Here is a 288,358-nt window from a genome sequence, read left to right on the forward strand (position 1 = left end):
ATTCTATCCTTGATGGATACATCAGGTTATTTATGAAAGCTACATTCCTTTAATATAGTAATCGTGCTGCTAATCAATTATAAATATTTTTTCTGGAAAAGATTCTCCCCACTACATAAGGAATACATTATTCAGATGGTCTCGACTGGGATTATTAAACAGTGGAACATTGGTCTATCCTCTCCTCCTCCACTAGCTGGGATACCATTGGTCAGGTGTAAAGACATTTTAATATTTTTAAATGTTATTATAATATTAAAAGTTATTGTCACACTGTGACGTTCTTAAGTAGGGGAGGGGGCCTAAAGCTGTCCCTGGACCTTGGACCCTAGCAATCCCTGTCGCGGGGGTACTCTTGATGGTAGAGAGGCTCCTGTTAATCCCTGGTATGTCACCTCCCCAACCCTGGGTGCCTGGGACAGAAATGTAATGTGAACAAGACACACAACATAAAGCTGGGATAACAGAAACCCTCTATCATACAAAGCACTAACCAACAATAAGAAAGAGGGAAGGGACAATGAGTAATAAGCTGAATGGGAAAAGGGACCGGGAGAAAAACACACACATACAACAGAACACTTGTACAACAACTTCTCTCCAGACCACTTAACTTAAGCCCACAGCACATGAAGACGGATCTCCAATAACAACAACGAAAACCTATTTAGCACAGCGTCTCCTAAGTGCAAGGAAGCAGAGCTTTCATTGGCAAAATGGAGTCGGCCAGGTGTTATAGGAAGAGTTAACAACTAGATCACAAAGGGCTGAAATTTCTGACCAGCATAGAAAGGGTCGTTAACCTCTTCAGCACCAAAGGAAATGAAATTCATTTAATATGAGATCCAAACACACAGGCTAAATGGAAGAGCTGCGATTCACAATACGCAGTGATCTTCTACCCCCAGAACTCCCAGGTTGGTGTGACACACTCGTGACAGTTATACAGCGGGTGAAATAAGTATTGAACATGTCATCAATTTTCTAAGGAAATATATTTCTAAGGGTGCTATTGACTTGATATTCTCACCAGATGTCGGTAACAACCCATCCCATCCACACAAGCAAATAAATAAAACCATAGATGTCCATAAATTAATTTATGTGCAATATTGTGAAATGGCACAGAAAAAAAGTATTGAAAACATGATGAAAGAGAGGTGCAAAAAGCCATGGAAAGTCATGACAGCTGCTAAAATCTATCAGTAATTAGAAAGTAATTCTGCCATTTAGTGAAAAATAATATCAGCTGATACAAATGAAGGCCTATAAAAAGGTGTCTCGTTACCAAGGTGCCACACAAGATACATCTCATGATAGGTAAAACCAGTGAGCAGTTTCAAATCCTTTGCAACCTTATTGTTGCAAAACATACTGATGGCATAGGTTACAAAAGAATTTTTAAACTACTGAAGGTTCCAGTGAGCAATGTTGGGGCCTTAATCCAGAAGTGGAAAGATCATTTCACAATAAACTGGTCACGACTAGTGTTGAGCATTCCGATACCGCAAGTATCGGGTATCGGCCGATACTTGCTGTATCGGAATTCCAATACCGACTTCCGATATTTTTTCAATATCGGAATTCGGCATCGGAATCGGAAGTTCAAAGTTGATTGACAGCCTGACGTCATCATGATGCGCGGTGTGTGCGCATCATGATGCGCCGTCATTTCGGGCCTTCCGGGGGTCTCTGCCGGCCTGCCGGGGGCTGTGTGGACTGCCCGGGGTCTGTATCGGCCTGCCGGGGGGCTGTGCCGGCCTGCCGGTGGTCTGTGCACCCTGTGGGGGTCTGTACCGGCCTGCCGGGGGGCTGTGCCGGCCTGCCGGTGGTCTGTGCACCCTGTGGGGGTCTGTACCGGCCTGCCGGGGGGCTGTGCCGGCCTGCCGGTGGTCTGTGCACCCTGTGGGGGTCTGTACCGGCCTGCCGGGGGGCTGTGCCGGCCTGCCGGGGGGCTGTGCTGATGTCCGGGGGTCTGTGCAAGCATCGTCCGATGGGACTACAAGTCCCATCTGGCGATGCCTGCTACCATGACAGTGATTGACACATTAGCCAATGATGGGACAGTAGTATTCCCATCATCCGGCTAATGTGTTAAATGTTAAAAAAAAAAAAAAAAATACTACATACATGCTACATGCATGCTACATACATACTACATGCTACATACATACTACATATATACTACATGCATGCTACATACATACTACATGCTACATACATACTACATATATACTACATGCATGCTACATACAGTGGGGAAAAAAAGTATTTAGTCAGTCAGCAATAGTGCAAGTTCCACCACTTAAAAAGATGAGAGGCGTCTGTAATTTACATCATAGGTAGACCTCAACTATGGGAGACAAACTGAGAAAAAAAAATCCAGAAAATCACATTGTCTGTTTTGTTTTCATTTTATTTGCATATTATGGTGGAAAATAAGTATTTGGTCAGAAACAAAATTTCATCTCAATACTTTGTGATATATCCTTTGTTGGCAATGACAGAGGTCAAACGTTTTCTGTAAGTCTTCACAAGGTTGCCACACACTGTTGTTGGTATGTTGGCCCATTCCTCCATGCAGATCTCCTCTAGAGCAGTGATGTTTTTGGCTTTTCGCTTGGCAACACGGACTTTCAACTCCCTCCAAAGGTTTTCTATAGGGTTGAGATCTGGAGACTGGCTAGGCCACTCCAGGACCTTGAAATGCTTCTTACGAAGCCACTCCTTCGTTGCCCTGGCGGTGTGCTTTGGATCATTGTCATGTTGAAAGACTCAGCCACGTTTCATCTTCAATGCCCTTGCTGATGGAAGGAGGTTTGCACTCAAAATCTCATGATACATGGCCCCATTCATTCTTTCATGTACCCGGATCAGTCGTCTTGGCCCCTTTGCAGAGAAACAGCCCCAAAGCATGATGTTTCCACCACCATGCTTTACAGTAGGTATGGTGTTTGATGGATGCAACTCAGTATTCTTTTTCCTCCAAACACGACAAGTTGTGTTTCTACCAAACAGTTCCAGTTTGGTTTCATCAGACCATAGGACATTCTCCCAAAACTCCTCTGGATCATCCAAATGCTCTCTAGCAAACTTCAGACGGGCCCGGACATGTACAGGCTTAAGCAGTGGGACACGTCTGGCACTGCAGGATCTGAGTCCATGGTGGCGTAGTGTGTTACTTATGGTAGGCCTTGTTACATTGGTCCCAGCTCTCTGCAGTTCATTCACTAGGTCCCCCCGTGTGGTTCTGGGATTTTTGCTCACCGTTCTTGTGATCATTCTGACCCCACGGGGTGGGATTTTGCGTGGAGCACCAGCTCGAGGGAGATTATCTTGTATGTCTTCCATTTTCTAATTATTGCTCCCACAGTTGATTTCTTCACTCCAAGCTGGTTGGCTATTGCAGATTCAGTCTTCCCAGCCTGGTGAAGGGCTACAATTTTGTTTCTGGTGTCCTTTGACAGCTCTTTGGTCTTCACCATAGTGGAGTTTGGAGTCAGACTGTTTGAGGGTGTGCACAGGTGTCTTTTTATACTGATAACAAGTTTAAACAGGTGCCATTACTACAGGTAATGAGTGGAGGAAAGAGGAGACTCTTAAAGAAGAAGTTACAGGTCTGTGAGAGCCAGAAATCTTGATTGCTTGTTTCTGACCAAATACTTATTTTCCACCATAATATGCAAATAAAATGAAAAAAAAACAGACAATGTGATTTTCTGGATTTTTTTTTCTCAGTTTGTCTCCCATAGTTGAGGTCTACCTATGATGTAAATTACAGACGCCTCTCATCTTTTTAAGTGGTGGAACTTGCACTATTGCTGACTGACTAAATACTTTTTTTCCCCACTGTACATACTACATGCTACATACATACTACATGCTACATACATACTACATGCTACATACATACTACATACATACTACATACATGCTACATACATGCTACATACATGCTACATACTGCATGCTACATACATACTACATACATACTACATACATACTACATACATACTACATGCATGCTACATGCATGCTACATACATGCTACATACATACTACATACATGCTACATGCTACATACATACTACATATATACTACATGCATGCTACATACATACTACATATATACTACATGCATGCTACATACATACTGCATGCTACATGCATACTACATACATACTACATACATACTACATGCTACATACATACCACATATATACTACATACATGCTACATGCTACATACATACTACATACATACTACATACATGCTACATACATACTACATATATACTACATGCATGCTACATACATACTACATATATACTACATGCATGCTACATACATACTACATATATACTACATGCATGCTACATACATACTGCATGCTACATGCATGCTACATACATACTACATACATACTACATGCTACATACATACCACATATATACTACATACATACAATACATTCATACAATACATACATAGACATACAGTACATATAACATAGAGTAACATACTTACCAATACTTGTCACATTGTTCCCCGAAGCCATTGTCTTTTCCGGAATAAATATTAACATAACAAACCACAAAAATACTCACCCACGATCCGAAGCAGTCCACGAGTGTGTCCCACGACGATCTTGGGTAGAGAACTGCAGCATCGGATGATGCTGCCGTTCTCTACGGGCTGCAGGAATCCAATGACGGAAGGTAGGTATCCTTCCGCACTGTATTCCTCCGCCACTTAAAAAAAAAAAAGTCCCTAGTCTCACTTTATGCCATTGCTGCGTGGGTATCGCTCAACTCTAGTCACGACCAAATTCTCCCTGCAAGATTTCAAACAGAGGAGTGAAAAGATTTATCAGAAGAGTTGTCCAAGAGCCAATGACCAACTGTTGAGAGCTATAAAAAGGCCTGGAATCAGCAGGTAGAATTGTTTACAAAAAACTATAAGTAATGCACTCAACCTCCATGGCCTGTATGCACGCTCACCATACAAGACTGCATTGCTGTGCATAAAGCATGTTCAAGTAAGTTTAAAGTTTGTGCAACAACATTTAGACAAGCCTGTGAAATACTGGCAGAATACAGTCTGGTCAGATGGGAACAAAATTTAACTCATTTGATGCCATAATACACACCATGTTTGGAGGCCAAAAGACACTGCATATCACCCCAAATACACCATATGGTGAAGTTTAGAGGTGGGAACATCATGGTGAGGGGCTGTTTTTCAGCATATGGCACTTGCAAACTTCATATGATTGCAAGAAGGATGGATAGAAAAATGTACATAGACATTATTGATAGAAATCTGCTGCCCCTACCAGGATGATGGATATGAAATGACAGTTGACATTTCAGCAAGACAACCAATTTGGAGGCCGAAAAAGAACCAAAGCAAGGGTAAAACCCAAGATTGCAGAGAAACAGAAATGTCTTGATACTAATAAGCAAACTAGGCTAAAAGTAGGTATTCCACCCAGTTAGACTAATGGTCAGAGAAATAACCATTGATCTCTGAGTAGTAAGCAAAAGAAAAAGCTAATTCTACATAGCTCATACTACAGGATACCCTCCAGAATTTGAAAGCTAACAGGTTCCCCCAGTTAAAAACAATATTTTCCACAATCCCATGTAGAAACACAATGTGTTTAATAAATTATTTACTTAAAGTTTGGGCGTTAGACAACTCAGACAGAGGAACAAAGTGACACCTATTATTGAATATGCCCACCACCACCCAGATTACAGTTTTCCGTCCGGATGATAACTAGTCATCATAAATGTAATTTTTTGGTGGGCAAGCTAAGCAAGTTTTCCTATTCATTTGAATTATTATTTGGGTATTATTAATATTTTGGTGATTGGACAAAAATAAGGTGTGTCCTTTATTAGTTAATTAGTTCACAAAAATATTTATTTGGTTTAGGGAATGGCATGTGTATATATGCTAATAACATGTTATGCTTATATGCTAATAATATGTGTGCGCTAATAGAATGAGTGACTGGACCAGTTTTAACTTTATCAATTATTGTTGCTATTGATAGTTTTCTTCTGGTTTCTTTCCTGGTTGATATTTTATTGTGATAATGTTTCTTTCATTATCATGTTGCTGGTTATGTTTTTCATATTTTATCATTTTACAGTTCTTTATTGTCTATACATATTTATAAGTGTGCAACTGTGTGTACAATACCTAAATAGCTACAAACATGGTAACTGTACAGATGTGTTATTTTGGTGAGTCGTATTCAATATAAGCAACCTAAAGAGGGTCTATGTAAAGCTCTAAGAGAGTATCCTTCGTTCTAAGTCACACAGAAACCATGTATGGTAATTGTAAGAGACTAGATGTTGATGAGTCTGCCAGCAAGTTGTGTGAAGTGCCAGAGACTTTTGAAGTCTGTGCCAATCATCTATGTCTGGTCATGTATTTGCTTCTAATGAGAATGTTGTAACACTCCCTTAAAGCTGAAGCTACTTGGCGACATAATGCAAGTGAACAGGTTGCATTGTGTTCCACAAGGTTCTGTGAGCGCTGCAAGCAAGTCGCCTTGTAACCCCTGCCTTAACACTGCACATTCCCATTAAAGAGACTCTCATGATTGTTGCCTTTTTTGAGTAAAGTTATCCTGAACTATCCTCAGTGTATGTCTTCATGCCTTCTGCCATCCCTGAGTAGGGACAACAGACACCACCAGTCACCAAGGGTCGTTGCATCCTACAGTGCATTTAGAGGAGCACATGATCATCCTCACACCACTTACATGCTGTCCATTGCAGAGATATGTAGCATACACATCAATGGTGGATGCAATTTTGGGTATGATACATTTCTAGTACAAACTAAATCTATTAATTATATCTATTAATCTATCAATTATATGATTGATTTGGTCAGATTAGTAGATCACAATGAGCCTCGCATAGCAGAGAAGGATAAATAATCCGCAATAATGAGTTAAAGTTTGGCTCTTTCTTCACTTCTGTTATTGGTTGCACTAATATGATTTGTCACACTTTTCTTTTAGTCATGGTTGTTTACAACACACCTTTCTACAAGCGTTAGCAACTTTCAATTCCAAGATCAGATGCTGCATGCCATGTAGTTGTGGTTATGTTCCCAGAACGTTCCTCATGTGCCCTCAGCTAAGGGACAATTAGCGGCCCTTTCAAGCTTGGGATTAATCGGCCACTTGTTACGGCAATTAATACCATTGGAGGATTATTCATAAAGCAAACAAGAGAAAAATCAATGCACCTGCCCTGCAGGGCAGAAGTAAGGAGCAGTCACAGGTAGCTTGCAAGAAGTTCAAGGTGTCAGCTCAGACAGAGCAGCATCAAGAAAACTCTGGCATGACAGGTGGGTATTATGGCATTTTGGGTTAATTGATGTGACGTTAGATTATAGATTCTTTAGATATTAGTAAATCTCTTTGTACAGCTAAACATATAAGTGTGACAAGGAAGATGAATATATATTATCAAATATTTGGCTGGCAAAATAATATCTTCAAGATTAGCTTGTACCCCAAGGCTAGTAGAAACCATGAGTCTGCAAAAAAATATGGAGATATATTTAGATCCTAATGATGGATTAGAATTACCCAAACAATTCTACAGAGTCGTGAAAATACAGATGGTATCCATGTGCAGTCCGTGTTTAACATTGTAATGGATAGGAGAAGCTTTGCAGGTTTTTTTTCATACGTGAAAAATCACTGATGAAACAATGGCAAAACCGGACACATAGATCAAACACTGCCAAAACTCAAATCCAAAACACTGATCATATTTTGGAAAGTTTTTCATTATTTGTTGAACTACATGAAGACTACTGTACAAATCCTATAAACTATGATTAGCTCATGGCCGTTCAGTTGTGGTTAATATGTTTACATGCTGCTGAATGATTCCTTGATGTTTTAGCATGCTGTCCTGATAACTATGATATGGCTTTCATTTTTCCTAAATATCATGTGATATCTGAGTGGTTAAATTGCTGATTGTTTGTTTTTCTACTGTATCGAATAAGGATTTGTAATTACATATTGCTGATATTTTTATTTAGAAAAATATGATGGTGCATGTCATGAAATTGGTGGCATACAGTTGTGCCGTGGAGACCCCATGCATTTGTATGAGAGTCCTGATAGGGGATATTTGTTGTACATGAAACACATTCCTGGATCAAATGGCTTTGTTCATGTCATAGTTTTTCCAAACTGTTCTGGTACATGGAAGCAGTTTTTGCAAAATCTATGAGTTGAGAGTGTATCTTTACAATCTGGGGAGTGGATTGTTAACACCACTTTTAAAGTCAATCTGTTCAAAGGATTAGCCCACCTAAATTACCTGTACCGACAAGCAGGCCAAAATAAGTGGAATAAAATGATACCTTGATATCCGTGATCTGCTGTTTTATTCCAAAGAAATCCACGTTTTTCTTAATATGTAAATGAGCTGTTAAAATCTATGGGCAGATCATAGATCTCCCTGAGAATCTGCCTCTAGAGCAGTGTTCCCCAACTCCAGTCCTCAAGAGCCACCAACATGTTTTCAGTATTTCATTAGTATTGCCCAGGTGATGGAATTATTTCCTGTGCTGGTACTGCAATTATCACCTGGGCCATACTAAAGAAATCCTGAAAATATCAACCGTTGGTGGCTTTTGAGGACTGGAGTTGGGGAACACTGCTCTAGAGCTTATCATAAATGATTGATGGTGTTACCAGTGTGAGACATGAAAGTCTGCTCTCCTGATCTCCCTGGAGAGCAGTGCCTGATCCACTCATACTTCTTCAGCTTCCATCTCGCAGGATACCAGTGTGGGGGAAGAATCGTTACAGCAGAACTGAACTTTGTCTCATTACAAACACATCTGCAGCTCTCCTCTTATAGTACTGTCAGCTCAGGCGCACTGCTCCTCACCAACACTGGCAGTCTGTGAAAAGGAAGTTGAAGAAGTGTTAGTTATAACCAGGCACAGGTCTGCAGCGGAGCTGACTGCACCTTGAGAGAAGAGCTACATACGTAGATGTGTTTGTAATGACACAATGCTTGACTCTGCTGTACAGTGCTAGTAATAATCACACAAAGGTCTGTACTGAGATCAGGAGATCAGACTGTCAATTATTTCATGTTTCAAACTGGAAACACCCCCTTTACTTAAAATAAAAATTTTTAGTACATTTCAGGGAGATTTAGATCTCGCCAATAGACCTTAACAGCTAATTTACATATTAAGAAAAACATGGATTTCTCAGGAATAAGACATCAGATCGCAGATATCATGGTTTCATTTTATTCAACTTTCTACAACCTGCATTCCCATATAGATGTCTTAGGAGGGTTGATCCTACTGACAGATTGCTTTATTTTACACTGCAGAAATTGACCTGCGGCGCGATTTTGAAATTTTCAACATGTCACTTTCTTCTGCAGTAGAATGCTCTTTATTTAAATGTTTTTTCCCATAAACTTGTAGGACATTGGAAAAATTCACAGGTAGAAAACGCATATGTGGCTTCATTGTGTTTTTACACAGTACAGGCTCCAAGGATTCTTGTAATCCACACATTACTTTATCAATAAAGTTTCAGCAAAGCCAGGTAGCAGGAGGAAATTTCCAAAAGAAAGCAGTTTAATTTAAACATGACATACCAAAAAGAGACGAAAACCACAGCCGAAAAAGCATGATAAAAGCACATGTATAACAAAAAGCTCTCAAAAACACAAAGAAGAAAAATGCAAGCAACCAAATTTTACTAATAGGTGCAGAAATGCTGAAGAGAATATGTAACATCAAAAACTCACCAAAAAATCATGGTGGAAATTTATCTTCAAAGATGCACCCTGCATCCTGCCATTTTGCATTGTATCTGCCTCCTCAGGCTGGTCTTTTATGAACAATTTCAGAACATTCTGGGAGTCAGTTGCTGACAATAAATGCCCAAGTAGAGTTTTCTAGGTGTCTTGAAATAAGAAGTCCAATTTCAGACTTTGTACGAAAAATCCATGTGGTATCCACACATGAGCAAGTAATTACATGGGAGTCAACGCTTTACTATCCTTCCCCATGCCATGACTTTGGATGTAGGTCAATAAAAAAATGTTGTTAACATTCATAGTCTCACGCAAGCAAGATTGCAGTTGAATCTACATTGTAATTACATGTAATCATACAAATTTCTAGACACAATGCTATAATATATAATTGCAGTGATCTGGAATGTACATGATCTATCATTTTTATGAGTATTAGTAATAACATACTTAAAGTAATGTCATGCCCATGCTGTATATATAGTACACACTTTATATTCAAGGGTCTGTATAGAAGCGGGATACAGACGATAGGGAAGGTTTACCAAGACTTTTGAATTGCTCCATGGTATGTACGTCAAGTGTTTCAGGGTACCTTATACTGTTTCCTCATTATCCTTATTGCTATATCCCTAGATGACAAAGATGAAACTTCCATGCAAGTGAATGGAGAGAGCCGTGCATACATGGCCACCTCTCCTGTCACATCAGTCCTAACATCAGAAGAACTAGGAAATTAGGAGACTCCCATTCTGGATAACGGTGTGACAGCTGCATTTATCAGACATTTATGGTATATCTTGAGGTTATGTTATAGACTTCTGCCAAGAGAGATCTTATTTAAGATGTATGTAAGTAACTACAGGTTTCTGTTGGAACATAAACCCATTAAGGACTAAAAAACCAGTCTACTAATTTATTATTATACATTTTTATAGCACCATTTATTCCATGGCGTTTTGCATGATGCTAACATTTGACATTGAGTATGTTCAAATGTATTGGTTTACAAGTTTGTTATAATTATTTGCTACTAATTGTGGCAATTGTCATAACCACTGCGATTAGCGGTAAACCACATACCGAGTTCCCCGTCAGACAAAAAACACTGCTGTGCCACCAACAACTGTCTCTACAAGCTAGCTGTGGTTATATTCAAAGAAGGTAAAAGATTCATGCTACAGTTTTTGCAGCAAGGACACAAACATCCACAAATTACTTTTATACTCTTGCCTTGTAATATTCTGCAGTAAGTCTAATATTTATAGGGCGTGCTTCGGGTTTGAAAACTCTCACTATGTGAATGGAGTAATATATAGTTGTGGGCAAAAGTTTTAAGGTTGACACAATTTTTGGCTTTCACAAAGTATGTCTCTTTAGGGTTTTTAGATCTTTTAGGCTGGTTTCACATTAGCATTTTTTGCGCAGCGCATCGTGCGCGTCATGTGCACCTATGTTTAACATGGCGTGTGCATGGTCTAGCGTTTGCATGCTTTTGTATGCGTTTTCGTGCGCATGCATTTTTTTAAAGGTGTGCGCCTAGGCGCGCCAGACGCAACCTGTTGCATTTTTGGGTCCGTCCAACGGCGTAAAAAAACACATGCGCACACTTGCGCATGGAATGTGACAAAATAACGCATTACAGTATATGGGAACGCAGGTGTGCGCATGGACATGTGCACACCTGCGTTAAAAACCGCATGCGTTTTAAGAGTTAACATGGCTTGAAACTGGTTAAAACGCTTGCACCTAAAAAACACAAATGCATGCAAAACGCATGATGCATTTTTTGCATGCGTTTCTATTGCGCACGAAGCACTGCGCTAAAAAACACTAATGTGAAAGTAGCCTTAGTCTGATGTTTCTATGGATAGTAAAGTACAATTATAACATTTCACATTTTTAAACTTTTATTGAAAAATACATCAAGTTTATGTAAGGAGTCGGACTCAACATTTACAGTGATGACCGTTATTTTTGCAAGACTTCTGCAATTTGCCATGACATGCTGGATATCAGCTTCTGGGCCAAATCCCGACTGATGGCAACATATTCTTACTTAATCAGTGCTTGAAGTTTATCACGATTTCTGTGTTTTTGCTGGTCCATCTGCTTTTTGAGGGTTCACCATAGGTTCTCAATGGGATTGAGATCCAGGTAGTTTCCTGTGCATGGACCCTAGATTTCAATGTATTGTTCACCAAGCCACTAAATTATCAATTTTTCCTTGTGACATGGTGCACCATCATGCCAGAGAAAAGCATTGTTCATCATCAAATTGCATCTGAATCATTTGCAGAAGTTGTTCTTAAAGGATGTTTTGATATATTATTCTTTATTCATGGCAGCGTTCTTAAGTAAAATTAAGTGAATCCACTCCCTTGGATGAAAAGCAACCCCATATATGAGTGGATGCTTTATTGTTGGTATGACCTTTAACTCATGGTACCACTCATCTTTTCTTCAATCATTCTACCAGATATTGCAAACATTCTGAAGGGGGCTTCATCAGCGAAAATAATTTTACCCCTGTCCTATCCCTATACTTCCTGCAGAAGGTCAGTCTGTCCTTGATGTTTTTCTTGCAGAGAAGTGGTGTCTTTGCTGAACTTCTTGACAGTCAGACCTAAAAGCATTCATATCAATGTGCATGCAGATGCAGTGAAACTTGCATGATACCATTCCTGAGCAAGCTCTGCACTTGTGTTGAACAAATTCTGTAGCTGAATCCATTTTGGGAAATGGTCTGGGCACTTTCTGGACTTACTGGGGCTCCCTGAAGCCTTTTTAGCTGCAATTGAACCTTTCTCTTTGAAGTTATTGATGATCCGATAAATGGTTGATTTAGGGGCAGTCTTACAAGCAACAATATACTTGCCTGTAAAGTCTTTTTGCTTGATATAAAGTAATGGTAATTGCATGTGTTTCCTTAGAGGTAAACAGGGTTAACAGATGAAGAAGATGATTTGAAACACCAGCCCCTGTTTAAAGCAGGAGCATAATGAGGTGGGCACAAAGGGCATTTGCCCCATGCATCCAGGAAGGTGGAGTCATTGGGGCACCTAATGCAGCAGTCCATTGTGTATCCCTGACAGTGGCATTTTGCCGCCCCTCAGGAGTGTGATTTGGCTGTTCTCAAAGCCAATTGTCAAACTGACAGCCATCTCAGAGAAGCAGTGAACCACCAAATCCATGAATTCAATTGTACTCACATCAGGTTAGCTGATCACGCTGATCACGTCACAACTACACCACATAGGATGCAGACGGTGGCAAAATAGGCACTCCAATGCAGCCGAAGACAAAAGAGTTTAAATGAGGGGGAGAGTGTGAGGAATCAAATGTATGGGGGGAGGAAGAATGGTTAAATGTGTGAGGAGACAAGAGTATTGAGGGACTGGGCAAATGTGTGAACAGATGACAGTATGGGGAGGAGTGGATAAATGTGTCAGAAGATGATACTATAGGCAAAAATGGGTTAATGTGAGAGTAGATGGCAGTATGGGGGTAGTGAGCAAATGTGTGAGGAGATAACAGTTTGAGGGGCTAAATGTATAAGGAGACAGTATGGGGGAGAATTGTGAGAGGTTACATTTTGGGGGTGGATGTGAGAGGGAACAGTATGATTAAATGTGCGGGTGCACAGTATAGAGACTGGGCAATATAATGGGGACACAGTGTGATGGGACAGTGTAAAAAGGGGCCCAGAATGGAAAGGGTAGGTCAGTGTGGAGGGCATGTGCCGTAAGTGTGGGAGTCATATTTTGTTCGAGGAGCACAGTGAGGGGCAAGTATCAAGGGATACAGAGTGGGGCAAATATTTTTATTCAGGAGCATTATAATGACACGGTTACATTTAAGGGTGCTATGTTACGCTATGCTGCAGAAGACCAGAGAAGATGGATGTCTGCAGAGACGAGCTGTGAATGTCCAAACTCATTATGGATCAGATGGAGAAGAAAGGAAAGAGCTGCTACAGTCAGAGAAGATGTCAACTATAAGGTTCCATGTACAGTATATACAGTACAGTAAATGTTTAATTGTTTAATTGTGATACTGCCTGCGTCTCAATCATCAGTACTGTGGTTCCTATATGGTCCACAGTCTTATGATGGCTGGTAAATACAACTCCCAGCATCTCTTTACTCTTGTTAAGAACATTCTGGGAACTGTAGGTTCATGAGATACAATTGTATATGAGGCTGACATGACGTTGTAATTGATTGTTGTACCAAACATATATACATGTATTGATGGTGGGTCTCCTGCTTTATTAATGTACTGATGGTGATTCTTGTGATGTATTCAAGTATTGATGATGATTCTAGTGTTGTAATCATGTGCTGTTGGTGCTTTTGCTGATATATTCTTGTATTCATGGTGGTTCTGGTGATTCTTTTCTGTTGGTGGTTCTCGTTATGCACTCCTGTAATGATGTTGCTTCTGGCAATATATTCCTGTACTAATGGTGTCTTTGATGAAACATTTCTGTACTGATGATGGTTGTGATTCTGTATTCATATACAGATTGTGGTTCTGGTGATGTCCTTACAGTATTTAGTATGCTCACTGTCAGGATTCGGTACTGCTTGCTGGCTCTAGCATATGACCACTGTTATGCAGTAACCTCTGTTACAGCTAGGGGGCGCTGTGTATAAGGGTGGTTTATAGGGTTAGTCAGAGAGCTGGGCGGGAATTGACTAACCACACATGTAACGCCCATCCATGGGGGTGGTTACAACCATATAATGTGACTGAGTTCTGGTCACATGGTCAGAGTGTGTGTACCTGAATGGTTCAGGGCGCAAGGTCCTGGAAGGTCTGTGTTGGAAGATCCTGGGAGTAGGATCGGATTCATGGAGCACATGGTGAGATCCTGGATCTGGTGGCCTGGGTGTTGGACGAACGTCCTGAATAGCACCCGGACAGGCCACATGTGTGTACAGAGCCTGGGACGGCCCCACACTGAGAAAGAAGCTGTCCTGTTGAGGACCTTGGACTGACGAGGAGTCAACCTGTGGAGCAGGAGCTCCTGAGAGGTAACCCTGGGTATGGGGAAAGAACTATGTGCATTGACAATGGTCTGTTACTGGACTGTGCAGTCACCCAGTGACTAGAGAGAGTCAGGCGTGACTAGTGAATGCTGTATAAAGCCATATGTGATGAAATAATGGACTATGTGTAAGCCGGTGTGGTGCAACCTGGCTTATGGTGCGGTTTATGATGTTTTAAATAAACCGTATGGATTGTTTTTGTGTGAAAAACCGTGCCTGACTACGTTAATCCGCTGCCAAGCGAGTGTTCCCCATCACACATAGTAGGCACTATGCCACACCACTCTTATGTAATTTTAACACTTAAGGTTAAGCACCAACTAACTTCCATTCTTGCTTTTCTCAATGCAGCAGATATACTTTTTCACTGAACATTGAGAGAATTAGTAAGAGTAGATATTCGGCACGTGACAGTAAGCGTGAAAATAGCATGTAAGCGATCACGTGACAACTACTCATAACAGAAACTATGTATGAGGAGAGTAAATCAGGGAAACTGTAAAAATAAAAAAGTCAATGAAATACTGAAAATCAACAGCACTAATGAACATATTGTGCGTTTAAAATTTATATTTCAGATTGATTTAGGAGCCAATTCTGTACAAATTCGCATGCAGCGTGTGAATGATTACACAGGGAGAATCAAACAAATCAGAGAAAAAAAATATACCCCAAGCAGAGTCAAATTGGGTTAGGCAGTCTATAAATCCCATTACTTCTGGAAATCAGGATTAAACATCACCAATGTGATCTTGTGACATTCATCTATAACTAGGGATGAGCAGACTCGGTGATACTTGGATATCACTCGAGTACCTGGGTACTAGGATGTGCTCGTTACTCGACGAGCATTGGGCCGTGCTCGATTGAGAACCTGAATCCCTGTCCCGCTTGTTTGGTGACTGTTACACAGCCAATAAGCATGTGGGGATTGCCTGTGAGTCACTGGAATGCCGAAGCCATCTTGGTAGTGGCATCACTGTGATTGGCTGGCCGTATGCAGTGTGGACTGGCCCACCGGAGAACCGGAGGATTCTCCGGTGGGCCCTGGCATCTGGTGGGCCCTGGCACCTGCTGTCATACAGGGCCAGCAGTTGCCTAGGGCCCCCGCTGCTCCAGGGGCCCCCAGCCAGTGGTGGCTACTAATGGGGGCCCTGTGCCAGCGGAGCAGCAGCCAGGAGCCCCTGTCCCCGTTGCTAAAAGAAATGAATATTCACTGCTTCCCACGCCCACATGGGCGTGGAAAGCAGTGAATATCATTTCATGGTCTGCACTCCGCTCTCCCCCAGGGGCCTCGCCCCCCAGCCAAGTAAGCAGCTATGCGGCAGTAAGTGAGGGCCGGCGCTGCCCTCAATTGTAATGGGAGAGAGCGTCAGATGACGCTGTTCTCTCTCCCATCAGTCCCCTCTGCTGACTCACAGAGTCGATGCGCAATGACGTCACTACATCGCACACCTGCTGTATGTCTGGCAGAGGGGGCAGCTCCTGACACTGAAGCCAGCTGCCGGAATCAGCGTGGGAGCGAGAAGAAGAGGTGAGTATTGTGTTTTGCTTTTTTATATCTCTATATCTCTATATCTATCTATCTCTCTATATCTATCTATCTCTCTCGATATCTATCTATCTATATCTATCTCTATATCTATCTATCTATCTATCTATATCTATCTATCTCACTCTATCTCTATATCTATCTATCTATCTATCTCTATATCTATCTATCTCTATATCTATCAATCTCTATATCTATCTATCTCTATATCTATCTATCGCTATATCTATCTATCTATCTCTATATCTATCTATCTATCTATCTATCGATCTCTATATCTATCTATCTATCTCTATATCTATCTCTATATCTATCTATCTATCTCTATCTATCTCTCTCTATATCTATCTATCTATATCTATATCTATCGCTCTCTATATCTATCTATCTATCTCTATATCTATGTATCTCTCTCTATATCTATGTATTTCTCTCTCTATCTATCTAGCTAGCTATCTCTATATCTAGCTATCTCTATATCTGTGAAGAACGGGCAGACCGCTGCCACCAAATTGCGACGGACAGTGGACCCTGTGCCACCAATATGTCACGATCCCTCCACTGACACGGATGTATCAGCGGACGGAGGGACACAACACACAGCCGGCACACGGCTATCACAGGCACAGTGGGGGCTTATCGTAGTTATCCCACCACTGGCACCATGTGACAAAAATACAGCAAGCTAATCTTGCTCTGACAATTTACCGCAGGGGTGTATTTTGGATGCCCCACCACTGCTAGCAACCTTCCAAGAACTGCGGGGATTTATGTATATCCCACTTTCTCAGTTCCACCTTGGAACTCGTAGCTCTCCGGCGCCCCCCTTACCCTCAGGTCAGTCAGGGAACTGCACCTAGGATAATTAGTCGCCGGACGAGCTGCTTGCTGTGCACGGGCAATTAGACTACTGCAGTAAGGGAATTATCAATGCTGTGGCCGCAGCCCCTCATTCAGCAATATAAGACCCTTCTGGACTGCCAACTAGCCTACCCAACCGCACACACCACGCTGCCACCAGCCACGCTTTACTTAATCAAAGAGTTAATTAAGAGGGTCCACGGCAAACCCCTCAAATTAGTAGCGATTATCTAAAAAAGGCGCATAGTTCGTTTCTTAGAGCATGGAGACAGAGCTAATAGATTTTTATCATTTATTCCCAAAATGTGGGCAGTAATTACATTGATAAAAGTTGTTATAAAGTTGAGACATTAAATATGTACAATACAAATATAACATAAAGGGATTAAAAGACAGAAAGAAGTTACACTTACAGTTGCATATTGTTCTTTAGGCAACCCATGTGGCTTGGACAATGAACATGCACACGTGGGTCACCACACTTGGCCAAAGGCAAAAGTATAACTGACAGGGGTTGGAGTTTCTCAGAGCTATAAGAAGCTCTCGCTGAACCAAAGAGAGGCCACAATAATTACCCCAGGCCTGCAGGTCAAAGCCTGCACTGAGCTCAAGACATTAACCCCTGACATGCAGGTCAAAACCTGCACTGGGATCATGACAGTATCATTCTCCCCCACCACCCCATTACTGCCCACTCCACCATCTCAATCATTGCCTCCTCTCCACCACCATCACTGTCCATTTCATCACCTCCATCATCGCCTCACCCCACCACCATCATTGCCCATCACCTCCATCATTGCCTCCCCCACCATCATCATTGCCCATCACCTCCATCATTGCCTCCCCCACCAACATCATTGTCCTTCCCCACCACCCCTCTCACACACACACATAAAGCACTGCATCACTCTCTCACACTCACACATAAAGCACCACACCACTGGCACACAGGCACACAGAACAGCTCACCTCCCCACAGCTGCAGCACATCCTGGCAGCCTCTTCCTCACCGGCAGCTTTCTGTCTGAGACAGCGCACTGGATGATGTCATCTTGCTGTGCTGTCTCAGACAGGAAGTGCCGGGCAGGAAGCAGGACGCTGGGATGTGCTCTGCTGTGTGTCTGCTTGCCTGCGTGTGTGTATGTGGTGCTGTGTGTGTGTATGGTGTGGTGGTGGGGCTTTACATGTGGACAGTGTTAGCTGCAGCATGCGACTAACGCTGCCCGCTATTACAGAGAAATGGTATTCACGCCTCTCCATGCCCATAGCAGCAGGGACGGGATCCTGTCTCCAGCTGCTGCTACGCTGGCATAGGGCAGGCCCCCTTAACTCAGGGGCCACATAGCCACTGGCTGGGGGTCCCTGGAACAGTAGGGGCCCTAGGCAGCTGCTGGCCAGTATGCCAGCAGGTGTCAGTGCCTGGGCCCACCGGAGAATCCTCTGGTTCTCCGGTGGGCCAGTCCGAGCCTGGCTGTGATGCTTGGCAAGGTCACACACATAACATGTTTGCCTCACGTGCTCAACTTGGTAGTTCAACTGTTTCTGAAAATCTACCCAGATTTTCCTGAGCCTCTGGTCAAGATATGCCATGCCAGCGTCCACTCCCGCAAGTCAGCTACAGATGCCTCAGCTTTGTCAGTGCTGCAGCAGTGCATGCAAGTGCCAGCTCACCGACTGGACTGCGACTTGATCAAGCGCTGGGACACAACACTGCACAAGCTGGCAAAGCTTTGTGAGCAGCAGAGGCCAGTTGTGGAATACCAACTCCAAAACGCCCATCGGTATTCTGGTCAGCCTCCACCCATAACAATTGAAGAGTGGGCATGGATGTCTGACATTTGGTGGTTCTACAAGATTTTGAAGGCTCCACAAAGATGGTGAGCGGCAATGATGCCATCATCAGCGCAATAATCCTGCTTCTGTGTCTACTAAAACAATTGCTGCTGATAATGAAACACGAAGACAGGGATTTAGGACCCAACCCAGCCTCAAATCATGTGCTCAGTGTGGATTGGGTAATAAATAACAGGTGGAGGCTGAGGAAAAGGAGGAGGAACAGGAGCTGGCCGATGGGGCAATAGATGCTAGTACCCACACAAGCTTTGTTTCGTCTTTCCTATGTGGATGAGCTGAGAAGGATAATGAGGAGGAAGAGATGGAGGAGGAGATGGAGAGTAGTTATCATGGTGAAGACACTGAAGTGTTGGCTGTAGAGACCTTGGCACATATGGCAGTCTTTATTTACTGCTGCCTTTCCCGTGACCAGCGTCGGACTGGCCCACCGGAGAACCGGAGGATTCTCCGGTGGGCCCTGGCATCTGGTGGGCCCTGGCACCTGCTGGCATACAGGGCCAGCAGTTGCCTAGGGCCCCCGCTGCTCCAGGGGCCCCCAGCCAATGGTGTGTCGCACACCATGCAGCTGCTATGGGGGCCCCTGCCAGCGGAGTAGCAGCGGGTGTCAGGAGGCAGGAGCCCCTGTCCCCGCTGCTAAAGAGAAATGAATATTCACTGCGAAGCGGTGAATATCATTTCAGGTCTCCACCCCCAGAGGCCCCGCCCCCAGCCCAGTAAGCTGCTCTGCATCAGGGCCGGCGCCGCCCTCAGTCCCCTCTGCTCCTGACTCACAGCCAGTGCGCGATGACGTCACTACATCGCGCACCCGCTGTGTGTCTGGCAGAGGGGGCAGCTCCTGACACTGAAGCCGGGATCAGCGTGGGAGCGAGAAGGAGAGGTGAGTATTGTGTTTTGTTTTTTGTTTTTTTTATGTCTCTCTCACTCTCTCTGTCTCTATCTATCTATCTCTCTCTATCTCTCTTATATCTATCTATCTTTCTATCTCTATCTATTATCTATATCTATCTATCTCTATATCTATCTCTATCTATATCTATCTATTTCTATCTCTATCTATCTATCGCTCTATCTATATATCTATCTTTCTATCTCTACATCTATCTCTATATCTATCTATCTATCTATCTATCTATCTCTATATCTTTCTATTATGTCTATCTATCTTACTCTATCTATCTCTATATCTATTATCTCTATATTTATTATCTATCTAGCTACCATCTATATCTATCTATCTTTATCTATATATATATCTCTATCTAATATCTATATCTATCTATCTCTATACCTATCTATCTATTTATCTATCCGTTATCTATCTCTATATCTTTTCTCTGTATCTATCTATCTCTATATCTATATCTCTCGCTATCTATCGCTCTATCTCTATATCTCTCTATAGCTATCTATCTATATATCTATCTATCTCTATATCTATCTCTCTGTATATCTATCTATCGCTCTATCTTTCTATCTCTATATATCTATCTATCTTTCTCTATATCTTTTCTCTGTATCTATTTCTCTCTATATCTATATCTATCTATCTCCATATATATCTATTATCTCTATATCTATATCTATTTCTCTCTATATCTATCTATCTATCTCTATATCTATCTCTCTGTATATCTATCTATCTTTCTATCTCTATATCTATCTCTATATCTATCTATCTATCTCTATCTATTATCTATATCTCTATCTATCTATCGCTCTATCTCTATATCTATCTTTCTATCTCTACATCTATCTCTATATCTATCTTGCTATCTATCTCTATATCTATCTATATCTATCTATTATGTCTATCTATCTAGCTATCTCTATTATCTATATCTACCTATCTCTATATCTTTCTATCTTACTCTCTCTATATCTATCTGTTATCTCTATATTTATTATCTATCTTTATCTATATCTATTATCTATATCTATATCTATCTATCTCTCTCTATATCTCTCTCTCTATCTCTATCTATCTTTATATCTATATCTATCTTTATATCTATATCTATCTATTATCTCTATATCTATCTACCTCTATATCTATCTCTATATCTATCTCTATATCTACCTCTATATCTACCTCTATATCTACCTCTATCTCTATCTCTATCTATATATTATCTCTATATCTATCTATCTATATATTATCTCTATATCTATCTATCTATCTATCTATCTCTATATCCATATCTATCTCTATATCTATCTATCTATCTCTATATCTATCTATCTATCTCTATATCTATCTTTCTATCTAACACTATATCTCATTATCTATCTATCTCTATCTCTCTCTAATTATCTATCTATCTATTGATCTATCCATCTATCTCTATATCTATCTCTATATCTATCTATTATCTCTATTATCTATATCTATCTATCCATCTATCTAGCTATCTCTATCTATCTCTATATCTCTCTCTATATCTGTCTATCTTTCTAACTCTATATCTATCTATCTCTATACATATCTCTATATCTAGCTATTATCTATCTATCTATCTCTATATCTATTATCTCTATATATATCTATCTCTATATATATCTCTATATCTATTTTTATTTATAGCCATCTATCTATATATATTTATCTCTATATCTATCTATATATGTCTATATTATTATTATTATTATTATATCTGTATATCTCTATCTATTATCTATCTCTATCTATATATCTATCTCTATATCTTTCTATCTATAGCTATCTATCTCTATATCTATCTATCTATCCATTATCTATTTTCTATCTATCTCTATATCTATCTACCTATCGATCTATCTATCTATCTATATTTCTTTCTATATCTATCTTTATATCTATCTCTATCTATCTCTATCTATCTCTATGAATCTTTCTATCTATATCTATCCATTATCTACTTTCTATCCATTATCTTCTATCTATCTCTATATCTATCTATTTCTACATCTATCTTTCTATCTATATCTATCTAACTCTATATCTATATATCTATATAGCATTATACCCTATGAGGGGGTGCATTATTCCCTATGAGGGGGGCAGTATTATACCCTATGAGGGGGCAGCATTATACCCTATGAGGAGGCAGCATTATACCCTATGAGGGGGGCAGCATTATTCCCTATGAGGGGGGCAGTATTATACCCTATGAGGAGGCAGCATTATACCCTATGAGGGGGCAGCATTATACCCTATGAGGAGGGCAGCATTATTCCCTATGAGGGGGGCAGTATTATACCCTATGAGGGGGGCAGTATTATACCCTATGAGGGGGGCAGTATTATACCCTATGAGGGGGGCAGTATTATACCCTATGAGGGGGTGCATTATTCCCTATGAGGGGGGCAGTATTATACCCTATGAGGGGGGCAGTATTATACCCTATGAGGGGGCAGTATTATACCCTATGAGGGGGTGCATTATACCCTATGAGGGGGTGCATTATACCCTATGAGGGGGTGCATTATTCCCTATGAGGGGGGCAGTATTCCCTATGAGGGGGGCAGTATTATACCCTATGAGGAGGCAGCATTATACCCTATGAGGGGGGCAGTATTATACCCTATGAGGGGGGCAGTATTATACCCTATGAGGGGGGCAGTATTATACCCTATGAGGGGGTGCATTATTCCCTATGAGGGGGGCAGTATTATACCCTATGAGGGGGGCAGTATTATACCCTATGAGGGGGCAGTATTATACCCTATGAGGGGGTGCATTATACCCTATGAGGGGGTGCATTATTCCCTATGAGGGGGGCAGTATTCCCTATGAGGGGGGCAGTATTATACCCTATGAGGAGGCAGCATTATTCCCTATGAGGGGGGCAGTATTATACCCTATGAGGGGGGCAGTATTATACCCTATGAGGGGGGCAGTATTATACCCTATGAGGGGGGCAGTATTATACCCTATGAGGGGGTGCATTATTCCCTATGAGGGGGGCAGTATTATACCCTATGAGGGGGGCAGTATTATACCCTATGAGGGGGTGCATTATACCCTATGAGGGGGTGCATTATACCCTATGAGGGGGTGCATTATTCCCTATGAGGGGGGCAGTATTCCCTATGAGGGGGGCAGCATTATACCCTATGAGGAGGCAGCATTATACCCTATGAGGGGGTGCATTATTCCCTATGAGGGGGGCAGTATTATACCCTATGAGGAGGCAGCATTATACCCTATGAGGGGGCAGCATTATACCCTATGAGGAGGGCAGCATTATTCCCTATGAGGGGGGCAGTATTATACCCTATGAGGGGGGCAGTATTATACCCTATGAGGGGGGCAGTATTATACCCTATGAGGGGGTGCATTATTCCCTATGAGGGGGGCAGTATTATACCCTATGAGGGGGGCAGTATTATACCCTATGAGGGGGGCAGTATTATACCCTATGAGGGGGGCAGTATTATACCCTATGAGGGGGTGCATTATACCCTATGAGGGGGTGCATTATACCCTATGAGGGGGTGCATTATTCCCTATGAGGAGGGCAGTATTCCCTATGAGGGGGGCAGTATTATACCCTATGAGGGGGGCAGTATTATATTCTATGAGATGGCTGCATTATATTCTATGAGATGGCTGCATTATACTATGTGAGGGGGCTGCTTTATATTCTATGAGGGGGCTACCCCAACTCCTGCTACATAATTAAGACATGTACAACCTTATATTATACCCGGATATTAGTGTGTTTTACCGCATAATTGGTGGTCTGGTATTTAACTCTATGCAGCTACATAGTGGGCCCCAAGAATGATTTTCTCTGGTGGGCCCAAGGTGTTCCAGTCCGACGCTGCCCGTGACCCTCCCATTACATTCATCTTGCACAAAAAAGGGCACAGGTTGTTCACCCTGCTAGACCCACGCTACAAGGTGAACTTTAAATATCTTCTTCCTGAGGCGGAGAGGTCTTCTAAAATGGTGCTATACAAGAAGGCCATGGTGGAAAATATGTTTAAAAAATTCCCATCAGACAACGTAAGCAGCTGAGGGCAAGCTTCCTTGCCCAACCAAGGATCATTACAATTAGAACATAATGAGTATGAAGACCTCCTTTATGTCTAATACTGGGTGTATCTGAGTCCTTAATTTTTACACTAAAAGTTCCAATTTTTTTACTATATATTTTTTTTAAATCCTTTTAAAATTTATCCTTATATGCAAGTCACTATACAAGAAAAAATGTTTAACATTTTTTTTCCTGTAAACTAATTTCTCATCGATTTTCTATGTTTTTAAGTGGAGTAAAAGTGTGACACCATTGTTCTCAGCAGCGATCTGGGAATCTGAGATGCTTCCAGGGGTCCTCCCCATGCTGTTCTACTTCCATTCAACAGTTTTTCCATCCATTTCAACATTTTCAATGCCCCACAGACCTCCTTGGAGGGTCTGTCTGAAAAATGAATGAATTTCTCATTGGACTCCCATTATACTTGTTACTGAAAACGAGCACCCGAGCATTAGAAATTGCTAGGCTAGAGTAACGAGCATCCGAGCATTTTAGTGCTTTCTCATCTCTATTTATAACATATCAGAACACAATTTTTACTACAATTGTCTTGTGAGCTATACCCTGTACTTTAATATCTTTCTATGATTTAATTAGTCCATGGTGAGTCGGGACAAGCCCTAATACATATTTTGGCTGCCAAGTTGTATTAACATGAAAAGCAGAATCCGCCTTTCTTTGTTGAGAAATTCATATTATTTAAACCTCTTTGGTTTGAGAAAAACAAAATGTGATTTGCTGTACAAGCTTCTTTCCTAATGAAGTAGGCTGATGGACTCGTCTTATGGTCAGATATTGCTCCATCAGCAGTCATCTTATATCTAACGAGAGAGGACTATGTACTAAAGAAAGGGTGCTGTGAATAACAAGAATACACTATGTAAAACACAGCACTGTACATAACAGCAGAAGAAGCTATATAATAAGGGAGGGTACCATATAAAACTAGAGAGGATGGTTCGTAATAAGAGACGGTGCTATACATAATAAAAGAGGAAATTCTGTAACTAAGGACTATACATAATGAGTGAGCACATTATATAATAAGTTACTATGCTATTGTTAGCACCACGCCGGAGGCCTGCTCTGACAGGCAGAGTCTCCGGCGTGTCACTTCATTCACCCGCGCTGCGGTCGGTTCTTCCCTTCTCCATGCTCTGTATGCTCCCAGTCCCAGCAGAGCTTCCAGCCGAACTTTCAGCCATGTCCTCAGGACACACGCGCCCTCTTAAAGGGCCAGTGCGCGCACTTGCTATTTCCACCTCAAACAATGGCAGAGAGGCAATGTGTATATATTGCTTCCTCCCACTGGGGAGTTGCCTGAGCAACCTTCCTGTTTTGCAGTCTATATTGTGTAAGGTTGCATACCAGTCCCTGCTGCACTCTGGTGCAGATCCTGCCTGCTGTACTCTGGTGCAGATCCTGTCTGCTGTACTCTGGTGCAGATCCTGTCTGCTGCGCTCTGATGCAGACTCTTGTCTGCTGCTTCTAATATGAACTCTGCCTACTGCACTCTGATACAAACTCTGCCTGCTGCTCTATCCAGTCTGTTTTCTGGGTCCAGCTGCTGCGCGTCCGTTGGTCTGTCCTGGAGTGGCACCTGACATTCATCAGGAGCCAAGTCTAACCTCACCATCAGAGGCTCCAGTGAACAGTCAGGTACTTGCTTAGTCATGCCCCTCCAGGCTCTCTGAGGTCCGTGGCACAGTGGTTCCACAAACCACATCCGTGACAACTATGCATATATAAGGCTACATTCCTGTATCTGTGTGCAGTGTCGGTGTGATGCCCACTTTTACAGACAAATTAAGACTGATCTGTTCTGATCCTCAAAATCCGATCAGCACAGAACATTCTCTGACCCTCACGGATCTCATTCTCAGATCCATGATTTTCATGGATGTGTGAATGGACCTATAAAACTCGACGAGTCCGTGTGCCATCCGATAAAATAATCTGGCAGCACAAGGACATTTCACACAAATATCCAAGTCAAACAGTGCAAATGCAGAATAATATTTACAGCCAGACACTTACCGCTGATGTCTTATCTGATTAGAGTTGTTTTCTGCTGTTTCTTCTCCATCTGGTCAGACCTTCATTTTGACATCTCCCAGTCACGTCACATTGTGTCATGATGATCATAGCAGCCCTGAAATCAACAAGGTCAAATATATTGTGCACATGCATGTGTCTCCCCCCCCGCACTGTGCCCCTGACTACACATACTGTATGTATCCCACCATTAATACACTATTATCCACGTACCAATCAAAATATAAGGTGATAAGCAACACTGTATTCTCCATTAATTATAATCTCTGCCACTAAATAATATAAATTATTCAGTCTGTGACTCTCACCAATTAACTGTAAGGCTATGTGCACATGGAATATATGCAAGGTTTTACAGTACAAGCAAAGTGAATGAGATCCATGAAGTCTCATACACATATTGCTTATCGTTTCCTTGCACATTAAAATCTGCATAATGTCAATTATTGCAGCGTATTTCACCCGTACTAATGAGTGGAGGAATATATGCAAGAAAAGCATGGCTAAAAATGTATGTTACCCAGTGTTCTTCCTGCCAACACATTAGGATATGCAGCAGAATTTTCTGCAAATCCTGAACGTGTGCACATAGCCCTTTAGTCCCTGTACTGTGTCACCCCCCCATTCATTATAAGTCCGTGATAGCATCATAATGAATTTGGAGGTGAGAGAAGACATTATCAGGTACTGAGCATCCTCCGCCAGTCCCTGACAGCATCTTATCCCACTGCTCAATTCATTATAAAGTTTCCTATGCACCTTACTTCGTCTTCTCCCTGATAAATTTTAAGTCCCTGATAGTGTCATAATGAATTGTGAGATATGTAAGGACGCTATCAGGGACTTAGCATCCTCTCCACCTCCCAAATAATTTTGCATCCATCTCTAATATCCTCCTCCCCCATAAGTCCCCCTTACTTCCATCCCAATCCCCGCCCCCTCATTGTCTTCTCCCTCACATCCCTGATTGCCATATCCCCCACCCCCTCATTGTCCTCTCTCCCACATCCCTCATTGTCCTCTCCCCCACCCAATCATTGTCTTCTCCCCACCCCATCATTGTTTTCTCCTCATATTCATCATTGTCCTCTCACCCACCCCCATCATTGTCCTCTCTCAAGCATCCCATCATTGTCGTCTCCCCACTCCTATCATTGTCCTCTCCCCCACCCCATCATTGTTCTCTCTTCCACATGCATAATTGTCCTCTCCCCTACCCCATCATTGTGCTCTCCAAAGCCCCACATTGTTCTCTCCCCCACATCCATCATTGTCCCCTCCCCACCCCCTTATTGTCACCTCCCCCATATCATTGTCATCTCCCTAATATCCCTCATTGTCATCTCTCCCACCCCCCTCATTGTCCTCTCCCCTACATCCCTCATTATCATTTTCCCATCCCATCATTGTCCTCTCTGCCACCTCCCTCGTTGTCATCTCCCCACCTCCATAATTGTCCTTTCCACCACCCCTATCATTGTTCTCCCCTGCCACCTCTCCTTGTCCTCTCCCAAGTGAATTGGTAAAAAAAGCAAAACACAACAACACTCACCGATCCATCTTTTCCCCCACAGCGTCACCAGCAACTTTCTCTCTGACACACGCACACAGTGCATGCTGACGTTATCACGCCGCATGCACCTGTGTCAGAGAGAAAACGCCAGGCGGGAAGCAGAGGACAGATTCCTGTAGTTTGACTGCCATTTTCTCCTGTAGGCAATAGAGCGTATGTGTGCGTGCATGTGTGCATGTGTGTGTGCATGTGTGTGTGCATGTGTGCGTGCATGAGAGAGTGTGGATGTGCGCATGTGTGTGTCAGAGAGTGTGTGTGTGTGTGTGTGCGTGTGTGCATGTGTCAGAGTGTGTGCGTGCATCTGTGTGTGTCAGAGAGTGAGTGTGTGCGTGCATGTGTGTGTGTAGGATATGAGGGAAAAGTTTAACCAACAGGTATGGGGGTGACCCGCTTCTCGCCGCAGACAGACACAAGACTGAGGCAGAGTTTGTATTCAACAGGTCCGCTTTATTGGCCGTCCTTATGACGACCACCGCAGCTCATCACAGCAGTTTACACTTCTCTGTGTACAGGCCCGGGTACCTTCACTTCCTTTGTTATTATAATCGTGGCGTCCTCTGTGGCTCTTTTCACTGTGACTGCCCTAGGCCCATCCACCACAGCGCTTCACCAATCTGAGTACACCGTCCGTCCAATACCCACAGACCGTCTTCGTCTGCGGCTACCGTCCTCTGGGTCACCCCCCGTGACCACCTCAACTGTCAGTCCTCTCTGGAACCTTTCTACTATGTCTATCTCAGCGGCAGCAGAACCTCCTCTCAAGTGTGCTCCCCTCACTGACTGGACCTTCCAGAACCTTCCATCAGCCTTTTATCCTCCCTGTCCTGGTAGCTCCGCCCACTATCACCTGACAGTTTCTCTGACCAATGGCAGTTATTCAGTCCCAGTCTTACACTCTCCACTGCCCTCTAATGGTCAAACTATAATACGGCAGCCTTTCTCTTTATCTCAGCGTTCACACCTACACTGCGCTACCCCTCTGCCTCTCACTACAGGCAGATCTGTCCGTCAGTCCAACTTCCCTACGTGTGTGTGTGTATTGAAAGTCCAGACCTGGTTTGGATTTAAATTGGATTAGGAATACTGATCAAAAGGTAGATTTAAAGGAATAGTCTGTCTAGAAAAAAGAGCTCTAGATGTGCTAAAAAGAAGCCTAACTTATTTATTTACTCATAGTCCATCAAATTTATACTGCAAAACAAACACAGAGCTTCCTCCCCCTCCTTGTTTTAACCCCTAAACGACTGCCGATACGCCTTTTAATGGTGGTAGTTAAGGGTACTTAAACCACAGCGCCGTGAATTCACTGTGCTGTGGAGTAAGTAAATAGCGCCCCCCCAGCGTCAGATTTTCTCCGTGGTGTCAGCTACCGAGAACATGAATCGGGTCGGTGATCGCACATCAGAGGAGAGAGAAATAGGGTCCTCGATCCCCCCGGTACCTCTCGGTAGTCCTGGATCCCCTCCCGGAGGTCCTGGGGCCCTCCTGCCTCCTCCGTTGGGCACCGCCATCTTGGATCCAGAAGAAAATGGCGGGTGCATGCGCACTGCGCCCGCCGGGAATCTGCAGGCTCCGGCTGGCAGATTCCATTCCTTCATTTTGATCACTGTGATAAACTATCATAGTGATCAAAATAAAAAAAATAGTAAATAACACCCCTGTTTCTCAGCCCCTTAGTTAGGCAAACATAATGAAATAAAGAAAATATATTTTTTTATTTTTCCATTAGGGTTAGGGTTAGAATTAGGGTTAGGGTTAGAATTAGGGTTAGTGCTAGGGCTAGGGTTATAGTTAGATTTAGGGTTAGGGTTGGAATTAGGGTTAGGGTTGGAATTAGGGTTAGGGCTAGGATTAGGGCTAGAGTTAGAATTAGGGTTAGGGTTAGAATTAGGATTAGGCATTACGGTTGGGATTAGAGTTAGGGTTGGGATTAGTGGTGTGCTGGGGTTAGGGTTGGAGCAATAATTGAGGGGTTTCCACTATTTACCAACTTTGGGGGTCTAATTTCTCCTGTTACCCTTGGGAAAATAAAAATTTGGGGGCTAAAAAAATCACTTTTGTGGAAAAAAATATTTTTTATTTTCACAGCACAGCATTATAAACTTCTGTGAAGCACTTGTGCTCACTACACATCTAGATAAGCTCCTTGGGGGGTCTAGTTTCCAAAATGGGGTCACTTGTGGGGGTTTATACTGTTTAGGCACATCGGGGCTCTTGCAAATGCAACATGAAGCCTGCAGAACACTCCAGAAAGTCTGCATTCCAAAATGGCGCTCGTTCCCTTCCGAGCTCTCCCATGTGCCCAAACAGTGGTTCCCCCCCCACATACTGGGTATCGGTGTACTCAGGACAAATTGCACAACTTTTGTGGTCCAATTTCTCCTGTTGCCCTTGAGAAAATAAGGCATAGTGGGCTAAAAAATCATTATTGAGGAAAAAAAGTGATTTTTTTATTTTTACTGCTCTGCGTTATAAACTTCTGTGAAGCACTTGGGGGTTCACAGTGCTCACCACACATCTAGATACAGTCATATGCTAAAGTTTGGGCACCCCTATTAATGTTAACCATTTTTTTATAACAATTTTGGTTTTTGCAACAGCTATTTCAGTTTCATATATCTAATAACTGATGGACTCAGTTATATTTCTGGATTCAAATGAGGTTTATTGTACTAACAGAAAATGTGCAATCTGCATTTAAACAAAATTTGATTGGTGCAAAAGTATGGGCACCCTTATCATTTTCTTGATTTGAACACTCGTAACTACTTTTTACCGACTTCCTGAAGCACTAACTTGGTTTTGTAACCTCATTGAGCTTTGAACTTCATAGCCAGGTGTATCAAATCATGAGAAAAGGTATTTAAGGTGGCCACTTGCAAGTAGTTCTCCTATTTGATTCTCCTATGAAGAGTGGCATCATGGGCTCCTCAAAACAACTCTCAAATGATCTGAAAACAAAGATTATTCAACATAGCTTTTCAGGGGAAGGATACAAAAAGTTGTCTCAGAGATTTAACCGGTCAGTTTCCTCTTTGAGGAACATAGTAAGGAAATGGAAGAACACAGGTACAGTTCTTGTTAAGCCCAGAAGTGGCAGGCCAAGAAAAATATCAGAAAGGCAGAGAAGAAGAATGGTGAGAACAGTCAAGGACAATCCACAGACCACCTCCAAAGACCTGCAGCATCATCTTGCTGCAGATGGTGTCACTGTGCATCGGTCAACAATACAGCGCACTTTGCACAAGGAGAAGCTGTATGGGAGAGTGATGCGAAAGCCGTTTCTCAAGCACTCCACAAACAGAGTCGCCTGAGGTATGCAAAAGCACATTTGGACAGGCCAGTTACATTTTGGAAGAAGGTCCTGTGGACTGATGAAACAAAGATTGAGTTGTTTGGTCATACAAAAAAGCGTTATGCATGGAGGCTAAAAAACACAGCATTCCAAGAAAAACACTTGCTACCCACAGTAAAATTTGGTGGAGGTTCCATCATGCTTTGGGGCTGTGTGGCCAATGCCGGCACCGGGAATCTTGTTAAAGTTGATGGTCGCATGGATTCAACTCAGTATCAGCAGATTCTTGACAATAATGTGCAAGAATCAGTGACGAAGTTGAAGTTACGCAGGGGATGGATATTTCAGCAAGACAATGATCCAAAACACCGCTCCAAATCTACTCAGGCATTCATGTAGAGGAACAATTACAATGTTCTGGAATGGCCATCCCAGTCCCCAGACCTGAATATCATTGAACATCTGTGGGATGATTTGAAGCGGGCTGTCCATGCTCGGCGACCATCAAACTTAACTGAACTGGAATTGTTTTGTAAACAGGAATGGTCACAAATACCTTCATCCAGGATCCAGGAACTCACTAATAGCTACAGGAAGCGACTAGAGGCTGTTATTTTTGCAAAAGGAGGATCTACGAAATATTAATGTCACTTTTATGTTGAGGTGCCCATACTTTTGCACTGGTCAAATTTTGTTTAAATGCAGATTGCACATTTTCTGTTAGTACAATAAACCTCATTTGAATCCAGAAATATAACTGAGTCCATCAGTTATTAGATATATGAAACTGAAATAGCTGTTGCAAAAACCAAAATTGTTATAAAGAAAAAAGGTTAACATTAATAGGGGTGCCAAAACTTTAACATATGACTGTAAGTTCCTTAAAGGGTCTAGTTTCCAAAATGGTGTCACTTGTGGGGTTTTTTCATTGTTTAGGCACATCAGGGGCTCTCCAAAAGCGACATGGCATCCAATCTCAATTCCAGCCAATTCTGCATTGAAAAAGTCAAACGGTGCTCCTTCCCTTCAAAGCTCTGCCGTGCGCCCAAACAGTGGTTTACCCCACATATGGGGTATCAGCGTACTCAGGACAAATCGCACAACTGTGGCGCTATAATTTCTATTGTTACCCTTGTAAAAATAAAAATTTTGGGGCGAAAAGTTCATTTTGTGGAAAAAAAAAAGATTTTTTATTTTCTCAGCTCTATGTTATAAGCTTCTGTGAAGCATTTAGAGGTTCAAAGTCCTCACTACACATCTAGATAAGTTCTTTAAGGGGTCTAGTTTCCAAAATGGGGTCACTTGTTGGGGGTTTCCACTGTTTAGGTACATCAGGGGCTTTCTGAACGCAACATGGCATCCAATCTCAATTCCAGCCAAATCTGCATTGAAAAAGTCAAACGGCGCTCCTTCCCTTGCGAGCTCTGCTGTGCACTGAAAAAGTGGTTTACCCACACATATGGGGTATTGACGTATTCATGAGAAATTGCACAACAAATTTTGTGGTTCATTTTCTCTTTTAACACTTGTGAAAATAAGAAAAATTGGTTGTGAATTAATTTTTTGCAAATTTTTTGAAGCATGTAAAGAATGAATAAACTTCTTGAATGTGGTTTTGAGCACCTTGAGGGGTCTAGTTTTTAGAATGGTGTCACTTTGGGGTATTTTTTCTCATGTACACCCCTCAAAAATGACTTTAAATATGATGTGGTCCCTAAAAAAAATGGCTTTGTAAATTTTGATGTAAAAATGAGAAATCACTGGTCAACTTTTAACCCTTATAACTTCCTAACAAAAAAACATTTTGGTTCCAAAATTGTGCTGATGTAAAGTAGATGTGGCGCCCCTGAGGCTCAGCTGCCACAGAGGTACTGCACCTCCTCCTGAGGTGTGGTGCCCCACCATCCAGGTAAGTTGGAGGTTCCTGACCACGCTCCAACACTCGCACCCCACACAACAGAGTAGTTCAGCAAAGCCACATTGCGGCTCCCTGCTTGGAGTGTAGCAGAACACCTTTGGTGGCTCCCTGCTTGGAACACTAAACGTACTGGAAGGCGGGTCGAGTTGAGAATACATAAAAGAGCGGGAAGGTTTAGAATTTCAGTCAGTCAGTCAGTAGGTCAGTCTGAGGGAGGAAGTCACTCAGAGAGGAGTGAGGGAAGGAGATCCCTGGAAGAGGGATGGAGGAAGGAGTGCTGCAGCTGCCTGAGTGATCTGAGCCAGCTGGCACGGGAAAGGAAAGAAGGAGAAAGACATTGAACTGAAGCCTGAGCTTCAATAAGAAAGAAAGACAAGTACGGAATGTAGGAGTAAAAGGTAACACAGAGGACGAGGGTTAGAGGAAGAACCCTGCCTAGAAGTTCTAAGCGCAAGGCCGGGGCCCGGTCCCTGAGGTTGTACGGACACATGGTTCTGCAGCAGACACCGGTGGAGTAGTGGGCTGTAAATGCACTACTCCCATCTAAGACTTGGGGGCACAACAGCAACTTGGATAGTGAGCCGGGACTCAGGAGTAAGGAGTCCCCGAAGCAGGCTACAGCTGTCTGCCATACAAGTAGAGTTTTTGGGAACATCTGTCAGGAGGCACTCCAGTGTAACTCAGTACTGGGGGTACTTCACACTTAAATGCACTATAGAGGAGACGTTCAGAAAGGCACATGTTGGCGGAGTGTTGGAAGGGAGCTTTCCATCTTGCCTGGAGGTTGACTGAGTCCCTGACCCGGAGGACACGGCACGAAGGCAGGCACCGGTGTGTACTACAGACTGTGAGTAAAGCTTTGGAACTACAAGCCCTGGTGTCCTCCATTGATTCATGCGCCAGCGCACCCAGCACCACTACATCTGGGTACCAGCTTCTACACTGCCTACGCCTCTCCTCTCCCGCTACATCCACTGCCCTGGGGCTACAGCTCTACCTGTGCGGAGCTTCACCTTCTTGGCTGTAACACACCATCAGCCCCAGAGAATCTGCTTGCAGCATCGGCCTAACACCTCACTTGCCGAACACCACAGGTGGCGTCACGAACTATTCCATTAACTACATTCCACCACTCAAACAACTCCCCTTATTAATTGGGCGCCCAGGGCCACGGACCGGGTCACCGCTGCTGTGACACATCCCGCCAACACCGGCCCGGTACCGAGTACCCCACGACCCTGGGAGGGCGACCCATAGACATGTGGGAAATGTTATTTATTAAGACATTTTTGTGACATATCTCTCTGATTTAAGGGCATAAAAATTTAAAGTTTGAAAATAGCTAAATTTTAAAAGTTTTCGCCATATTTCTGTTTTTTTTGTAAATAAACACAAGTCATATCGAATAAATTTTACCACTAATATGAAGTACAGTATGTCACGAAAAAACACTCTCAGAATCAGCGGGATCCGTTAAAGCGTTCCAGAGTTATAACATCATAAAGTGACAGTGGTCAGAATTGTAAAAATTGGCCTGGTCATTAAGCTGCAAAATGCCTCTGTCACTGAAGGGTTAATGATCAAGATGATTGACTGTCAGAATTTGTTCGCTAAGCCAGCCCTGTTCTCTGTCTCTGCATCAGCCACTAAACCAACCCTATAGAGAAGGAAGCTGGGCAACTCCCTACATCAATGGCTGGAAAAAGGTGTGAATGAGAGCTGAAGGTGGATTCACATAAAGTGCAAACATTATGCTACTGGACAAACATATAAATTCTCACTAAAATCTGCAATCAAATCAACATATGCTACATGCAAATTTTGTCACAGAAATCCCAGGTGAAAATCTGCTGCATTTTCCTAATGGATAAAGCTTGTTGCAGATTTTGAAGATCTTCAGCTGCAATTGTTTTATGCTGAGAGTATGGTGGGGGGGTCTTAAAATCCCATTCACTTACATTGTATGGATTCTGCAACCGCAGTTCTTCAACAAAAATGTGTGAACTCATCCTAAGACATTCTTCACATTTCATTATTTTCCACCGAAACAAGAACAAACAAAAAAGCTAAGCAGAAAAATATAATGGAAACTTTTAGAGGTTATTGACTGTTTCTGTTGGCTGCATGTATTTTGCCACGAATCTACATAAACACCTCATTGTGGTCATACACTAAAGAGAAAAAAAAAGGATCGGAACTCCTGTTATTGTGAGTGGGGGGTCCCAGCGGTGGTATACCCAGTGAATAGACATAGATTACTGTAATTGTGGCACAATTACTTTAAATAGCTCCTGCCATTAAATACACACTCATAGAAAATGTGGAATTATAGTCCTAGACTATGTTACATGTGACATTACTAAAGGAAGTACATGATTTCCATTTATGAAGGCTATAAGATACTATCTGGCGCTTTGAACTCCACCCATGAGGTGCCGCAAGTTTCAGTTTATATACAGCTCTGGTAAAAATTAAGAGACCACTGCACAGTTTTATAAAAATCAGCCAATCAGTCTGACAGCCATTCCATTCCAGTGTCAGTTGAATTCCAACCAGAGTACACCTAATTCTACTTAATATGCTTCTGATTAGGTGATCACCTGTACCAAATCTTATTTAACGAAGAAAAATATAAAAATCCCTGCTGTGGTGTTCACAATCCTCTTGCAATAGGACAAGCTGGATGGCAAAACAAGTGCTAGTAATATCCCAAAAGTAATAGGAATGAAAAAATAACTTTTAGCCATGCCAAAGGAGTTGAAAAGAAAAGTCTTGAAAAGAAGGGCTCAATTCTAGCAGAGGGATACAGTGAGCGTCATGTTGCCTCCATCCTTAAAATTTCTAAGATGGCAGTCCATTACAACAAGGTCAAGCAGCAGACATTGGGGACAACAAAGCTACAGACCGGCAGAGGGCGAAAACGACTCTCCACTGACCAGGATGACAGTCATCTTATTCGAATGTCACTCAGCAACCGCAAGATGACATCAAGTGACCTACAAAAGGAATGGCAAATGGCAGCTGGGGTGAAGTGCACGGCAAGAACAGTTCATAACATTCTCCTAGAGGCAGGGCTCAAGTCATGTAAAGCTAGAAAAAAGCCTTTCATCTTTGAGAAGCAAAGGAGAGCCATGCTGACGTTTGCCAAAGACCATAAGGAATGGACCATAGAGGACTGGAGTAAGGTATTCTTCTCTGATGAGTCTAATTTTCAGCTTTGCCCAACACCTGGTCATCTAATGGTTAAACGGAAACCTAGAGAGGCATACAAGCCACAGTGTCTTGCACCCACTGTGAAATTTGGTGGAGGATCATTGATGATCTGGGGATACTTCAGCAAGGCTGGAATTGGGCAGGTTAATCTTTGTGAAGGACATATGAATCAAGCCACATACAAGGTTATCCTGGAAAAACAGTTGATTTTTTCTGCTCAGGCAGTGTTCCCCAACTCTGAGGACTGTTTTTTCCAGCAGGACAATGTGCCATGCCACACAGCTAGGTCAATCAATATGTGAATGAAGGACAACCACATCAAATAACTGTCATGGCGAGCCTAATCTCAAGACCTGAATTTCATTGAAAATCTCTGGAATGTAATCGAGAGGAAGATGGATAGTCACAAGCCATCAAACAAAGAACTGCTTACATTTTTGTACCAGGAGTGGCATAAGGTCACCCAAAACCAGTGTGAAAGACTGGTGGAAAGCATGCCAAGAGGCATGAAAGCTGTTATTAAAAATCATGGTTATTCCACAAAATATTGATTTCTGACCTCTTCCTGAGTTCAAACATTAGTATTATTGTTTCAAAATGATTACGAACTTGTTTTCTTAGCATTATTTGAGGTCTGCAAGCACTGCATTTTGTTGTTATTTTGACCATTTCTCATTATCTGAAAATAAATACAAAATTTAGTGCTTGGAAATTCGAAGACATGTTGTCAGTAGTTTATAGAATAAACAAGCAATTTACATTTTACTCAAAAATATACCTATAAAGAGAAAAATCAAACTGAAAATTTTGCAGTGGTCTCTTAATTTTTGCCAGAGCTGTATATGGCTGTTAAGTGCTTGTCTGCAGCCTTGTACTTTCCTGGATGGCCTCCTCTGTCTCGTTGCATTGCATCTTCCCAGAGGGATGCCTTTAGGTAAATTTAGTCCTGACTTGCTAATTAGCAATAATATGATATTCAATTGTTGACAACTTTGTTGAATAATGGGCTTTACATTTTTTTTAGACATGGAACCTAAAGAACCCAGCCAACCTATCACTCATGAAGGCATCACTATAAACTATGAACATTCATGGCTCCACCGACATTGCCCGTCTTTACCGATTCATCATAAGCGAGCACGAGTAACTGGGCGACTTTTCTCTGGACTCCTGGCAATGAATGTGATATTCCTGGGTGCTGCACTGATCAGTAGTATGATTATCAGTTCAATGCCTGCTCAGAACTCTTACATCTTTCTCTCAGTCCTTATGTTCTGCAGCTCAGCATGGGCAATGTACTATTTACTGTGGACACGCAGAAGAATATATGCAGCTACTCTACAGGACCACCATGCTGGTTCACGATGGCTGAGAGGTCAGTAAAAGTGAATGCATACAAGGAACTGATGTCTATACTACTGTTTTGTAATCCACCCAGGTGCAGGTTTGATCATATGTAGCTGTGATATGCACATAGCAGCTTATGATAAATGCATTTTGCAATATTCCTATGTGTTATATTCAGTATCAAGTCCCATTAAACAGCCTTTGGTCATAGTGATGATGATCTATTTCCTCACAACACAATTATGGAGACATTTCATTGTTCTCTTATAGACAATATTTTCGCCGTCTGAAGAATATTTCCCCCCGAGAGAGGCAAGCTTTATCTCTAATTGGTATTCACAATGTGCACATGCTGCAGTGGTAATATGGAGGTGTCAGGGTATGAACCAAGTCTTGGGGTACTTTTATGTAATTTATTTCAGTAGAATGGTTGAGAAACAATGTTCCAGACCACAGCTGAGTTCAGTGTGACCATCACATGACTGGTTACAAGTTTGTTTTCATAACCAGAGTAAGCTTCAGCCATGGCAGAGAAGAAGACAAAATTTCTGGTCATATAAAGCTCCATAACTCTCACCAGATTTTACCCTAGTCTAGTTCAAAATCATGTGCCCTTGGCTCCAAACGATATACGACACAAACCGCTGCTTGCTGCCATCAACTGGTCATATATTATATACAACCACTGGCAAAAATTATGGAATCACCGTCCTTGGAGCATGTTCATTCAGTTGTTTTATTTTGTAGAAAAGAAGCAGATCACAGACATGGCACAAAACTAAAGTAATTTCAAATGGCAACTTTCTGGCTTTAAGAAACACTAAAAGAAATCAAGAACAAAAAATGTGGTAGTCAGTAATGGTTACTTTTTTAAAACAAGCATAGGGAAAAAATTATGGAATCACTCCATTCTGAGGAAAATATTATGGAATCACCCTGTAAATTTTAATTCCCAAAACTAACACCTGCATCAAATTAGATCTGCTTGTTAGTCTGCATCTAAAAAGGAGTGATCATCCCTGGTGAGCTGTTGCACCAAGTGGACTGACATGAATCATGGCTCCAACACAGAGCTGTCAAATGAAACAAAGGAGAGGATTATCAAAGTCTTAAAAGAGGGTAAATCATCACGCAATGTTACAAAAGATATTCGTTGTTCACAGTCAGCTGTGTCGAAAATCTGGACCAAATACAAACAACATGGGTAGGTTGTTAAAGGGTAACATACTGGTAGACCAAGGAAGACATCAAAGCGTCAAGACCGGAAACTTAAAGCAATATGTCTCCAAAACAGGAAATGCACAACAAAACAAATGAGGAACGAATGGGAGGAAACTGGAATCAACGTATGTGACCGAACTGTAAGAAACAGCCTAAAGGAAATGGGATTTACATACAGAAAAGCTAAACGAAAGCCATCATTAACACCTAAACAGAAAAAAGCAAGGTTACAATCAGCTAAGGAAAAGCAATCTTGGACTGGGGATGACTGTGACGCACCCCAGGGGCCGTGGGATACTCGGTACCGGGACGATGTTTTAACCCCTTCATGACCCAGCCTATTTTGACCTTAATGACCTGGCCATTTTTTGCAATTCTGACCAGTGTCCCTTTATGAGGTAATAACTCTGGAAAGCTTCAACGCATCCTAGCGATTCTGTGATTGTTTTTTCGTGACATATTGGGCTTCATGTTAGTGGTAAATTTAGGTCAATAATTTTTGCGTTTATTTGTGAAAAAAATCAGAAATTTGGTGAAAATTTTGAAAATTTTGCAATTTTCAAATTTTGAATTTTTATTCTGTTAAACTAGAGAGTTATGTGACACAAAATAGTTACTAAATAACATTTCCCACATGTCTAATTTACATCAGCACAATTTTGGAAGCAAAATATTTTTTTGTTAGGAAGTTATAAGGGTTAAAAGTTGACCAGTGATTTCTCATTTTTACAACAAAATTTGCAAAACCATTTTTTTTAGGGACCACCTCAGATTTGAAGTCACTTTGAGGGGTCTATATGGCAGAAAATACCCAAAAGTGACACCATTCTAAAAACTGAACCCCTCAAGCTACTCAAAACCACATTCAAGAAGATTATTAACCCTTCAGGTGTTTCACAGCAGCTAAAGCAATGTGGAAGGAAAAAATGGACATTTTAATTTTTCAAACACAAATTTTCTTTCAGCATCAATTTTTTCATTTTCACATGGGCAACAGGATAAATTGGATCCTAAAATTTGTTGGACAATTTCCCCTGAGTACACCGATACCTCATATATGGTCATAAACCACTGTTTGGGCGCATGGCAGGGCTCAGAAGGGAAGGAGCGCCATTTGACTTTTTGAATGGAAAATATACTGGAATATTTAGGGCTTGCCATGTCGTGTTTGGAGAGCCCCTGTGCGCCTAAACACTGGAGCTCCCCCACAAGTGACCCCATTTTGGAAACTAGACCCCCCAAGGAACTTATCTAGATGCATAGTGAGCACTTTGAACCCCCAGGTAAAAAAAAAAAGTACTTTTTTTTCACAAAAATTATCTTTTAGCCTCAGTTTTTTCATTTTCACATGGGCAACAGGATAAAATGGTCATAAACCACTGTTTGGGCGCATGGCAGGGCCTGGAAGGGAAGGAGCGCCATTTGACTTTTTGAATGGAAAATTAGCTCCAATCGTTATCGGACACCATGTCGCGTTTGGAGAGCCCCTGTGTGCCTAAACATTGGAGCTCCCCCACAAGTGATACCATTTTGGAAACTAGACCCCTTAAGGAACTTATCTAGATGTGTAGTGAGCACTTTGAACCCCCAAGTGCTTCACAAAAGTTTATAACATAGAGCAGTGAAAATAAAAAATCATTTTTTTTCCTCAAAAATGATTTTTTAGCACGCTATTTTTTATTTTCACAAGGGTAACAGGAGAAATTGGACCACAAAAGTTGTTGTCCAGATTGTCCTGAGTACGCTGGTACCCCATATGTGGGGGGGGCACTGTTTGGGTGCACGGCACGGCGCAGAAGGGAATGAGCGCCATTTGACTTTTTGAAATGAAAATTAGCTCCAATCGTTAGCGGACACCATGTCGTGTTTGGAGAGCCCCTATGTGCCTAAACTTTGGAGCTCCCCCACAAATGACCCCATTTTGGAAACTAGACCCCCTAAGGAACTTATCTAGATGCATAGTGAGCACTTTGAACCCCCAGGTGATTCACAGAAGTTTATAATGCAGAGCAGTGAAAATAATCTTTTTTTTCCTAAAAAAAAATTTTTTTAGTTGGCAATTTTTTATTTTCACAAGGGTACTAGGACAAATTGGACCCCAAAAGTTGTTGTCCAGTTTGTCCTGAGTACGCTGGTACCCCATATGTGGGGGGAACCACTGTTTGGGCACACATTGGGGCTCAGCAGGGAAGTAGTGACATTTTGAAATGCTGACTTTGATGGAATGGTCTGCGGGCGTCATGTTACATTTGCTGAGCCCCTGTGTGCCTAAACAGTAGAAATCCCCCACAAGTGACCCCATTTTGGAAACTAGACCCCATAAGGAACTTGCCTAGATGTGTGGTGAGCACCTTGAACCCCGAAGTGCTTCACAGAAGATTGTAACGCAGAGCCATGAAAATAAAAAATCTTTTTTTTCCTCAAAAAATGAATTTTTAGCTCGCAATTTTTTATTTTCACAAGGGTAACAGGAGAAATTGGACCCCAAAAGTTGTTGTACAGTTTGTCCTGAGTACGCTGATACCCCATATGTGGGGAGGGACCACTGTTTGGGCACACGTCGGGGCTCGGAAGGGAAGTAGTGACGTTTTGAAATACCGACTTGATCGAATGGTCTGCGGGCATCATGTTACATTTGCAGAGCCTCTGATGTGCCTAAACAGTGGAAACCCCCCACAAGTGACCCCATTTTGGAAACTAGACCACCCAAGGAATTTATCTAGATGTGTGGTGAGCAGCACTTTGAACCCCCAAGTGCTTCACAGAAGTTTATAACGCAGAACCGTGAAAATAAAAAATCTTTTTTTTCCTCAAAAAATGATTTTTTAGCCCGCAATTTTTTATTTTCACAATGGTAACAGGAGAAATTAGACCACAAAAGTTGTTGTCCAGTTTGTCCTGAGTACGCTGGTACCCAATATGTGGGGAGGGACCATTGCTTGGGCACACGTCAGGGCTCGGAATGGAAGTAGTGACGTTTTGAAATGCAGACTTTGATGGAATAGTCTGCGGTCGTCATTACGTTTGCAGAGCCTCTGATGTGCCTAAACAGTGGAAACCCCCCCAGGTGACCCCATTTTGGAAACTAGACCTTCCAAGGAACTTATGTAGATGTATGGTGAGCACTTTCAACCCCCAAGTGCTTCACAGAAGTTTATAATGCAGAGACGTGAAAATGAAAAAAACATTTTTTTTCCACAAAAATAATTTTTTAGCCCCCAATTTTTTTATTTTCCCAAGGGTAATAGGAGAAATTAGTCCCCAAAAGTTGTTGTGCAATTTTTCCTGAGTACGCTGATACCCCATATGTGGGGGTAAACCACTGTTTGGGCACACGTCGGGGCTTGGAAGGGAGGGATCACCGTTTGACTTTTTGAACGCAAAATTGGCTGGAATCAATGGTTGCACCATGTCGCGTTTGGAGACCCCCTGATGTGCCTAAACAGTGGAAACCCCACAATTCTAACTTCAACCCTAACCCCAACACATCCCTAACCACAGTCCAAACCCCAACACATCCCTGACCCCAATCCCAACCCTATCCATAACCCTAACCCCAACAAACCCCTAACCCCAACACTAACCATAACACTAACCACAAGCCTAACCCTAATTCTAACCCTAACCCTAATTCCAACCCTAACCCTAATTCCAACCCTAACCCTCTTTTCAACCCTAACCCTCATTCCAACCCTAACCCTCTTTCCAACCCTAACCCTAATTCCAACCCTAACCCTCTTTCCAACCCTAACCCTCTTTCCAACCCTAACCCTCTTTCCAACCCTAACCCTAACCCTCTTTCCAACCCTAACCCTCTTTCCAACCCTAACCCTAACCCTCTTTCCAACCCTAACCCTAACCCTCTTTCCAACCCTAACCCTCTTTCCAACCCTAACCCTAACCCTCTTTCCAACCCTAACCCTAACCCTACTGGAAAAAAGAAATAAAAATATTTTCTTTATTTTATTAGTTATGCCTACCTATGGGGGTGATAATCGGGGGGTTCATTTACTTTTTATTTCATTTTGATCACTGTGAGAGTGATCAAAATGAAATAATGGAATCTGCAGCCGGCAGATTCGGGCGGGCGCACTGCGCATGCGCCCGCCATTTTCTAAGATGGCGGCGCCCATGAACCGGACCCGCCGGACACCGGGAGCGACGGGGGGACTTAGAAGGTGCCGGGGGCGGTGAGAGTGGGTGAGGGGGTTATCGAAAGCTGGCGGGGAGCGGAGGGAATGGGAGGGGGGGCAGATGATGACAGCGACGGCAGATCGCCACTGTCATTCAGTTGCGGGGGGGTGATCGCCGGTGGGGGGGTCAAATCGGTGTCTCCAGCCATGTCCGATGCTACTGCAGCATCGGCCATGGCTGGATTGTAGTATTTCATCAATTTTCATTGATGAAATATTACTATCGCTCTGATTGGCTGTTTCACTTTTAACAGCCAATCAGAGCGATTGTAGCCACGTGGGGGCGAAGCCACGCCCCCTGTGGTGAATTACAAAGCCCCCTGTATCTGCGGGTCAGGTGACCTTTCATTGACCCCGGTCATTGACACAGGGTATGCGTCATAGGTCGGATTGGCACCGACTTTCATGACGCATATGCTGTTTCACAGGTCGGGAACCGGTTAAAGGGGAAATGTCGAAGTGGCTGTGACCCGGTCCGTGGCCACAGGCAGTCATATAAAATGGGTGGAATTATATGAGAATAGAGTTTGTAAGAAATTCCTGACGCCACCTGTGGTTTCTGGTCAGTGGTGACCAGCGCTCTAGTGTTGCGTCTCTGGGACAGATGTTATGATGCAGCAGAATTGGTAAAGCTCTCCACAGGCAGAGCTGTAGTTCCAGGGCAGTTGAGATGAGTTTGTAGATGGTGAGGTAGTGTGGAGTGGAGGATGTAGTAGTGCTGAGTGAGAGGCGCAGAAAGGAGGCACATGTCAAAGATGCATGTTGTTCCAAGGACTTTACTTACAGTCTGGTGCACACAGATGCCCACTTCAGTGCTGCATTCTCCAGGTGGGGGGTCCAGACAACTTCCAGGTAGAATGAAGCACACCCTTCCAGCACTCCCTATCAGTATGTACCTCTCTTGGCCGTCTCCACACAATATGATGCTCTCCACTTTCCTTCCTTTCCAGCACTTCACAATTATCATTCCAGGCCAGCAACTGTGACTCCTGTCAGACAACACCCTTCTGTTTCTGTGATCCTATGTAGCTGCCTTTCCAGTCGGAATAACTGTGGTAGGGGCTATGGTCCATAAAGTAACCACAGCTATCGGCTTGCTAGTAGTGCCCTGAAGTACTCTCACTAGGCTAGGGGCCCTGACCCTTTGTGACCAGTTTCTTCCTCCACCTGACGTTAGTCAGCGTGGATAAGAGACCAACGGGGAGTATGCTCCAGTCGTGTCTCAGAAAAACTACCTTTCCTTTAAGGGAGCTTTCTTATAATCCAATTCTTCCAGCAGCCTCTAATCACAAGAGCTGCTCCAGACACGTCCTTCTCCTTCCCTCCCTCAGAGGGAATCTTAGCCTTACTTCCTATCCTTCTCCCGCTATCAAACTATGCTCCGCCCACCTCCCAGCACTCTTCGTGTTCCAAGCAGGGGCCATAAAGGGTGCTCTGCTACACTACTTGTGTGTGTGGGATGTGGGATGGAATGTGGTCGGGTGTCTCCATCCTACCTGGTTGTGGGATACCATACCTCTGGGTGAGGTGCAGCATCTCTGTGGTGACTGGACACTCAGGGGTGTCACAACTGGATGAAAGTCATATTCAGGAATGAATCGCGAATCTGCCTTGGGCAAGGTGATAATGCTGGAACTTTTGTTTGGTGCCATTCCAATGAGATTTATAAAGATGACTGCCTGAAGAGAACATGCAAATTTCCACAGTCATTTATGATATGGGGCTGCATGTCAGGTAAAAGCACTGGGGAGATGGCTGTCATTACATCGTCATTAAATGCACAAGTTTATGTGGATATTTTGGACACTTTTCTTACCCCATCAATTGAAAGGATGTTTGGGGATGATGAAATCATTTTTCAAGATGATAATGCATCCTGCCATAGAGAAAAAACTGTGAAAACATTCCTTGAAAAAAGACACATAAGGTCAATGTCATGGCTTGCAAATAGTCCGGATATCAATCCAATTGAAAATATTTGGTGGAAGTTGAAGAAAATGGTCCATGACAAGGCTCCAACCTGCAAAGCTGATCTGGAACAGCAATGTTTGACACTCATTAAGTCCATGCCTCAGAGACTGCAAGCTGTTATAAAAGCCAGAGGTGGTGCAACAAAATACTAGTGATGTGTTGGAATGTTTTTTTTGTTGGTTTGTTTTTCGTAATTCCATAATTTTTTTCTCAGAATGGAGTGATTCCATAATTTTTTCCCTATGCTTGGTTTAAAAAAGTAACCTTTACTGACTACCACATTTTTTGTTCTTGATTTCTTTTAGTGTTTCTTAAAGCCAAAAAGTTGCAATTTGAATTGACTTTAGTTTTGTCTGTGATCTGCTTTTTTTCTACAAAATTAAACTGAATGAACATCCTCCAAGGCCGGTGATTCCATAATTTTTGCGAGGGGTTGTATCCTTATGTCATCGTACTAGCCAAATAATAAAGCAGACCAACCAAGGATGACACTATGGAATAGTTGAAGGCACTAATTTTTTTTGTGGACTTGTTAGTGCCATGATTCAGGGAAAAAGGAAGGCAAAATTATTTAAGTCAAGTTTTTATGGAAGCTTGTTTTCAATTGTTTTTTATTTTGTTCTTTTTTAAGTCATTATAAATATGCTAAAAACATTTGAAACATGACAGTCTTTACTCAAATCACTAAGCCTCTTAATAAACTGACGCTTCCTGTTCGGTAAAAATCAGTTTACATTGAACTCATTATCATCACAGGCAAGCTCACAATGTAAGGTCCCTCAAATATAGATTACACGTGATTCATACAGAAGTCACAAACCAGTCTAGGAGAACTCATTAACGAAAGCGTTCTTAAATCAATTATGATTCAAAGTTATAGACCATGAAAATGTTAGATAGACGTGTAGACCGAATTTTCTAATTTTTCTTCTAGTTATTTATTGCATTGTACAAGATTAATCATTAAGCTATTTTCAGTATTTTTTATTTTCTAATTTTCTACAACCCCTTTTAAGTTGGTTCTTGATATTGAAACTATTTTTCCTTTGTTTTAGCATCTCTTGTACTGTTTGGATTCTGCAGCATTCTTGTAGCTGTCTTTAAAATTGGCTATGATTCAAGTCTGTATAAATGTAGGCTGCCGATTGATATTATTTTTTCCACCATGGAAATCATCTTTATAATTGCACAGGTAATACACTATTGGCTTATGATATGTATTGCTCATGCATTAGATTTAGTAATGTGTGTTCTTGTTGTTGTTTTTTTTGTTTTGTTATTTATTCATTTCTCCTGTTGTAGTTTTGGAGAAAAGATTAAAAAAAACTTTGTTCATTGACTTTGCTAATTACTTCACATGAGGTTATTAGATCAACCATGCACCTACTAATAAAATTACATACCACATTTTGATTCCATTACACTACATTTATGGTACGTGAAGTTATACAGTAATGGCCGCCGAAAGTGTTGGCACCCTTTAAATTGTTCCAGAAAATGAGGTATTTCTCCCAGAAAATTATTGCAATTACACATTTTGTTTTGCACACGTTTACTTCCTTTGTGTGTATTGGACCACAACAAAAAAGAGAAAAAAAAGGCAAATTGGACATAATTTTACACAAAACTCCAAAAATTGTGTGGACAAAATTGTTGGCAACCGCAACTTACGATTTGGTTGCACATCTTTTGGAATAAATAGCTGCAATCAATCACTTCCTATAACCATCATCAAGCTTCTCACACCTCTCAATTGGAATTTTGGACCATTCTTCTTTTCCAAACTGCTCCAGGTCTCTCATATTTGAAGGGTGTCTTCTTCCATAGGTGTTCAATGGGATTTAGATCCGAACTTATTGCTGGTCACTTCAGAACTCTCCAGCACTTTATTTCCATCTATTTCTGGGTGCATCTTGAAGTATATTTGGTGTCATTGTCCTGATGAAAGAGAAGAGACAAAAAACTGACTGGCACATCCAGACTAGGGTGAATAGGTGCATACCAGGAGAAGCTACTGTGGCGCATCTGAGGGTTCAGTCTCCACAGCGGTACTGCACCTCAGCCAGAAGTGTGGTAATCCACTCTCAGGTAAGGAGGGAGCACTACACAGAACCCAGACACTAGCATCCAACACCAGACCTCTCAGGGCCCGGGAGGAGCTAGGCAGAGGATGTGGGTGGAGAAAGCAGCAGGGGGAAAGCTGAAAGAAGTGACAGTGAGAGAGTGAGTCAATTGGAGCTGGGGACTTGAGCAGTGAGGAGCTCGTCCCTAGACCAGACGACAGCAGAAAGAGAGAAAGGAAAGACAGAAGAACAGAAAGATAAGCTTCAGTGAAAGAGAGGAAGAAGGGGTCCTAGGGGCACGGGTAGTGAGGAATCCACCCAAGGGGGCCCCATCCACGCTGACTGTAGTCGGGTAGAGGGACCAGGTTGCAGTAGGGTACCGGCCCCAGACTAGTGGAGAAACTAAGGACTCAGCTAGCTAACCGGAGGTTGGAGTATCTGCATGTGCTGCAGCCACATCCAACACATTCAATGAAAAGGCATCTGGATAGGAACAAGAGGACCTAAGAGAACATCATCCAACAAGATCCAGGGCTGCTGGCTTGGGACACTGTGTGTGAAGGCGCAGGGCAGGAGAGGAGGGAGCCAGAGCAGTGTGACGGCCAGGGAAGGAACATCTGAAGGGGGTTTTGACACGGTGTATCCCAAATTACCTGAGAGCTGGCTGGACCACTGACCCAGAGGACACAGCAACCCAGATGGGGGTTGTAACTGGAAGAACTGTAAGTAAAAGTGTGAATACTGCACTCCACTGTGTCCTCTGACTTTTTTCCAGTGTCACCTGCCTTGCACCAAGACTACACCCACCATCATCATCTCTTTTTACACCATAACTGCCCTGGGGCCTAGCTCTGCCCATGGAGAGCTGTAACAACTCTGCTGCATCACTAACAGCCCCAGCGGTGTTTTTTTCAGTTTCGGCTATCACCTTCTTTGCCGAACACCATGGGTGGTGTCACGAATCATCCCCATCTTTTTTCCTAAAATCATCATCTTCTTTATTTTCAATGCACGCCCATGGCCATGGACCGGGTCACTGCTGCCGTGACACATCCCCTTTAAGAACTGAGCGGCCCGGTGCCGAGTAACCCCGGCCCTAGGGGGCACTGCACTACCTCCATATACAATATACAAAAAGAGGGTTGCACTCTATCATGCTTAAGCATGTCAATGTGGAATATGTGAAAATTGAATAGCAATACGCCGTTGGAGGAATAAAATATGAGACGCTTAGCATAAAATTTGGCCAAATATTATCTGCCCATCAATCATCATCAAGGTGTTCTCAGTCTGATGGGTCCCTGACCTGTGTGAATACCTCTCTAAGGCCGGGATCACACATGCGAGGAATAAGGCCAAGCCTCACATGTTACGTGCGGCTCCTTGTATTGCTATGCGGCCGCACGTTCCGCTCCTGAGAAAGGTGTCGGGTATTAACATGTGATACTCGGCTGTATTCCTCGCATGTGTGATCCCGGTCTAAGGCTGATGTCTGAATTCCTGGGTGAATGTGGACACCTCTGTCAGCAATGCCTGCATTTATGGGTAAGTAGGGACCTGCTGTAATTAAAATCACCACCTGGTGGAGGGCGGAGTGCTCGGTTAGTAAGCGAACATACAAAAGACCCATAAATGCAGGCATTGCTGACAGAGGGGTCCACGTCCACCCAGAAATTCAGACATCAGCCTTAGAGAGGTATTCACACAGGTCAGGGACCCATCAGACTGAGACCACCTTGTCGATGGTTGATGGGCAGATAATATTTGGCCAAATTTTATGCTAAGCGTCTCATATTTTTTCCTAATACTCCAAAGCCATATTGCTATTCAAATTTCACATATTCCACATTGACATGCTTCAGCATGATAGAGTGCAACCCTTTTTTGTATATTGTCCTGATGGAATACCCATGACCTAGAACGCAAACCCAGCTTTCTGATGATGGGCACTACAATGCAACCCAAAATGCTTTGATAATTTTCAGCTTTCATGATGCCTTGCACACAGTCAAGTCACTGAGAGACAAAGGCCGCAAAAGAACCACAAGACATCTTTGAACCTCCACCATATTTGACTGTAGGTACTTTATTCTTTTATTTGGCAGGCCTCATTTCATTTTTGGTAAACAGTAGAATGATGTGCTTTACCAAAAAGCTCTATCCTCGTCACTTCTGTTCAAGAGGTACTTTCCCAAAAGGATTTTGGCTTACTCAAGTAGATTTTGGCAAACTGCACTTTTTGTATCTGTGCGTCAGCAGTGGGGTTCACCTGGGTCTCCTGCCATAGCGTTTCATTTAATTCAAATATTGATGCATAGTTTACACTGATACTGCTGCACCCTAAGCCTGCAGGACTTCTTGAATTTCTTTGGAACTTGATTGAGGCTGCTTATCTACCATCTGGACTATCCTACTTTGCAACCTTTCATCAATTTTTCTCTACCATCCACATCCAGGGAGATTAGCTACAGTGTTATAGTGCTATGGGTTGTAAACTTCTTTATTATGTTACGCAGCACAAACAAAGGAACATCAAGATCTCTGGGGATGGACTCGTTACCTTGAAATTGTTGATATTGTTCAACAATTTTGGTCCTCAATTCCTCAGACAGTTTTCTTCTCCTTTTTCTGTTCTCCATTCTTAGGTGGCACACAGAGACACACAATGCAAAGATTGAGTCAACGTCTCTCCTTTTTATCTGGTTTCAGGTGTGATTTTCATTTTGCCCACACCTGTTACTTGTCACAGGTGAATTTGAACGAGCATCACAAGCTTGAAACAAAGTTGTTTACCCCCAATTTTGGAAAGCTGCCAACAATTTTGTCCAACCATTTTTTGTGGTTTTGTGTGAAATTATGACCAATTTGCCTCTTTTTGTCCTTTTTTGTGTTGTTTCAATACAAACAAAGGAAATAAACATATATATAACATAACAAAACGTGTAAAAGCAATAATTTTCTGGGGGAAATACTTCATTTTCTGAAACATTTATAAGAATGCCAACACTTTTGGCCATGACTATATATATGAACTTGAAGTAATTTCATGTTTATAAATTTAGGATCTACATAAATTATCACCTACCCACTGGATTCAGAGTCTACAGGCACTGGCTAAGATAGTGAACCACTCAGCTATCATGATATCTTCATAAACATATACTTTGAATTGCAATCAACTGTCTCATTTAATTCCTCTTGGGGCGGTTTTGCAGCCAATGGAGAACCAGGTTAAAACCGGTATAGATGGTTGTTGGACCCAAACCCAAAATAGCAATTGAGTAATAAAATAGCAATATTCCTGCTAGAAGAAAGTTATCAAATGCAAATGTTTGTAACTACCCCAGCTTCTGACTTATAGATACGAGATGGCCAACTTCACATGTGTAAGGTAATCCTCTGCTATCAATGATTTGTTTCCCCATAGTATTCCTTTATAGCAAGAAAATTGGAGATCAAAATGTTTTTCCTTTGCAGACACCTTTTCTGTGGCTTTCCTGCAGGGATTGTATCCAGGTGCAACATAATATAAGTAGGTGGGTATGGAAAAATAAATTGTTATGACATGTATGCACAGGAAATTTAGAATAATCACTGAGATTTTGTGGACTAGAGTTAAAGGGAACCTGTCACCAGAAATAATGCTGTGAACATGCAGATATGCGGTTAATCTGCAGGTTAACAGCGTTATTATGCTCCCAGGCGTCTGCACGTAGCTGAATGCGGCAGAGAGAAAATTAAATTTATTCTCCCTGCAAGCATTCGGTAATCAGTCATGGAGGAGGGGCGCAGCGGGTTCAGTCACCTCTTCAACTATACAGAATGGCCCCCAGCCCTGACTAACACTGGCTCTACACAGAGGCTAGCTGTCAGTCAGGTCCAGGTGGCGCGGTTACAGCCGCCGCTCTGTATACTCAGAGCGATGACTGAACTGACGTCTCCCCCGCCTCCAAAACTATGTGCTGATTGCTTGCAGGGAGAATAAACTTAACTTTCTTGTTGGTCTGGTGGGCAGTCAGGCTGAACTGGAACCTAAGGTGACCCTCTATAAGTTCTCTGGGGGACGGGATAAATTTGTTGTTCCGTGAAACCTGCAAGCTTTATTTTAGGCTTCATCCTCTTTCACCTGGGAATGCGGAGCAATGGGTTGGGATTGTTATTTCTCTCCTTGAAGAAGATTCTCTATCCTAGGCATTTTCCCTTTCGACAGACTCACTGTCTCTTGATGGTTTTTGTGAGGCTCTAGGCCTCCTGTAAGATGACCCAAACCGTGTCTCCCTTGCTGAGTCTAAGCTACATAAGCTCCAGCAGGAAGACCGGCTGGCAGAGGAATTCTGCTCAGAGTTCCGTAGATGGGCTACTGACACCCGGTGGAATGATCTTGCTCTTAGGAGTCTGTATTGTCAGGGCTTGTATGAAAAATTAAAAGACGCACTAGCGATTCGTGAAACTCCTGAGTCATTGGAGGCTGCCATGGCTCTAGCCATACGCATAGATAGATGCCTCAGGGATAGACCTCTTGTGACTCCGCCCCCTATGGTACTCTCTAAAACCGAGGTTCTCCCTGTGTGTTCTGAAGAACCGATGCCATTAGGAAGGGCACCCCTCAGTATGAGTGTTTTACGGTTCACCATAAAACTGGGATGTGTTTATTCTGTGGACAAAGGGGACACTTCATTGGGGTCTGTTCTTCTTTACAAAAGCAAAAAAAGCTGTTGGAAAACTTCTAACCCCAGGTTGTATGGAGGATAACAACCTGGGTGTATATATCTCCTTCGCATGTGAATCTCAATTTTTCTTACTCGCAGAAGTGGTTATTGGTATGAAAACTGAGAAAATATCTATCTCAGCCATTTACTGTTGAGGCTGTTGCATCTGAGGTGGGGGTCGGGGCTGTGTTGTCTCAAGGGTCATCTCCTGGTAAGTGACATCCATGTGTCTTCTTCTCTAAAAAATTATCGTCGGCCGAAATGAACTATGATGTAGGCAATAGAGAACTTTTGGCCATGAAGTTGGCTTTTGAGGAGTGGCGTCACTATTTGAAGGGTCAGTCCGCCCTGTCACTGTCATTACTGATCATAAAAATCTGTTGTACCTTGAATCCGCTAAATGTCTTAATCCTATACAAGCTAGATGATCTTTGCTTTTTACCAGGTTTAATGTTATTGTCACTTATTGTCCTGGGATTAAGAACATTACAGCTGATGCTGTGTCTTGAAGTTTCCCTGGGGGTGGTTGTTCAGATGACTCTGTCCCTATTTTTCAGAAAGGGGTGGTTGTCTCTGCCATGTGTTCTGAGCTGGATGGAGAGGTATTGAAGGCTCAGGAGGACGCCCCTGCTTGTCCTTCAGGGAAATTATTTGTACCATTGCATCTGTGTCTCAAAGCTTCAGAGGCACATCATAGCTCGGCTATCACCGGTCATCCTGGTAGTAAATATACGTCATATGTTGAGAGGGGGTTAAGCCTCCCCCTTAGGCTATGTGCCCACGTATGCAGAAAAAAACGCACTTCTTCCCAGGAAAAACGTGCAGGGTTTTTTTTGCACGTTTTTTTTCGTAATTTTTTGCGTGCGAAATTCAAGCACTTTCCAAGCGATTTGAAGCATCGCTTGGAATGTGATTGACAGGTTGGTCACACTCGTCAAACATAGTGTTTGACGAGTGTGACCAACTTTTTACTATTGAGGCTGCCTATGCGGCATCAATAGTTAAAAATGTTAAAAATAAAAAAATAAAAAATCGTGATATTCTCAACTTCCGATGTCCAGCGCAGTCTTCCCAGGCCTCAGCAATGCTTCCGTTTCCAGTAATGCCTTGCGAGACCTTTGATGTAAAGTCCCGTGATACTGTAGCGGTCTCGAGATATTGCTACGTCATCACAGGTCCTTGCCGCAAGACATTACTGGGAACGGGAGCATCGCTGAGGCCTGGGAAGGCTGTGCTGGACGCCGGAAGGTGAATATAACCCGATTTTTAATTTTTAATTTTTTTTTGCAGGGATATGGTACCCAGGGCCTGGAGGACAGTCTCCTCTCCTCCACACCGTGGGTATTATCCGCACCTGAGCAGCTCACTTTGTGCATGGTGGGCATAGCCACATGCGGGAAGTAAGCGGCTCTCATGCATTCCTATGGGTGCGGAATCGCGGCAATTCTTTTCAGAATTGCGGCGATTCCACAAAAAGAATGAGCATGCTGCATTTTTTTCCACGATGCGATTCCGCCGCGAAAAAAATCGCAGCACTAGCACAGCATGTGCGGAATGCCATAGGAATGCATGGAGTGCTTTCTGTATGTGTTTTTTAAGCATTTTTGTGGCGAACATCGTGGCAATGACGCTTAAATGTTGCAACATATGCACACAGCCTTAAAGTGAATTAGGGACCCATCTAAGCAGTAGTCCCTTTGCGGAATGTAAACTTCAGCAAATATGTGGCGGAAGTGATCAATGACCAACTTAATTTTGAATAGGGGTCTTCTCTGGGTGGACACTGTACATTATCACTATAATGCAAAAACTATAGTGCCATGCCGCATTGATGCAGTAATTGATGCCAATGGCGTCCCGACCAAATATTGAGTGCATTTACTGAACATACTGTACATTTCCGATGGCCAACATTTCGAATTTTAAAATCATTTTTTCAAGCTGAGATAATGACTTTTGGGTTTTCATTGGCTGTAAGCCATAATCATCAATATTAACAGAAATAAACATTTGAAATAGATCACTACATTTGTAATGACTCTATATAATATATGAGCTTTTTGCATTGAAGAGCTGAAATAAATTAATTTTTTGATGATATTCTAACTTTGTGAGATGCACCTGAAAACTTCTGTGATGCACCTGGAGGTTCAAGGTGCTCACCACACATCTAGATAAGTTCCCTGAGGGGTCTAGTTTCCAAAATGGCGTCACTTCTGGGCGGTGACCACTGTTTACCCACATCAGGGGCTCTCCAAACGCGACATGGTGTCCCCTAATTGTTCCAGCAAATTTTACATTCAAAAAGTAAAATGGCGCTCCTACCCTGCCATGCGCCCAAGCAGTAGTTTCCCCCACATATGGGGTTTCGGTGTGCTTAGGAGAAATTTAACAACAAGTTTTGTGGTCCATTTTCTCCTGTTACCCTTGTGAAAATACAAAAAATTGTGTCTACAGTAAAGTTTTTGTGAAAAAAGTTATATTTTTTCCTTGCACATTTCTATAGTTCTTGTGAAGCACCTGAAGGGTTAATAAACTACCTGAATGTGGTTTTGAACACCTTGAGTGGTGCAGTTTTTGGAATGGTCTCAATCTTGGGTATTTTTTTGTCATATAGATGCCTCAGAGTCACTTCAAATGTAATGTTGTCCTTAAAAAAGGTTTTGTAAATTTTGCTGGAAAATTAGAAACCGCTGGTAGACTTTCAACCCTTATAACTTCTTAACAAAAAAAATTATGTTTCAAACATTCTACTGATGTAAATAAGACATGTTGGAAATGTTATTGATTAACTATGTTGTATGACATGACTAAGTGCATAAAAAATAAAAGTTTGAACATTGGAAAATTTTCTAAAGTTTTGCCAAATTTTTTTTTTTTTTCACAAATAAGCACAAGTCAAATAGAACAAAATTTAGAACTGTCAAATCAGTGGGATCCATTGAAGCGTTCCAGAGTTACTTCCTCATAAAGTGACACTGGTCAGAATTGTAAAATTTGGCCTGGTCATGAATATGAAAATAGGCTCAGGGATGAAGTGGTTAAATTGTGTAAAAAAAAATTAATTCGCTGATAGAGTTAGATATAGGATTAGCAGAACATGTAGTAAAAATTTACTGTAGCAATTATTTTATATCACAGTAATTTTTAAGAATATATAGAATTACTGTTAGCATCAGTCAGTGGAGTTCGGTCAGTAACTCTTTCACACACGTACACTCAGTGCATTAATTTTCTGCAGGTTTAGAAATTTACTGTAAAATTACAGTAATTATTTTAATAAAGTTTTTTTCTACTAATCCTTAGATTTATGGTTTGCGTTATTTGGTTGCAGGTGTTCAGTAATTATTTTCTTTTCGTTGACGTCAATTCAGTATATTTTCTTTAGTTTAGAAATTAACTGGAAAATTAATGTAGCACTGGTAATTATTTTGCTACCGTTTTTCCTACTAATATTTAGATTTAGTCAGTTACAGGCATTCAGTAATTTTTTTTTCCACTGACGTCTGCTCAGTACATTATTTTTAGCTTAGAAATTTACTGGAAAATGAATGTTGAAATTATATTACTGCAGGGTTTTTTTTAACTAACCCATAAATTTACAGTTGTGCTTCACATGGGAAGAATGAAACAGCCAGAAATGTTGGCAATATTGGAGTATGGATATTTTTATATCACTCCAGTTTTCCGCATGGCTACTACCTAGATACGCTTTGAAGCCATTCTCAAGTTTTTGCATTAAAATGATAATGTACACAGTCCACCCAGAGAAGACCCCTATTCAGTCTGTGGCACTGCTGAGATGTTATGGAAGCCCAGGATGCTTTGATAGCAGCCTTCAGATCATCTGCATTGTGGGGTCTGGTGTCTCTCATCTTCTTCTTGACAATACCCCATGGATTCTCTATGGGGTTAAGGTCAGACAAGTTTGCTCGCCAATCAAGTACAGTGATACTGTTATTTTTAAAGCAGGAATTTGTACTTTTGGCAGTGTGGACAGGTGCCAAGTCCTGCTGGAGAATGAAATTTCCATCTCCAAAAAGCTTGTCGGCAGAGGGAAGCATGAAGTGCTCTAAAATTTCCTGGTAGATGGCTGATCTCCTCCATGCCACGCCGCATTGATGCAGTAATTGATGCCAAAGGAGCCCCGACCAAGAATTGAGTGCATTTACTGAACATACATTTCAGTAGGCCAACATTTCGGATTTTAAAATCATTTTTCAAGCTGTTGTTATAAAGTATTCTAATTTACTGAGAAAATGACTTTTGGGTTTTTATTGGCAGTAAGCCATAATCATCAACATTAACTTTAACTAGATGTGTATTTCCTGAAGGAAGTACAGATAGTGGTTTGAAATGCTGCCTGTGCTGCCCCTTTAAGAGAGACTTGCCTGCTGCACCTGCAAGACTTTCAACTCAGGATCCATTTTAACTGTGGGTGCCTCTCAGGGGCCACTTTGGCCTCAGGGTCCGATTTTGTGGGTGGGGCCCCTCAGGGTCCGATTTTGTGGCCGGGGTACCTCATTGTCTGATTTGGTGGGTGGGGCCCCTCAGGGTCCGATTTGGTGGCCGGGTCCCCTCAGGGGCTGATTTGATGGGTGGGGCCCCTCAGGGTCCGATTTTGTGGCCGGGGCCCCTCAGGGTCTGATTTGGTGGTTGGGGCCCCTCAGGGTCCAATCTTGTGGCCGGGGCCCCTCAGGGTCCGATTTTGTGGCCGGGGCCCCTCAGGGTCCGATTTGGTGGGTGTGGATCCCCTCAGGGTCCGATTTGGTGGGTGGGGCCCCTCAGGGTCCGATTTGGTGAGCGGGGCCCCTCAGGGTCTGATTTGGTGGGCGGGATCTATCAGAGTCCGATTTGGTGGGCGGGGCCCCTCAGGGTCCAATTTGGTTGGCGGGGACCCTCGGGGTCCGATTTGGTGGGCGGGATCCCTCGGGGTCCGATTTGGTGGGCGGGGCCCCTCGGGGTCCGATTTGATGGGTGAGGCCCCTCGGGGTCCGATTTGGTGAGCGGGGCCACTCTAGGTCTGATTTGGTGGGCGGGGCCACTCTGGGTCCGATTTTGTGGGCGGGGACCCTCAGAGTTCAATTTGGTCAGCAGGGCCCCTCAGGGTCTGATTTTGTGGGTGGGGCCCCTCAGGGTCCGATTTTGTGGTTGGGGCCTTTCAGAATCCGATTTAGTGGGCGGGGCCCCTCAGGGTCCGATTTGGTGGGCGGGGCCCCTCAGGGTCCGATTTTGTGGGTGGGGCCCCTCAGGATCCAATTTGGTGGGTGGGGCCACTCTGGGTCCGATTTGGTGGGCGGGGCCATTCTGGGTCCGATTTGGTGGGCGGGGCCACTCTGGGTCCAATTTGGATGCCAGGGTGGCTCAGCCTCCTTTTTGTAGGCCAGGGTCTATCAGCCTCCGATTTGGAGCCTTGGGTCACTCAGCTTTCGATTTGGCACGCCGGCCCTTTAAGACTCATTTTGGTGCGCCGGCTCTTTAAGAATCACTTTGGCGCGTCGGCCCTTTAAGAGCCAGGGTGGCTCACTGGGCTTCTAAATCCACTTTGGCGCACATTCTCTCTCAGGGGCATGCGTCATGTGATGAAGCTAGATTTGCATTTGTGCTGTGGGTTTTGCTTTAAGAGCTGATATTATGTGGCAGAAGCTCTGTCTTGGAGATGTCATGTGACGTTCATAGGCGTTGGCATAGTAACTGGGTCTGCCTGCGCATATCAATGAGCTTAACTGCTATTTCAATCGCCTCAGGGCATGTTTTGTCTATAGCAAAATTTCCCGATTCAAGTGCATTGAGACAATGCATTCCAATGACGGGAAAAAAAATTTTCAAACGCAAATTGCGCAAAAACTACAAATCCAATCGACACGAAAAATACTTAGCACACCTCTCATGGACGCTGGCTTCGAAACGACACCTCAACGGAGTCTGTGCGTGTAGCGGTTCGGGCCGCATTAATTGCGGAAATCAACTTAATAATAAGAAGATGATGAATAAGTTAGCAGCGTTCGGATTACAATATAGTGGTTTTTTCAAACCACTATAATAAACACGTGAAATAGATCACTCTGTTTGTAATGACTCTATCTACTATATGAGTTTCACTTTTTGCATTGAAGAACTGAAATAAATTTGCTTTTTGATGATATTCTAATTTTGTGAGATGCACCATATATTGCAGACCTGTGAAAATAAAAAAATTCATAGTTTTCCCACAAAAATATTGCATTAGCCCCAAATTTTTTATTTTTACAAGGGTAACAGGAAAAAATGGACCCAAAGCTTGGTTGTGCAATTTCTCTTGAGTACGCAGATAACCCATATGTGGGGAAAACTACTGTTACGTCGATACCTCTTATTTGGTTGAAAACTACTTTTGAGGCACGGTGCAAATCTCAGAAGGGAAGAAGTGCCATATTGGAGTTCAGATTTTGCAGGACTAATTTGAGGGTGCCATGTTACATTGGCAGAGCCTCTAACGTGCCAGAACAGCAGAACCCCCCTCCATAACAGACACCATTTTACAAACTACACCTCTCAATTAATTAATCTATGGGTGCAGTAATCATATTGACAGCACTGGTGGGTCACAGAATTTTATACCATAGGATAGTGAAGAAAAAAAGAGAATTTTTACCACCAAAATTTTGTTTTAGCCCCAGATTTTACATTTTCGCACTAGGAAATGGGTAAAAATGGCACCAAAATTTGTCCCACAATTTCTGCTGAATATAGAAATACCCCACATGTTGCTGTACAGCAATTAGTCATACCACATTTTGGAACTTATACCCCTTTAGGAATTTATCTACAGATCTAGTGACAATTTTTACTCAATGGGTGTTTTCCAGAAACAAGCAGTAGTGGATGTTGATGAGTGAAAATTGGAAACTGCTGTTGCAGTGCCCAGTACATTGCAGTGCCCAGTACATTGTAGTGACCAGTATGCTGTAGCGACCACCAGTACATTGTAGTGCCCAGCTCTTGCACCTATAAATTAGGTGGGCTCTCATCACTACAGAAATTACAAACATGTGGACACTAACTGCGTTTAGGATTTGGGAGTGCAGAATTTGCTGAATTTATTTTGGGGGGTTGAGGGGCCATTTCGCTTTTCCAGAGCCTTTGTACTATAACTAATGTGGAAACCCCTGTATTTTTGTTAGCAGTTGATGGACCTGAGTGAGGACTTGATTTTTTGTGGATTGAGTTGAAGCTTTTATTGGGAACATTATACATAACATTTGGGATCACATTTACACGGTCTCTATGCTGAGCACTTATTTTGGGGTTTCCATCTAAACCTCCAAGTGACATGATTCAGATGAAACCCCTGAGGGAGCCACTCACTATAATGAGGCAGCAGAGTTACTCGGATATGGAAAGCCCGGTTTTAGCGCTCAGCAGGGGCGTATCTAGGGGGGGCAGCCGGGGCAGTTGCCCCGGGCGCAGCCGGCAGGGGGCGCAGTCCGGTCCGCAATGCAGCGGTCCGCAGTGTCCTCCCTGGCGGCTGCGTTCTGCCGCCCCCCGGGCCTGAGAGTCGGCGGTTCTCTGTGTCAGCTGTCAAGCTGACAGCTGGCGCAGAGAAGGTGCGCATGCCGGCTCCCAGGGAATAATTGTACTGGCTTCTGTATAGACGCCAGTACAATTGCAGCTCTGACCGCCGAGCCAGAGCGACGTCAGCAGCGGGACATGTCATGTGATCACGCTGCTGACGTCACTCCCCGGCACCCAGAGTGCTCAGTGAACGCTCAGCGCTGGTGGTAAGTGTGCTCCAATGTGGAGCTGAAGAAACCACCGAAGATGGGGGGTGTTAATGTGTAGTTGGGTTAATGAGTGGGGATGGGGTTAATGCGCGGGGGCTTAATGCGTGGAGATGAGGTTAATATGGGGATGGGGATTAATGTGTGGGGGGGTTAAAGAGTGGGGATGGGGGTTAATGAGTGGGGGGGTTAATGAGTGGGGATGGGGGTTACTGTGGGGGGGTTAAAGAGTGGGGATGGGGGTTACTGTGTGTGGGGGTTAAAGAGTGGGGATGGGGGTTACTGTGTGGGGGGGGTTAAAGAGTGGGGATGGGGTTAATGTGTGGGGGTTAATGAGTGGGGATGGGGGTTAATGTGTGGGGGTTAATGAGTGGGGATGGGGGTTATTGAGTGGGGGGTTAATGAGTGGAGATGGGGGTTATTGAGTGGGGGGTTAATGAGTGGGGATGGGGGTTATTGAGTGGGGATGGAATTAATTTGTGGAGGGTTAATGAGTGGGGATGGAATTAATGTCTGGGGGCTAATGAGTGGGGATGGGGGTTAATGTGTGGGGGATTTGGAGTGGGGGGTACATAATGTGTTGGGGGATTTGGGAGTATGGACAGGGGGGTTAATGAGTGGGGATGGAATTAATGAGTGGGGATGGGGGTTATTGTTTGGGGGGTTAATGAGTAGGGATGGGGTTAATATGTGGGGGATTTGGAGTGGGGGGTACATAATATGTGGGGGGATTTGGGAGTGAGGATGGGGGTTATTTAATGTGTGGGGGATTTGGAGTGGGGATGGGGGTTAATGAATGGGGATGGGGTTAATGTGTGGGGGATTTGGAGTGGGGGGTACATCATGTGTGGGGGGGATTTGGGAGTGGGGATGGGGGTTATTTAATGTGTGTGAGGGATTTGGAGTGTGGATGGGGGTTACTGAATGTGTGTGAGGGATTTGGAGTGTGGATGGGGGGTATTTAATGTGTCTGAGGGATTTGGAGTGTGGATGGGGGGGTATTTAATGTGTGTGAGGGATTTGGAGTGGGGATGGGGGGATTTAATGTGTGTGGGGAGATTTGAGGACACAGAGTATGTATGAGGAATCAGTATGGGGGTTGGGTGCAGACAGTATGGGGAGCGAACGGGTTAATGTGTGTGGACACAGTATGGGGAGTCAGGGGTATGTGTGAGCAGACAGTATAGAGAGTGAGGGGGTAAATACATGATGAGACAGTATGGTGAACAGAGGGATGTTAGAGGAGGGAGGGGAATAGTGTGAGGCGACAGTATATTGCAGACATTTTTATTCAGGAGCATTATAATGACACTTCTATCTTTAAGGGCATCATGTGGAGATTTGCTGCAGAAGACCGGAGAAGATGAAAGTCTGCAGAGACGAGATGTGGGTGAGAAAACTCATCATGGGGTTTGGACAAGAAGAAGAAAAGGAGAACGACTCCAGAGACGACGCCATCTATAAGGTACTTGGATGTAAATGTTATTTGTGCTACTGACTTATTCTCATGTTTTTATTTGTTAGGAACATTAAAGGGGTTGTTCAGGCTTGTACGGAGTCTGCAGTCATTCTATGTGACTGCAGACTTCTGAATTCTCACAGTGCTCACTGTACGCTGTCAGGATTCTCTCGTGCCGCTAATTTACATACATGCGGTCACATGCTGACTAGACGTGTGTGGCCTCACTCATTGAAAATGAACGGAGTGAGGCCGGGCACGTCTAGTCGGAATGTGGCCAGAAATATATAAATCACATACTTGTGCTGACATGACTGTACATCGGCAAGGGAGAATCCTAAAAGTGTGCAGTGCATTCGTTGTGAGAATTCAGAAGCTGCAATGTCAGGATTCAGCTCTGCAGGTTCCAGTAGTCATCACACGGACACTTCACTCATATGCGATTTTCATACTTGACAACGAGCTTCTCTTCCTGCTTACAGTTTTTTACTGAACATTGAGAGCATTAGGGAGAGCAGCTCGTGCGTACATGGCTAAGTGTGCAAGTCGCATATGTACTTGGGGGGGGCGCCAAACCAAATTCTTGCCCCTGGTGCCAGGAAGCCTAGATACGCCTCTGGCGCTCAGCGTAGAATGCAGGAAAAATGTGAGTGCAATCTTTGGGAGGCAGAATGAGAAAATCAACAGCAGGTGAACAATTAGTTTTGTTTATTTTTTATGCTGTTCCTCGTGCCGTCTAAGTGATTAGACTACTCTATTCTTCAGGTGTAAACGATTACAGCGATACCAAATTTATATTGTTTTTTTTCTGTTTGGCTGCTGCCTCACACTAAAAGACGCTTTTCGCCATATTTATTTTGAGAGCTATAATTTTTTCCTATTTCAGTGGACAGAATCATTTATGGGCTTGGTTTTTGCGGGATGAGTTGACCTTTTTATTGGTACCAATTTTGGCAACATTACATTTTTGATCGTTTTCTATTCTGACTTTTGGTAAGAAGAATGAACAAAAACCAGCAATCCAGGAATTGTTTTTTTGTTTTGTTTCTTTATGCCATTCTGCATGTTGTAAAATTGCTAAGGCAGCATTATTCTTAGGGTTCATTATGATTACAGCGATACCACATTTATATTTTTTTTATGTTTTGACGCTTTTACACATTAAAAAATATTTTAGAGAAAAAATATTTTCTCTAACTTATTTTTGCATCACTTTACTCTGAAAGATATAACTTTTATTTTTCTGTTAATGGAGCTGTTTGGCGGATTGTTGCTTGCACTGCAAGATGACTTTTTCAGAAAAACCATATTAATTTACATTTTGTCTTTCTTATCCACTTTTTGTTTTATTCCATTTTTTGTTAGACGGTATGATGATAATGCATCTTTTTTGCCCATTTTTTTGCCCAGTTCACTAAAGGGGTTAACTAGCGCGACTGTTTTATAGGTTGGGTCGTTCTGGACACAGTGATACCAAATACGTGTACTTTTTTGTGAGTGTTTTGCTTTTTTTTTATAAAAAATATTTATTTATGGGTACAATATAGATACATATATACTTTTATTATTTTGGGATTGTTTTTTAAAAATATTTTTTTTACTTTGTCCCACTAAGGGACTTCCACAGTTTGCAGTCTGATCACTTATAAAGCTTACATAGCATTGCTGTGCCTTACAAACTGTCAGCGATGCACTGACAAACTGCTACACCATGCTCTGAGGATGATCTAGCAAGTTTGCTAGCAATTTATAGACATTATTGTCACTGTCCTCATTGAGGCTCACAATCTAAATTCCCTATCAGCATGTCTATGGAATGTAGGAGGAAAATCAGAGTACCCAGATGAAACCCATGCAAACAAGGGGAGAACATACAATTTCTTTGAAAAATGTTGTACTTGGCAGGATTTCAACCCAGTACCTCAGCCCTGCAAAGCAACAGTGCTAACCACTGAGTCACTTGCTGCCGATAATCTGCAGAGACTGACCAATTGCTGTGATAGTGGCGGATGGGCCAACGCTTAGTCATAGAGGAGCCTCATTGTGACTAGTGTCGTCATAGACAGCACCAATCACCCCTGACCATCATTATAAGGGGCCTTTGGATTTGATTTAAATGCAAAAGTGCTACAATTGGCCAGTCACATTTGAAAGGCCAATCTCACAATTGCTGTTGTCGGGGCTGCTGATACCTCCTCGAGCATTAAGAGGATATGGTCTGCTGTCAGCATCATCTTTGTCCAATCACCATGAATTTTGACACGGTGACCATTTTCCTACAACACATAGCAGTACGTCCGTTTGCGTGTACTACCTGCAAAATAATGGGTACTGGTATATCCGATGTCGAGAAGTGGTTAGAGACTCTGCAATCTGACCAACAGATAAAAATTCTGAACTGTGGTCAACCCTCAGAACTCCCTAATAGGCTGTATAAGAATAAGTTTTATAAACCGGACCACCTGAATACCAAGCTCCCACCCATCTTCCCTATCAATTACTGAACAGTCCTTGTGTTATCACGATAGCTTTAATTGCAGTTTAGAATATTTTTGCCATTTCTGTAGAGGATGCCTTATGTACTGACTTCCTGCTGAGTGTTTTAGCAGCACATACAATCTAAACATTCAGAGGTGTAGGTTATAGTATGGGGAGTGGAGGCCTCTGAGGAGACAGGATGTGGATTTTAGGCCTCTTTAGACATCAGGCAAAGAAACTAAACTGGAATAATTGATTACAGACCCACCCTGTTGGAACAAAGGTGGAAAAAAACAGCCAAAGGAAATGTAAAGCATAAAAATATTATCAACTGGTAATCCTTGGCCTGCACTGATTCAGCCCAGGTCTAGAAAGCGCCTTATGTTGTCTGTAGGTCTACAAGGCAAACGCTGCAATTTGACTTTGTACCATATGGACACTCATTTCAGTTTAATCCCCAGGTGGTGCATCATGCTAACTATGGCTACCAATTTACTGCTTTGGCTCCTGGCTGTGATAAACGACTCTGTGCACCGAGGAACGGAGAGCTTACAAGTAAACAACACATCAGGCAAGTACTTAAGACCCAGTGACTATAGTACCATTTCCTTGCTATTTGAATACTTGACATTTTTTGAGTATTAATTCTACATTAATGTTACTTCTATCCCTAGCTGGAAATGACTCCTCTGGATGCTTGTGCCTTAAATTCTCAGCTTGTTGGACCTTTCAGCGAGGATATGTAACTTTATACCCTTTCAATCTTGAATACAGTCTGATTTGTGCCTCCATGCTTTTTATAATGTGGAGGAACGTCGGCAGAAGAGAACTTCATCATTCTACAATGTCCCACCCGAGATTTCGTCTGCAAGGGGTCCTTTATGGACCAGTTTTAGGTGTTGCTGCATTACTAGTTGGAATTTGTATCTTCATCCAATACCAAGTTCAAGCTTCAAGCGGAACTGTAGCCACCACCTCCTTTATTATATATTTTATGTATTGTATCATTCTGCTATTATTGATGGTTGTACCCTGCTTAATAGGAATAATTGCCCAAACCTTTAGAGATAAACGACGCAATGAGCTCACAAGACGGGATAATGAAAATGGTGAAGATCCTGATATACAAGGCAGAGAAAAGAGGCAAAAAAGGACAAAACATTGTAGGCACAGGAATATGGAGAAGAATAAGGATCACGGGCAGTCAGAAGCAGAAGCAGATGATCATGGAGAGTCAAATGAAGCAAAGAATAACTTTGAGGATCCAGAAAAAATTGGGTATCACATAATAGAAGAAGAGGAGAAGTCAGAGGACAATGAAAAGCAAGCAGAGGGTGAAATGCACAATGGATTTACTGAAATGCAGAACATGAACAATGAACAAATGGACAGAAACAATCCTCAGACAAAGCGAAACTTCAGCACAGAGATAAAAACACATCACCAGAAGAAGACCAATGGTCATAGAGGTCCAATGAAAAACTACACTCGAAGTCTGGAAATTATTCTCCTGCTTGGAGCAGCACTTGGTCAGATTTCAATATCCTACTATTCCATAGTTGCTATTGTAGCCACTGGTTCATGGAATCTGCTCAACAGTTTGAACCTGATATACTCCATCCTTATGATCTTACAACATATATTTCAAAATATTTTCATAATAGAAGGCATGAAAAAAGAGCACAAGGAGCATTCGTATCTACAGGCCAACAAGGAGAACAAAGGGGTTGATGATGAAGCTCCTCGAAGGCTTTCCATAGTTGAGATCCGCAGGGCATCTGTGGCTTATTTACATAATGTTGGACGTCTTAGTGTCAGCCGCAGACTGGTGAAGGAGATGGCGCTTTTTCTCGTGCTCTGTAATCTTACGGTGAGTTATATTCTTTCCAACAAAGTGCAAATTAAAGTGAAAGACCATGTAATTCAATTTAGTTTCATAGAGCCATCTGCACAGACTTATTTATTTCAAGGCATAGCAGAAGATGACAAAGTAACTGTATGTACATTAAAAAAAAGTGAGAACTTTTTCACTTAAACTTAAAGGATCACTGGTTGACAAGCAGTATTATGTGTTTGTCCCAAGTTCTCCTTGAGAATACTAGACTGAACTAAGCTCAGACAATGATTAACATACATTGCGGAGAACGATATGTTTTCTTCTATAGGTCTAATTTATGATCGACATTGAAAACAAAATATTCTACATAAAAACGAGCAAATGCACTTATCTGTAGATTGATTTAACATACAAGTGGTGACAACTTATTTTCAATTTTATGTACAAAATATTAACAAATTTGTGGCTTATAAATATGGTAAGTGGCAGGTTGGATCAAAAGGTTGTCATTTCAGGACAGCCTTGAGTAGTGCAACAACTCTGTCATGTGCCAGTAGATGTTATCACCTTTGTCACTAGGGAAAATGCAGTTTTGCCGGGCTGCCACCAAAGTTACCGCTTCATGGGGGAACTGGTTTTTGTTGCTACTCTCCTTCCTGATTTATAGAGTGTTATGCCCAGTGTATCCCCTTTATATTCATATGCCCTAATAAAACAGAAAAGTTGAGTGGTGTTACTCACCGAAAATGCATTTTCCTTGAGTTGGAAGGAAGCACAATGGTTATAGTTTCCTGCAACTGACAGAGCCAAAAACTAGTGCAAAAAATATATATAAAAAGTGTGCCATAATATTTATTTTTTAGTTATTTATGTAGCGCCATTAATTGAATGACGCTTTACAGACATTATCTTCACTGTCCCCATTGAGGCTCACAATCTAAATTCCGTATCAGTATGTCTTCGGAGTGTGGGAGGAAACCGGAGAATACAGAGGAAACCCACACAGCAGCCACTGTTGGGAAAAAAGCAGTACAGCTGGGTCAACAGCATTGTGAGAGGAGAGATGATGTTTTTAAGCAACAATTCTTGCTGTATAACCTTCCCAAACACTAAATGCTGTGAGATGGAAGCAGAAAGATGTAAGTAATCAACACTTACAGTTGCCTGCAAAAGATGGGCACCTCTGGTCAAAATTACCATTATTGTGAACAGTTAAGGAGCAACCCCTTCATGATCAAAATATTTGGCCACCATAAAATAATAAAGGCTATACTCATATTAACATAGTTAGCAAGGCTGAAAAAATTGTCCATCCAGTTGAGCCTATATTCCACCTCCTGTGCTGCCACCATTTCCACTGTAATGGCACTCGGTCTCCTGGTGCTCCAGTTCCGTTGTTTTGACACATGACGAGGGCGCCATATCAGCGCTGGCCTCACTGTCCCCGCCTTTGGACAGATCGAGCATGAAAAGAAAGTCTGGGCTGCAGCTGATCTCAGACTTCCTCTTTCTGCTAAATTCGACTGGAAGCGGGGACAGTGACGCCAGCGTTGACAGCATGGGAGACCGAGTGCCACCAGCACGGGAGGTGAGTATAAGCTTTATTATTTTATAGGGGCCAATCGGGGTATGACAAGAAGTTATCCAAGTAATGGACAACTTCTTTAAGCAAGATGAAGATGAAACAATCTCTAAAAGGCTAATGTTAAAGATTACACATTTCCTTTGTATGTTAGACAAAAAAAGTAATTTTTACATTTAAAAAATTAGAAAAAGGAGAATGGGCAATGCAAAAGTTTGGGCATCCTTGGAGATTTGTGTGCACAGATATCTTTCACCTAATTAGCCTGTCATCTTTATAAAAATCCAGCCTCCTCTAACCTTGTACCAAAAAAACTGCAGCCATGGGTTCTTCTAAGCAGCTGCCTAACACTTGGAAATGAAAATGTTGGAGGCCCACAAAGCAGAAGAAGAAGATAGCAAAGTGTTTTTAAGCTTCCCTTTCATCAGTTCGAAATGAAATTAAGAAATGGCAGTTAAGAGGAACAGTGGAATTCAAGATCAGGTCTTGAAGACCAAGCAAAATTTTAGAGAGAGCTGCTCATAGGATTGCTAGAGAGACAAATCGGAACCCACGCTTAACTGCAAAATACCTTCAGAAAGATTTTAGCAGACTCTGGGGTTTTGGTACATTGTTCTACTGTTCAAGTTGGCATTCATTGATGACTCCTGAGAAGAAAACCCTCCTGCATCTTCACCATAAGATTCAGCATCAGAAGTATGCAAAAAAAACCATGTAAACAAGCCTGATGCATTTTGGAAACAAGTCTTGTGGATATGAGGTTTAACTAGTACTCCTTGGCCACAATTACTTATTGTTGAGATTGTATTGGGCAGGTGATGAGCAGTGCCTGGTTTTCTCCACACGTACTGCTTAGAATTATTACCAAAAAGTTCCATCTTTGTCTCAGCAGATCAGAGAATCTTATTTCCCATAGTCTGGGAGCTTTTATGTGGTTTTTTAGCAAACTCTATGTGGGCTTTCTAAATAAATAATAATAATAATGTCTGGCACTGAGGAGAGGCTTCCGTAGGGCCACTCTGCCAGAAAGGCCCAACTGGTGGAGTGCTGCAGTGACAGTTGACTTTCTGGAACGTTCTCCCATCTCCCTACTGCATCTGTGGAGCTCAGCCACAGTGATCTTGGGGTTCTTCTTTACCTCTCTCTCCAAGGCTCTTCTTCCACAATTGCTCAGTTTGGCTGGACAGCCAGGTCTAGGAAGATTTCTGGTGGTCCCAAACTTCTTCCATTTATGGATTATGGCGGCCACTGTGCTCTTAGGAACCTTGAGTACTGCAGAAATTCTTTTGTAACCTTGGCCAGATCTGTGCCTTGCCACAATTCTGTCTCTGAGCTCCTTGGCCAGTTCCTTTGACCTCATGATTCTCATTTGGTCTGACATGCACTGTGAGCTGTGAAGTCTTATATAGACAGGTGTGTGCCTTTACAAATCGAGTCATCAGTTTAATTGAACACAGCTGGACTCCAATGAAGGAGTAAAACCATCTCAAGGAGGATCACAAGGAAATGGACAGCATATGACTTAAATATGAGTGTCTGAGCAAAGGGTCTGAATACTTATGACCATGTTATATTTCAGTTTTCTGTTTTAATAAATTTGCAAACATTTCTGCATTCCTTTTTTTCAGTCAAGATGGGGTGCAGAGTGGATATTAATGAGAAAAAAATGAACTTTTTTGAATTTACCAAATGGCTGCAATGAAACAAAGAGTGAAAAATTTAAATGGGTCGGAATACTTTCCGTACCCACTGTAGGAATCATTCCTTGGAAATACCTGAAGAGGAATAGTTTTCATAATCTATTACGTATGTGTAGCAAGGTATTCTTAATAATTTGAAGATGTGGTTCAAATATAAGAGAGTGGCTGAACGGAGAGGTTTGATGGGTCCGGACCTGTATGTTGGTGATTTGGTGTGGTTGTCCGCCAGGAACATTAAGTTAAAGGTCCCAGGTTCATTGTTCCTTATATGATTGTGGCCGTTGTCAATCCTATAGCATTCCGTCTTGCTCTGCCACCTACTTTTAGGATTCATAATGTGTGTCAACTGTATCTGCTCAAAAAATATGTTGCGTCCTCTGAACCATCACCCCACCTCCATCTCATTGTTGATGGGAATTTGGAGTTTCATATAGCCAAGATCGTGGATTCTCACTTGGTGTGTCGATCTCTTCTGTATTTGGTACAGTGGGAGGGATACGGTCCTGAAGAGAGAATGTGGGTACCAGTATTTGATGTCCATGCGGTCAGGTTGATCTGGTCCTTTCACGCCGCACACCCCGATAGACCCAGCTCTGAGGATCTGGAGGTCCCTCTTAGAAGGGTGAGGTACTGTTACAGGTTTATCACTACAGAGAGAGGGTAGAAGACCATAGCATCTGACTTCACATACTCTTGCACTGATTAGAAGCACTTCTCCCTCATATTAAATGGTGCAGGTTTTTGTCAGCAGTGTTCAGCTTAGAGTCTCTGAAGCTTTCCAGCTTGGATGATCTCAGCTTTTCGGTATTGGCCACTTCCCTCTACTATATATACTTAGCTCTGGCAATCTGGAATGCCTGTGTTAGTTTTGTACTGCCTGGTTTGGAGTGGAGGTGTTGGTTGTTGGTAGAGACATTTGGAGTTTTGATCTATGACTGTTTTAGCTGTGTGCAGATCCTCTTCCTCTCTATTTGGTTTTCTTTCCTTTACTACCCAGTGTTTCTCGCTGTTCTGTGAGTGCATATTTGTATGTTTGGCATTTCATTTATCCCTGTACGTCCTCCCTTGTTAGTCTGGATTTTGTATATACATACGCTATTTCTCCCCATCTCCCTGGGTGGGGAGGGGAACATATATAGGGCTTATTCAGACATTGAGCAAGGTACGTGGCCCCAGCGTCTTCATGATCCGAAGTAATCCGAAGAGCGGGAATAGTAAGGGTGCCCCTAGTGTTAGGGACAGGGAAGGAGACCCTGGCCCTGGGTATTTCAAACACCGAGTTGTGACACACTCAAACAAGAATTGAAAGATTCTTGGCAGGCTACAAAAAGCATTTTCCTTCTGTTATTCTTTCAAAAGGTGGTGCTACCAAATACTAACCATGCTGGGTGCCCAGACTTTTGCTTCAGCCCATTTTCCTTTCTTAATTTTTAAAATGTAAAAGATGATAAAGAAAACGTCATATTTAACCTTAGCTCTTTTAGAGATCATTTAATCTTCAACTTGCTTAACTCTTCACAATAACAGTCATTTTGACCAGGGGTGACCAAACTTTTACATGCCTGTTATGAATGGGTCACCGAGGAGGAAAAAACCTAAACATACTAAGCCCAGAAAAACCAGAGAGGTTGGTAACTATGCAGATTGCAGATCCCTGATCCTAACCACACAACTAGCAGCAGCCGTGGAGGGTACCTACGATGAACCTAGACGCCTCGTCATGGCCAGATGACTAAATAAGCCTAAAGCAAGAAAAGGGGAAATTAACTGCCCCAGAGCAGACCCCAAAGGAATAGACAGCTCCCACACATGTATTGACGGTGAAACAAGATGAAAACACAAACACAGGCAGGAAAATAGGCTGAGCAAACGATGGGGCCCAAACTAACTAGAAAGGAGAGGAAAGGAAAGAGACTGTCTGCAATCTGCCCAAAACCCTACAAAATAATGTCCAACACTTCTGATTACAAAATTAACCCTGAAGTCACTACACTTCTCCCACTATATCAGCACTCTGAAATATTCTGAGACAGAGCAAAAAGAGGCCAATCTAATAAGGGACAAAAGGCAAATTGGCAAATACAGATAAATAAGAGTGGAAATTCAGCACAGTCCCAGCCGGGGCTGGCTGACCACACAAAAAACTGAATAGAACAGCAAAATCAAGTGTGAACATTAGCAGAGAAACTTAGCTTGAGCTGACTGGAACAGAGCTGAGAACCAAGACCTGACAAGTAGAAGGAATCACCAGCACCAGAGTAAGGCGTCGGCTGTCTTAAATCCAATCTGAGATTCCTGAGGTCCAATCGTCCTCCTCATTATCAGGTGGCAGATCTCTACTGATTAAATCAGCCTCACTACCTCCTGTTACCACCAGAGGGAGCCTGGAAGGAGAACTCACAACTGGTAGACCAGAAAATGAACTCACAACACATGCCATTGTAAGCTTAAGGTGTTGATTAATATTTCCATCTGTCCTATCAGTTCGCATGTTAGAGAAATTCCCCATAGGTTGTACTGCTGTAATGTGTTGATTTAATTTGCTTTATTCCACATCACAGCAAAACGTTTCAGCTCATCCAGTGCCATTGTCAATTGACAAAGGCTCTGGATGAGCTGAAACGTTTTGCTGTGATGTGGAATAAAGCAAATTAAATCAACACATGTGAGTTCCGGGATTTCCTCTTTTCTTGGATGAATCATTTCCTCCACGTGCACCACGATAACGACTGGAGTGCCGACTACTTTTCATTATCATATGTACTGCTGTAATGGATATTAGCATGTTTATCACTACCAATGCTCCTAAAAATGCCTTGCTTTATCAAATTTTTCAGTTTCATTTTACAGATCAGCCTAAACAAAATGAGTGTCCCATAGTGGGACACAGTGTAAAAGTAAGAATGAAATAAAAAAAAATTTAAAATAATTGTAAAAACATCCCACAAATAAAAAACTGCCATATAGCGCCATCACCGGAAAAATAAAAAAGTTATAGCTCTCAGAATAAAGCGATGCACAAATCATTATTTTTTCTATAAAATAGTTTTTATTGTGTAAAAGCACCAAAACATTAAAAAATGATATAAATGATGTATCGCTGCAATCATACTGACCCGAAGAATAAAACCGCTTTATCAATTTTACCACATGCGAAATGGTATAAAAGCCCCCCCCAAAAGAAATTCATCAATAGCTGTTTTTTGTTCATCCTGCCTCCCAAAAATTGGAATAAAAAGCAATCAAAAAAGTCATGTGCCCAAAAATGGTACTACTAAAAACATCAACTCATCCCACAAAAAATAAGACCTCACATGACTCTGTGGGCCAAAATATGGAAAAATTATAGCTCTCAAAATGTGGTGATGCAAAAACTATTTTTTGCAATGAAAAACGTCTTTTAGTGTGTGACAGCTGCCAAACATAAAAATTCGCTATAAAAACAAGCTATAAATAGTAAATCGAACCCACCTTATCACCTGCTTAATTAGGGAAAAATTATAAAGTAAAAAAAATGTATTTCCATTTTCCCATTAGGGTTAGGGTTGGCTCTATAGTTAGGGTTAGGGCTAAAGTTAGGGTTAGGGTTGAGATTAGGGGTGTGTTAGGGATAGGTTTGTAGTTAGGTGTGTGTTGGGGTTAGGGTTGGAGTTAGAATTGGGGGTTTCCATGTTTACGCACATAAGGGGCTCTCCAAATGCGACATGCGTCTGATCTCAATTCCAGCCAATTCTGCATTGAAAAAGTCAAACGGTGCTCCTTCCCTTCCAAGCTCTGCCATGTGCCCAAACAGTGGTTTACCCCCACATATGGGGTATCAACATACTCAGGACAAATTGCACAACAACTTTTGGGGTCCAATTTCTCCTGTTACCCTTGGGAAAATAAAAAATTGGGGTTGAAAATATCATTTTTGTGAAAAAAATATTTTTTTTATTTTTACGGCTCTACATTATAAACTTCTGTGAAGCAATTGGGGTTCAAAGTGCTCACCAAATATCTAGATAAGTTCTTTAGGGGGTCTACTTTCCAAAATGGTGTCACTTGTGGGGGATTCCACTATTTAGGCACTTCAGGAGCTCTCCAAACGTGACATGGCGTCCGATCTCAATTCCAGCCAATTTTGCATTGAAAAGTCAAACGGCGCTCCTTCCCTTCCGTTATCTGCCGTGCACACAAACAATGGTTTACCTGCATATATGGGGTATCAGTGTACTCCGGACAAGTTGTACAACTTTTGGGGTCCAATTTCTCCTGTTACCCTTGGTAAAATAAAACAAATTGGATTTGAAGTAAATTTTTTGTGAAAAAAAGTTAAATGTTCATTTTTTTTAATCATTCCAAAAATTAACGATGAAGCACCTGAAGGGTTAATAAACTTCTTGAATGTGGTTTTGAGCACCTTGAGGGGTGAAGTTTTTAGAATGGTGTTATTTTTGGTGACTTCAAATGTGATGTGGTCTCTAAAAAAATGATGTTGCAAAAATGAGAAATCGCTGGTCAACTTTTAACCCTTATAACTTCCAAAAAATTTTGGTTCCAAAATTGTGCTGATGCAAAGTAGACATGTTGGAAATGTTATTACCACTTTCATGAAGTACAATATATCATGAGAAAACAATGTCAGAATCAACAGGATCCATGGAAGCGTTCCAGAGTTATTACCTCATAAAGGGACAGTGGTCAGAATTGTAAAAATTGGCCTGGTCATTAACATGCAAACCACCCTTGGGGGTAAAGGGGTTAAAAGTCATAGGGTACCTGATTGAATGGGATACTAGTTGGAAAGACCAGTGGCCGGCAACTTCTCCCTATCCACTGCCCTTGAGTGACAGATCTCTCCCTGTTTGAATGTATAGAGAGACCTGTCAGTCACCAGCAGAAGGTGGGGAGAAGCTGCAGGGGACTGCTCAATCCAACTAGCCTACTATGAGGCCAAGCTATTAAAGACACTGCATTTCAAAGTTAAGCATATATGGGTGAAATCATTCAGCCAATGTCAGATCCATACTGCCCATGAATCGAGCATCATGCATCAGCTGTCAGGTTCTCTTTTAATCTATATTCTCTCATATTGCCTATAAACTGGTCTTTAGAGCCAAATAGATGCAATGCAAATGTTCTTATAATTGTTTTTGTCTATCTAAACCAATGATGGAGCAATATGAGAAGAAAGACATTTCATAGAAAACGTAGAGCATATAACTAGCATATAGTATTTATGTTATGATTTCCCTTCCCACATTACATTCTCTTATGGTGTCCCCTTGTTTTGCAGTTCTGGTTCATGTCAGCTTTTGGAGAACATCCTCAGTATGCAAATGGTCTGGAGCGTGAATACTACGGCTTTTCAGTTTGGTTTTCAATTCTCAACTTTGGACTCCCTCTATCAGTCTTTTACAGGATGCACAGTGTTGGCGGGTTACTGGAAGTTTACCTCACTGCTTAGATTCCTGCATTGGAGAATGTCAGCAGTATAATAGACAGTACTAAAATCCACATTTGCAGCCCTGAGAATTCATAAACTGAAGACACTGATTTGGGGAATCTTCTTTTGATAATGGACATCAAGTTTTCTTCTTTAAGTCTTAAAACAAAGTCATGGCGTTCTACCGGTATTGAAGTGGGCAGACGCTAGTCCTTCAAGCCTACTAGTAGGTTTTAAGCTTACAAGACACCATCAAAGATGCAAAAAAACTAGAGATCATTTTTTAGTGGTAGATTTCTATAAATCTAATACACCATCCAGCAGGTTTGTTGTGGTATACCTGCACAAAGCAGCATGTGATTATAAAGTCCAGAACATGTAGGCCACCATTGATCCTAAGGGGTCAGTTATGATTTAGATCCCTCATTGATCAATACACATGGCTGTACTATTATGTCTAGATATGAAATACACAATCTGACTTCTATGAAGAATGAGGAAAGACCTCCTTTACTATGATCAATATACATGTCTATCATTAGTGGTATCAGTGGTATCACTTGGAGCTCCTGGACAATCTGTAACAGGGACCCTAACTATTGAGTGCTCTTAAACTACTGGTTTCCTGGTATGGGGCAGAAGGAGCTTTTGGGTTCTCTCTCACTGACTGGCATGGCAGAAACTTTCACCCCTTCTAATTAGACTATCCTCACTGTCCTCACTATATCTGAAACTGAACCTGTCAAAGACTGAACTCCTGGTGTTTCCTCCCTCTACTAATGTACCTATACCCGACATTGCCATTTCTGTGTGTGGTTCCACTATTACTCCCCAGCAACATGCCGGCTGTCTTGGGGTCATACTTGATTCCGAGCTTTCCTTTGCCCCCCACATTCGATCTGTGGCTCGCTCTTGTCATCTGCACCTCAAAAACATTTCTAGAATTCGACCTTTTCTTACTTTTGACTCTGCAAAAACTCTTACTGTTTCTCTTATTCATTCTCGTCTGGACTATTGTAACTCTCTTCTAATCGGTCTCCCTCTTACCAAACTCTCCCCTCTCCAATCTGTCTTGAATGCTGCAGCCAGGATAATATTCCTCACCAATCGTTACACCGATGCCTCTACCTTGTGCCAGTCATTACACTGGCTACCCATCCACTCCAGAATCCAGTACAAACTTATTACCCTCACCCACAAAGCCCTCCATGGCTCAGCACCACCCTACATCTCCTCCCTTGTTTCAGTATACCACCCTACCCGCGCCCTCCGTTCTGCTGATGACCTGAGGTTAGCATCCTCAATAGTCAGAACCTCCCACTCCCGTCTCCAAGACTTTAAACGCGCCACGCCAATTCTTTGGAATGTACTTCCCAGGTCAATACGATTAGTCCCCAATCCCCAAAATTTTAAGCGTGCCCTGAAAACGCATTTATTCAGACTGGCCTATCGCCTCAACACATTAACCTAATCTATCCCTGTGTGGCACAGCCAAAAGTTTTACCATAACCAGGTTCCCCGCATCATGTTCCCACATGCTTTATGCATCCATTAGCTCTCTGTGTCTGTACTGTTGCACACTTAACATTATGACTGGTCCATACAATCAGGGCAATTGTTACCACCCACCTTTCGTGTCTACCTCTTTCCTCATAGACTGTAAGCTTGCGAGCAGGGCCCTCTTTCCTCTTGGTATTTGTTATAATCTATGTGATTATTGTTATGCTGTAATGTCTATTGTCTGTACAAATCCCCTCTGAAATGTAAAGTGCTGCGTAATATGTCGGTGCTATAGAAATAAAATTTATTATTATTATTATAATTAGACAATTTAACAAAAATTTGATTTTATAAAGATATGGTCCAGTAGTTTACGAAATTAAACTGGCTGCATGAAATGCTAAAAAATGGAAACAAACAGTACTCACCAGCTACATGTTAAACTTAGGCTGAGAAACTATGTTTTTTGGAGGGCACCACTTCCATATAGAGGGATCAAGCAGAGCATGCCAAAAATATACCATATGTGACAAAGAAAAACTTGTATGTATATAAGAGCCCGGTGCTGCCCGGGCATAGTAACTAGCTACGGTTAGTTATAACAAATTATAATGATTATATATATATATATATATATATATATGTGTGTGTGTATATATATATATATATATAAAGCTGAGTGCATAGCCCCGCCCACTCCGCATAGCCACATTCACTATAATATCCCACATCATCCCATCAGCCAGAGCTACCGGACTACTAACCCTAATATCCCACATCATCCCGTCAGCCAGAGCCACCGGACTACTACCCCTAATATCCCACATCATCCAGTCAGCCTGGGGTCAGAACCAGAGCGCTGAGTGGAATTGCCCTAACTTCCATATCCCTTTATCCCTTCCATATCCCAATGATCCCTTTAATAGAAGCCTGGGGCGAGAATCAGAGCGCTGAGGGATTTACCCTAACTTCCATACCGGAGATCCCTTTAAGAGGGGCCTGGGGTCAGAACCAGAGCACTGAGTGGATTATCCCTGACTTCCATACCAATGATCACTTTAATAGAAGCCTGGGGTGAGAATCAGAGTGCTGAGGGATTTACTTTAACTTCCATAACTGAGATCCCTTTAAGAGAGGCCTAGGGTCAGTACCAAAGCGCAGAGTGGATTTGCCCTCACTTCCATACTGGGGATCCCTTTAAGAGAGGCCTGGGGTCAGAACCAGAGTGCTGAGTGGAATTGCCCTGACTTCCATACAATGATCCCTTTAATAGAATCCTGGGGTCAGATTCAGAGTGCTGAGGGATTTGCCCTAACTTCCATATAGAAGATCCTTTTAAGAGAGCCTGGGGTCAGTACCAGAGCATTTGAAGGCAATTGCCCTGACTTCCATACTGGGGATCCCTTTAAGAGAGCTTGGGGTCAGAACCAGAATGCTGAGTGAAATTGCCCTAACTTCCATACCAATGATCCCTTTAATAGAAGCCTGGGGCCATAATCAGAGCGCTGAGGGATTTGCCCTAACTTCCATACCGGAGATCCCTTTAAGAGAGGCTTGGAGTCAGTACCAAAGCGCTGGATGAATTCGCCCTGACTTCCATACCGAGGATCCCTTTAAGAGGGAAGATGTACCTATAGGATGGAGGATGTGTGATGTGTATATGGGAACGGAAGGGGGGATTCATTTCTGTCATGTGCTCTCTCCTCCTTTTTGGGGGATAGACAATGGCTGGGAGCTTATATTTCCGGGAATGCTAGATTTCTCCCACCATATCAGTGTCTGCTGAGGTGTTTTCTGGAGAGGGAAAACTGTTGCTCATAGCAACCAATCACAGCTCAGCTTCTTTTAAACAGCTCTGGTGAAATGAAAGATGCTTAGTGATTAGTTGCAAGGAAAACTGTTGATCATAGCAACCAATCACAGCTCATCTTCTTTTACACAGCTCTGGTGAAATGAAAGATGCTTCGTGATTGGTTGGTGATACACACATACATACATACAGTTTTATTATATATATATATATATATATATATATTTAGTGATCACCTCGAAATATTTTATTAGACTTTACTACAATAACAAGCCACATAAAATTATTAAAAACATTTAAAAAAAGACCATAAATGGCCATGATACTAAGCACAGAAACTCAGACTCAGTCCATTGTAGGACTTGGGTCTATCCCAAATGGAAGGTACCAATCTAATAGCTGCAATGTACAGTGGGTACGGAAAGTATACAGGCCCCTTTAAATTTCTCACTGTTTCATTGCAGCCATTTGGTAAATTCAAAAAATTTCATTTTTTCCTCATTAATGTACACTCTGCATCTCATCTTGACTGAAAAAAAAACAAATGTAGAAATTTTTGCAAATTTATTAAAAAAGAAAAACTGAAATATCACATGGTCATAAGTATTCAGACCCTTTTGCTCAGTATTGAGTAGAAGTACCCTTTTGAGCTAGTACAGCCATGAGTCTTCTTGGGAATGATGCAACAAGTTTTTCACACCTGGATTGGGGATCCTCTACCATTCTTCCTTGCAGATCCTCTCCAGTTCCATCAGGTTGCATGGTGAACGTTGGTGGGCAGCCATTTTCAGGTCTCTGACGAGATGCTCAATTGGATTTAGGTCAGGACTCTGGCTGGGCCAGTCAAGAATGGTCACAGAGTTGTTCTGAAGCCACTGCTTTGCTATTTTATCTGTGTGCTTAGAGTCATTGTCTTGTTGGAAGGTAAACCTTCTGCCAAGTCTGAGGTCCAGAGCACTCTGGAACAGGTTTTCATCCAGGATATCTCTGTACTTGGCCGCATTCATTTTCCTTCAATTGCAACCAGTCGTCCTATCCCTGCAGCTGAAAAACACCCCATAGCATGATGCTGCCACCACGTTTCACTGTTGGGATTGTATTGTGCAAGTGATGAGCAGTGCCTGGTTTTCTCCACACATACCGCTTAGAATTATCACCAAAAAGTTCTCTCTTCGTCTTATCAGACCAGAGAATCTTATTTCTCATAGTCTGGGACTCCTTCTTGTGTTTTTAGCAAACTGTGTGGCCTTTCATATGTCTGGCACTGCCATAAAGGCCCGACTAGTGGAGGGCTGCATTGATAGTTGACTTTGTGGAACTTTATCCCATCTCCCTACTGCGTCTGTGGAGCTCAACAACCGTGATCTTGGGGTTGTTCTTTACCTCTCTCACAAAGGCTCTTCTCCCATGATTGCTCAGTTTGGCTGGACGGCCAGGTCTAGGAAGACACTAGTGGTCCCAAACTTCTTCAATACACACATAATCTACAAGCACACCCAAGATACTCGGAGTACACCCGAGCATGCTCGGAAAACTCGAGTAACGAGCACACTCGCTCATCACTAGTCTGAATACTTGTAATCATGTAATATTTAAGTTATTTTTTAATAAATTTGCAAAAATTTCTACATTTGTTTCTTTTCAGTCAAGGTGAGATGCAGAGTGTACATTGGGATATTCAAAAAAGTTCATTTTTTTCTCAAACGGCTGCAAAGAGTGAAAAATTTAAAGGGGTCTGAATACTTTCCGTACATACTGTATATATTCCTGTAGCAGGACTGCACAGGATCTCCCAGATTTTCATTCACGCTTCATTCTTTCAAGTATATGATCACAAACTCGCATTCTGTGATGTCTAAAAGATTTTGGGTTGCGTTATCCTGTAAGTAGAATTTCAAAGTAAGATTGAATGAAAGGCTGGATGATCCTGTCTAGTTTTCAAGTCCCTGTCTTGACACGTAAGAGCTGTTTTGGTTGTACAATTTGGAGCTATGCAGTAAGGCAGATTTCACTGTTATTGACGATCAGTATATATTTGTGTGTCACTTATCTTTATATATGTGGCAACATGAGGCATAATCATCATGGAAAAATTACAGTGCGCTAGTTTTAGAGCATAGAATATTCCACATTGTCTATCAGGATCATTGCACAACTATACATCAGTGTAATATATTTATAATGCAAAACTCAGCACCAGAATGGAGCGCACATTTTGATTTTGGCCATGTGGTGCTCCCTCTCTACTATATGAACTTAATTCTATTTAATTTACTTGAAATTAGGACTTTTAATATTAAAATGCTCAGAAACACATAAGAGCACATTTATCATGGCTTTGCACCAAGATTTTTGCGCAAATTGCAATATTTCACTGTTGTAAATGCCCAAGCCAAACTTAATGTTTTATGACAGTACCTACATTTTTATTTTTTTTTTATAAATGTGAGCAATAGAGTACCCTGTAATAGTTTAGTGGAGGCGTATTCTCTTGATGTACAAGTGGGGATCTATACTCCCTCCATGTTCTTCTTTGTGAATTTCTAAAATGTTTGTAGAGGTTTCCCTACTCAAGAGTTGACCACGTGTTCGTGACTTCTCGCATATCGATGACTGTGCACTCAAGGCCAGCACAGAGCAGCAGATGCAGTATGAAATGGAATGTGTTTCATAAGCTTGCAACAACTTTGGTCTCATTATCTAAAAAGACCAAAGTTATGTATCAACCTGCTCCAAGAAAACCATACCAGCAGTCACACATTATGGTGAAGGAACACAACCTCAAAAGAAGTTAACTTCACCTTCCTGGCAGCACTCTCTTCCACATATTGACCATAGATGCAGAGGTCAACAACAGAACTGCTAAAGCCAGCTCCACTTTTGAGAGACTGCATAAGAAGAACGTCTGGGAACAAAGGGGAATCAGCCTTACCACTAAGCTGAAGATTTACAGTGTAGTGGTCCTTAAAACAGTTCTCTAGGCCAGTGAGACCTGGACTGTCTACAGTCATGGCCAAAAGTTTGAGAATGAAACAAATATTATATTTTCACATGATCTGCTGCCCTCTGGTTTTTATGTGTGTTTGTCAAATGTTTTTATCACATACTCATAATATGATTGCAATTATATTTCTGTAACAAAAGGTTATATTGACAGTTAGAATGAGTTAATGCAGCAAGTCAATATTTGCAGTGTTGACCCTTCTTCTTCAGGACCTCAGCAATTCTCCCTGGCATGCTCTCAATCAACTTCTGGATCAAATCCTGACTGATAGCAGTCCATTCTTGCAAAATCAATACTTTTATTTTGTCTGAATTTGAAGGTTTTTGTTTGTTCACCCGTCTCTTGATGATTGACCACAAGTTCTCAATGGGATTAAGATCTGGGGAGTTTCCAGGCCATGGTCCCAAAATCTCTATGTTTTGTTCCCTGAGCCATTTAGTTATCACCTTTGCTTTATGGCAAGGTGCTCCATCATGTTGAAAAAGGCATTGTTGATCGCCAAACTGCTCTTGGACGGTTGGGAGAAGTTGCTCTCGGACGACATTCTGGTACCATTCTTTATTAATGGCTGTGTTTTTAGGCAAGACTGAGAGAGAGCCCATTCCCTTGGCTGAGAAGCAACCCCACACACGAATGTAAACTAAACAGACTAAGGAAGCATGTTGCCATAAAATACACATTGCTTTATTAAAGTACATATAAGACACACATACATGATAAAAGGAGATATGTATACCAGGGTGTCACAAGTACATGGCATCCAAAAGTGGAAATAAGGGCTCAAAACACAGTGCTATACCGCCAGAAAGAGAAAACGCAATATAATCATAGTTTGGGCACTGTATTATAATTTACTAAAGTCATGTGCCCCCATATATCATATACTGCTATAATACTGAACAAAGAAAATCCTGAATGTGGACATCATCCTGACGGTAAATCAGGGGACATAATACAAACAAGTTTTTCCCCAAAGGAAGTTGGTGTAATAACAGTCCCTCATGAAGGAATATACATGACCTGTGACACCGCGATCCCCGACGCGCGTTTCGCCTTAGCTTCGTCCTGGGAGGTGAGTGATAGTGGATCCAAGGTATATGGGGTCATATATAGCAGTATAATTACCGAAAAATTTCTTGCACCTGAAAGGAATGGCGCCCGGCGTGTGGCGTTGTCATGGCGCGCGCCTCCCGGCCCCTCAGCCACTCCCACCGCACACGTCACGATGTGGAGACAGATGAGGAGGGCCTGAGACGACGCGCAACCATGGCAACCCACCACGTTGCAAGATGGCGCTGAGGACATGCAAGCCACTCCCCCGCCCGACGTATAAGGAGGGAGAGACGGCCCGCACATCAAACAGACGCCTCTGTACAGAGTGTGCGCAGAGCTCCAAGTGGCGTTAAATAAAATAGTATAAAGACTCGATACCAAGGGTTCAATATTGTATTACAAATATACGGAAGGGTTGAAATGATATTTTGGAAAATATTAGAGAATGCTAAGAGATGAAATTGTGAACCTGTGCTGCATATTACATAATGCACAACAATATATCCAAATTTAATATAGTATTGTAGTCTTTAAATAAGGGGGCTATAACACTTCCCACCAAGGATATACATATATGGAGTATATTAAAGGTAATATGCACAGAGAGCAGTATCATGTCCAAACTGCACATATAGTGACTAGTACAACACACCTCAAAGAAATGAGGACTTAGACGTATATATACAAGTGCATACTCACATCAATATGCATATATAAATGTGCACAGATATGTGCCATACCAATAAGTGCAGTTACAGAGATATATAACGTAACGCATCAAGAGTTCAAAACCATCTCTATATTATATTAGAATATGAATTGCCAATACATAATATAAAGAGGGTTTTTGTATATATAAAATAGCCTAATTATTCCATAACAGTATGTAAGGGATCATAGTACAAGAGTTATCCACTAAGCAGCACATAACACTGTACAGACCAATCTCTAAGATAAATATATCGTACATATTATAGCCCATAAAATCACATTGGTTAGACGGTAAATATGTATTTTTGAAATACAAAAACTAAAAGTTAGTCAGATTTTCCCCGAATATGGGCCACACATCTTCTGAGTATTCTCCAAATGATGATGATGTAACAGATCCATCTATCCGTTGCTGGAAGACGGCATCCCAATCCAGTGTTCACAATGTACCCCATATCCTTCGCATCCAAAGTACGAAAAGGTAAGTACACTAGAATAAAACTAAGAAATAAAATAAATTAAAAACATGTAATCCATCACCATAACAAAAGCATCCTACAGAAAGGGGGCAAAGCTCAGGACCTCATTAAGTCCTTTGGGTTGGACCGTACCCAATTTATATATCCATTCGACTTCTTTCTGAGCTAATTTCTTCCTCCAGTTGCCACCACGATGGTCAATGTGAACTTTATCTATTCCACAGACTTTGAGTAGTTTGGGATCACTCTCATGGCATAACTTAAAGTGTCTCGGGATTGGTTTGAGCATCATATCATCCTCTATCTTTGAGGCATTCTTAATGTCCCTATGATGTTCTCTCACTCTGACTCTCAGAGGTCTAGAAGTCATCCCAACATAAATCCTTTCACATGGACATACGGCATAATATATTACACCATTAGTGTTACAAGTAATATGTTGTGTGATGTTATACGTAGTTCCACCATCACTGGATACAAAAGAGGACGCTTGTTTCATGTTGGGGCACGCAATACACTCTCTGCAAGGAAATACGTTATACGTTAAATATCTCTGTAACTGCACTTATTGGTATGGCACATATCTGTGCACATTTATATATGCATATTGATGTGAATATGCACTTGTATATATACGTCTAAGTCCTCATTTCTTTGAGGTGTGTTGTACTAGTCACTATATGTGCAGTTTGAACATGATACTGCTCTCTGTGCATATTACCTTTAATATACTCCATATATGTATATCCTTGGTGGGAAGTGTTATAGCCCCCTTATTTAAAGACTACAATACTATATTAAATTTGGATATATTGTTGTGCATTATGTAATATGCAGCACAGGTTCACAATTTCATCTCTTAGCATTCTCTAATATTTTCCAAAATATCATTTCAACCCTTCCGTATATTTGTAATACAATATTGAACCCTTGGTATCGAGTCTTTATACTATTTTATTTAGCGCCACTTGGAGCTCTGCGCACACTCTGTACAGAGGCGTCTGTTTGATGTGCGGGCCGTCTCTCCCTCCTTACACGTCGGGCGGGGGAGTGGCTTGCATGTCCTCAGCGCCATCTTGCAACGTGGTGGGTTGCCATGGTTGCGCGTCGTCTCAGGCCCTCCTCATCTGTCTCCACATCGTGACGTGTGCGGTGGGAGTGGCTGAGGGGCCGGGAGGCGCACGCCATGACGACGCCACACGCCGGGCGCCATTCCTTTCAGGTGCAAGAAATTTTTCGGTAATTATACTGCTATATATGACCCCATATACCTTGGATCCACTATCACTCACCTCCCAGGACGAAGCTAAGGCGAAACGCGCGTCGGGGATCGCGGTGTCACAGGTCATGTATATTCCTTCATGAGGGACTGTTATTACACCAACTTCCTTTGGGGAAAAACTTGTTTGTATTATGTCCCCTGATTTACCGTCAGGATGATGTCCACATTCAGGATTTTCTTTGTTCAGTATTATAGCAGTATATGATATATGGGGGCACATGACTTTAGTAAATTATAATACAGTGCCCATACTATGATTATATTGCGTTTCCTCTTTCTGGCGGTATAGCACTGTGTTTTGAGCCCTTATTTCCACTTTTGGATGCCATGTACTTGTGACACCCTGGTATACATATCTCCTTTTATCATGTATGTGTGTCTTATATGTACTTTAATAAAGCAATGTGTATTTTATGGCAACATGCTTCCTTAGTCTGTTTGGTTTACATATTTGGTGGGAAGCGCCATGTTTTCTAAGGCCTTTGTTGTGGGAATACCCACACATGAATGGTTTCAGGATGCTTGACAGTTGGCATGAGACAAGACTGGTGGTAGCGCTCACCTGGTCTTCTCCGAATAAGCCGTTTTCCAGATGTCCCAAACAATCGAAAAGGGGATTCATCCGAGAAAATGACTTTACCCCAGTCCTCAGCAGTCCACTCCCTGTACCTCTTGCAGAATATCAGTCTGTCCATGATGTTTTTTCTGGAGAGAAGTGGCTTCTTTGCTGCCCTCCTTGAGACCAGGCCTTGCTCCAAGAGTCTCCGCCTCACAGTGCGTGCAGGTGCACTCACACCTGCCTGCTGCCATTCCTGAGCAAGCTCTGCACTGCTGGTAGCCCGATCCCACAGCTGAAACACTTTTAAGAGACGGTCCTGGCGCTTGCTGGTCTTTCTTGGGCACCCTGGAGCCTTTTTGGCAACAAGGGAACCTCTCTCCTTGAAGTTCTTGATGATGCGATAGATTGTTGACTGAGGTGCAATCTTTCTAGCTGCGATACTCTTCCCTGTTAGGCCATTTTTGTGCAGTGCAATGATGACTGCACGTGTTTCTTTAGCGATAACCATGGTTAACAGAAGAGAAACAATGATGCCAAGCACCAGCCTCCTTTTAAAGTGTCCAGTGGTGTCATTCTTACTTATTCATGACAGATTAATCTCCAGCCCTGTCCTCATCAACACCCACACCTGTGTTAATGGAGCAATCACTGAAACGATGTTAGCTGGTCCTTTTAAGGCAGGGCTGCAATGATGTTGAAATGTGTTTTGGGGGATAAAGTTAATTTTCTAGGCAAATATTGACTTTGCAAGTAATTGCTGTTAAGCTGATCACTCTTTATAACATTCTGGAGTATATGCAAATTGCCATTAGAAAAAATAAAGCAGTAGACTTTGTAAAAATTAATATTTGTGTCATTCTCAAAACTTTTGGCCATGACTGTACAGCCAGCATGCCAATGCCAAACAGCTCAATCACAGACTTCTCTACATCAGGTGGCAAGAAAATGTCCCCGACACAGCAGTCGTGGAACAATCTGGGCTCTGCAACATTTTCACTCTCCTACTGAAACATCAAATCACATGGGCTGGACATGTGATCAGGATGCAGATTGCATAAACAACTGCTGTACGGACAACTTTGTCATGGAAACCAAGAAGTCGGGAGGCAGAAGAAACATTATAAAGACTGCCTTAAAGAGTCTCTCAAAAATCCGATAATTGACATGAACGAATGGGAGAAGCTTGCCCTGGACCATCCAGCTTGACGAGGCAGGATCACCTCAGGGGCATGTGCAGCTGAAGATAAGAGAATCTTTGAGGCAAAAAGAAAGCGAGCTGTGCGCAAGGCACAAGCGGTATCTACTGTCCTGACTGAATCTAGTTACTTATGTCACCGTATGTGGGCGAGCCTTCAGGGCCAGGATTGGCCCCAATCACCACCAGACCAAGAGCCACTGATTCTCCTCTAAACCCTAAAGTCATGGTCATCGTCGACTACTTCGACTACTAAGGACTAGAGATGAGTGAACACCGTCGGCTTCCTCCTTATTTAGCTAGCTATAGCACTTACCAAAGAAGAAGAATCGGGAACCTGGATACCTGGAGCACTCCCGATAATCAACTGTTCGGCTCCACAGCTGCATGTGTCGCGGTTGCGTGACAAGTCAAGACACATGCATGTAGAGCCTGTGTGTTGTGACTGTCACACAGCCGTGACACATGCAGCTGCGGCACCGAACAGCTGATTATCTGGAGCGCTCCAGGTATCTGGGTTCCCGATGCAATTTCTTCGGTAAACGCTATAGCTTGCTGAATAAGGAGGTAGCTGATGATGTCTGCTCTTATCTACAAAGGATGAACATCAGAAGCAAGATTTTTTCATTTGGTATCTGAACAAACTGAGCTTTGTTACAGAATATAATTACTTTCAGCATAAATAGGAAGATCTGTGCTACCATGGGAAGATTCATTAAGTAGACACCAGATAATGAAGTGGAGATGGATGCATGCGTCTAAACTAGTTCTAATGCTTAACCCCATTAAAAGCCGAACAATATTTCCTACGCTATATTCCCATTGAAATTGTCAATATTTTCATACATTTCCAAAAGCAACTGAGTTCTAAAATAAAGGTGCTTTAATTTAATTTGGAATGCAAGTATTTATTAAAGCTGAAATCTGTATCATTGGTATGCAAATCCAGCCATAAAAGTGTGCATGAAGCATTATAGGTGTACATATGCACAGCACCTGTACAAACATGTCAGTATCAGGCACATATCAGGGTAATGGATGTATAGAGAAGTGAACATAGAGCTCTGCAACCTTTGACTTGTTTTTATGCAGACACTTAAAGACAAATTAATATTTATAGATGAATTTATTAATATAATTTAATAGATTATATCTGATTTCACATACAAGAGATGTAGTGCTATTCAACAAGGGGTGTAAAGAGCAAGTCCTCCTTGATCCTAGTGATACATGACGTCATGTACAAGCAGCCATGTTTGTTATGAAAGTAGGATCTAGTTTAACATTTTTTAACACATTTGATTAGTTATCTTTTCATAGATTGGGAATCGCGGCCCATTTTATAATCCAGAGCTGCATTAACAATTTTTTTCAGGGTTCAGAGCTGAAATCTCCCAGCAATCTTTGCAGAATCAGAGCTTTCTCTAGAGATTTGCATTGTAGGAAGTGCAATCATTACATTGGCACTGTACAATAATGTGTTGTAGGAGGGAATTTATTTAACCATTTACACCAGTTTCTGGTGTCAAAAATGTTGGCGCACTCCATATTTACACTAAGATTTGCAACCTTTCACTTTCCTTACTCCTGTATAAATGGAAAGAGAAGTGGGCAGAATTAGGCACAAGGGATAGACTTACCATTGTCCTGGAAAATATACTATAATTTATACTGGAAGTTTGAGATATGGTAATTTACTCAAAGACGGAGCAGATTTTGGCTTCTTTCTGGTGGTAGACACTCAAAAATACACCAAATTTATTAGGAGCTGTTCGGCCTCTTAATATTTGACGCCAATGTTCTCTAATGAAATGCCAATCTTAGAACATGTTTCCCTATGTGGGCTCCTATACCTTAGAAACACAGCTGAGCAACATGGGATATGTCTGTCCATGTGCATGGTGACAACGTCCAATGGCAACCAGCAAAATTGTCAACACAGCTGTAGACAATGGGGTCAATTCATTACCACAAGTGTTGCGCCTACCAGTTTTAATAAAGGGCTTATTGGAGTATAATATGCCAAGTTCATTAAGTGGCGTGTGCCTCGCCTGAAATGCTACTCCAGTTTTGCCAAATTTGACGGGCGGGCTTAGTCACATGTCTGTGTCGGCTCCACTCAAGCTCCATCCATTTTAGCGGAGCAACTTCAAACTGGCGTGAAAACGTCAAAAGTCGTAGTTTCCTGCACAACCTCGTGTTATGCAAAAATTTTGTAACTTTTCAAAGAGTTTTCCGTCAGATTTCTGGTGAAAACACTTTGATAACCTCGCTCCCTATATTTCGGACTGTAACTCTGTACAAAACGAACTGTATGTAAAAAGTCGCCCACCTGTAGAGCATGTGTATAAATAAATGGTAACAGTTGGTTAAAAATAGACATCCTCTAAGGCTGACCATTATCTTGCCCAGGTAATTTTCACACTCCAATCTGACCCGTTGTGTGGCATGTATTTTTTAGCAGGAGGAATTACCCTTTAACGTAGGCTCAACACCCACTCATAGGGAGGACAGTGTGGAAAAACCATAACGATGTAGCGAGAACGTAGTGTAAACCTGGCTCAGGTGACATGTGGCCCATTATGATGCCGGCATAAGAAACTAGGAAGAATAATTCTCGAGCACCTGTAAAGTTCTCAACTACAAATCAAATGAATATGTAAAACAAAAATATAAAAGTAACAGAAGCTTATCAGTAGTACACATGGTATGAGATGATATGCTGTATTTCCATGAAGCAGATAGTGGTTTGGAATTAAGTAGTCGATAACTTGTGCAAACAGGAGCGCCTGGGAGGGGGGCATCCCATGACAAGACGTGATGACTTCATGTAGGGCAGGTACTTCGCAGTTGATCTTCAATGGTTAATGTCTAAACCCTCTGGATCTCAAACAACTTCACATCAGTGTCATACCAGATAGGAGGATCCATGTTCCTGCAAAAGAGAACCAGTCGTTCAATGCAAGCATATTAACCCTTTCAGGATCAAGACCTTCAGATGTCAGAACGACCACAGCAAAATTCCACATATTAAAATGATAAATATTCTAAAGGGCAACATCTCTTTCTGCATTATACTTCACCCAAATACTCTTTTTTTTGTCTTGGCTTTTATGTGGCACCAAAATGACACCAGCATATTCATTATTTAATCATTTTAGTTTTGCACAGGGAAAAAAATAGCAAGAAATTAAGAAAAAAAAATAATATGTATATTTCATTAAAAAGTTGGAGTTGGAGGAATAGATTGTACTTTTTGGTTAAAGAAATAATATATATCTCATACTGGCAAATAAAGGTCCGTATAGATTTTCTAGTTTACACCCAATAACAAATGCCATACACTGGCTAAAGATGGTGCCGTTCGGCAAAATACCTGTGTAAAAACATTTATAACTGACAGATACAGCAAGGCAGTAGGGACAAAAAAAATCATTCATGTGAATTTGACGTCACATATATTGCAAGATATAGACTTGGACATTGGAGGGGTGACATATGTACATATAACTTATGGCCATGTCAAAGAATGTCCCTGAAGATACATAGGGGTTAAGGGGTTAAGAGGATACACTTTAGCTTTGTTTGTTTTTTATTTGTTTTTTTTCTCCATTTTTAAGGTTTTTTCATTATTTTTCTTTTCACATTTAACTTTTAATATGCTGTATGTATTTTTATCTTTTAAACCATCAGGATTGCTGTAAAGACACAAGTCGTGGCCTCCTAACATTTATTTCTTGTCACCATGATGCAACACTGTACCATTATGATGGGGAGAAGGCAATGATGGGGATGGTGGTGGAGGAGGAAATGATGGCAGTGGTGGAATGGGCAAGGATGGGGATGTGGGGGAGGAGGAAATGATTGAGGTGGTGGAAAGGGCAATGATGGGGATGGGGGAAAATCCCTTTAAACCAAATCAAACCAATACATCATCTATGCCCAAAACATGCGATGTACACCATTCGCGTTAGACCACCACTAAACAGAAAAGCTTATATAGATGCAGAACCAAGCTCAGTCCATTTTCCCACATCTATTAATGTGCATCACTTTAAAATGACCCTGCTGCCTGCTTATTGAATGTGTTAGCCAGATTTCTATTTATTTAGTATGATAATCTCACCTCAAATAGATGACACCCCACATGTATGTACGAAACCACATAGCAGTTCCAGCATTGGCCTGATATTTGCGAATCAGAATGGGGTGAGGCACAGGTAGTAACCCCACAAGTGTTCCGTGCTGTAGAAACTTCAGGATTTCAGACTCGTCAGTTAGTCCCCTGCAAAACAGAAAATGATCATACCACATTAATATCTAACCCAAGAAATTACGGTACACATTCAACTAAATGGATTTCTTTGCTATCAAAAGACAAGCCTTTGTCACAGAACACACAAATAAAACTCTTACATTGAGAAAGGTGGTGGAGAAACAGGCACATAAGCCAGAGCAGTGATACAAGGGGAGAAGAGAGAAGGTAAAATACTTTATGGGGAAAGCCCACTAAGCTCAAAGCATGCAACTTCCCTTTCATTTATGCCAGAAAAATAAGAAAAAGCAGAAATTTGTCAATGGCAGGATACAACCGTAGGTTCCTTTTCAATTATCCAGAAAATAAATAAGATCAAGCTTGTACATACATGTCAACACCCTCTCCCATCACTATATCGGTCACACTACTAATAGCACCCTCTCCCATCACTATACCGGTCACACTACTAATAGCACCCTCTCCCATCACTATACCGGTCACACTACTAATAGCACCCTCTCCCATCACTATACCGGTCACACTACTAATAGCACCCTCTCCCATCACTATACCGGTCACACTACTAATAGCACCCTCTTCCATCACTATACCGGTCACACTACTAATAGCACCCTCTCCCATCACTATACCGGTCACACTACTAATAGCACCCTCTCCCATCACTATACCGGTCACACTACTAATAGCACCCTCTCCCATCACTATACCGGTCACACTACTAATAGCACCCTCTCGCATCACTATATCGGTCACACTACTAATAGCACCCTCTCGCATCACTATACCGGTCACACTACTAATAGCACCCTCTTCCATCACTATACCGGTCACACTACTAATAGCACCCTCTTCCATCACTATACCGGTCACACTACTAATAGCACCCTCTCCCATCACTGTACCAGTCACACTACTAATAGCACCCTCTTCCATCACTATACCGGTCACACTACTAATAGCACCCTCTCTCATCACTATACCGATCACAGTACTAATAGCACCCTCTCCCATCACTATACCGGTCACAGTACTAATAGCACCCTCTCCCATCACTATACCGGTCACACTACTAATAGCACCCTCTTCCATCACTATACCGGTCACACTACTAATAGCACCCTGTTCCATCACTATACCGGTCACACTACTAATAGCACCCTCTTCCATCACTGTACCGGTCACACTACTAATAGCACCCTCTCCCATCACTATACCGGTCACACTACTAACAGCACCCTCTCCCATCACTATACCGGTCACACTACTAACAGCACCCTCTCCCATCACTATACCGGTCACACTACTAATAGCACCCTCTCCCATCACTATACCGGTCACAGTACTAGCACCCTCTCCCATCACTATACCGGTCACAGTACTAATAGCACCCTCTCCCATCACTATACCAGTCACACTACTAATAGCACCCTCTTCCATCACTATACTAGTCACGCTACTAATAGCACCCTCTGCCATCACTATACCGGTCACACTACTAATAGCACCCTCTCCCATCACTATACCGGTCACAGTACTAATAGCACCCTCTCCCATCACTATACCGGTCACACTACTAATAGTACCCTCTCCCATAACTATACCGGTCACACTACTAATAGCACCCTCTTCCATCACTATACCGGTCACACTGCTAATAGCACCCTCTTCCATCACTGTACCAGTCACACTACTAATAGCACCCTCTCCCATCACTATACCGGTCACACTACTAATAGCACCCTCTCGCATCACTACACCGGTCACACTACTAATAGCACCCTCTTCCATCACTATACCGGTCACACTACTAATAGCACCATATTCAATCACTAAACCGATCACAGTACCAATAGCACCCTCTCCCATCACTATACCGGTCACAGTAATAATAGCACCCTCTCCCATCACTATACCGGTCACACTACTAATAGCACCCTCTCCCATCACTATACCGGTCACAGTACTAATAGCACCCTCTTCCATCACTATACCGGTCACACTACTAATAGCACCCTCTTCCATCACTATACCGGTCACACTACTAATAGCACCCTCTTCCATCACTGTACCGGTCACACTACTAATAGCACCCTCTTCCATCACTGTACCGGTCACACTACTAATAGCACCCTCTCCCATCACTATACCGGTCACACTACTAACAGCACCCTCTCCCATCACTATACCGGTCACACTACTAATAGCACCATATTCAATCACTAAACCGGTCACACTACTAATAGCACCCTCTCCCATCACTATACCGGTCACAGTACTAGCACCCTCTCCCATCACTATACCGGTCACAGTACTAATAGCACCCTCTCCCATCACTATACCGGTCACACTACTAATAGCACACTCTTCCATCACTATACCGGTCACAGTACTAATAGCACCCTCTGCCATCACTATACCGGTCACACTACTAATAGCACCCTCTCCCATCACTATACCGGTCTCACTACTAATAGCACCCTCTTCCATCACTATACCGGTCACAGTACTAATAGTACCCTCTCCCATAACTATACCGGTCACACTACTAATAGCACCCTCTTCCATCACTATACCGGTCACACTACTAATAGCACCCTCTTCCATCACTATACCGGTAACACTACTAATAGCACCCTCTCCCATCACTATACCGGTCACACTACTAATAGCACCCTCTCGCATCACTATACCGATCACAGTACTAATAGCACCCTCTCCCATCACTATACCGGTCACAGTACTAATAGCACCCTCTCCCATCACTATACCGGTCACACTACTAATAGCACCCTCTTCCATCACTATACCGGTCACACTACTAATAGCACCCTCTTCCATCACTATACCGGTCACACTACTAATAGCACCCTCTTCCATCACTATACCGGTCACACTACTAATAGCACCCTCTTCCATCACTATACCGGTCACACTACTAATAGCACCCTCTTCCATCACTGTACCGGTCACACTACTAATAGCACCCTCTCCTATCACTATACCGGTCACACTACTAACAGCACCCTCTCCCATCACTATACCGGTCACACTACTAATAGCACCATATTCAATCACTAAACCGGTCACACTACTAATAGCACCATATTCAATCACTAAACCGGTCACACTACTAATAGCACCCTCTCCCATCACTATACCGGTCACAGTACTAGCACCCTCTCCCATCACTATACCGGTCACAGTACTAATAGCACCCTCTCCCATCACTATACCGGTCACAGTACTAGCACCCTCTCCCATCACTATACCGGTCACAGTACTAATAGCACCCTCTCCCATCACTATACCGGTCACACTACTAATAGCACCCTCTCCCATCACTATACCGGTCACAGTACTAGCACCCTCTCCCATCACTATACCGGTCACAGTACTAATAGCACCCTCTCCCATCACTATACCGGTCACACTACTAATAGCACACTCTTCCATCACTATACCGGTCACAGTACTAATAGCACCCTCTGCCATCACTATACCGGTCACACTACTAATAGCACCCTCTCCCATCACTATACCGGTCTCACTACTAATAGCACCCTCTTCCATCACTATACCGGTCACAGTACTAATAGTACCCTCTCCCATAACTATACCGGTCACACTACTAATAGCACCCTCTTCCATCACTATACCGGTCACACTACTAATAGCACCCTCTCGCATCACTATACCGATCACAGTACTAATAGCACCCTCTCCCATCACTATACCGGTCACAGTACTAATAGCACCCTCTCCCATCACTATACCGGTCACACTACTAATAGCACCCTCTCCCATCACTATACCGGTCACAGTACTAGCACCCTCTCCCATCACTATACCGGTCACAGTACTAATAGCACCCTCTCCCATCACTATACCGGTCACACTACTAATAGCACACTCTTCCATCACTATACCGGTCACAGTACTAATAGCACCCTCTGCCATCACTATACCGGTCACACTACTAATAGCACCCTCTCCCATCACTATACCGGTCTCACTACTAATAGCACCCTCTTCCATCACTATACCGGTCACAGTACTAATAGCACCCTCTTCCATCACTATACCGGTCACACTACTAATAGCACCCTCTCCCATCACTATACCGGTCACACTACTAATAGCACCCTCTCGCATCACTATACCGATCACAGTACTAATAGCACCCTCTCCCATCACTATACCGGTCACAGTACTAATAGCACCCTCTCCCATCACTATACCGGTCACACTACTAATAGCACCCTCTTCCATCACTATACCGGTCACACTACTAATAGCACCCTCTTCCATCACTATACCGGTCACACTACTAATAGCACCCTCTTCCATCACTATACCGGTCACACTACTAATAGCACCCTCTTCCATCACTATACCGGTCACACTACTAATAGCACCCTCTTCCATCACTGTACCGGTTACACTACTAATAGCACCCTCTCCTATCACTATACCGGTCACACTACTAACAGCACCCTCTCCCATCACTATACCGGTCACACTACTAATAGCACCATATTCAATCACTAAACCGGTCACACTACTAATAGCACCCTCTCCCATCACTATACTGGTCACAATACTAGCACCCTCTCCCATCACTATACCGGTCACAGTACTAATAGCACCCTCTCCCATAACTATACCGGTCACAGTACTAATAGCACCCTCTCCCATCACTATACCGGTCACAGTACTAATAGCACCCTCTTCCATCACTATACTGGTCACGCTACTAATAGCACCCTCTGCCATCACTATACCGGTCACACTACTAATAGCACCCTCTCCCATCACTATACCGGTCACAGTACTAGCACCCTCTCCCATCACTATACCGGTCACAGTACTAATAGCACCCTCTCCCATCACTATACCGGTCACACTACTAATAGCACACTCTTCCATCACTATACCGGTCACAGTACTAATAGCACCCTCTGCCATCACTATACCGGTCACGCTACTAATAGCACCCTCTGCCATCACTATACAGGTCACACTACTAATAGCACCCTCTCCCATCATTATATTAGTCACAGTACTAATAGCACCCTCTCCCATCACTATACCGGTCACAGTACTAGCACCCTCTCCCATCACTATACCGGTCACAGTACTAATAGCACCCTCTCCCATCACTATACCGGTCACAGTACTAATAGCACCCTCTTCCATCACTATACTGGTCACGCTACTAATAGCACCCTCTGCCATCACTATACCGGTCACACTACTAATAGCACCCTCTCCCATCATTATATTAGTCACAGTACTAATAGCACCCTCTCCCATCACTATACCGGTCACAGTACTAATAGTACCCTCTCCCATAACTATACCGGTCACACTACTAATAGCACCCTCTTCCATCACTATACCGGTCACACTACTAATAGCACCCTCTCCCATCACTATACTGGTCACACTACTAATAGCACCCTCTTCCATCACCATAACGGTCACACTACTAATGGCACCGTGCACATCACTAGTCTGTCATCGCCTCCAAGCTCTTTGACCTCTTACTTGTCAATGCAGATCTTCTCTACTTGTGGAACCAAGACCTGCAGCAGCCTCATGATTGTCTGCAGGGGCAGCTTCACTTTCCAAGACAAAACCTGTTAATGGTAAATGATAGATATGCGGTGCATTCTCATTACACATAAATCACAGAGACCTTCAGATTAAAAACCTAGCTAAAATTCTGTTTCATAAATAGTTATTTGGAGCTTACAGCGTTAATACTACTATAGTCACTTAATTATACAGGCATAGCAACCAGTGCGTCAATTGTGAAATTAATTGAAGTTATGAACAGAAAAGGGGAAAAAAGTGATTACACAGAAAGAATATACTTTATAAGTACAGCAAATTACTATAAAGAAACTATATAAAGAATGGAGCAAGAGTATACTGTATATACCACTTTCATTTAGCAGGGTGTACTAAAGGTATTCTTTTACTAGATTTTTGCTATCCAACTAAGAGCAGCATAATATAGTGAACGAGACCCCGATTCAAGAAACTGGTTATAAATCATGGTTATATTTGCTGTAGATATAGTAATTCTCTGAATATTTAGCTCTGTATAACCCCATCCCAACCATTGATAGACAGCTTTCTCTGTACACTGGCAATTGTCAGGTGGCTGCCAATCAGTAGCGGGAGTGGAGTTATACAGAGCTCATGAATATAGAGGACTACATGGCAGCAGACTTACTAGCCCTCTAATGATAATCTCCTGCTGATAAAACACTGATTTTATCAAAATTACAGCAAGCAGCCCAGCAAGTGATACATCGCTGGAATCAGGGACTCTGTCTCTACATTAAGCTGCTCTCAGATTAGGTGGCAAAAATCTGGTGACAAATTCCTTTTGATCAATCAAGTTTTCAAATAAAATAAAGGCATGCTTGCATTTCGGTTTTGCATTACATTTGGCCAGGAAAGCTTGTGGTGCATACATTAAAAATACCCACAGGGTCTCTTACTGCATTGGATAACGTAGTAGAGTACCCTATGCATGCAGAGGCCTACAAAAAAAAGGATATGTGAAACTTACCCAAAGAAAGGCCAAAATGCCAGATAAGCAGCGCCTAATCATCACAGATTGCTATGATGAGATTTTATTTCATATTTTCAAGTCTGTCAAAGGTGATACATTTGTTACACTTCCTCTTTGGTTATTTTGGGATGCATTGAGCAAAGTCCAGCAGTAAAAAGCAGAGTTACACCTAAATGACTCTGCACTGTAACGTGATGCACAACGTGCTGCTATTTATGACTGCAGCATTGTCATATACCTGTCTTCAGAAGTGATGTATAATGGCTGAGACCTCAGTGCTCACTTTTATCATAGCTGGAAAACATAGAAGATGGGAAATGCTTGGGAATTATGGCCTTACCAGCTTCTATCTAAGTAACACCTACAGCACACCGTCTTCATATCACACAGGTCAAGACAAGCAGTAGGTGCAACTTGAACCACTGAAAACCACACTGTTACCAAAAAATAGAATTAGACTTACCGGTAATTTGGTTTCTAGAAACCTTCCACGACAGCATAGGAGGTTGTCTCCACGCTCCAATGGGGGACAGGAAGTACGAGAGGTTAAAAGGTCCCTCCCACCTCCCTCTCACCAGGGACTTATAACTGATTACCATAGCACCGGTTACCTTAAAGATTCTCAGAATTTTGTCCAAGAATGCTGGGAGGGAAATAGTGGTGTCGTGGAAGGTTTATAGAAACCGAATTACCGGTAAGTCTAATTCTATTTTCTCTAGCAACCTTCCACGACAGCATAGGAGGCATAACAACCTATACTGCACTAGGGGGGGGGGACAACGGCCTGAAGAACTTTTCGGCCAAAGGCTAGATCCCTGTTGGATCTAGTAGTGTTTAGTGAAAGTATGTAAGGAGTATGTAACACCTGTAGTGTTTAGTGAAAGTATGTAAGGAGGACCAGGTTGCTGCCTTACAAATCTGCTCCGAAGATGCGCCTGCCCTCTCAGCCCATGACGTAGAGGTAGATCGTGTTGAATGTGCCTTGATCCCCGTAGGGGGAGCGATGTTCTGCGCCAGGTATGCTTCGGGGATGGCTTTCTTAATCCAATTGGCAATGGTGTTTTTTTGCTACCTTCTTTCCCTTGTTTGGACCAGAAGTATGGATAAATAGGTTGTGATCAATTCTATAGGGTTAGGTACACTCTAAGTAGTAGAGAATTATGCGCCTCACGTCCAGCGTATGAAACACCTTTTCCTTAGGGTTCGCTGGGTTTTGACAAAACGAGAGAAGAATGATTTCCTGCGATCTATGGAAATCAGACACAACCTTTGGTAGGAACGATGGATCAAGGGAAAGAACTATGGAATCGTCCCTAATGGTTAGGTAGGGATCCCTGATTGAGAGAGCTTGGAGCTCTCCTATTCGCCTTGCCGAGGTTATCACTATAAGGAAGGCCACTTTACAGGAGAGTAGCTGAGAAGTACAGGATGGCAGGGGCTCAAAGGGTGATTGAGTGACTCCCGTAAGTACCACATTCAAGTCCCAAGGTGGAATGGCGACTAGCCTTTTTGGATGTAGCCTAGTGGCTGATGTGATGAATCTTTTTATCCACCTGTGGTTGGCCAAGTCACAGTCGAACATGGAGCTTAATGCTGATATCTGAACTTTAAGCGTACTGGGTTTTAGACCTAGCTCAAGCCCCCTCTGTTGGAAATCCAGGATACGGGAAATGTTAGGGTTTTCTGGGTCAGGCAAATCTGGCAGACACCATGAGGAAAATTATTATTTCCATATTCCATAAAATATGGAAAATAATAAAATTAAAAATTAATAAAAAATTAATAAAAAAATTATTTCCATATTTTATTATAAATAGCAATGGTGACCGGTTTTCGAGATTTCTGGAGGGTTTTTATTACTGCTTCTGATAGCCCCCTGGCCCTCAGGATCTGGGTTTCAGTAACCAGGCCGCTAACTTCATTCCCCAGAGGTTTGGGTGTTGTAGAGGGCCCTACAAGAGAAGGTCATCTTCCAGGGGTAGTTGGAATGGCCCGTCTACCTGTAGCTCCATAATTAGAGAGTACCAGCTCCTCTTTGGCCATAGCGGGGCTACTAGGATGGTTTGGGTCCAATCCTCCCGGATTTTCCTCAGGGTTGCGGCAAGGATTGGAACTGGCAGGAATGCATACGCCAGACGAAATCTCCACCTGTGGGCGAAGGCATCTACCCCCAGGGATCTGTCTCTGGGGTTCAGGGAGAAGTAGTTTCTCACTTGGGCATTTTCTCTTGAGGCCAGTAGATCCACCTCTGGAAGACCCCACCTGTTGACCAGCCTCTGAAAGACTCTTTGGTTTAGGCTCTACTCTCCAGGCTGGATGCATTTTCTGCTCAAGAAATCTGCTTGAAGGTTGGAGGTACCCTTTAGGTGGACTGTCATTAGAGAACGGAGGTGTCTTTCAGCCCAGCAAAATATTCGACCAGAAAGGCCCTCTAGGCTGCTGGATCTCGTGCCACCCTGGTGTCTGAGATGGGCCACTGTTGCTACATTGTCCGAATAGACTCTGATATGATGGCCCTGGACTAGGTGTCTTGCTGCCAGAAGAGCTTCCTCCACGGCCTTCAGCTCCCTGAAGTTTGAGGATTTTGCACTCATTTTCTGGCTCCACAACCCATGGAATGGTTGTCGGGACACCACAGCTCCCCAGCCTTTTTTGCTGGCATCTGATGTTACCGTGACCAGGGGAATCTGGGACCAGTTGATTCCCTTGCACAGATTCTTGCGGTCCATCCACCATGCTAGTGAAGCTTTCACCTTTCCTGGGGTCTGGACTCTTTTGTTCAGGCAGGTATGATCCCCGTTCCAGCTCTCCAAGATGTGGGACTGGAGCATTCTGGAGTGGGCCTGTGCCCAAGGCATTGACTGGATGCAGGAGGTCATTGACCCTAGTATAGACATGGCTGACCTGAGGGTTGGGGACCTTTGTTCCCTGAAAGCTGAGATCCTTGATATTATGGACTTCTGATGTTCCTCTGGGAGGAAGGTCATTTGTTGTCTTGAATCTAGGAGGACTCCTAAGAATTTTATCTCCTGGGAGGGCTGGATCTGTGACTTTTATATTCGGGATCCACCCCAATGATTGAAGAATACTCAGGGTTTGAGTCACCTGTCTTTCCAGGATCTGGTAGGAGGCTCCTATTATCAGCAGGTTGTCCAGGTAGGGCACAATGCATATGCCCTGCCCTCTGATGTGGGACACAGCTTCTGCCATAACCTTGGAAAATACTTGAGGGGCAGAGGATATTCCAAAGGGAAGCACGTTGTACTGATAGTGCCTGACTTCTGTACCCTGGCGGATCGCAAACCTCAGATACTTCCTGTGAGAAGGATGTATGGGGAAGTGAAAATAGGCATCATTTAAGTCTATGGTTGCCATGAAGTGAGACGGCCCTATCAGAGGAATGGCAGTCTTCACCGACTCCATCTTGAATCTGTGATATACGATGTGTCGGTTGAGGCCCTTCAGATTTATTATTCTTGCCTCTCCTGTGGGTTTTCTCACTAGGAACAGTCTGGAATAATGCCCTCTTCCCCATTCCACCACAGAGACCGGAGAGATGGCGTTTGATTGGAGCAGGAGCTGGATGCCAGTTTTTAGTGTTGGGGACTCCGAGGTGGTAGGGAGGTAACTCTTATACCCCACGGAGGGAAGGATTCGAGTTCTAGCAGCAGGCCCTCCCTGATCACGCTGAGGACCCAGGGGCTCTTGGAAATCATCTGCCAAGAGTGAATAAACCTCGAAAGCCTTCCCCCCACCGGGGTCGAGTCATTGCTTTTCTTGTGGCTGTTGCTGCTGCTGGGGGACCAGGATGTTCTTGCCTCTCCCCTTAGCATAACTCCATCTTCCCGTCTTTCCCTTGCCTCTCGGCTGGGATGGCTGATTCTGGGGGGCTCGAAAAAGCCGCTTTTTTGTGGTTCTCTGCTCAGGAAGCACCTTCTTCTTATCTGTGGCCTTTTCAAGAATTTCATCTAAGGCCGGGCCAAAGACATGTTCACCCTTGACGGGCAAGGAGCAGAGTTTAACCTTACAAGTCACATCCCCGCTCCACGTTTTAAGCCAAAGGGCCCGTCTTGCAGAATTGGACTGGACCATGGCTCTGGCAGAGGTGCGGATCATCTCCATTGATGCATCGGCCAAGAAGCCTGTAGCTCTCTGTAGCATGGAAAGGGAGTTAAGGAGGTCACCTCTTGAGGTTCCCCGGGAAATATGACTCTCTAGTTCCTGTATCCATTGGAAGAGAGACCTAGAGACACATGTGGACGCTATTCCTGATTTTAGGGAGAAGGCAGAAGTTTCCCAGGCTTTTCTTAGGAGGCTTTCTGCCTTACGGTCCATCGGGTCTCTAAGCTGGGACACGTCATCAAATGGAAGGACCGTTTTTTTCACCACTCTCGCCACTTGGACATCAACCTTCGGGATGTCCCAATTAAACTCCTCTCCTTCCAGGGGGAATCTATGCCTGAGCTCCGAGTAGCGCTTCTCTGGGTACTCCCATTCCTGAGAGATCATGTCTACTATGCTATTATGAACTGGGAAACCTGTTTGTCTGGGTCCCTCAAATCCTCCGAACATGCGGTCCTGTGCTGACTGAGTAACTGGTTCGTCCTCTAGGCCCATGGTGGCCCGCACAGCACTGACCAGCTCCTCCACATATTCCGTAGAAAGGAGGTATCTCCTAGTTCCGGCTGATTTAGAAGTTCCCGGTTGTTCCCAACCCTCGGAGCCTGAATTATATGACCTCTCTGATTCGGATTCTGAGTCCTCTATTTGTATTTTCCGTTTTTTTGGGGATGGGGAGCCTACAATCGGAGGAGGAGGAGGTGGTGGTGGTGGAGACAGGGCAGCCAAAGAGGTCTGGACCTGATGAGTAACCAGGCTGCGGATTTCGTCAATTAGTGACGGGTGCTAAGCCCTGACCACCCTGTCCGTGCAAGCCTGACACAATTTTTTCACCCAACTTGAGGGAAGTTTTTAACTGCATATGGCACATTTGGCTGACTTGCTGGTGGTATTGGTGCTTTTGTGGGCAGACTTTTCTCTAAAAAAAAAAAAAAAGGGGGAGAAGCATTTTAAGGACCTCTATACTAGGACCACCGCTAGGACCCACCCCAGGTAACACTCACTGTGGCTGGGGCAGCGCTGGGCTCTGCAGACGCAGGGCAGGAAGAACCGTCCATGCTGACAGGGGATTTAGTCTTACCTGTCGGCGTCTTCCGGCGGGTTAATAAGGGGTTAACCCCGCCCTCAGCGCAGTTTCTCATTTTTCCCCCTCCTCCTCCCTAGGTCCTGGAGCAGGCACAGCTGGTGCTGGCGAGCTCCACGCACCGGCAGCTGAATGGGAGCCGCCATGATAGGAAGTCGTCAGACATACCCCGGAAGTGACCGCGCGTGACGTCACTTCCGGGTCACCGCACAGCGCGCAGCAGGAGGAGGAGAGACCGGAGAGCTGCGGGAGGCCTCCGGTCGGGGATCACTGGCCCGCTTTACTCCCCCTGGGAGAGTGCGGGTGGGCCAGGAACGGTCCCGAATTCTAAGAAGACGGGAGCAGTCTGGAGGAGGGGAGGCAGCGCCACCGACCACCACTGCCTGGCTTAGGATCCCAGGTACGCTGCAGCAGCCGGCCACACAGCATACTGAACCTCTCCATGCCGCATGGGGGACAGGAAAGACACTGGTGAGAGGGAGGTGGGTGGGACCTTTTAACCTCTCGTACTTCCTGTCCCCCATTAGGGCGTGGAGACAACCTCCTATGCTGTTGTGGAAGGTTGCTAGAGAAATGATGGGTTCAAAGTTCCCAATGTCAGCTGAAGAGATGGCGGTTTGAGCAATCCAGTGTCACCTATCCACAGCGCACCATCGGTCTCTTGTGACATGCTTGTGGCGGTGTCATCACATCTACACCAAGTCACTGCTGTAGCCAATCATTGGACTCAGTGGTCTTGTATCATCTACCCTGACATCATTGCTGCTGCCATGTTAAAGATCAGTGGTGAGCAGCGTAGAGATGGCTTTTATTATTTTTAAGGAAAGAAAGTCTATGGCATTAAAGACAGTCCATTTAAGCTCTTTCAACCAAATGCAAAAAAAAAAAAAACTGCTTCCTTTTGCAGATATTTCTAAATTTTTGCAGTTTTGGGATCCTAGAGGAGAGGGGCGTCAGTGTTTGGTGTATAGCGCTCTAACGTTTTTGTAAAGTGATTCATATAAGAAATACAGAATTCTTGATATCTGCATCTGTCACTAAAGAGAGATCACGGGCCAAAGATTCACAGTTCATATCAAATGCATTGTCATACAAATCTGTATGCATGAGCTCCCTCTAGTGGCAGCTGCAGGAAAACAGCATTTTATCATTTAACTTAATGAATGTATGAAGAGAGGCAGCAGAAACAACTCACTTCTTGGCCCACTCTCATTATAGACCCCCCAGTAGTGACAATGTGTTAATGTACGCTCAGACATACACACAGTGCAGCTTTTGTACATACCTCTGAGAAGAGACTGAGTAATTGTAACTATTTTTAGTGATGTCCACATTATTCCATTTTATTAATTTAAAGGAGCTGTCTCGCAAAAAGTTCTGTTCAAAACTAAACAGAAGTAAGGTATTTTTCGGATTATAAGATGCACTTTTGTTCCCCCAAATTTTGGGGGAAAGTGGGGGGGGGGGGGGGTGTCTTATAATCTGAATCTGTGTGCTGCTGTCTGTGGTCTGCAGAGACAGTGGGAGGCCCTGTGCTCCCGCTCATTAGGCTCATGTAATATTCACTGCACCCGCTGTCCATCACCTCGGTGCTGAAGCCGCGCCGAGTTGGTAGACAGGGGAGCGGTGCATATTACATGAGCCTTCACTCTCCCCCCCCCCCCCCTTGCTCCTATATTCACCTTCCAATGATGGCTTCTGCTCCCTGCTCCCCCGTGGCTCTTCCTGTGTCTGTGCCGACATCCTCCTCCTGCGAGGGCGCGCAGCAGGAGCTGCTCATTCAGGCAGTTCATCGTAGCTTCAGGACCTTCCATGATGTGACCAATAGGACCTGCGGTCACGTGACTCCCAGTGCGCACTGCGAGTCACGTGACCGCAGGTCCTATTGGTCACGTGACAGAAGGTCCTGTAGCAATGAAGTGCCTAAATGAGCAGCTGCTGCCGCGTGCCCTCGCAGGAGGAGGATGTCGGCACAGACACAAGAAGAGCCACGGGGGGAGCTGGGAGCCATCATCGGAAGGTGAGTTAACTGTTTGTTATTCTATCATGGGGAAATATAGGGACGTGGGCTATGTGTGACAGCAGGGGGGAATATAGGGACGGGGGGGCCATGTGTGCCAGCAGGGGGGGAATATAGGGACGGGGGCCCTGTGCATGCCAGCAGGGGGGAATATAGGGACAGGGGCCATGTGTGACAACAGGGGGGAATATAGGGACGGGGGGGACAATGTGTGCCAGCAGGGGGGAATATATGGACAGGGGGACAATGTGTGCCAGCAGGGGGGAGTATAGGGAAGGGGGGACAATGTGTGCCAGCAGGGGGAATATAGGGATGGGGGGGGGGGCCTGTGAATGCAAGCAGGGGGGAATATAGGGACGCAGGGGCCCTGTGCATACCAGCAGGGAGGCATATAGAGAGAGGGGGGCCATGTGTGTGCCAGTAGGGGGGAATATAGTGACCAGGGGGGGCCATATCCAGGATGGGATGGGGGAGCTATGTGCCAGCACAAGGGGGCAATGTGCCAGAATGGGGGTTATATAGATACCACGATGAGGGACATATACGGTATATGATTTGAAAGACAGTCAAGGCATTCTAAGACACACTTCCATTTAACATAAAAAAAAAATTCTCTTTTTCCTCACCAAATTTGGGGGTGCGTCTTATAATCAGGTGCGCCTTATAAAGCGAAGAATACAGTAGGTGAGCAGGGATGAGATTAGTAAAAGAGATAGAACATACTGCCCAACCCAAACAAAGAGAACAGACAAAAACTGCAAAGCAATAAATAGGTGTGACAATTACAGTGCTATTTTTCAATGATATGATTAAAGTAATGATGTGCACATCACCAGAGATTTTTTTTTCAATTTGTGGAATAACCCTTTCAATGTCCTTAATATTTACTCATCTGTGCCTTCTCCCCATCCTGACTCACCCAGTCTGTAGATGGGTTCCAATGAGAAGAGGTGCTGGAGGGACGTCTGCTCGGCTGGCCTTGTGCAGCTTCCTATAGGATGGAATGACATCACGGAGACAAAGTCAGATATCGAAACCAAATACACAGCTATATATGCTAAAGTCTTTACTTTTCTTTACCCGGGGCAAAGTGTGGTGACCCTCTCTCCATTCAGCATGCTGAAACAATACTGCAACACTGGGTCACTAGAGCTCAAATTTCCCCTTTGGATCAAATGGGTTGCTGCTTTTATTTCTTTAGAATTAAATTACTACTTATAGAATTGGAGGTTCAGTCTCCTCAACTTTTGCAGCCTTATTAACAACTGTAACTTTGAAAAAGCTGTTCTACAATCTTGATTATGGAACTTAAAAGTGACCCTCCACCATGGGACTGACTATACTTTTCACATATATTGCGACCCTGCCTGGTGCCCGCCATTTGCCTTCAGCTCCCTCCTCTGCATCTCCTCTTACCAAAATGGCCATGACAGTACATCTCAATCATACCTCCGCTGACTTTCTGATGCCACAGCATAAAAAAAGCAGGTAAGGCATGTTTAGATTTCCCCATGCACTCCCCCATACCATTGTGGCAGACATCTTGGAAGCAGGAGGAAAAGAATGACAAGTTGAGCAAGGGTGGCAGCGGGAGGCAAGCAGAGGGCACTAGATAGGGTGACTATATGTGAAAACAGGATTTTTGGTTGCTTACCATAAAATCTGTTTCTCGGAGCCTTCATTGGGGAACACAGGAACCATGGGTGTATGCTGCTGACACTATGCACAGAAAAAGTTAGCTCCTCCTCCACAGTATACACCCCACCGACCGGCACTAATTTCGTCAGTTAGTGAGAAAGCAGTAGGAGAAGTAACAAAACAGATTGAAACACAACAGACAACTCAACTGTAACTAACAAACAACATAAGAACAGGAGTTGTAGAACATGGGAGGGTAATGAAGGCTCCGAGAAACAGATTTTACGGTAAGCAACCAAATATCCTGTTTTCTCTATCGCTTCATTGGGGGACACAGGAACCATGGGACGTCCCAAAGCAGTCCCCGGGGAGGGAGATGGAAACTTCCATTAGGTCTGAGAACTCACCACGGCCGCCTGCAAGATCCTTCTGCCTAGGCTGGCGTCCGCCGAAGCGTAAGTGTGGACCTTGTAAAATTTGGCAAACGTGTGGATTGAAGACCAGGTTGCAGCTTTGCAAAGCTGCAGCGTGGAAGCTCTGTGGTGCACCGCCCAGGAGGCACCCACTGCGCGGGTAGAGTGAGCTCTAATTCCAGGAGGGGGCACTCGATGCTTGACCCGGTAGGCTTCCAAAATTGCCGATCTGATCCAGCGAGCAATAGTAGCCTTGGAGGCCGGCTGACCCTTCCGCGCACCATCTGGAATGATGAACAGTGAGTCTGTCTTCCGTAAGGAAGCCATCCTAGCCAGGTAGACCTTCATCGCCCAGACCAGTTCTAGCTTGTTTAAGGTGCGCTCAAGAGGGTGGATTGGACCCGGACAAAAGGCTGGAAGAACAATGTCCTTGTTTAGGTGAAAAGTGGACACCACCTTAGGAAGGAAGGCGGGGGCCGCAGGACCACCTTATCCTGGTGGAGGACCAAGAAAGGGGGGCGACACGAAAGGGCCGCCAATTCTGACACGCGCCGGATGGAAGTGAGGCCACTAGAAAGGCTACTTTCCAGGAGAGAAAGGATAGGGAAACTTACCTGATAGGTTCAAAGGGTGAACCTTGTAGAGCCTCCAGGACCAGATTGAGATCCCATGGATCCACAGGAGCTTGATACAGAGGTGCCGCATGAGCCACCCCCTGAAGAAAAGTCTTGATCTGCGGTCGGGAGGACAATGTCTTCTGAAAAAGAATGGAAAGCGCCGAGACTTGACCCTTTAAAGAACTGAGGGCAAGGCCCGCGTCTAGGCCTGCCTGGAGGAACGCCAGGATAGAAGGGAGTGAAAAGGACATGGGCGGAATGTCATTGGCCTCGCACCAAGTAACATAGTAACATAGTTATTAAGGTTGAAGGGAGACTTTAAGTCCATCTAGTTCAACCCATATCCTATCCTAACTTGCCCTAACATGTTGATCCAGAGGAAGGCAAAAAAAACCCATGTGGCAACAGTAAGCTTCACATTGGGGAAAAAAATTCCTTCCCGACTCCACATACGGCAATCAGACTAGCTCCCTGGATCAACGCAATATTAAGGAAACTAGTGTATATACCCTGTAATATTATACTTTTCAAGAAAGGCATCCAGTCCCTTCTTATATTTTAGTAGGGAATCACTCATTACAACATCATATGGCAGAGAGTTCCATAGTCTCACTGCTCTTACAGTAAAGAATCTGCGTCTGTGATTATGCTTAAACCTTCTTTCCTCCAGACGTAGAGGATGCCCCCTTGTCCCCGTCACAGGTCTAAGAGTAAAAAGATCATTAGAAAGGTCTTGGTATTGTCCCCGCATATATTTATACATTGTAATAAGATCACTCCTAAGCCTTCGATTCTCCAAACTAAATAACCCCAAGTGTAATAACCTGTCTTGGTATTGCAGACCCCCTAGTTCCCTAATAACCTTAGTCGCTCTTTTCTGCACCCGCTCCAGTTCAGCTATGTCTTTCTTATACACCTGTCGTTATAATCCCACAGAGATGCCACACCTGAGATCGGAAGGACCGTGTTGTTAGATAGTCTGGACACAGGAGCATCTACAGAGGGGGAAGCCGACCAGTTGTCGGTGAGCTCTTGAGAAAAAGGATACAGCACGCCGAGATCCTTCCATCTTTGAAAGCGCCTGGTGGGATTTTCTCTTTCCCTTGTAAGGAGCTTGTCAAACTCAGAGTGAGGAGCGAAAACCTTTGAAGGTGCTTCCGCCCGTCTGAACGAAACCTCCTGATCTGAGGGTTTCGCAGGGGAGTCAGAGATCTCGAAAGTGTGGTTGATCGCTGCAATGAGGTTCTGTACCGTAACCTTCATGTCCGCGATATGGTCTGAATCCAGATCTAAAATCCCTGCAGATGGCGAATCCGAGAACGCTTCGCCTGACTCAGGGGAGGAGGCACGGTAAGGAGACTGCTGGGAAGGACTATGTGGTGAGATGGAGCGAGGGGAGGATTCCGACCGGAGATCCTGCCTGGGCCATTTGCGGCTCATGCTGGCTGGCTGAGATGGAGCCTCTTGTGACCTGCTAGATCCTGCAGAAGTGTCCAAGGGCAACTTATCAAGAACAGCCACTAGCGACTGAGACACCCTGGTGAGATCCGCCACTGATTGTGATAGAGAAGAAGCCCACACAGGAATGGCGGATTCACTCTCACGTGGAACCATAGGGGGCTCCTGGGCGGCGGGCTCAATGGGATTGCTGCAGTCGAGGCAGAGGGGAGTGGGCTGACCTGAGGGAAGTTTGCGTTTGCAAGATGAACATGCAAAGTACTTGACTAAAGTGCAAGTGGAGGAAGCAGGAGGACGAGCACGATCAGGCTTAGAGTTAGACATAATGAAGGAAAGTCACTGAAGCAGTGCCGGAAGGTTGGGGGACAGGAGGCAGAGGAGGGTGTCAGTCTGCAGTGCAGAGCTACTCACGGTCCGGTGTCCTGTAGATACTTCCAGCAAGCGATGGTGCCCAGCTCATGTGGACCTGCAGGGCCACAGGTAGAGGAGACGGAGTCCGGCTGACAGTCTGAGAAAATAGAGGCAACCTGAGAGGAGCAGGGTAGCAGCTTTCCTGAAGAGACCGAGAAAGAGGAAGGGCGGAGCTAACCACAGTTAGGGGGCCGAAGATGGCGCCGCCCGCAGACAATAGGCAGGCTAGGAGTGGGTGGGTCGAGCGCCGCCTCAGGGGCGCATAATACCGAGGGAGAGAGCGGTGGGCGAGCCTAAAACGGGCGGGAGAGAAGCCCGCCTAAGGATGAAGGCGGGGGGCGTGGCCGCGACGTGGAACAAGGCCCAAATTGAAGCCGGAGCCTGGAGTAAATGCTGCGGCCGCCGGGAAGCGCGAGGCGGCGCGGAGACATCACTGCACTGCCGCGGCGACCGCTCCCGACTGGATCCCTGCCTGAATCCCGGCTGCAGAGATGAAATAAGATAAGTGCAGCCGGGGAGGGGGGAAAAGAGGCTGTCACGGGGGGCAAAAACCATGATTGCTCGGGAGATATGCGACTCAGGGGCCCCATACTTACCCTCTACTGTTCCGTCTTCAGAGGAGGAGAACCTGGGGAGAGAAGAGGTACCTTCATCATCCAGTGAATCCTATAGAAGGATGTCCACGCCTCTTCCATACTGACAGGTTCTGGTGGGCGAGTGGGTGGGAGACGGGGAATGAGGACCAGTCGGCATCGCCTGACAGGCATCAGTGTTAGGGCTCTTGGTCCTGCTGTGGGGAACTATGAGGATACGGGGTGGCAGTACACGCCGTACTCATAGTCTTCTTATGTGGGACTAGAGCAGTGACCATTCACTCTGTATCCATCCGGAAACCTGAAAATAAAATGACGCACACTGAGGTAGATATGGGTCTAATGAAAGACCCGTGTCCACCTCCTACTGACACTAAGCTAAAACTGACGAAATTAGTGCTGGTCGGTGGGGTGTATACTGCGGAGGAGGAGATAACTTTTTTCTGTCCCTAGTGTCAGCCTCCTAGTGGCAGCAGCATACACCCATGGTTCCTGTTTCCCCCAATGAAGCGATAGAGAAATATATTATGTGTCACGAAGATTGTCACGAAGATTGCTTCTGAACCAGCAGATGACTAAAGGGCCTGTCACACTAAGCAATATCGCTAAAAATATCTCTATAATGTCACTGTTTTTTGTGACGTTATAGCGATATCGCTATGTCTGATACTTACCTCCGACCGCTCCCCCGCTGGTTATCGCTGATCGCACGAGAACGTCCTGGACCGTTTCTCGTCGTCAGCTTCCTGCTGGGCTTTCTGCTGTGACGACGAGCGACACGTGGACGCGGGCTGGAGGACATCAGGATCGCCTAGTGTGACAGGTAAGTAGCGACCCCAGCGATGTCGCTGGTGAGATCTGCCTGTGTGGCAGCTCACTAGCGACCACTTAGCGATGTACCAGCGATCCTGACCGCGTCATATCGCTGGTCGGGATCGCTGGTACATCGCTAAGTGTGACAGTACCTTTACCCAAGAAGCGTTCCTGTGTCTATGTTTGCAAGCAGCCGAGTTAGTCAATAACTCCTCAAAATTGCAAAACAATATGGTATACAGTGTATATATGGCTGCGGGTATCCGCTATCTCAGGAATACCAAGAACACACAGGTCAATTTACCATAAACACGAGCACTAGGAGTTAGCCTCTCCAGGCACACTGAACACCAAATGACTCAAAAGGCTGACTTTTTACCTTCTAAACACCACCCTGCTGAGGAGATACGGTGCACAGCATCCCACCATTCTCCAGCTGTTCACTTAAAAACCTAGCTCTTAGGTTACGTGCACACGTTGCAGATTTGCCTGCAGAATTTTCTGCATGGAATCTGCATCTCTTGGCAGAAAACGCAGGTAAAAATCCGTGCTTTTTTCTGGATTTTGTGTAGATTTAGTGTGGATTTGCATGCGTTTTTAACCCTGCGGATTTCATTAATGGAATGGGTGTAAGAAAGCATGCGGATCAGAAAAAAGAATTGACATGCTGCAGAAAATAAATTGCTGCAGATTCCATTCACAGCTTTTTTTTCCTATTGAATTACATTGGTTGGTCAGACACTTGCGGATCTACAGTGAATCCACACAGAAAATCCGCAAAGTGTGCACTAGGGTGACCGGATCTCATATGGGAGGGAAAAAATGTCAGAATCTTGTTCGTCTGGACCCCACAAAACGATTCCCCTTTCCAGATATTGAGAGAGCCAAAATTTGAGCTCGATCAACCGACGTTAACCCGTGCCGCTCGTCGCTCAAAGTTTGAAGAAATCCAAATTGAGGTATTTTAAGATTTAGGTATTTTGCATAGTCTGTTAGACTATAAAGAATGTGACAACAACATTGCAGAAATAGCCCTGACCAAATTTTCGAACCATTTGTGGTATTTGAATGCAGAGTTGGTGGGATTATCGTTTTTTGATCCCACCATTACAGACAATGAAAAGTTGTTAATGGCTAATAAATTGCTCAGAAGCATAGATGAACCATCAGAGCACGCTAACCTACACGAGTTGATAATTTTACATAGTTATCTAATCTATTCTAGAGCTTTTGTTAAAGTAGTTTTTGAAACGTCAGAATATAATGCTCGGCATTTGCTTACAACTTGCAGGACATATTGCTTTTGTTCTTCATCTTTTGTCAGAAGGTCGTTAAAGTTGGTTACTTCCTACCTCTTTTAATTTTTCTTTCCTAACTTTTGGATTTACAACCCTAGCGTGCTCTGATGGTTCATCTGTGCTACTGAGCAATTTATTAGCCATTAACAACTTTTCATTGTCTGTAATGGTGGGATCAAAAAACGATAATCCCACCAACTCTGCATTCAAATACCACAAATGGTTCGAAAATTTGGTCAGGGCTATTTCTGCAATGTTGTTGTCACATTCTTTATAGTCTAACAGACTATGCAAAATACCTAAATCTTAAAATACCTCAATTTGGATTTTTTCAAACTTTGAGCGACGAGTGGCACGGGTTAACGTCGTTTGATCGAGCTCAAATTTTGGCTCTCTCAATATCTGGAAAGGGGAATCGTTTTGTGGGGTCCAGACGAACAAAATTCCGACATCGATTTTTTGCGGTCACCCTAGTGTGCACATACCCTTAAAATGGCATATTAACCTCTTTCTGCACCTAGTGTGCTGGAGCAAACTTCCAGGTTTCTAATCACTGAAGCTAATCTACCCTACAGTACTTTGACAGACCCTGTGTATATAATTATTGAACACATCACCAATTGTTGTACACAACAGTGCCTGCTGAATAATTAACACAACGTAAAACTTGTATCAAAGAACGTAGAAAAATAAGGAGACATATTAAATTCACACACCCCACTCTGAGACTCAGTGTCGCTCAATGGACGGGTCGGATTGCTCTCTCCAGGGGATGAAGGGACTTCAGGATCAACAGCTCGTAGAGTCCCATCTTCTGACACTTGGGATTTCTCAGTCAGCTTCTCTATACCTGTTGAGGTGAATTAATCAATTAATATTAACTGACACTTTATAGTACAAGATTAAACATAAAAAAGTTATCCTATCAGTACAACTGCTTAGACTGTAGCAGACCCATTGACTGCGCTGACTTTACTAACACAAGTGATTGGCTGTAATGACCGTGGGAGCTCAGAGCCACAACACATCATTGGACAACTATGTAATACATGGGCGAGTTCACAAGAGTGAAGGTTTCCCTCCATATATAAATGTCTTTTTGCCCTACAGTGCATTCAGAAAGTGGCTGTCCAACTGGGGCACACAGAGGATCAAAGAACAGGAACATGAGAGGGAGAAACCTAAAAAACATCCTATACATGAGTAACCACGATGCCAACATACCAGGTGTGGCTACCAGACTGGTCTTTAGGGTGCCAGGTTCTGCTGGGGCAGCAGGCCGGGAGCCTTCCATAGATACTCCATCTTGAGAATTGGTGCGTGATAGGGGTTCCGCAGTTTTCTTTTTCCTCTGAAGTGCACGTTGGATGGATGGAGTGTCTGATGGGAGATTTGCTAACTGGTGAAATACATTGCGCTTCCGAATGATGGCATAAACTAGGCTAGAGTTACCTGAAAAGTGACAATAAGGACAAGAGTTTAAGATAAATAAAAGAAATATAATGAGAAATAAATGCAGACGAACAGTACACAAATGGGAAACTGTTTCATGGGGACTCCGGCCTCTTGTTTCTAGCAAATAGTGAGTATATAGCTTATAGAGCCCAGAATATTGTCTTTTCACGTGAAAACACAATTTAAAAAAGGTACAAATACAGACAAATAAGTGAAACTCACCATCAAACTGATATTGGATAATATTATTGAAAACTTCAAGCAGGAAGAAAACAAGATGGTGATTCTGTGGGGAGGAGAAGAGGAACCAAGGACTGGAGAAAGCTTCCAGCAGATGGAGCAGCTTGTTGGATGCTACCATGGAAAGGGACTTTAAGTATGGGGACACTGTGCAATGAAAAGAGCAAGGAGAAATAAAACCTTACGAAGGTGAGCATGGCAAACACATGAAGGAATGTATACCTGAGAGTTATTGGCTTTATAGAAAAAAAAAAAAGATGATTCAGCAACCAAATTCTTTACGTATCATACATATTAAGAGAGGGTGCGCTGAATTCTTTTGGGCAAGCCAGTGTGCCTATCAGCAGCCATACAGAACAGATCAAATGTAGATGCAGGATTGGACTGGCCCACAGGAGAATCCTCCGGTGGGCCCCTGTGCAGGACTGAGTCATCTCCCTCTTATATGAGCAGTACTTAGCACTATATACTTGAATCACTATGTACAGACAAAGGCGGCATCTTATTCATTTACCAATCTACCCAGTTTATTGCTATAGAAACTTGTGACTGAGGATAAAGTCATATTTGCAAGTAGCTGAAAAGTAGGGTTGAAATTTCTGGTGGGCTTTGGCACCCCAGTCCAATACTGTGTAGAAGAGAACATGGGAATTACAAAAATAACCACCCTGCGGTGCGTGATTGCTTCTGTAAGGTGCAGGTCTACTGTGGTTTAGAGAACTAGGCTTATGTAACCTCTATTCTCTCAACAGGTGGAGGTCCCAATTACAGAACCTTACTTATCAGACAAACATGGTTACAGATACCTGGAGTGTCAAGACCAGCTGCATAAACACAACTGGGTCATCTGGACGTTTAAACTTAAAAAGATTATAAAGATTTTAAATTAAAACATATAAAAGAAGTTATAAAGCGATCCAATATGATTTTTGAGCTATGTTCTTGAATGTATCAACCTGGATTGTACTAGTATTATACCTATGGATGGCTCACGGATTATTATAGCAAAGAGACGGCTCCAGGTGCCACCTAGTGGACAAAAGAGGACACGTACCTTGGTGATCACAACAGGAAAATATTCCACAATTGTGTGGATTTTTCCTAACTAGCACTGTCAGTTGTGTTGTGGGGTCCCTGACAATGACAAATTAGTGTTCAATAAGCTGTGTCTGGAGATCAAAGAAATAACTTTTGCATTTTACATGTTTTTAAGGAGTTTTGAGAACCAGAACCCCCTATATGCTTGTTCCTGCCTCCATATAGTTGCATATTACATTTACATTCCCTTATGCTGGTGGCCAAAAATTTTTGTTGGCTGATTTATCAGAAAACTCTCCTGTGTCTGGTGTTAGAGGAAGTAATATGAAATGAGAAAGAAATTTTTACATAGCACATTGCTTCCCACAGAGATAAGAATGTCTACAATTTTCTGTCGTAGTAGTAGGCAACAGATATTTAAAGGAATATTCTCAAGGTTGGAAGTTATTCTTTAACCAACAATCGATAGGGGATAACTTTCTGATTGCTGGGGTTACAGCCACGTGTGAAAGGAGCAGAGGTCAATCATGCGCACTGCCGCTCCAGTCATTCTTATGGGAATACTGAAGACCAGCCAAGTGCTGTGCTCGGTTATCTCCAGTGGTCCCATAACCATGAATGGAGAGACAGTGTGCATAATGGACCACACTCCGTTCAAACTGGGCTCTTCAGACACCCTGTTCACAGCAGTCGGACCCCCAGCACTCAGGAAGTTATCTACTAGCCTATAAACTTGAGAATAGCCCTTTAATGCCTATGCCCAGATATAGAGAATGGTTTCAGGTTGCCTACAGGTACAGAAGAAATCGGAATTTAAAAAAAAAAGCACAACCATAAAATCTCAAAGTGTGCCCCTTCCATCATTGTACCATTCACTACGATGGTCAGCAGGCAGTCATACAAAGGTTGTAAACGTTGGTGTCCACTGGTGATGATCTTGTGAAAAACCTGTGCAGAAAAAAGAAGTACTGTTGTGAAAGTAGAATATAAAGTCAGCCACTGTATCCTTTTTAACAAGCTACACATTTACCACTCACCACAATAAGCAGGTCCGCATGCGTTCCTGTGAACACTGGGATATCCATAGGGACTCTCACAGAGTAGGGTTTGTTGAGGCGAACTCCGAAATTCCTCTCACCACTTAGGAGCAAAAGAATGAAAACCCCAATGTGCATAAGTCCAACACGAGCTGTAAAAAGAAACGTAGTGAACTACTTTATATGTGGCTAATATGTGACAGAAATGATCAAAACAACATGAAGAGAAGAGATGAGTGAAGAAGGTTAAAACTCAGGTGATGGAGGAAAGAAGAAGAGTGCAAACTCACATTGGTCCGCTCGGGCATCGTTCAAGAAGAATAGAATGGGAACCAGAACATCCAGGACATCGCTGCTCTTAAGAACAAAGAACAGGAACTTCTGTGGAGACAAGGGAGATAACCGTGAGAGGTCAAGCACCCAATCCATTGGACACAGCAGCGAGTGCTCCACGGGTTTATTGCCACTTACAGATCACTCAACTGTGATGTTCTAAAATATCACTGCATAGTAAAGCAGCGGCACGAGACACAGCCAGACTCTCCATAGAAAAGGCAGAGGCAGTTTATTGCCATCTCTTCCATCATGATCACTGTAGGCACAGCATTGAACGAGTGCTGTGTATACAGTATAGAAAGCACTGACAGTGCTTCCTCCTCAGACTCAGTGGTCATGTGATCACCAGGTGCAGAGAAGGAGCAGGAGCTGCTGGATCACAGCAGGTCCAGCTCCACATTGCAAATCAGGAGGCTGAATTTGCCCTATAATGGGGGCTAATATGACAGTCACTGTTACATTTTTATATTGCTGATTTTCACTGTATTAAAATGTTAAAATGCTCCCCAAAAGGACTTTTATGACTTTATTGGGGTATAATGTGTGAAAAAAGTGAAAGAATTAAAAAATTAAAAGCAAGCAAAAGAAAGAAAACAACTGCTAGTCCAAAACACGGTTCTTAGCCCGGCCCCCATCAAAACAATACATTTGACCAATATAAAAAAAACATGAATTAATTTAAGATTCAAAATAAGAACATTTTTTTGTAGCTGTTAAAACCACATATGTGAAAATAAACCAAAAATGTGCCTTGGTCAGGAAGGGACAAGATGGCCTGGCTCTAAATTCGCTAACTACAGTTACAGCCTGAATCTAAAGAAACTAAGAATCAATCCTGACCTTGTTAAAGTCACACAGCTTCCAGAAGAGAACCAGTAGTTCCTGGTGAAATTGGATTTTCTTGGTGGAATTTGGTAGATACGTCTGAGTGAGTGGATTAAGGAGCAGACGGGCAAGCCCCTTCAAGATGAATTGGAAGTCCTAGGAGTTAATAATAAGGGTGTGAGTCAGCATCCATTAGAAAAAAACACGCTATAACAAGTTAGGGTGCACAATTTTTCTAGTTTGAGGGTCAAATTAAAACAGACTACAAGTGCCATAGTAATATCTAAAAGGTTATTTATTACACGCACATTTTTTTCCCAGGATGGCAACAATGAGGAGAATGTGGATCATTTTTTATTTTAATCCAGAAAAAAAACACAAAATGCATACATGTGATTCTCTCCACCTCCTCTACTCATTTCTAGTATCATACATGAAAGTCAAGGGACATCTATTCTCCAAATATAGCCACACTTGAACTGCTAAAGGCTTTCCCAGCTACTATTGATAGGCCATCAATATCAGATCGGTGGAGGTCTGAGACCCGGCATCGCCACTGATCAATTGTTCTCAGTGCCATTTGGACTTTAGCAGATGAAGGGATGAACAGCACAGCTCCTTCATAAGTGCAGTAGACATGGCCAAGTACTGCACATCCACATGAACTATTCGAATGAATAGGATTGGATCCGAAGTACCAATGCAGTGGCCACCACACAGCTGACGGAACTCTCCAACTGCCAACATTTGACTGCCACCAGCGGGTGTGCCGGGTGCCTTCCACCACTAATCTGATATTGATTACCTCCCCATGGGATAGGTCATCAATATAAAAGTGGAGAAACGCTTTAACACTTGGCTGTCCCTGAAACCCATGCTGTGTGCCACACCTTTTTCCTGGGACCTGGAAACTACATGTGACCAGCTCCACATTAAGCCATTTATGTGTCCAGATGGTTGAGTGTCACAGAAAATAGCACTGCATGGCAAATGTGGCATCTGGATAGTTTGTGCACCCCTGAGTTAGCGAAGTGAAAATGATGAAAATGGCCACTCATCTTTTTATAGCAATTTTACAAGCAATGGAAAGTCATTGAACAATGATGACTACAAGAGCCTAGACATTAAGCAAACCCTAGTTGAACTTGAAGATATTTATAAGTAAATCTATACTAAACACCTACATTTGCAATCCATGCAGTAAAGCTTAATTGCATAACAAAGCATTTACACCAATAAGGGAAAAATGCAAGTCGTTAAAATTATTATAAATTTTAATTAGACATAAATACAGAGACAAATGAAAAAAAATGTTTTTACTTGTTTTTGTTGTGTCCCATTATATATATATTATATTAAGAGGTAGGACCCTCTTAATACCTTGCTGATATCTTGGAGACATTTGGGTATTTACTATGTGATACAAATTATGATTTAATGTATATTTAATCTTATATAGGGGGCATAATAATTTATCATCAATTGCCCTAATAATTCCTATGCCATTAATTCATACTGTTTATTACCCATTTGTTAGATATATCCTTCTCTGACATATATACTGTAGCAAAAGGCTTCTACTATAACTTATCCCTTTTACGACCTTGGGTTTCTCCATTTTTGCGTTTTCGTATTTTGCGCCCTGTCTTCCCAGAGCCATAACTTTTTTAATTTTCCATCAATATGGCCGTGTGAGGGCTTGTATATTGAAGGACAAGTTGTACTTTTTAACGACACCATTGGTTTTACCATATCGTGTACAGGAAAAAGGGGGAAAAAGTTGGTTGTGAAATTGAACTTTGGCAATTTCAATTGTTTTTTTACCATGTACACTAAATGCTAAAACTTACCTGCCATTATTGATACCATTTTGGAGTAGATACGATCTTTTGATCGCCCATTATTGTATATTATTCCAATGTTGCGGCGACCAAAAAAACTTTTAGCCATCAGATTAATTATTTTTACATATTGATAGATTGGGCTTTTAAGATACCAAATATGTGTATTTTTTATTTTCACATACTTCAATAGTCTCCGGATGATCACCTGTGCTACACACAGCAGGGCTAAAATGATCACCTGCCATGAACGTCAGCCACAGGATGGTGCACATAGTATTCCGGCAATGACAACCACAGGGATCTCCTACAGACTTCGGGACGCCATGCCAACCCATCGGCGACCACAGTCATGCGACAAGGGCGCTGATGGGTGGGATCAGTGACGCACTTCCGGCGCGGCAATGTTAAATGCCACTGTCGGAGATTGACAGCGGCATGTAACATGTTAACAGCCTCGGTTGGATTGCGATTCCACCAGCGCCAAAGCCCACATGGAATGCAGGGACATGACCTAGGAGGTACCTCTACGGCATAGATTGTGAACTTTGCCATATAGGTATTCCCCAGTTTTTACTTGTTTCTGTGGTGTCTCATTTTGTCTATGTAAATACATATTTTTTAATTTGTGTATGTATTTATAACTAATAACAATGTATAATGATTTTAACGGTTGTCATTTTTTTCCCTTTATTGACGTTAAGTAAATCTATACTACCTAACCAAATAATTGTATGCTTTTAGCCTGGGAGAGAGATCACGTTAGTTTAGGGTCCAGCAGAGAGTGCACACCTTGTTGCTGGCTGTTGGGCATACATGAATTGGCCAATTTATGCGCCAAGTACCTTCGTCTTTCAACTTATTTTCAAGAGCAGCAATGCAATTCCAATTTCATGTATTCCATGTTTCCATACTATAGCATTTCAGAGTGAAGCTTTAAATTGTTAGTTACATATAGAGCGGCTCTCTTAGCTTGCACCTGTTCACATTTGTCTTTCTGTTTGGAGGGGATGGTCAGTCTTTTGATATTTATAAATCTATACTATAAACACCAATCCAGTATGGAACACCTTCTTACCTCCTCCCTGTGGATCCGTGACAGATAGTTCACAAAAAGATTGTCTGGTGCTGGGCTCTTGAAGAGAACAGTGAACAGTATTAGTATGTAAGCAGGAGTTAGGAAATAAAAGCATGGCGTAATGAAGTTACATACTTCACTCTCGTCCATGGCAGTGCTAGTGGTAGTCCCATCCATGCTGGGACTAGATGTACTGGTGGGGTCCGAGTCCAAGGTGACAATGAGCAGCTGGGCCGAGACCTCGACCAATGGTTCTCGTGAATCCCAGAAAAGCAAATGGTTGTAGGGAATCCCATAACCAACAGGGTCATATGCACAAACCACATTCAGGAGGGATGTAAACAGCGGTAGTGCATGTCTGCAGAGAGAAAAGAAAGCAAAAAAAAAAATTAAAAGGAATAAAACATTTGCTAAAAAGAAATTATCTTATTTCCCTCTTTATAAAATAAAAAAAACTGTCAAAATCTGTGCGAGAAACACTTAGCCATTATTGCTCCAGAACTAAAGAGTGGTGGGTGTCTTGTATCATTTATAATTAAATATAGTTTATAATGTGTGTGATATGTGCAGATAATATTATTGGAAGAAAAACTGTAGGGGAACTTAAAGCGCACAAGACCATCGGGTGATACCCTCTTGGGTGCAAGGAAAGTAAAAGGAAGGTGCCCTCCTGAGCAGGTTGGGTGCAGGCACAATTCCAATGTACACCTGAAGATATCGGCTGCTGCCTAGTGGCTGGGGGTCATCTCCTCCAGGATAGCTGATCAATTGAGACAATAATATGGCATCGGGCTGCGCTGCTGTAATAAAGAATCCTTGGGACCAAGATGAGCCAGCCGGAAACCAAAAACTTGTGACTCCTCTTGGTCCCAAGGGTTCTTCATTTCAGCAGTGCAGCCCGATATGGGCTTATCGTCCTAACTGGTCAGATAATATTATTGTTGCATTAAAATTACAATGTTAATTCATTATTTTTAATTTATGTAAATGAATATTGAAGAAGCCCTCCCATTAAGATATTTTGTTACTAAATCTGTGACTGTGTATGTAATGTATTGTGTATGTGCTAATAAACTCATCTACCACTGCCTTCTCAGGGATCCAGCGCCATTCTGCTCCTTCTCTCAGTGGCGTCACCACTCTGCAGACTCTAAAGGTCACACTGCATTCTGTGCGACACTGGATGTGGCTTTTCTAATGTAAGTCTATGGAGAATCAGAACAAGGCTCCATAAGCTTATATTGTAAAAGAGACTTCAGGCTCACACATAGCGTGATCTAGAGAGTCAGAAGAACAATGATGTAACTGAGAAAAGGAGCAGAATGGCGCTGGATTCTGGAGAAAGTGGCGGTAACTGAGGATAACCCACTGACACTACACTATATACACATTAAAAAAAAATAAAAAACAAAACCCTTCCTGGGAGTGCTTCTTTATAAAACAACCAAATATTTATTCTTTAAGGAGTCTGATTATGAGCTTTCTGTTAATATATGGGCCAGAAAGAAGTTAGGGGACTCCAGTCTGGAGACAGATCTACCATACTTTGGATATACGCTAAAAGCAGAAAATTTGCATTTTTCTTGGCTTCTTTGCCTTCAACTCTATGATTATTGATAGACTAGCTATATATTTATTCTTCTGTAATTCCTTCCCAATCAGTATCTCCATCACTGAAGCAATAAACACTAGTTGTAAAGAACGCTGGGTGATTACTCAAATAATTTGATTTGTCATCTCAAATGATGCACAACCTTGAGTTTTCATCATAAATCGCAAAATCAATATTATTCCCTCCTCAGGGGCTATTAAAAAGGTTTGTCCACATAATAGTTGCTTAATGTGTCCAGGGAGGTGCTGCCACTTCTACATCTCTCTAAATACTGTTCCTTCTATTTACAGCTTAGGTTGGCACTGCCAGTTTGGGTATTGTTCTCTCCATCCTAAGCACCCGAGTTCTAGATTACCCACCCACCTACGATGTATAGCAGTTGTCTGTAACCCAGGGTACTCAGTTATGGAACTACAACTCCTTATATGCACATGCTAGGGTTTGTAGTCCCACACCCCATGAATCATGTAGAGCACAGAAAAAGAAAAAACAGTCTAGGTACTTTTCCACTATTCAAACGTCATTTACTTTTTTGGCCAATATTCTACAGTGAGTGCTTATTGGGCATCCTTGCATCCCTAAAAGGGGAAATCTCCTGGAAGATTACATATCCATGTAATGCTGAGAGCCAGTGGAGGGCACCAGTGGTGACTAAGAGGAACCAATGTTAGCGAGAGTGAAGGACTCAAGTCATAGAATCATAGAATCGTCGAGTTGGAAGGGACCTCCTGGGCCATCTGGTCCAACCCCCTGCTCAAAGCAGGATTCGCTAAATCATCCCAGTCAGATGTCTGTCCAGCCTCTGTTTGAAGACTTCCATTGAAGGAGAACTCACCACTTCTCGTGATGGTGGCAGCTGGTATCAGGGATGAAGCTGCTCAGTCATGGCCAGAGTTAGGCTGAGCTCCAACAGCCAAGTAAATGGGGATGGCAGTGATAAGAATACATCCAAGGGACAAGGATTCTGTAGGTGGTGTAGATGATACAAATACCACCTTGTAACCAGTGGGGCACCACCAATCACAAGGGTATACCTCTTCATAGAAGTGGCTTCCTTCCTCGACTGCAGGAGTCAGGATGACAGTCAGAATGCTAGCTCTAAATCAGCAGGGTCTGAGGGAAGGCAGTAGTAAAACTGAGATTAGAATTATAGGCTGTATCACCCAGCTATAGCTGGAAGTATGAAAAATTCATGTTAGCCGGACCAAGCTCCTATAATGGATTGCAATGTTGGTTAATCTACAACTGTACAATGATAGAACAGAATTCTCAAAATTTTGATAGGTCATCAACATTTTCTGCTTGGACAACCTTCTCAACATTCAGTCTAAGAATCTATGTATTTAATATAGGATTCAGGGAGCCTAATAGCTATTAAAATGGTTTAATACTAAAACAAAACAAAAAATAATTGGACTTCAGAGACATCATACATTAGTTATCTGTATAAATCTCTAGCCATTTAGATTTTTCCTGTCATGTCATTACAGAAGCCACGTGGCCACATGTACGTTACCGTTTAAATATACAGCGGGTGAAATAAGAATTGAACAGGTTACCAATTTTCTAAGTAAAGGTGTTATTCACATGAAATTCTCATCTGATGTCGGTTACAACCTATCCAATCCACACAGGCAAAGAAATCACACCATAGATGTCCATAAACTAAATTATGTTTAATAATGAGAAATAAATCCACTAAAATTGTGAAAAGAATCAGCATAGGGTATTAATCCCTTAACATCCAATGACGTGAAGTGTCCATCATCGTGTGCCTCCGCCTGTTTGCTGCGAGCTCTGGCACATGGCAGCTGATCTGATCAGCTGTGATTCGCCTATAACAGCCATAGGTGGAATCATGTTAACATGTTAAATTCCCCTAACAGCTGCAGGTGGAATCATGTTAACATGAACAAGGGGGCATTCTCTTCATTTGGAGGAAAGACAATTTCTGCACCAGCATAGAAGAGGGTTCTTCACGGTAAGAGCAGTGAGGCTCTGGAATTCTCTTCCTGAGGAAGTGGCGATGGCCAACTCACTGAATGAATTTAAGAAAGGAATGGATGCTTTTCTTGTGAGTAACAGTATAAAAGAGAACAAATAACAGAATATTATAGGTAGATGGTTGACCCAGCTTAGGGGAAGGAATTTTTTTTCCCTATGGAGAAAATTGGCTTCTACTCTGTGGGTTTTTTGCTTTCCCCAGGATCAACAATGCAGAACAGCTGCACTAAAAATAGGCTGGACTAGATGGACATAAGGTCTTCCCTCAGCCTTCAAAACTATGTTACTATGTTACTATGTAACATGTTAAATGCCGCCGTCAATCTGTGACAGTAGTATTTAACATGCTCGCGCCGGAAGCACGTTGCAAACCACACCCATTGGCATCACTGTCACATGACCACGGGTTGACGATAGGTTAGAATAATAACCTGGGGTCTGCAGCAGACCCCTGTGGTTGTCATAGCCGGATTGCTATGAGTGCCGCCCAGCTGTCGACGCTCCTAGCAAGTGAATATTTCTGATACATAGAGCAGGGCTGCAGCCCTGCTCTTTGTAGGACAGGCGATCAGATGATTGCAGCGTCTAGTCTCTCATGTTGACTACTGAAGCAAGTGTAAAGTAAAAAAAAAAAAAAAAAAGTCTTTAAAAATATTAAAAAAGAAATATAAAAGTTTTAAATCACCCCCCATTGACCCCATTCAAAAGAAGACTAAAATAAAAATTAAAAAAAAAAAACATCTTTGGTGTCAACATGTTCAGAAACGCCCAGTCTATCAATATATAAAAAGAATTAGTCTGATCGGTAAATGGCATAACACGAAAAAAATCAAAAACACCAGAATTAAGTTTTTTTGTTCGCTACAACATTGTATTAAAATGCAATGACGGGCGATCAAAAGAACGTATCTGCACTAAAATGGTATCAATAAAAACATCAGCTCAGCATGCAAAAAATAAGCCCTCATCCAACCAAAGGTCATGAAAAATTGAGAAACTATGGGTCTCAGAAAATGACAACACAAAAACTTTGGATTTTTTATTTCGTCACTTACGGTAAGTAAAAAAAAAATATATACAATTTTGGTATGTACAAACTTGTAATGACCTGGATAATCATAATGGCAGGTCAGTTTTAGCATTTAGTGAACATGTTAAAAAAAAAAAATTAAATACAAATTGTAGAATTGCACTTTTTTTTCGCAATTTCATCACGCTTGGAATTTTTTTCACATTTTCCAGTACACTATTTGGTAAAACCAATATTGTCATTCAAAAGTACAACTCGTCCCACAAAAAACAAGCCATCACATAGCCATATTGCCGGAAAAAAAAATAATTAAAAAAAAAAGTTATGGCTCTGGGAAGAAGGGGAGCAAAAAAACGGAGAAGCAAAAATTGAAATACCCCTGGTCCTTAAGAGGTTAAGTACGCTATTTACAAATTGCCTAAGGGACATAAACCCCAACTAAATATTCTTGAATAAAAATAGAACCTCTTTATTTCATTAATATACAGTTGTGGCCAAAAGTACTGACACCCCTGCAATTTTGTCAGATAATACTCAGTTTCTTCCTGAAAATGATTGCAAACACAAATTCTTTGGTATTAATAACTTCATTTATTTTGTCTTACATGAAAAAACACAAAAGAGAATGAAGCAAAAAGCAAAACATTGATCATTTCACACAAAACTCCAAAAATGGGCCAGACAAAAGTATTGGCACCCTCAGCCTAATACTTGGTTGCACAACCTTTAGCCAATAGCATAGTTACTCACCAATAACGGTGTTTCTCGGACCCCATGACAGCACCACGGAGAGAGGGGGTCCGCCCATCAAGGACAGGAACCTACAGATAAAAAAGCAGCACCTCTCCTCCGCCCCCAGTTGGTTACAGAGCATCGGAGGGTCTCCCGGTTAGTTAACAACAAAAGTATATACTGTACATAACATTATAATATTGCATATTATGGAGAAGCCCCGTGTCTAACAAAAACACTTTACACACATTAACTCGTGCTCACCGCACACGTGAAAGGGGGGGGGAATAAGCCGGTGCTGTCATGGGTTCCGAGAAACACCGTTATTGGTGAGTAACTAAGCTATTCTCTCTCACCCATGACAGCACCACGGAGAGAATTTCAGAGATTGGTAGCTTAGGGAGGGACCACCGCCTCAAGGACCATTCTCCCGAAGGTCAGGTCAGATGTAGAGGCTAGATCTAAACGATAGTGCCTGAAAAAGGTAGAAGGTGTTGACCAGGTGGCCGCCTTACAGATCTGCTCTATTGATACCTCTGATCTTTTTGCCCATGAGGTCGCCTTTACCCTTGTAGAGTGAGCTTTTAGACCCTCCGGGATGGTATTCCCACTGGATGAATACGCCAGGGCAATCGCATCCCTTATCCACCTTGCTAGGGTACCCTTGGATGCCTTGAGTCCCTTCCGAGGTCCCTAGAAACACACAAAGAGAGACCCTTCCTTCCTACATTCCTTGGTGGCCTCTAAGTACTGAACTAGGCACCTCTTCACATCTAGGGTGTGAAACTTTTCCTCTCCCCTATTCTTAGGGTTTGGGCAGAAGGAAGGAAGGACTACTTCTTGTGACCTATGGAAGTGTGTTGACACCTTAGGTAGGTATGCTGGGTCAGGTTTTAATATGACTCTATTGTCCAAGATTTTAGTGATCGGGGGTATCGCTGACAAGGCCTGAATATCGCTCACTCTGCGAGCGGATGTTAAGGCCACTAAGACTATAGTCTTTAATGATAAGGTTTTCAGGGGTGCTGACTGGATGGGCTCAAATGGGAGCCCTGTTAGGGCAGACAACACTAGGTTTAGATCCCATGATGGTAATTTTTGGGTGGTTATTGGTCTAGATCTGGCTGCGGCCCTCAAACCGTGCTACCCAAGGGTTGCCCGCCACATCCTGGTTATAAAGGGCGCTTAGAGCCGCTACCTGTACCTTCAACGTATGTCGCCAGCCCCCTGTTCTAACCCTTTTTGCAAGAATTCGAGAATTTTGTCGATTTGTACTCCATCCTTAACCCCTACCCCTGGATAGAAATTTCCTCCAAGTTCTACCATAGGCCCTGATTGCGATCGGTTTTCTACTCTTTTGTAGCGTGGAAACCAGGTTTTCTGAGAACCCCTTCCCCCTCAGCAGTGTCCTTTCAAATTCCATGCTGTTAAATGGAGGTTCACTGCCCGAGGGTGTAACACGGGACCTTGGGACAGAAGGTCGGGGAGATCTGGTAGAACCCAGGGGTCGGTTATTGACAGTATTCTCAGCCAGGAAAACCAGGTTCTTTTTGGCCAAAACAGGGCTATCAGTATCATTCGTGCCCTGTCTTCTCTGACTTTCCTTATTACTGCTGGGATGAGAATGGGCGGCGGGAAGGCATATATTAGGCCCTGTGTCCACGGAAGCATAAACGCATCCAGGGTCCGGGGATTCCCCCTGGGGTCTAGGGAACAAAATGCTTCCACTTTTTTGTTTTTGTGGTCGGCAAACAAATCTATGTCCGGGGTCCCCCACATTTTTCCGATCTTCTGAAAAATGGACTGTTTTAGAACCCACTCCCCTTGATGTAGCTGGGTGCGACTTAGAAAGTCTGCTGTCTGGTTCTCTGCTCCCCGTATGAGTAGTGCAGATAGGGATAGTAGGTTTTTCTCGGCTAGCGTGAATATTTCGGAGGATATGTTCATTAGTGTTCGGGATCTGGTTCCCCCCTGATGATTTATGTAGGCCACCGTCACCAGATTGTCCGAAAATATGCGGACATGATGGCCCCTTAATATCGGTAGAAAGTGTGTTAGGGCGTAGCCTACTGCCAACAGTTCCTTTTGGTTCGAGGAGGCTTTTAGTTCCTGACCTCCCCATTCCCCCTGAGCCACCCTGTTGCTCATGTGTGCTCCCCATCCCTTGGGACTGGCGTCCGTGGTGATTATGTGTGTGATATTTATCACCCAGGGAATCCCTTTGGACAGGTTGTCTCTGTTCCCCCACCAAGCTAGGGAAAGAATAGTTTTGGCGTTTAGTGTGACGTGACCTTCCAAGTGACCTCCTAATGCTAACTGGTTGGCTAATACATCCCATTGGAGATCTCTCTTATGTAGCTGCGCCCACTGGCAGGCGGAGAGGGGCCCTAATAGTGACATTGCTTTTCTTAGCTTCATGGAAGGGTTCTGTGTCGCTCTTGCTACCATCTGAGCGATTCTCTCTTTTTTGTGATCTGGTAGGTAACACTCCTGGGTGTTTGAGTCCAGAGTCAGGCCTAGGAATTCCTGGACTTTTCTGGGCTCCAGCCTTGATTTTTTCAGGTTCAGGAGCCAGCCGAGGTTTTGTAGAGTGGCCATCACTCTGTCCCTCTGTTCCCTGCATCTTTGGGCCGAGTTGCTCACTATTAAAAATGTCATCCAGATATGGAACTATTAGAACATCTTGTTCTCTTAGGTGAGCCATCATCTCTGCCACCAATTTCGCGAAGATTCGCGGAGCTATCGAAAACCCAAATGGCAAGGCCCTGTACTGAAACTCCCTTACTTTGCCTCCTATGGAGACCGCCAGTCTGAGGTATTCTCTGGAGTCTTTGTGGATGGGGACGTGATAGTACGCGTCGCTGAGATCTAATACTACCATGAAGCAATGTGGAAAGAGAATTTTGATGGTCGACTCCATTTTGAATTTCTCGTTTTTGACATAATCGTTTAGCCTCTTTAGATTTATAATTGTCCGGAATGTACCGTCTGGTATGGTTACTAGAAAGAGAGGCGAGTAGAACCCTCTGCCTTTCTCCCGTGGGGGAACCTCCTGGAGGACCCTTTTGGTCAATAGGCTTATGACCTCTTTTTCGAGGGCTTCCTGTTCAGACGCTGATGATTTTAGTGGGGTCACTATATATTTTTGAGGTGGGAGAGAAAGTCTATTCTTAACCCTGATCCTATCAGATTTAGTAACCACGGGTTGTTCGATATTTTCCTCCAGGCTGTGAGAAAAAAGCTTAGCCTCCCTCCCACCCTGGGTGAACAGTCACTTGGAGGGCTTTTTGTCTCGGGGAGAGTTACCAAAGAAGAACCCCCTGTCTCTCCTTCTGTCGTCCCATTTCTGCTCTCTCAGGGGTCTCCTCTGAAAAAATTTTTTGTTCCGAAAGGACCTTTTAAAACCTGTGGGGCCTGTAGGTCCTAAATTTGGGAATCCATTCTTTTTGTCCCCCGCCTTTTCGAGGATGTCATCCAAAGTCTCTCCGAAAAGGAATTTCCCTTCACAAGGGATGGCACATAGTTTTATCTTGGCTTGTAAATCCCCAGGCCAACATTTAAGCCACAGCGTTCTTCGGGCTGCGTTTGATAGGGCTGCCGTTTTGGATGACAACCTTACCGAATCAGCCGATGAGTCGGCTAAGAAGGCCGCCGCTCCCCTTATCACTGGAATAGATTCCAGGATCTTCTCCCTGGGCATACCTTCCCTTAGGCTGTTTCTCTAATCCGTCCACCCACACCATGAGGGCTCTGGAGGTACAAGTTGCCGCTATTGCTGGCCTAATATTTCCTCCTGCTGATTCCCAAGTGCCCTTGAGGAAAGTATCAACTTTTTTGTCTAATAGGTCCCTTAAAGTACCCATATCCTCAAAGGGGAGTGCAAATTTTTGGGAGGCTTTGGCGACTGCCACGTCTAACTTCGGGGCTCTATCCCAAGACGTGGATGCTTCCTCATCGAATGGGTATTTTCTTTTAAGAGAGGAAACCGTGGAGTTCTTCCTATCTGGTCTCTCCCATTCTTTTTTTATCAGGCCCTGTACATTTTCGTTCAGCGGAAATACTCTGCGCCTCTTTTGGCGTAGTCCCCCGAACATTATGTCCTGGACTTATCTATCTGGCCGAGGGTCTGCTACCCCCATGGTAGACCTTACCGCCTTCACTAGCATGTCAACCTCATCCAGAGGAAAGCAATGACGACCTTCTGTTTCCTTATCTGAGGATGACGCGTCGGTGCCTGAGGTATGTGATGTAACTTCCCCTGACGTCGAGGCCTCTGACTGGGAGGCTACTATTGTGTACCTTTTCCTTCCCCTTTCTTTGTGTTTTAGGGATGAAAGGGCACTTTGAAACTCCGAACGGATTACCGCTCTTAGATCCGAGGCGTAATCCGGCGTTTCATCACAAAGAACTTCCTGAATGCAGGAATCGCAGAGCTTTTTATCCCAAGCTGGTGGTAGCGGTCTGCACAGGTGGGGCATTCCCTGTTCTTTGTTTTTTCTTTCTTCTTTCCCTAAGGGAAAGAAGTCTATTTAAAATGGGGGACATTCACGTAGATCACTTACCCCGTTGTGCGCGGATGCAGATACCGGTTCGGAAGGTGGATTCGGATCCCTCACGGGCTAATCCACGGAAGGTGACTTGCTCCTCGCAGTCGACTTGCTCCGCTGCGTGGAGTGGCTACTGGACCGGTCCTCGCCGTCCTTTTCTTTTTGCCGGCGATGGTGGTGTTGCCTGTGCTGCTGCTGCTTGTGCTGCTGCTTATGCTGCTGCATTGGCTGCTACTCGTGCTAGTCGCTGTCCTCCATACTTACAGGACGCTTCCAGCAAGGAGAAATTACAGCGTCCTTTTTTTAAATTTTCCCGGCCGTGACGTCACTTCCTCTCCCAGCCTGTATGCTCTGTGCCCCGGGGAGCTCGCATGCATCGACCACGGGGACCCGGAAGTCGTCTCCTCCATTTCCGGGGCAGCGCCATATTGGTACACCTCTGTACCGCGCGCTGCCCCCGCGTGTACCGGCGTCCCTCCAGCCCCATTCTCCTTTTCGGAGCGGCGGCTCGGTCCTCCCCGCCCGCTCACCCTGTACAGCCCCTTGGCTACAGCGGTGGCGGCTTCAGGTACCGACCCCGCCGCGACAGGGGCCTCCCTGCTGCTGGTGTACCGGACGAGTCGGCCCTGAACTCCTCTTCAAAGGTAAGCTGCTGCTGCTGGCTCCACGGGTCACCCATCAACGACAGGAACTCAACTGGGGGCGGAGGAGAGGTGCCGCCTTTTTATCTGTAGGTTCCTGTCCTTGATGGGCGGACCCCCCTCTCTCCGTGGTGCTGTCATGGGTGAGAGAGAAAATAACTGCGACCAACCGCTTCCGGTAACCATCAATGAGTTTCTTACAATGCTCTGCTGGAATTTTAGACCATTCTTCTTTGGCAAACTGCTCCAGGTCCCTGATATCAGAAGGGTGCCTTCTCCAAACTGCCATTTTTAGATCTCTCCACAGGTGTTCTATGGGATTCAGGTCTGGACTCATTGCTGGCCACCTTAGAAGTCTCCAGTGCTTTCTCTCAAACCATTTTCTAGTGCTTTTTGAAGTGTGTTTTGGGTCATTGTCCTGCTGGAAGACCCATGACCTCTGAGGGAGACCCAGCTTTCTCACACTGGGCCCTACATTATGCTGCAAAATTTGTTGGTAGTCTTCAGACTTCATAATGCCATGCACACGGTCAAGCAGTCCAGTGCCAGAGGCAGGAAAGCAACCCCAAAACATCAGGGAACCTCCGCCATGTTTGACTGTAGAGACCGTGTTTTTTTCTTTGAATGCCTCTTTTTTCTCCTGTAAACTCTATGTTGATGCCTTTGCCCAAAAAGCTCTACTTTTGTCTCATCTGACCAGAGAACATTCTTCCAAAACGTTTTCGGCTTTTTCAGGTAAGTTTTGGCAAACTCCAGCCTGGCTTTTTTATGTCTCTGGGTAAGAAGTGGGGTCTTCCTGGATCTCCTACCATACAGTCCCTTTTCATTCAGACGCCAACGGATAGTACGGGTTGACACTGTTGTACCCTCGGACTGCAGGGCAGCTTGAACTTGTTTGGATGTTAGTCGAGGTTCTTTATCCAACATCCGCACAATCTTGCGTTGAAATCTCTTGTCAATTTTTCTTTTCCGTCCACATCTAGGGAGGTTAGACACAGTGCTATGGGCTTTAAACTTCTTGATGACACTGCGCACGGTAGACACAGGAACATTCAGGTCTTTGGACATGGATTTGTAGCCTTGAGATTGCTCATGCTTCCTCACAATTTGGTTTATCAAGTCCTCAGACAGTTCTTTGGTCTTCTTTCTTTTCTCCATGCTCAATGTGGCACAAAACGACACAGGACAGAGGTTGAGTCAACTTTAATCCATGTCAACTGGCTGCAAGTGTGATTTAGTTATTGCCAACACCTGTTAGGTGCCACAGGTAAGTTACAGGTGCTGTTAATTACACAAATTAGAAGCATCACTTGATCTTTCGAACAGTGGCAATACTTTTGTCCACCCTCTTTTTTATGTTTGGTGTAGAATTATATCCAATTTGGCTTTAGGACAATTCTTTTTGTGTTTTTTCATTTAAGACAAATAAAATGAAGATAATAACAACAAAGAATTTGTGTTTGCAATACTTTTCAGGAAGAAACTGAGTATTATCTGACAAAATTGCAGGGGTGTCAATACTTTTGGCCACAACTGTAGGGTTAATGTGCAATATTGCAATCATAAAGGTTTACATTGGTCAATTAGGAATAGTTTCCTTTGGTCCAAGAGATACAAAATGAATCTCTATTTTATACTGATAATTATTAAGCAATCAGATAAATAATGAGAGACCATTCATTTGTAGACTGACATGGTTTACATATTCAGAGGCTGTGAAGACTAGGTAGTCCCTATGGGGATACAATTACAGTATTTATAAGACGTAGTGTTTGTTATGGTCTCTGTTATAGTAATTCCCTGCTGGGATCTCATTAGAGAGAAAATATTTATTTGTCACAGTTTAATATCTGTCCTTTTCAAGACGTAGTTACTTGGCTATGTCTGAATTCGATGTAATTCACTTCAATAGTTCCCTACCGGGGTTCAGTTACAAATAAGGACATATTCTCACACTTAGACACTAAGATGTCTAACTCAGTGTATAATTTCAAGGGTGACTATGAACCCACTGAAAAATCACATCATTATGGTGCGTCACTCCTGAGATATTTGGATTCTGACTGACTCTAATCCTCTAACACCAATTTCTCTTAGAATCCAGTCACTGTGCTAGTATACCCTAGTTATTGGTATTTCCCTTGTCATATCTGTAAACTCGTAAAGAGCTGGATATTGACATAAAGGGCCACTTAATATGGTGGTAATGGTGGTTTCCGAAAGGAGCCACTCCTTGGCTGGATCCTTCCCTGGAGGAAGATCTGGCTAGTCCCGTGTTTGAGACTCTTAAATGAGTCTCCACGGACTTTATTTGCATATTAGTATACCCTAGTTGGACACAGGCTAATGAAAATTGCCACCGCTATTCTACATAAATTCCTCACTGAATAAACAATGATGGCTCACTCAATGATCCTGTGGATTATTACATACTGTCAAGGCATAGGTTGGCCGCGGACCAGCACTTTATTGCTTGGTGTGATCATTTAATTACATGACGTTTGCCAGTGCCCTATGCTGAAAAACAGCCCCTAAACATGATGTTTCCACTTCCAAGCTTTGCTGTTGCTATGGTGTTTTTGGGGTAATATGCAGTGTCTTTTGGCCGTCAAACATAGTGTGTATTATGGCATCCAAAGAATTCAATTTTGGTCTCACCTGACCAGACTATATTCTCCCAGTATTTCACCGGCTTGTCTAAATGTTGTTGGGCAAACTTTAAACGCGCTTGAACATACTTTATGTACAGCAATGGAATCTTGACTGATAGGCATGCATACAGGCCATGGAGATTTAGTGCATTAGTTATTTTTCTCTGACACAACTGTATTTGCTGATTTCAAGTCTTTCGGTAGCTCTCAACAAGTGATCCATGGCTCTTGGACAACTCTTCGGATAATTCTTTTTACTCCTCTGCCTGAAATCTTGCAGGGATTTAGAAATTCTTTTGTAACCTATGCCATCAGTATGTTTTGCAACAATAAGGTTGTGAAGGTCTTGAGACAGCTCACTGATTTTACCCATCTTGCGATGTTTCTTGTGTGGTATCTTGGTAATAAGACACCTTTTTTTAGGCCATCAGTTGAACCAGCTGATATGATTTTTCACTAAGTGGCAGGATTGCTTTCTAATTACTTATAGATTTCAGCTGGTGTCATGACTTTCCATGGCTTTTGCACCTCTCTTTCTTCAGGTGTTCAATACTTATTTTTCACCTGCTATACATGATATTCTAGAGTCACATCTGTCTGTAACAAAAATGAAAAAGCAGTGCTTTGTCTATCGCACGAAAAACAGCCGCATAAGGGAGAAACTGTCATTTTCAAGGAAATAGTGCTGCATGCAAACATTTCTGTGGGTTTTTGAGATATGCAAGATAAAACATTAATTAGGGAATAAAAGGAATTCCCATCAGTAGGGGCACACCTATAAGTAGTGCATCATACGTGGGCTCTGGAGTCTGCACATTCCCCAAAACTCCATCTAACCCATATGAGGAGACAAACACCACCAACATGAGTCATAGATAGGATGCCCTGTTATACATTTCAAACTGTGAATCAGACGCTTCAAGCACAACCTCTGTCCATCAATAAAGTCTGCCTGAAATAGCTGCTTATAATGGACAAAAAACTGTAGTTAACTACCCAATAAATGCTGATTAGATGCAGTTAGGGGCTGCCTATAATGCATGGTGTGATGTCTGTAGAGTCAAAAAAATGTGCACGGCCTGTAAATTTGGTCACTCTACTACTGCCATCTCCTTCTACCATCAGGTCCTGCCGACAAAAAGAATTAACATTGACCTGTCCAATTTTATAAACGGTCACTATGAACCAATCCACGATCTGAAAGTAGAGCATTGATTTATCACTTTTCACTCGAAGTTAAGCAGTTTCCTGACAACTCTGTACTATTCCCACAATCCTATTCTCATTTACATACCGATTTTCCGTGGAGCAGAAGAACTGCACCCATGGGTTGGTTGAGCCACTGTTCTCTGATGATGGTGGAAGATACATTGCTTCAGAGAAACATGTCAGTAGGAGTTTGAGAAGTTCAGTCCTAATAGGAAAAAAGGAAGAACACTTTAATTTTATAATCTTTTGGGATAAATAATATTTCACTACTGTCTCGGCTCAAGAAAACTGCCACCTAAACTTGTAAGACTTGGAGAACTCTCTTCCATGGTGTCACCAGGGCCTAATCGTCTGTTGGAAGATACCAACTGGCCCTTCATTATTACTAAACGATACAGGGAATCAAATATGTAAGTATCCTCGTCAGTTAAGAACAGGTCAGGAACTCTAACAAGGTCCTTTAAAGGGAATCTGTCACCCCTTTTTTTGAATATGAGCTGCCGGCACAGACATCAGGGGCTCATCTACAGCATTCTGTAATGTAACCTGAAAGATAAGGAAAAAAAAAGAGTTCGATTATACTCACCGGGGGGGTTGGTCCGGTCCGATGAGTGTCGCGGTCCGGCGCCTCCCTTCTTCTAACAGTGCTGTCCTCTTCTTTCCTTTCCTTCCTGTCGTGGCTCCTGCGCAGGCGCACTGCTCTGCCCTGTTGCCCGGGAGAGGTCCGCAACACCCATCGGACTGGACCGCCCCCCCCGGAGAATATAATCTAACTCTTTTTTCTTATCTTTCAGGTTACATCGGGGGCTTAGATAAGCCCCTAATGTTGGTGCCGGCAGCTCATATTAGAAAAAAAGGGGTGACAGATTCCCTTTAAAGGCTCAAAGATGACTGTTAGAGTTATTACTTCTAATTGGTGGCATTAGAGACCTCTAAAGAGGCTACTTGCAGATTTAAATTCACTGGTGAGCATGGCATGGTCTACAAGTCCCTACACCAACTTGGCACTCTCCATGAAGAGAAACATTACCCTTTAGGCCCACTGGGCTTTAAAAACATGCTTAGCTGATAAGTCAATTGTGTATTTGGGATTATCTAGCCATAAAACAAACATTTCCCCATCAGAGCAAATTCCTCTTATTGTTTAGGCTTTGTTCACACTTTCTCCAAATTTTTTATTTTACATTAAAGGACAAAAAAAGAAGAAAAAAAAAAAAAGAAAAGACAACCGAGGCCAAATTCATCATAAGATGGAAATGAATCGCCACTGACCTCCGCCATTGTGCCCATCATTTTGATAGAAAGAATAGGTCTGAGCATTGCATTATTTTTCCTGTCATATGATGGAGCCTTCTCACAAAAGTGTGAATAGAGCATATTTCATAGAGGTCCTGCTTTAGGTATGGTTGCCTTTGCAGCTGTCTTACCACTGGGCAGATGATCACCTACCTGTTGAGATCATGTGTATGGTTGGGTGCTGGAGAGTGAGCAAAGCCAACACCAGCTTCCCAGATGTACTCACAGCTGTCAAGAGTGTGAATGTCTTCTGATGTATCCTAAAGAGAAGAAATAGTCAAATGTGACCGAAAAATGCAAATACCCCAGGAAAAAAAAAACAAAGACAAAATCTAGTAAAGAAAAACATGCTTGCGCCTAAGGGTATGTGCACACGCTGCAGATTAGCCTGCGGAATTTTCTTCAGAGAATCCGCATCTCTTGGCAGAAAATGCAGGGTAAAATGCTTGCGGTTTTCCAGCGGAATTGATGCAGATTTTAGTGCGTTTTTGCTGTGCGGATTTGGTTTGTGAACTTTCTACCTTGAGGCTCTGGAGGAGAGAAAAAGAGAGAAAGAGAGAGAGACAAAAAGAGAGAAAGAGAGATAAAGAAAGAGAAAGAAAGAGAGAAAGAAAAAGAAAGAGAGAAAGAGAAGGAGAGAAAAAGAAAGAGAGAGAAAGAGAAAGAAAGAGAGAGAAAGAGAAAGAAAGAAAGATAGAAAGAGAGAAAGAGAAAGAGAGATAAAGAAAGAGAGAAAGAAAGAGAGAAAGAGAAAGAAAGAAAGAGAGAAAGAAAGAGAGAAAGAGAAAGAGAGAGAAAGAGAAGGAGAGAAAGAAAGAGAGAAAGAAAGAAAGAAAGAAAGAAAGAGAAAATGAGAATATTTTGTAATGTGCCAGAATGGAAACCGCAGCTGCAGATTCGCAAAAATAATTGACATGCTGTGGAAAATAAAACACTGCAATTCTGCGCTGAATTTTCAGTAGCATGTGCACAGCGGTTTTGCATTTCCCATTCATTAACATTGTGTGCACTCTGCACTGCGGATTTGAGGCAATTCCACGCATCCAAATACGCTGCGGAAACGCATCAAAAACCACAACGTGTGCACATACAATAATGGAAATTCTGTGTCTACTGTGTGTTTTTTTTTTCAACATGTTTTATTGATTTAAAGAGCATTACGATAAAAGATAATCATACAAGTCTTGAAGTAACAAGCTATTTGACAGGTGTAAAACTCAAAATATTGGTTTAAAGAGCATTACCAAATAGTAAGTCATCCAGGTTTGAAGGAATCAAGCTTATTTGACAGGCATAATACTCATAAATGTTCCCCACCTCCCTTAACCCTCCCATCCTCCCCAACAAATAAACCCCTTAAACGACTCTGCATTTGATTAGCAATCAACAAGCTCAAGGAATAGGATTATGTCCGCTAATTTTCTGAAGAAGATACCACTGGGTGTTTTCAAAATGTGTCCTTAGTTTGTCCCTGGTGTCTTGAGGCAGTGATGGGATGAACAATGACCATGTACTTAAAAACTTCCCAGTCAATTTATTTTTATTTGTCAGGGTGTCTAACCAGTCCATTCGAAAAACATACATTATTTTGGAGTATATGAGAGATTTGGGTGGTGGCAATGGATTTAGCCAGTGTTTCAAAATGCTTTTTCTGGTAGCTGAGGCCCATATTATCAACATGGCCTTAAGATGTTTTTGGGAATTTGTGTTGAGAGCTGTCTAAAATATTAAATATTGCCCATTGCGGAGTCAAAGGAAACAAGATCCCACAAAGATTCTGCAGTTCGGTGTGGATAGACTGCCATAGTTTTTGCACTCTGGGACTTCCCCACATGTGATGAAATAGGTCTGTGTTTCCTGTCCCGCATTTGGAGCATGTGAATGTGCCCACTGGAGACAACCTAGACTTAATGTGTGGAGTAATATAAGCTCTATGAAGGAGTAATAAAGACATGTCTGCATAACTGCTGGAGGGGATCACCTTCCGTTGCATCAAAGTGGCAGCTAAGATTTCCCCAACTGTGATGTTCTGTATATCTTTAACCCATCGTACTGGGCCTGTCTTTTTGCCCTCCCATGACCATTGCTTACGCAACAATGTGTAGATACTGCTTGTTGAGGCTATCTGCAACCTGGCGGTCCCCTAAGGAAGCCATCCAAAACGTTCCTCCCTCTATCTCCAGCCGTAGTTGCTATACTTTTTAAAGTTAAGCTCCTTGTGTCATGATCCCAGTGCAGGTTTTGGAGCTGCACACCGGGGGTTAATGTCTGGAGCTCTGTGCAGGTTTTGACCTGCACACTTGGGGTTAATGATTGTGGCCTCTTTCTGGTTCTGGGAGAGCTTCATAAACCCCTGGGTAGCTTCAATCCCTGCCAGTTATACTTTCGCCTTTGGCCGAGTGTACTGACCCCCGTGTGCCTGTTTGTTGCTATAGCTTGTTTATATGGTTCTGACCCGATTCTGTTTCCCGTTGTGAGTTTGCCTGTTGATTTTGTACTGCGTTATTATCTGTGTATGACTCATTGCCTGTGACTTGACTACTCTCTGCTCGCCCCTCTTGTACCTTGCAACTATCTGTGTATGACTCATTGCCTGTGACCTGACTACTCTCTGTGTGTGACTCATTGGCTACGTCCTGACTATCCTCCCTGTCTATGCCCCTTGGTAACTTTGTCTCGCAGTTACTCTGCTAGGAATTGTCTTGCAGCTCCTAGCTCTGTGGAGTTTAGGCCACGCCTCTAGCAGTCACGTGCTTCAGGTCCTGCGGCTCTGAAGTACACATCTACTTGGTTGCTGCCCGCTCCACAGGTAGCTTTGAGCACTGTTCGCTTTACTCAGGACACGCACACTGGCTCAGTGAGTAAGTTCAGTGCGGTGTCTTTGACACCTTGCTTGAAGAAAAAGGAAGGGTTTATTTACAAATGTTGGGAAACGTTGTGATGCTATGTCAAATGTAAGCATGGAGAATCTATCATCTAATAGGTCAGCTGCCAAGATGCAACCCTGCCCGACCAGCTCAATGTAAGATAAGGGTGGTTTACCTCTCATAAAGCCCAGGTTGCCCAGAAAAGGCACAAAAGGAGAGACATTGATTTTCAGATGACATAGTCTCCTGCATTTCCTCCACATCTGTATAGTTTGCCATTAGGTGAGATGGTTTCCTATGTTCGCAATAAGGTCATCGTTGGCCATATGTTGTAATGCTGGTAAGGAGACATGAGGGCTTAATTGTTGGTCTAAAAGTACATTTGCGAAATGTGAGCTACCTCTTAACCAATCAATGGTGTATGCTGAGGTTTGCTGCTAGATTGTACTTACCAATGTCTGGGAAATTGATGCCACCCTCCTCCTTTGGGGTCTTGTAGTTTGATTAGACCTATAAGTGTACGCTTTTTGTCTCCCCAACTAAAATTCCTAAAAGCAGTGTTTAGAGTTTTAACATCCGCTCGTGACAACAAAATAGGTAGTGTTTGGAAACTATACAATAGTTTGGGAAATATTATCATCTTAATTAAATAGAAAAAGACAAAGTAGTGTTTCCAAGAGTTTAGAAGATTAAATGTGGACATACTTAAGGGTCTAATATTAATGTGGTATAAGGACGCAAAAACTGCCAGGAGATGGACACCAAATATTTGATAGATGATGTGCTCCATTGGAAAGGAAATGTCGAGTTATTTAATTTCCCTTGCTCAAACAGAGCCAGGGCCTCTGATTTATTATAGTTTATTTTAAAGCTTGAGCATTTGCCAAAATGATTTAGAGCCTCCATGATAACTGGTATTGCCGCATTGGGATTAGAGATGAATAGGAGTATATCGTCGGCAAATGCAGCAATTTTAAGTGAGGTGGAACCTACCTCTATGCCTCTGTATATTGAAGAATTTTGGAGAGTTCCAAGTAAAGGATCTAAAGCGAGGTTAAAAAGTAAGGGCGACAAGGGGCAACCCTGATGTGTTCCTCTCTGGACTTCAAAAGTGGAAGAGAGCATACCACTTATGGCCAGCCTGTACACCGGGCTTTTATATAACAACTTTATCACCTCACAGAACCATGAACCAAAGTTTCTAAACTCCAGGATATCAAGGAGATAATCCCATGCAACCCTGTCAAACGCTTTGTCAGCATCCAGGCTGACCACAATAGACTCTAAACAGCCATGAGATTTTCCGTAAGAGTTAGCTTCCAAAGCTGTCCGTATGTTGTATGTTATGGATTTACCGTGGACAAACCCAATTTGTTGAGGCAATATCAGGTTGGGGATTATTTTTTGCACTCTATTTGCTAGTATTTTAGTGAAAATTTTAAAGTCAGAGTTTAAAAGCGAGATAGGTCTATATGCTTCCACTAGTAAAGGATCTTTGCCCGGTTTGGGGAGCACTATTATGTCTGCTTCATTGAAACGGTCCGGGAGCTTCCCCGATCGAACCAACTGGTTAAAGACTTCACAAAGATGTGTCCCTATACTTCCTCCCAATATTTTGTAAAATTCATTGCTTTACCCATCAGGGCCAGGAGATTTAGAGAGCTTCAAGGAGCTAATAGTTTGGATGATTTCTGAAGGGGATATAGGAGCGTTAAGGGTTTCCCTATTGTTCCTCTGTTAGTAAAGGTGCCACCTCTGTTTGCATAAAGTTTAGAATATCGTTCCTCTCTCTCTTCTCCGCTATGTACAGGGAGCCAAAAAAAACGGATTACTTACGGTAATACTCTTTTATAGAGTCCACGACAGCACCCACTGAGAGAGAGGGGATCCACCCCTAGGAACAGGAAACCTACAGAGAGATAAAAGGGGCGGTCCCCCTCGCTCCCTCAGTTGGACTACAGAGAACAAGAGAAACCGCCATATATGCTTTAGCCAATTTGCTGGGTAAGCTATTCTAACCTATACGTCATTATATGTTTGCTATGCGTATCTACATATTAATATACAATTTCTATTCTCCCCCACCAGAGAGAACCACGTGTATACATATCTATTGAGGGAGGGAAGTGAGTGGGTGCTGTCGTGGACCCAATAAAATAGTATTACCGGTAAGTAATCCGTTTTTTTCTCTTCGCCACGACAGCACCCACTGAGAGATTTTCAGAGACAATCACCTGGGAGGGCCCACCGTGTCAAGGACAGATCTACCAAAGGCTAAGTCCTCGGAAGAGGATAAATCTAGCTTATAGTGACTATAAAAGGTAGGAGAAGACCAGGTTGTGGCCTTACACATTAGCTCAATCGGGACATCCACCCTTTCGGCCCAGGAGGACGATATGGCTCGTGCAGAATGTGCCTTTATACCCTGTGGTGGGTCTTCTCCTTTTGACGAATATGCCAATGTGATCGCGTCCCTAATCCACCGGGACAGCGTGCCTCTCATAACTCTGGACCCTTTCTTGTTACCCTGGAAGGAGATAAAAAGAGCCCTGCTCTGCCTCCAGGGTCTGGTCCTATCTAGGTAGGCTAGGACTGCTCTCTTCACGTCTGTCTAAGGTGTGATATCTATCCTCCTCTGGTGTTGCTGGGCTCTCATAGAAGGTAGATTTCTTAGGATCTATGAAATCTAGTAGCTCTTTTAGGAAGATAGGATGGGTCTGTTTTTAGCACTAACCTGTCCTGTGCTATTGACAGGAAAGGGGGGGATCTACCGACAGGGCCTGGAGATCACTCACTCATCTTGCTGAAACTAGAGTTACCAGTAGAGCAGTTTTCAATGAAAAGCATTTTATTGACGCCGAGTGTATGGGCTCGAAAAGGGCCTGTGTGAAGGCATCTAAGACTAGGCTAAGGTCCCATGTTGGTAGCTGAGGAATGTGGACTGGGTTCGCTCGCTAGCAAGCCGAAATAAATTGAGCCACCCACTTATTACCTGCAACATCGTAATTATATAAGGCCCCTAGAGCCGATACTTGGACCTTTAGAGTGTTAATTGAAAGTTTCAATTCCTGACCATTTCTGCAGGAATTCTAAGATGGCTGAGATAGGCACTTCACTGGAAGGCTTCGCTGAATGGAAAGCTAAAAAATTTAGCCACACTCTAGTATAGATTTTTGTTGTGGATTCCTTCCCACTCTGTAGGAGGGTGTCGATTAGATTACTTGAGAATCCTCTTAGTTTTAATAATTCCCTTTCAAACTCCATGCCGTGAGGCGTAGACCTTTGACCTGAGGGTGGCAACAGGGTCCTTGTGAGAGAAGGTACTGATGTAGCGGGAGAATCCATGGATCGGTTATCGACATTGCTCTCAGCCATGAAAACCACGGCCTCAAGGGCCAAAACGGGGCTATGAAGATGACCCTCGCTCTTTCTTCCCTTATTTTTCTGACGACCGTTGGCAACAGGTATCATCGGAGGGAAGGCGAAGGCCTGTCAGAACGTCCAGGGTGCCTGGAGGGCGTCGAGCAAGTCTGGATTGTCCGCCCTGTATAGTAAAGTGAACCTTTCTACGCACCTGTTGGCTTTTGTGGCGAACAGGTCTATCTGGTCTGCACCACCTGGCCGCTATCATCTCGAAGATGTGCCGGATGAGCACCCATTCCCCCTGATGCAGGGTATGTCGGCTGAGAAAGTCTGCTCTGGAATTGTCCACCCCTCTGATATGGAGGGCAGATAAAGAGTGGAGATGTAATTTGGCCATATTTAAAAAAATTTCCGCGACAGACATTAGCGGCCCTGATCGCGTGCCTCCTTGCCGGTTTAGGTAAGCTACTGAGGTGATGTTGTCCGATTGGATTCTTGTGTGGGATCCTTGTAGCTGTGGGAGACATTTAGATATAGCATAATATATCGCCTTTAATTCCCTCACATTAGATGAATCCCCTGCTTCGGCCTCGGACTACTGTCCCTGAACCATATCTTCATCTAGGTAGGCCCCCCACCCCAAGGGGCTAGCGTCCGTAGTGATTATCTTTGAGGGAACAACCAACCATGGATCCCCAACCCCCCGAGACATTGTCTGGTCATTTCTGATGATAGGGACATTCTGCCTTCCAACTATCCCTGCAATCTATCCAACTCTAGCAAAACGGCCCACTGCAACTTTCTGGAATGGAATTGGGCCCACTGAACTGCCGGAATACATGATGTTAGGGATCCTAACAAGGACATGCCTTCTCTCAAGGACATTGTAGGCTTACTGATTGCCGTCCGTACTTTATTAGTTATAGCCAGTCTTTTTGTCTCTGGCAGGAGGCATTTTAGACTTACTGAGTCTAGTTGAAGGCCTAGGAACGTCTGGCAGGTTACCGGGTATAGTCTGGATTTTTCCCAGTTGATCAGCCAGCCAAGCGCCTGCAAGGATGAGATAATATCAGCTAACCTGTGTTTGCATTGAGAACTAGAATTTCCCACTATGAGTAGATCGTCCAGGTATGGGACTATTAGGGTGTCCTTTAATCTTAAATGTGACATCACCTTCAGCATTAATTTGGTAAATACGCGGGGTGCCATGGATAGCCCGAATGGCATTGCCGTAAACTGGAGATGTCGTATTCGGCCTTTTAACATGACTGCCACCCGGAAGAATCGTTGGTGTCCTTTGTATATTGGAAAATGGTAGTAGGCATCTTTGAGGTCCAAGACTGCCATATAGCACCTAGGAAACAAGAGTTTTATCGCTGATCGTATGGATTCCATTTTAAAGGATTGCAGCCTTAAAAGGGTATTAAGTCTTTTCAAATTAATTATGGTTCTAAATGAGCCATCTGGCTTAGGGACCAGGAACAAGGGAGAGCAGAACCCTGTTCCCCTTTCCTCTCCTGGAACATCTACAAGAACGTGCTTAGTTAAGAGGCCTGTAATCTCAAATTCCAATGCTTCCTGCTGAGCCGGGGACTTCGGAGAAGTCAATAGGAAGGAGTCCGGTGGGTACCGAACAAATTCTTGTCTCAGGCCAGACGTAACAATATTAATGGCGGAAGGGTTAGACGTTATTAATTCCCATTGGTGGCTGAAATATAGTAATCTGCCACCTACCGGTAGATTGGCGCTACCGGAATCTGTCCCTGGATCTGAAGGGGAGTTTCCCAAACAGGTTTCCCTTCTGTTTGGGATCCTTGTTGCCCCAGCGGTCTTGGGGCCTGTAATCCTTCTTTTTGCCAAATGGAGGCTTCCTGAAGGCCCTCCTGTAGAAGGGACCGTACGGTTAGGGAATCCCTTTTTTCTCTCTCCCGCTTTAGTCAGGATTTCATCAAGTACTGTGGCAAACAGGCACTTACCCAGACAGGGCATAGCGCAGAGCTTGGATTTTGTCTGCGTATCACCTCTCCATCCCTTCAACCATAAGGCCCGACGGGCTGCGTTGGTTAAACCTGCCGATCTGGCAGCTAGTCGGAGGGAGTCGGCTGAGGCATCTGGTAAAAAGGCTGCTGCACCCTTTATTAGGGGAATAGAGGAACGAAGCTTGTCTCTAGACATTCCATTTTTTATTTTCTCCTCCAGCTCGTCTAACCATATCAACATGGATCTCCCAGTACACGTGGCTGATATTGCCGGCTTGAAATCCCCTGTGCTTGCCTCCCAAGATTTCTTGAGGAGGGTATCAGCTTTGCAATCTAGGGGGTCAGACAGCATACCCGAATCTTCCACTGGTAAGGAAGATCAACGAGAAGTGGAGGCCACTGCCGCATCCACCTTGGGGGCTTTTGCCCAAGAGGCCAATTCCTCATCATCAAATGGGTATCTCCACTTGGATGTTAATAGGAGAAAGCTTTTCTGCCCCTGCTTTTTCCACTCTTTTTTCCCCAGCTCCTTCATTGCTGGGATTACTGGAAAGGCTCGGACCTTCTTTTTGGGAGATTCCAGCAAAGATTATTTCCTGAGGGGTCCTTAGTGTCTGATAACCGCATAGTATTACGCACCGACTTACTAGATTATTAACCCCTTCCTGACATCCGACGTACTATCCCGTCCATGGGACCCGGGCCCCTATGCCCATGGACGGGATAGTACGTCTACCGCGATCAGCGGCGCCCACTTGGTGAGCACCGCTGATCGCGGCCGGGTGTCAGCTGATTATCACAGCTGACACCCGGCACAATGTGTCAGGGGCGGTCACGGACCGCCCCCGACACGTTAACCCCTTGCACACCGCGATCAAACATGATCGCGGTGTACCGGGGTTTAAAGGGAAGCATCGGCAGGGAGGGGGCTCCCTCCGTGCTTCCCTGAGCCCCCCACGGCAGCGCAATGTGCAGCGCTGCTGCCGAGGGCTCCTTTCCTGCAGGCCCCCGAATCCAAGATGGCGACGGGGGCCTGCAGGAAGCTGGCTTCCTCAGTGCCTGCAAAGCGCAGGCATGAGGAAGCCTTGTGCACTGCCTGTGACAGATTGCTGATCTGTCACAGTGATCTGTGATGTGACAGATCGCTGATCTGTCACAGAACAGTGATGTCCCACCTGGGACTATTTAATAAAGTAAAAAAAAATTAAAAATAAAGTGTTAAAATAATTTAAAAAAAAAAAAATTCGCCAAATAAATTACAAAAAAAAAATAAAAAAATATTCCCCCAAATAAATCCATTTTTTGAAAATAAAAAAAAAAAAAAAAAAAAACAATAAAAGTACACATATTAGGTATCGCCGCGTCCATAACGACCCGCCCTATAAAACTGTCCCATTAGTTAACCCCTTTAGCGAACCCCTTAAAAAATAAAAATAAAAAACGAAGCAAAAAATAATGATTTATTATCATACCGCCAAATAAAAAGTGTAATAACGCACGATCAAAAAGACGCATATAAATATCCATGGTACCGCTGAAAACGACATCTTGTCCCGCAAAAAACGAGCCGCCACACAGCATCATCAGCAAAAAAATAAAAAAGTTATAGCTCGCAGAATAAAGCGATGCAAAAATAATTATTTTTTATATAAAATAGTTTTCATTGCATAAAACCGACAAAACATAAAAAAACGACCTAAATGAGGTATCGCTGTAACCATACTGACCCGAAGAATAAAACCGCTTTATCAATTTTACCGCACGCGGAACGGTGTAAACGCACCCCCCCCAAAAGAAATTCATGAAACGCTGGTTTTTGTTCATTCTGCGTCCTAAAAATCGGAATAAAAAGCGATCAAAAAAGTCACGTGCCCGAAAATGATACCAATAAAAACGTCAACTCGTCCCGCAAAAAATAAGACCTCACATGACTCGGTGGATCAAAATACGGAAAAATTATAGCTCTCAATATGTGGTGATGCAAAAACTATTTTTACAATAAAAAGCGTCTTTTAGCGTGCGACAGCCACCAAACATAAAAACCGCCATAAATAGTAAATCAAACCCCCCGTTATCACCCCCTTTAGTTAGGGAAAAATAATAAAATTAAAAAAATGTATTTATTTCCATTTTTCCATTAGGGTTAGGGTAGGGTTAGGGTTAGGGCTAGGGTTAGGGTTAGGGCTAGGGTTAGGGCTAGGGTTAGGGCTGAGATTAGGTTTAGGGGTGTGTTGGGGTTCAGGTTGGAGTTAGAATTGGTGGTTTCCACTGTTTGGGCCCATCATGGGGCTTTCCAAATGCAACATGGCGTCTGATTTCAATTCCAGCCAATTGAGTTGAAAAAGTCAAATGGTGCTCCTTCCCTTCCAAGCTCTGACATGCGCCCAAACAGTGTTTTACCCCCACATGTAGGGTATCAGCCTACTCAGGACAAATTGCAAAACAATTTTTGGGGTCCAATTTCTCCTGTTACCCTTAGGAAAATAAAAAATTGGGGGCAAAAATATAATTTTTGTGGAAAAAAATGATTTTTTTATTTTCACGTCCGAGCGTTATAAAATTCTGTGAAGCACTTGGGGGTTCAAAGTGCTCACCACACATCTAGATAAGTTCCGTGGGGGGTCTAGTGTCCAAAATGGGGTCACTTGTGGGGAGTTTCAATAGTTTAGGTACATCAGGGGCTCTCCAAATGCACATGACACCCGCAGACCATTCCATCAAAGTCTGCATTCCAAAACGTCACTACTTCCCTTCCGAGCCCCGACGTGTGTCCATACAGTAGTTTTCTCCCACATATGGGGTGTCAGCGTACGCATGACAAATTGGACAACAACTTTTGGGGTCCAATTTCTCCTGTTACCCTTGGGAAAATGAAAAAAATGGGGACTAATTGATCATGTTTGTGGAAAAAATACGATTTTTTTATTTTCATGCCCGGGCATTATAAACTTCTGTGAAGCCCTTGGGGGTTCAAAGTGCTCACCACACATCTAGATAAGTTCCTTAGGGGGTCTCGTTTCCAAAATGGGGTCATTTGTGGGGGGTTTCCACTGTTTAGGTACATTAGGGGCTCTCCAAAGGCAACATGACACCCGCAGACCATTCCATCAAAGTCTGCATTCCAAAACGTCACTACTTCCCTTCCGAGCCCCGACGTGTGCCCATACAGTAGTTTTCTCCCACATATGGGGTATCAGCATACTCAGGACAAATTGGACAACAACTTTTGGGGTCCAATTTCTCCTGGTACCCTTGGGAAAATAAAAAAAATGGTGACTAAAAGATCATGTTTGTGGAAAAAATACGAATTTTTTATTTTCACGCCCGGGCGTTATAAACTTCTGTGAAGCACTGGGGGGTTCAAAGTTTTCACCACACATCTAGATAAGTTCCTTGGGGAGTCTAGTTTCCAAAATGGTGTCATTTGTGGGGTGTTTCCACTGTTTTGGTACATCAGGGGTTTTCCAATCGCGACATGGTGTCCGATCTCAATTCCAGCCAAAAACGTCAAATGGCGCTGCTTCCCTTCCGAGCTCTGCCATGCGCCCAAATAGTGGTTTACCCCCGCATGTGGGGTATCAGCGTACTCAGGACAAATTGCACAATAACTTTTAGGGTCCTGTTACCCTTGGGAAAATAAAAATTGGGGTGAAAAGATCATTTTTGTGGAAAAAATATGATTTTTTAATTGTACTGCTGTACATTATAAACTTCTGTAAAGCCCTTGTGGGTTCAAAGTTCTCACCACATATCTAGATAAGTTCCTTGGGGGGTCTAGTTTCCAAAATGGGGTCACTTGTAGGGGGTTTCCACTGTTTAGGTACATCAGGGACTCTCCAAACGTGACATGGCGTCCAATCTGAATTCCAGACAATTTTGCATTGAAAAAGTCAAACGGCGCTCCTTCCATTCTGACCTCTGCCATGCGCCGAAACAGTCGTTCCCCCCCACATATCAGGTATCAGTGTACTCAGGACAAATTGCACAATAACTTTTGCAGTCCAATTTCTCCTGTTACCCTTGGTAAAATAAAAAAAATTGAACCTGAAGTACTTTTTTTGTGAAAAAAAGTTAGATGTTCATTTTTTTTTAAATATTCAAAAAAATTCCTGTGACGCACCTAAAGGGTTAATAAACTTCTTGAATGTGGTTTTGAGCACCTTAAGGGGTGCAGTTTTTAGAATGGTGTCACTTTTGGGTATTTTCTATCATATAGACCCCTCAAAGTGGCTTCAAATGTGATGTGGTCCGTAAAAATAAAATGGTGTTGTAAAAATGAGAAATCGCTGGTCAACTTTTAACCCTTATAACTTCCTAACAAAAAAAAATTTTGGTTCCAAAATTGTGCTGATGTAAAGTAAACATGTGGGAAATGTTAGTTATCAAGTTTTTTGGGTGCCATATGCCATATATTTCGAAATTTTCAAAATTTTCGCCAAATTTCCGTTTTTCTCACAAATAAACGCAAGTTATTTGAATGAAATTTTACCACTAACATGAAGTACAATACGTCACAAGAAAACAATGTCAGAATCACTGGGATCCATGGAAGCGTTCCAGAGTTATGACCTCATAAAGGTACAGTGGTCAGAATTGTAAAAATTGGCCCGGTCATGAACATGCAAACCACCCTTGGGGGTGAAGGGGTTAATACTGTCGTTGGGGAAGCAAGCCTGCTCCTCTTCCTCTGAGGTTAGGTATTTTTGAGATATATCTGAATCAAGCTCCCCAGCCTCTGAAGGCGATCTGGACCCTGGTGAGGCGATCCCTCTGCCAGAGGTTAGTCCTCCAAAACTACTGGAAACCCCTAGGGCCTGTAGTTCCTGTCTGATTATCGAACGGATATCCTCTGTTCTCCCTGAGGACTCTTCCTGCAGGGTTTGTGCAATACAGCTCTGACATAACCTCTTAGGGTAGCTATCCGGGAGAGGTTGGGAGCATAAGGCACACTCTTTGTGCTTATATTTTTCCGTCCTTTTGGCCTAAGGGGTATACAGAAGAAAGGCGCCGTCAGTTACATAAGCGTGACTAAAAAACACTCACCCGTGAATTTTGTCAGCATAGTACCGGCTGCGGGGTTAGAGGCACAGGCTGAGGTGTGGAGTGAGTTGACTTCTTCTCCTTCCGTTTTTTCTCCGTAGACTCACTCTGCCTGGAGCGTCCACTGCTATTCCTCCTGGTACTGCCACTCCTCCTGGTGCTGTCACTTCTAGTGCTGCCACCTCTTTTGGCACTGCCATGTGGGGATTCCCTTGGCTGATCCAGTTGGAGTGAAACAGGGTCATTTGAGGACAACATTGCTGCGCACCGGTATCCCCTCTGGCCGGTGCTTTTATGCAGCTTCCTGATCTCGCCCTTTTTTTTTCTTTTCTTTCCCCCCCCCCCGTCTGCGCATGCGCGGCTGCTTGCCAGGCGATACCGTGATATGTGCCTCCTTCCCCGGAAGTTCCAGGGATTCACTTCCGGGTCACCCTGCCGTCTGCACGGGAGCGCTGGCATTATGCCCGCCGAGCGCCACCTGTCACCGCTGCCCCCGCACCGCCGGACCGAACCATATCGCCAAACATCGCGGCGTCAGGTATGGAATTCCCCTTCGGCACCTTACCGCGTCCTTGCGAGCTCGGCGGTCATATTCCTTCCCTGGCCTCACAGTACTTAGGGGGGGGCACTACCATAGTAGCCCCAACGCTGTGCCGCGCTCTCACGTGAGCCCTGCCCGGCTCGTAATGCTGCGTCCCCCAGGGGGAGTCTCCATAGGTGTCAGCTCCTGCCGCTCTATGCACCGTACGTGAGCCAGGCACACCGTTACTAGGCCTCACGCTGCATTACCAGCTGACGGGGGAGTTGAATATCAGATTTCCCCCGACGCTGCTTCCAGCTCTGGGGCCCCTGCCGCTCATATGGACGCTGCACAGACGGCGACCAGGCCCGGTATCCTCTTCTCTCTATGGGTTCCCTCTAGGGACAGGAAACCAACTGAGGGAGCGAGGGGGACCGCCCCTTTTATCTCTCTGTAGGTTTCCTGATCCTAGGGGCGGATCCCAGTGGGTGCTGTCGTGGCGAAGAGAAAAATTATCTAAATTCCTCTACAATCTCCTCATTCTCTGTCAACACTCTGCCCTCTTTGGTCCGAATTTTGTGAATCCTTGTGGCCTTTCTGTATGGTCTAGTAAGAGATGCAAATAATTTGCCAGGTTTATTGCCCCATTTAAAAAAATTTTGCTTTTGGAGATCAATACTATAAGTTGCCCATTCATGAGCTAGTGCATCCGCTAATTCCTTTGCCTTGATATATTGTTCTTTTTGTGAGGGGTGAATTATTAAGTTTAACATTTTTAGATGCTAAAGTTAAAGCCCTGAACGCAGCCAGGGTCCGCTCCTGCAGCTGTTTTTTTTATGACATATATACGCAATTATTTGCCCTCTCAACACTGCTTTAGAGGTATCCCAGAAAAGAATTGGTGTTTCACAGTGTATTTGGTTATCAGATTTGTAAGTATCCCATGAGAATTGTATGATTTTTTTTAAATCATCTGAGTGATATAAGTATGACGGAAACCTCCATTTCCTATGAAACTAGATTGGGATAGTCAGTTTTAGGCTGAACGTCATCGATGCATGATCTGAGATATGCACGTCCAGAATTTTGGTATGTGCGACTCTTGGCATGAGTGAGGGGCCCAACAACCAGTAATCAATTCTTGCATTGGAGTTGTGAACATGTGAATAGTGAGAGTAATCTCTCTCAACAGGGTGTTGCACTCTCCAAACATCCAACAATCCCATATGATCTAAAAAAGATTGCATTAGTCTCCCTTGCGTAGGTATATGAGGAGATTGAGAATTAGATCTATCCATCTCAATGTCATGCACCTCATTAAAACTGCCACCCACAATCATATGGGAGGTGTCCCAACCCGCAATTTGCTTTAGCACATTAGCCCGAAAGAGCGGATCCGACGAATTTGGAGCATAAATAGTAATTACACTGTAGGTCGTACCCTCTATAACCAGCTTAAAGGGAATCTGTCACCCTTTTTTTTTACTCTCAGCTGCCGCCACTGACATCAGGGGCTTATCTACAGCATTCTGTAATGCTGTAGAAAAGCCCCCGATGTAACCTGAAAGAGAAGAAAAACACATTAGATTATACTCACCGGAGGGGGCGGTCTGGTCGGGCGCCTCTTATCTTCATACGATGACGTCCTCTTCTTCCCGTCCTGTAGTGGCTCCGGCGCAGGCGCACTGCTCTGCCCTGTCGAGGGCAGAGCAGAATACTGCAGTGCACAGGCGCCAGACCTCTCCCGACGCTGATGTTTTTTGTAAGCCAGCAACTTACACACCGGGTTGAAGGCCCAGCGTCTAGTCATCACCATGGCCGATTAGTCCTGAAACATCAGAAATTTGTGCCCTTCGTAGGATAGGTGCGCTTTATTTCTGTAAGCAGTGAGTAGACGAATTTTGTCTTGAAAGTCAAGGACCTTGAATATCACTGGTCTGTCGTTGTCTTTTCCACTCTGCGGGCCTACTCTATGTGCTCTCTCAACCGCCATTTACTGTGTGGTTTTTAAGCCTTTCGTTCAAGATTCAGGGATGTACAAGGACATTGAAAGACAGTATCACACATTGCTGTAGCTTAGGTATGCATGGTTACAACCACTAAGAGATGTCTAACTGTAACTATATAAGTGGTCGTAACCATGGATAACTAAGCTACTGCAATGCCCTGCACATGTGGTAAGCGACATAGCTTATCAGAAGAATTATTATTATTAATATTTATTTATATAGCGCCATTGATTCCATGGTGCTGTACATGAGAAGGTGTTACATACAAATTACAGATATCACAGAGTAAACAAACTAACAATCACAGACTGATAAAAAGGGGAGAGAGGACCTTGCCCTTTCGGGCATACATTCTACAGGATGGTGGGGAAGGAGACAGTAGGTTGGGGGGTTGCAACAGCTCCAGTGATGGTGAGGTGGTGGCTCCAGTAGTGGTGAGGGGGCAGCAGGGATCATTGCAGGCTGTAGGCTTTCATGAAGAGAAGGGTTTTCAGGGTCCGTCTGAAGGATCCGAGTGTGGTTGATAGCCGGACGTGTTGGGCAAAGAATTCCAGAGGATGGGGGCTATTCGGGAGAAGTCTTGGAGGCGGTTGGCTGAGGAGCGAATAAGCGTGGAGGAGAGAAGGAGGTCTTGGGAGGACCGGAGATTATCGGGAGATTAATTCAGAGATATATGGAGGAGACAGATTATAGATGGCCTTGTAGGTCAGTATTAGTAATTTGAATTGGATACTCTGAGGGAATGGGAGCCAGTGAAGTGATTTGCGGAGGAGTAGCGAGGAGAGAGATGAATTAGTCAGGCAGCAGAGTTAAGGATGGACTGGAGAGGTGCGATGGTGTTAGCAGGGAGGCCACAGAAAAGGATGTTGCAGTTGTCGAAACGGGAGACGATGAGGGCATGCACAAGCATTTTAGTAGAGTGAGGGTTGATGAAGGAACGGATTCTGGAAATATTTTTAAGCTGGAGGCGGCAGGAAGTGGAGAGAGCTTGGATGTGCGGTTTGAAGGACAGGGCAGAGTCAAGGGTTACTCCAAGGCAGCGGACCTCCGGTACGGGGGAAAGCGTGATGTCGTCAATTGTTATAGATAGATCTGTGAAATGGGGGAAAGATGATAAGTTCAGATTTGTCCACATTCAGTTTGAGAAGCGGGAAGAAAAGAAGGAGGATATGGCTGATAGACACTCCGGGATTTTGGAGAGCAGAGAGGTGACGTCTGGGCCAGAGAGGTAGATCTGGGTATCATGGCCATAAAGGTGGTACTGGAATCCATGGGACTTGATGAGTTTCCCCAGGCCAAGTGTATAGATTGAGAAGAGTAAGGGTCCTAGAACAGAGCCTTGGGGGACTCCAACAGAGAGAGGGTGGGATGAGGAGGTATTGTAGGAGTGGGAGACGCTGAATGTACGGTTGGAGAGGTGTGAGGAGATCCAGGATAGGGCAAGGTCTTTGATGCCAAAGGAAGAGAGGATCTGTATTAGGAGGCAGTGGTCAACTGTATCGAAGGCAGAGGACAGGTCTAGAAGGAGGAGTATAGAGTATTCTCCGTTCGCTTTGGCTGTAAGTAGGTCGTTAGTAATTTTGGTCAGGGCTGTCTCAGTGGAGTGATGGGGGCAGAAACCAGATATTAGATTGTCAAAGAACAGGTTAGATGAGGGATGGGAGGAAAGTTCAGCGTGGACGTGCTGCTCCAGGAGTTTGGAAGCGAATGGGAGCAGCGATATTGGGCAATAGCTGGACATAGTAGTTGGGTCGAGGGTTGGCTTTTTGAGGATAGGCGTGATTGTAGCATGTTTGAAAGCAGAAGGAAAGGTACCGGAAGTTAGAGATAGGTTGAAGAAGTGGGTTAGAGATGGGATAAGAGTGGTGGCAAGGTTGGGGAGGAGGTGGGATGGGATGTGGTCAAGTGCACAAGTGGTGAGGTGTGATTTGGAGAGAAGATGAGCAAGCTCCCCTTCAGTGATGCTGGATAAGGAGGTTATGGGGTTTGGGCATTGATCTGGTATACAAAGGGGTTGTATTGGACGTATTTGCTAATATTATTGAACCTACTACATATTGGGAAATAATCTTGGAAATGGGAATACCCTTTAATGTGGGGCATGTGCCAACCCAGCTCAGTGCAGAGATTGCTGGTCTTTGACTTTCTATGGTACAATTTACACAATTAGACAGACATTTGGATTCGGGAGAACTACTCTTTTCAGGATATACTAGTCTGCAGTATTGCTCACCGTTCCACTTTTCTTGTGACTTTGCACTGTAAAATCTGGACAGAAGAGAAGATCGGCAATGGCGAGGAGCAGAGATTCAGCTAGTGGACGTGATCCATCTTCCTCATCATCCTCATCCTGACAGATAACAGAAATGTTCAGTAATGAGGAAGCCAGAAAAATTAGTGATCTTTTTTATTAAATTAAACAAAAAGGTACAGTTTCAAAATTTGCGTTTTGGGGCTCAAAGTCCCTTTTTCAAGTATACAGATAGGTTTAGCAGTAAATTTTGTGATGTCAAATGCAAAACCAAATCAATATGTTCACAAGTGAAATTTTACAAAAGTAAAAAAAATAAGAATAAATGAATGGTTTCTCTGAGGTTTTAATTGCATTACCTGGTTACGCCCAGCACCAGGCACTGATGACCAAAAGAATCCCCTCCAGTCTGGGTCTTCAAAGATATATGGCAGTACCCGAGTCAACAACCGGGCACAGTTCAACACCATTTGTTTTTCATTGTCTGAGTGACAACCACTGTCCACACCTGCCACCAGCTTTTCCACTGCCTGCAGGGCACAGATAATAAGTATGTCAAGAGAAACACTTCAAAATGGAAGACACTCGAATGTTATTAGTGGCTTGTCACAATTTACCTTGTAACATAATGTGGCCAAGTTTGATGGAGATTCCTCTCGGACTGCACGAATCTCAGCAGCTGGGATCAAAGCGAATACATCCTGCACAGAGGTGGCCGAGTCAGACCAAAATTGGTCCCAAAAGGCGTCATCTGTAGCTTCAACTGGCTGCAAAGAGCAAAAAAAAAAAAAAAAAATATATAGAATAGAGAGAATTTAAAGGGTTGTACAAAATAAATACAATGTTGACCTGGGCTGTCACCACTATGAATTCAGGAGTGATGACGTCACTGTCTCATCAGGGCCATGAATGACTGCAGCGGTCGTCAGAGAAACATCCAATATTTCAATTCACCCAAGTGCTGCAACCAATCACAGGCTACAGCAGTCCTGTGACTGTACAGCAGTGAAGCCTTCACATCCTGTGCAGACCACAGAGTGGTCAGTCATGGATCCAAAAGGGCGACAGCAGGTGAGTATAGCAGATTTTTTTATTTTCGGAAAATCCAAGCCCCAGTCACGATTGTACTTAGCACAGATTTACAAGATTCAAAGCTAGGCAAGACAAATTATGTCCATCATGTCAAGTTTATTCAAAACATATGATATACAGTCTACATCTTTTGGTCCTTCATAGTACAAAGAAGAGGGCAAGTTTAATATAAATACATGAAACAGTTGTCAGGTTCCCTTCTAATCTAATCTTGATGGCCTTTTCTAAAGGATAGGCAATCAGTTTATATCAATAGTGGTCCAAGTTTCACACTCCCACTGATGAATGCTGAATAGGCCCCTTCATTGTGTACATAGCTCTGTACTTCTACTAGTGGCTGTACATAGAATTACAGCTCAGATCCTGCCTTGCCGAGGCACCATAAGGGCCCCGTTACACGTATCAATGTCCCAGCGATCCGACGTGGATGGGATCGTTGGGACATAGTTAGCTTAGCTAATTGCTGGTGAGCTGTCACATTGACAGACCCACCAGCGATCAGGATCAGCGAGCAAGCTGGTTTCCAATGTAAACAGCGGGTATCCAAGAGCCGCGAGGCTCATAGATACCCGCTGTTTACATTGGAAACCAGTTCCCAGCGTCGCTGATTGCTGGTCTCTCGCTGCCACACGCAGCAATGCGCGCTGGCCAGTGGGAGACCAACGATCAAAAAGCAGCCCAGGACGTTTGAGCGCGATCAGCGATACCCGGCAGGGGGGCCGGTCGCTGATCCATGTCACACACAGCGATATCGCTGGCGAGATCGCTGTGGCGTCACAAAATCAGCAATCTCGCTGGCGATCTCGCTGTGTGTGACGGGGCCTTAAAAGTAAAGAGCTGTGCACCATAGGCAATGATGGGGAAAGGGCACTAACTGGAGCATTGTAACCACTAATACATCAGACCAGCAGGGCTGACAGCCAAACGCCCACCAATCTAATGCTGATAGCCTATAATGAACGAGATAATCCCTTTAGCGTCTCTATGATGATTGAGAGTCCAAACCAGCTGCAGTCTCGAGCCTTAAGGCCCTTTTACATTTAGCGATGCACCAGCGATCCAACCAGCGATCCGACCCGGTCAGGATCGCTGGTGCATCGCTAAATGATCGCTAGTGAGCTTTCATACAGAAAGATCTCACAGCGATGCAGCAGCGACGCAGCGCACGATACTTACCATTCACACACAGCGATCCTGGCGTCCTCCCGCCTGCCTCCACGCGTCGCTGGACGTCACAGCAGGAAGTCTCAGCAGGAAGCGCCCGACGAGAAATGGAGCCGGACAATCTCGCGCGATCAGCGATGGACAGCAGGGGAGCCGGTCGTTGGTAAGTATCACACATAGCGATATCGCTAGCAATATCGCTATAACGTCACAAAACCAGTGACGTTTTAGCGATATTGCTTAGTGTAACACCCCCTTAACTGTGCCTTCTGCCCGGTTGCTAGCAGAGGCGGCTGTGTTTCTGCATCATCAGAGAAGTGCAGGGACACTCAGTATAGCTGGATCTAGCAATTTGGCCAGCTTCATACAACAGCTTGTACAGTGGGGGAAATAATTATTTGATCCCTTGCTGATTTTGCAAATTTGCCCACTGACAAAGACAAACTCTATAATTTTAAGGGTAGGTTAATTTTAACACTGAGAGATAGAATATCAAAAACAAAATCCAGAAAATCACATTGTATAAATTTGCATTTTTTGGTAAGAAATAAGTATTTGATCGGCAACCATTAAGAGCTCTGGCTCCAGGCCAGTTAGACGTTCCTAATCAACTCGTTACCTGCAGTAAAGACCGCTGTCTAAAGGTACTGTCACACTTAGCGATGTACCAGCGATCCCGACCAGCGATATGACGCGGTCAGGATCGCTGGTACATCGCTAAGTGGTCGCTAGTGAGCTGCCACACAGGCAGATTTCACCAGCGACATCGCTGGGGACGGGGATCGCTACTTACCTGTCACACCAGGCGATCCTGCGTCCTCCCGCCCGGCTCCACGCGTCGCTCGTCCTCACAGCAGGAAGCGCCGCAGGAAGCAGACGACGAGAAACAGTCCTGAACGTTCTCGCGCGATCAGCGATAACCAGCGGGGGAGCCGGTCGTAGGTAAGTATCACACATAGCGATATCGCTAGCAATATCGCTATAACGTCACTAGTTATAGCGATATTGCTAGCGATATCTCTTAGTGTGACATGCCCTTTACAAAGTCACCTTTATAAAAGACTTCTGTCCACAGACTCAATCAATCAATCAGTCAGACTCTATTCTTTACAACATGGACAATACCAAAGAGCTTTATAAGGATGTCAGTGGCAAGATCATAAACCTGCACAAAGCTGGAAAAGGCTACAAAACCTTAAGTAAGACGCTGGGTGAGAAGGAGACAACTTTTGGTGCAACAGTAAGAAAATGGAAAAGATACAAATTGATTGTCAATCGACATTGATCTGGGGCACCATGCAAAATCTCACCTCGTGGGGTATCCATGATCATGAGGAAGGTGCAAGGTCAGCATAAAACTACACAGGGGGAACTTGTGAATGATCTTAAAAATCCTGCACTGCCCGCAAAGTCCCCCTGCTCATGAAGGCACATGTGCAGGCCCGTCTTAAGTTTGCCAATGAACACCTGGATGATTTTGTGAGGGATTGGGAGAAGGCGCTGTGGTCAGATGAGACAAAAATTGAGGCTTGGAGAAAGCGAAATGCTGCCTATGACCCAAAGAACACTGTCCCCACTGTCAAGCATGGAGGTGGAAACATTATGTTTTGGGAGTGTTTCTCTGCTAAGGGCAAAGGACTACTTCACACCATCAATGGGAGAATGGATGGAGCCATGTACAGTAAAATCCTGAGTGACAACCTCCTTCCCTCCACCAGGACATTAAAAATGGGTCATGGCTGGGTCTTCCAGCAAGACAATGGCCCAAAACATTCTGCCAAGGCATCAAAGGAGTGGCTCAAAAAGAAGCACATTAAGGTCATGGAGTGGCCTAGCCAGTCTCCAGATCTTAATCCCAAAGAAAACTTATGGAGGGAAATGAAGCTCCGAGTTGCCAAGCAACAGCCTCAAAATCTTAATGATTTAGAGATGATCTGCAAAGAGGAGCGGACCAAAATTCGTCCTGACATGTGCACAAACTTCATCAACTACAAAAAAATCTTAATGCTGTGCTTGCCAACAAGGGTTTTGCCACCAAGTATTAAGTCTTGTTTGCCAGAGGGATCAAATACTCAGTGTATTTTTTGGACTATATAGGCCCTGTTCACATAGCGAGATCGCTGGCAAGATCGCTAATGCGTCACCGATTTTGTGATTCAACAGCGATCTCGCCTGCGATCTCGCTACATGTGACACGCAGCAGCGACCAGCCTCCCTGCTGGATATCGCTGATGGCGCAGGAATGTCCTGGGCCATTTTTTCGTCGTCGGCGTCCCGCTGGCCAGCATGCATCGCTGTGTTTGATCGCTGGATCGTTGCTGCATCGCTGAAAAGATCTGCCTGTTTGGCAACTTACTACTGATCATTTAGCGATGCAACAGCAATCCCTACCAGGTCATATCATTGTCGGGATCACTGGTCCGTCGCTAAGTGAAACGGGACCCTAAAGTGCACTTTTTTTCCAAAATTTTTTTTTGAGAAAATGAGGGTGCATCTTATAGTCAGAATACACTTACAAATACTGTGGCGGCAGCAGGAGTCGGGTGATTCTGAGGCGGTCCTGGTCCGACGCTGCCAGGCGATGATCACACTCCCTTCCCAGGCTTGTGCAGCAGGTTCAACTGTGGTGCTCTGTGGTGCGGGGGTTTACGCCGGCATTTTGTGAAAGCTACCATGCGGTGGACTCTGGGAAAATGGCCGCCGGGGGCTACGCATGCTCAGATTGAGATCTCGGCAAGGAGATCTTGTCCCAAGATCTCAATCTGCTGCGATGCGGTGGCCTCCGGGAAAATGGCCGCCGGGGGCGGCGCCTGCCCAGATTGAGATCTCAGCCGAAATCTCAATCTGAGCATGCGCCGCCCTTTTTCTCAGAGGCCACCACATCGCAGCAATGGATATGTGGGGCCTCCGGGCTTTCATAAGATGCCGACAAAGCCGCCAAACCTGCCGCACCAGCCTGCGATGGGATTTCCTGGAGACCACTCACTGCATTGCAGCAAACGGATATGTGGGGCCTCCGGTCTTTCACAAGATGCTGGCGGAGCCCGAGCACCACTGCCAAACCTGCCACACCAGCCTTGGATGGGATTTCCTGGAGGCCACCGCACCTGCCCCACCAGTCTGGGATGAGAGTCATATCGCCGAACACCCTCTGTGACCCCGCTCCACCAGTGCTGCTGTTTTATGGTACGCGTCTTATAGTCCGAAAAATACGGTATTTCTCACTGCAAAATGCAAATAAATTTGTATAATTTATACAATGTGATTTTCTGGATTTTATTTTTGATATTATATCTCTCAATGTTAAAATTAACCTCCCCTTAAAATTATAGACTGTTCATATCTTTGGCAGTGGGCAAACTTACAAAATCAGCAAGGAATCAAATACTTAATATTATCCCCACTGTAAGTGCTATGGCAAAGAGCTTGCAAACATGTGATCCTTACCTAGGAAACCAACCACCTCTGATAGATGGCAGAGATGGTCATTAATTTAGGTAATGAGCAGGACACAATAGAATTAAAAATCCCTCCATTCTTGAGAACGGTGAGGATTTTACTAAGAAGTAAACTGCAAAGTTGCTTGTTTTTAAAAGTACTTTGCAATTTTACCCAATCGCTTTACAATCGCTTTAAATGGTTTTGCCCATCTTCATATATGGATACTGGTGGATAGTGCTTGCAAAAACAAGACCTTTCGCGATTTACCGTACTCTATTAAAATTATTCCCGTTCTTGACATTTTAACACTATTCTCTTGCATATAGTTCGTTTCCTAGGTGACCAACCACCACTGCAGTTTAAAGGGAACCTGTCAGCAGGATTATGCATAGTAACCTACGCATAGTGTCAGGTCGGCGCTGTTATACTGAATGAAATGATACCTGGGTGATGAAATCCGTCTTGTGCCCGTTTCTTAATCTTTATTTTCAGTTTTGTGTTAATGAGCTTCTTGTGCCCTAAGGCGGGGTTGGTGTATGTGGAGCTCTGATAAGGTGTTCATAATGCAGACTGCTGATAGGTCAGGTGAAAATAAAGATTAAGAAACATCTGCAAGATGGATTTCATCTACCAAGGTATCACTTTAATCAGTATAACGGCGCCGACCTGACACTGTCTGAAGGCTACTGTGCACAATCCTGCTGACAGGTTCCCTTTAACAACAGTGGACGAGCATGCAAAGTGCTTACAGGATCTTTTCTATTGAGCTGACTGGGATCAATGGAGAGCACCGTTATCTCCTAATCCTGGCCGACTTCACTGCAGTGTATATACAGTAGCTAGTCACCTAGGCAATTAGCTGTAAATAAACAAAGAAAGTGATAATACATCAAGAACGGCAGAAAGTTTTTTTAATAAATAGTAAATTGCATAAGTACCACTATCCCACAATGCTCATTTGTGAAGATGGGAACAACCCTTCAAGCATTTTGTCAGAATTAAAAGGGGTTTTCCAGCACGTTAACATTGACGGCCTATCCTTAGAAAAGATAATCAATACCAGATCGGTGGCGGTTCAACATCTGGATGATCAACTCTCCCAGTGTCCGCTGGATGTAATCAGTTGCTACTTGGAACAACACAGCTGCATCAACTGAACAGTGGTCACAGCAGCGTGCTGCACATCCTCACCTATGCATGTGAAGAGGTGGATGTGAAGTCCCGGACCGCAGACACAATGGCGTTGGACGAAGTTATGCTGCTCTGCAACCAAGCACTTCCGGTCGCAGCCAGCACCGAAGACAGGCGAGCAGAGGGGTGCACCCCTACCAATCTGGTATTGCGAACGCATTCTAAGGGTAGGCCATCGGTATAGAAGTCCTGGTCAACCACTTTAAATGATTTTAAATGGCCGGCAGCAGTGTGGAAATATTATTTTACATGATATGGTTGTATCCTTTAAGTTGTGTACTAGACATATATACTGACAGTATCTGTACACTGCTGCTTCAGCATAATATACAGTATATACGGTAATTGCCTGTACATAGACAAAAAAAAACATTGCGGAGTTCACATACTACAATATAAAATGTGTATATATTGTATTTATGTTCTTTAATATCAAAATACAGTCAGCAGGTACTCGCAGTGTAAGGAGAACAATGAGGTACTACAGGAAAAGGATTTGCCAGGGGAAATACAGAGTGATAATGTAAACTCCCCATTAAGTATTACCTGCCTAACCCAGGAAGAAGTGCAGAACCGCCTTAGTAAGATTAAAATTGACAAATCACCAGGCCCTGATGGCATTCACCCTCGGGTATTAAGGGAGTTAAGTAATGTGATAGACAGGCCTCTTCCTTATATTTAAAGACTCTATAGAAACAGGTTCTGCTCCTTTTGATTGGCGGCAAGCAAATGTGGTACCAATATTCAAAAAGGGGTGTAAAAGGGAACCTGGAAACTATAGGCCGGTAAGCTTAACATCTGTTGTGGGTAAATTTTTTGAAGGGTTTCTAATGGATACCATTATGGAATATCTCAATGTTAATAAATGTTTAACTCCATATCAACATGGATTTATGAAGGATCGCTCCTGTCAAACTAACCTGATCAACTTCTATGAGGATGTAAGCTCTCAAATGGACCAAGGAGAATCATTGGATGTCATTTATCTCGACTTCTCTGAAGCATTTGACACTGTCCCACATAAAAGATTGGTAAGTAAGATGAGAAAGCTTGGGCTAGGGGAAAATGTGTGTAGATGTGTAGGTAGCTGGCTTAGTGATAGAAAACAAAGAGTGGTTATTAATGGTGCATACTCAGATTGGGCCAGGGTTACTAGTGGGGTACCACAGGGTTCTGTATTGGGCCCCCTACTATTTAATATATTTATTAATGATCTAGTGGATGGCTTACACAGTAAAATATCAGTATTTGCAGATGATACAAAACTATGTAAGGTAGTTAACACAAAGGAGGACAGTTTGCAACTACAGACAGATTTGAGTAAATTGGAGAATTGGGCTGAAAAATGGCAAATGAGGTTTAACATAGATAAGTGTAAGGTTATGCACATGGGAAGGAGAAACAGATGCTACAATTACTTACTAAATGGGAAACTGCTGGGGAAATCAGACATGAAAAAAGACTTAGGCATCTTAGTCAATAAGAAGCTAAATTGGAGTGCCCAGTGTCAAGCAGCTGCCACCAAAGCAAATAGGGTCATGGGATGCATTAGAAGAGGTCTGGGGACACGAGATGAAAACATAATTCTCCCTCTGTACAAATCACTCGTCAGACCACACTTGGAGTATTGTGTGCAATTTTGGACGCCGGTGCTCACGAAAGACGTTACTGAACTTGAAAGGGTTCAAAGGCGGGCTACTAAAATGATAAATGGAGTTGGTTCACTACAATACCCAGAAAGGTTATCAAAATTAGGTCTATTTACTCTAGAAAAGAGAAGACTTAGGGGAGACCTAATATATATGTACAAGTATATCAGAGGGCAATACAGAGATCTCTCCAATGAACTGTTTGTACCAAGGACTATCAGTCCCCCCCCGTAATAAAGCATCAGAATAAAGGGGGGGTCCCATGGTCACACAGACCGTAATTCCACTCATTTATTTGTATTTTGGCAGTTTTTGTTTTCACCTCAGGTAAAGGTCAAAGTGAGGTCAAGGATTTTTGCCAGGAGATAAGCAATCTGATTCTGATTGGTTATTTACATTTACTTTGGCGCCGTTTTAACGGGCCATGATTGGTGGATGGTTTGTGGCATTGTAATTTATGAGTATTTAAACCCTGGCAGAGCGGTTTTCTCCTCAGTGAAGAAATTGTTTATTAAGAAAAGAAGATTCTCTTGGAATATGGACGTTCTCCTTCAACAAACAATGGCAAGAGCTGGTGAAGAGAGTGGTATGGACTGGCTTAGAGGCTGCTTGACTATGAAACCTAATGCTGCAGCTTCCAACGCTACCGCCACTAACTCTGACCCGCGCTCATTGCCTCACCCTCCGCTACCGTCAGCTTCCCTCCCTGCGATCGACAGAAGAAGCAGGAGACCTCCGGCAGCCTTTTCTCCATCTTCGTCGCCTCAGCGTTCCAGGCCCACAGGACGTGAGAGGAACAGGAAGTCCCGCCGCCTAGTGAGGAGCAAGTCGCGCAGCCCAGCGAGAGTTCCCGGGCGACGTCATATGACAAGGCAGGGTACGTCAGCTGATTCGGTCGGCGGGGCAGTCGGGCGCCGCGGTCGTAAAAGAACTGCGGCGGCCGCGAAGAACACTGCTCCTGCAGCATCTGCCTCACTATTGCCGGCTCACCAGGAAGAGTCTTCGGAGGAAGAAGAGGATGAAGCAGTCGCGGGTCCCTCGCAGCCGCGCTCGCCTAACATGGAGGGCTCGAGTGCAGGCTGTGCGCCGGAGCAAGCTACACCGTCCAGGAATACTGGAAAGAGTGAGAACTGATATGTGTGTTCGTCTGTTGGTCAAAGCCAGCTTAAAATGTTGTTGAGGGATGTGCTGTCTGAGGCTTTCTCCCCTATCCCCCAGCCAGCTACAAATATCGAGGTAACTGATGACGTCTCAAATATGAGAGCGTTTCCTAAAAATACTTTTAAGGAAGCTCTCACTTGTCAATTATCCCCACTGGGTTTCCATTTGAGCTCTGCCACTAAAGAGCTCATGTGGGATTGTAAGTATGTTGATTTATTTTCGCTTCTTCCTCGCCGGGAACAGCCGAGCAGATTTGAACGCAAAGACGATAAAGGGGACTCTGAGGAATCCAAGCGTGGTATAGTTAAATCTTTTAACAACTGGATTCAGGCATTTTCGATTTATTCGGCTGTTCTTGGTGAGAAATATCCGAATTTATGTAGTAAGCTATTCCAACACTTAGACATAATACTGGAAGCTTACAGGAACTTCGGTGGTTTAGCATGGCTTCATTACGATGAAGCGTTTAGGCAAAAACTTGCTGTCCACCCAGAGGTTACTTGGGGGATCAAGGACGTCGGATTATGGTTAAATCTAATGCTTCCTCAGAGACAGGCCTTTCCCAGACAATCAACTTCCCCCTCTGTTAGAAAAGGGGTATGCTTTGCTTTCAATGACTCATTTTGCAAATGGAGCCATAACTGCAGATTCCAGCATGAATGCTCTTTTTGCGGGAACTCTCACCCTGCAGCAAAATGTTTCAAGAAGCAATCTTCTCAGCAATCAGCTGTTAAAGACACTAATGCAAAAGGCTCCGACACCAGTGAAACTGGAAAACATGCTGTTTTGGCTAGGCATTTACCCAAACAGGGAGAGTAGTAGATTGATCTTTGAAGGTTTTTCCTTTGGCTTTCATGTCCCATCATTTGAAGGAATAGGTTGCAAATTAGTGAGGAATTTGTCATCATTAGATTCTTTCCATGACATAACGAAAAAGAAAATTTTTAGCGAGCTGGAATTGGGTAGGTTTGCCGGCCCCTTTGAGTATCCCCCCTTTTTGAATTTTCGGATCTCTCCTTTAGGCATCGTTCCAAAAAAAGAGCAAGGCTCTTTCCGTTTGATACATCATTTGTCCTTTCCGTACGGAGATTCTTTAAATGACCAAACTGACAAATCAGTTTGTTCAGTGAACTATGCTTCTTTTGACACTGCCATTGATATTTTAAGAAAATTTGGTCAGGATGCTTTTTTAGCCAAGTCTGACATCAAATCTGCACTAAGGCTTCTTCCAGTTCATCCTGAAGGGTTTAATTCTTTAGGGTTTTGTTTTGATGGTCAATTTTTCTTTGATACATGCCTTCCTATGGGTTTTTCTTTTTCATGCTTTTACTTCGAAAATTTTTTGTCCTTTTTGCACTGGACTCTGGAGTCTAATGTGTCTAACGTCGGCATCTTGCACTACCTCGACGATTTTTTGATTGAAGGCCCAGCTTTTTCCTCAGACTGCTTTCAAGCCCTTTCAAAATTCTTAAGTTTATGTGAATTCTTTGGTATCCCTATCGCACATGAAAAGACAGTTTTTCCGTCTAAGTGTATTGAATTTTTAGGGATAACTCTGGATTCTTCTCTGATGGAATCTAGACTACCATGCGACAAAGTGCTTAAGCTACGGACCGAATTGTTTAAATTCATCAACAAAGAAAAAATTACTTTGAGAGAAATGCAATCTCTTTTAGGTCTTTTAAATTTTGCTCTCAGAATTATCCCCATAGGCAAGCCATTCTCGAGGTGCCTATATGAAGCCACAAAAGGTTTATCGACTCCCCACTCTCATTTACGAATTGGTTCTGATTTAAAGAAGGACGCTGAAATTTGGCTAAAATTTTTGACGGATTTTAATGGAAGGTCATGTTGGCAGTCTGAGTTTGTGCCAGCGGATTCAATCCCTCTTAGTTTTTCAGTAAGTAATTCAGTTGGCTGTGCAATTTTTTTCTCTTCTCATTGGACAATCCAGAACATCCCTTTACCTTGGATTTCTATCGGGGTAAACAGAAATGACATGGTGCTGGAACTCTTTGCCGTTTTGATGGGTTTATATTTATGGGGATCTTTGATGCAGAACTCAAGAATCGTAATACTTTCAGAGAACCAAGGCTTTTTGCTGGCTATCAACACACTGTCTTCCAAAAATAAATGGGCTGCTGTAATTCTTAGACAGTTGACTTTGTTTTGCCTGAAATTTAATATTTGGGTTAAAGCGAAATACGGCTCTAGCTGTTGGAAGTCGACTGTTGATTCACTATACTCTAGTCAGCGTTTAATCTTTTACCAACAGGTTCCAAATGCAGATATGGAAGCAACCCCTTGCCCTCAAGAATTTTGGGACCGGACATCAGTCTGATACCTTACTTTATTCAGCAGTCACTATCTGAGCGATCATGGGCCGAATATTCCGCCGCATGGCTTAGATGGGTTAATTTTTGTAATCTGTTTAATTTCGATCCAAACAATCCCAACCCAGTCTATGGTTTGAAATTTGCGGAATTTTTGGTCGGTAAAGGGTTATCCTTCTCAGCATTGAATAAGTCTATTTCAGGGGTATCATTCTTTTTAAAGCTTTTCGGGTACCCCCCTTTAACAAGTTTCTTTCCTCTATGACAATTTTTGAAAGGTTTTAAGAGGAATAATTTTATTCCAGATGCAAGACGACCGATCTCTCATTCACTTTTAAAGGATCTTTGCGCTTTGTTGCATAGAGTCTGTTTGAGTTCTTACGAGTCATTACTATTTTCTTCGGCACTTTTGATCGCCTTTTTCGGTGCCCTTCGTGTAGACGAATTGATTTCTGCAAAAAAATCCACCCCTTCTGGTCTCATGTGTTCGGACATTGAATTTCATGAGGATTATTTAATCTTGCTTGTCAGAAAATCAAAAAGGGACCAGTGCGGTAGGGGGTCTAGAATAAAAATCGGAACTTTTTCGGACCCATCCATTTGCCCCGTGACTATTTTAAAAAAAATGGTTTCAGTTTCGGCCTTCCGTTCAAGGCCCTCTTTTTATTCATTTGGATCTTTCCCCCGCCACGAATTTTCAGTTTAATTTTTTATTGAAAAAATGCTTGAAATTATTAGGGAAAGTTCATTTGAAAATTACTTCCCACTCATTTAGAATTGGGGCCGCTACCGAAGCGGCCAGGGCTGGCCTCTCCGATGCGGGAATCAAAAAGCTGGGTCGTTGGGACTCCAAGAGATTTAAAATTTATATTCGCCATAGCCTTTATGATTATTAACCGTTTATTTAATTATCAGGCCCGTTCGTGGTTTGGATAATTGGCCATTCTTACGTTTTCTGGGCCCAGAAGAGGGCTAAACTTCAGTATTACTCGGAGAACTTATCTTTCAGCCCTACATTGGTCCAAATTTTCTGGCACAGCATTCGTGGGATGAAGTGGTCGAGTTTTATTGTGGAATTTATGAAATGTTCGAATTTATTTCCTGCCCCTGATTTAGTGCTATTTCACCTCGGTGGTAACGACTTAGGGAAGATGAAGACGTTGGATTTGATAGCGATGATGAGGTCGGATGTTTCATCATTGAAGCAGTCCTTCCCTAGTACGGACTTCATTTTCTCTGAAATCGTTCCTAGATTACTTTGGAGAAGGGACAACTCAAAATTTTTGAATAAAATAAGGATTAGGGTTAATAGAGGTCTCCAGAAATTTTTGCCATTAATTCACAGTTTTTCGTTCAGGCATGTTGACCTCGAAGGTTTCATTCCAGGTTTATATCGTCAGGATCTAGTGCATTTGTCGGACATAGGTCTGGACATATTTAATCTGGACTTACAGTCTATGGTTGAAAAGTGGCTGTCATTATTGGGGGGCAGGGCCACATCTCTGTGAGCCTTGGCTTTTGGGAAAATCGCCCGCTAAGGGGCGGATTGTGTCTTTGATATGGTTTTAATGGGTATTTATCTGGAATTATTTATTAATGGATTTGGTTTTAATTATTATTTTAAACCCAAAATAAACTCCCGGCCACTTTTTATCCACTAGAATCGGTGTTGTGTCAGTTATTTTAATGTATTAAATCAGTATTGTGGGACCATGTCAGTCCCCCCCGTAATAAAGCATCAGAATAAAGGGGGGGTCCCATGGTCACACAGACTGTAATTCCACTCATTTATTTGTATTTTGGCGGTTTTTGTTTTCACCTCAGGTAAAGGTCAAAGTGAGGTCAAGGATTTTTGCCTGGAGATAAGAAATCTGATTCTGATTGGTTATTTACATTTACTTTGGCGCCGTTTTAACGGGCCATGATTGGTGGCTGGTTTGTGGCATTGTAATTTATGAGTATTTAAACCCTGGCAGAGTGGTTTTCTCCTCAGTGAAGAAATTGTTTATGAAGAAAAGAAGATTCTCCCACCCTCCCTCACTCTTTTTTTGTTTTTCTGTTAATTGTCGTGATGTTTATTGTGGGAAAATCGCCCGCTAAGGGGCGGATTGTGTCTTTGATATGGTTTTAATGCGTATTTATCTGGAATTATTTATTAATGGATTTAGTTTTATTATTTTAAACCCAAAATAAACTCACAGCCACTTTTTATCCACTAGAATTGGTGTTGTGTCAGTTATTTTAATGTATTAAATCGGTATTGTGGGACCATGTGACAAGAACAAGGGGGCGTTCTCTTCGTTTGGAGGAAAGACAATTTCTGCACCAGCATAGAAGAGGATTCTTCACGGTAAGAGCAGTGAGGCTCTGGAATTCTCTTCCTGAGAAAGTGGTGATGGCCAACTCACTGAATGAATTTAAGAAAGGAATGGATGCTTTTCTTGTGAGTAACAGTATAGAAGGTTACGAATAACATAATATTACAGGTAGATGGTTGACCCAGCTTAGGGGAAGGAATTTTTTCCCTATGGAGAGAATTGGCTTCTACTCTGTGGGTTTTTTGCCTTCCCCAGGATCAACAATGCAGAACAGCTGCACTAAAAATAGGCTGAACTAGATGGACATAAGGTCTTCCTTCAGCCTTCAAAACTATGTTACTAAGCTTGTATCTTGTATGGTGTAAGATTAGTGGTTTACTCCTGGTGACCTCTTACGTCGCCTAAGGCCAGGTTCACATAGCGTTAACAGCAGTCCGTTTAATGCATAGCGCTGAAGGACTGCGTTAAGTCTATAGCATAACGTGATCCCCTCATGTTATGTCCTCCTGCTAGCGCAGATGCTTCATCTGCGCTAGAGGTGACAGAGCCTCAGACGCAGCAGCCCGTGTCCGAGGGTCTGTCACAGAATGACGGCACATCGCTAACGCATGCAGATTATGGCATGCATTAGCGATGCGCTCGTCTATAGCTGTGTATGGGTGCGTTAACACATCCGTTACATAGCGATAATGCCGCTATGTAACGGAGCCCAATAACGCTATGTGAACCCAGCCTTAGGGTTAAATACAGCATGCTCTGGGTGTCTTTTTCCTTAGTCAGGGATGGTTCCCATAAGCTTCTCTACAGGATTTCAGAAACCCCAAGAAAAGATAAATGTATGTACAAAAGGATAATATGTAAATTGCCTCTTCAGAGAGGAAGAGGACTTGAACTCTATAGCGCCTCCCGTTGGAAGTGGCGATCAAACAAGCCACCAGCAACCCTTTAACAGGCCTTCAAATAAATATGACAGGATAAAAACCAAATGTACAAAAGGAAACACATAAAATAATACCATTGTAGTCACTGGAATGGTGTTTTAAAATGATAAAACACACTAGGTGAGAAGGACCCTTAGTCCACATTCACACATTCAGTATTTGGTGAGTCTTTTACCTCAGTATCTGTAAGCCAAACCCAGGAGTGGAACAGTCAGAGGAAAAGTAGAATAGAAACCCGTCACCACTTGTGGATTTATCACCCACCCCTGGTTCTGGCTTACAGATACGGAGGTAAAATACTGACCACATACTGAACGTGTGAACATAGCCTTAAGGGGAAATGCACTGTTGAAGCATTTCCACGTCACACATTTTGTCATGCATTTCATTCTATACACTGGAAATGATAAAGTCTGCAAAAATTCCTCACAATTAACATTCTGTGAATTTTTAAATCTGCACCACAGGTCAGATGAAATATTCCACAAAGGGTAGGTAAAGCTTTTTGAAATCTCAACTTTTTATCTGGTACAGCATTATTTTACAGTATTGTAGATATTATGCATTGTGCACATTTACCGTACATTACAGTTTCACTGTACTCTTAAACATCTAGATCTCACTTGATAAATATTACACTAAATCAGCAATGTGCAAACCACTGACGTAGAAAGATATGATTTACTCCTCAATAAAACACCACAAAATACCCCACTAGGTGTAATCCATTTCTAGCAGCAGAAACGCTGCCACAGAATACAGCGAGTGGGATCCGGTCTGTCTCTCTGCTCCTTCTACTCTATCAAACTCTATAACAGACATAACACAAGGGCAAACAAGAAACTGAAAAGGAAGTCCCGGAACTAATAGTGCCGACTGAATGATGATGAAGAGGAACCACCCACTGACATAGGGAATGGCACATTTTGTAGCTAGAAAATTGGTATGTATTCGATTAGCATGTACAATAAAAGCAGCGTTAACATGTGGGGCATGAGGGCAGCAAAACATTGCTGTTCTACAGGTTGCGCGTGAAAGGACAGGTACGCAGTTTTCATGGCCAACCATTTCAGGGATTTCAGAGGCCAGCCACACACATCAGAGCTGCCAGCCAGAATACATTTATTTACTTATTCATTTAGAACATGACCTTGGTGCTTTTGATTTCAGGATTCACTGTTCCGGACGGGGTATAGATTAAAGGGACGATCCGAAATACAAATTCATTTACATCCTAAATCCCTATCTATTTAATGCCATACATAATCTAAACTATTTTCTAATATACTTTCATTAAAAATTCAATAACTACACTAACTGCTTTCCTTCTTTTTGTTGCTGCTCTCTGAACGCCGAAACGTTACTGCTGATATGAACTGACGAGGGAGTGCACCATCTTTGCGCACATTGCACTGTGCAAAGGGAACGAAAGGTCATTTTTAATTAACATATCATCGAAAATGGTTTAAATTATGGCATTACATAGATGGGGATTTAGGATGACAATTAATATGTATTTTGTACCAACCCTTTAACTTCAGTTTTATATGTTAAAGAGGACTTGTCACTAGGTCAAAAGTGGGCAGTTTATACATATACATATTATATTATTATTATTATTATTTATATAGCACCACTGATTCCATGGTGCTGTACATGAGAAGGGGTTACATACAAATTACAGATATCACTTACAGTAAACAAACTATCAATGACAGACTGATACAGAGGAGAGAGGACCCTGCCCTTTCGGACTTACATGCTACAGGATGGTGGGGAAGGAGACAGTACGTTGGTGGGTTGCAGCAGTTCCGGTGTTGGTTGAAGTGATATCACCGGTAGTGGTGAGAGAGAAGGAGGTAGCGGGGTTATTGCAGGCTGTAGGCTTTCTTGAAGAGGTGGGTTTTCAGGTTCCGTCTGAAGGATCCAAATGTGGTTCATAGTCGGACTTGTTGGGGCAAAGAATTCCAGAGAATAGGGGCTATTCGGGAGAAGTCTTGGAGGCGGTTGGCTGAGGAGCGAATAAGCGTGGAGGAGAGAAGGAGATCTTGGGAGGACCGGAGATTACGTGAGGGAAGGTATCGGGAGATTAATTCAGAGACATATGGGGGAGACAGATTATAGATGGCCTTGTAGGTCAGTATTAGTAATTTGAACTGGATACGCTGAGGGAATGGGAGCCAGTGAAGAGATTTGCAGAGGGGAGAAGCGGAGGAGTAGCGAGGAGAGAGATGAATTAGTTGGGCGGCAGAGTTAAGGATGGATTGGAGAGGTGCGAGGGTGTTAGCAGGGAGACTACAGAAAAGGATGTTGCAGTAGTCGAGGCGGGAGATGATGAGGGCATGCACAAGCATTTTAGTAGATTGAGGATTGAGGAAAGGACGGATTCTGGAAATATTTTTGAGCTGGAGGCGACAGGAGGTAGAAAGAGCTTGAATGTGCGGTTTGAAGAACAGGGCAGAGTCAAAGGTTACTCCGAGGCAGCGGACTTCTGGTACTGGGGAAAGTGTGATGTCATTAATTGTTATAGCTAGGTCGGGTAAAGAAGATCTGTGAGATGGAGGAAAGATGATGAGTTCAGATTTGTCTATATTGAGTTTGAGGAAGCGAGAGGAGAAGAAGGAGGATATGGCTGATAGACACTCTGGGATTCTGGACAGCAGAGAGGTGACATCTGGGCCAGAGAGGTACATCTGAGTGTCATCAGCATAAAGGTAGTAGTGGAATCCTTGGGAATTTATGAGTTGACCCAGACCAAGAGTATAGATTGAGAAGAGTAGGGGTCCTAACACAGAGCCTTGGGGGACTCCAACAGAGAGAGGGTGGGATGAGGAGGTGGTGTGGGAGTGGGAGACGCTGAATGTGCGGTTGGAAAGGTATGAGGAGATCCAGGATAGGGCAAGGCCTTTGATGCCGAAGGAGGAGAGGATCTGTAGTAGGAGGCAGTGGTCAACTGTGTCAAATGCAGAGGACAGGGCTATAAGCAAGAGTATAGAGTATTGGCCATTTGATTTGGCTGTAAGTAGGTCGTTAGTAATTTTGGTCAGGGCTGTCTCAGTGTAGTGATGGGGGCGGAAACCAGATTATAGATTGTAAAAGAGCAAGTCAGATGATTGGCGGGAGGAAAGTTCAGCGTGGACATGCTGTTCCAGGAGTTTGGAAGCGAATGGAAGCAATGATATTGGGCGATAGCTGGACATAGCGGTTGGGTCGAGGGTTGGCTTTTTAAGGATAGGCGTGATTGTGGCATGCTTGAAAGCAGAAGGGAAGGTACCGGACGTTAGTGATAGGTTGAGGAGGTGGGTTAGGGATGGGATAAGTGTGGTGGTGAGGAGGTGGGATGGGATGGGGTCAAGTGCACAGGTTGTAAGGTGCGATTTGGAAAAGAGGCGATTAAGCTCCCCTTCTGTGATGTTGGAGAGTGAGGTTATGGGGTTTGGGCATTGGTCTGGTATACAAAGGGGTTGTGGTGGTTGAGTGATGAAGACTTGCCTTGTTTGGTCAATCTTGTTTTTGAAGTGTGTGGCAAAGTCCTCGGCAGAGATGAGGGAGGTTGGAGGAGGCAGTGGTGGGCGGAGGAGGGAGTTAAAAGTTTTGAATAACTGTTTTGGGTTGTAAGATAGGGAAGATACGAGGGTTGTGAAGTAGGCCTGTTTAGCAGAGGTGAGGGCAGATTTGAAGTCGAGTGTTGCCTGTTTGAATGTGGTGAAGTCATCTTGCGAATTTGTTTTCTTCCAGCGCCGCTCTGCAGTCCTGGACACTTGCCGCAGCTTTTTAGTGGTGTTATTGTGCCAGGGTTGTCTGTTGATACGTCGCATTCTGCCATAAACGAGAGGGGCAACCGTGTCAATAGCTGATGTGAGAGTGGCATTGTAGAAAGCAGTGGCACTGTCTGTGTCATGGAGTAAGGATATGGATGCCAGTGGTAGAATAGAGTCAGAGAGCGCGTGGGTGTCTAAGTGTGCAAGGTTTCTGCGGGAGTGTGCGTGTTGCTGGACATGGGTGCCAGGTGAGGAGGACAGGGATGAGAAAGTGAGTAGATGATGGTCAGATAGAGGGAGAGGGGAGTTGGTGAAGTTAAAAAGAGAGCAGAGACGGGTGAAGACCAGGTCTAATGTGTGTCCATCTGTGTGGGTGGCTGAGGAGGACCACTGAGTAAGTCCAAAGGATGAAGTAAGGGACAGGAGTTTGGAGGCTGCTGACTGAAGGGTATCAGTGGGGATGTTGAAGTCACCCATGATGATAGTGGGGGTGTCAGTTGAAAGAAAATGAAGAAGCCAGGTAGAGAATTGGTCAATGAAGGCAGTGGTCGGGCCTGGAGGTCGGTATATGACGGCCACTTGGAGGTTGGAGGGAGAGTAGATGCGGACAGAGTGGACTTCAAAAGAGGGGAGGATTAGGGAGGGAAGAGGTGGGATTGGGTTGAAGGTGCAGTTGGAAGAAAGGAGAAGACCCACTCCTCTACCGTGTCTGTTGCCAGCTCTGGCAAAAATTAAGAGACCACTGCACAGTTTTATGAAAATCAGCTTCTCTACATGTCTGACAGTCATTCCAGTGTCAGTTGAATTTTAACCAGAGTACACCTCATTCTACTTAATGTGCTTCTGATTAGGTGATCACCAGAACTAAATCTTATTTAACGAAGGAAAGTATAAAAAACCCTGCTGTGGTGTTCACAATCCTCTTGCAATAGGACAAGTTGAATGGCAAAACAAGTGCTAGTAATATCCCAAAAGTAATAGGAATGAAAAAATAACTTTTATCCATGCCAAAGGAGTTCAAAAGAAAAGCTCAATCCTGGCTTTACTAGCAGAGGGATACAGTGAGCGTCATGTTGCCTCCATCCTTAAAATTTCTAAGATGGCAGTCCATTACAACAAGGTCAAGCAGCAGACACTGGGGACAACAAAGCTACAGACCGGCAATGGGCGAAAACGACTCTCCACTGATGGGGATGACTGTCATCTTATTCGAATGTCACTCAGCAACTGCAGGATGACATCAAGTGACCTACAAAAGGAATGGCAAGTGGCAGCTGGAGTGAAGTGCACGACAAGAACAGTTCCTATCAGGCTCCTAGAGGCAGGGCTCAAGTTTTGTAAAGCTAGAAAATAGCCTTTCATCAATGAGAAACAAAAGGAGAGCCAGGCTGAAGTTTGCCAAAGACCATAAAGATTGGACCATAGAGGAATGGAGTAAGGTAGTCTTCTCTGATGAGTCTAATTTTTAGCTCTGCCCAACACCTGGTCGTCTAAAGGTTAGACAGATACCTGAAGAGGCATATAAGCCACAGTGTCTTGCACTCACTGTGAAATTTGGTGGAGGATCGGTGATGATCTGGGGATGCTTCAGCAAGGCTGGAATTGGGCAGTTTAATCTTTGTGAAGGATGTATGAATCAAGCCGCATACAAGGTTATCCTGGAAAATCAGTTGATTCCTTCTGCTCAAGCAATGTTCCCCAACTCTGAGGACCGGGTTTTCCAGCAGGACAATACACCATGCCACACAGCTAGGTCAACCAATGTGTAAATGAAGTACCACCACATCAAATCTCTGTCATGGCCAGCCCAATCTCCAGACCTGAAAACCTCTGGAATGTAATCAAGAAGATCGATAGTCACAAGCCATCAAACAAAGAACTGCTTGCATTTTGTACCAGGCGTGGCATAAAAGCAGTGTGAAAGACTGGTGGAAAGCATGCCAAGACGTCGTAAAGCTGTGATTAACAATCATGGTTATTCCACAAAATATTGATTTCAGAACTCTTGTTTTCTTAGCATTATTTGAGGTCTGTAGGACTGCATTTTTTTTGTTATTTTGACCATTTCTCATTTTGTGAAAATAAATACAAAAAATTTAGTGCTTGGAAATTCGAGGACATGTTGTCAGTAGTTTATACAATAAAACAGCAATTTACATTTTACTGAAAGATATACCTATAAAGAGAAAAATCAGACAAACTGAACATTTTGCAGTGGAGATAGATATATATCCAACTAAAGAGACTGGGCTCACAGGACTCTTTGGGGACATCTCTAAGGAGGGGGAGGAATACCCAGAATAGCAGCAGGAATAAAGCAGGAGGGGAAAAAAAAAAAAATGACGATGTATGACTTGTAAACACTAACCAGGTCCTCTAAAGCACTATTAGATTTTTTTTCCCAGACTTTTCCAATCCTCAGAACCTCCATAGTCACACAAGTGACACTAGCAGCTCTTTATATAAAGAGTAAGCCATTATGGCTAATCAAGCAGTGAGCAGGGGGGTGAGAGGCCTGTGCAGCGTCTCCGGTGGCCATCCGGAGTGGTGACGCTGATGTGACGCATGCACTACACACATGCTGCATCAGACGTCTGTGGCTGCCATAAGGCTTAATACTGTGGATGGGTAAACAAAGGTGTGGGTGTATTGCTGTGTGCAGACAGTAACACTGCCAGGCCGCCCCCAGCCACTTCAGCGCGTCCAGGAAAACCAAATCGACAAGAAACAGGTCAAATTAACTCAAAGAGGGGTGGGAAATTCGCTCTTGTCATGGATGCCCGGCAATGTGTCTTACTGTTGGAACTTGTTTTACAGGCCTCCTGTGTGTGGGTAAGACAGGTGTAACAAGGAAGCAAATGCCCTTCCCCCTCCTTCAGCTAGCCAGGAGGAGGTGTATACCAGGAAAAAGAGCCCCTCTCCCCAAATTCAATATATGGTGACAAGACACGTTGCAAAAAACTACATCATTCAAATCACATTATAAATAATTTACTAAAAACATTTAGTCAATTTGTCTAAGGAGGTAATAAAATGGCCACCGTCTTGTTACTCTGACAATGTTAGTAGGAAGGGTACCTGTGAGCATGTGCAGCAGGAAGCTCGTGGTATAGGGTATCTCCAGGTCCCAGCAGCAGCGCTTCCTACTGCACATGCTCACAGGCTCCGGTCGTATTAACATTCTAGGGCAGGCAAACAAATGAGAAAAAATATCAATTAGTGTGTGTGAGATTAGATGTGCCGCTGATGACACACCATTCCAGCAGTCACCTGACTACTGCAGCCAATCATGGGCTCCAGCAGTCACGAGATTAAACAACAACAGGCTGTCATGGCTTCCTGGATCACTGGGTGCGATGTAAGTGTACAACATTTTATGGGTTTTTACCTGTTTTAGGACACACACCTTTATATAGAAATTGAGCATGCAACAATTTTTTTGTGCATAGATTCATCTATATATATAAAAATGAGTGTGTGTATCTGTATCAAGCCCCACCCACTCCACATAGCCACACTCACTCCACACGCAAAGCCTAGTATAATAAATATCTAATATATACACATATATAATATCTAATATATATATATATATATATATATATATATAAATATATATATTTTATAAATATCTAATACATATATTTCATAGGCACATCTTCTTGACCACAACAGATTACACTTCCTGTGTTGCCCATAGCAACCAATCACTAAGCATCTTTCATTTCACCAGAGCTGTTTAAAAGATGAAAGCTGAGCTGTGATTGGTTGCTATGAGCAACAGTTTTCCCGCTCCACAACACCTCAGCAGACACTAACCGGGTGGGAGAAATCTAGCATCCCCGGGAACATAAGCTCTCAGCCACTGTCTGCCCCCCAGAAAGGAGCAGAGAGCACATGACAGAAATTAATCACCCCCCTCCTCTATTACTGCCAGATTCTATTGTTACCGGCATAGAAAATCACATCATCAGCGCCGGCACACAGAGCCACACTGCCAGGTTACATAACAGCATCTCTCCAAGAAATTCCTGCTCTGTGCCACCTGGCTTCGGGACTATGGGATAAAGGATGTGTGATGGGTATATGAGCACTGGACTATGGGGCAGAGGATGTGTGATGGGTATATGGGCACTGGACTATGGGGCAGAGGATGTGTGATGGGTATATGGGCACTGGACTATGGGATAGAAGATGTGTGATGGGTATATGGGCACTGGACTATGGGATAGAAGATGTGTGATGGGTATATGGGCACTGGACTATGGGGCAGAGGATGTGTGACGGGTATATGGGCACTGGACTATGGGATAGAGGATGTGTGATGGGTATATGGGCACTGGACTATGGGGCAGAGGATGTGTGATGGGTATATGGGCACTGGACTATGGGATAGAGGATGTGTGATGGGTATATGGGCACGGGACCATGGGATGGAAGATAATAATTTTAATTTGCTAGAACTACCCGAAGTTAGTTACTATGCCCGGGCAACGCCGGGCTCTTCAGCTAATACTATATAAAATGGTTTAGGCCGTTTAGGGAAAGCAGAGCGCACCTCCATTCCTTCTCTACACTCCCTGACAGAAGTTATGTCGCTTATCCATGTTATGTAAATATCAGCTTATAACCTGACGTCGAATTCATCCATTGGTTGTATAAATTATTCTATTGAAAGCTGAAACCCTCTGAAATGTGGTTTAGGTTAAGAAAATAAATTGGCATCAATGCAGAAATATTGATCATTTAATGAACACAGAATGGTCAGATTTTGGCAAGACAAAAGTTTTGTCGCCTGGTCATAAAGTACACCCAATCAAAGTTTACATCCTCACCTGTGCTCAGTAAATAATTAATTAGTGGGTGTGTATAAAAAGAAACCCAGCACCCCAGACCTTCACTTGAGCTCTGACAACATGCCAAAAATCCACCCTGCGACCAAAGCCTGGATTAAAAAGAGGCTGAAGACCAGATCCACTGCAGAGGTGGCTGGCACCTTTAATGTGTCTCATCGTCAAATACAAAGAATTAAAAAATGATTCAAAGAGACTGGAGATGTGTTTGACAAGCCCAGGTCCGGCAGACCCCGCAAGACAACTGCTCAGGAGGAACATTTGCTGGTTAGAAAATCTAAAGCAAGCCCCTCTTGCACTGCAGCAGAGCACCAACAGGCCTGGTCACCTCAAGTCCCTGTGTCAACTAGAACAGTTTGTAGGATTCGGTCTCGAAATGGCCTCTATGGTCGAATCAGTGCCCAGAAACCAGCACTAAACAAAAGGCAAATAAAAAACCATGTAGTATTTGCAAAGTCCCACAGCCTGCTAAACAGATGGACGCTGGAAAAGTGGCAGAAGGTGGATTTCTCAGATGAATCTTTGGTAGAATTACACCACAGCCGCCACAAATACTTCAGGAGACCTAATGGAGCCCGTATGGATCCAAAATACACCCAGAAAACAGTTAAATTTGGTGGTGGAAAGATCATGGCCTGGAGTTACATTCAGTATGGGGGTGTGTGAAATATTTGCAAGGTGGAAGGCGATATCAATAGACTAAAATATCAAGAAGTATTAGCTACCTCTTATATTCCAAATCACAAAAGGGGTCAAATTCTGCAGCAGGATGGTGCTCCATCTCATACATCCATCTCTACAACAAGGTTCCTCCAGGCAAAAAAGATCAAGGTGCTCAAGGACTGGCCAGCCCAGTCACCAGACATGAACATCATTGAGCATGTTTGAGGTAGGATGTAAGAGGAAGCTTGGAAGACAAAACCAAAGACTCTAGATGAACTCTGAGAGGCATGTAAGACTGCATTCTTTCCTATTCCTGATGACTTAATTAATAAATTGTATGAATCATTATTGAACAGCACAGATCTAGTCCTTCAAGCGCATGGAAGTCACACAAAATATTAAATATGACTACTAGCGCCACAACTTCATTCACCAATGTTATGCAACATATATTTGTATTTTAAAGGGAATCTGTCACCCTATTTTTCGCCTATCAGCTGCCGGCACCGACATCAGGGACTTATCTACAGCATTCTGTAATGCTGTAGATCAGGGTTCCCCAACTCCAGTCCTCAAGGCCCACCAACAGGTCATGTTTTCAGGATTTCCCTTGTATTGTACAGGTGATGCAATTATCACCTTGGCAATACTAAGGAAATTCTGATAACATGACCTGTTGGTGGGCCTTGAGGACTGGAGTTGGGGAACCCTGCTGTAGATAAGCCTCCAATGTAACCTGAAAGATAAGAAAAAAAGAGTTAGATTATACTCACCCTAGTGTTCGGTCCGGTCCGATGGGTGTCGCCGTCCCGTCCGGCGCCTCCCATCTTCTAACGGTGACGTCCTCTTCTTTGCTGCCTGTCGTGGCTCCTGCGCAGGCGCACTGTTCTGCCCTGTCATCAAGATTTGCTGCTTTCTTTGGCTATAGAGCAGGTCACTTCTTTCAGCGTTTTTGCAGCATTTTTTTCAACACCCATTTAAGCCAATGGGTGAAAAACGCTGCAAAAACGCTGAAAGAAGTGACATGCTCTATATAAAAAAAAAGCAGCAAAGCACAAAATCCTGATGACACAAAACACCAATGTTTGTGCATGAGATTTCTGACATCTCGTAGGCTTTGCTGTTACTGTAAAAAACAGCTGAAAATTAGCATAAAAAAGCAGCAAAAAAACCAGTGTGAACATACCCTTACAGTACCAGCAAAAGGCTATGAGATTTCAGATCTCTCATGCACACACTCTGGGTTTTTATTCCTGACCGAATTGGAAAACTGCTGCTTTTTTTAAAACTGCAGCATGTCACTTTCAGCGTTTTTTTCACCCATAGAAAGCTATGAGTAAGTGTAAAATACATATGCATCAGGTTTTGCTGCGTATTTGGTGCAATAAAAACGCAGCAAAACCCGCTTTTTGTAAGCTGTTTCTTTACTGCCAATTGAGCAGATTTTGCCTACAGAAAAAAAATGCAGCAAAAACGCAATGTTTGAACATAGTTTAACACTCAGATCACCGCCGATAGGTGATAACCCTGTTGAAAGTGGCCAATCAGAGCTGGCTTCACTCTCCCAGTCTTCTAAAAAGGAAGTCAAAGCTGCAGCTGGTGGCTCACTTCCTCTTGATCTCTGATTTGTCCCAAGGTGGGGAGTGCAAAGACAGCTTTGATTGGCCGCAGGGATCATGTGACAATGTCAAGTGATCACGGGGTGAACACCGTTGGAATGGCATTACATGTGAGTATATGTGTTAGGCCGGGATCACACATGCGAGAAACTCAGACACTCGGCCTTATTATCTTACCGGGAGCAAACATGCTGATTCAGACAGGTCAGATTGGTGGACAACCCCTTAAACACCAATGTGCCTTTTATGCACCACAGTGTGTGCATTATTCACATGACCCAGTCCATCAGCCATGTACAACTTGACTATATATAATTATACATTTGTGCTCAAAAGTTTACATACCCCGGCAGAATTTTTGCTTTCTTGGCCTTTTTTTCAGAAAATATCAATGATAACACCAAAACTTTTTTCTCCACTCATGGTGAGTGGTTAGGTGAAAGCCATTTATTGTCAAACTACTGTGTTTTCTCTTTTTAAATCATAATGACAACCCAAAACATCCAAATGACCCAAATGACCCTGATCAAAAGTTTACATACCATGGTGATTTTGGCCTGATAATATGCACAGAAGTAGACACAAATGGGTTTGAATGGCTACTAAAGGTAACATCCTCACCTGTGACCTGTTTGCTTGTAATCAGTGTGTGCATAAAAGCTGAATGAGTTTCTGGGATCCAGACAGACTCTTGCATCTTTCATCCTGCCACTGACATTTCTGGATTGTGAGTCATAGGGAAAGCACAAAAATTGTCAATGGATCTCTACGGGAAAAGGTAGTTGAACTGTATAAAACAGGAAAGGGATACAAAAAGTTATCCACAGAATTGATAATGCCAGTTAGCAGTGTTCAAACTGTGATTAAAAAATGGAAAAATCACAAAATAAAACCACGGTCAGGTAGACCAACAAAAATTTCATCCACAATTGCCAGGAAAATTGTTCGGGATGCCAAGAAAAACCCACAAATAATATCAGCTGAAATACAGGACTCTCTGAAAACTAGCAATGTGGCTGTTTCAAGATGGACAATAAGGCCGGTTCCCACGTCCGTTTATTTCTGGTACTGGAAAAAACGGTACCGGAGATATCCGTGTCCGTGTGTGTAATACGAGCGGCACACGTGTGGCAACCATGTGCCGCATCAGTACCACACAGACGGCAGCCAGGGAAAAAGCACTACAGTAAGAGCTGTTCCCTCGCGGCAGATGCTGAAGACGGCTCTCATCATTCTCACCTGCTCTGCCGGCAATCAGCGAGAGCAGAGGAGAATGCTGAGAGTTATAATAAAGTCCGAACAATGACAGCAGGTGGGAGCCTTTAGGACTCTTACGCCCATCATCCGACACCTACTACCGCTAATAACAGTGACAGCAAGAGCGGATGATCGGGGTATTCCTCAGCTGCCGCCTGCGATCTAACGAAATAAATGAATGATAAACCCGGAGTGGGTCCCCCCCTATTTTCTTGAACCAGCCAGGCAGAACTCACAGATGGGGACTGCAACCCTCAGCTGTCGGCTTCAGCAAGGTTGGTTATCAAGAATAGAGGGGTCCCCACATTGTTTTTTTTTTTTTAAATTATTTAAATAAATAATTTAAAAATACGGCATGGGGTGACACCATTTTTGACAACCAGCCTTGCTGTGCTTGAAGCATCTCATTCACCAGTAGTTTTCAGCCGGGACGGTCGCATCTTAGCACCGTCCAGTTTGAAAACTATATAGGCCCTAGACATAGATTACGGCGTGGGGCAGAACGACGGACAGGTATGGTATACTGTTGTTTTTTAATTTTATTTTTATTACAGGAGATCGAGGTATTAGGCCATGCAGTAAGTATGATTTAATTTAGAATATTAATATTAAAAGGAGTCTGTGACATTTTTTCAAATAAAGGACTGTGTATTTATTTACAATATAACTATAAGATTAGTAATGGAGAGGTGTCTTATAGACACCTCTCCATTACTAATCCGTGGGCTTGATGTCACCTGTGGGAAGAGCCGGGCAAAACCCCAGAACTGTTCTGGGCAGCTGCAGGTTGCTGTTTTTAGGATAGGGGGGCCTACATCAATGGCCCATTACCAGCCTGAGAATACCAGCTGCCAGCTGTGTGCTTTATCAAGGCTGGTTGTCAAAAATAAGGGGCCCCACGGCGTTTTTTTTAAATTATTTATTTCAATATTTTTTTTAAAAAAGCGTGGGGACCCCTCTATTCTTGATAACCAACCTTGCTGAAGCTGACAGCTGAGGGTTGCAGCCCCCAGCTGTGAGTTTTGCCTGGCTGGTTCAAGAAAATAGGGGGGGAACCCACGTCGGGTTTTTGATTCATTAATTTATTTAGATAGATTGCAGTAGGCAGCTGAGGAATACCCCGATCATCTGCTCTTGCTGTCACTATTATTAGCGGCTGCAGGTGTTGGATGATGCAAGTAAGAGTCCCAAAAGCCCCCACCTGCTGTCATTGTTCGGGCTTTATTATAACTCATCATTCTCCTCTTCTTGCGACTCTTCAGCACCTGCGGTCGGTGAACAGTGCTTACAGTAGCGCGTCTTCCCCGGCGCCGATGCGTGTCACACGGAGGGCATCAATGTGTGTTCTCCGTGTGTGGGACGTTTTTCCATCTGTGCTAATGGTAAAAAAACGGACATGTCTACGTGTAGGGCACACGGACAAACAGTCCGTGGAAACACACTGACATGTGCACAGACCCATTCATTTGAATGGGTCTACATGTGTGCGTGTCTCAGGTACGTGTGAAGACTGTCACCACACGTACCGCAGACACGGACTCCTGGTGAGGTAACACATTCTTTTTTTTAAATCCAGCAAATTGGTTTAATGGCATAGCAGGATGGATTTTTGGCATTGTACAGATTTGTATGTAAATTTTGTTGTTTTGCTTATTATTTTATGTAGCCGTAAAAGCGCTAATATATGTATTACTTAAGCTACTGAATAATGTATGCATGAATAAAAGAATCGAAGGCTGAACCTTCTGAAGTGTATCATAGACCCCAGATAGCCATTGCTGATGGGGAAAGTGAGTGTCCACAATGAGGGTGGATGAGCGAAGCAGGTAGGAAGCCCCCTTATGGGTACTAGACCCATGAGACAGTAGCTCCTTTGTGGACATCAGCTGACCCTGGGGCAAAGGTTATACCATTTACAAAAGAGGGAAATTGATATAATGTAGAAGGGTTAATGATTTGCCTTTAAATGCCTAACTGCCTTTACATTCTTCATTTGCCTTTTGCCTTTCATTTATTCTTATGACACTGCAGTTTTGGCTCTCTCCTCTTCAAGGGAAATACGCTACTTATCATATATGTTCTCAATAGTCAGCCACAATATGTTCTGGGTACATTATAAACAAGCTAGGACCCTGAAGTGATGGTGGGGGCCACATGAGCTCCATAGAGTTACATATTGTTGTAAATGGTATAAAAGATTGCCTTGTGTTTCATTACGTCAGATAAAGTGATTTGCCCACGCCCCTTGTGTGTGCAGTCTCTTTTGTCTCCAAGCGCTTGTAAATTAAGGGCGTAAAACTCCTAAATCGGCCTCACTGGTGATCTGGCAGACCTGACGTTGGTCAGAACGGAAACAGCTACGACACGGCGAATGGGACGTACTGGGATGTTCCAACATGACAACGATCCAAAATACAAGGCCAAGTCGACCTGTGATTGGCTATAGCAGAACAAAGTGAAGGTTCTGGAGTGGTCATCTCAGTCTCCTGACCTCAATATCATTGACCCACTCTGGGGAGATCTCAAGGCACAGTTCATGCTAGACAGCCATGGAATTTACAGGAACTGGAGGCTTTTTGCCAAGAAGAGTGGGCAGCTTTGCCATATGAGAAAATAAAGAACCTCATTCACAACTACCACAAAAGACTTCAAGCTGTCATTGATGTTAGAGGCGACAATACACAGCAAAAAGAAATGGGGCATGTAAACTTTTAATCAGGGTCATTTAGATGTTTTGGGTTGTCATTATGATTTAAAAAGAGAAAACACAGTAGTTTGACAATAAATGAATTCACCTAACCACTAACCATGAGTGAACAAAAACTTTGGTTTATCATTCATATACTCTGAAAGAAGGCCAAGAAAGCAAAAGTTCTGCCAGGGTAAGTAAACTTTTGAGAACAACTGTATCATATGCACACATCATAGAGAGACACAGATAACAAGCATGTAGGCATCAGACTAATATAATTATATATGCAGACACACACCATGTATTGGGGATCTGTGCAGTGGCGGACTATAATGAGGTCAATCTGGGCGGTAGCCCAGGGCCCAGTGGTGTGGGGATGCCCCACCAGCCCAGGATCAATTAATTGCCCAATTATAATCCGCCACTGGTCTGGACTCTAGAGCTGTCTGTCCAGCTGTGGAGGTTGCTCGGGTCCATCCTCTGTCCCGGCTGCCCCCTCCTCTCAGCTGCTCCATACAGCCGGCACCTCCGCTCCCAACGCCTGTGCTGCCTCCTCCCCCTCTCGCTCTCTCCATCTCTCCCTCCTCCAGCATCGGCTGCCATCCTCCTCTCTCCCTCCATCTCTGTCCAGCTCCCCACTCTCAGCCCCACCGCACTGGGACCTCAATGACCACACCATGATGACAGGCAGGGGCACAGGCTGTTATCTTCTGTAAGCACAGGACCTGTGATGAGGTCACAGGAGGGGAGGAGTCAGGGTTCACATGATCAGGGGCCTCGTTTGCAGAACTCTGCTGTGCTGATCGTCATCATGGTGCTGGATGACTGAAGTTTCTGTGTGAGGTCAGGAGAGGTTTACAGGGTGGATGTAGCAGAGCTATGTGTGTACAATTTTGGAGGTAGGAGAGCCGTGTGTGTACGAGGTGTACGGAGCGGAGCCATGTGTGTACGAGGTGTACGGAGCGGAGCCATGTGTGTACGAGGTGTATGGAGCGGAGTCGCGCATTTACGAGGTGTACGGAGAGGAGCCGCGTGTGTACGGAGAGGAGTGCGTGTGTATGAGGTGTACGGAGGAGCCGCGTGTGTATGAGGTGTATGGAGAGGAGCCACGTGTGTACATGGTGTACGGAGGGGAGCCGCGTGTGTACGAGGTGTACGGAGAGGAGCAGCGTGTGTACGAGGTGTACGGAGAGGAGCCGCGTGTGTACGTGGTGTACGGAGGGGAGCTGCATGTGTACAAGGTGTACGGAGGGGAGCCGCGTGTTTACGAGGTGTACGGAGGGGAGTGCGTGCGTACAAGGTGTACGGAGGGGAGTGCGTGTGTACAAGGTGTACGGAGAGGAGCCGCGTGTGTAGGTAGGGGAGCTGCGTGTGTACAAGGTGTACAGAGAGGAGCCGCGTGCGTACGAGGTGTATGGAGGGGAGTGCGTGTGTACAAGGTGTACGGAGAGGAGCCGTGTGTGTGCGAGGTGTACGGAGCGGAGCCACGTGTGTGTACAAGGTGTACGGAGCGGAGCCACGTGTGTACGAGATGTACGGAGGGGAGTGCGTGCGTACAAGGTGTACGGAGGGGAGTGCGTGTGTACAAGGTGTACGGAGAGGAGCCGCGTGTGTAGGTAGGGGAGCTGCGTGTGTACAAGGTGTACAGAGAGGAGCCGCGTGCGTACGAGGTGTATGGAGGGGAGTGCGTGTGTACAAGGTGTACGGAGAGGAGCCGTGTGTGTACGAGGTGTACGGAGCGGAGCCACGTGTGTGTACAAGGTGTACGGAGCGGAGCCACGTGTGTACGAGATGTACCGTGTCATGATCCAGGCTGGATCTGACAGTTTAAATGCACAAAGTGAACTTTTTTTCCTTTGGCTTGGTGCCAAAGTGATGTGATTGCCCCCGGTGGCCATTAGAATTATTACACGTGGTGTTTCATTCTAAGTTGCCCGGTGGTGGTGAGCGGTAGTGCACTTTAGTTTCTTTAGTTTAATGTGCACTTAATTACAAATCAGGTGTTAGGCTCTATAAAAGGGAGCCAGGTGTGTTCAATCACTGTTGGTGATATTGTGTTCGTCATTTGGGAAGCAAGCCTGGGTGAGGAAGGAGCTGAACATGAGTCCTGCGCGGCCCAGCCAGAGGGGACGAGTGGCAGCTATGTGGTCTGCAAGAAGGGCTGGCATGGCGTGGTGGAGTCACAGTTTATGGTGTCGGCAGGAAGTGCTTGCCTGACTTGGTGGAGTGACGACTATGGAGAGAGTTGCACTCAGCATGCTGGACTTGGTTGCTGAAAACTGGACTCAGGCATGCTGGACTTTTTGGCAGAAGCTGGACTCATCTTTGGGACTGTTACTGGACTTCTGCAATTGGTGGTGGACTCTGCTCCAAGGCTGCACTATGGTGAAGGATCCAGTTATGGTGATGGATCCGGGTGGAGGAGAAGATGCACACAGGTGGTGGGCTCTGTTGCTAGGAGCGTACGCAACAGAGCAAAGCTAAGTGGTGTTTCCCCTGTTTTGTCATCTTTCCTCATGTGTGTTTTAGTGCAGTGGTGGGATTAGTTTCCGCACCGACCAATTCCCTAGTGAGGGTTTAGGTCAGGACAAGCTAGGGTTTTTAGGTTCCTGTTGCGCGCCCGGTGCGGAACCGGCATAGGGAACGTCAGGAGTGCAGGGACACTGGCTCAGGGGAGCTCAGGAGGTCTCCACTTCCCTATTCCCTATCGCAGGGCCCACCATTGTTAATGTTACCCAGGTTCCCCTTTATTATTTAAATTCGCCTTACTGGAGGCAGGGTTTCCAGACTATTTTATATATACATGTAATATCTAAATTCGCCAGTTGGAGGCGGTGTATCCAGCTGCACGTCCGTCATATGGGTTCGCCTTGCGGCACTCGCTGTGTCCAGACACACGTGACCGTGACATACCGTGTGTTAGGCGTCGGGTTCCTGTTGCTGCACAGCGGGAATCCCGAGCCCTGCTCCCGGCGGTCTCCCATTCCTCCCCAGCCGCAGAGGAGGTTGCTCAGCAAACTCGTCGGTCCCGGCACTCTGCCCAGACCACCTCCGTGGGTTTGCTTGCTGCTGCCACCTCTGGCACAGCTCTGGCAATGCAGGCTGCTCAGCAGCGAGATTCTCCAGGGACTAAGTCCTCATGTCGGGCCACTGAGCATGCCCGTGGAGCAATCTCCCATTGGAGATCGAAGGTCACGTGCTCAGGTCCTGCTCCTGTTCGGATTGGCCCATCCGAGAAGCCAGGAAGGTCCCGGACGCTCGCGGCTATAAAAGGTTTGCATGGCCGCTCGGCCATGCACTAGGATACTCTGTATTTTCAGACCATGAGGAGTGAGTGATGTATGCACGTATGAATGTCTCTAGTGACTGACTCATTATGAAACCCCTACCCTTGGTACGCATGTGTTGTGCAGCCTAGCCTGCTAGCGCCCAGGCTTAGGGGTAGGTAGGGCAGAGTCAGAGTCAGGCATTAGTCTCTATCAGTGAGTCAGCACGCCACAGTGCACGTGCTCCACACTCCATAGCCAGCGTCTATAGCGGCGTTCGCGGCAGTGACGCTGTGTGCTCAGAGGGCCTAGAGGAACTCTAACCCCGCATCCTTGGGGGTAGAGTTCTGTGGCCGCTTTCTGTACGCTTTTTGGCCGGGCTCTGTGAGCTAAACAGGCTCCGGTATTTGCGTTCAGCGGCTGAGCGGCTCTGTGAGTCAACAGAGTTCGCTCCTGTTCACACTGTGTGACGTAACCCACGTGTGACTGTTTTCAGGCCGCTCTATTCTTCCGCCATTACCTAGCAGCAGTGTACCACCTCTGCACGGTGGACCCCGGGCTGCGAACGCACCTACTATTATTTATAATTTGGTGCGTTCCACCAGCCCTAACATTGTGCATGTACAAGGTGTACGGAGAGGAACCACATGTGTACGAGGTGTACGGAGAGGAGCCGCGTGTGTATGAGGTGTACGGAGCACAGATGTGTGTGTATTTTGGCATGGGGGGGCCCCATTTGAAAGTTCGCACCGGGGCCCATAACTTTGTAGTTACGCCACTGATTGACAGGCATTGCTGCTGCCTCCTTCTCCAATGTCTGCCGCTTCGGAGGCTGTGGACTCCACTTTACCACCCTGGCCGAGCTGATTGAGCACATCGAAGACAACCATTTCGGTGAGTACCCCTGGTCGGTGCACCCACAGGTCGGGGGCACACCTCTCACCCTCTGACCAGTGCAGGATGCAGGGGCTGGACTGGTGCATTGCTCCGGACATGTTCGGGCTCCCAGGGCTGCAGACAGCTGCCCATTAGGTTGGCAGCTCTGTGCCGGGCACCCCGAAGAGTGTGCATGCAGGAGGTATGGAGAGAGCAGTGGCAGCCATGGCCACGCAGCACATGCACTCACCTAGGCACCGCTGGACACCCTATCTGCGCCCTGCTGAAGTGCAGGGTCCGCCCCATGGGTGGGGGGTTTACAGATGCTGCGGCCACCCCTGGGCCCCTGCAATTGGTGGCAGTCATTAGCCTCGCTGTGTCCTGTCAGCTGTGGCAGAAAGTCAGCTGGAGTGTACAAAGTATAATGGATGTCCTATGTCCCCCCCGGCACATAACAGCAGGGCCATGGGTGCAGGCAGTTACCAGGAGGAGCTATGAGAGGGGAAGAGGCAGTGAGCAGGCGGGGAGTAGCTGCCTAATGTTTCTTTAGGCTGTGTGCACACGTCCGAAATTCCCGCTTATTTTATGCGTTTTTGCCGCATTTTTTCGCCGCGAAAACTAAACGCATAAAATAAGCAAGCCATTGTATTCAATAGCATTCCGCACATGCTGTGCTAATGCTGCGTATTTTTCCGTTGCTAAATCACATCGCGGAAAAATACGCAGCAGGCTCAATCTTTTTGCGGAAAATGTGCAGATGGTACCCAGGGTCTGGAGGAGAGGAGACTGTCCTCCAGGCTCTGGGTACCATATCCCTGGTAAAAAAAAATTAAAATAAAAAATCGTTGATATTCTCACCTTCCGGCGTCCCCAGGCCTCAGCGATGCTCCCGTTCCCAGTGATGCCTTGCGCGACAATGACCTGTGATGACGTAGAGGTCTCGCGTGATGCTACGTCATCAGTGGTCATTGTCGCGCAAGGCATCACTAGGACTGGGAGCTGCCGGGAGCATCGCGTTGATCGGGAACGCTGCGGGGGACGCCGGAAGGTGAGAATATCATGATTTTTTTTTATTATTATTTTTAACATTATATATCTTTTACTACTGATGCTGTATAGGCAGCCTCAATAGTAAAAAAGTTGACCACACTTGTCAAACACTATGTTTGACGAGTGTGACCAACCTGTCAATCAGCATGCAAATTTTTGGCGTATTTCCCGCAGCAGGGAGTTGCTGAATTGCCGCAGAAAATTCCACGAACAATCAGCACGTGTGCACATAGCCTAACTCTCTCATTTCCTGGTCTAGTTTTATGTGATCGAGCAGCAGCGCAGAGATGACAGCGAGCGGCGGCCAGGACTAGCTGTCATACATGTCCTCTACGCAGCCGGAAATCATCATCACAAGCTCAATAATACAGCAAATCTCTTCCTGCTGCCAAACTCTCTGCCCCCTGAAATCTCTGCTGCTCCCAAACTGGCACGGAGAAGGGCACCCAGGCGTGCAGGAGGGATCCCCACCTCTGTGTGGAGCGCAAGGCCAGGGCTGTGCAGAGGGATCCAGTGTACAGCAGGATGAGTCAGTCCCTGGGGCCGCCCGGCCTGCCGGGGGTGCAGGTAAGACCTGGCTGCTCCGTGCTGCTCAGGGGGGCAGTAGCTGCAAGTTCACTCACTTCAGGCTGGGATACGTCTTGCGATACTACTCTTCTAGGGTGTATCTCAGCCGAGTTATGGAGGTACCTCAGTGTGGAATAGCATTATACAGGGAGTCCAGTCATCTCCATAGTGGGTGGTGAGGAGGTCCTGGGGTCAGTACTAGCTGGTGACACTGAGGGGTCGTAACATTGTTACATTGTAGCCAGGATTTAACCCTTTCTCTGGGAAGGTGTCCATACACAGACGGCCGGTAACCAATCATCATAGTGGAAGTCGTCTGTTTCCATCAACTTTGTTATATGTGGGCAGTGGGCACCTCTAGTAAGGTGGGCACGAGATGGTGGGTCTTGTCACCTCTGCCTCACACATAAGTTACTATGAGGTGTACTTTATTCCTGCCACATTTCTTTATTGGCCTACCGAGAGAGATGTTTTGACCAGTTGAAAAGTTATACAACCTGAGGATTGTGCATGTGTGCGCTGCCCGCATGTAGTAATATGTGTGTGAGTATATATATTATATATATATATATATAATATATATATATATATATATATATATATATATATATATATATATATATATTACGACCCCTATATAAACCCTGCCCCTCCGACCGCCGTCCACTTTCCCATGCTCCTGTTCCAATCCTGGGGTCTTTTTTGTCCCCCCTTGGTCCTCCACATGCTGAACATCTGGGACATGACTAACATTCCACAATGTGCCCTTGTTCATTGCCAGATGCAGGCAGCATCGTGTCTAGTGTGAGGAGACGGCGACTTGTCTGTGGCGTTAACCCCTCTGCTGCCATGTTGGGCACAACCTTTGACGAGGAGCGTCTCTTCCTGTGTATCCGGCCACAGGCTGCACATCGGAGGCTGCTTCTTCTATCTGGGGAAGTTCATGAAGCAGAAGCCTCTGTGTGACTCATGTGAAGTAAATTGTCTGACAGGTCATGGGTCCAGGTCAGCAGGTGATTGCAGACTATTAGCTGGTTTCGATGTTAGGTACAGTACAGGTTAGTCAGGACTAGATGTTGGGTGGAAGCCTTCCAGTATTTGTAAGGACTCGTGCACACACTGAGTGTTTGGTGAGCTTTTACCTCAGTATTTATAAGGCCTCATGCACACGCTGAGTATTTGGTGAGTTTTTTGCTCAGTATTTGTGAGGCCTCATGGACACCCTGAGTATTTGGTGTTTTTTACCTCAGTATTTGTAAGGCCTCGGGCACATGTTGTGTATTTGCTGAGTATTTTACCTCCGTATTTAACCCCTTCCCGCCCATTGACGCACTGTATGCGTCATGAAAACTAGCGACTTCCCGACCCTGTCACATGACCGGGGGGGCCCACAGAGTCAGAACAGCCCGGGGCCCTGGCTACCCTGCAAAGGGTGCAAGAGGCTACGCGATGCAGGTGTAATGCCCAGCACAGGGTGTAAGAGGCTACAGGATGCAGGTGTAATGCACAGCACAGGGTGTAAGAGGCTACAGGATGCAGGTGTAGTGCCCAGCGCAGGGTGTAAGAGGCTACACAATGAAGGTGTAGTGCCCAGCGCAGGGTGTAAGAGGCTACACAATGAAGGTGTAGTGCCCAGCTCAGGGTGTAAGAGGCTACAGGATGCAGGTGTAATGCTCGGCACAGGGTGTAAGAGGCTACATGATGCAGGTGTAGGACCCAGTGCAAGGTGTAAGAGGCTACATGATGCAGGTGTAGAGCCCGATGCAGGGTGTAAGAGGCTACATGATGCAGGTATAGGGCCCAGTGCAAGGTGTAAGAGGCTACATGATGCAGGTGTAGAGCCCGGTGCAGGGTGTAAGAGGCTACATGATGCAGGTGTAGGGCCCAGTGCAAGGTGTAAGAGGCTACATGATGCAGGTGTAGGGCCCAGTGCAAGGTGTAAGAGGCTACATGATGCAGGTGTAGAGCCCGATGCAGGGTGTAAGAGGCTACATGATGCAGGTGTAGGGCCCAGTGCAAGGTGTAAGAGGCTACATGATGCAGGTGTAGAGCCCGGTGCAGGGTGTAAGAGGCTACATGATCCAATGCAAGGTGTAAGAGGCTACATGACGCAGGTGTAGAGCCCGATGCAGGGTGTAAGAGGCTACATGATGCAGGTGTAGAGCCCGATGCAGGGTGTAAGAGGCTACATGATGCAGGTGTAGGGCCCAGTGCAAGGTGTAAGAGGCTACATGATGCAGGTGTAGAGCCCGGTGCAGGGTGTAAGAGGCTACATGATCCAATGCAAGGTGTAAGAGGCTACATGACGCAGGTGTAGAGCCCGATGCAGGGTGTAAGAGGCTACATGATGCAGGTGTAGTGCCCAACGCAGGATGTAAGAGGCTACATGATGCAGGTGTAGAGCTCAGCACAGGACGTAAGAGGCTACATGATGCAGGTATAGTGCACAGTGCAGGATGTGAGAGGCTACATGATGCAGGTGTAGAGCCCAGCACAGGACGTAAGAGGCTACATGATGCAGATGTAGAGCCCAGTGCAGGGTGTAAGAGGCTACATGATGCAGGTGTAATGCCTAGTGCAGGGTGTAAGAGGCTACATGATGCAGGTGTAGTGCCCAGTGCAGGGTGTAAGAGGCTACATGATGCAGGTGTAGTGCCCAGTGCAGGGTGTAAGAGGCTACATGATGCAGGTGTAGTGCCCAGTGCAGTGTGTAAGAGGCTACATGATGCAGGTGTAGTGTCCAGCACAGGGTTTAAGAGGCTACATGATGCAGGTGTAATGCCCAGTGCAGGGTGTAAGAGGTTACATGATGCAGGTGTAATGCCTAGTGTAAGAGGCTACATGATGCAGGTGTAGAGCCCAGTGTAGGGTGTAAGGCCTGTTTCACACATCAGTTTTTTCAAATCAGTCAAGATCCGCCGTTTTGCAAAAAAAACGGATCCGCTATTTTGCTTGGCGGATCCGTTTTTTACCCCATTGAGTTGCATTACCGGCGGATCTTGAAGGATGGCCATCCGTTAAATCCATTTTTTTGCGGATCTGCCAAAATTTTGGCGTCCGCCGACATGTCTGGACGGACCATGCAACGTTTTTTCGGGCGGCCGGATCCGCATTTTACATTGCGCATGCCCGGAGGATTTGCCTCGGCCGCAAATTTAACCCTAAACCCTGTTCTGGCGGCTGACAAAAATTCTCTCTCTCCTCCCCAGGCAGCGGTTCCTTTAAAATTCCTTCTTCGACGGAGCCGTTAAAACAACGGTCCGGTGCCAAACGTTGTGGTCAGTACAGGAACGGATCCGTTGTCCGCCATTTTAGCAGATTTTAACTGAGGAAAAAACTGATGTGTGAAACAGGCCTAAGAGGCTACATGATGCAGGTGTAGAGCCCAGTGCAGGGTGTAGGAGGCTACATGATGCAGGTGTAGAGCCCAGCACAGAATGTAAGAGGCTACATGATGCAGGTGTAGAGCCCAATGCAGGGTGTAAGAGGCTACATGATGCAGGTGTAATGCCTAGTGCAGGGTGTAAGAGGCTACATGATGCAGGTGTAGAGCCCGGTGCAGGGTGTAGGAGGCTACATGATGCAGGTGTAGAGCCCAGCACAGAATGTAAGGGGCTACATGATGCAGGTGTAGAGCCCAGTGCAGGGTGTAAGAGGCTACATGATGCAGGTGTAGAGCCCAGTGCAGGGTGTAGGAGGCTACATGATGCAGGTGTAGAGCCCAGCACAGAATGTAAGAGGCTACATGATGCAGGTGTAGAGCCCAGTGCAGGGTGTAAGAGGCTACATGATGCAGGTGTAATGCCTAGTGCAGGGTGTAAGAGGCTACATGATGCAGGTGTAGAGCCCGGTGCAGGGTGTAGGAGGCTACATGATGCAGGTGTAGAGCCCAGCACAGAATGTAAGAGGCTACATGATGCAGGTGTAGAGCCCAGTGCAGGGTGTAAGAGGCTACATGATGCAGGTGTAATGCCTAGTGCAGGGTGTAAGAGGCTACATGATGCAGGTGTAGAGCCCAGCACAGAATGTAAGAGGCTACATGATGCAGGTGTAGAGCCCGGTGCAGGGTGTAAGAGGCTACATGATGCAGGTGTAGAGCCCGGTGCAGGGTGTAAGAGGCTACATGATGCAGGTGTAGTGCCCGATGCAGGGTGTAAGGGGCTACATGATGCAGGTGTAGAGCCCGGCGCAGGGTGTAAGGGGCTACATGATGCAGGTGTAGTGCCCAGTGCAGGGTGTAGGAGGCTACATGATGCAGGTGTAGAGCCCGGTGCAGGGTGTAGGAGGCTACATGATGCAGGTGTAATGCCTAGTGCAGAGTGTAAGAGGCTACATGATGCAGGTGTAGAGCCCAGCACAGAATGTAAGAGGCTACATGATGCAGGTGTAGAGCCCGGTGCAGGGTGTAAGAGGCTACATGATGCAGGTGTAGTGCCCGATGCAGGGTGTAAGGGGCTACATGATGCAGGTGTAGAGCCCGGCGCAGGGTGTAAGGGGCTACATGATGCAGGTGTAGTGCCCAGTGCAGGGTGTAAGAGGCTACATGATGCAGGTGTAGAGCCCGGTGCAGGGTGTAGGAGGCTACATGATGCAGGTGTAATGCCTAGTGCAGAGTGTAAGAGGCTACATGATGCAGGTGTAGAGCCCAGCACAGAATGTAAGAGGCTACATGATGCAGGTGTAGAGCCCAGTGCAGGGTGTAAGAGGCTACATGATGCAGGTGTAATGCCTAGTGCAGGGTGTAAGAGGCTACATGATGCAGGTGTAGAGCCCAGCACAGAATGTAAGAGGCTACATGATGCAGGTGTAGAGCCCGGTGCAGGGTGTAAGAGGCTACATGATGCAGGTGTAGAGCCCAGTGCAGGGTGTAAGAGGCTACATGATACAGGTGTAGAGCCCAGCACAGAATGTAAGAGGCTACATGATGCAGGTGTAGAAGGCTACATGATGCAGGTGTAGAGCCCGGTGCAGGGTGTAAGAGGCTACATGATGCAGGTGTAGAGCCCGGTGCAGGGTGTAAGAGGCTACATGATGCAGGTGTAGAGCCCGGTGCAGGGTGTAAGAGGCTACATGATGCAGGTGTAATGCCTAGTGCAGGGTGTAAGAGGCTACATGATGCAGGTGTAGAGCCCGGTGCAGGGTGTAAGAGGCTACATGATGCAGGTGTAGTGCCCGATGCAGGGTGTAAGGGGCTACATGATGCAGGTGTAGAGCCCGGCGCAGGGTGTAAGGGGCTACATGATGCAGGTGTAGTGCCCAGTGCAGGGTGTAAGAGGCTACATGATGCAGGTGCAGAGCCCGGTGCAGGGTGTAGGAGGCTGCATGATGCAGGTGTAATGCCTAGTGCAGAGTGTAAGAGGCTACATGATGCAGGTGTAGAGCCCAACACAGAATGTAAGAGGCTACATGATGCAGGTGTAGAGCCCAGTGCAGGGTGTAAGAGGCTACATGATGCAGGTGTAATGCCTAGTGCAGGGTGTAAGAGGCTACATGATGCAGGTGTAGAGCCCAGCACAGAATGTAAGAGGCTATATGATGCAGGTGTAGAGCCCGGTGCAGGGTGTAAGAGGCTACATGATGCAGGTGTAGAGCCCAGTGCAGGGTGTAAGAGGCTACATGATACAGGTGTAGAGCCCAGCACAGAATGTAAGAGGCTACATGATGCAGGTGTAGAAGGCTACATGATGCAGGTGTAGAGCCCGATGCAGGGTGTAAGAGGCTACATGATGCAGGTGTAGAGCCCGGTGCAGGGTGTAAGAGGCTACATGATGCAGGTGTAGAGCCCGGTGCAGGGTGTAAGAGGCTACATGATGCAGGTGTAGAGCCCGATGCAGGGTGTAAGAGGCTACATGATGCAGGTGTAGAGCCCGGTGCAGGGTGTAAGAGGCTACATGATGCAGGTGTAGAGCCCGGTGCAGGGTGTAAGAGGCTACATGATGCAGGTGTAGAGCCCGGTGCAGGGTGTAAGAGGCTACATGATGCAGGTGTAGTGCCTAGTGCAGGGTATAAGAGGCTACATGATGCAGGTGTAGAGCCCGGTGCAGGGTGTAAGAGGCTACATGATGCAGGTGTAGAGCCCGATGCAGGGTGTAAGAGGCTACATGATGCAGGTGTAGAGCCCGGCGCAGGGTGTAAGAGGCTACATGATGCAGGTGTAGAGCCCGGTGCAGGGTGTAAGAGGCTACATGATGCAGGTGTAGTGCCCGGTGCAGGGTGTAAGGGGCTACATGATGCAGGTGTAGTGCCCGGTGCAGGGTGTAAGAGGCTACATGATGCAGGTGTAGAGCCCGGCGCAGGGTGTAAGGGGCTACATGATGCAGGTGTAGTGCCCGGTGCAGGGTGTAAGAGGCTACATGATGCAGGTGTAGAGCCCGGTGCAGGGTGTAAGAGGCTACATGATGCAGGTGTAGAGCCCGGCGCAGGGTGTAAGAGGCTACATGATGCAGGTGTAGAGCCCGGCGCAGGGTGTAAGAGGCTACATGATGCAGGTGTAGAGCCCGGCGCAGGGTGTAAGAGGCTACATGATGCAGGTGTAGAGCCCGGTGCAGGGTGTAAGAGGCTACATGATGCAGGTGTAGTGCCCGGTGCAGGGTGTAAGAGGCTACATGATGCAGGTGTAGAGCCCGATGCAGGGTGTAAGAGGCTACATGATGCAGGTGTAGAGCCCGGTGCAGGGTGTAAGAGGCTACATGATGCAGGTGTAGAGCCCGGTGCAGGGTGTAAGAGGCTACATGATGCAGGTGTAGTGCCCGGTGCAGGGTGTAAGGGGCTACATGATGCAGGTGTAGTGCCCGGTGCAGGGTGTAAGGGGCTACATGATGCAGGTGTAGTGCCCGGTGCAGGGTGTAAGGGGCTACATGATGCAGGTGTAGAGCCCGGTGCAGGGTGTAAGGGGCTACATGATGCAGGTGTAGAGCCCGATGCAGGGTGTAAGAGGCTACATGATGCAGGTGTAGAGCCCAGCGCAGGGTGTAAGAGGCTACATGATGCAGGTGTAGAGCCCGGCGCAGGGTGTAAGGGGCTACATGATGCAGGTGTAGAGCCCGGTGCAGGGTGTAAGAGGCTACATGATGCAGGTGTAGAGCCCGGCGCAGGGTGTAAGGGGCTACATGATGCAGGTGTAGAGCCCGGTGCAGGGTGTAAGAGGCTACATGATGCAGGTGTAGAGCCAGGTGCAGGGTGTAAGAGGCTACATGATGCAGGTGTAGTGCCCGGTGCAGGGTGTAAGAGGCTACATGATGCAGGTGTAGTGCCCGGTGCAGGGTGTAAGGGGCTAGATGATGCAGGTGTAGAGCTCGGCACACAGAGGCATGGAGCAGATGGCCGTGTATTACACGTACGAGCCCTTCGCTCCCTGCTGCACCATATGTAGCATACAGTCACCTGTTCCGTGCAGCTCCTATGGCCACAGGTGTGGACTCGCGGCCCCGCCCCCAGCTCCCGGTACCTGTGTTTTCGTTGTCAGCTGGATGACCGCCTTCCTGAAGTTCAGCTTCGTGTCCGTGTTCCCCATCCCGGTGCCGGCTCTAAGCCCAGCCTGTTCACGGCCCGGTCTCTACCAGATCCGCCCACAGCAGGCGAGGAACCGGATCAGTCAATCAACGGTGAATGCCGCGCCCTCTTGCGTCACCAGGCCCGCCCACTCAGCTGGCGTATGCAGCTCTCCAGCACGGACTGGGCACGTTGACCTCGCTGGCCTCCGCCTACATGAGTAGGCACGCCCACGTTATTAGTCTCCGCCCAGTTATCATGTAATCGCTCGTTTCTATGCGTGTGTGCTGGGACATGTACCAGTGGCGCTCTCATGTATGTCGTCACTGTCGCGGCACAGTAATGCGGTGACCCTGCAGCGGCAATGCACGGGTTAAGGATGCCGGAGCCCGGATGATGATGTGGGGAGGAGGGGAACACGGCCTCCAATCAGCAGCGTTCCAGCCTGGATTTGAGGGGCGGGGCGTAGCCGGTCCAGGCCCAGGGATGTGACGGGATGCTAAGGGGAGCCGGGATACAGGACCGGGTAGAGCGGGGGTGTGCAGCCCCACAGGGCGCTGGGTGACGAGCAGTGGCCGGGCCAGCAGGTGGGGGCCGCCCCTATACCACAGTGGTGCGGTCCATGAGCAGTCATCATGCCACACGCTGCACACAGATCCTGGGCATTGTAGTGGGTGGCAGGCCTCCGTCACACACGGCGCCAGTGCTGGCTGCACGCTGCTGTCCAGTGTGCACAGGGGCAGCAGAAGACGCGTGCGCTTCTGACCGTTGATCACGCTGATTATTAGACAAGGTGCAGGCCTGTCTATGGGCGCGGAGATTAGGGGAAGGGTCACTAATCCCCTGCTCCTATCCCACCCATAGGTCCAGCTGCCCTGATGTTGGGGGCAGGAAGAATGGAGGAGTTCCACAGCGAGGAGGACGAGCCTTGGTATGACCACCATGACCTGGAGCAAGGTAAGAGATGGGCCCAGGTCCGGCCTGTGGGGTCGCATGCCCCCATCACATGTCTGGCTGCTTTATACACGGCTCTCTCCCCCTGTGTAAACCTATGGTCACACCTTGCTTTTGCACTGTTTTTTATCACAAGCCTAAATCTGCCAAAACACCTGTTTTTCATCGTTTTTGCCCCGTTATTTTTGTGTGTGGATTTCTCTACCGTCCGTAGTTTTTTAGAAACCAAAAAACGATGTAAAAAAACCCCAACTTTATTATTATAGCGCCATTTATTCCATGGCGCTTTACATGGGATTTTATGCACTTTCTCATTCTTTGCTATGGGTGAACAAATGCTGCAGAGACATGGAAATAATTGACTTGCTGCTGATTTAAATAACAGTTTTTTCCAATTTGGCAAAAAAAAAAAAAAAAATCTCATAGCTTTTGCTGGAATTGTAAAAAGCAGCTTTTAATTTGCATAAAGCCACCAATCAGTGGAGGGGGTGAGATTATACGGAGCTCATGAATATGGATGATAACCTGGCGACAGGTTTACTGGTCCTCTAGTGATAATCTGCTGATTAAAACATTCTTCTGAAAACTACGGCAGGAAGCGAGATGTAGCTGGAAAGACTGCGTTATGCTGCGCTCAGATTCGCTAGAAAGAACCTGGTGAGGCCTTTTAAATAGTACATTAAAATTTGGGTTTTAGCTACCACCCACCCCTGCGTGATCCCACCGTACAGGAGGCTGCTCCCTCGCTCGGCCAGCTGTTCGGTACATTCCTACTGTAGCTTTTTGAAGACTTTTCCCTTAGGCCCAGTTCACACGAGTGTAGAAACAAATCATCTGAATTTACTCCACAGAACTAGAGCATTTCCCACTTGTACTGGCATTTGTATATATCAGCAGAAAATAACATTTACAAAACCACAAACATTTTACTATGTTAATAATCTATTTATATAATTGCCTTGTAATGTTTTCATTTCCTGTTCTGTCCAGATGTCACCGTATCCCAGAATTCCAAGCGGAGGAAGTTCACCGACCGCCATATTGGGACACCCAAGTGATGGGTGTCTCAATATGGAAACTGCTGCTGGTACCAGCCTGTTGTGCGGTACCGCAAGCGGAACACCGTCGCACCACACACACACACTCTTTACGCCGTATGCAACACATTCACACTCACACACTCAGACTCACAAATTCATACGCTCACACACACATTCACATACACACAATCCTCTATGCACCACACACACACTCACGCAGCCTCTTGAGCGGTACCACCAGCGGATATATATCTGTAAAATCAAATGCCACATGGATGATTCGTCTAGTCAAGTCTCATCCTGCAATTCTTATTTATTTACTTTTTTCACATGGAAATTCAAAATAAAGAAATACAATAGTCATCTGAGTAGTCCTGGTGAATAACATTGTTACTAGGGAAGTCCACGTGAGGCCACTTATTTCCATGGACAGCACTTGGACCAGAATAATGTTGTGTGAACATGGCCTTACTCTTTGTGCAGCGCTGCACACTTTCTAGGATCTGCTGCCTTTTTAATATGACATGTTGTTTTTTATTTAGTTTTTCCCTCATTTCCTTCAATAAAGACATTAATTAGAATAAAGCTCTTGTACACTGTATATTGGCATCCCTTAAAGGGAACCTGTCCCCCAACCCCCCCCCCCCCCCCCAAGGCGTTTTTAATTAAAGGCCCCGTTACACATAACGATTTCCCAGCGATCCCACCAACGATCTGACATGGATGGGATCGCTGGGACATCGTTAGGCTGATCGCTGGTGAGCTGTCACATACACAGCCCCTCCAGCGATCAGGACCAGCGAGCAAGCTGGTTTTCAATGTAAGCAGCGGGTATCTAATAGCTGCGCGGCTCCTAGATACCCGCTGCTTACCCTGGAAACCAGTGTCGCTGATCGCTGGTCTCTCGCTGGCCAGCGGGAGACCAACAATCAAAAAACGGCCCAGGACGATGGAGCACGATCAGCGATACCCGGCAGGGGGGCCTGTCGCTGAGCCATGTCACACACAGCGATGACGCTGACGAGATCACTGTGGCAAAGTCAGCAATCACGCTGGCGATATCGCTGTGTGTGACGGGGCCTTTAAAGAGCCACATTCAACAGCACTAAGGCTGCATTCTGTGAAGGTGGCTCTTCCGTTTCTGATCCCCAGGAATGCCGAAATATCGACTTTTATAATTAGCTCCTCATACCTGTAATGTGTCCCATAGGTATGGTGTGTCCACCTGAAGCAGCCACCTCCCCGCCGTCAATCATGCCCGCTCTGCGCCACCTCCTCCTGCTGCCTTGCTGTCGCCGTTACATGGCACAGCGCAGGCTCCCGCCGGTAACAGTTCTTGCACTGTCCAGATTCCCAGCCCCACAGTGTGAATATATCATAACACACTGCGGGGCGGGATCTGGGGCCTCCACAATGCGCAGGCGCAATAGCCTGATGTCGGTTCTCGGGCAGCGCACACTGCGCATGCCCGAGAACTCTTGTCACAGCGGAGGCGCCAGCATTCAAAACAGGAGGAGGCAGCGACACATGGGCATCATGATAGACGGATGGTGGGCGGCGCCGAGACACAGGACAGAGGCATGATTGACGGATGGTAGGCAGCTGATACAGGGGACACACCATACCTATGGGACACATTACAGGTATGAGGAGCTAATTATAAAAGTCAATATTTCAGCGTTACTAGGGGTCAGAAACAGAAGAGCCACCTTCACAGATTGCAGCCTTAGTGCTGCTGAAGGTGGCTCTTTAACTGAAAAACGCCCTGGGGGGGTGACAGGTTCCCTTTATGGAGTCATTCAGACGTCTTCAAATCCTGCCCCAACAACAAGTCTATTGACATTATATTAATCCATACACATTGTCAGGCTGCCACTTGGATCTACTGGTCTTGGGCTACATTCCCACAGTGAGGTTTTGGTGCGTTTTTGATGTTGCAGATTTTTTTGCACCTATTAAGTAAATTGGGTTACTTGCGTTTTTGTGTGCAGTTTTTTCCATGCATTTTTGCACATTTTTGTCTTATGTTGGGGTGTGATGCTTTAAATAAATCTTTTTTTTTTTTTTTTTTTTTTTTTTTTTTTTTTTTTTCCCTGATATTTGGCTTTGACAAGCTTTATTTTATACAGCAGCTGTGCAGATTACATGGAAACTCACTAAAAACGCATATGTGTTTTGTATCTACGGAATTTCCATACCTGTTGCACGTCTACGGGGAAAATTTCCACAGACAACTCGGTGTACTCGTAAGAGACATTGACTTGTTGCAGATTTGAAACTCAAACCACAGGTCATTTTATGCTACTTAATTTAAAAAAAAAAAAAAAAGCACGAGATTTCCATAAATCCCATCCATACATATTTTAATTATGTGGTTAAGCGCAACAGCCGTAGATAAAGTCGTAGCGGTAGCAATTATAGTAGTTTTCCATAATGAATACTTCAGGCATAGAATAGGCAGATGTGCACAAGAGCCATCACAGAATCCCCTGTGTAACAGAAGAGTCTAGACATTCCCTATAAATTCTATAGAGCATCTACTGTGGTGGGGGTGGATGGTCGCTTTAACAATTTCTGCAACTGACTGCTCCGATATTGAATGGTGAGATATGAAATCTGCTGTAAATTCCAGAAAAAAAATATCTGCAGCCAATAGGACATGCTGGTAATTTGAAAATCCAAGCTGTATGTCCTGCAATTTTGCAAACTGCTCCAGGTCTCTCATCAGCGCCTTCTCCCAACAGCAACTTTAAGATCAATGGGATTTAGATCCAGACTCATTGCTGGCCACTTCAGAACTCTCCAGCACTTTTTTTCTTTTCATTTCTGGGTGCTTCGGGAAGTATGTTTGGGGTCATTGTCCTGCTGGAAGACCCATTACCTAAGACACAAACCCAGCTTTCTGACACTGGGCACTACATTGCTACCCAAAGTCCTTTGGTAATCTCCAGATTTCCTGATGCCTTGCATACAGTCAAGGCACCCAGTGACAGAGGCAGCAGAACAACATCAAAAAATCTTTGAACCACCACCATATTTGACTGTAGGTGCTGTGTTCTTTTCTTTGTAGGCCTCATTCTGTTTTCAGTAAACAGTAAAATTATGTGCTTTTACCAATAAGCTCTATCTTTGTCTCCCCTGTCCACAAGAAGCTTTCACAGAAGGATTTTGACTTACTCACATATATTTTGACAAACTGCAGTCTAACTTTTTATATCTCTGTGTTATCAGTGGGATCCTCCTGGGTCTCCTGCCATAACGTTTTCTTTCAGTCAAATGTTGACCTATAGTTTGTGGTGACACTGATGCACCCTTTGTTGCAGCTTGAGATTCTTTGGAGTTTGATTGGGGGTGCTTATCCACCATCCGGACTATCCTGCATTGCAACCTTTCATCAATTTTCGATTTTTCTCTGCCGTCCAAGGCCAGGGAGATTAGCTATAGTGCCATGGGTTTTAAATTTCTTTATTATTTTGTTCACGTTGGACAAAGGAACATCAAGATCTCTGGAGATGGACTTGTAACCTTGAGGTTGTTGATATTGTTCACCAATTTTGGTTCTCAAGTCCTCAAACAGTTCTCTTGTCCTCTTTTTGTTCTCCATGCTTAGTGCGACACTCACAGAAACACAATGCAAAGATTTAGTCAGGATCTCCCCTTTTCATTCTGGATTCAGCTGTGATTTTCATATTGCCCACACCTATTACTTGACACAGGTGAGTTTGAACAAGCATCACATGCTTGAAACAAAGCTGTTTACCCACAATATGATATACCATATTTTTCGGATTATAAGACTCACTTTTTCCCCCAAATTTGGGGGGAAATGAGGGTGCGTCTTATGATGCGAATATGCTTTACTGGCCGTAGTGGAGCAGGGTCCCAAGGTCGCTGCTGGAGGAGGCAAGATTGGAGTGTTGCTGCAGAGTGGGATGAGGGGGTGTTCAGATGTGCAACGCTGTGGGTGTTCGGTGGTGTGGTGGCTGTGCCGACATTTTGTGAAAGCCTGGAGCCCCAGGACTTCAATGGTTTAGTATGCAGTGGACTCGGGGACAATGGCTGCCGGGGGCGGCGCATGCGAAGATGGAGACCTTGGCACCAAGATCTCGGGAGATGAGATCTCAGTGCCAAGATCTCCATCTGCGCATGCGCCGCCCCCGGCAGCCATTTTCCCGGAGTCCACTGCATAGTAAACCATGGAACTGCTGGGGCTCCGGGCTTTCACAAAAAGTCAGCGAGCCCCAGCATCACCGAACACCCGTAGCGTCACACACCTGAACGAACACCCCCTCATCCCAGCCTATAGCAACACTCCACTCTTGCCTCCTCCAGCAGCGACCCTGGGACCCTGCTCCACCGCGGCCTGCACCACCGAGCACCCGCAGTGTCACACATCCGAACACCCCTTTCTCCCAGTCTGGGGTCTGCAGCATGGCCCCACTCTGCCTCCGCCTGAAGCGACCCTGGGACCCCGCTTCACCGCAGCCACCACCCCCGGTAAGAAACAATGCACATGGATTGTAAGAAGCATCACTGTTTTATTAAAAAAGTTTTTTCTATTTTTCGCCTCAAAATTTGGGGTTCGTCTTACAAAACCGCAAAATACCTTATGTGTCACAGTTTAGAGCCTAAATTGTGCAGGTCTACAAATTTGTTACCCACAGCCTGTCAATTCTTCCAGTAAATCCTTAGCATTTCAACAACAAAATACGCAGAATTTAGTTTTTGTTGCTTTGGAATTATGTTCCCGAGAATTCACAGCATATCTAAACCAGATATACAGTATGTACCCTGTGGATGCCAGCAGGCAGAGGGAGAAGCTGTCATCCAGGTGAGCAGTGTGGTTGTGGGTAGAGATACATAGCGCATGGGACAGGTGTTCCCTCCTTGTGACCACATCAGCACAGGACGAGGTTTCTGATAAGGGCAGGGACCAAAATACTGCTGAATCAAAAATGTGATATATGAAAATATGCCACCATTTTAGTATTGAGATATCTATTGTTTGTGATAAAAAGAAAGCAAGCCTGGAAGGGTATCAAGAGAATACTTAATAACAAAGTCACTCACCAGCAGTGAGCCCACATGCTGATGGTTTCCATGCCTCATCATGATTATATAATTTTTTATCATTAAACTGCACCATTCCATCGTTTTTAGTTTGTTTTATTTATTTCAGTACTAAAGTGGTGCAACTAGCACAAGATCCCTGCATCTAAAATTATACTCGCTGCCCGCCGTCTTCAGCTCATCTGGCGCCCCTCGGGTCCCATGGTGCTATCTTGTGACTGCAACTTCTGACTCATCAGAAATCAGAAGAAACAGTCACAAGCTCTCAGTGTAAGAATACAAGTCTCATAGACTTGCATTGAGAGCTGTGACCTCCGGCTCGTTCCATGAAATTCTGAAGTGATCCGGTAGGTTACAAACTGCTTGGGCGTGATCGGAGCAGTACTGATAAAAGATGAACACTGTGGCAGGCAAGTATGCGAGTAGTAGCAGAGAACTTGCATTAATTGCACCACTGCAGTACAAAAAAGACCTGCTGGAGTGGTGCTTTAAAAAAATATAACCTGTTCTGGGGCTTTACTTTCTTGCATGTTTATTCTTCAAAATTGAGAATTTTTGCATGACTGTATCTGCTTCGTGCTTGCATACACTCGTGACTAAAAGCCATCCATTGTTTTCTCAATGAATTATGAATGTGCGGTGCCTGACAGTCTAACACAATGATCCATTTTCTCAGAAGCTGAGGCTGTGAGATATGAATACTAGGTAGCAGAGGAAATTGAGATTACAAATATGAATAATATATATGTGTATTCCGAAAGGCTGGCAACAGAGAAGCTGATTTCATGGATTAATCATACGTTTCTCTCTATCAGATCTGCATCTGGCAGCAGAACTGGGGAAGACCCTGTTAGAGCGCAACAAGGAGCTAGAAGTATCTCTGCAGCAGATGTACCTGAGCAATGAGGACCAGGTGCAGGAGATTGAGGTAAAAGGACATCATTGAAGGGGTTTTCTATCCATATTCCCACTGGGCACTTATTGATGTCATAAAGGTGGGGTTCCCTGCTTTGGATCTTCCTCTATGGCTGGGGTCAGACTTGCGAGAAACTCGCACAAGTCTTGCACATCAATACCCGGCACTGCTGCCGGCACTCGCATCGGAGCGCTCAGCTGCATGCATTTCTATGCAGCTGAACTCTCTGGTCCCGAGCACCGTCGGCAGTGCCGGGTATTAACGTGCGAGCTTCTCGCAAATCTGACCCTGACCTATGAGCCACAGGAAGATGATGAAAATGACTTCTGCAGTGGTGGCCCAGAATGTTCTTTCATTACATGGTTAATCATACATGGTCGACCATTCTTGAATTTAACGTAATGCTACATTCTCAATGAAGTGGCCGTTGCATGAAAAATTAATTCTAATTACTGACCTGTCTCTAATCTCCACTTTGTATCTAAACGCCCAGAATGCTCTATCTATTCTCTGGAGTTTTTACAATCAGGTTTCTGATCTTAACATTTTACAAAAACTGCCCTTACTAAAGTCTCTAATGATCTAGATCTACTAAAGGTCTAAATCTAATGGTATCTACTCAGGGCTGATTCTCCTGGACCTCTGCAGCATTCGACTCCGTGGATCACTAGCCCAACCTCATATGCTCCCATTTATATGTCTCAAGGACACCGCACTCTTATGGTTCTCCTCCTGCCTCTCTGACCGCTCCTTCAGTCTATTAATTGCAGACTCTTCTTTCTCTCCTCTTCCTATCGGGATTCTTCAGTGCTCAGTCCTAGGCCCCCTTCTCTTCTCTCTATACACTGTTCCTTTTTTACAAACCATAACCAGATTTAGTTTTCAGTACCATCTCTTTGCCGATGACCCCCAGTTTTACACATCTTCCCAACATCACTCATGCATTACTATAAAATACCAGTGACTGTCTGGTGTCTCTAACATCATGTCTTCCCACTATCGGAAATTGAATCTCTCCAAAACTAAACTCCTTGTGTTTCCTCCCTCTACTAATCTACGTAAGCCTGGTATTGCCATATCTATGGGTGGTTCTATCATAGCTGTCTTGGGATAATATTTGACTCAGAGCTTTCCTTTGCTACTTTAAGCAATCATTCACACTCTTTAAGTCACCTTCATCTCAAAAACATCCACAAAATCCACATTTTTAATAAGAAAAAAAAATCAAAACTGCAAAAATTTTAATGTGGCTCTAATTCTTTACAGTCTTAACCCCTTCACGACATGTGCCGTACCTGTACTGCGCATGACGTGTCCCTCCCTTTGATGTGGGGTTCGCCGCTAAGCCCACAGCTTTCCCAGCACAAGTCAGCTGTTTTGAGCAGCTGACATGTGCCCCTAACAGCCGCGGGTGGAATCGCGATCCACCTGTGGCTGCTAACCCGTTAAAGGGGATCTGTCACCCCATTTTAGCCCTATCAGCTGCCAGCACCGCCATCAGGGGCTTATCTAGAGCATTCTGTAATGCTGTAAATAAGCCCCTGATGTAACCTTAAAGATAAGAAAAGAGTTAGATTATACTCACCCCGGTGTTCGGTCCGGTCCGATGAGTGTCGCCGTCCCATCCGTCGCCTCCCATCTTCATATGATGATGTCCTCCTTGCTTCTCCCTCGGCTCCTGTGCAGGCGTACTTTATCTGCCCTGTTGAGGGCAGAGCACTGCAGTGCGCAGGCGCCGGACCTCTCTGACCTTTCCCGGCGCCTGCGCACTGCAGTACTTTACTCTGCCCTCAATAGGGCAGAGAAAGTACGCCTGCACAGGAGCCAAGGCAGAAGCAAGGAGGAGGACATCATCATATGAAGATGGGAGGCGCCGGACCGCGACACCCACCGCACCCTACCACGCCCTCCGGTGAGTATAATCTAACGTGTTTTTCTTATCTTTCTGGTTTCATCAGGGGCTTATCTACAGCATTACAGAATGCTGTAGATAAGCCCCTGATGGCGGTGGCCGCAGCTTATGGCGCTAAAATGGGGTGACAGAATCTCTGACAGCAGCATTTCATGTGATTGTGCCGAAAGCTCGACACTAATCCCGCCCATCAGCGCCCGTGTCCCATGACCGCGGGTCACTGATGGGTTGGCATGACAACCTGGGTGTCTGCAGGAGACCCCTGTGGTTGTCATTTTTCCTGGATTGCTATGAGCACCGCCTAGCTCATAGCAAGTGAGCATATCTGATCACCTGTGTGTAGCAGAGGCTATCGGATTATCGCAGCTTCTAGTCTCCCATGGAGACTATTGAAGCAAGTGAAAAGTAAAAAAAAAAAAATGTTTTTTAAAAAATATAAAAGTTCAAATCGCTCTCTATTCGGCCCAATCAAAATAAAACAATAAAAAAATACACATATTTGATATCATAAACTCAACACCCTTTAGGCTACTTCAAGCAAAAAGGATCCACAATTTTTTTTGTTTTTTTTTTTAAAATAAAATCAATGCATTTTATTAAATCAAAATAAAAATACAATTATGTGACAGAGCAAATCACTATGCAGGCAAAAAAGTACAGGGATCAAAATGAATCAATATTCAATATGAAGCCATAATATCTATATAACCTATTGACAGGCAAAAGAAAAAAATATAAATAAAAGTGACATGTGCAACACTTATTGATATACCTCACCAGTTAGTAATCAAAACTGGGTTTTCAATTCCTCCAATTTGGCTAATTATACCATAAAACTGATACTGTGCAAATTAATCATGGCATGGAGTGGCCAGCATATATGTAAAGTGCATCAGTGCTTATATATACGGGTCATAAGACCCATTAGAAATGCTGCCCCCACTTTCCATACAAACTAGAAGCCACATATACAGTATCAGAGTGAAAAGTGCTTGCTACCATAATACTAGTAAAGTGCTTGCTAGTGCATAGTTTGTGTCAAATATTGCCCATAATAGATCGTGACCGAGACTTGCATTAGGATATGTATAAATCCCCCTGGCCTGCCGCCTCAACGCGCGTTTCACCGCTTCTTCCTCAAGAGGTGCCTAAAATGCATTGATTTTTTTTTTTAAATAAAAACTCGTGGATCCTTTTTGCTTGAAGTAGCCTAAAGGGTGTTGTGTTTATCATAGTTGTATAGAGTTCTGAGATTGATTATCATTCCATGATCTATGGGAATTTTGAAGGTCTTACATATTTGGTATCGCCGCGTTCAGAATCGCTCTATCAAGCTATAAAAATAATTATTCTGATTGGTAAACGGCATAGCGGAAAAAAAGTCAAAACCCCAGAATTCCTTTTACTCTGTCGCCTAATTGGGGGACACAGAACCTTGGGTGTTATGCTGCTGTCCACTAGGAGGCGACACTATGCATAATCTGAAAAAGTTTAACTTTGGCTCCTCCTCTGCAGTATACACCCCTGGACGGCGTCAGCCTTCTCCAGTTTTTGCTTAGTGTCGCAAGGAGGCACACCTTTTTTCTTCCGTTTTTTGCCTTTTTTTCACGGAAATACAGATGAAGAAAAGTGGGTCTCCAGCGAGACTCCCGGCATGGCTCCCTCCTCGGTCCCCTATTAGGGGTACCCGGTTGAGGTCGAGGTGGTTTTTTCCCCATGTCGCTCCCTCCCCAGTCCCTCGGGTCCTGGTTCGAGGTCGAGACCCCCCTCCTTCCCCAACCCCTTTAAGGGGTCTGGGTTGAGGTTGAGGCGAGGATGAAGACCCCCTGACGGTGACAGACGCACCCTCCCTAATCCCCCGCAGGGGGTATTAGTTGAGACGCCTCAGGTAGGGTCGGAGATCAGGCAGCATTTCGCAGCTTCCAGGGACCCCAGGCTGGCTGAGGGATCCTGTTGGGGCCGGGGGAGGGTGCGGACTGGATGGCACAGCAGAGACAGGGTTTTTCTGCGTCCCTGTCTCTGCAACAGCAGCGGCTCCATAGCGCTTCAGGGGCACCCCATACAAACCGGTGGGGTAAGCTCACAGCTGGGTTCTCATTACTCAGCTGTGAATCTATACTTCCTATAAGGCTTTCTGTGGGTTCCCTCTGCGTAGCCACCCCTGTACGATCCCTTATAGCCAGCCTCTGTGCACTATGCCGGGCTCAAGGAAGAGAACCAGGCAGGAATGTTTCTATGCATTCTGCACAGCCTGCAAAGCCACGCTCCCTAGTGGCAGCACGTATCCGCACTGCCGGGACTGCATCCAGAACTCTGGGTCAGAACCCCAGGGAGTCCCTACTGACGCTTCAGTGTCACAGGCCACGCCGGAATGGGCAACTCAGATGTCTCAGTCTATGTCACAGTCCATAGACAACCTAACTGCTACATTACTGCAAGCCCTGCAGAGTCGGGCCCCGGCTATGGACGGTACACAGCAAACGGACAGCTTGTCTCAGGAACATGCTGCTTCCGACTCTCACAGATGTAAGCGGACCCACAGGTCTCGATCACCTAAGTCGCACTATAGCACAAGGTCGTCCCCCTCTAGGGAGAGACAGCGTCATTCCAGGTCTCCTGGGCAGTCCCCTGCCACAGACAGACAGTGCAATTTACCACAGGGATCCCCCACCACAGAAGACCCCCGCCCCAGGTCGCCCTCCAGGGATCACCTTAGCGAGGCACAGGATTCGGAGGGCATCTGTGACTCCGACTCAGATAATGAAACGGTCAGGTCCGTGGTACCTTCTCCCCCTAGCAATACAGCGCTAGTTGAGGACATAATTTCTGCCATTCATCGGGTGCTAAAAATTCCAGAGTCGCCCCCGGAAGTCCCAGAACATAGGATTTGCTTCGAAAGTGTTCAAAAACCACCTAAGGTCTTCCCTAATCACGATGAGTTTGAGAAAATACTTACCAAACAGTTTGCGCAGCCTGACAAAAAATTCGCTAATCGCAAATATTTGGAAGCGAGGTACCCCTTCCCACAGGAAGACACCAAACAATGGACAGATCCACCTGAAGTGGACCCTCCGGTTTCTAGGCTAGCAGCGCAGACTTTACTCTCTCTGCCGGATAGCTCAACCCTCAGGGACGCAGCAGACCGGCAAGTAGAACGCATGGCTCGTTCTATTTTCGAAGCGGCAGGCGCCTCTCTGGGCCCTGCATTTGCTTCAGTTTGGGCATCCAAGGCCATCCTGGCTTGGGCCAAAAAACTACAAGAGGGTCTTCAGGCTTCAAATCCTGAACTCTCGGACCAAGCGGTCCAGATGGCAGTGGTAGCAGACTACATGATTCATGCAGCCCTGGATTCCGCCAGAGGTGTAGCGGGAATAGCATCTAACGCCATCACGATCCGAAGCATCCTCTGGCTGCGAGAATGGAAAGCGGATGCGGCCTCAAAGAAGTCCCTCACGCGACTTCCGTATTTTACTGGAAGACTTTTCGGCGAAAAGTTGGACACCATGATAGCCAATGCCACTGGGGGTAAGAGTACCTCTCTCCCTCAACTAAAACCGAAACGCACGTTTAAACGAAGAAACCAGACGCGATTCCGATCCTTTCGGAATTCCTCAGGCTGGTCCGTTTCGCGCCCAGTGCAAAACAGAAACCGTTCTCCACGCAGAGACAACCCATGGACTCGGCAGCGTCCGGACAGGGCTTGGCAGTCGAAAGCAGGCCAAGCGAAACCCAAGGGAGGAAAACCTCAGAACTTCACTTCATCATGACTCGAGACCTCCGGAAGACACCCCACGAGTAGGCGGCCGACTTTTACTCTTTCAGCAAGTCTGGCTGCCTATTACAGAAGACAGGTGGGTCAGGGAAATAGTGTCTTCCGGATACAAGATAGAGTTCACTTCCGTTCCACCGAACCGGTTCTTCTTTTCTGTTCCTCCAACACCACCAGAAAAGGCTCGTGTTTTCCACCAAGCGGTTTCCTCTCTCCTTCAATCAGGAGTTGTGGTGCCGGTTCCCGCGAACGAGAGATTCCGCGGATTCTACTCAAATTTGTTCGTAGTCCCCAAGAAAGGAGGCGGCGTCCGACCCATACTGGACCTAAAACAGCTCAACAATTACGTACGGGTCCGTCATTTCCGCATGGAGTCCCTCCGGTCCATCATTGCATCCATGGAGCAGGGAGAATACCTCGCCTCCATAGACATACAGGATGCGTATCTCCACATACCAATTGCTCCCGCCCACCAAAGGTTTCTCAGGTTCGCGGTCAACCAAAACCACTACCAGTTTGTCGCCCTTCCGTTCGGACTCGCCACGGCTCCAAGAACGTTCACCAAAGTCATGGCGGACACCATGGACGTCCTGCACTCAAGAGGCATCCTAGTCGTCCCGTACCTGGACGACCTCCTCGTCAAGTCTCCCACTTTCAAAGACTGCGAGGTCAGTGTCTCAATCACTCTAGACACTCTGAGTCGCCTGGGATGGCTAGTCAACCTACAGAAATCGTCGACCATCCCAACTCAGACTCTAACATTCCTGGGAATGGTATTCGACACCGCCAGGGGCCTGGTGCTCCTTCCCAAGGACAAGACACTGGCCATCCGTCTGGGAGTTCGCACATCCTCTCAGGACAATGGAAGATCCTGACTACCGATGCAAGCCTGACAGGCTGGGGGGCGGTGCACCTACATCACAGGGCACAGGGCAAGTGGTCACCGAGGGAAGTGACATTGCCCATCAATGTTCTGGAAATCAGGGCCATTCTCTTGGCACTGAGAGCCTTTCATCACTTGCTTGCAGCCTCGCACATACGGATACAGTCGGACAATGCCACGGCTGTGGCATACGTGAACCACCAAGGCGGGACCCGCAGCGCCCAGGCGATGAGAGAAGTGGCTCATATCCTCCGCTGGGCGGAAGACACAAGGTCGGTACTTTCTGCGGTACACATTCCGGGTGTAGAAAACTGGGAAGCAGACTTCCTCAGCAGGCAAGGAATGGACTCGGGGGAGTGGTCTCTCCATCCCGAGATTTTTTTACCAGATCTGTCAACGCTGGGGAACCCCGGATGTGGACCTAATGGCATCCCATCTCAATACCAAGGTTCCCAATTTCATGGCCAGGACACACGACCCGCGGTCGCTCGGAGCGGATGCCCTGGTCCAGGACTCGTCCCAGTTCCGACTCCTGTACATTTTTCCACCCCTCCCCCTAATCGCCAGGGTCGTGAGGAAGATCAAGCAAGAGGGAGTTCCGACCATCCTCATCGCGCCAAACTGGCCCAGACGTACTTGGTACGCCGACATCATCCAACTTACGGCAGACGCCCCCTGGCGTCTACCCGACCATCACGACCTTCTGTCTCAAGGTCCGTTCTTCCACCAGAATTCAGGGGCTCTCAATTTGACGGCATGGCCCTTGAAACCTGGATTCTAACCCAGGCAGGTTTTTCACCGGCAGTCATTACAACTATGATCAGGGCAAGGAAGCCTGCCTCCGCCAAGCTCTATTATCGTACCTGGAGAGCTTTCTTTTCTTGGTGCGAATCTCATGGACAAGTCCCACTCCCTTATTCCCTCCCGAAGGTACTAGGTTTTCTTCAATCGGGCCTAGATGCCAAGCTATCCTTAAGTTCGCTTAAGAGTCAGGTGTCGGCGCTTTCAGTCCTTTTTCAAAAGCGCATTGCTATTAAACCGCAAGTAAGGACTTTCATCCAGGGAGTTTCCCGATTGGTTCCTCCCTACAAACGTCCGCTGGATACGTGGGACCTCAATCTGGTCCTGACAGCATTGCAAGCTCCACCCTTCGAACCTCTTAGAGGAGTTCCACTCTCCATTCTGTCTCAAAGTGGTTTTTCTAGTGGCGATCACCTCGTTACGCAGAGTGTCGGAATTGTCAGCACTTTCCTGCAGACGGCCTTTCCTAGCCTTTCACCAGGACAAGGTGGTTCTCCGCACGGTACCATCCTTCCTTCCGAAGGTTGTGTCCAACTTTCACCTTAATGAAGAGATTTCACTGCCTTCCCTTTGCCCGGTTCCGGTTCATAGAGTGGAAAAGGCTCTGCATACGCTTGACCTCGTCAGAGCATTGCGAATTTACGTGTCCAGGACTGCACCTTTCCGGAAATCTGATTCCCTCTTCATTCTTCCGGAAGGTAGTCGCAAGGGGTTGCCGGCTTCCAAGGCTACCCTTGCCAGGTGGATCAGGTCCACCATACATGAGGCCTACCGACTTAACAGTTCCCCTCTTCCGGCCGGTATCACGGCACACTCTACACGGGCAGTAGGGGCCTCCTGGGCCATTCGGCATCAGGCTTCGGCACAACAAGTGTGCAAGGCGGCCACTTGGACTAGCCTACACACGTTTACGAAACACTACAGTGTTCATACCCAGTCCTCAGCGGATGCGAGCCTGGGTAGACTGGTTCTGCAGGCGGCAGTACCCCAAGTCTAGGGGACTGTCAGCACAATATTGGTCCACTGCTTCCCACCCAGGGACTGCTTTGGGACGTCCCAAGGTTCTGTGTCCCCCAATTAGGCGACAGAGTAAAGGAGATTTTTGTGTACTCACCGTAAAATCTTTCTCTTAGCCTTTAATTGGGGGACACAGCTCCCACCCTGTTGCCCTTACGGGCCGTTGTTTCCTGTTGAGTTCTCATATTGTTCTTTGAGCTCGTACATAGTAGCCTTCTTACAGGCATGGTTATGTTATTTGGTTACGTTCCTCCTTATGCTTTGGCACAAAACTGGAGAAGGCTGATGCCGTCCAGGGGTGTATACTGCAGAGGAGGAGCCAAAGTTAATCTTTTTCAGATTATGCATAGTGTCGCCTCCTAGTGGACAGCAGCATAACACCCAAGGTTCTGTGTCCCCCAATTAAAGGCTAAGAGAAAGAGATTTTACGGTGAGTACACAAAAATCTCCTTTTTTGGTCGCCACAACATTGCATTAAAATGAAATAACGGGTGATCAAAAGATCGTATCTGCACCAAAATGGTTTCAATAAAAACATCAGCTCGGCATGCAAACAATAAGCCCTCACCCAACCCCAGATCTTGAAAAATGGAGACGCTACGGGTCTCGAAAAATGACAGTTATTTTTTGTTTATTTTTTTTTTTCTTAACCAACTTCGGATTTTTTTTTCACCATTTAAATATAAAGCAACCTATACATGTTTGGTATCTACGAACTCGTAATGACCGGGAGAATCATAATGGCAGGTCAGTTTTAGCATTTGGTGAACATGGTAGAATAGCAAAACAAAAAACGATTGTAGAATTGCACTTTTTTTGCAATTTCACCGCACTTTGATTTTTTTTTACCCATTTTCCAGAACACTATATAGCAAAACCAATGGTGTTGTTCAAAAGTACAACTCGTGCCACAAAAAAGAAACCCGTCACATGGCCATATTGACTGATTCTGGGAAGAAGGGGAGCAAAAAAACGGAAAAACCCAAGGTGGTGAACGGGTTAATATATTTACCTACCACTGCTCTATCTGGGATCCAGTGCTGCTCCGCTCCTCTTCTCTACGACAACAGCGCAATTAGGACTAGCCAGCTAGCTCTATGCGTGAACCTGATGTCTATTTTACAATATAAACCTATGAGGCCTTGTTTTCACGCTCCACAGACTTACAATGTAAAAGCCACTTCCAGGTCATGCAGAACGAAGCTTGCCCCTTAGTCTGCAGAAGGGTGACGTCACTTAGAAGCGGAACTGAACTACATTGGTTCAGGAGATAATGGCAGTAGGTGAGTATATTAATACTCACACTACATTACATGCATATTGTCATGCTTCACTAAGAAACTGCACGGCGAGACGGATGGGAAGGGAAGCACTGCAACTAGGGAAAGATTAGGGGGACAACCCCTGAATCTTGATCTGCCAACCCTGAGCTCCCTGATGTGCCTAGACTGGTTCTTTCATCCCATGCGACGATCACGTTCCTAATCCCTGTCTTGCCCTAAGCATGACCCTGTCTAATGCGTGGGACAGCTGGAACGTTGGTTCTGCTCTATAATACAGACACAAAGGGGAAACGGATAAGTGTAAAGAAAATGGTAATCACTTTCAGTGCACCCAGACTAAGCAATTGTATATAACGGGAGAGGAAGGGTGAGGCAAACTAAAAAGGGGAGATAAGGAGAAAGTAAACACCAGACACTTCCAAACAACAATCTCCAGGGACTACTCCTAAACAGCTTCTCTTTCTACTGCTCACAGCGCCCAAACCAACTCCAAGGTATAACAAGCTATCATTGACAACTTCCCAAGGTAAGAGGTGAGTCCATATACCAGAGGGTAGTGGGCAAATCAGAACAGCTGAGAACTCATCTCAAAGAGCTCTAGGAGACAAACCAAACAGTTTAACCCTTGGGACAACAGAGCAAGGTAAATCTGCACAGCTAACTGGAAAGCAAAGCAGATCCAGCTTATGTGTAGCCAGACACCACAATTTTCTGACCCCCTATCTGCTGCAGTATCCTCCTGACATAATTAAACACTTTTTAATTATAAAATATATAGATGTGAGTGCTACTTTAACTACTTCAACTCTCTACTTACTGGTCGTCTTCTCTCTAAATTTTCCCCTCTTCAATCTTTGCTTAATGCAGCAACCAGGATCATATTTCAGTACTTTACACACTCTTAACTCATGCACTTGCGCTGTGCCAGTCATTGCACTGGTTGCCCATTTGCTGCAGAATACAGCATACACTTATTACACTCACCCACAAAGCACTCAATAGTTTTGCACCACCTAACACCTCTTTGTCTAGCACCCTACTCGTGCTCTACATTCTGCTACTGATATAAGACTAACATCCTCCATAATCCAAATCTCCCATGACTTGTCTCATGCTGCACCAGTTCTCTAGAATGCACTACCCTGGACAATCCAGTTATTTTCAGCATCTACTATTTTGAGCCTGCACTAAAAACAGTATTAGGCAGGCCTATCACTTCTCCTCACAAGTCTAACTTCTCAGTTTTTCCTTGCTCATTTTTTTTATCAAAATCTGGTCTCTTTGTTCATCTGTTTCCCAAATATTCCATGCACTCGGTGGCACTTCATATGTACTTACACAGAAACTGGCTGCTGATGGATCATGCAGCTTTATTAGTATAAAGATGACCGGACCATACACTATAAAAAAATTTTTACCCTTTGTGTCATTCCTAGATCATTATGGATTGTAAGCTCTTGTGAGCAGGGCCCTCACTCCTGTTGATTGAGTTGTTGTATTAAGTGTTCTTTAATGTCTTATATTGTTTGTTCATGAACCCTCTGATTTGTAAAGTGCTGTGAAATATGCTGGTACTATATACATTATTAAATAAATGCATGGCTATCCATTGCTTCCATCAATGACAGTCGGTCTCTGGAGGGTAGTATGTGCAGTGCTTCAGATGTCTTGGGCACTGTTATGTTAAGAGCTTCCATGGTGGTGTCATTACACTTAATGCAAGTCTTCTTGGCTTGCATGGGGTTCCATCATTGATGAGAGTTGTTTAGAGCTGATGGATAAAATTCAACTTGGACTTCCTAGCTTTTAGGAAAAGTTTCTTTAGTTTCTGTAAAAAAAAAAATAGTATATCTGTTTTCCATTCATTGACATCTTGGGGTCCTGGGGGGTTCTTAGCCACATCAGAACAGCCTAGCAGTGTTTACTGTTTTGACATAATCTGCCCAGTCATCTGTATTAATACATATCTCTTGAACCTACTTATTATGATGGAGGCAATAGCAGGACCATTTGGCTATTATTTGGACTGCCAGCAGTTCTTCAATGGCATATTTCACAAAATTTAAAAAAAAAACTGGTTTCTTTTACAACAATTTAATGCCAGGTCTGGGTGCTTACTTGAATCTAACAGTGTGGGCTTATAGATCTCCATCACCGCCACGTAACCCTTGTAACATGGCTGCATGACACTCATAAAGGTTTATCAGCAGTAAACCCATTTAATGGACATAAGATAAAACTCAGACACACTCTCTGTTAGAATAGCAAATTTTATATATTTATATATATATTTTTTTCTTTCTGGCTCCACAGTACCTAAGTAAACAGCTGGAAATGCTCCGCCAGGTGAACGAGCAACACGCTAAGGTATATGAGCAGCTGGACACTGTAGCGCGAGACCTGGAAGCCACCAATGTCCGACTTGTACAGGAAAACAAGGTGGCCCAACAAAAGATAGAAAGGTGAGAAAATAGAAAAGGTAGTAGACCCTCAAGATCGGACAGACTGCATTGTGTTACATAGCCGATCCTAAAGGGGGATTTACACCACATAATTGTTGATGAGTGTTGTTAAAACCGCTTGTATCACAATTATCTTGCCATGGAAACGGGCTGCCGGTCCCCTGATGTATGAGCAAAATTCTTGTTCATCGTGTGAAATGATCCTTTATGCAGCGCAAAAGATCGTTTTCGATGGTGCATCTTCCTGTGTAAACAGGACTCACACTGCTGAGAACTCTGACGGCCTATGCACTGGGCGATCTAGCATGGATCACTCAGCGCGCATTGTTTAATGTGGTCTGCCTGGTTAGCAGGCAATCAAATGATTAGTGATGAGCGAGTATACTCATTGCTCAGGTTTTTCCGAGCATGCTCGGGTGGTCTCCGAGTATTTTGGGCATGCTCAGAGATTTAGTTGATTTGCGGCTACTTGACAGCCTGAATACATCTGGGAATTCCCTAACAAACAGGCAATCCCCACAGGTATTCAGGCTGTCAAGTAACTGCAAATCATGCAGCTGCGGGGACACAAACTAAATCTCCAAGCACTTCCAAATACTCGGAGACCACCGGAGTATGCTCAGAAAAATCCGAGCAATGAGCATACTCGCTCATCACTACAAGCGATCTATAAAAGTATACCGATCGGCAGTCATATCGTGCCACCAGTCGGTCCATGGAAGTGGACCTTAAGGCTATGTTCAAAAGTGAGATTTTGGCTAGGACAACACGGAAATGTGTCGTATGATAGCAATTCTCAGAAAAATATGGCAAATGAAAAACCTCTGCAATTTTTCTGCAATTTGCCATAGAATAACTTGCAAAAGAAAAATAATGGCCAAACCACAGAGAAGTTGCGTGTAAGTCACTGTCGCTTGTGACCTGCATTGAAGTGAGTCACGTGCAATCGGCAAAAGGAAATCCAGCACATTTGGAAACATTTGCGACTGTCGCAGTTCACAATGCGATGTTGTAGAAAATCGTTAGATGAGATGTCACAATGCAACGGTGTTAATTAAATTTTGCACAACTCATTGCTGTGTAGCTTCAGTTTTAATACAGATGTCAGCGCTAATTCCACAACCTACATCCCATGCTGTACCAAATATGTCTGATATTTTTACATTTTGCTATATATGTTTGTGCACAGGGTGAGTTATGACTCAGATCCATTGAATTGGGCTAATTTTTATGGTGATCCATGGTTATACAAACTACACATCTGCAGCACTACCACAATATCATACCATATATCTTGTACTTTAATGGGACTTGTGAGAACATATCCTTATGTTCAGGAGCCTTGTCTGCCTAACCACTGATAACTTTTCATGGAACAGCTTACCATGGGGGGAGGGGAAATATTGCAATTTAATATCGACATGATTCTGAATATTGTGTATTTCCAGTTTGACAGACACTATAGATGGTCTACAGAAACAGGTAGAAGATCTGCAGAGGCAAATTGAGGATTTGCAAGGTCTTCAAAAGGTCCGAACCAGAAGGGAAAAGCGAGAAAGACGCCGCACTATCCATACCTTTCCCTGTGTACGTGAACTGTGCCCCAGCAGCTGGTAAGTAATAAGAGCTGAGTACTACTTGAGGGCTTTTTTTTACCATAATTGTAAATGAAAAAAACAACAATTAATATAGGGTTTGTAGGCAGATTCTCAGGTAGATCTGTGTCCCGTGAATAACCCCTCACCAATATGATTAAAAAAATTATGTATTCTTAAAGTAGAGTAAAAAATGCAGGGAAAGAATATCCCAAACCCATGTGTAGCCCGCTACGAGTATGAGAATGACATTGGGGAAATAATAGTGTTGCTGACTATGACTAATACTTGTGCACAGGTACGATGATGCAGTCAGCAAGCATGCTTCATGCTTGGACCTGTCTCAAAAGCCATTACAAATGGAAAATCAGCGTTTGCAGATGGCTGTTAGTGCACTGAGGGCGCAGGTAGCAGAGGAACGGCAGCGGAAGGAGCGAGCAGAACAAGAGTACCAAGCCGTCATCCAGGAGTATGCGGAGCTGGAGCAAAGAGCTTGTGACATGGAGAACTGTAAGATGCGCATAAGAGAACTTGAGAACGAACTGCAGGAACTACAGCAAATGAAACAAGTGAGTACATTAAGGAAAATGCATCCTGTTCATCTGTAAGGCAGGGGTTACTGCAATTATTCTGCAGCCTTGGGGTGAGTGTGTGGCTGTCACAAAAAAATCCAACATGGTTGGATTTCTTGCATGCTTTAGAGTGTCTTTATAATAAGATGGCATGCTCTATTTCTGCTTTACTGTTTATGAAGCCGACAGAAATAAAATGCGAGTCCTAAGAAAACTTAAAATAAAATATTGTCAAGTGCCGGTGAGCTTGTTGTTCATTCCAAGCGCCATTTGCTAGCTATACAATTATGAGGAAATTGTCTTTGATAAGTGTCCCCCAGTGTACGCCTATAAACGAGCTGTAATCGTGTAAGCAGGAAGACAATTACCCAAAGACAAAAGGCAATCATGGATACAACTAGGCCTTTGTATCTAAATCCTGTGAATTAAACACACAGACAATGGCTGTAGCCTAGAATAAATGATGGCAAGATGTATTCTCAGCCCCCCTTCCATAGCATGTAGTGCCTGCGCTGTATACTTATATGTCTCATCCCAATGTTTACACAGGTCAAGCGTTACCTCCTAAGCCGCGGAGATAGCCTATCACAGGCGCTGCTAGAACCCCTTAACAAGACCCCAGAAACGGATGACCCAGAGCCTATAGACGGGGACGAAGTTTTGGGCAAGAATCCAGCATCTCCAAACTCAGCTGTCAGGAAAAGCTGCAGCGACACCGCACTGAGCGATATTGTCGGGAGAGATGCTGCCAGCCGACATGAAGGAAATTATACCCTGCATGCCAACAATACGAGGCGCCGAGGGATGTCTATTCTGCGAGAAGTGGATGAGCAGTACCACGCACTGCTGGAACGCTACGAGGAGCTGTTGGCCAAATGCAGGAAACATGAGGACAATCTCTGCCACGCTGGGGTGCAGACTTCTCGTCCGGTGTCGAGAGACAATTCCAGCAGAGACCTCCCTGCAGAAGAAGTAGAGCCTGAGAGAGCACTAACACTGCAGCTGGAAGCGGCTGACCGTCGGCTGGAACAGAGTCAACCAGAGTACAAGGCTCTGTTTAAAGAGATATTTAACCGTATACAAAGAACCAAGCAAGATGTTAGTGCTGGAAAGGGACCTGGTGGCAAGTGACACCTTTGAGACCAAATTTCCAGTGTTGCTTGCACTAACCACCCCTGCACTCTTATGTATTCCCAACAGTTGCTAGTGGAGTACTCTTCTCACTGCCCATAGCAGACCCTTCTTTCTGAACACTTCTGTGCAGTGCCAGTTTTCTGAATAAGCTTTGCTATGCACAGCCAATGCATTAGTAATGTAGATGTGTATGATCTTTTTATTATAGCAGAGCTATATAAAGAAGAAAAAGGAAAGATCAAGAGCTCAGGTTCTCTTTAGACCTGTCTCATGGGTAATTGTCACAGGTTTGACCTTTACCCACCTTAGACCTTAAAATGGTTTGGGTTATCCCAGAATGAATTGGCTGGTACGCAATGTACATCATTACCTATGACTTCTAGAAATTGACATGCATTAGTTCACTTTAAATGGGGGAACACTAAGTCCTGGGCTACACCGCAACTTTTTAGTAGCACCACTGCTTGATTTTAAATAGTTGGCTACATCAGCTGTAGACAAAGGCAGTACATGGAGTTGTATGCAATTAGCTGGCCTGTGATTGCCGCTTAATAGTTAAAATCAATCAGTAGCGTTACAAAAAGTGACAATGTATCCTAGACCTAATTGCTTATCATATAGCTACAGGTAGTATATAACACTAGAGATATAAACAGTGATGTCACTGTCAGCCTATTTATTTATTAACATTGCAGGTATATAGCACACCTGTTATGTGGCGAACATTTGGTATGAGAAGGTTTTTGGATAAGTCGCTTGCAGAGATGATCCGCATCAGTGTTGTAAAGCTCTGCAGTCTGTCTCTGATCCGCATCAGTGTTGTAAAGCTCTGCAGTCTGTCTCTGATCCGCATCAGTGTTGTAAAGCTCTGCAGAGTCTGTCTCTGATCCGCATCAGTGTTGTAAAGCTCTGCAGAGTCTGTCTCTGCACTCTGCTGCTAAATGTATTGTCCTTTGTGTGTATGTGTGGACGTCTCCTTTCCAAATCCAGGTCGAGCCCTTTTAATATTGCAACTACAAAAAGTAGTGACTAAGACAAAATCTTAGCAATTTATACATTTTTTATAAACTTCAACGGGCAAGGACCGTAAACATGATCTATCCGGTACGACATATGGCAGGCATGGCCCTGTCTCTTCTAATTCACAGTGTCCTTGGACCTGTCACTGTGACACATTGCTGAGCAGACTACCAGAAAAATATGAACACTATCATCCTATGATCACTCGCTAAAAGCCATGCTTCCAGCACCCCAGCAGTAAAAAGATGCCATAGAGGTGCTGTGTAAGCCTAAACTTGTATGCAATTAGTGGGCAATTTTTTTTTATTTTTTTTTGTGTGTTGCAACAGAATTTTTTCCATTCTGGACAGCCACCCTAGGACCCTGCGTGCACATGCAAGTGAACCTTTATCTACTACATATGTTGCACCTACCAACGACCACACCATAGGTCAATCACTCGAAGAGGCCGTCTGATTTCAAAAACCCAATTTTCATAACTTTTTTGGTGAATTGTGTTAATAGACGGGTTCAGGATCTTTGCCACAGAGCAATTAGTTACAAACAGCGCCTTTTGCTCTGGAGACCATGTCTGGTCCACACACAATCTATTGAATTAAATGGACTCTGTGTAATGTTCCATTTTCCCCTGTGGTGGCACTGCAGGAAAATAGAACACTTAGGCTATGTGCACATGTGTGGAATTGCCGTGGAAATCTCAGCGGCAATTCCGCAACTCCCTGCTGCGGGAAATACGCGAGAAATCTGCATCCGTAATTTCCGCTAAAAACTAGCATTTTGCAAGCGTAATTAGCTTGCAGAATACTAGCGTTTTCCAAGCGATCTGTAGCATCGCTTGGAAAACAGATTGACAGGTTGGTCACATTCATCAAACATAGTGTTTGACGAGTGTGACCAACTTTTTACTATTGAGGCTGCCTCTGCAGCATCAGAAGTAAAAGATATAATGTTAAATAAAAAAAAAAAAAAAAACATTAAAAAATCATGATATCCTCACCTTCCGGCGTCCCCTCCAGCGTCCCCAGGCCTTAGCGATGCTCCCGCCACGTCCCGTTCCCAGCGATGCCTTGCGACAATGACCCCAGATGACGTAGCATCTCGCGAGACCGCTACATCATCACAGGTCATTGTTGCAAGGCATCGCTGAGAACGGGACTTGGCGGGAGCATCGCTGAGGCCTGGGGACGTCGGAAGGTGAGAATATCACAAATTTTTATTTTAATTCTAATTTTTACAGGGATATGGTACCCAGAGCCTGGAGGACAGTCCTCACCTCCAGACCCTGGGTACCATCTGCGCATTTTCTGCTTACTTTGCGCATGGTGGGCATAGCCACATGTGGAAAGTAAGCGGAACAATTCATTCCTATGTGTGCGGAATTCCCGCGATTCCGTAAAAAGAATAAGCATTCTGCGTATTTTTCCGCAAAGCGATTTTGCAGCAGAAAAATACACAGCATTATCACAGCATGTGCAGAATGCCATTAAACTCAATGGGTTGCTTATTTTAAGCGTTTCGCCACATAAAATCCGCGGGAATTCTGCACATATGCACATAGCCTGATTGTCAGGTTTTTCCTGATTGCTGATGTTTCCTGTGAGCGGACACTTTGTGATAAGCGAGTTGCCATACAACCCTAATAACATAAATTGATTATCCAGTCAGAAATTGATATTTCAGTTTGACCACAAAACTATGGAGCCATGAATAAGAAATAGGTTAAGTATTTTTCATTGCCAGCTAATGGCTTTAAATATCAGATATTTCAGAAATTTTTATGTTTTACATTATTTCTGGGCACATATTGGGGTCATCCGTTTGGCCAGGGTCACACATCGAAATGTGAATAATCTAACTAACTTTTATGTAACATGTAAATGATCCAGTATGGCTCTGAGTTATCAAATCATATCCATCTCTTGTTGTAAAGGGAACAGAAATGATCCAGGTTTGCGTGACATGTACTTTTAAATATTTTTGGCAGTTTTTGTAATATCTCATTATTTATTGAAAAAAAAAACATAAGTAAGCCTGCAATTTTCACGCTGGCATATTTTAAGCTCAAACTTCCTGACTTAAGAGTTTATTGCAGGCTCCATATTATCATAGTCAGTACTGCAATGACAAGTAACATCTTTATACACAGCTGATAACACAAGATCCACCAATTACAATAGGTGATGTCACAGCTGATCCTTCTCTCCGTTCCTTCACCGTAAAGTTTGCACAGGATCAGTGTACACTTCAATAAAAAGAACACCATTGTGGCTATGTACATGTATTGTTTCCTGAAACAGGAAGCATGAGTCTAAAAAAAAAAAAAAAAAAACGGCGGCCACTGTGAAAATTACAAGATTTCTATGTTTTTTATTTTTCCTAAAGATTATGATATTTAAACAAAATCCAAAAATTGATTTTGCACAAAAAACAATTTTAGCAGGAGGTCCGTTTTTTTGATTACACATCCCCTTTAAGCATCCATTTTGTCATAGACAAATTGATCCATGGTGCCTAGTTTTATTATACAATACCTTCATTTATGCCAAAAAAGTTGCAAAAAAAATATGCAGGTGTGGTTTTGGCCATCAAAGTCATGTAAAAGCCATGGAGTACATGTGACGCCGCCTTTGCAAACATTTTTTATTAAATATCCATAATGTTTTGTGGCCACAGCTCCTTTTGCAGAATTCTGTCACCATGGTAACCAACTACTAACAAACTGGACGATACTAGAGTCCTATTTCTCTCTCCATCACTCTCAAATCTTTTAATAACGTAAGAAGAGCGTTAGCAAGAAGTAGAGGAGGGATAGCAAAATAATTGTCTGATCTGGCTACAGGAGACGTGTAGGCCTTAGTAGTAGCTGCAGACACAACATGATGGGATATTTAATCAAGACTATGTTCAAAATTACTGAAAAAATGCTATTGCATATAAAATAATAAGAACAGGCTTGTACTAAAAAAATAATTTTTTGCTCACAATGTGTTAATGATTTTTTTGTATACAACTGCAGGGGTCAAAATGCACAAAAACAGAAATAAGGGTGACTGCAGACCCTGTGTCGTGCTGCATTCTTCTAAAACTCAACCCACCATGATGCCCAGTGGCTGCATCGGTATCCCAATGGATGGAATTGCAGATGCACACAGCACGGGGCAGTACCTGCAATCGCACCTGCCAACTTTGAGGAAATCACATGATGCACTGGATAAAAGCTTTGTTTGTAGTTACATTATTTAAAGGCATAACAATTGTTGGGAAAGATCATAACGGCCTGATGCCCACAAGAGCATGGAGATGTGCCATGTTACTGACGCGCTACAGAAGGTTTCTGTGTCCACATTCGAGGGGGGATTAAAACATTTTTCATGAGTGCCAAACCACAATAGTAAGTTCCATTTTTTTGGAGTTCCCCTTTAACATGTATTTATAAACTAGGGGTCAAGATGATGTACTGCCAGTCACCTGGCTTATCTGGTGGGGGTACCAATAAATCTAGTACTGGGCAAATCTTGCGTACCCCACCCGACCTCGTAATAAAGAACTTATGGGGGACATTATGCAAGCCCCATTCTAAATATGTAGATATGTATGTAAGGTCTATGGGTGACCTAGAATTTCGTCATGCACCGGGATGCTGAAGTTGGCAGATGTACCCTAGAGTATTACCAATGTGCTTGTCATCTTTGCACCCCTGATGGAGGATATTATACAGCCATGGAAAATATTACTGGCAGTTTATCAGCTTAATGCTGTCTTGGTCCAACCTTTTTCATATAAATTGTTGTCCAGGCTTGAATATTATTATTTATTCTGTAACATATAGGTAAGAGTTAGTTTATCTATTGTCACTTTTTTGTATTCTGCAAGGTACGGCAGAAAGTCCACCTGACCATTGATGTCCATAGCTTTTATGAGTGATGCTCAGGTATTGGACGCTCTTCTGCTAAGGATAGCATGTGAAGACTATTACAAATACATCTATATACATGCAAAATTCTCAGGTTGGGGCAACAGTCAGTATTAAGTGTACCCCTACTGTAATGATCTGGAATGACAGCGACATCTCAGTATTAGCCTCAAACTGGCCATCTCTGTATATGATGGCCATAAAAATGGCAACTTTAATTTACTCTTCTACGTAAAAATTGCTTTATTCTTAAGGTAATAAATATACTAGAATGTAACAAAGAATTGTGTCTGTCTCAGTCTCTTATATAAGTAATAACTACTAGACTTAATAATAACTCAGTCTTCAAGCTTGGACTTAACCTATGACATTAGTTTTAGCTGATTGTTTCTGAAAATCCTTAGGACCTAGTACAAACGGGTTCAGCCACTTTACAAAATCCACAGTCCCTATATTTTTGGAACATTTGGGGGTCCCAACATCTTCCACTCTGAATGACACATTAGAGGAAGATTCTTTCAATAATTATCTTTGAAACAAGAACATTGGACATAAAAGGGCTAAAAGGAACCTGTCACGTGAAAAAACGCTATTATCTTGCAGATATGGGGTTAATCTGCAGGTTAATAGCATTCTGTACATGCCTAGTGCTGGCACTTATAACCCCTGTTGTCGGGAGGATTTGAACTTTAGCCCTCACGGTAGCATTCAAATCTCAGTCACGGCGTCGGCGTTGGTGCAGGTTTAGTTCTGACTCTGTGTATAGAGAGTGGTGTCTCTAACCCCACTCCTGACACTGACTGACAGCTGTCCCTAATGCTGATCTTGCTGTTAGTACTGTGGACGCGGTGACTGAAACCATGTCAGTGCCATCCAAGTGATCAAATGCTGCCAGGGGGAATAAAGTTAATTTCCTCCTGGCAGTGGGGGTATAAGCGTGGGATAGTCAAATGGAATCTCATCAGCGGATAGAGATTTTGGTCACTGTCGCAGCCTCTGTCTCTACCAAGAAATTAAGCGTCATTTAATTTTCCTGCTCGCCGGGTTATCTTACAACGTGCATTGACAGTGCGCTATCTTGCAAACTCCTCACTTCTCAGCAGAGCCAGTGAGGGAGTGCACTGTCACAGTGCATCTAATATATAAAGCTCAAAGTGTGTATGTATGTGTGTGTGTTTGTATGTCCGGGATGGGCATCCGCACCGTCGCAGCTACAGCCAAAAAATTTGGCACAGTCACACGTCTGGACCCCGAGAGCGTCCTAAGCTATGTTGTGAGGCGAAATTTTAACCGCGCGCGTTCCAATTCACCAAACAATGTTGCCCCTATCTACAAACTGGGGGGAAAAGTGTGTGGGCGTCAAGCCCCACCCCTCATTGTGATGTCACAATGGCCCTATTTGCATACTGGGGAAGCAGTGTGTGCGCGCCAAGCCCCGCCCCTCATTATGATGTCATAATGGTTGACTATGAGATGGAGGATGTGTGATGAGTATATGGGCACCGGACTATGGGATGGAGGATATGTATGATGGGTATATGGGAACGGCACTATGGGATGGAGGATATGTATATGGGAACGGGACTATGGGATGGAGGATGTGTGATGGGTATATGGGCAGTGGACTATGGGATGGAGAATATGTATGACGGGTATATGGGCACGGGACTATGGGATGGCGGATATGTATGATGGGTATATGGGCACGGGACTATGAGATGAAGGATGTGTGATGGGTATATGGGCACTGGACTATGGGATGGAGAATATGTATGACGGGTATATGGGCACGGGACTATGAGATGGAGGATATATATGATGGGTATATGGGCACGGGACTATGAGATGAAGGATGTGTGATGGGTATATGGGCACTCGACTATGGGATGGTGAATATGTATGATGGGTATATGGGCATGGGACTATGGGATGGAGAATATGTATGATGGGTATATTGGCATGGGACTATGGGATGGAGGATATGTATGATGGGTATATGGGCATGGGACTATGAGATGAAGGATATGTATGATGGGTATATGGGCATGGGACTATGGGATGGAGAATATGTATGATGGGTATATGGGCATGGGACTATGGGATGGAGGATGTGTGATGGGTATATGGGCACGGGCCTATGGGATCGTGGATATGTATGATGGGTATATGGGCACGGGCCTATGGGATCGTGGATATGTATGATGGGTATATGGGCACGGGACTATGAGATGAAGGATGTGTGGGTATATGGGCACTCGACTATGGGATGGTGAATATGTATGATGGGTATATGGGCATGGGACTATGGGATGGAGAATATGTATGATGGGTATATTGGCATGGGACTATGGGATGGAGGATATGTATGATGGGTATATGGGCATGGGACTATGAGATGAAGGATATGTATGATGGGTATATGGGCATGGGACTATGGGATGGAGAATATGTATGATGGGTATATGGGCATGGGACTATGGGATGGAGGATGTGTGATGGGTATATGGGCACGGGCCTATGGGATCGTGGATATGTATGATGGGTATATGGGCACGGGCCTATGGGATCGTGGATATGTATGATGGGTATATGGGCACGGGACTATGAGATGAAGGATGTGTGATGGGTATATGGGCACTCGACTATGGGATGGTGAATATGTATGATGGGTATATGGGCATGGGACTATGGGATGGAGAATATGTATGATGGGTATATTGGCATGGGACTATGGGATGGAGGATATGTATGATGGGTATATGGGCATGGGACTATGAGATGAAGGATATGTATGATGGGTATATGGGCATGGGACTATGGGATGGAGAATATGTATGATGGGTATATGGGCACGGGCCTATGGGATCGTGGATATGTATGATGGGTATATGGGCACGGGCCTATGGGATCGTGGATATGTATGATGGGTATATGGGCACGGGACTATGGGATGGAGGATAATTATAATTTGCTATAACTAACCACAGTTACTGTAGTTACTATGCCCAGGCAGCACCGGGCTCTTCAGCTAGTTATAAATAATATTGCACAGTGACAAGATCCTACAGAACATCCATCGGAATTGACAACTGACGCATGCTCAGTAAAGCAGGAACTAGCCCAGCCCCTAAAACTGAGGTCGCTGATGACGCTTCATGTCAGGGTAGGGACAGAGGCTGGGACAGTGACCGAAGCCTCTGTTATCCCATTTGAGTAACCCAGTATTCACATTGCATCCTCAAATTGAAGCGTCATCATACAGGAAGTTGGTAAAAAAAAAATATAAAACAGAGGGAATGGTAGGATATTTTTAATTATTGTATATTAGAAAAGCCGTTAGATTATTATAATCACTCTGCCTCTATTCTCTGCTGTAATATATCCAAATGGTACAACTCCATACTTCTGCTGCTTTACCATTTTGCTGCATATTTAAATGTGCTTGCTAAAGCTTTGGTATAACTCATTTGTTGCACTGTATGTAATACTTACTGCTTTAGATCTGTGACTGGGGCCTTTCTAGATCTTATCAGGTGGAAGGTGCTATAGCATTTTGCCACATCTTGGTCTAGTGCCTTTGATCATCTAACCATCCCCTGGTGTGCTGGCCCCAGCTGCCAAATTATACCCAACCATCTCCCACAATCCCTCTCTCCTGACCCTGTAGTGTGGCCTATATATGTAGTAGTTGCTAAGGGGAAGCACGCAGTGTGGGGTACAGCACGCAAGCATCCCATAAGCAAAGCATCACAGAAGATAAGCATCCAGCAAAACGGCAGTTATACATGGCAGTTAGTCAGGGCAGGCGTCAGGTAACCCACACTTTGCTCTCCCCTTTAACCATGTGCTTTATTTTTATCCTCCTGTGTTCCCTTGCCATCCACATTCATCACCCTATCCCCCCTCCATCACGACTCATACACATCAGCCCCTCTATACTTCCTTCTCCCATGTACAGCTCCCACACACTCCTCACCTTCCTGAGAAACCTCAGCCCATCTTGCCCAAACACATCGCTGAAAAAAACTACTTACAATTCCAACAACTATTGGCTGTTTATCTTCCTTCTCCTACTGATTTCAGGGGACATCTCCCCCAACCCTGGTCCACCATCCCCCAACCTCAACCCCTACCCTACCTCATATCGAAACCACAATAATCTGATTAACATTACTTGCACTCCCTCATCTCAATCTTTTAATTGTGCCCTCTGGAATCCACGGTCTGCTTGTAACAAGCTTCCTTTCCTACACAACTTCTTTCTAAACAACTCTCTTAATCTGTTGGCCCTCACTGAAACCTGGATTCAGGATTCTGACACTGTCTCTCCTGCTGCCATTTCCTACGGTGGCTTACAATTCTCTCACTCCCCGAGACCCACAAACAGACCTGGTGGTGGAGTTGGCATACTCCTGTCCCCACAATGCACTTTCCAGGTCATCCCCCCAGTCCCATCACTCTTATTCCCTTCTTTTGAGGTCCACACCATCAGGCTCTTCCGTCCCCTCTCCCTCAGGGTAGCGGTCATATACCGGCCCCCAGGCTCACCCACCCACTTCCTTGACCACTTTTCAGCCTGGCTGCCACACTTCATGTCCTCAGAACTACCAACCCTCATCCTGGGAGACTTCAACATCCCCATTAACAGCCCTAATTCCACATCTGCATCCCAGCTTCTATCACTAACCACCTCTCTAGGCCTCTCACAGCTTTCAACCTCTGAGACACATAAGGACGGTAACACCCTTGATCTGGTCTTCTGCCGGCTCTGTTCAATCTCCCACCTAAACAACTCACCGCTTCCACTCTCTGACCACAACATTCTCTCCTTCACACTCACAAATCCTCACCCACCCCAGCTCATTCCTACCTACCACACAGTCAGAAATCTACAAGCTATTAACCCTCAGACACTTTCAGATTCCCTACACTCATCTCTGTCCCCAATCTCCTCTCTTTCCTGTCCTAATCTGGCTGTTCATCACTACAATGACACTCTTAGAAGCACCCTTGACCAAGTAGCTCCCCTCACCCTCAGAACCTCCAAACACAGAGTAAAACAGCCCTGGTTCACATCGCAAACTCAACTTCTCCAGCGATGCTCCAGGAGTGCTGAACGCCTATGGAGAAAAATCCGCACACCAGAAGACTTCATCCACTTCAAATTTATGTTAAGAACCTATAACGCTGCCCTTCACCTTGCCAAACAGACCTACTTCACCACCCTGATCTCCTCACTAGCCAACAACCCCAAGAAACTTTTTGACACTTTTCACTCCCTCCTCAGGCCAAAAGCACAAGCCCCTATCACAGACATTTGTGCTGATGACCTGGCCTCCCACTTTACAGAAAAAATAGATAATATCCATCAAGAAATCTGCTCCCAACCACCAAGTGCTGTGACTCCCATCCCTTCCTACATCTCCCCTGGCTCACTCTCCACATTTGATCCCATCACAGAAGAAGAAGTCGTCTCCAGACTCCTCTCTTCTCGTCCGACTACATGCACTACCGACCCCATTCCCTCACATCTCCTCCAGTCTCTCCAGTCGTCACAACCCACCTAACTACAATCTTTAATCTCTCCCTCTCCTCGGGCATTTTCCCATCCTCCTTCAAACACGCCATCGTTACTCCATTACTAAAGAAACCTGCTCTCAACCCATCCTGCACAAACAACTACAGACCAGTCTCCAATCTCCCCTTCATCTCTAAACTTTTGGAACGCCTAGTTTACTCCGGCCTTACCCGTTACCTCTCCATTCACTCCCTTCTAGACCCTTCACAGTCCGGCTTCCGCCCCCTACATTCGACTGAAACTGCACTCATCAAAGTGACCAATGACCTTCTGACAGCAAAATGTAACGGTGACCACTCTCTGCTCATTCTTCTTGACCTATCTGCAGCTTTCGATACTGTTGACCACCATCTCCTACTCTCTAGGCTCCAGTCACTAGGCATTAAGGACACTGCACTCTCCTGGTTCTCTTCCTATCTCTCTGACCGCTCCTTTAGTGTTTTGTTCTCTGGCTCCACGTCATCTCCTCTTCCTCTTGCTGTCAGGGTACCTCAGGGCTCAGTCCTTGGCCCCCTTCTTTTCTCTCTCTACACGGCCCCAATTGGACAGACCATCAGCAGATTTGGCTTTCAGTACCATCTTTATGCTGATGACACACAACTATACACATCTTCCCCCGACCTCACCCCCGCTGTACTACAGAACGCCAGTGACTGTCTGTCCGCAGTCTCCAATATCATGTCCGCTCTCTATCTGAAACTCAACCTCTCCAAAACTGAACTACTTCTGCTCCCGCCGTCTACTAACCTCCCTAAATCTGACATTTCCCTCTCCGTGGGTGGTACCACAATAACACCCCGGCAGCAGGTGCGCTGTCTGGGTGTTATGTTTGACACCAATCTCTCCTTCACATCCCATATACAATCCCTTGCCCGCTCTTGCCGCTTACACCTAAAGAACATCTCTAGAATCCGCCCTTTTCTCACTATGGAAACAACAAAAACCCTCACTGTTGCATTGATCCACTCTCACCTGGATTACTGCAACGCTCTATTAATTGGCCTCCCCGTCACTCGACTATCCCCTCTCCAGTCCATACTTAATGCAGCGGCCAGGATCGTCCATCTGGGTAATCGGTACTCGGACGCGTCCGCTCTTCGCCAGTCCTTACATTGGCTGCCCATTCATTATAGGATCCAATTTAAAGTACTTGTTCTCACCCACAAAGCTCTCCACAGTGCGGCACCCCCTTACATCTCTTCTCTCATTTCTGTCTATCGGCCTAGCCGATCGCTGCGCTCTGCAAACGACTTTCGACTAACCTCTGCACTAATCCGTACCTCCCACTCCCGACTCCAAGACTTCTCCCGTGCTGCTCCTATCCTCTGGAATGCTCTACCTCAAGAAATCAGGACTATCCACAATTTGCATAGTTTTAGGCGCTCCCTCAAAACACACCTGTTCAGAGCGGCCTATCACATTCACTAATCAAAGTCATTCTCTGTGTAAGTGTGCGTGTGTAGCCCATTCACTATCTCCATCCATCCTTCACTCCCGCAAGATGGCTGGACCTTCATTGTAAATACTCAATTGTAAATACACACCTGTACTTTGTATCTCCCCCACCTCATTGTAGATTGTAAGCTCTCACGAGCAGGGTCGTCTTATTTCGTCTTATTTTGCTTTCATTATTGTATTGTTAGCGTTGTTACTTATGACTTGTGTTTTGAAACTGTTAAACTGTAAAGCGCTGCGGAATATGTTGGCGCTATATAAATAAAGATTATTATTATTATTAGAGATTTAAGATTAAATCAATGTTCGTTTTGGATCACTCCTTTCAAATTAGAAGCTTTAACTGCTATGCCGTAGCACCTACTATGTGTGTTGGGGAACACTCGCTTGGCAGCGGATTAACGTAGTCAGGCACAGGTTATTCACACATAACAGTCCATATGGTTTATTTAAACATCATAAACTACACCGTAAGCCAGGTTTTACATCACTGGCTTACACATAGTCCATTAATTCATCACGTGTGGCTTTACAAAGCATTCACTAGTCACGCCAGACTCTCTCCAGTCACCGGGTGACCGCACAGTTCAGTAACAGATCAATGTCAATGCACAAAGTTCTTTCCCCATACCCGGGGTTACCTCTCAGGAGCTCCTGCTCCACAGGCTGACTCATCAGTCCAAGGTCCTCAACAGGACGTCTTTCTCAGTGTGGGGCCGTCCCAGTCTCTGCACACACATGTGGCCTGTCCAGGTGCTATTCAGGACACTTGTCCAACACCCAGGCCACCAGGTCCAAGGTCTCACCACATGCTCCAGGAATCCAATCCTACTCCCAGGATCTTCCAATACGGAGTGTATTCTAGGACCTTGCACCCTGAACCATTCAGGTACACACACTCTGACCATGTGACCAGACCTCAGTCACATTATATGGTTGTAACCACCCCCATGGATAGGCGGTACGTGTGGTTAGTCAATAACCGCCCAGCTCTCTGACTAACCCTATAAGCCACCCTTATACTGTAAGTAATACACAAATACTTGTGGAACTATAAGTCCCTGCATAACCATATCATTTTGGGCTTACAGCGCAGAAAACCTCTGCAACACATACCAGCCATTTACAATAATGTCAGTCCCTAATTTACCGAAAATTTTGGTACTCAACTTTCTGCAATAGATGAAGAAATCTATTTGCAGTCACACATAAGCAGGTAAACGTTTCGGCTAAGACAATTAGCCTTTATCAGTACACTGCAGAACCAAAATATCATACAATTACCAAATCTGATGCTACAAGTAACAAAGTAAAAATGAAATAAAACCTCACGAAAAAACTCATACTAAGTGCACGAGTGGTTGGAAGGAAAGGAAAGAAGAAGAACTAAAAGGAAAAATCGGGGGGGGAAGGAGAACGTACCAAACTGATCCTGTTTGGGCGGTATGCCTGCCTGTATTGCGTTGCAGGGGGTGACGTAGACATGCAGGTCACTACCATTGTTTACCTGCCATGTATGTATCTGTGCAGAGGACATGGTGGTATGCCTGCTTGTGTGTGTTTAAACACAGAACACTGATCCACCCATCAAATGAATGTTATGTATCCACATATGTGTGGTGCGGTTAAATGGAAGACCTATCCCTGATAAGGGTAAATATAATGGGAGAAAAAAGGGGGAGGATTATGGAGAGAGAGGACAAATGACAGTAGGTATGCAAACCAAAGGGTAAGAGGGGGAAGAGTCCAAGGGGTAAGAGGACCAGGGAGGTGACATTTGCGTGACGTTCAATATAGACGACTCTGTGGAAACAAGACAATATATTAGAATCATTCTATTTGATATACAAGGAATCATTGGCAAAAACAAACCTAATATTGGTTGATATAAAACCAAACAGGGCTATAATATACAAATCATGATATTTAACATTAATCACAATATATGGAATCAAAAAGCCAGAATGTACGTCCCCCAGTGTGACACGGACCTATTAAATAAAAGATGACAGGTCAAATTCTCTGTTGAGACCCTTTGGTGTTAAGGTCTGTAATTCGTGTATCCAAAAAGCTTCCCTTTTCTTAAGGAGTTGAACATGGTTACCGCCCCTCCGGAGTAGGGGGAAGTGCTCAATTACTTGGAATTTCAATTGTGGAATGGTGTGTCCGGCTGTGATGAAAGGATATGGTAGTGGTAATAGGGTGTTCTTACATCTTATTGTAGATTTATGCTTGCTAATTCGGTCCTTTATCGGTTGTGTTGTCTCACCGATATAAAGGAGACCGCAAGGTCATTTAATTTGGTATACCACATATGAAGTGTCACAAGTGGTAAAGTCCTTAATCTTGTATCGTTTGCCCGAATGTGGGTGATAAAAATGGTCCCCTTTTAATACATTACCGCATTGATTGCAGTGTAAGCATGGGTGAGTACTCGTCTTGGGAGTAGATAGAAACCTTTGTGTTGAAGGTCGGGCCCCCGGGCCGATGTCTGCCTTTATTAATGTGTCACGAATATTTTTTGGACGTTTATAACATGGTAAGAAATTTTGTCGAAACTCAGTGATCTCTGGATGTGCTTCCCTCAATAGACCCCAATGTTTTCTTATGGAACAGTGAAGAATGTGTGCGTAAGAGTGGAACGTGTGGACGAAGGGTAATTCGTCCTGTTGCGGAGGAGCGAGAGGAGGTAGGGGGATGAAGTGCTTGATCCAGTAAGTCTGATGGGTAACCCCTCACCCTGCTCTTGTGGTACATTTCCCTCAGTCTGTCATTACTGATGGTGGGGTCAGAAACAATTCATTCAATCCTTCTAAATTGAGATGAGGGTATAGATTTCTTTGTCGAGAGATGGTGAAGACTCTTATAGTGTAGTAAACTATTGCGGTATGTAGGTTTGACAAAGATGTCAGTACTTAAAGATACATTCCCATTCTTAATGACCTTCGTATCCAAGAAACTCACTTGATGCATATCCCTAGTGATAGTAAATGAAAAACCAGGCCAGGCTGTGTTTAGTGTATTGTGGAACTCATCCAAGGTGTTGGACGGACCCGTCCAAATGCAAAAAATATCATCTATGAATCTTTTCCATATCAAACAATGGGTCTTGAATAGAGGGTTAGAATACACGATCTCATCCTCAAAGGTAGCCATGAATGTATTTGCATAGGGTGGTGCGACGTTGGACTCCGTAGCGGTCCCTTTCGTCTCTAAATATAATGTATCCTCAAAAAGGAAATAGTTTCTGGTAAGTACTAGTGTTAGTAATTCAAGACAAAAATCAACAATGTTGCAGTCCATTTCTGATCGTGACAATTGAGGTCTGACGCAACTGATACCCAAATCGTGTGATTGATGTATAAAGGTCCTTGACATCAAAGGACACTAGAATAGAGTCCTTGGGAATAAGGCCTAAAGTGCGAATGACCTTGAGAAAATCTCCAGTGTCAAGTAAGAAGGATGGCGCTTTGTGCGTAAGTGGAGTCAGTATTTTTTCCAAGAGTATGGAAAGTGAGGACAGAATGGATTCTGTCGATGCCACTATGGGTCGGCCAAGTATGTGAAAAACCGGGGTAATGGGGTTCATTTTTGTCAAGAAGTCACGTGTTTTGGTATCAATAACACCTTTGGTGGTGTATTCAGTAATAATGGTATTAATGGAGTCCCTGACACCTCTTGTGGGATCATGAAATAATATAGTATAAACCAAACTGTCACTGAGTTGGCACATGACTTCCCTCATGTAGTCCTTCCTGTCCATTACTACAATCGCTCCGCCTTTATTGGCGGGTTTTATAATGATATTGGGGTCCTTACGAAGAGATTCCAAGGCTTGAAAATCAACTGAATTCAAATTGGGGAAGACATGTAACTTCCCTCTCTCAATGTCTTGTCATAATTTAAGAAATGCTTTTTCAATGAATTCTATAAGGGATTCAACAGCGTGAGAACCAGGTGGAGGTCTGTACATGCTCTTGTTACGGAGCCCTAATCGATCGATAGAAATGGGACATAGACTAGTAGGTTGAGGGGGGTGTACCTCCTTGTCTTTTTTTGCAGAATGTACCAAAAGTCTTATTCGGCGAAAAAACGTTGTAATTCCATGTCCATTTGAAATGTGCTCATTCTGAATGAGGGGCAATAGGATAATCCCTTTTGTAAGAGATTATTTTCCGCAATGCTGAGAGATCTAGAAGAGATGTTAATAACTAGGGAATCAGTACCTGGGATCTCGTTGTCCTGTAGGAATCTGAGCTTCTTCCTTCGCTGACTCCGGCGGATCCTCTTCTGTGTGGGCGTCTTCTGCGTTGGTCTAAAAAATGTGATGGCCCCGAGCGAAAATCTCTTCTATCTGTTTCGAAGCCCGAAGTTGAGGGGTCGTTAGAAGAATGATGATCGAACCTAGAAGAGTCAGATCAAGGAACAGTATTATAGCGCCAGTGGTACACCCCATTGTTATTATAATCTTCTGTGTCTCTTTGGAATTTAATCCTTTTCCTATGATCAGTGTCCTGCCTGTGTTGATCTATAACACCTTTCAATTTGTCCTTTAAAGAATTAAGTTCTTCTGTTGTGCTAGAAGAGGCCGATTGTGACTCAATGTTCTTAATAGTGTCATGTCTGATGTTGATAGTGGCCTGTAAATGTTCATCAGTAAGAGTCATTAAGTCAAATGAGCATTTATTTAATATTTGCTCAAACTTCTAGCAGAAGTCAGGAGAGTTGCTAAATAATGTAGGTCGTAGCGGGACCCTGAGTCCCCTCGGAATGCGCTGGACTTGGAGGTATTCCGATAATGTCGCACAGTGTAGTTCAAGGTTCGTCTGGTGTCTTAATTCACGCTCCAAGTCTCTCCCTCTTGTCTCTTTGGGCGGGACTTTGAGAAATTCACTAGAAAAATTGAACATAGAGAGTATGGCATTAGTTTCTTCTTAGTTATATGAGAAGGTCAAAGAGGACATAGTAGCCAGCGTGCACACGTAAGGGTGAGACAATGTTAGGTATATCGTGGCACAGCTGTGTCTGTGCACAAAATAGGTTCCCAGGTTGTTTTTTTTTTCCCCCCTTTTTTCTCCCATTATATTTATCCTTATCAGGGATAGGTCTTCCATTTAACTGCACCACACATATGTGGATGCATAACATTCATTTGATGGGTGGATCAGTGTTCTGTGTTTCAACACACACAAGCAGGCATACCGCCATGTCCTCTGCACAGATACACACATGGTAGGTAAACAATGGTAGTGACGCGCAATACAGGCAATATAGGCAGGCATATACCGCCTGGTTCTCTGCTCTGTAACACAGACATAATACACATCATGGCGATGACGCGCACCTCCACGTCACTTTCGGTGACGTAGTTCCGGTCAGCATGGACTATTGTCCCGCCCCCTGCCTAACTAAACCCGGACAGCACACTCCGACATTGCCTGCAATACTAGTGGCGGATACCGCGTTTTTCCCTGGGACACACGGCGCCACCACCGGTAAGGCAGTGAATACCCTGACTCCAACATACAGCTTCATTGGCTGTGGCTGACAGCCGACTGAATTTTTATCCTGTTTTTTCCACACAGACGGTCTGCCACATAGTCCTGTGGCTTCTCCCATACCACTGTGATTTGAATATAGCGTGCTGCACATTTTTTATATGTTATTCTAATCTCATGATAATTGTGGGTAAGCACTGATGTCTTCATTAACTTCTATACAAGCCCGACACTTTTTCTTTTTTTATCCATCAGACTTCAATATACGGGATATATTCCACTACGTTCTGCACAGTTTGGACACATGTCCGTTTATCCCACTACATTACAGGTCAGATATTAATACTAAATATCTATGTACCTTGTTAATCTGACTTTCATTTTGTGTACATAAATGTACACGTTTCATCCATTTAGGTTACGTGGGCGTTATACCAAATTTGGATGGCACATTGCCCTTACATTACCTAAGCGAATTCGTGATAATTATAACACAGCTGTGCCACGATATACCTAACATAGTCCCTAATTTACCATCATAATTATGCCTCCAAGCGAATCCTGAAGCGCATACACAGTGCCCCCTAGCTGTAACAGAGGTTACTGCATCACACTGCATTGAGCAATACATTTTTCTTCTTATACAGTGGGGCAAAAAAGTATTTAGTCAGTCAGCAATAGTGCAAGTTCCACCACTTAAAAAGATGAGAGGCGTCTGTAATTTACATCATAGGTAGACCTCAACTATGGGAGACAAACTGAGAAAAAAAAATCCAGAAAATCACATTGTCTGTTTTTTTTTCATTTTATTTGCATATTATGGTGGAAAATAAGTATTTGGTCAGAAACAAAATTTCATCTCAATACTTTGTGATATATCCTTTGTTGGCAATGACAGAGGTCAAACGTTTTCTGTAAGTTTTCACAAGGTTGCCACACACTGTTGTTGGTATGTTGGCCCATTCCTCCATGCAGATCTCCTCTAGAGCAGTGATGTTTTTGGCTTTTCGCTTGGCAACACGGACTTTCAACTCCCTCCAAAGGTTTTCTATAGGGTTGCGATCTGGAGACTGGCTAGGCCATTCCAGGACCTTGAAATGCTTCTTACGAAGCCACTCCTTCGTTGCCCTGGCGGTGTGCTTTGGATCATTGTCATGTTGAAAGACCCAGCCACGTTTCATCTTCAATGCCCTTGCTGATGGAAGGAGGTTTGCACTCAAAATCTCACGATACATGGCCCCATTCATTCTTTCATGTACCCGGATCAGTCGTCCTGGCCCCTTTGCAGAGAAACAGCCCCAAAGCATGATGTTTCCACCACCATGCTTTACAGTAGGTATGGTGTTTGATGGATGCAACTCAGTATTCTTTTTCCTCCAAACACGACAAGTTGTGTTTCTACCAAACAGTTCCAGTTTGGTTTCATCAGACCATAGGACATTCTCCCAAAACTCCTCTGGATCATCCAAATGCTCTCTAGCAAACTTCAGACGGGCCCGGACATGTACAGGCTTAAGCAGTGGGACACGTGTAGCACTGCAGGATCTGAGTCCATGGTGGCGTAGTGAGTTACTTATGGTAGGCCTTGTTACATTGGTCCCAGCTCTCTGCAGTTCATTCACTAGGTCCCCCCGCGTGGTTCTGGGATTTTTGCTCACCGTTCTTGTGATCATTCTGACCCCACGGGGTGGGATTTTGCGTGGAGCACCAGATCGAGGGAGATTATCAGTGGTCTTGTATGTCTTCCATTTTCTAATTATTGCTCCCACAGTTGATTTCTTCACTCCAAGCTGGTTGGCTATTGCAGATTCAGTCTTCCCAGCCTGGTGCAGGGCTACAATTTTGTTTCTGGTGTCCTTTGACAGCTCTTTGGTCTTCACCATAGTGGAGTTTGGAGTCAGACTGTTTGAGGGTGTGCACAGGTGTCTTTTTATACTGATAACAAGTTTAAACAGGTGCCATTACTACAGGTAATGAGTGGAGGAAAGAGGAGACTCTTAAAGAAGAAGTTACAGGTCTGTGAGAGCCAGAAATCTTGATTGCTTGTTTCTGACCAAATACTTATTTTCCACCATAATATGCAAATAAAATGAAAAAAAAACAGACAATGTGATTTTCTGGATTTTTTTTTCTCAGTTTGTCTCCCATAGTTGAGGTCTACCTATGATGTAAATTACAGACGCCTCTCATCTTTTTAAGTGGTGGAACTTGCACTATTGCTGACTGACTAAATACTTTTTTGCCCCACTGTAATTCTAATATTAAAGAGTTATTCCCGCTTGTAGCAGATATCATCTATCCATTGGATAAGTAATAAATCTTATATGGCGTGGTGGGGGAGCATCTGAACCGTCGAATTCCCACCCATTGCTAGAAACAGAGGTGATCGGGATTATGGAATTGAGTGAGTAGTGCTAATCTGTTTCTGTAACTTCCATAGAAGTGAATAGAGATCCATGAACAGTTTGGCACCACCTGCTCGACTGGTTCTGTAATCCTGATTCCTTCTGGTCACTACATATAGAGACAGGTATTGCTGTCACAGCTATGAATGGCAGAGATGGGAGTACCTATTTTTCAAGAAGATATGCCACCAGATTTAATACAAACTGCATATATTATTAAATAGATCTCTTAGAATAGATATAGCTGGTGTACTCACATCCTTGATTTCTTGTACTTAAAACTTCGGACTACTGTTTCTCAGTCTTTGGTCAGTGTCAGTTTTCACCTTCACTATTCCATCAGTGATTTTCACAGATGAAAAAACTAAAATAAATTGCAAGGGTTCATTGGTAATCATGGATAGCATACTGATAACACACTGATGTCATAGACTTGTATGGGTAATTTTGATTAATCATGTCTCCATGATTTTTTGCATATCACACAATTAGACATATGCCCCATAAAATATTATGGATTCGGTTTCTAGCCATGAAAAACACGGATAGAACACTTAACGTAACTCAAGGACATCTCAATGAGGCCTAATTGCATTATACTAATTAACTTCCAACTATAACCTACTTCAGAATAAGGGTACCGTTACACCTAGCGATGGACCAGCGATCCCGACCAGCGATATGACGCGGTCAGGATCGCTGGTGAATCGCTAGGTGGTCGCTAGTGAGCTGCCACACAGGCAGATCTCACCAGCGACATCGCTGGGGACGGGGGTCACTACTTACCTGTCAGGATAAAACTAAGGAAAGAAAAAGCGCAATAGGGTCTTATCTGGGTAAAAAATGAAATAAATTCAGATGGAATCTACTCACCTTCTCCAGAGTGAATAAAAGCATATAAATCAATGTCAGCCTGCTGCACGCCCGAGGTTCACAACCGTGACCGTCAATATATTTCCTTTTGGATGAATAATTTAGGCTTACTGTGCGCTGCTGAGATCAGGATAAAGTCACCACATGAGATACTTTTAAACTCTTTATTCCCAACGCGTTTCGAAATGAAAAACCATTTCTTCCTCAGGGGATGACAAGTAGACTACTTGTCATCCCCTGAGGAAGAAATGGTTTTTCATTACTTACCTGTCAGACGCAGCAATCCTGCGTCCTCCCGCCCGGCTCCACGCGTTGCTCGTTGGCGCCACAGGAAGCGCAGCAGGAAGTGACCGACGAGGAATGGTCCAGGAGCTTCTCGCGCGATCAGCGATAACCAGCGGGGGAGCCGGTCGGAGGCAAGTATCACATGCAGCGATATCGCTAGCAATATCGCTGCAACGTCACAAAATCGGTGACTTTACAGCGATATTGCTAGCGATATCGCAGTGTGTAACGGGGGCTTAAACCACTCAGACACATTGAATTTGGTGGATAAAAATATGGCCACACTCATTATTAGATTAATAACAGCCAAAAATTATCCATAACTCAATAAATTCAAACTTTAACCAGTCACCGCAGCTTAGTCAAAAGGCTCAAGCCCACTAACCTACAACTTTCTGTCCATTCAGATCCGTGAATGACAAACCCCAACCGGCCATCTTGCCTACCTAGGCAAGTATGGCCCCACCCCACCAAGGGCTATTTCCACCATGGCCTGCAGATTAAAGGCCCCGTCTCACTAAGCGATCTCGGTAGCGAGATCGCTGCTGAGTCACAACTTTTGTGACGTAACAGCGATCTCACCAGCGACATGGACATTTCTTTGGTCGCTGGTCTCCCGCTGACCAGCACGCATCGCTGTGTGTGACAGGCGGGAGACCAGCAATCAGGTGTAAAAAATAATTAAAAAAATAAAAAATATAGTTATTCTCACCTTCCGACGTCCCGTTCAGCCATCCTGCCTCTCTCCACGCTCCGGTCCCAGTAATCCTTTGCACAAATGACCGCGAGACTTTCTTATTCCTCGAGACCGTGACATCTCGCGGTCATTCGTGCAAAGGATCACTGGGACCGGAGCGTGGAGAGAGGCAGGATGGCTGAACGCGACGTCAGAAGGTGAGAATAACTATATTTTTTATTTTGATTCTATTTTTTACAGCGATGGCCAGCGATGCCGGGCGCTCGGCATCGCTGTGCTGATCGCTGGTGAAGCTGTCTGTGTGACAGCTCACCAGCGATCACATAGCGACTTACTAGCGATCCTGACACCTTGATATCGGTGTCGGGATCGCTGGTATGTCGCTTAGTGTGACGGGGCCTTTAGACTGAAAACATTGTTACCAATCTCTGATGGGTATACCAAATCTTTCCGAAAAAGGCCGGGAACTCCACCTTCTACGTCAATGTGTGTAAACAAAAAAAACACCAATTGACAGTAAAAACTTACAAAGCGATCTGTTCAAACGCTTCCTTATTTTTTAGCAGACTTCAGTCCCTCCGACCTAATCCATAATATTCTTTGTATAATCTCTGAAAAAAAATTATTTTAACACCTGGGAACAGCCCACTAATCTTGTGCAGATTCTTCTTCTTAATAAAAAGGAGATCGACCGTCCCCGGTTTCCCAATGTTATTACCTCCTAGATGTATTATAATGATGTCAGGCAAACGAAAATCATCACTTACCATTAGAACTTGATCAATCAAAGGGTCCCATTTCTGCCCTCTGAATTCCATCCAGCAAACTCTTACTTGATCAGGTGGTAATGAGAGATTTGGTCCGCAGAACCTTTCCTGTGCTCTGCCCAGTGGATGAAGGAATGACTGAAAATCCAGACAGTAAAACCTGTAAAAGCCATATAATAATGGAATTAGGGACAATTACTTTCTCATATACAGTTTCACTCCCACCTGGCCAGATTTTTTGTAATTGACTTATTTAATCCTAATCATGCAGCCTCTGTCGCAGCTCCAATATAAAAAGAATTTGTAGTAAAATATCTAACTCCTAAGCCTAAATTAAACAGGCATAACCTTAGAATGCTTCTAAATTGAAATTGCAACTGTGGCATACCGGTGTGGTGTAACAGCAGATGCTCACCCCCAACGTGGCGCATGTTCAAATAAACTCTAATTATACAAACTGGACATGTATGAGTATCCAGAAACACCTTAATTTTAGCTAACACCTTTTCCTTCTTGATCTGTTTTGGGACTTACTATGTGTATTACCATATGATTAACTCTCATGGACATGTGTTGAAACCTCAAGCCTTCTGACCCTAGCTTACACCTCAAGAGCAGTTCCCCAATCCTGAGGGCACTGAAAAATAGTAAGGAAGCAACTGCGGAAAAAAGCACAACCTCAAATTCATTAAAGCAACAAGACATTGAAACCGCACAAACATCCCTCAGAATGGCCGAAGTAATAGGTCACCTGCCATCCCGAACACCGTGATGTTTCCTATAACCCTTTAACACTTGATTCACTATAAAATAGCTATTTAAAAGGCCTTGCACCAAAATTTCTAAGACTGAAAAACGATGTCCATTGCTCCCACACTGCTAAATACCCTTTCCATGTTGATACCGCCACAGAACGCTCCAATGGATTCATAATGAGGACCAAATTAAGCCCCATCAATACTCCGGACAGTCCACACCCGTTCTTTCAGCCTCCGGTGCGAGGTTGAAGAAACTGAAATTGAAGGTTGACAAACAAAACAAGAAAGCGCATCAGCTATTACATTAGATCTGCCTTCAATATGCACAGCCTTCATCGAAATATTCCACTGAAGACACAACAAAACCAAATGTCTCAGCAACTTTATCACTAAACTACAGCGGGAGGATACACAATTGACTACAAATTCTACCCCTTTATTGTCCGATCTAAGTAAAATACACTTGTTAGCTAAATTGCTACCCCAAAGTACCAGAGAAACAACTACAGGGGAAAGTTCCAACAACACAAACAACACATCTGTTAGCCACCCAAGGCTGATGCCATCTAGCACAATTCCACTTACCATTCCGATAGTCTCCAAACCCAACTGAACTAGATGCATCTGTGAACAAATTCATGTCCTCAGCCACCCAAACGGGTCTCTCCATATCATTAAACTGTCTTAAAAACTCTCATAAAATTTCTAAATCTTTAATTTCTTAACAAATCTGGATTTAAAAGTATAGATTCCTTACACCTGCTATATGCATAACTAATTTGCAAAAAAAAAATACCATCGGTATAACTGTAGAAGCAAATGCTAACACACCCAGCAACAATTCCACATCCTTAACAGTAGCTTTCGTTCTTGTATAAACAGATACCGGTAACAACGCTTTCTGACATTTCTCAACTTTATTTAATGGAAACTCTTGCTTCTCTGTTTCAATTACTATGCCCAGAAAGTCTATGTAGCTGGAAGGAAAAACTGTTTTATCACTTGCTAGCGGAATTCCAATATCACTACTAAGTCTTGAAAAATGTTTACAGCTCTGGCAAAAATTAAGAGACCACTTTCAAATGTTCAGTTTGTCTGATTTTTCTCTTTATAGGTATATTTTTGAGTAAAATGTAAATTGCTCTTTTAGTCTATAAACTGACAACATGTCTCTGAATTTCCAAGCATTAAATTTTGTATTTTTTTGTTCTGACAAAGAAAAATGATCAAAATTAAAAAAAAAAAAAAAAAATAGTGCTTTCAGACACACAAAAAATGTAAGCAGTCCTTTGTTTCATGGCTTGTGACTAGCCATCATTCTCTTGATTACATTCCATAGAGGTTTTCAATGGGTTCAGGTCTGGGCTGCCCATGACAGGGTTTTGATGTGGTGATCCCTTAATTTTTTCCAAAGCTGTATATATGAAAGTCCTCAATGGTTGATCCCTTTTAAGGGCTAACTGAAAAGATGGTACAAAAATATATATCTTTCCTGTACAAACTCTTAAAAACGTACTCAGCAACTGTCCACACACCCCACTCTCGTTTGGACCTATAAACAAAAAATCGTCCAAATAATGCATGATTCCTCCTCTCATGCATTGCACTGCTACTACTCATTGTACAAAAGATGAAAAAAACTCAAAGTATGAACACGATAAAGAAAACCCCATGGGTAAGCATTTATCTACGTAAAATGAACCATTAAACTGGAAACCCAATGAATTAAAACCGTCTGGGTGAACAGGGAGTAATGTAAATGCTTTTTAACCCCTTCACCCCCAAGGGTGGTTTGCACGTTCATGACCGGGCCAATTTTTACAATTCTGACCACTGTACCTTTATGAGGTCATAACTCTGGAACGCTTCAATGGATCCCGGTGATTCTGACATTGTTTTCTCGTGACATATTGTACTTCATGTTAGTTGTAAAATTTCATTCAAATAACTTGCGTTTATTTGTGAGAAAAACGGAAATTTGGCGAAAATTTTGAAAATTTCGCAATTTTCCAACTTTGAATTTTTATGCCCTTAAATCACAGAGATACGGCACACAAAAAACTTGATAACTAACATTTCCCACATGTTTACTTTACATCAGCACAATTTTGGAACCAAAATTTTTTTTTGTTAGGAAGTTATAAGGGTTAAAAGTTGACCAGCGATTTCTCATTTTTACAACACCATTTTATTTTTAGGACCACATCACATTTGAAGCCACTTTGAGGGGTCTATATGATAGAAAATACCCAAAAGTGACACCATTCTAAAAACTGCACCCCTTAAGGTGCTCAAAACCACATTCAAGAAGTTTATTAACCCTTTAGGTGCGTCACAGGAATTTTTTTGAATATTTAAAAAAAAATGAACATCTAACTTTTTTTCATAAAAAAAATACTTCAGGTTCAATTTTTTTTATTTTACCAAGGGTAACAGGAGAAATTGAACTGCAAAAGTTATTGTGCAATTTGTCCTGAGTACGCAGATACCTGATATGTGGGGGGGAACGACTGTTTCGGCGCATGGCAGAGGTCAGAATGGAAGGAGCGCCGTTTGACTTTTTCAATGCAAAATTGGCTGGAATTCAGATTGGACGCCATGTCACGTTTGGAGAGTCCCTGATGTACCTAAACAGTGGAAACCCCCTACAAGTGACCCCATTTTGGAAACTAGACCCCCCAAGGAACTTATCTAGATATGTGGTGAGAACTTTGAACCCACAAGGGCTTTACAGAAGTTTATAACGTACAGCGGTACAATTAAAAAATCATATTTTTTCCACAAAAATGATCTTTTCACCCCAATTTTTATTTTCCCAAGGGTAACAGGACCCTAAAAGTTATTGTGCAATTTGTCCTGAGTACGCTGATACCCCACATGTGGGGGTAAACCACTATTTGGGCGCATGGCAGAGCTCGGAAGGGAAGCAGCGCCATTTGACATTTTTGGCTGGAATTGAGATCGGACACGATGTCGCGTTTGGAAAACCCCTGATGTACCAAAACAGTGGAAACCCCCCACAAATGACACCATTTTGGAAAGTAGACCCCCTAAGGAACTTATCTAGATGTGTGGTGAGAACTTTGAACCCCCATGGGCTTCACAGAAGTTTATAACATAAAGCCATACAATTAAAAAATCATATTTTTTCCACAAAAATGATCTTTTCACCCTCAATTCTTATTTTTCCAAGGGTAACAGGACCCTAAAAGTTATTGTGCAATTTGTCCTGAGTACGATGATACCCCACATGTGGGGGTAAACCACTATTTGGGCGCATGGCAGAGCTCGGAAGGGAAGCAGCGCCATTTGACGTTTTGGGCTGGAATTGAGATCGGACACCATGTCGCGTTTGGAAAACTCCTGATGTACCAAAACAGTGGAACCCCCCACAAATGACACCATTTTGGAAACTAGACCCCCTAAGGAACTTATCTAGATGTGTGGTGAGCACTTTGACCCCCCCAGTGCTTCACAGAAGTTTATAACACCCGGGCGTGAAAATAAAAAATTCATATTTTTTCCACAAACATGATCTTTTGGTCACCATTTTTTTATTTTCCCAAGGGTACCAGGAGAAATTGGACCCCAAAAGTTGTTGTCCAATTTGTCCTGAGTATGCTGATACCCCATATGTGGGAGAAAACTACTGTATGGGCACACGTCGGGGCTCGGAAGGGAAGTAGTGACGTTTTGGAATGCAGACTTTGATGGAATGGTCTGCGGGTGTCATGTTGCCTTTGGAGAGCCCCTAATGTACCTAAACAGTGGAAACCCCCCACAAATGACCCCATTTTGAAAACTAGACCCACTAAGGAACGTATCTAGATGTGAGGTGAGCACTTTGAACCCCCAAGGGCTTCACAGAAGTTTATAATGCCAGGGCATGAAAATAAAAAAATCGTATTTTTTCCACAAACATGATCAATTAGTCCCCAATTTTTTCATTTTCCCAAGGGTAACAGGAGAAATTGGACCCCAAAAGTTGTTGTCCAATTTGTCCTGAGTACGCTGACACCCCATATGTGGGAGAAAACTACTGTATGGACACACGTCGGAGCTCGGAAGGGAAGCAGTGACGTTTTGGAATGCAGACTTTGATGGAATGGTCTGCGGGTGTCATGTGCGTTTGGAGAGCCCCTGATGTACCTAAACTATTGAAACTCCCCACAAGTGACCCCATTTTGGACACTAGACCCCCCACGGAACTTATCTAGATGTGTGGTGAGCACTTTGAACCCCCAAGTGCTTCACAGAAGTTTATAACACTCGGACGTGAAAATAAAAAAATCATTTTTTTCCACAAAAATGATATTTTTGCCCCCAATTTTTTATTTTCCTAAGGATAACAGGAGAAATTGGACCCCAAAAATTGTTTTGCAATTTGTCCTGAGTAGGCTGATACCCTAATGTGGGGGTAAAACACTGTTTGGGCGCATAGCAGAGCTTGGAAGGGAAGGAGCACCATTTGACTTTTTCAACTCAGAATTGGCTGGAATTGAGATCAGACGCCATGTTGCATTTGGAGAGCCCCTGATGTGCCCAAACAGTGGAAACCCCCAATTCTAACTCCAACCTGAACCCCAACACACCCCTAACCCTAGCCCTAGCCCTAACCCTAACCCTAGCCCTAGCCCTAACCCTAACCCTACCCCTAACCCTAGCCCTAACCCTAATGGAAAAATGGAAATAAATACATTTTTTTTATTTTATTATTTTTCCCTAACTAAGGGGGTGATAACGGGGGTTTGATTTACTATTTATGGCGGTTTTTATGTTTGGCGGCTGTCGCACGCTAAAAGACGCTTTTTATTGTAAAAATAGTTTTTGCATCACCACATATTGAGAGCTATAATTTTTCCGTATTTTGACCCACCGAGTCATGTGAGGTCTTATTTTTTGCGGGACGAGTTGATGTTTTTATTGGTACCATTTTCGGGCACGTTAAATTTTTTGATCGCTTTTTATTCCGATTTTTGGGACGCAGAATGAACAAAAACCAGCGTTTCATGAATTTCTTTTGGGGGGGTGCGTTTACACCGTTCCGCGTGCGGTAAAATTGATAAAGCGGTTTTATTCTTCGGGTCAGTACGATTACAGCGATACCTCATTTAGGTCGTTTTTTATGTTTTTGTCGGTTTTATGCAATGAAAACTATTTTATATAAAAAATAATTATTTTTGCATCGCTTTATTCAGCGAGCTAGAACTTTTTTATTTTTTCGCTGATGATGCTGTGGCGGCTCGTTTTTTGCGGGACAAGATGTCGTTTTCAGCGGTACCATGGATATTTATATGCGTCTTTTTGATCGCGCGTTATTACACTTTTTGTTTGGCGGTATGATAATAAATCATTATTTTTTGCTTCGTTTTTTATTTTTATTTTTTAAGGAGTTCGCTAAAGGGGTTAACTAATGGGGCAGTTTTATAGGGCGGGTCGTTACGGACATGGCGATACCTAATATGTGTACTTTTATTGTTTTGTTTTTTTATTATTTCCAAAAAATGGATTTATTGGGGGAATATTTTTTTTTTTTTTTCTAATTTATTTGGCGATTTTTTTTAAAATTATTTTTACACTTTTTTTTATTTTTTTTTTTACTTTATTAAATAGTCCCAGGTGGGACATCACTGTCCTGTGACAGATCGCTGATCTGTCACATCACAGATCAGATCACTGTGACAGATCAGCGATCTGACACAGGCAGTGCAGAAGGCTTCCTCATGCCTGCGCTTTGCAGGCACTGAGGAAGCCAGCTTCCGCAGGCCCCCGAAGGCCCCCGTCGCCATCTTGGATTCGGGGGCCTGGAGGAAGGGAGTCCCCCGCAGCAGCGCTGCACATTGCGCTGCCGTGGGGGGCTCAGGGAAGCACGGAGGGAGCCCACTCCCTGCCGATGCTTCCCTTTAACCCCCGGTACACCGCGATCGTGTTTGATCGCGGTGTGCAAGGGGTTAACGTGTCGGGGGCGGTCCGTGACCGCCCCTGACACATTGTGCCTGGTGTCAGCTGTGATAATCAGCTGACACCCGGCCGCGATTAGCGGCGCTCACCACGTGATACAGTCTAGTCGGAATGTGGCCAGGAATATGCATATTGCATACTTGCGATCACATAACCACTGTTCTCGGCACCAGAGATTCCCCACAACACACAATGTGTGCAACATGAGGATTCACAAGTCTGCAGTCACATAGAGGGACTGAAGATTTGTAATTAAAGACGGGACACAACCCCTTTAACCTTCATGACCAATTTGGCATTTTTGTTATGAGATTGCTGCGTATTTCTATGGCCTCGTGCACACACTGAGTATTTGGTCAGTGTTTTACCTCAGTATCTGTAAGCCAAAACCAGGAGTGGGTGATAAATCCAGAAGTGGTGACAGGTTTCTATTATACTTTTCCTCTGATTGTTCCACTCCTGGTTTTGGCTTACAGATACTGAGGTAAAAAACTCACCAAATACTGATAGTGTGAACATATACTCAAGAGGCACAGCTCCCAACCGTCCCGATTCCCGCGGGTCAGTCCCGTTTTTGACACCCCCACCAGCGTCCCGCCCGGGATGCTATTTTTCCCGCATTGCACTGAGCCGCCACGCCCCCCCCATGCACCGACCCCATCCTCACCCTCTCAGAGAGATCCACCGCAGCCTGCAATGATGTGGCTGGGCTGTTCTGTGGGCGGCTGCGCTTACAGGACCTGTGATGAGGTCACAGGAGGGGAGGAGTCAGGTGTCACATGATCAGGGGCCTCGTGTCTGCACTCTGCAGGACTCTGCTGTGCTGGTTGTCATGGTGCTGGATGAGGTGAAGTTTCTGTGTGGGGTCAGGAGGGGTTTACAGGGTGGATGTAGCAGAGCCGTGTGTGTACGAGGTGTACGGAGCGAAGCCGCGTGTGTACGAAGTGTTCGGAGCGGAGCCGCGTGTGTACGCGGTGTACAGAGGAGAGCCGCGCGTGTACGAGGTGTACAGAGCCACGTGTGAATGAGGTGTGCAGAGCGGTGCGTGTACGAAGCCACGTGTGTATGAGGTGTATGGAGCGGAGCCATGTGTGTACGAGGTGTACGGAGCCACGTGTGTATGAGGTGTGCAGAGCGGAGCCGTGGGTTTACGAAGCCACGTGTATATGAGGTGTACGGAGTGGAGCCGCGTGTGTATGAGGTATGCAGAGCGGAGTCGCGCATGTGTATGAGGTGTACGGAGTGGAGCCGTGTGTGTACGGAGCGGAGCCGTGTGTGTACGAGGTGTACGGAGCAGAGCCGCATGTGTACAAGGTGTACGAAGTGGAGCCGTGTGTACGAGGTGTACAGAGCTGAGCCGCGCGTGTACGAGGTGTACGGAGCCACGTTTGTATGAGGTGTACGGAGCAGAGCCACGTGTGTACAAGGTGTACGGAACGGAGCCGCCTGTGTATGAGGTGTATGAAGCGGAGTCATGTGTGTACTTGGTGTATGGAGTGGAGCCGCGTGTGTATAGGGTATGCAGAGCGAAACCGTGTTTGTACGGAGTGGAGCCATATGTGTAGGGGATGTACGGAGCAGAGCCAAGTGTGTACGAGGCATACAAAGCGGGCTTTTCCCACGGACACAGGAGTACACGGCGGAGCCCCGAGGAGCACTTTAAAACTCGCACATGACGTTCCACCGGAAGTGATGTGCTGGAAGCTGACCGGAAATGAGGTAATTTCATGAGGAGATTGTGAAGGAACTAGGAATGCTTCAGATCCATCACCATGTCTTCCTCCGACAGCACGGACAGCAGGATCGCCTTGGAATCGGGGATACCGGCCATGTGAGCGGATCATGAAATGTCCTGCACCGGGAGGCTCAGGTGGGCACTACAATGGGAGCTGGGCTGCTATAGTATATTTTTAGAATCTTTATTTCTTTCTTTCTCTGTTCTTTCTTTCTCTCTGTTTCTTTCTCATTCTCTGTTCTGTCTTTCCCTCTCATTTTCTTTCTCTCTGTGTTCTTTCTTTCTCTCTCTAATCTTTCTTTTTTCTTTCTCTCTCTCCCTGTTCTTTCTTTGCCCTCTTTCTTTCTCTGTCTCTCTGTTTTCTTTCCTCTCTTTCTTTCTCTCTCTGTTCTTTCTTTCCCCTCTTTCTTTCTTTCTCTGTTCTCTTTTTCTTTCCTTTATTTCTCTCTGTTCTTTCTCTGTCTCTCTCTGTTCTTTCTTTCCTTTCTTTCTTTCTCTATTCTTTCTTTATTTCCCCTCTTTCTTTCTTTCTGTTCTTTCTTTCTCTCTCTGTTCTTTCTTTCCCCTCTTTCTTTCTATCGCTGTTCTTTTCCCTCTTTCTTTCTCTCTGTTCTTTCTTTTTTTCTTTCCCTCTGTTCTTTCTTTCCCCTCTTTCTTTCTATCGCTCTGTTCTTTCTTTCGCTCTCCCTCTGTTCTTTTTTCTGTCCCCTCTTTCTTTCTTTGTTTTCTTTCCCCTCTTTCTCTCTCTCTCTGTTCTTTCTTTCCCCTCTTTCTCTCTGTTCTTTCTTTTTTTCTTTCCCCTTTCTTTTGCGCTCTGTTCTTTCTTTTGCTCTGTTCTTTCTCTCTCTCTGTTCTCCCTTTCTCTGTTCTTTCTTTCTATCTGTTCTCTCTGTTCTTTCTTTCCCTTCTTTCTCGCTCTGTTCTTTTTTCGCCCTGTTCTTTCTTTTTTTCCCCTCTTTGTCTCTCTGTTCTTTCTTCTTTCTCGCTCTGTTTTTTCTTTCTCTCTCGCTCTCCTTTCTTTGTTTTCTTTTTTCTCTCTCTCTCTGTTTTCTCTTTCTTTTCCTTAGTGCCAGTCAGTGTGCCCACAGTACCAGCCACTTTGCCCATAATGCCAGCCACTGTGCTCTCAGTACCAGTCAGTGTGATCGCCAGTGCTAAATGGGTGCGGTTGGGCGTGGACATGGGTGTGACTAGTTGTGAAATGGTCGGGCGCGGTCTAAAATTTGCAGCTACGCGTGTGCTGCAGCCTTTGTCCCTCTTTCCCTTCTTCAAAAGTTGGGAGGTATGAAGAGGCCAGTCTGAGCTCAGCTAGGGACCGCCTTACTCCCACAGGTGTACTTCCACTGTGACCACTGCGACTGCCGCACGCCCACAGCCTACATACCTTCTTGCACAAGACAGGGCTCTGTCCCACTCTACCATTTTCATCAGTACAGGCTGAAGAATGTCAGTACACTATAATCTGGAAGGATAGATTTATTTAATAAGCTGGTATTAACTGTGCCTAACCTTATGGACACAACTAAAACAGACACAAGAAGAGCGCTTTCCCATAGCAACACTCAGACTGCAACTTCACTTTCTATCTTGCTGTAGTAAAACACAAGTTACTGTGCACATGAGCTTCATTTCCTGGGAGCCGCTCTTCTGAGGGGCGGAACTAAGCGCTCGTAGGTCTTCTTCCCAGACGGAAGGTTAGTGTTGTTGCACCGCCGACAGGAAGAGCTTTTACAGTCATCATGGCGACCGCCGCTTGGCTGCCTCGGTTGTCGGTGTTTCGTGCCCTTGGTCTCCGTAGTGTCCGGTCCTCGTCCTGCTTCCAGAGCGCCTATAGTTTAGATAAGTTATATCCAGAGAGTAGTAACCGGACGGCCCAGGTGAGCGGGCGCTGCATGGTGTGTGATTGACAGCTGCTCCCACCAATGGGAGGCGACTGTGGACTGGTCAGTGACCTCCAGCAGCTGCCATCATTGTGGTGACATTAGGGGACAGTAGACAGTCTATATCTTGTATGTCCAGAATGTGTCTACTGGTTACCTCAGGCTGGTGCATATAGGAGATGGTCTCAGTGCTTTACACTGCCGCACTTCTTTCCTTACAACTTGCACATTGCATTTCTAGTGACCAGATGGTTAAAGATCACTATTTATGGGCAGATTAATAAAGGGGTTTAACATAAGGTGCTCTACAGTTTGGGACCCTCGCCCCTTTTCACATCTAATTTCCTAGCAAAGAACTACCCCCTGATCCTTCCTGTTTATTATGTCATGGTGCCCTACATGAAACCTCTCCGTGATTGTGGAAGCTCACCCGTATAGATGATAACCGGAAGGAGCAGTAAGTAGATCGCCAATAGTGGCGCTTCCTTCCCTATGACAGCGCCCTCCTTGTCTATGGGCCTTGTCTGGTATTGCAACTCAGCACATTTTACTTGGACAGGAGTGAGGCTATTTTTATCATCACATACAGCTCCTTTAATAACTTTGGAAACACTTCTTCACATTCTGATTATCAAAATTGAATTTACTTGGATGGAAATAAAATCTCTCCATTCACATGTACTACAAGCAATTAGGCAATAAAAGCATAAAGATAGTATGGCATATTTTGCTTAAAACCTTTAATTTCACTGTACCATTCTTCCATTTATTATGATTGCTACAGGTAGGACGACCTGATCTCATAGACATTCCTGTAGGTAAGTTGTTTTTTTTTTCTTTTAGTGGTTTGCACTGCGACTTGTAATTGGGTTGTATGGTTATCCTGTATGATGTGGCTATTAGCAAGGTAATAACACAAACCTAAATCACCTATGCATATTTGTCTGATTGCTGGGCCACCCACCGATGATGAGAACAGGGGCCCATGTGAAGAAGCGGTAGTGCTTATGTGTGACCATTGCATTGGTCATGCACATGCAGAACCATCGCTCCCTTTGAAAGTGAACGGATGGTCATTCATTCACACTACTGTTTTGTATACATAGGGGCCACATTTTCTTATGATCAGTGTGAATCCCACAACGATGATTCATTTATCATCTCTTTAGTGCATGGTGTAAGTAAATTACACTTAAACGTGCATTTCTTTTGTCCATTGATTTCAACTTGTGTTTCTATATGTGCTATCGCTGCACTACCTTCTGTAGACCCGGTTCTAGGAGAAGCTCTGTTCACATTTACGTTGGAGGCTTCAATGGAAAGTAACACTGTCAGCTTAGATGAGAAGACTAGCACTGCAGGCAAGGCTGTTTCTTCCATCAAGTCGATAATACATAACAAGCCCCTCTATAAATCAATGTCGGTGCCATCAGGATTAGATCATCCTATATACTTCACCATTTTCTTTTATAATACCAGGATTGCTGCAAATTCCACATTTTCTTGCAGTTTTTGTCATTTGCCGCGTCATAAGCTCCACATGTACCTTTAGGCTAAGTTCACACTGGGCGTTTTTGTTCTGCAGCAAAACCTGAGTGCTTGACAGGAAAGAAGCTGTGGCAAAAACGCAGGTTTTGCAGCTTTTCTGGTGCTTTTTATAGTGGTTTGAAAAAACCACTATATTGTAATCCGAACGCTGCTAACTTATTATTCTTCTTCTTCTTCTTCTTCTTCTTCTTATTATTATTAAGTTGATTTCCGCAATTAATACAGCCCGAACCGCTACACGCACAGACTCCGTTGAGGTGTCGTTTCGAAGCCAGCGTCCATGAGAGGTGTGCTAAGTATTTTTCGTGTCGATCGGATTTGTAGTTTTTGCGCAATTTGCATTTGAAAATTTTTTTTCCCGTCATTGGAATGCACTGTCTCAATGCATTTGAATGGAGAAATGTTGCTATAGACAAAACATGCCCTGAGGCGATTGAAATGGCAGTTGAGCTCATTGATATGCGCAGGCAGACCCAGTTACTATGCCAACGCCTACGAACGTCACATGACCTCTCCAAGACAGAGCTTCTGCCATATAATATCAGCTCTTAAAGCAAAACCCACAGAACAAATGCAAATCTAGCTTCATCACATGACGTATGCCCCTGAGAGACAATGTGCGCCAAAGTGTATTTAGAAGCCCAGTGAGTCACCCTGGCTCTTAAAAGGCCGACGCGCCAAAGTGATTCTTAAAGAGCCGGCGCACCAAAATGAGTCTTAAAGGGCCGGCGCGCCAAATCGAAAGCTGAGTGACCCAAGGCTCCAAATCGGAGGCTGATAGACCCTGGCCTACAAAAAGGAGGCTGAGCCACCCTGGCATCCAAATTGGACCCAGGGTGGCCCCGCCCACCAAATCGGACCCAGAGTGGCCCAGCCCACCAAATCAGACCCAGAGTGGCCCCACCCTCAAAATCAGACCCTGAGGGGCCCCACCCTCAAAATCAGACCCTGAGGGGCCCCAGCCACAAAATCAGACCCTGAGGGGCCCCAGCCACAAAATCGGACCCTGAGGGGACCCACCCACAAAATCGGACCCTGAGGGGCCCCACCCACAAAATTGGACCCTGAGGAATCCCGGCCACTAATTCAAATCCTTATTAGCCCAGGCCACCGAATCGGATCCTGAGGGGCCCCACCCACCAAATCAGACCCTGAGGCCAAAGTGGCCCCTGAGAGGCACCCACATTTAAAAAAGATCCTGAGTTGAAAGTCTTGCAGGGGCAACAGGCAAGTCTCTCTTAAAGGGGCAGCCCAGGCACCATTTCAAACCACTATCTGTACTTCCTTCAGGAAATACACATCTAGTATTATTATTACTATTCAGTTGATTTCTGCAATTAATGCAGCCCGAACCGCTACACGCACAGACTCCGTTGAGGTGTCGTTTCGAAGCCAGTGTTCACGAGAGGTGTGCTAAGTGTTTTTCATGTCGATCAGATTTATAGTTTTTGCGCAATTTGTGTTTGAAAAAACATTTTCTTGTCATTGGAATGCACTGTCTCAATGCATTTCAATTGGAAAATTTTGCCATAGGGAAAACATGCGGCAGTCGTGAGGCGATTCAAATGGCAGTTAAGCTCATTGATATGCGCAGGCAGACACAGTTACTATGCCAATGTCTACGAACTTTACATGACCCCACAGGGCCGACTCACCAAAATGAGTCTAGGGTTGGCACGCCAAATAGAAAGCTGAGTGACCCCAGGCTCCAAATCTGAGGCTGATTGACCCCGGCCTACAAATAGAACCAAGAGTGGCCCTGCCCACCAGATCGGACTCTGTGGGGCCCCGCCCACCAAATCGGACCCAGAGTGGCCCCGCCCACCAAATCGGACCCAGAGTGGCCCCGCCCACCAAATCGGACCCAGAGTGGCCCCGCCCACCAAATCGGACCCAGAGTGGCCTCGCCCACCAAATCAGACACTGAGGAGCCCCAACCACAAAATCGGGCCGTAAGGGGCCCCACCCACAAAATCGGACCCTGAGGGGCCTCGGCCCCTAAAATCGGACCCTGAGGGGCCCCAACCACAAAATCGGACCCTGAGAGGCACCGGCTACAAAATCGGACCCTGAGGGGCCCCGGACACAAAATCGGACCCTGAGGGGCCCCGGCCACAAAATCGGACCCTGAGGGGCCCAACCCACAAAATCAGACTCAGTGTCCCCGCCCACCAAATTGGACCCTGAAGGGCCCCGTCCACCAAATCGGACCCAAAGTGGCCCCGCCCACCAAATCAGACCCAGAGTGGCCCCGCCCACCAAATGGGACCCTGAGGGGCCCCGCCCACCAAATGGGACCCTGAGGGGCCCCGCCCACCAAATGGGACCCTGAGGGGCCCCGCCCACCAAATGGGACCCTGAGGGGCCCCGCCCACCAAATGGGACCCTGAGGGGCCCCGCCCACCAAATGGGACCCTGAGGGGCCCCGCCCACCAAATGGGACCCTGAGGGGCCCCGCCCACCAAATGGGACCCTGAGGGGCCCCGCCCACCAAATGGGACCCTGAGGGGCCCCGCCCACCAAATGGGACCCTGAGGGGCCCCGCCCACCAAATGGGACCCTGAGGGGCCCCGCCCACCAAATGGGACCCTGAGGGGCCCCGCCCACCAAATGGGACCCTGAGGGGCCACGCCCACCAAATGGGACCCTGAGGGGCCACGCCCACCAAATGGGACCCTGAGGGGCCACGCCCACCAAATGGGACCCTGAGGGGCCACGCCCACCAAATGGGACCCTGAGGGGCCACGCCCACCAAATGGGACCCTGAGGGGCCACGCCCACCAAATGGGACCCTGAGGGGCCACGCCCACCAAATGGGACCCTGAGGGGCCACGCCCACCAAATGGGACCCTGAGGGGCCACGCCCACCAAATGGGACCCTGAGGGGCCACGCCCACCAAATGGGACCCTGAGGGGCCACGCCCACCAAATTGGACCCTGAGGGGCCACGCCCACCAAATTGGACCCTGAGGGGCCCCGCCCACCAAATTGGACCCTGAGGGGCCCCGGCCACAAAATCGGATCCTGAGGGGCCCCAGCCTCAAAATCGGATCCTGAAGGGCCCCAACCACAAAATCGGACCCTGATGGGCCCCACCCAAAAAATCATACCCTGAGGGGCCCTGGCCACAAAATTGGACCCTGAGGGGTTCCGGCCACAAAATAGGACCCTGAGGGGCCCCACCCACAAAATCGGACCCTGAGGGGCCCCAACCACAAAATCGCACCCTAAGGGGCCCCACCCACAAAATCGGACCCTGAGGAGACCCACCCACAAAATCGGACCCTGAGGGGCCACACCCACAAAATCAGACCCTGAGGGGCCACACCCACAAAATCGGACCCTGAGGGGCCACACCCACAAAATTGGACCCTGAGGGATCCTGGCCACCAATTAAAACCCTGAGGAGCCCAGGCCACTGAATCAGATTGTGAGGGGCCCCACCCACCAAATCAGACCCTGAGGCCAAAGGGTCCCCTGAGAGGCACGCACACTTAAAACGGATCCTGAGTTGAAAGTCTTGCAGAGGCAGCAGGCAAGTCTTTCTTAAAGGGGCAGCCCGGGCACCATTTCAAACCACTATCTGTAGTTCCTTCAGGAAATACACATCTAGTATTAATGTTGTAATCCGAACGCTGCTAACTTATTCTTATTATTCAGTTGATTTCCGCAATTAATGTGGCCCGAACCGCTACACGCACAGACTCCGTTGAGGTGTCGTTTCGAAGCCAGCATGCAAGAGTGGTGTGCTAAGTATTTTTCGTGTCGATCGCATTTGTAGTTTTTGCGCAATTTGCGTTTGAAATTTTTTTTCCACATCATTGGAATGCACTGTCTCAATGCATTTCAATAGGAAAGTTTTGCCATAGGAAGACATGGGGCAGCTTCATCACATGACGATGAGAGAGAATGTGCGCCAAAGTGGATTTAGAAGCCCAGTGCGCCATACTGGCTCTTAAAGGGCCGACACGCCAAAGTGATTCTTAAAGGGCCGGCGCACCAAAACAAGTCTTAAAGGGCCGGCACGCCAAATCGAAAGCTGAGTGACCCCAGGCTCCAAATCGGAGGCTGATTGAACCCGGCATCAAAATCGGAGGCTGAGCCACCACGGCCCCCAAATTGGAGGCTGAGCCACCACGGCCCCCAAATTGGAGGCTGAGCCACCCCGGCCCCCAAATTGGAGGCTGAGCCACCCCGGCCCCCAAATTGGAGGCTGAGCCACCCCGGCCCCCAAATCGGAGGCTGAGCCACCCCGGCCTCCAAATCGGAGGCTGAGCCACCCCGGCCTCCAAATCGGAGGCTGAGCCACCCCGGCCTCCAAATCGGAGGCTGAGCCACCCCGGCCTCCAAATCGGAGGCTGAGCCACCCCGGCCTCCAAATCGGAGGCTGAGCCACCCCGGCCTCCAAATCGGAGGCTGAGCCACCCCGGCCTCCAAATCGGAGGCTGAGCCACCCCGGCCTCCAAATCGGAGGCTGAGCCACCCCGGCCTCCAAATCGGAGGCTGAGCCACCCCGGCCTCCAAATCGGAGGCTGAGCCACCCCGGCCTCCAAATCGGAGGCTGAGCCACCCCGGCCTCCAAATCGGAGGCTGAGCCACCCCGGCCTCCAAATCGGAGGCTGAGCCACCCCGGCCTCCAAATCGGAGGCTGAGCCACCCCGGCCTCCAAATCGGAGGCTGAGCCACCCCGGCCTCCAAATCGGAGGCTGAGCCACCCCGGCCTCCAAATCGGAGGCTGAGCCACCCCGGCCTCCAAATCGGAGGCTGAGCCACCCCGGCCTCCAAATCGGAGGCTGAGCCACCCCGGCCTCCAAATCGGAGGCTGAGCCACCCCGGCCTCCAAATCGGAGGCTGAGCCACCCCGGCCTCCAAATCGGAGGCTGAGCCACCCCGGCCTCCAAATCGGAGGCTGAGCCACCCCGGCCTCCAAATCGGAGGCTGAGCCACCCCGGCCTCCAAATCGGAGGCTGAGCCACCCCGGCCTCCAAATCGGAGGCTGAGCCACCCCGGCCTCCAAATCGGAGGCTGAGCCACCCCGGCCTCCAAATCGGAGGCTGAGCCACCCCGGCCTCCAAATCGGAGGCTGAGCCACCCCGGCCTCCAAATCGGAGGCTGAGCCACCCCGGCCTCCAAATCGGAGGCTGAGCCACCCCGAGTGGCCCCGCCCACCAAATCAGACCGAGAGTGGCCCCGCCCACCAAATCGGACCCTGAGGGGCTCCACCCACAAAATCGGACCCTGAGGGGCCCCGGCCACAAAATCGGACCCTGAGGTGGCCCCGGCCACAAAATCGGACCCTGAGGGGCCCCAACCACCAAATCGGACCATGAGGGGCCCCACCCACCAAATCGGACCATGAGGGGCCCCGGCCACCAAATCGGACCCTGAGGGGCCCCACCCACCAAATCAGACCCTGAGGGGCCCCGGCCAGAAAATCAGACCCAGAGGGGCCCCACCCACAAAATCGGACCCTGAGGAGCCCCGGCCAAAAAATCGGACCCTGAGGCCAAAGTGGCCCCTGAGAGGCACCCACAGTTAAAACGGATCCTGAGTTGAACGTCTTGCAGAGTCAGCGGGCAAGTCTCTCTTAAAGGTGCAGCCCGGGCACCATTTCAAACCACTATCTGTACTTCCTTCAGGAAATACACATCTAGTTCTTCTTATTATTATTATTAAGTTGATTTCCGCAATTAATGCGGCCCGAACCGCTACACGCACAGACTCCGTTGAGGTGTCGTTTCGAAGCCAGCGTCCATGAGAGGTGTGCTAAGTATTTTTCGTGTCGATCGGATTTGTAGTTTTTGCGCAATTTGCGTTTGAAAATTTTTTTTCCCGTCATTGGAATGCACTGTCTCCAATGCTTTTCAATAGGAAATGGCAAAACGTGCCCTGAGGCGATTGAAATGACAGTTGAGCTCATTGATATGCGCAGGCAGACCCAGTTACTATGCCAACGCCTACGAACGTCACTTGAACCCCAGCACAGAGCCTCTGCCACATAATATCAGCTCTTAAAGCGAAACCCACAGCACAAATGCAAATCTAGCTTCATCACATGACACATGCCCCTGAGAGAGAATGTGTGCGCCAAAGTGGATTTAAAAGAAGCCCAGTGAGCCAAACTAGCTCTTAAAGGGCCAACGCGCCAAAGTGATTGTTAAAGGGCCAGCGCACTCAAATGAGTCTTAAAGGGCCGACACACCGAATCGGAGGCTGAGCCACCCCGCCCTCCGAATCGGAGGCTGAGCCACCCCGCCCTCCGAATCGGAGGCTGAGCCACCCCGCCCTCCGAATCGGAGGCTGAGCCACCCCGCCCTCCGAATCGGAGGCTGAGCCACCCCGCCCTCCGAATCGGACCCTGAGGGGCAAACACCCACAAAATCGGACCCTGAGGGGCAAACACCCACAAAATCGGACCCTGAGGAATCCCGGCAACTAATTCAAATCCTGAGGAGCCCAGGCCACCGAATCGGATCCTCACGGGCCCCACCCACCAAATCAGACCCTGAGGCCAAAGTGGCCCCTGAGAGGCACCCACATTTAAAACGGATCCTGAGTTGAAAGTCTTGCAGGGGCAGCAGGCAAGTCTCTCTTAAAGGGGCAGCCCGGGCACCATTTCAAACCACTATCTGTACTTCCTTCAGGAAATACACATCTAGTTTTTTTTCATGTTTTTTTTTTTTTTCTATTCAGTGGGTGAAAAACGCTGAAAGAGTGCATGTCACCTATGTCCAAAAAAGGCAGCAAAGCGCAAAATACTGATGACAAAGAAAACAATGTGTGTGCATGAGATTTGTGAAATCTCATAGGCATAGCTGGTACTGTCAAATGCAGCTGAAAATTAGCATTAAAAGACACAGCAAAAAAGGTGCAAAAACGCCCAGTGTGAACATAGCCTAAATGTTTAACGCTATGAAAATTAGGCTTATAATAAATTTTGTTCAAAATTGCTGATAAAATAGGAGATGGTCCAAGAGGATGTCTGTCGCATGTCATATATTAGTGACAGATTAAGAGACTTACTTGCTTTTTCAAACAAAATGTACAAATGTATGTTTTCAGATCGCCTGACCATTTCGTACAGCAAGAGCAGTGGTCCAGGGGGACAGAACGTGAACAAAGGTGAGCGCACGTACACAAGGTCTAGAGAAATGATACACACAGAAAATGAAGATTTCCTAGGACTATTCTTTACAAAAATGAATGACATGGCTGAATTTGAACTGCAACCTTCTGGACTTCTCATGCAGAGGCCTTGGAGTTGTTGTAATGTACCTCCTGACTGATACAGTCAGTGTATTCTTCTGCAGTTACAGTGACTGGCCACATTATTAATAACATCTGCCCTTTTCCAATTGGTGTTTTCCATGTATAGAAATTAGACAAGTGACCCCAAACTGGAGTGCAGCAGAAAACCGAGCAATAGTCATGAGTGGTAGACTAGCCAGGTTCAGCATTTTATAAAGACTCAAGAATATACAGAGAATAGCGAGAGCAAGGATAAACGCCCAAGTAAAGGGGATCCTATGCATGTAACCAACTTGACAAAAGGGGCTAAAGCATAGTGAGAATTGTTCTGGCAAACAGCTAGTGCACGGTCTAGTTTAATTGCAGCCAAATACAATGCTACTGCTGCAATGAACATGTCCAACATACAACTAGTTCCCTAGCACAGATGGGCTAGAACAACAGTCAGCCAGTTGAAGTGCCATTACTGACTAATGGAAATAAAACTGCCAGACTTCAGTGAGCACAAGAGCAAACAAAGGAGATTACTGCACAGTGTAAAGGTACTGTCACACTTAGCGATGTACCAGCGATCCCAACTAGCGATATGATGCCGTCAGGATCGCTGGTACATCGCCAAGTGGTCGCTAGTGAGCTGCCACACAGGCAGATCTCACCAGCGACATAGCTGGGGACGGGGGTCGCTACTTACCTGTCAGACGAGGCTATCCTGGGTCCTCCCGTCCGGCTCCACGCGTCGCTCGTCGTCACAGCAGGAAGCTGACGGCGAGAAACGGTCCAGCCTGTTCTCGCGCGATCAGCGATAACCAGCCGGGGAGCGGGTTGTAGGTAAGTATCACACATAGCAATATCGCTAGCAATATCGCTATAACGTCACAAGTTATAGCGATATTGCTAGCGATATCTCTTAGTGTGACATGCCCTTAATACAACTGTGTGGTCAGATCAATAGATTCCTTCCTGTCAGGTGTTAACAGTTCAGGCTAGTGATGTAGTGGGCATGTTTTCTTGTCGCTCCCTGGACCCTCAGATACTTTTGGATGGATGCTTTGACAGGGTGGCTTACCTAGGCATCGTGATTTACTAGGTCAATCCCTTCATGGGAGTTGCTTGCCATATTCCAGAAGGACACTTTCAGCAGGACAATGCTACATGTTACAAGGGTTAAATAACCATGGATTGATTCTCTGAAATTCACAGTCCAAGATCTTAATCCTGATCATCTCTGAGACCAGATAGAACATGACGTTTAGAGCAGGTCTGTATTTCTATCTAATTTATGTCAACTATGAGACAATATCCTGGACCAATATTCCTGCAGAACGATTTCAATACCTAGGGAAATCTATGCCTCAAAAAATGACCACGCATCTCAAGACCAAAGGCGATCCAATGTACTAGAGGGCTACCTGTAATAAGCTGGCCATGGCGCCGCAGCAAAGGTGCAAACATAGAAGCTGCTCCAGCACTATCCACATGTTGTGTCCTTTCTATTTTACGGCTGACACCCAGTCTTGGACATCAATAGTTATTGTCAGCATCACAATAGCATTGTGCCAATAGTTTTCCATGGCAGCTAGTTCTATTTAGATAAATGAGCTATCCAAAGTGCCAAGTCCTCACTGATCGCTAAAATAAAGTGGCAGTATCTGAACCTTTTGCTCCGCAGAGACTCTTACAGACTTTTCACTGAGCCCGTCGTCGGCCTCGGAGGAGAGCAGGTCTCAGCTGAGCACCTCCGTGCCTTTATACTAGCGATGGATGTCAAAAGTTTTGTGAAAGTGACGTTTTACTTCTGTCTTATCAGAGGGTGAGGCTGCTGATCACATAATTGGAGGATTTCAGTGGAATGGAGATCTACAGTTCTGGCAATTTTCTGTGCAACTTGGTGTAATTTATCTTTACAGTCAACACAAAGGCTGAAATAAGATTCCACCTGTCCTCAGCTGACTGGATCCCAGAAGATGTCAGGCAGAAGGTCTCTGTCCAGGTATCTGGTTCTTGCATGGTTGGACTGTTTATATATTGGACAAATACAAAGATGGTATTTTATGTTAAGATCTGCATGTCCTTGTCCCCCCCCCCCCCACACACACACACTTCAGTCACATGTGAGTAATATATCTGCTGCCGTTCTAGCATTTTTAGGAGAAATAGTACATGTGAGAATTTTCACATTTTACCTTTATATGGGAAGGGAGGAATAAGCCATTGTCGGTGACCTTGGGTGATGGCTCATCAACATAAGAAGAAGGGAGCGTGCATGTTATAATCCAACATGTGCAGTCCAAGTGTTCCCACCATCTGTTATCGACGGAGAGCCAGGACATCCCGAATGTCATTAGATGGCTGTGTAGTCCCATAGAAATTAGTGGGCTCGGCTGATGTTCATCCAGTGTGTGTGCTCACCTTAATGTTTTGTGATTTCAGCTAGTTTCTTGTGCGCAATCTAGAGGTGAATGGGCAGCACTGAAGACAACTCTTTAAATTTTGTATATATCTGCATTTTGGGATAATTGTGCTTCATTGCGTATTCCATTCCTGTATTATCTAGAATAAGAACCGCATAAACCGTAATGGAGAACTAATTGTCACGTCAGAAGTGAGCCGGCACCAAATGCGAAACTTGGCTGATTGCCTAGATAAAATTCGATCTATGATTTCCGAAGCCAACCAGAAGCCAAAGCCTGTGTCAGAAAAAGATGTTCAATTACGGCAAATTAGGTATTTTCATTCATTAGAGGACTAAAAGTGGATTTGTGCATACATATGGGTATCTGTTTCTCTTAAAGCTGATCTGTCTGCTTAAGGTACTTTTACACTGCTGCTTAAGGTACTTTTACACTGCACCATTATTGGGAATGAGCATTCCTAGGAACGCTAGATTTTTGACAGTCGATCGTGCTATGGAAACATGCTGCCAATCACCTGACAGATGATCTAGACGTTCATTCATCTTTTGATTTGCCTAAAAGATCCTCTGTCTCGGCAGCACATTGTCCTTTGTACACAGAACCTGTGCTGCTGAGAACAATTTTCAGCCCATGCGTACAGAATGATCTATAACTGGTAATTATTCTGTTGTGGTCTGCTTGTAAAAACAGGTTATTGAATAACTTCCAACTAGCAAACATGTTGATGATTTGCGATCATTTAACACCGCCGGTCTACTGATGTAAATGCACCTTTAGTATGCTGCTGTAGGACCACTACAGAGCTGTCCTCCTAGTAGCCAAATGGGCAGAAAAATAATGTAAATATGAAACACAAAATAGGACTACTTAATATTGTACTTAAGCCGAATTCTGACGTCCGAGGAACATGGTTCGTGTACGGTCCGCGCTGCGCACATTGGTTGTGGGTCTCCTGATCTGAACTTGACAGCCTCCTAGGCATATATGAGGCTGTCACATTCAGACTAGTAGAAATGTAGCCAATTCATGCCTCACTGTCCAGACACACGGACCGTGTTTCTCGGATGTTGATGGGATGTGATTTTTGCTTTCTCCACTTCCAGCAGGTGTTTGTAGTCTGTTAGTTTGAGAACTGGTCAATATCAGCATTTAGACCTGTGTAGACGAGACACTTATACTATGTTCTCTTCTTTATTTTTATGCCAAACAGTATTTGATTCCAGGAAAAAGCCTTCTATTTAGCTGTCCTCTGTGTAATTTTTACATCTTATTTTATCTGCAGGTTGGAAAATGCAAACCGAGAACGCCTACGGCAGAAGAAGATCAATTCTTCAGTAAAACAGAGTCGTAGTATAAGCTTGGACTGACTATAGGACAAGGCTCATGTACTTTTTATTTTTCTGTAACATGGTTTTCCCAGTTGTGGCAAAATGATGATAATAATGGAGACTTGTCTTGTGCCCTGAATTCCTGCAGACATCATTTGATTGACAAGGAATGCTGGACGATACCGTGATCTAGCATGTGGTATCCACACCTAGAGTAAGACTTATGGCCAATAAAAGCTACTTAATAAACCTATGTATGAGAAGCTGGTGTCAACTTTTTCTAAAGGCTTGAAAACTGTGCTTTGTGAATGTCAGTAAAAACAGATGTATGCAAAATGGACAGGTATATGTGGCAACCAAGTGTGTAAGTTTATTATATATAAAAAGATTGGATTTTAATGTTTGACAAGCTTATGAGCATGCCTGAAATAAAGGTAGTCTGGTTATCTAGGCAACGTTCCAACTTTGAAGAACAGTTACTAAAACTCAGTTGTAATTTGCATAGTTCTAGGTGTGAATGAGGAGGAAACATCTAAACATCTGCAAAACTCTACTGTGGAAAAGACCTCCAATGGCAAAAATTAGTTAGAGATTGTCCACTACCATAATACTGATAACCTATCCCTTGAGTAGTACATGAGTATAACACATGGTAGTGGTCTGACATCAAGCACACCCATTGATCAACTTGCCTTCTCCTTAATGGCCCGATGTAAACGGAATAGAGAGTGGAATGTCACAGCTCTGGACACTGTTTAGTGGCAGATCCCAGGTAGTGATGATCAGCTCCTATACAAATGAATAGGGGTGGCCACTAATGTACGGAGCTGTTGGTGTTCCACTGTGTACTCTGTTAACATCCGACCGGAGCTGTGCGATGAGGGTACCAGGCGTCTGGACGCTTGCCAATCTGATACTGACCTATCCTAAAAATTTGTCATCAAGACCAAAGTAGAAAGTGGCTCCATTTATGCAATCACCGTCCGAGTTGTATGACTGTCTTGACTCTTCCCTTATACTGATAGAGTCCTTTCAATGTTAAGCAGCTGCTGGAAAGCGAATGATACATTGCATATAATTTGATAAAAATGTGAAATATGTATATATAAAATATAAAGCCATGTTAGTGATTGCAGAATCCTTTTAAACGGCAATCATTCTCTCTTTTTTCACATCTGCAACTGGAAATTGAAATCAATACTTAAGAAGTGATTTCTAAACATTGACTAGTAAATAAAGTTCAAAGGACACATGGCTCTAAGTATGCAAGGGATTTAGGAATCGGTGGATTATTACCGAAACAAGTGACAATGAAACATAAGAACTTTCTGAGCCTTGATAACCCATTTAAGCTACATAGCCTACACACATTCAAACAAGTAGTGCGTAAGGCTAGTTTCACATTAGCGTTTTTTTGCGCAGCGCATCGGGCGCATAAAAAACGCAAAGAAAAACGCAAAACAAACGCTCTTTTTTTCACGTCATGCGCACTCTGATGCGTCAAAAAAACGCAGCGTTGCTTGCGTTTTACATGCGTTTGCGTTTTTTATGCACATGCGGTTTTAGGTGTGACATTTTTTCCATTGTCTAGAGAACATTCTAGACTTGTTTACCTCAAAAACGCATGCGCAAAAAAACGCAAGCGTGTGCAAGACCATGCGCACGCATGCGTTCCCATAGACTTCAATGTGTTTTTGCGCATTGCGTGCGCATGCGTTTTTTTGACGAGACAGGGCGGACCAAAAAATGCAACATGTTGCGTCTGGCGCGAAAGACAAAAAAACGCATGCGCACGAAAACGCAAGTGTGCGCAAGACCATGCGCACGTCATGTTAAACATAGGTGCGCATGATGCGCTGCGCACAAAAGCGCTAATGTAAAACCAGCCTAAGCCATAAAAATTGCCACTGTAGGATGATGACATAATTGACGGTTGCCATTCTAGATTTTATCAATAGGCCACGTGGATGGCGCTACACCATGAAACGTTTGTAGACTTGTGCTACACTGGGCACAGGGCGGCACCTTGACCTCATTTCCATCACTACTGCAGCCAGCAGTTGGCTTTCATGGTCGCATGCTATCAAAGCTCACTGTTTGCTGCTCCTGTTTCACAGCATAATGGAGGTGAATGGGGCTGCATTGCGTCCTGCAAGGAAATGGAACCAGTAGGATTTTTTTTTGTAAATTGCTTGTTGCTGTTGCAGCACCTTGCAGGATACATTATGCTGTGATATACAGTGACTTGCGAAAATATTCGGCCCCCTGGAGCTTTTGAACCTTTTCCCCACATATCATGCTTCAAAACATAAAGATACCAAATGTAAATTTTTGGTGAAGAATCAACAACAAGTGGGACACAATTGTGAAATTGATGGAAATTTAATTGGTTATTTAAAATTTTTGTGGAAATTCAAAAACTGAAAAGTGGGGCGTGCAATATTATTCGGCCCCTTTACTTTCAGTGCAGCAAACTCACTCCAGAAGTTCATTGTGGATCTCTGAATAATCCAATGTTGTCCTAAATGACTAATGATGATAAATATAATCCACCTGTGTGCAATCAAGTCTCCGTATAAATGCACCTGCTCTGTGATAGTTTCAGGGTTCTGTTTGAAGCACAGAGCATCACGAAGACCAAGGAGCACAACAGGCAGGTCCGTGATACTGTTGTGAAGAAGTTTAAAGCTGGATTTGGATACAGAATGATTTCTAAAACTTTAAACATCCCAAGGAGCATTGTGCAAGCGATCATATTGAAATAAAAGGATTATCATACCACTGCAAATCTACCAAGACCCGGCCGTCCCTCTAAACTTTCATCTCAAACAAGGAGAAGACTGATCAGAGATGCAGCCAAGAGGCCCATGATCACTCTGGATGAACTGCAGGGAGCTACAGCTGAGGTGGGACAGTCTGTCCATAGGACAACAATCAGTCGTACACTGCACAAATCTGGCCTTTATGGACGAGTGGCAAGAAGAAAGCCGTTTCTCAAAGATATCCATAAAAAGCGTCGCTTAAAGTTTGCAACAAGCCACCTGGGAGACACCAACATGTGGAAGAAGGTGCTCTGGTCATGAATCCAAAATCGAACTTTTTGGCAACAATGCCAAACGATATGTTTGGCGTAAAGGCAACACAGCTCATCACCCTGAACACACCATCCCCACTGTCAAACATGGTGGTGACAGCATCATGGTTTGGGCCTGCTTTTCAGCAGGGATAGGGAAGATGGTTAAAATTGATGGTAAGATGGATGGAGCCAAATACAGGACCATTCTTGAAGAAAACCTGTTGGAGTCTGCAAAAGACCTGATACTGGGACGGAGATTTGTCTTCCAACAAGACAATGATCCCAAACATAAAGCAAAATCTACAATGGAATGATTCACAAATAAACGTATCCAGGTGTTAGAATGGCCAAGTCAAAGTCCAGACCTGAATCCAATTGAGAATCTGTGGAAAGAGCTGAAAACTGCTGTTCACAAACGATCTCCATCAAACCTCACTGAGCTCGAGCTGTTTGCCAAGGAAGAATGGGCAAGAATTTCAGTCTCTCGATGTACAAAACTGATAGAGACATACCCCAAGCGACATGCAGCTGTAATCGCAGCAAAAGGTGATGCAACAAAGTATTACGTTAAAGGGGCCGAATAATATTGCACGCCCCACTTTTCAGTTTTTGAATTTCCACAAAAATTTAAAATAACCAATAAATTTCGTTCATCTTCACAATTGTGTCCCATTTGTTGATTCTTCACTAAAAATTTACATTTGGTATCTTTATGTTTGAAGCATGATATGTGGGAAAAGGTTGACAAGTTCCAGTTGGCCGAATACTTTCGCAAGGCACTGTATCCGCAGCATATAGCAATCTTTTTTCATGCAACCTGTCTCACGGCCAAAATTCCCGCAGAGTCGCACCATCTACATGCAGATTTCTAATCTACAGTGCTGGTCAATTTTTACTACAGATATTTTTTTGCACCAGGTTTTGTAAAATCTCATACATATAGGTACTGAGGACAAAAGGGGATTTTCCATCTGGAAATTGCTGCATTTTTTCTATGTGAGATTGTACCCTAAGGGGAATTCCAATTTGCCTCACTGGATTCCCTTAGATGTGCTGCAGAATTACTCCAGATGCAACTTGTTCTATTTCTTCAGTCCCACCCTGTTATACTTCGGACCCTGTGGTGCTTTACGGTTGGTTCTCTAGAACTGTGGAGAAGCCCGGATCACATCCAGACTGAGGGAAAGGGTATTATATGAAAATGTGAATGAGGCCTTATGGGCGGTGAAGATGGGGTGATCCAAATAAAACCGTGTTCACACATCCGTGTTTCGAGGTCCAGATACTGAATGCGATGCAAAGATCGGCCGAGGGTCTCTTGAACCAACCTCGACAGCCGCACTTGAGACTGGTTGCGTTTGGGTCAGGGGTCTCATGGTGTGTCTGTGCATCGCAGTCTGAGTACGGAATCACTGATGTGTGAATATGGACTAACGGGACTCTTCTTAGGTCCGACCACATTCAGTTGATTGCAAGGAGTCCTGCTGTTAATTAAGGGAAACCCTCCGATAATGGGATTAATAACAAATACTTCAGGCATCGGAAACAGCTGCTCTAATGGTCTGGCAAAATTCATCTTCTAAAGATCTGCGGTGATTCATCAAGCCGGCATTTTGTGCTCCAGCCTTGATGAACGGCACAGGAGTAAGATGTGGCAAATTAAAAGCAGGTGCCCACGGCAAAGCCTCCTCTTGGTCGAGCACCTAATTTTGCGATATTTCAAGAAACTTTTACGTCATAAAACTGGCGTAAACTAATTACTTGATTGGTCCATTAATGTCTTCTTTATCCTCTTTCTTGTATCACACAATTAAAGGGAACTTGTCACCTGTTTTGGCCGCTATAATCTGTGGCCGCTGCCTTTGGCCGGGATCACACGTGAGAAACTCGTCCGAGTCTCGCATGTTAATACCTGTCACTCGGATCGGAGCGTGCGGCTGCATAGCAATACATGGAGCCGCACGCTCCGATCCGAGTGTCGGCGGAAGTGCCAAGGAATTAAGATTCGAGACTCGGCCGTGTTTCTCGAATGTGTGATCCCAGCCTTTCAGGGCTTATATATGGCATTCTATAATGCTGTACATAGGCCCCCTAACCGACCTGAAAGACAAGAAAAGTACGTTTTATTATACTCACCGGGGGGGGGGACGGTCCTGTCCGATGGGTGTTGCAGGTCTGGGTCCGGCACCTCCCATCTACTTGCCATGCTGCCCTCCTGTTGCTTCTTTGCTCCCCGGCATCGCACTTCTGCTCACTCGTACTTATCTGCCCTGTTGAGGGCAGAGTAAAGTACTGCAGTGCGCAGGCGCCGGGAAAGGTCAGAGAGGCCCAGCGCCTGCGCACTGCAGGAATCTGCTCTGACCTCAACAGGGCAGATAAGTATGAGTGAGCAGAAGTGCGATGCCGGGGAGCAAAGAAGCAAGCAGGAAGGCGGCGCTGAAAGAAGGTGGGAGGTGCCAGGCCCAGACCTGCAACACCCATCGGACCGGACCGTCCCCCCCCCCGGTGAGTATAATAAAAGTTATTCTTCTTCTCTTGCACGTCAGACCAGGGGCTTATCTACAGCATTATAGAATGCCATATATCAGCCCTGAAAGGCAGTGGCCGTAGCTTATAGCGACCACAACAGCTGACAGGTTCGCTTTAAATGCTAATGTAATTTATTGGTCCTGTTCCCATGTTTTGTAAATGCTTTTTTTTTGTGCGCAGAAAATTATTTAACATTTTAAATAAAGTAGATGTGATTTCAGTAAATGTAAAAATGTATATAAAAATATTGCAATTGCATTAAGGGCAGATTCCCGGCATTTATGCACACACACACAAAAAAAAGGATTAAAAACTGCTGCTTCACATAGGCACCAAAGCGCAGCAAAAATGGAAAAATCTGAGCCGATCACTTCTGCATATTTTGGTGCCAATACATGCAAAAAAAAACCCCACAGCGGGAAAACAAACATTTTTGCTGCAGTTATACAGTAGACTGATGCAGTGTGATAGCGAATCGGAGCTGAATATAAAGGGCTGATAAAGTATAAACCACAAGATCGAGATCATTCGTAACAAAAGACGTTCCAGACTATAGGAAATATATAATAGCTCGCAGGTATACTACAGATACCGGAGAGGGACAATACACATCGAGGAAACCGCTCCCTCTTCTAATGTGATACAGGAAAGATGTATATCTTTGTACCGTGTTTATATTTATGTTTCTCCCTCTCCCATATTGATAGTTCTGCTTCACGTCACTTGTCTTATCTATTGCATTTTTTCTAGGCTGTATTGTGCATAAATATGTGACTTCAGATTTTGTATTAGTCTAGCCTGATGAAGAGACCTGAGTAGTCTCGAAAGCTTGCAATGTGTTACCATCTTTTCAGTTAGCCATTAAAAGGTATCAACCACTGAGGACCCTCAATCCTGAATATTCTTCTAATGTGATCACTGATCATGTTAAAACAAAGCATGGAGAAGCACAATGTGAGCGATGACTCCCTCTAGTGGTGCTTCCTGGAATAGCAGGAGTATACTGTAAACGTTAAGGCTTATAAAGTAAACGATATAATTATAAATGTGATCAATTAGAAAAAAAAAGTGGCATACGCAGTAAAACTTTAAATTATGTAAATAAATGATAAAAATTCATTATCCACCCCAGATGGGACTCGAACCCACAATCCCTGGCTTAGGAGGCCAGTGCCTTATCCATTAGGCCACTGGGGCTGCATGTATGTTTATGTATTCACATCTCTATGTAACAAATAGACAGGCGGCACAATTGCACAGTATAGGCTAAAGATTTTGAGATTACAAAGGGATTCACTTACAGATACTTTGTGATATGGAAAACGAAAAACTGAGCTTAATATGACTGCAGAATGGGGCGGTAAATACACAATCACAGAAGAAACAAAAAAAAAAACGACCACGAAGGGACTCGAACCCTCAATCTTCTGATCCGAAGTCAGACGCCTTATCCATTAGGCCACGCGGTCAATGTGTCTGCTGCTCACTACAGGTTGTATCCGACCAGCGACTAAGTCCTATACTGATCCAAGTAGTGACTGAGTGAAGGGCTTGTGCATTACTGCTACTGGGCACAGAGAGCCATTGTGTTGTGTGCAGTAGACTTATTGTTATTTCTTTCTGTGGAGGCCTCTTGTCTGCTATACTTCTAAATATGCATATACACACACCTATATATACATATATATACATATCTATATATACATACACATACAGTATATACACACACATACATACACACACATATATATATATATACATTCACACACCTATATACACCCCTATATGCATGCATACACATATATACGTTTTTTGTTTTGTTTTTTTTTTCATTTTTCCGCTTCCGTTTTTTAACTCCCCCTTCTAAGGCCTCTTTCACACTTCCGTTTTTACAATCAGTCACAATCCGCCAGGTTTTGAAAAAAAACGGATCCTCAAATTTTTTTTGAGGATCCGTTTTTTTCCCATTGACTTGCATTAATGGCGGATTGTGACGGATTGCTGTCCGTTGCATCTCTCTCTCTCTCTCTCTCTCTCTCTCTCTCGATCCTGTGCCATCAGTTGAGAACGGATCCGCTTGTCCGCCTTTTTGGCGGATTATAACTGATGCAAAAAACTGAAGTGTGAAAGAGGCCTTAAAAGAGCCATAGAATGTTTGTTTTCTCTTTGTATTTTTTTTGTTGATTTTTTTTTGCAGCAGGACGAGTTGTAGTTTTAACCCTTTCATGACCTTGCGATTTTCAGTTTTTGCGCTTTTTATGCTTCCCTTCTTTTTTATTTTTGTGTCAAAATGGCCATGTGAGGGCTTGGTTTTTCGCAGGGCAAGTTGCACTTTTGAATGATACCATCGATTTTACCATTTGTAAAAAGAAAGTGCAATTCCACAATTGTTTTTTGGGTTTTATTTTATTTATCATGTTCCCTATATGGTAAAACTGACATGGCAATATGCTTCCCCAGGTCAGTACAAGTACTAAAGATGTATACCGTATGTACACGTTTATAAGCCGAGATTTTCAGCACATTTTTTTGTGCTGAAAACACCTCGCTCGGCTTATACAGCAGTCATTGTCCAGAAAGCCGGCGGGGGAGGGGGAGCAGGAGCCGGCGGCTGCGGCACGGTGACAGCTGCAGCCCCCGCTAACAGAAGACATCATACTCACCCTCCTCGCACCGTCGCTGCATCTCCATCCATGCATCTCCGTTATTTATCCTGATGCGGCAGCTCTCCTGTGCTGAGCGGTCACATGGTACCGCTTATTAAGGTAATGAATATGCACGCGTCTCCACTCCCATAGGCGTGGAGCACATATTCATTTTACCTTAATGAGCGGTACCATGTGACCGCTCAGCACAGGAAGTGCTGCCGGCACCTGGACAACGGAGATGCAGTGACAGAGATGCAGAGATGGCGCGAGGAAGGTGAGTAGGACTGGGGGGATTGTGAGCCATGCATACAACAATGGGACGGGGGAGCGGAGCCATGTGGGACCAGGGGAGCCATGCATACAACAGGGGGAGCCACACATACCAGGACAGGAAGGGGGAGCCACATACTATTATTTTATAATTTGGTGCGTTTCACCAGCCCTAACAGCCACAGTACTAAATTCACACATTTCTCGTCTGCTTGCGCTCGAAATGTTGCCTTTTAGGTTCGTAGAGACAGAACCTTTTTGCAACCTGATGGCGGCGGCCATCCCAAGGTACTCAGTCCCCAGCTGCCACTATTTTTCCTGGTGTGCCGTCCCGGCATTACACAAGCATGTGTCCCACAACATTACTCGTGCCCTCAACAATGCTGTTACTGGGAAAGTCCACCTAACCACGGACACATGGACAAGTGTTTGCAGGCAGGGATGGTACATCTCATTGACGGCACACTGGGTTAACATAGTGGAAGCCGAGACCCAGTTGGACCTTGAGATGGAACATGTCCTCCTAAAGCAGTGTCTGATTTTGTTGTCTTGTTTTCTGATTGGAGATTTGTTCTTATATTTTGTTCTGTTGTGTTTTATTTTGTAATGTTATGTGAAGTATTTTTATAATAATAAAAAAGACCTACACACAGCCCAGCCTCATGTCATCACAACGTAGATTGGTTGACAATGAGGTAGAGGAGGAGGAAGAACAGGAGCTACTTTCATGGGCTATAGACGGTACTACAAGCAAAACTGTCATACTGTCTGTTCAGCGTGGATGGCCTGAGGGCAGGGGGGAAGAGAAGGAGGACAGCATGGTCAGTCGTCCTCTTGGTGATGACAAGGAAGTCTTGCCTGTTAACAGTCTGGCACGCATGGCTGACTTTATGTTGCGTTGCCTTTCCCGTGACCCTCGCATTATCAAAATTTTCGGTGACACTCATTACTGGTTGGTGACATTCCTAGACCCACGCTACAAGGAGAACTTTCAATCTCTTCTTCCAGAGGCAGACAGGTGTACTAAAATGGTACAGTAGCAGAGGGCCATTGTTGAGGAATTATTAAAAAAATTCCCATCTAAAAACGCTGGCGGCAGAGGTCACAGTTCGTTGGACTCCACACACAGGCATGCTCAGTGGCCCGACATGGGGACTTAGTCCCTGGAGAATCTAGCTGCTGAGCAGCATGTATTGCCAAGGCTGTGCCAGAGGTGGCAGCAGCAAGCATACTCACGGAGCTGGTCAGCAGAGTGCCTGGACTGATGAGTTTGCTGAGCAACCTCCTCTGCGGCTGGAGAGGAATGGGAGACCGCTGGAAGTAAGGCTCAGGATTCTTGCTGTGCAGCGACAGAAATCCAATACCTAACATTACCCCCCCTCTCTGAGCCTCTTTCCGCAATGAGAAGAGGAGCGTGGATGTTTGCCACTGGCTTCCAGGTCTGAGCCTCTGGACCATGACCCTTCCAATCCACCAAGTAAAACTTTTAGCCCCACATCACCTTGTATCCCACGATGGCATTGACCTCAAACTCGTCAGACGACAGGTCTGATGTCCCGGCAGATGGCTCAGAAAACCGGGACATGTGAACCGGCTTAGGGAGAGACACATGAAATGTGTCCGAGGTAGCCAAGTGTGGTGGAAGGACCAGACGGTAGACCACAGGGATAACCTGGTCGAGGACCTTGAAAGGACCAATATAGCACGGTGCAAACTTAGCGGATTCCGCCCGCAGCCTGATGTTTCGAGCGGAGAGCCACACTAAGTCGCCAGGGGCAAAGGTCAGAGCAGGGTGCCGGCGAGTATCAGCGGAGGACCTCATTCTCTCCTTGGAGGTCCGGATAGCATCCTGCGTGCGATCCCAAATGTCATGTGCCTCCACCGCCCAGTCTGCCACCCTAGAGTCGGTGGACGACACGGGCATGGGCACGAGGACACGCGGATGCTGACCATAATTTAGGAGGAATGGGGACTGACCGGTGGAGTCGGCCACAGCGTTGTTCAAGGCGAACTCCAACCACGGCAGCAAAGATGCCCAATCATCCTGCCTGGCCGAGACAAAATGTCGCAGGTATGTCACCAGGGTCTGGTTGGCTCTCTCAACCAACCGATTCGTCTCGGGATGATAGGCCGAGGAGAGATTTAGCTCAATGCTGAGCAGAGAACAGAGCTCTCTCCAGAACCGAGACGCAAACTGAGGACCCCGGTCGCTGACAATCTTATCCGGCATGCCGTGTAGGCGGAAAACATGTTTAATAATCAACGCTGCCAGGCCCCGTGCCGAAGGTAGCCGAGAGAGTGGTACCAGATGCACCATCTTGGAGAAATGATCGGTGACCACCCAAATGACAGTGCTGTCACTGGACTTGGGCAGACCCACCACAAAGTCCATACCAACCATCTCCCAGGGCCTGTCCGCAACCGGCAGGGGATAGAGTAACCCAGTGGGCCGCTGCTTAGAGGACCGATTCTGGGCGCAAGAGACGCAAGCCTGAATATAGTCCTTGACGTCACGAGCCATATGCGGCCGCCAGTACGCCCTCGCCAGGAAATCAGAGGTTCGTTTGGTCCCAAAATGTCCCCCCACCCTGGAAGTATGAGCCCAAGAGAGGACCTCCGGTCGCAGACGGGCAGGGACAAAAGTCTTGCCCGGAGGTACCGACTCGAGAGCAACCGGAGCCACGGTCCTCAGACTCTCCGATGGAACTATCAGCCGAGGCTCCTCCTCCTCTGATGACACCACGGAGCGAGAAAGAGCGTCGGCCCGGACAATCTTCTCCCCAGAGAGAAAATGCAGGGTGAAATGGAATCGGGAGAAGAACAAGGACCATCTGGCCTGGCGAGAATTCAGCCGCTGGGCAGTCTGTAGATAGACCAAATTTTTGTGGTCATGAACACCTGGAAAGGATGGCGAGCCCCCTCCAGGAGGTGTCTCCACTCTGAGAAGGCCAGTGTCATGATCCAGGCTGGATATGACAGATTAAATGGATAAGTGAACTTTTTTTTCCTTTGGCTAGGTGCCAAAGCGATGTGATTGCCACCGGTGGCCATTAGAATTATTACACATGGTGTCGTTCATTCTAAGTTGCCCCGGTGGTGGTGACTGGTAGTCCACTTTAGTTTCTTTGGTTTAGTGCACGTAATTGTAAATCAGTTGTGAGGCTCTATAAAAGAGTTCAGGTGTGTTTGATGACTGTTGGTGATATTGTGTGTTCGTCATTTGGGAAGCAAGCCTGGGTGAGGAAGGAGCTGAACATGAGTCCTGCGCAGCCCAGCCAGAGGGGACGAGTGGCAGCTTTATGGTCTGCAAGAAGGGCTGGCATGGCGTGGTGGAGTCACAGTTTATGATGTCGGCAGGAAGTGCTTGCATGGCTTGGTGGAGTGGCGACTATTGAGAGAGTTGCACTCAGCACGCGGGACTCGGTTGCTGAGAGCTGGACTCAAGCATGCTTGACTTTTTGGGCAGGAGCTGAACTCATCTTTGGGACTCTGTTACTGGACTTCTGCAATTGGTGGTGGACTCTGCTCCAAGGCTGCACTATGGTGAAGGATCCAGTTATGGTGATGGATCCGGGTGGAGGAGAAGATGCACACAGGTGGTGGGCTCTGTTGCTAGGAGCGTATGCAACAGAGCAAAGCTAAGTGGTGTTTCCCCTGTATTGTCATTTTCCCTCATGTGTGTTTAGTGCAGTGGTGGGATTAGTTTCCGCACCGACCAATTCCCTAGTGAGGGTTTAGGTTCAGGGCGAGCTAGGGTTTTTAGGTTCCTGTGCGTCGCCCGGCGCGGAACCGGCATAGGGAGCGTTAGGAGTGCAGGGACACTGGCTCAGGGGAGTACAGGAGGTCTCCACTTCCCTATTGCAGGGCCCACCATTGTTAATGTTACCCAGGTTCCCCTTTATTATTTAAATTCGCCTTACTGGAGGCGGGGTTTCCAGACTACTGTATGTATAACGTGTAATACCGAAATTCACCAGTTGGAGGCGGCGTATCCAGCTGCATGTTTTATTATTTAAACTTGCCCCACTGGAGGCGCTGTATCCAGGGTCACGGGTGTCTTATGGGTTCGCCTTGCGGTACTCGCTGCGTCCAGACACATGTGACCGTGACATTATCACCAACCTTACATTTTTTTTTTCTGGTGAGCTTTGGCCATGTGGAGACCTGTGAGTAATTGCTGCCGGGCCTCACTGAGGAGAGTGGGGAGAGGCAAGGTGTGATAGAGCCGCTGCAGCAGCAGTTATCAGGGTCTGGGGCCTCTGCTCAGGCATCACTAGAAAATCAAATGGCAGCTTCGGTCTGGCAAAAAGCCGCCTAGAGTCGCTGCTGGGGAGCGGGACTTGTTCATACAGGTGGACGCACCCAGACAGGTGGGTGGAGTTGGTGATCCCCATGGTGCTGTCTGGGGTTCCCCGAGGTGAAGGGGTACGTCCCTGTAGTGAGCAGACTGGTGATAGTCTGCGGGGCTCACGCCAAATCTTCCATACCATTGAAGAAGCCGCCCCCTCCTGGTCGTGTGGAGGCAACCAGAGAGTGTATTTTTGCTCCATATTCCTGCGGCTCTGGCAAAGTGCCCCCTAGAGTCGCTGCTGGGAAGCGGGACTTGTTCATACAGGTGGACGTACCCAGACAGGTGGGTGGAGTTGGTGATCCCCATGGTGCTGTCTGGGGTTCCCTGAGGTGAAGGGGTACGTCCCTGTAGTGAGCAGACTGGTGATAGTCTGCGGGGCTCACGCCAAATCTTCAATACCACCGAAGAAGCCACCCCCTCCTGGTCGTATGGAGGAAGGCGACCAGCGAGTGTATATTTCCTCCATATTCCTGTCCTCTTCTCCTCCAGGTCTGAGCAGCAGGTGTGCTGCGGGGGAGTAGGGACAAATCTCAACCCTCGTCATTAACCAACCCTGGGAGGCGCAGGCCTCATGGTGAAAGGGTTGGAGGGTGGTGTCCCTTGGTGAATAGCGGGGGTGTGAGTGTGGTGACACAGGGGGACGCCTCTGTCGTCGAGTCCAGAAGGAGTTCACCAAATATATGACAAACGAATATGTTCAATAAACGTTCAGGTCCGGACCTGTGTGTGAACGAGCGTGTATGGGTGGCCACCAAAAAACATCTTGTGGAAGTGTGTTGTGGAGTCTGATCAGCTCATAGCAAACATACACATACATAAACTCGTTCCCCAGGTCGGCGCTGTGGAGATCAGTGGTGCCTCCAAAACTAACATTATTGCCAATACCAGCGGTGCGTTTGTCATAAACCTGAGATTTCAGGTAGGGGTGGGGTATAGGGAGCGTTAGGAGTGCAGGGACACTGGCTCAGGGGAGTACAGGAGGTCTCCACTTCCCTATTCCCTATTGCAGGGCCCACCATTGTTAGTTACCCAAGTTCCCCTTTATTATTTAAATTCGCCTTACTGGAGGCGGGGTTTCCAGACTACTGTATGTATAACGTGTAATACCTAAATTCGCCAGTTGGAGGCGGCGTATCCAGCTGCACGTTTTATTATTTAAATTTGCCCCACTGGAGGCGCTGTATCCAGGGTCACGGGTGTCTTATGGGTTCGCCTTGCGGCACTCGCTGCGTCCAGACACACGTGACCGTGACAGCCAGCTTCATTGCTAGCAACTCCCTGTCCCCGATGGAATAATTCCTCTCCGCCGGTGTGAAGGTCTTAGAGAAGAAGCATGGGTGCTTCCGACCTTGCGAGTCGGACGGAAGAGGCATCCACCTCCAGAATGAAGGGCTTATCTACATCGGGGCGATGTAGAATGGGAGCGCTAGCGAAGTGGGATTTAATAGCGGCGAAGGCCTTGGAGACAGTTTCCGACCACAGTTTGGGGTTTGCACCCTTCTTGGTGAGGGCTACCAAGGGCGCTACCAAAGTTGAGAAATTGGGAATGAATTGGCGATAGTAATTTATGAACCCCATAAAACGCTGCACCGCTTTGAGAGAATGGGGCTCCTGCCAATCCATCACCGCCTGTAGTTTGGCAGGATCCATGGCCAACCCCTGGGCCGAGATGATATAGCCCAGGAAAGGCAAGGCAAGGACTCCTGCTCAAACACACATTTCTCCAACTTGGCGTAAAGGGAGTTTGCTCGCAGGAGATCGAAAACTTTGCGAACATCTCTCCGGTGGGAGTCAATATCTGGAGAGTGAATGAGAATATCGTCCAGATAGACTACTACCGAGGTGGTAAGCATATCCAGGAAAATATCGTTCACAAAGTCTTGAAAGACACATAGCCCGAAGGGCATCACCAGGTATTCATAGTGCCCATCTCTGGTGTTAAATGCCGTCTTCCAGTCGTCCCCCTCACGGATGCGAATCAGGTTATAGGTTCCTCGCAGATCAAGCTTAGTAAACACTCTCGCTCCCCGTAGCCTATCGAACAGTTCCAATATCAGGGGTAGAGGATACTTGTTCTTAACGGTTATGGCGTTAAGACCCCTGTAATCGATGCACGGACGTAATTCTCCATTCTTCTTTTGGACAAAGAAGAATCCCGCTCACGCCGGAGACACCGACTTCCTAATGAATCCTCTTGCCAGATTCTCCCTGATATACTGAGACATGGCTTCTGTCTCTGGGAGAGATAGGGGGTAGACTCGACCCCGGGGAGGCTCAGCACCGGGCAAGAGGTCAATAGGACAGTCATAAGGGCAGTACGGCGGAAGGGTCTCCGCCGTCTTCTTGGAGAAAGCATCTGCATATTGCTGGTACAGCTTGGGAAGCGAGGAGAGATCTGCGGAAACCTCAGAGGTAGCGACCTGTACGCAGTACCTCAAACACCTACCCTCACAGGACTTGCTCCAACTGAGGATTTTTCCCGAGGACCACTCTATGTGAGGAGAGTAAGCTCGTAACCAGGAAACTCCTAGGAGGACCTGGTCGATATCTTCGGGCATGACAAGAAGAGACAGCATCTCCTGATGGCAAGGACACAGTGAGAGTCTGAGTGGAGCCGTCTGGTGGGTGATTTGGGACGGGAGTGTCGCACCATTCACCACTCTGATAGTGACTGGCTGAGGTAGCAGGACCAGGTGGATTGCGTGTTGTAGGGCGAAGGCAGATGACATGAAATTGCTCTCCGCTCCAGAGTCCACACAAACCTCCACCACCAGAGTGGAAGAATTAAATTCTAACGCCCTGTAACAACCCTGCTGGCATCACTGCATGGCCTCCCCTCCCCCGCACACCAACTTACTTTCTGCTTCAAGCCATGCTGTGAATTCTGTCTGTTGCCAGCTCTGTGCCTCTGCTCTCCATGTTTCCAGACTGTGTGTATAGGGGGGCGGCGCCTGAACTCTCTGGTTCTTATGCAGTCAGGGTGCACCTGTGTAATATGTCCCTGACCAATCGCCTAGAGCCCTTGACTATTTAGTTTCGCCACACCCACTGACCTTTGCCTGTGCAATGTCTATACTCAGTTAGTATCTTGCTGCTGAGGAAGCCAGGCCCTGTGCTGTGTATCTCCTTCTCTGTAGGAATACTCTTTGTCTCGCTTTGTACCTTGTCCGCCTGCCAGGAGGCAGAATATCCTGGCCCTTGAGTCTTGTTCCCAGTGCCTTGTCTGTTCTCTGTCCGCCTGCCAGGAGGCAGAATATCCTGGTCCTTGTGTCTTTGTCCCTGCCTCTCTGTCTGAACTCAGTCTTACCTTTGTCTGTCAGTCTCCCTTTCTCCTTGTCCGTGGCTCCCTTCCTTGCTGTGTCTTTCCTTGTGTCCTCCCTGTCTGTGCATCTGCACTCTCGCAGCTTTATCTGTGCATCTGCACTCTCGCAGCTTTATCTGTGCATCTGCACTCTCGCAGCTTTATCTGTGCATCTGCACTCTCGCAGCTTTATCTGTGCATCTGCACTCTAGCCGCTCTGTCTGCACAGCTCCTGCTGCCGCTGCAGAACCTCTTGCTGCAGCTTCTCTCCACAGACCTTGTGGTTCTGCTTTGCTCCATTCCTGCTGCCGCTGCGGAACCTCTTGATGCAGCTTCTCTCCACAGACCTTGTGGTTCAGCTTTGCTCCACTCCTGCTGCCGCTGCAGAACCTCTTTCTGCAGCTTCTCTCTCCACTCCTGCCTTCACCTGCACCTCCTGTGTGAACAGGTCCAAACCTGTTCCTTCTTATTTCACTCTTGCCTGCCTGCTTCCATACCTGCACCTCCTGTGTGAACAGGTCCAAACCTGTTCCTTCATATTCCACGCCTGCCTGCATCCATACCTGCACCTCCTGTGTGAACAGGTCCAGACCTGTTCCTTCATATTCCACGCCTGCCTGCGTCCATACCTGCACCTCCTGTGTGAACAGGTCAAAACCCATTCCTTCATATTCCACTCCGGCCTGCCTGCATCCATACCTGCACCTGCTGTGTGAACAGGTCCCTACCTGTTCCTTCTCAAGCCGTGCCCGCCTGTCCTGTGTCTCAAGCCGTGCCCGCCTGTCCTGTGTCTCAAGCCGTGCCCGCCTGTCCTGTGTCTCAAGCCGTGCCCGCCTGTCCTGTGTCTCAAGCCGTGCCCGCCTGTCCTGTATCTCAAGCCGTGCCCGCCTGTCCTGTGTCACAAGCCGTGCCCGCCTGTCCTGTGTCTCAAGCCGTGCCCGCCTGTCCTGTGTCTCAAGCCGTGCCTGTTTGCCCAGTGTCTCCAAGCCACGCCTGCTTGCCCTGTATCTGTCGTACCTTCTTGCCCTGTGTCTCAGTCTGCCTGTCAGTCACATCTGTCCAAGTGACTTGTCTCCAAGTGGGATCAGCAGCCACAGCCAGACACCACCCTGGAGTGGCACCCGACAGCTATCTGCCGCACAAGCCTGACCTCACCATCAAAGGCTCCAGTGAAGACCAAGATAGCTGTCGCAGTCACGCCCCTTCCAGGGTAGTCTGGTCTGTGGCACAGTGGGGCCACAACCCCCGGCTCGCGCCATTCAGCCAAGGCACGAGCGTGACACGCCCCTTTAAACAGGAGCTTTGAGGAGAAAGTCACTGTGTCTAGTAGGCCCCCTCCGATAACCACTAGACGGGAACGTTTCCCAGGCGCTGTGGGCACTGGATAGCTAGGTGCCCAGTCTGCCGACAACGGAAGCAGACTGAAGGTACCCGCATGGACCGGGCCATGGACCCCGTGCGAAACACCTCCATGGCCTCTGGAGGCTCAGGTGGCTGACTGAGGGGTTCCAGCGGCCTAACAAAGTTTGGAGCCAATCTATATTGTTGGCGGGACTTGGAGCGCTCCAGCCCTCGCTCAGTGAAGCGAATGTTAATTCGGGTGGATACCATAATGAGCTCCTCCAAGGTGGTGGGCACCTCCCTGGTGGCCAGGGCGTCTTTGACATGATCAGCCAGGCCTCTCCAGAAAATAGGTATGAGAACCTTATCTGGCCACTCAAGCTCTGAGGCCAGAGTTCTGAAGAGGATGGCATACTGACCGACCAGAGACGAACCCTGGGTTAGGGCCAGCAACTGCAGTGCGGTGTCGTGCGTGACCCGAGGCCCCAGGAACACCTGCTTCAAAGTGACCAGAAAATGGGTGGCACTCTGTACCAGGGGATCCCCACGCTCCCACAGCGGGGTGGCCCACTCCAAGGCCCTGCCCGACAGAAGGGAGATGATAAATCCCACCTTGGCCTGCTCAGAGGGAAATCGTGTGGCCAGCAACTCCAGGTGAATGGAGCACTGACTCATGAAACCCCTGCATGAAGCACTATCACCCGAGAACTTTTCGGGCAGCGGGAGGCGAGACAAGGTAGGCAGGGCTAGCTGGGGAGACACAGGCGACAGCCTCTGTAACTGCTTGAACAGCGACCGAAGTAACATCCGCAGCTGAGGTGGAACGCTCTAGCGCTGCCAACCTACCCTCCAGCTGCTGGATGTATCTATGCAGTCATTGTTCGTCCACCATTATTAGCCAGACCTTGGCGCTAGGATAATGTTAGGGCTGGCGGAACGCACCAAATTATAAAATAATAGTAGGTGCATTCACAGCCCGTGGTCCACCGTGCAGAGGTGGTACACTGCTGCTAAGTAATGGCGGAAGAATTAAGCGGTGTGAAACCAGTCACACGTGGGTTACGTAACCCAATGTGGACAGGGGCGTACTCTGTTAATGCACAGCCGCTGAACATAAATGCCGGAGACTGTTAAGCTCACAGAGCCCGGCCAAAAGAGCGCACAGTGTACGGCCACAGAACACTACCCCAAGGACACGGGGTTAACGTCCTTCTAGGCCCACTGAGCGCGCAGCGTCGCTGCCGCGAGCGCCGCTATAGACGCTGGCTATGGAGCACGTGCACTGAGGCGTGCCGAGTCCCTGTTGAGGACTGATGCTTGACTCAACCTCTGACCTACCTCAGCCTGGGCGCTAGCAGGCTAGGCTGCACAACACATGCGTACCAAGGGTAGGGGTTTCTTAATGAGTCATTCACCAGAGACATTCATACGTGCATACATCACTCACTCCACATAGTCTGTAAATACAGTCTATCCTAGCGCCTGGCCGAGCGGCCATGCAAACCTTTTATAGCCGCGAGCGTCCGGGACCTTCCTGACTTCTCGGATGGGTCAATTCGAACAGGAGCAGGACCTGAGCACGTGACCTTCGATCTCCAATGGGAGATCACTCCACGGGCATGCTCAGTGGCCTGACGGGGACTTAGTCCCTGGAGAATCTCGCTGCTGAGCAGCATGTATTGCCATAGCTGTGCCAGAGGTGGCAGCAGCAAGCAAACCCACGGAGCTGGTCAGCAGAGCACCTGGACTGACAAGTTTGCTGAGCAACCTTCTCTGCGGCTGGAGAGGAATGGGAAACCGCTGGAAGTAAGGCTCGGAGTTCTCACTGTGCAGTGACAGAAATCTGATGCCTAATAGTGGTCTGTGGGACACTTGCTGTGCATTTCTGCTTGCGTTTCAATGACTGGGGTATGGACAACTGAAGGCTGCACTGGGACAAGGATGTGGACATGCTAGTTGAGCGTGCTGCGGAATCCGCTGTGGTTTCGAAACCGCGGAAAATTCCGCAGCGTCTGCACTGCGGTTTTTGATTTGCATTGATTTTAATGGTACTGTACACAGCAGCTAAAACTGCTGCGGATCCGCAGCATGTGCACACACCCTAATGATTATACGTTTAATCCAGATAGTCATACCACACAAAAACACTAATAAATAACATTTCCCACATGTCTGCCTTACATCAGCACCATTTTTAAAACGCTAATTTATTTTGTTAGCCTTTTAGGAGGCTTAAATATGTAGCAATAATTTTTTATTTTTTCAAGGAAATTTACAAAATTTATTTTTGAGGGACCTATCCAAGTTTGAAGTGACTTTGGGGGTCCTGTATATTGGAAAATCCCCAAAAGTGATACCATTTTGAAAACAGAACCCCCTGACATATTGAAAACTGCTGTCAGGTAGTTTATTAACCCTTCAGGTGATTTTCAGGAATTAATGGAAAGTGGTATAGCAGGAATTATAAAATGTTTGTTTACCACGTAAATGTCACTAACTTCGTAACTGACCGCAACAGCCGGGAGACTCTAAGGCCGCTATTTGACCATGAACTGCTATGGCAAACATCAGGACCACACAATCATGATCTCGGTGTGTGAATTAGATTAAAGCGGAAGCGCCCACAATCTTTTAACCATTTTTCCCATATAGTCACTTTTAACAGCAGCAACTTAGGGGTTAAACAGATATGGACGGTGCCAGCACTGATTGTTTGTGATACAGTAAGTTGTCAGCTATAGCATACAGTTGATAGCTGCTGGATTGTCACCTGTATGGGGATGATATTCTCTTATATCTCAGGTCAGTAAAAAGACGTATTGGCTGTCATTAAGGGGTTAATGGCGGCGGTTGTCCCTCGGTACTTGGTCCCCAGCGCTACCATCTCTCCTGTTGTGCCGTTCCCGCCTTACACAAGCATGTATCCTATAACATTATACGAAGGAAGCGAAAGTGAAGCAGCCATTGTTTTGACTGCAGGGCACACGTGGCATAAGAATATCATGTGAGCTCCAGGAGTGCAGGTGCCATCATGGCTGAAACAGAGCTGGCACTGGAAATGAGAATAGCCTGTTTTTACTTTATAAGGGGAAATATACCAAGTGAGAAGGGTTTTTCTAAGTAGTGAACAACCCCCTTAAAACTGTCAAATAAAATCTTCAAAATGGCAATCTTAATGAATAGGGGCTTATGTGTGAAGAAAGCGTCAATTTTCTTAGTGTGTAAAAGACACACAAGTGTCCTGGGCAAACTGAGTAGAAAAAACAGTGGAGTGCAGGGGCACCAAAGGCAATTTTGCACGGGGTTGCACATAGCTTAAGGCCGGCCCTGGTCATGGTCATGACTACAGTGTACATGACCGTTGCAGACAATGACAGGGCACAGTGGATTTGCCAATGAAGATTCGATTTAGACCGTTGTACATATTAGCAGCAATGATCCCGTTAAAGGCAGAAAGCAATTTAAAATAGAAAACTCCTTTAAGGCAAGAGCTACATGAAGATTGAGATGTACAGTTGTTGCCAAAACTATTGACATCCCTGCAATTCTGTCAGATAATACTCAGTTTCTTCCTGAAAATGATTGCAAACACAAATTCTTTGGTATTATTATCTTCATTTAATTTGTCTTAAATGAAAAAACGCAAAAAGAATTGTCCTAAAGCCAAATTGGATATAATTCCACACCAAACATAAAAAAGAGGGTGGACAAAGTATTGGCACTGTTCGAAAAATCTTGCGATGCTTCTCTAATTTGTGTAATTAACAGCACCTGTAACTTACCTGTGGCACCTAACAGGTGTTGGCAATAACTAAATCACACTTGCAGCCAGTTGACATGGATTAACGTTGACTCAACCTCTGTTCTGTGTCCTTGTGTGTACCACATTGAGCATGGAGAAAAGAAAGAAGACCAAAGAACTGTCTGAGGACTTGAGAAACCAAATTGTGAGGAAGCATGAGCAATCTCAAGGCTACAAGTCCATCTCCAAAGACCTGAATGTTCCTGTGTCTACTGTGCGCAGTGTCATCAAGACGTTTAAAGCCCATGGCACTGTGGCTAACCTCCCTAGATGTGGACGGAAATGAAAAATTGACAAGAGATTTCAACGCAAGATTGTGCAGATGTTGGATAAAGAACATCGACTAACATCCAAACAAGTTCAAGCTGCCCTGCAGTCCGAGGGTACAACAGTGTCAACCCGTACTATCCGTCGGCGTCTGAATGAAAAGGGACTGCATGGTAGGAGACCCAGGAAGACTCCACTTCTTTCCCCGAGACATAAAAAAAACCAGGCTGGAGTTTGCCAAAACTTACCTGAAAAAGCCTAAAACGTTTTGGAAGAATGTTCTCTGGTCAGATTAGACAAAAGTAGAGCTTTTTGGGCAAAGGCATCAACATAGAGTTTACAGGAGAAAAAAAAGAGGCATTCAAAGAAAAGAACATGGTCCCTACAGTCAAACATGGCGGAGGTTCCCTGATGTTTTGGGGTTGCTTTGCTGCCTCTGGCACTGGACTGCTTGACCGTGTGCATGGCATTATGAAGTCAGAAGACTACCAACAAATTTTGCAGCATAATGTGGGGCCCAGTGTGAGAAAGCTGGGTCTCCCTCAGAGGTCATGGTTCTTCCAGCAGGACAATGACCCAAAGCACACTTCAAAAAGCACTAGAAAATGGTTTGAGAGAAAGCACTGGAGACTTCTAAGGTGGCCAGCAATGAGTCCAGACCTGAATCCCATAGAACACCTGTGGAGAGATCTAAAAATGGCAGTCTGGAGAAGGCACCCTTCAAATATCAGGGACCTGGAGCAGTTTGCCAAAGAAGAATGGTCTAAAATTCCAGCAGAGCATTGTAAGAGACTCATTGATGGTTATCGGAAGCGGTTGGTCGCAGTTATTTTGGCTAAAGGTTGTGCAACCAAGTATTAGGCTGAGAGTGCCAATACTTTTGTCTGGCCCATTTTTGGAGCTTTGTGTGAAATGATCAATGTTTTGCTTTTTGCTTCATTCTCTTTTGTGTTTTTTCATTTAAGACAAATTAAATGAAGATAATAATACCAAAGAATTTGTGTTTGCAATCATTTTCAGGAAGAAATTGAGTATTATCTGACAGAATTGCAGGGGTGTCAATACTTTTGGCCACAACTGTAGTACTGCAAGATCGCCTCTGAGGATGCTCAATGGGGCAGAGTTGCAGCCCATGAGATGACCGACACAAAACAGTTCATTCTTTTCAAATATTTAGCTGCCCATCAAACACAAATTACTAACCTCGTAGGCCTCAATGTCATTCATGACTTGCAAATGTAAAGGAAGAAGGACAGCACTCCTGTATTATAACTTGGTGCACGGATAGGGGCCCAACCTATTATACATAAAGGGTATGTGCACACGTTGCAGATTTGTGTGCAGAATTTTCTGCACCAAATCTGCATCTCCTGGCAGAAAACGCAGCTGCAGATTTGGTAATCTTAATTGCGGTTTTTGCGCCTTTTTTGTGTGTATTTAATGCATTTTTTGTGCGGTTTTTCATTGCGGTTTTTGATGCAGTTTTTCTGTGGTTTAATCTGTGCATTTGATGCGGATTTGCTTGCGTTTTTCATGCGGATTTGTCAGCGTTTTTGTAAAGCTAAATAAAGAGAATAAACGTCAAAGAAGAAAAAAAAAATTGTGATGTCATTTCCTAGTCCAACCTCTTCTCAATCTCCATTTTGGAAAGCCCGGTTCATAATGGAGAGGCGTCAATAAGACGCCTATCCATTACTAATCCCAAAAAAAAGGCGTGGCCTCACGCCCAATTTTCACATCCAGAAAGGGAAAGCCAGCGACTGGGTGCCGATATCTTGTTTGCCTGGGAAGGGGTTAATAGCCATTAAATGTTCTGCAGACAGCTGTGGGCTGATATTCATAGCCTGGAAAGATTAACCTCTTCCCAGGCTATAAACATCGGCCCCCAGTCGCTGGCTTTCCCTCTCTGGACTGGAAAAAAAATTGTGTGGGCTCCCGCCCAATTTTCAAGTCAAGAGAGGGAAAGCCAGCGACTGTGGGCTGATGCTTTGTAGCCTGGGAAGAGGATAATCTTCCCAGGCTATGAATATCAGCCTGCAGCTGATTGCAGGGCCTTTAATGGCTATTAAAATAGGAGAACCCCCCCCAAAAAAAATGACGTGGGGTCCCCCT

The 288,358-nt window shown here is 44.9% G+C and overlaps 4 protein-coding genes and 2 non-coding genes across 8 annotated transcripts; 3 read left to right on the plus strand and 3 right to left on the minus strand.

Annotated features, from left to right (window-relative positions):
• Positions 1 to 7,119: 7,119 nt before the first annotated feature.
• Positions 7,120 to 75,866, plus strand: LOC141099882 (proton channel OTOP3-like). Of its 2 annotated transcripts, XM_073587956.1 has the most exons (7): positions 7,120 to 7,376; positions 37,259 to 37,609; positions 46,022 to 46,158; positions 50,507 to 50,565; positions 63,897 to 64,006; positions 64,110 to 65,305; positions 73,833 to 75,866. In XM_073587956.1, exons 1-7 carry the CDS (start codon positions 7,370 to 7,372, stop codon positions 74,001 to 74,003), a joined length of 2,031 nt encoding a protein of 676 aa, XP_073444057.1. In that variant the 5' UTR covers positions 7,120 to 7,369; the 3' UTR covers positions 74,004 to 75,866. The 2 variants fall into 2 exon arrangements, with proteins under 2 accessions (XP_073444057.1, XP_073444059.1); XM_073587958.1 differs by lacking the exon at positions 37,259 to 37,609.
• A 10,816-nt stretch (positions 75,867 to 86,682) lies between these two features.
• On the minus strand, positions 86,683 to 196,090 carry HID1 (HID1 domain containing). Its single transcript, XM_073587959.1, has 19 exons — positions 195,847 to 196,090; positions 153,123 to 153,272; positions 152,865 to 153,035; positions 152,488 to 152,604; positions 134,630 to 134,736; positions 133,266 to 133,385; positions 118,890 to 119,112; positions 118,755 to 118,811; positions 115,851 to 115,991; positions 114,965 to 115,055; positions 114,675 to 114,826; positions 114,507 to 114,585; positions 112,582 to 112,746; positions 112,129 to 112,356; positions 111,621 to 111,754; positions 104,583 to 104,654; positions 95,402 to 95,493; positions 89,702 to 89,860; positions 86,683 to 88,510 (listed from the first exon to the last, which is right to left on the minus strand). The coding sequence occupies exons 1-19, from the start codon at positions 195,910 to 195,912 to the stop codon at positions 88,447 to 88,449; spliced, it is 2,388 nt and encodes a 795-aa protein (XP_073444060.1). The 5' UTR covers positions 195,913 to 196,090; the 3' UTR covers positions 86,683 to 88,446.
• A 192-nt stretch (positions 196,091 to 196,282) lies between these two features.
• On the plus strand, positions 196,283 to 224,515 carry CDR2L (cerebellar degeneration related protein 2 like). 2 transcript variants are annotated; one of them, XM_073587961.1, is made up of 7 exons: positions 196,283 to 196,847; positions 201,495 to 201,600; positions 203,770 to 203,882; positions 215,849 to 215,997; positions 217,446 to 217,610; positions 217,891 to 218,161; positions 218,714 to 224,515. In XM_073587961.1, the coding sequence occupies exons 3-7, from the start codon at positions 203,844 to 203,846 to the stop codon at positions 219,293 to 219,295; spliced, it is 1,206 nt and encodes a 401-aa protein (XP_073444062.1). In that variant the 5' UTR covers positions 196,283 to 196,847; positions 201,495 to 201,600; positions 203,770 to 203,843; the 3' UTR covers positions 219,296 to 224,515. The 2 variants fall into 2 exon arrangements, with proteins under 2 accessions (XP_073444062.1, XP_073444061.1); XM_073587960.1 differs by lacking the exon at positions 201,495 to 201,600 and having other exon boundaries at positions 196,283 to 196,477; positions 196,755 to 196,847.
• Positions 224,516 to 251,949: 27,434 nt separating this feature from the next.
• MRPL58 (mitochondrial ribosomal protein L58) lies at positions 251,950 to 264,914 on the plus strand. Its single transcript, XM_073587962.1, has 6 exons — positions 251,950 to 252,120; positions 252,908 to 252,941; positions 260,734 to 260,793; positions 262,827 to 262,909; positions 263,474 to 263,643; positions 264,616 to 264,914. Exons 1-6 carry the CDS (start codon positions 251,983 to 251,985, stop codon positions 264,698 to 264,700), a joined length of 570 nt encoding a protein of 189 aa, XP_073444063.1. The 5' UTR covers positions 251,950 to 251,982; the 3' UTR covers positions 264,701 to 264,914.
• A 6,476-nt stretch (positions 264,915 to 271,390) lies between these two features.
• TRNAR-CCU (transfer RNA arginine (anticodon CCU)) lies at positions 271,391 to 271,463 on the minus strand. The gene has a single exon. It is a non-coding gene; the product is annotated as a tRNA-Arg (tRNA).
• Positions 271,464 to 271,662: 199 nt separating this feature from the next.
• Positions 271,663 to 271,735, minus strand: TRNAR-UCG (transfer RNA arginine (anticodon UCG)). The gene has a single exon. It is a non-coding gene; the product is annotated as a tRNA-Arg (tRNA).
• Positions 271,736 to 288,358: the final 16,623 nt, after the last annotated feature.

Source organism: Dendrobates tinctorius, unplaced genomic scaffold, assembly GCF_039654945.1.
Source record: "Dendrobates tinctorius isolate UK_male_01 unplaced genomic scaffold, ASM3965494v1 ptg000103l, whole genome shotgun sequence".
In the NCBI taxonomy this organism is placed as follows: Eukaryota; Metazoa; Chordata; class Amphibia; order Anura; family Dendrobatidae; genus Dendrobates; species Dendrobates tinctorius.

Excerpts from the sequence above, each read along its gene's own strand:
- LOC141099882 (XM_073587956.1), top strand. Across the intron at positions 37,610-46,021 it reads TGGTTCACGATGGCTGAGAG|CATCTCTTGTACTGTTTGGA; the intron begins GTCAGTAAAAGT and ends CCTTTGTTTTAG. Across the intron at positions 64,007-64,109 it reads ACAAGTAAACAACACATCAG|CTGGAAATGACTCCTCTGGA; the intron begins GCAAGTACTTAA and ends TTCTATCCCTAG.
- MRPL58 (XM_073587962.1), top strand. The coding sequence starts at position 251,983 with ATGGCGACCGCCGCTTGGCTGCCTCGGTTGTCGGTGTTTCGTGCCCTT. Across the intron at positions 252,121-252,907 it reads GTAGTAACCGGACGGCCCAG|GTAGGACGACCTGATCTCAT; the intron begins GTGAGCGGGCGC and ends TGATTGCTACAG. Across the intron at positions 260,794-262,826 it reads GGGACAGAACGTGAACAAAG|TCAACACAAAGGCTGAAATA; the intron begins GTGAGCGCACGT and ends TTATCTTTACAG.
- HID1 (XM_073587959.1), bottom strand. The coding sequence starts at position 195,912 with ATGGGGAACACGGACACGAAGCTGAACTTCAGGAAGGCGGTCATCCAG. Across the intron at positions 112,357-112,581 it reads TATCCAATATCAGTTTGATG|GTAACTCTAGCCTAGTTTAT; the intron begins GTGAGTTTCACT and ends GTCACTTTTCAG. Across the intron at positions 95,494-104,582 it reads GGAACCCATCTACAGACTGG|GTTTTGTCTTGGAAAGTGAA; the intron begins GTGAGTCAGGAT and ends TACCATTAACAG.
- CDR2L (XM_073587960.1), top strand. The coding sequence starts at position 196,769 with ATGTTGGGGGCAGGAAGAATGGAGGAGTTCCACAGCGAGGAGGACGAG. Across the intron at positions 203,883-215,848 it reads ACCAGGTGCAGGAGATTGAG|TACCTAAGTAAACAGCTGGA; the intron begins GTAAAAGGACAT and ends CTGGCTCCACAG. Across the intron at positions 218,162-218,713 it reads AACTACAGCAAATGAAACAA|GTCAAGCGTTACCTCCTAAG; the intron begins GTGAGTACATTA and ends ATGTTTACACAG.